At 40.2% G+C, this 288,358-nt stretch overlaps 19 protein-coding genes and 1 long non-coding RNA gene across 37 annotated transcripts in view; 9 read left to right on the top strand and 11 right to left on the bottom strand.

The window, feature by feature from the left end:
• frs2a (fibroblast growth factor receptor substrate 2a) overlaps nt 1-7,233 on the top strand; it is a 10,401-nt gene extending 3,168 nt beyond the window's left edge. Inside the window, exons 2-7 of the mRNA XM_057324767.1 lie at nt 3,100-3,207; nt 3,307-3,395; nt 3,610-3,796; nt 3,870-4,007; nt 4,093-4,256; nt 4,396-7,233. Coding sequence (XP_057180750.1) covers nt 3,333-3,395; nt 3,610-3,796; nt 3,870-4,007; nt 4,093-4,256; nt 4,396-5,337 — 1,494 coding nt within the window. The 5' untranslated portion in view covers nt 3,100-3,207; nt 3,307-3,332 and the 3' untranslated portion in view covers nt 5,338-7,233. The remainder of the gene's footprint in view (nt 1-3,099; nt 3,208-3,306; nt 3,396-3,609; nt 3,797-3,869; nt 4,008-4,092; nt 4,257-4,395) is intronic.
• Nucleotides 7,234-27,300: 20,067 nt separating this feature from the next.
• kcnc2 (potassium voltage-gated channel, Shaw-related subfamily, member 2) lies at nt 27,301-53,543 on the bottom strand. Of its 5 annotated transcripts, none has more exons than XM_057324685.1 (5): nt 52,720-53,543; nt 35,244-36,174; nt 33,708-33,878; nt 30,827-30,948; nt 29,887-29,997 (listed from the first exon to the last, which is right to left on the bottom strand). In XM_057324685.1, exons 1-4 carry the CDS (start codon nt 53,272-53,274, stop codon nt 30,839-30,841), a joined length of 1,767 nt encoding a protein of 588 aa, XP_057180668.1. In that variant the 5' UTR covers nt 53,275-53,543; the 3' UTR covers nt 29,887-29,997; nt 30,827-30,838. The 5 variants fall into 5 exon arrangements, with proteins under 5 accessions (XP_057180666.1, XP_057180667.1, XP_057180669.1 ...); XM_057324687.1 differs by having other exon boundaries at nt 30,827-30,919; XM_057324683.1 differs by lacking the exon at nt 30,827-30,948 and having other exon boundaries at nt 27,301-29,997.
• A 2,839-nt stretch (nt 53,544-56,382) lies between these two features.
• ccdc107 (coiled-coil domain containing 107) lies at nt 56,383-60,533 on the bottom strand. The gene is made up of 6 exons (XM_057324221.1): nt 60,282-60,533; nt 59,862-60,088; nt 59,581-59,653; nt 59,353-59,443; nt 59,122-59,231; nt 56,383-58,771 (listed from the first exon to the last, which is right to left on the bottom strand). The coding sequence occupies exons 1-6, from the start codon at nt 60,517-60,519 to the stop codon at nt 58,434-58,436; spliced, it is 1,077 nt and encodes a 358-aa protein (XP_057180204.1). The 5' UTR covers nt 60,520-60,533; the 3' UTR covers nt 56,383-58,433.
• Nucleotides 60,534-70,591: 10,058 nt separating this feature from the next.
• cmah (cytidine monophospho-N-acetylneuraminic acid hydroxylase) lies at nt 70,592-93,194 on the top strand. Of its 3 annotated transcripts, XM_057324175.1 has the most exons (15): nt 70,592-70,616; nt 72,656-72,891; nt 73,377-73,468; nt 75,150-75,262; nt 87,186-87,376; nt 87,551-87,631; nt 87,705-87,771; nt 87,866-87,947; nt 88,710-88,847; nt 89,018-89,153; nt 89,283-89,426; nt 90,963-91,137; nt 91,248-91,364; nt 91,499-91,614; nt 91,986-93,194. In XM_057324175.1, the coding sequence occupies exons 2-15, from the start codon at nt 72,686-72,688 to the stop codon at nt 92,104-92,106; spliced, it is 1,779 nt and encodes a 592-aa protein (XP_057180158.1). In that variant the 5' UTR covers nt 70,592-70,616; nt 72,656-72,685; the 3' UTR covers nt 92,107-93,194. The 3 variants fall into 3 exon arrangements, with proteins under 3 accessions (XP_057180158.1, XP_057180159.1, XP_057180157.1); XM_057324176.1 differs by lacking the exon at nt 70,592-70,616 and having other exon boundaries at nt 70,623-72,891; nt 73,422-73,468; XM_057324174.1 differs by lacking the exon at nt 70,592-70,616 and having other exon boundaries at nt 70,623-72,891; nt 91,986-93,193.
• Nucleotides 93,195-94,259: 1,065 nt separating this feature from the next.
• On the bottom strand, nt 94,260-99,745 carry LOC130547849 (uncharacterized). Its single transcript, XR_008961946.1, has 3 exons — nt 99,640-99,745; nt 99,127-99,293; nt 94,260-94,350 (listed from the first exon to the last, which is right to left on the bottom strand). It is a non-coding gene; the product is annotated as an uncharacterized LOC130547849 (long non-coding RNA).
• Nucleotides 97,830-100,351, top strand: glipr1a (GLI pathogenesis-related 1a). The gene is made up of 6 exons (XM_057324179.1): nt 97,830-99,063; nt 99,185-99,433; nt 99,619-99,737; nt 99,842-99,927; nt 100,002-100,028; nt 100,187-100,351. Exons 1-6 carry the CDS (start codon nt 98,884-98,886, stop codon nt 100,339-100,341), a joined length of 816 nt encoding a protein of 271 aa, XP_057180162.1. The 5' UTR covers nt 97,830-98,883; the 3' UTR covers nt 100,342-100,351.
• A 1,175-nt stretch (nt 100,352-101,526) lies between these two features.
• Nucleotides 101,527-104,493, bottom strand: krr1 (KRR1 small subunit processome component homolog). 2 transcript variants are annotated; one of them, XM_057324177.1, is made up of 10 exons: nt 104,381-104,493; nt 103,758-103,933; nt 103,528-103,662; nt 103,034-103,159; nt 102,854-102,937; nt 102,696-102,752; nt 102,303-102,476; nt 102,133-102,210; nt 101,937-102,033; nt 101,527-101,686 (listed from the first exon to the last, which is right to left on the bottom strand). In XM_057324177.1, the coding sequence occupies exons 1-10, from the start codon at nt 104,448-104,450 to the stop codon at nt 101,541-101,543; spliced, it is 1,143 nt and encodes a 380-aa protein (XP_057180160.1). In that variant the 5' UTR covers nt 104,451-104,493; the 3' UTR covers nt 101,527-101,540. The 2 variants fall into 2 exon arrangements, with proteins under 2 accessions (XP_057180160.1, XP_057180161.1); XM_057324178.1 differs by having other exon boundaries at nt 103,758-103,930.
• Nucleotides 104,494-105,376: 883 nt separating this feature from the next.
• Nucleotides 105,377-109,625, top strand: LOC130547485 (cholinesterase). Its single transcript, XM_057323448.1, is given in 8 exon segments — nt 105,377-105,623; nt 105,626-105,694; nt 105,697-105,734; nt 105,799-106,000; nt 106,073-106,206; nt 106,902-107,115; nt 107,387-107,559; nt 109,170-109,625. Coding segments are annotated over 8 exon segments (1,533 nt in total).
• Nucleotides 109,626-133,610: 23,985 nt separating this feature from the next.
• Nucleotides 133,611-137,369, bottom strand: phlda1 (pleckstrin homology-like domain, family A, member 1). The gene has a single exon (XM_057324288.1). It carries the CDS (start codon nt 137,117-137,119, stop codon nt 136,643-136,645), a length of 477 nt encoding a protein of 158 aa, XP_057180271.1. The 5' UTR covers nt 137,120-137,369; the 3' UTR covers nt 133,611-136,642.
• A 2,323-nt stretch (nt 137,370-139,692) lies between these two features.
• On the bottom strand, nt 139,693-148,757 carry nap1l1 (nucleosome assembly protein 1-like 1). 4 transcript variants are annotated; one of them, XM_057324498.1, is made up of 16 exons: nt 148,638-148,757; nt 146,757-146,794; nt 145,167-145,252; nt 144,249-144,351; nt 143,988-144,129; nt 143,322-143,414; nt 142,972-143,100; nt 142,572-142,643; nt 142,347-142,486; nt 142,065-142,210; nt 141,881-141,900; nt 141,457-141,579; nt 141,333-141,365; nt 141,203-141,253; nt 140,556-140,587; nt 139,693-139,847 (listed from the first exon to the last, which is right to left on the bottom strand). In XM_057324498.1, the coding sequence occupies exons 2-15, from the start codon at nt 146,771-146,773 to the stop codon at nt 140,582-140,584; spliced, it is 1,161 nt and encodes a 386-aa protein (XP_057180481.1). In that variant the 5' UTR covers nt 146,774-146,794; nt 148,638-148,757; the 3' UTR covers nt 139,693-139,847; nt 140,556-140,581. The 4 variants fall into 4 exon arrangements, with proteins under 4 accessions (XP_057180481.1, XP_057180478.1, XP_057180480.1 ...); XM_057324495.1 differs by lacking the exon at nt 140,556-140,587 and having other exon boundaries at nt 148,638-148,755; XM_057324497.1 differs by lacking the exon at nt 140,556-140,587 and having other exon boundaries at nt 143,334-143,414; nt 148,638-148,755.
• A 6,306-nt stretch (nt 148,758-155,063) lies between these two features.
• osbpl8 (oxysterol binding protein-like 8) lies at nt 155,064-187,538 on the bottom strand. 5 transcript variants are annotated; one of them, XM_057323942.1, is made up of 24 exons: nt 187,139-187,538; nt 178,176-178,266; nt 172,812-172,848; nt 171,340-171,480; nt 162,790-162,860; nt 162,064-162,144; nt 161,870-161,971; nt 161,521-161,724; nt 161,325-161,409; nt 161,075-161,234; nt 160,725-160,944; nt 160,281-160,465; nt 160,005-160,086; nt 159,830-159,928; nt 159,652-159,748; nt 159,462-159,560; nt 158,750-158,847; nt 158,454-158,543; nt 158,236-158,372; nt 157,961-158,146; nt 157,699-157,786; nt 157,135-157,237; nt 156,946-157,051; nt 155,064-156,864 (listed from the first exon to the last, which is right to left on the bottom strand). In XM_057323942.1, the coding sequence occupies exons 2-24, from the start codon at nt 178,218-178,220 to the stop codon at nt 156,732-156,734; spliced, it is 2,649 nt and encodes an 882-aa protein (XP_057179925.1). In that variant the 5' UTR covers nt 178,221-178,266; nt 187,139-187,538; the 3' UTR covers nt 155,064-156,731. The 5 variants fall into 5 exon arrangements, with proteins under 5 accessions (XP_057179925.1, XP_057179924.1, XP_057179927.1 ...); XM_057323941.1 differs by having other exon boundaries at nt 157,630-157,786; nt 187,139-187,524; XM_057323944.1 differs by lacking the exon at nt 172,812-172,848 and having other exon boundaries at nt 157,630-157,786; nt 187,139-187,518.
• Nucleotides 187,539-188,779: 1,241 nt separating this feature from the next.
• Nucleotides 188,780-201,646, top strand: zdhhc17 (zinc finger DHHC-type palmitoyltransferase 17). The gene is made up of 17 exons (XM_057324415.1): nt 188,780-188,892; nt 192,695-192,798; nt 193,535-193,657; nt 193,966-194,043; nt 195,395-195,539; nt 195,726-195,790; nt 195,888-196,050; nt 196,131-196,256; nt 196,350-196,492; nt 196,575-196,677; nt 197,784-197,906; nt 197,991-198,053; nt 198,183-198,276; nt 198,545-198,628; nt 198,785-198,942; nt 199,075-199,169; nt 199,258-201,646. The coding sequence occupies exons 1-17, from the start codon at nt 188,830-188,832 to the stop codon at nt 199,394-199,396; spliced, it is 1,869 nt and encodes a 622-aa protein (XP_057180398.1). The 5' UTR covers nt 188,780-188,829; the 3' UTR covers nt 199,397-201,646.
• Nucleotides 201,647-202,258: 612 nt separating this feature from the next.
• csrp2 (cysteine and glycine-rich protein 2) lies at nt 202,259-206,368 on the bottom strand. The gene is made up of 6 exons (XM_057324416.1): nt 206,254-206,368; nt 205,223-205,344; nt 203,920-204,088; nt 203,492-203,621; nt 203,173-203,266; nt 202,259-202,773 (listed from the first exon to the last, which is right to left on the bottom strand). The coding sequence occupies exons 2-6, from the start codon at nt 205,332-205,334 to the stop codon at nt 202,697-202,699; spliced, it is 582 nt and encodes a 193-aa protein (XP_057180399.1). The 5' UTR covers nt 205,335-205,344; nt 206,254-206,368; the 3' UTR covers nt 202,259-202,696.
• Nucleotides 206,369-208,162: 1,794 nt separating this feature from the next.
• e2f7 (E2F transcription factor 7) lies at nt 208,163-217,122 on the bottom strand. Of its 4 annotated transcripts, none has more exons than XM_057324030.1 (13): nt 214,579-217,122; nt 213,669-213,761; nt 213,304-213,585; nt 213,075-213,225; nt 212,763-212,984; nt 211,169-211,327; nt 210,894-211,025; nt 210,638-210,796; nt 210,492-210,558; nt 210,139-210,400; nt 209,929-210,061; nt 209,527-209,846; nt 208,163-209,442 (listed from the first exon to the last, which is right to left on the bottom strand). In XM_057324030.1, exons 2-13 carry the CDS (start codon nt 213,759-213,761, stop codon nt 209,296-209,298), a joined length of 2,127 nt encoding a protein of 708 aa, XP_057180013.1. In that variant the 5' UTR covers nt 214,579-217,122; the 3' UTR covers nt 208,163-209,295. The 4 variants fall into 4 exon arrangements, with proteins under 4 accessions (XP_057180013.1, XP_057180014.1, XP_057180016.1 ...); XM_057324031.1 differs by having other exon boundaries at nt 214,634-217,122; XM_057324033.1 differs by lacking the exon at nt 213,669-213,761.
• A 107-nt stretch (nt 217,123-217,229) lies between these two features.
• Nucleotides 217,230-267,664, bottom strand: cog5 (component of oligomeric golgi complex 5). Its single transcript, XM_057324029.1, has 22 exons — nt 267,559-267,664; nt 267,191-267,330; nt 266,449-266,506; nt 265,979-266,033; nt 265,651-265,720; nt 263,248-263,368; nt 246,553-246,683; nt 235,313-235,472; nt 235,112-235,224; nt 234,917-234,994; nt 231,383-231,464; nt 228,999-229,185; nt 227,721-227,882; nt 226,917-227,016; nt 222,479-222,589; nt 221,871-221,933; nt 220,648-220,751; nt 219,403-219,640; nt 219,117-219,193; nt 218,310-218,436; nt 217,920-217,999; nt 217,230-217,596 (listed from the first exon to the last, which is right to left on the bottom strand). The coding sequence occupies exons 1-22, from the start codon at nt 267,602-267,604 to the stop codon at nt 217,485-217,487; spliced, it is 2,415 nt and encodes an 804-aa protein (XP_057180012.1). The 5' UTR covers nt 267,605-267,664; the 3' UTR covers nt 217,230-217,484.
• On the top strand, nt 254,147-258,507 carry gpr22a (G protein-coupled receptor 22a). The gene is made up of 3 exons (XM_057324035.1): nt 254,147-254,435; nt 255,141-255,977; nt 256,320-258,507. The coding sequence occupies exon 3, from the start codon at nt 256,324-256,326 to the stop codon at nt 257,614-257,616; it is 1,293 nt and encodes a 430-aa protein (XP_057180018.1). The 5' UTR covers nt 254,147-254,435; nt 255,141-255,977; nt 256,320-256,323; the 3' UTR covers nt 257,617-258,507.
• Nucleotides 267,665-268,166: 502 nt separating the features above from the next.
• dus4l (dihydrouridine synthase 4-like (S. cerevisiae)) lies at nt 268,167-273,660 on the top strand. Its single transcript, XM_057324431.1, has 6 exons — nt 268,167-268,246; nt 268,335-268,456; nt 268,791-268,908; nt 271,377-271,499; nt 271,809-272,035; nt 272,117-273,660. The coding sequence occupies exons 1-6, from the start codon at nt 268,167-268,169 to the stop codon at nt 272,365-272,367; spliced, it is 921 nt and encodes a 306-aa protein (XP_057180414.1). The 3' UTR covers nt 272,368-273,660.
• Nucleotides 273,661-276,380: 2,720 nt separating this feature from the next.
• On the top strand, nt 276,381-281,502 carry asb15b (ankyrin repeat and SOCS box containing 15b). The gene is given in 9 exon segments (XM_057324821.1): nt 276,381-278,356; nt 278,455-278,510; nt 278,606-278,737; nt 278,825-278,983; nt 279,367-279,612; nt 280,189-280,360; nt 280,442-281,003; nt 281,077-281,230; nt 281,333-281,502. Coding segments are annotated over 9 exon segments (1,728 nt in total). The 5' UTR covers nt 276,381-278,279.
• Nucleotides 281,503-282,246: 744 nt separating this feature from the next.
• lmod2b (leiomodin 2 (cardiac) b) lies at nt 282,247-286,537 on the top strand. The gene is given in 3 exon segments (XM_057324822.1): nt 282,247-283,602; nt 284,236-285,582; nt 286,205-286,537. Coding segments are annotated over 3 exon segments (1,641 nt in total). The 5' UTR covers nt 282,247-283,323; the 3' UTR covers nt 286,220-286,537.
• Nucleotides 286,538-287,997: 1,460 nt separating this feature from the next.
• The window catches only part of waslb (WASP like actin nucleation promoting factor b), a 10,828-nt gene continuing 10,467 nt past the window's right edge, over nt 287,998-288,358 (bottom strand). Inside the window, exon 11 of the mRNA XM_057324399.1 lies at nt 287,998-288,358. This exon is cut by the window's right edge and continues 606 nt beyond it. The gene's annotated coding sequence lies outside the window, so the exon portion shown is untranslated.

Raw genomic sequence — 288,358 nt, 5'->3', positions numbered from 1 at the left:
CTTTTTTTCAGCTATTGCGAGTTTAAATAAAAGCTCTTGTTCGACCTCCCCCGCACTGACACGGAGTCTCTGTTTCTCTCTCTTTCTGCTGGGAGTTAAAGTAAACTCTAGCAGGCTTGTTTGAAGTGTGTGAGTCGCTCAGCGTACACCAGCTGGCCATACTGGGAGTGCTGGGTTACCGGGGGGACACGGAAGAACCAGAGAAGAACTCTCTCTCTCTCTCTCTACACATATGGCTGATCATATTTACCGCCTTATTGTGGCTCTGCAATTAGCATGTTAATGAATACTGATTACAGACTCTATTTTTTTCTATTCCTCCCACTGCACATAATGCAAATAGTTTTCTAGTGGACTGTGACCTCAGACCACCCAAAAATGAGTCATCCTGTCGCTTACTTGTATTTACATCTGTGTCATATCTACAGGGCTGGGCGCTATACAGCATGACTGTAGAAATATGTCAACTGGTAAAGGTTTGGCTATACCATGGTCTGCAATGTGAAAGTGAGGAATCAAGAGACGAAATACCTTTGAGTTGACAAATATTTCATTCATTGGATTTGTTTTGTAAAACTTTTTTTGGAGGATTAATAAAATAACCATATAACGATGTAATTATTCAAATTGTAGTATTGGATTTTGCTCACACCACCTACCCTATCTCTTCTGCAATGCAGAGATTTGTTCAGTTACATGTGCAGGTGTGGGCAGAGTATTCTGCGCTATATGCAAACACAATAGTTGTATTAGAAAACACCAATACCTCCTGTTTTATCCACGGGACGAGATGAAACTCGTCTAGTTCTGAATCTGATGAAGATTTATCACTGTCACTGGAACACAAGCTGTGGAAGTTTCCCCTCCATCCAGAAATCAATACTAGATCAGATTTGTCTTTTTCCTTGTGTGTTTATGAGCACGGATAAGAGCTTAGAATTCTTTTTCTTCCCCAGCCAGAATCATCTAATGCCTGTCTGGGCTGTTTGGCTGTCAGAGCCATTAAAATCGAAATAAATCTTAGTCCTAATGAGTAGGTGTGTCTGGTGTTTATTCACTGCCAGTTGGAGACAAGCTGTCTGTCATATCTATAGCCCTCCCTGGGAATAGACTGTTTAAAGCCAGCAAGCATTTCTGCATTCTATTTGTCCAAACCCCAAAGCCTGAGAAACCCAATTTTAAATGGTGTTTACATTCCAGCGCAAAGGAAAGAAGTGTATCTTTATTTCTGAGTTGGGACACGGTAGCGTTCCATAAGGAAGGAGCGTGTTATTGAAGGGTAGCTGCAGTGGGACGTGTTTTTCCCAAGGTTGGAATGCCATGTTCAAAGATGTAGCTCATGCTAATCCCCCACTCATGACTTTCCAGCATCATTTTAACAGCGCACATCCCTACGCCATCACACAAACTTAAATCTGTTACGGCCAGCCTGCATGAACAGAAGTTCATTGAGTTTTTGTCTCGCTATCGACACATCTCTTGGTTTGATTCTGCAGCATCAGCCCTGCTAATCATTATTTTGCTAGAAAATCTAGTTTTGAAGACCTGTAGGCATTTCACACCATTACAAGAAGATTAAAATGATGCTCCTGAATGTGACCGATATAAATGTTGGCTTGTGGTGCTGCATTGTGGGAATGTGGCTCTACATCGACCCGGTATGGCTCATGAATTGATATGTACAGGTAATGAGGAAATTGGCGAGGTGCTGAACTAAATCACACGCGATGGCTTCAAATGGCTGTAAATACGGCCTGTAAAGTGCTAGTTAAGTGCCGTCTCCTGACTCATTCTTTCCAGCTGAGCGTTTATACTATTAGAATTCTTCACCAATGCAGAATTAAACTGCAGTGCTCCAGTGACCCCGCGTCGTTCCCAGAATGCAAATCCAGTGAGTCACGTTTGGCTTCTGTATGACAAGCCTCTGCAGAATCAACAGAGCGGGACTGGCTGAGCAGAAGATTAAGAGAGAGAGAGAGAGAGAGAGAGAGATAGAAAGGTATTTTTGTGGTGAAAAAAATCCTACCTCTGCATCCACACCCTGCGCCCTGTGGAATGCGAACATTGCGCGGGGGAGAGACACTGTGGCTTCAGTCATCACATGGCCAGTAACACACACATATAGCCCACTGTGGGTGTGTGTGAGAGTGATGATGTCAGAGGGGTGCAGTCTTACCCGGAGCGATCCCATGTGGTTTCAGTGAAATCATTTTAGAATATGTCCATCTTTTCTGTCTTAGTATGTAGTAAGCAGTATGCATGCCTCATGCGTGTTTTTCTTGGTCTGTAGTACATGTTGACCTGCAAATCACATGTTCAAAGGATCATTTGGTGGAAGCTTTTAGTGCGATGAAGGCATCAGTAAAGATTCATTTTTATAAGTAAGCAGCTCCGTCTGACTCATGCTCTGTGGTTTAGTCCTGACCTCCCTCATTACGTGTGGTGATAATTGCCCAAACATGCAGCAGAAATGAGTGAATCTTGACACGCAGCAGCATCGAGACGGCCACTGATCCATCCAGAGGAGTGTGGATCTGCCGAATTCAGCAACATTCATCATTCCTGTACAAATCTGTCTGCTAGCATTTTCATGAACACACACGATTTTCATGATACACCTTAAATAATGTACGACATTGGCATTGAAAACGATCTTTAAGGTGATCTCTTTTGAAAAGATGAAGCGTAAACTAGATCAGAGCTTTACTGGAGCTCATAAATTATTCATCACGAGAACTCATCCAGCAAATTCTTATCTAACCTCTTCTGTTTTTAGCCAGCAACTGACTTGTTTTCTATGCTAAGCAAAGGGTCGTTCACATGGGATGTTCATTTTCTTTGAACTAGACACTCCATCTTAAAGACGTATTGCTTACAGAGTAAAACGCTGGACACAAAAACCTGCATATACCTGAACACCTGAGCTAATGGTCACAGAAAAATCTATTGTGTATATAACGTGTAGTTTGCAAGGCAGTAGTATGCATGCTCTGGTTTTAAGGATGTGATACAGACAGTTATGTAGTGTAAATAATGCATAGACATACAGTACGTGTGGGCATAATTGTAACGTTCCCTTTCTCCCTCTCTCCTCCACAGGCAGCTGATCTCTCTCTGTAACACAAACTCATGCTGGTTGTTAAGGATGTTGAGGTGTGATGGTACTGTGTTGACGAGTAAAGCAGAATCGTTGATGGCTGGCTGTAGGTAAGTATCACATCGCCCTCTGCTGGCCACTTTGACCAAAGAAAGACCTAAAATCAACCTGTCATCTTCCCTCTCTCATCACATGTGTCTGTCACGCAGGGGTCCAATGGTGTGTTGACGGCGCCATGGGGAGCTGTTGTAGCTGTCCCGAGAAAGAGATCGACCTCAACCATCTCAACAAGTTCAAGGTGAACATCATCATCAGTGAACAGTTGTTTAATCTCATGACCAGAACTTGTCAGATGTTCCATACACACAGACCCCCAAGCTTTTTTAGCTGCTGTTAATGTCTGAGTGATCAGATGATTGCTGGAGTATGTACTGTATGTACACAGTAAAGTGACACTGAGCGTTGCAGTAATCACATAAGGATGATACAGTCGTGTTGTTCTGCGTGTGCAGGTGATAAACGTGGACGATGATGGCAATGAGCTGGGCTCAGGAGTGATGGAGTTAACCGAGGAAGAGCTCATTCTGCACACCCGCAAACGAGATGCTGTCAAGTGGCCCTACCTGTGTCTGCGTCGCTATGGTTACGACTCCAACCTCTTCTCTTTTGAGAGCGGCCGGCGCTGTCAGACCGGTCAAGGTGAGACTTTAACGCTCATTATTCTGCTCAAATCACTTCTGCTTTTACTAGAACCCTCCCGCTCTTTCTTTAGGGATCTTTGCGTTTAAGTGCGTGCGGGCGGAGGAGATCTTCAACATGTTGCAGGACATCATGCACAACAACAGCATCAGTGTTGTGGAGGAACCCGTGCTGGAGCCAGAACCTCCAGTCACACCACACACTCCCACCAGTAAGACCAAACACGCTCGCACACGCTCCTCCAGCCCTTACACACAGACCGAACCCAACTGACCTCTGAACTGCTCTCTCTTCAGCTCCTGGTTACTCTGTCCCAACGGTAGCTAATGGAATCGGGCGGTACCCGTCATTCGGAGACGCCTCTTCAAGACCTTCAAGCCGTCACCCATCAGTAGGCAGTGCTAGGTTACCATCTGTAGGGGAGGAGTCAACACATCCACTGCTGCTCAATGATGAGACGGTAGGCGTATGAGCTTTACTGCAAGGCATTCTGGGAAATAATGTGTCTGGCATTTTTATTGCAGCATTGTCATCAGTTCTTTAGATAATTAAAATATATTTCACGTGCTTCTTATTAACATTGTGCGTACTGTCCACAGGTGCACACTTATGTCAACACGACGGGTCTCCAAGAGGAGCGGCGCAGTTGTAGCGGTGGACACGCCCCTCTGGAACTCCAACCGTCTCATTCAGAGAACCCGCTGCCAGCCTCCCCCAATGAGATTGAGCCATGGGTAGTTTTGGAGCCAGAGGGTGCCAAGTTCGTTTTAGGCCCCACCCCCATCCAGCGGCAGAGACAGCGGGATTCAGGAGCGAGCAGCTCTGGCGTAGAACCCAACCGAACTCCGGGGAAGACTGTGAACGGCTGCACGGGACCCGCCACAGACTGCGACACAGGTTACGATAGCGATGAGCGAAAGGAGGTGTCACACGAGCGGCATAACGGCACAGCCCCTTCCGTATCCTCCGTTGCGAGACGCGTGAGACCCCCGGTGCCTCTCCCCGATACCCATAACGCCAACAACTCCGCCCAGAGGCGGACAGCGCTGCTCAACTACGAAAACCTGCCGGCGCTGCCACCCGTGTGGGAGACTCGCAAACCTTACAGCGGGGCGGAGGACGAGGGGGAACTCAAGTCGCCCTCTCTCAACGGATTTCATCCGTCGTTTTCCCTTGATCCCCAGCCTAACTACGTCAACACAGATAACGTTACGATGCCACTCAGCGCACACAAGCTGCAGAACTCTGGTACGCAGCCCACGGTTTTTAACTTTGACTTCCGAAGGCTCGGGTTGAGTGACCCGCTTCGGCAGCTCAACTACATTGAGGTGGAGCTGGACAAAGTGTCAGACTCCAGCGGCCCTCACACCCCGAAAACACCCACCACGCCCTTACCGGCCACCCCCACACGCCGGACAGAACTCTACGCTGTTATAGACATCGAGCGCACGGCCGCCATGTCCAACCTTCAGAAAGCACAGCCACGAGATGACGGAACGTCCAGAAAAACACGACACAACAGTACTGATCTGCCCATGTGACCACAATGAATCTGGATGGAATTTTTTTATCCTCATGAGAAACATGTTCTGGTCACATTTCACTTCCAAAACAAAGAAATAAGAATTGTGTTTTGCATAAATCAAGTCCTTGTTTATACTGTATAAGGCAATAATTCTTAGTTTTTAAAAAATCAGGATCATACAAATACAACCAGAATGTATAAAGCCCTTAAAATATGTATCATTCAAGCAAAATATCATTCTTTCTTTCATTTGATTTTAGGGTGAACTATGACCCAGACATGTTTTTGTTCAGTTCACTCGCATACATGGTGCATCGTCTGTGGTGGAGGAACACAGGTCTGAAACGTGTCATGTAAATTGTTTTAATGGTCACTGAGGTAACAGCAGGTACTCAACAGAATAACATGACGGGTATTGATGAGGAAACACTACAATGCTTTTCCAGACCTCATTCACAAATGCTGTGATGTTTTTCTCTCGTTTCCAAAATCAAAGTGTTGGAAATACTTTTGTAATTCACTCATTTTGCACTTGGGAGCAATAAACCATGCTCACTACGGTATTTTAGAATCACACGGTACACTGCGGTCACTTTAAAGACTCTTAAATTTACTCTTAAAGCAGCATGCAGGTACGTGTGTGTGTGTGTGTGTGTGTGTGTGTGTGTGAGTGTGAGGGCCCTGCCACCATAGACATCTCTCTGAGCAGCTCTGTGTGAGAAATCATCTTTTCGTCCTTCTCGCGGTTCTTAGTTGCTAAGAAACCCCAGTACGAATGGGCTTTAATAGAGATGCACTATGTACTGTATGTGTGTATCGGCCAACATCAGTAAAATCCTATCAGTGTCAAGCAGAAAAAACAGGGCTTAATTTTTCTAATTCCAAGCACAAAAAAGAATATAAATATTCGTCTTTCAATGCCGGGTAATAAATGGTTTGTTTTGTATTGTACATACACGTTTTTCCATGTTTGGTTTGATTTGATTTGAAGAGCAGAATAAATTCTAGAGTTTCATAGTAAAGACATTTGTTTTCAAAACATCACACAAATTGGGATTTATACATGTGATATTATGATGACAGGCTGTCAATGTCGTCCAAACGTTTCGTTATGTGTGCATTGCTGTATTTAAAACATTGGAGTATTGAATTGAGGATTTGGGTGACATTACTCACTATTATTTTATCTGGGCTTTATGGGTAGTTCACAAAGAAAACAGTGTTGCGTGGTGTGTGGTGTTATTAAAGATAAACTAAATGGGCAGGCAAGTCATCTGCGGAAACACTAAATTTTGAGTTGGTCAGGTGCATTAAGGTACTCGATAGAAACGAGAGTATGTAGCTGTTTTCAGAAGGGCTCAGAGAATGTACCTTACTTCACATCACTGTGTCTTAGCACTAAACATGATTGTGTTTTTTTGAATGTGGATTTCCAAACAGTGGACACATCTGTTTACTGCGTGTGGAACAGACAGCAGACTGTTCTAGACGTTGGTTTGTATTGTTAAGTTTATATTGTAAAGTTTATTGTACATGCTTATCGCATTATATCGTTTATTTTCTACCTTTTTGGAAAAGTGTGCAAATATAGTAACATTCACATGTACTAGTTGTAGAAACAATCAAGCGGTAATGAAATTTGCCAAATCCTTTCTCCAGTGCCTGAGGAAATGATACATTTGTGTTTGAAAGCGTACATTCCTATGAAAGTATTCCACGATATATGAACGCTGTACTGAAACTAGTTTTGATATTTGCATTTGATATATTGACATCAGTTTAGTAAAATGTTTGTATTTTTTAAAAAGACAAAATATTGTGTATTTTGTGATATGTACCGTTACACCCTCTGCCATCAGTGCCAACTCAATTTTTGTAGCATGGCAAAAAAATCATTAAAAACAAAAAGAAACGTGTTTGTTGCATTGGTTTCAGTATCCTGTGTATTAGAACAGACTTTTTATATCTACATTTTTTTCAATTTGCTATAGAAAGATTGAAACATATTTCCAAATAAAATGGACCAAGTAGACGTCATGATTGTAATGTAAGGCTGAACAGAATACAGTGACCTTGAATCTGTAATCACCCTGTGGACACTTTCAACCCTCACCAGTAGAGGGCAGTCTAACACGACAAATCAAACCAGATGAGAAAACATTTTTAACATCTACTTACACTCTTCACTGTAAATAATATAATGGTATAATAAAAATAAATTTATGGTCAGTTGCCGTTCACAAAAAAGAGAGTAGGTTATAACAAGATGCTACAAAATCATTTTATCTAATAATTCTATGGTAGTATCACGATACTTTTTGTTCGTGTAATTATAATAATGATGTTTTATTTACTATTAATATTACGTGTCATTTATAAAAAGCTTCTTTAAGAAAGTGTCTATGAAATGCATCTACCATGATCTCACTGTAGTAACCACTAATTTTACCATGACATTTGGGGTTAAATTAAGAAGTAAAAATGGGAATCAATCCTCCAAAAATACATAGTTCCTACACTTACTATAATAAAACTATGGCTTATTTTCCTAAGGGTTATGTTTTTGTATACAAGAAATTCAGCATCTTTTGACGAAGTTGGGCATTAATTTAAGCTTAAACAATTGTCTATGAATATGAGTTTAGCAACACTCAGCAAAAGTGCACTACAATACACTTAAATGTACTTAACGTGCTCTATTTTCATGCTATAATTTTGTACTTAATATGCAAAAACTAACTTAACTAAACGTAAGGGGGCGGTTTCCCGGACAAGGCTTAAGACTAGTCCTAGACTAAAATAAATGTTAGAGCTGTCTAAACTGAAAACAGTTAGCAGAGACATATATTGAAATACATCAGTGCCATTGTTTTGTCTCAAAATGCACAAAAGTAAATGTTTTTTGTAAGGCATGTTTGTAAAAACGACTTAAATGTCCTAATTTAACTAAGGCCTAGTCCTGGTTTAAGATAATCCCTGTCCGGGAAACCACATAAAGAAGATCTAAGTGTACTCAACTGTGCTATTTTGAGACTATATAAACTAAATCTTTAGTATACTTGTAGTAAATAATGTGTACTTTTTTACATGAGATGGCTCTTTCTTGAGGGCCACAGACACTGAATGAACTTCCAAATGTACAGTATTGGACAATTTGTTCTTCACTACATCTGTGCGTTATTCTTCAGCCTTCGAGTCTGGAGTTTAGAGTTGAATATTTAGCGTGGCCTCCTGATGTGTGTGTGTTTTGTATCAGGCAGCAGTCAGATCAGAGCAGAGGCTCATGGGAAGCCGTATGTGGTGTTTATGATCTCTGTTGCTGGCGCTGTGCGATCAATCCTCACATCTGATGATTGTGGACTCTTCCTTTCATTACTCGGTGTCTTTCACTTTGATTCTGTGAAAATGATCCGGGCTGATTTAAAGCCGGCCGCCTGTTAGCTCAAACACCATTGTGTGTATGTGTATATGAAAGATCATCCAGAGATACTGCCAAGCACTTTTAATTCAACATTCGACTCTCAATCAAATCCTGAAGATGGAGTTTGAATCTCTGCATGTGTATTTCTCACACCGCAGTTATAACGAGGGTCTGTTGACTGGCGTGGCATCTTCTGCCTCCTAAGAAACCAAATTCATGCCCTTCGCTCTCAGGACCTCAGTGTCTGTCACCTGGCAACCTTGCTGTTGCTTGGATACAAGGCCTCTCCTTATTTTCTCAGCATCAAGTGAACATCAGTTAATTAGACCCAACGTTACAGGTCAAACATCTCAGAATATTCTCACAGTATTTGCTGTTGAATATAACTTTTTAAACACTCCATCCAGATCTACAGACCTGGAGATAACAGCCTGCTGTCATGTTTGTAAGGTTTGTTTCTCTAGTTTTGTGAGTTTAGGAACTTTATAAAATGATCAACCAATCACAGGCCGCCCTGTCTCCGTATGCGTCTACAGAGGCATAACCTTCATCATAACCGCCAAATACACATGCAGAGATTCAAACTCCGTCTTCAGGATTTGATTGAGCGTTGAGTATTAAATTAAAAGTGCTCGGCAGTATCTCTGGATGATCGTTTATACAGATCCACACAATGATGTCCAGTGACGGTGTTTGGGCTAACAGCCGGCCGGCCCAGATCAATCTCACAGAATCAGCTTATATCACAAGACCATTCCAAAGTTTTTTCAGTTTTTCTGAATGTACCATTCAAAGGTATTTAATTAGGATGAAATTCCAAATAAAAATATTTTTTTGTTTGCATTTAAAAAACTGGTCAAACAATTTCCTATTCATTTTTAAGCAACCCAATCCTAAAGTTTTACATGCATTTAAGTTACAAAAAAATCATATTTGATGAAATAATCTTGCTTTCATGCATCTTGGCATGTTGTCAGGTGACTTTGTCACTCCTGAGGTTTGTGCTTTTGTTTCTGTTCAATAATACATGCAGAAATGCTAAAAAAGAAGGTTCAATTTGGAGTGGTCCCTTTATTTTTGTCCAGATTTGTATTTGATATGGACTCCAGTTGATGAAAGAGATGCTGGGCAGCTGATAACAGCCTCCGGTCGAGCTTACGATACTTTTATTGCTCATACTTGGTTAGGGATGAACAATACCCCCAAACCCTTAGTAAACTTAGGCACATAACTCGTGGTGAAATAACTCTAAAACTTGAAATTCATGGGTTTCCAAGCGTGTCGCGGCCTCGACTGCCAGCACAAGGACATTCCTGATAAAACACTCTTCCTCACTGTCAGCTGTTATCAGGGGGCATGTTTGATATACTGATCATACACTTGCATGGCAAGCGCGTGGTGTAAAGTCTCGCTCCCATGATGATAGATGGTCACACAGCTCCATTATGAGCCCAATGCAGCCGGCAAGCTCGGAACATTTGCATACAAATAGTGTTTCTCAAACAGAGATGAATGAGACCTTGTGGGCAGACGCCCGGCGAGCGCACGGAACGCCACAGAATACAGACACCGTTATGAAGGTTAAGAAGAGAAGGTTAAATCTACACCCGGCGTGCGTACGCGCGGACACGAATCTCACATGTGACATCAAAGAACTCCATCGGCTCTGTTCTCAAACCTAGAGAGATGCCTACATACAGTAGATAGCATCATTATACTGCCTTCGAAGACAACATCACAGATGAGATCTCTTTAAAATCCAAATTATTTTACCTAGACATCATTGACATTAAACAGAAAGCCAATGGAGGATTTGCTTAAGGCTCATCTCAGATGTTTCTCCTGAGAAAATAAGTCAGAAATCTCACAATGTCTCAGTCATTAGAGTTTGAGAAGAGATGTCTTCAATGCGTCAAACTGAGCTCAGATTTGTCAAGTCTGTCAATATTATTGAAGATCTCAATCTGAACTCAATCATTTCTCATCAAATTGACTCAAATCCAGATTATTTGACCTCTACAATCTACATTCATTTTACGCCATACTCTTCATGAATCTAACGGAGAACTCCATCAAATCTCCTGAGCTGTAAAAAAGCATCATCTGAGCACCAGAGGTTTGTTTTGGATGAAACATCAGTGAAAGTTAGTCAAGAGTCAGTAGAGACTGAAGAGACTTTTAATCACATTAGCGGAGAGAAAGTAAACTCTAAAAACATCATCAGTGCTGTGTCTGTCACTGGAAGCTTCTGTGTTATTTTCCTCCCGCCGGGTTTTATTCGTCTCTCTTCCGCCTCCCGTTCTTTTAATAGCCTGCTATTTTTAGCCCTGGCGGGTGAGCGAGGGGGTTTTCCTCCGATGGCTTATCAAGCGCGAGCAGACGCATGATGGATTTCCGCCTGAGAGAAACTCATTTCTGGGGTCTCATGATGAGAAACTCATCAGAGGTCCGACTCTGCCCGTGGGCTCCCGCTCTGTGTAATGTGCTTTTATCCCAAATTAAAATCTCGGAAGTGCCTTTTGTTCTTTTAGCTGCTGAGGGCCGTTTTATTTCAGGCTGCTTTAGCTTACAGACCGTCATTTTCCTTCAACACACACAACACTCCGCCGGAGAAAAGACGCATAATTCAAGCTGAAACACTCATGAGCTTGTTTGAAGTATTGAGCACATACTGTATGATTTCGCACATGATGAGTGTGTGTATAAGCGCTCACAAATGGATACATTGAAGAAGATACTGTATATGGTTCCTATGGCAACAGATGAAGGACCTGTGATTTGGTACCTTGAAATAGTTCTGAATGAGGTTCTGGAGGAAGCGGAACCCAAAAGCTGTTCACTGGATTTCACAGGTTGATGTTGTCATTGAACACACATTTTCATTAAGACCTTCTCATTATTGCTCAGATGTTGCTCTTTCATTGCTCAGGAGATTCGATGGACTTCTGAAAGTGTTTCATTCCAGTATCAAGTATGAGATGTTTCACCTGCAAATGTTTAGGAGAAATAAAACAGATACAAATGGTTGTAGATTGTAGAGGTCAAATGATCTGGATTTGATGAGAAATGTTTGAGTTCATATTGAGATGTTCAATAAAATGGAATTTTGATTGCAGACTTTTTGATTTTGATTTGCTCAGTTTGACACATTGTTGACATCTCTTCTGAAACTCTAATGACAGACAGACACCAGATTTCTGACTCTTTTTCTCATGAGAAACATCTGAGACACACATGAGATTTAAGCAAAAGTTTTTCATTTGCTCTCTATTTAATGCATAGGGTTTAATCCGGTATTATCAGCACAGTTCATGAATGACGGTTCATCTGGATTCATTTGTAAACGTGAATCGATATTAAATTAAACTCTGTGTAAAGACCCTGAATAACACAAAAGCCATGTGAGCCTCGGAGTGAACCAACTTTTGACTTCTGTAGCACTTCTATAATACTTTCATCCTCCTAAAGAGTTTAAAGTTCCTTTTGATCTCAGGAACAAAAAGAGAGAGAAAGCAGGAGATTATCTCTGGTTTACAAGGTCCGAGCAGATTTCTCACATCCGCAGACACCAACTCACTATATTACGGCCCTCTTTTCATTTCTTGACGTGTTCACGGTTGGAGTGATTCGTTCATTTTTCGGATAAATTGCTGGTAATCTGTGCGGCTGGTGTGTTAAACATTAATTGGTTCATTAGTGAAACGCTTGTGAGCTGAAATGCCACATTAATTCTCTCTGATCTAGTCGAGCGAAACACGATAAACGTAAAACATGGAATCTCTGTAATGCAAATTTCATAACATTTCTTGCTATATAAACGAACATGCATTCCTGATCTAACAGTGTCATATAATGTTCATGTTTTAATAATAATCTAGGCTGTTTCATGGGGATTTCCGGGTGCGTTGAGTTCAGTGATACGCTTCATGGTGCTGTGCGATGTTTGCAAATATGTTTCCTATCTAAACACACACTGGGAGAATAGTAATTCAACAACACAGATTATATCCAATAACCTCTTCAATATATCATACCAAATACTGTAGATGAAGAAACTACACCTTGTTGATGTATTGGCTCAGAATGAAAATAAGTGTATTTGAGATCTCAGCATCCTCCTGCAGTCATGAGCTCACAGTAACACACCTCGCCTGACACTGAGGTATCAAACATTAAAAATGTCTTAAAACGTCTTCAATAATGCACAGCGCTGCGTCTCAGAGCAAGAAGTGGAAAATCCAAAGTGACAAATTATGGAAAGTAACACACATGGAGCCGTTTTTAGCTTTGGATGACTGCGTCACTATGGCAACCAACTGGCATAATCGGCCGTGAAATGATGCACTCCTAAAGTTTCACATGTGATACGAGACACATGTACACACACACACACACACACACACACACACACACACACGCACACACACACACACACGCACACACACATTCTACACAATCACTGACTACACAGAACAAAATAAGATATAACATAATTTTGGGTTTTCTTTAGTCACAACATTGAGAAAGTGAGTAAGTGACCCTAAACTTCTGGACTGTTGTCTAATAGAAAATAAAAAACAAGTCAGGAGCACTGAATCTATTGAAGGTCAGATCGTCTGCCTGACCTGCCTGTCGAGACACACGTGATTTATTTCATATCTTTACAGCACAGAATGTTGACTAACAGCATGTACAGTATGACAACAAATCCTCCATCAGTCAAAAGAAACAGAATGAATGTCCTGCTGTTTCACATGTTTCATCGATTCAAACACCAAACTCATGGTTAATCCATGAAGATATGCTGAACGGCATGAATACATTTTCAGGTATAAATGTTGTTTATTTTCCTGTCTCACGCTGACCTTTACCCTGTGAAATAAATATTTACACCAGCACACCTGACACCTGTGCTTTCACTTGCATTCCACACACTGAAAATAATACAGCATGTGCACCAGTTAATGCACAACTCCTACAGAGAACACAATGAGCTGTGATACCGCCGCTGGCATGAAGAGACTCCATATAAAACTTCAATATGTTCAATGCGACGTGTAAATCTCGTTCTGACAAACTCGCATGATATTGTTGCTACGAGCTTCAGGCTTTCACATGTAAATCAGCTTTATCATCTAAACACAATGAGTCTGATTGATTGAGAAAAAAAGAATAACTCAGCTACAGAAATACCTATTAAACGTATAATTGCCTACATCTAACATCTAACAAATTAATAAAAAACGTAACATTAAAGTTAAATTCTAATGTGTGAATCTAGACACGAGAGTTGATGATGAAGAACAACTGTGTCTTTTTTCTAACATTATAGTCTCATAAACTCTGTGAAGCATTCAATGTCAGTGTTTGACCTCTATCCCGCAGAAGAGCGACGATGTCCTTTAACAGCTGATCCAGGACCAGACATCAGTGATGTGAGCTTTGTCAGGCACGGCCGAATCGCTTCATTTACTTTATAGATCTGAGAATTCAGAGACTCCTGAGACCGAGGAATAATGACGATACAGCGAGCAATGAGTGAGAAGAAATGACAAAACTATTATCATCTGTTTTGCTTACAGCTCATGTCAGAAGAGCAACTATGATTCATTTGAATCTTTTCTGGTTTTGTCCTAATAAAAGATATGAATATATCAAAGGAATAGTTCATCCAAAAATAAACATGCTGTTATTATTTATTCACTTTTAAAACTTACCTGTCTTTCTTTCTTCAGAGGAACACAACAGAAGATATTTTGAGAAATGTCTCAGTTGTTTTGTGTTCATATAATAGATATCAATGGGGTTCAATATTGCAGGATTATCAGCGTTCTTGAAAATATCTTCTTTTGTGTTCTGTAAAAGAAAGAAACTCATATAGGTTTGACATGACATGACTGTGAATAAATGATGACATTTTTTTGGAGTGAACTGTCCCTTTAAGACAGGGGTGCCTAAACTCTGCAGGACAGTGGCCCTCCAGGGCCGAGTTAAGGCACCCCTGTCTTAAAGGGACAGTTCACGTCATGTCAAGTTAAACCTATATATAAAGAGATGAGAACAAAGAGCGGTCAACCTGCATTGCTAAATCTGACCAGTGTTCCAACCAGTGGCATTATGGGATTGCTGTGAGATGTCCAGCTGAGGTGTATTTATGAGACTCAAGAGAGTCTGCAGGTGGAGGTCGTCCTCACCGTCTCAAACTGAATATATATGTACATGAAGACAACACACAGGTGAATACAGATGAGGTGCAGGTCAGACGTGAAGGAGACAAACGGCAGGAGATGATGCTCATATGATCCAGTCCTGACAGTTTTATCATCTACATATTATGATTGGTCTTTTGATCTTTTTAAAGGTAAAATATATTTAGCATGAGCAACCAGATACAGTCGCGAAAATAATTAAGAGACCATTTCAGAGACCATTTTTCTGATTTTAAAATGTACTATTTACAGGTACTGTATGTGTTTGGGAAAATGATCATTTTTGTTTCATTCTGTAACAGAGCATCTAGAAATGCTCATTTGAAAGGAAAACTTGGAATGGTCTCTTCATTTTTTCCGTGGCGGTATATTTGCGTTTACCCCGAAAAAAATCACAGATGAGAACTTTTTAATATCTCAATTATTTCTCCTAAACCGCAATGAGATTTTCAAGGAAAATGTCTCCTGCGTCTCAGGTTATTTTATTCTGAGAAAAAGAGTCAGAAATCTCAAATAGTAACCAGGCAATTTTACTACTGTATGTACAACACATAATAATGTGAACATGGAAGCATATTTCAATTTGAAATGCAATACGCAAAATGGCAATGCAGTATGTAATATGACAATGCAATTGTGTATTTAAATATACATTTTAAATAACATATGTGCAACATTAAGTGCAAAATGAAAATTCAATTATATCAATTACATTTGTCAGTTCCTACACTAGTTTTAATATGTTATTTAAATGGATAATTTTAACGCTCTTTAAGTTGCAAAATTAAAATGAAAATGCATTCCCCGGATTGATTATATATGTTTAAGATAGTCAAGCAAAACTGTAGCAAAATGAAAATTCAAATGTTATTTTCCCTACCAATATGATTCCATATGTGAAACCTTGAGAGAAGATAATAATTTTTTATGTTTCATTCCATTGGCTGCGTTGAAAAGACTAAAGCCAAAACTCACAGATTCACAGAAACATTTTTAAGGCCCATTGATATGAAATGATTGCAAATTCATGCGGTCTGAATATTTTCTCCAGAAGAGAACAAAAAAATAAGAAAGTAATTTTTCCTAGTATTGTCAATAGGGTCCAAGAACTGTTTGGTTACAAGCATTCTTCCAAATATATCTCTCTGTCTTCATCAGAACAAAGACATTTATACAGATTTGGAACAACTGGAAGGTGAGTAAATGACAACAGAATTTTCATTTTTGGGTGAACTATCCCTTTAACAATGTATTATTCTATATACTTTAAAATATTCATATATATTACATTATTAAATATACTGACTGTTAATATATAGGAATTTATCCTTTCTTTGCATAATGGAAAGTCTGATTGAAATCACAACTTTTAAGCTCAAAGAAAACATGAGACAAATCTGAAACATACATTAAACATAAGTGAGATCTCTGTCTGATCTACAAAAGTTTGACACGGAGCTCTGAAAGTGTGTGGAAGTATTTGCCATAATAATAATTTAAAGATTTACAATCCCTGAAACCTGCAAACAAAGACCACATTTTGCAGGTGACTAAATGAAATGACCAAATATTAAAAAAAAAACATGTCAGACTGACGGTCAGTCATCTCTGACTGAACAGAAATACTTTCTCAAGCTGTCTGTAAGACTGATGGTTTGGAAAACAGGTCAACCAGACCACACACAGACCCTACGATGTAAACTGGTTATCAAACATATGAACTGATGCTTATTTGAAAAAAAAAATACAGAAAGGATTGTGTGTGTGTCTGTGCATAAAAGAGTGTGTTTATTTCTCACTGCTTCCACCATCTGCTTAGAAATTTTCTCTCTAAACATCATCATATCTCACTTCAATCTCAGAAACATCTATCTCCAGTACAGCCAGAAATGGTCCTCAATGTGATTTCTGTCACACATTCTGTGATTCCTTGAAATCATATGAATTCAAACACTCTAAACCTCTTTTGAAGAGTTGAAATATTTCAAGTCTTTTAACCTTGTGACGGTCATGCAGAAATGAAGGTTAACGTGTGCTGAGATAACTCATTTCTAAGATCCGTGATATGCAGGGTTAAATGTGTTTGTGTGTGTGTGTTTATAGAGAAAGTCTTATCTCACATGCTTGGGGAGGGTTTGTTACAGCTCTACGTGCTCTGAAACCAAACAAACAAATGTTCAGCTTGAACGCTACATGAAACCAAATGAGGTTTCTCTCTTTACTCCCGGCTGAGACGTGGAGAGGTATGTTATCTGACAGGTGCCCGGGCTATCCCCATCACACTAATGAAGACTGACACACACACACACACACACACACACACACACACACACACACACACACACACACGCACGCACGCACGCACACACACACATGTTTTATGGGGACATTCCATAGACGCAATGGTTTTCATACTGTACAAACTGTATATCATATTCCCTACCCCTAACCCACCCCCTAAACCTAACAATCACAAAAACACTTCAAAAAAGTGAATTCTGTATGATTTATAAGCTTGTTTCCTCATGGGGACAAAAAAATGTCCCCACAAGAACAAGGATTTTGTTTGACATTTTGTCCCCATACCGTAGGGTTTACCCTTCCCACCCACACACACACACACACATGCACATGCACACGTACCTAAACCAAACCTTCACACAAACCTTTCTGCATTTTTACATTTTCAAATGAACACCATTTAGTGTGTTTAATAGTCAATTTCCATCACAGGTGCCTCAGACTTGTATCATCCTTGCGGGCATTAGTCAAATCTTCTTTGCTGAGTCCTTACAGAAGCGGTTAACACAGTACAGCAGTATGGAGAGACACATTAAACGTGGAACGGTGCGTCGACGGGTCTGTGTTTGCACAGAAAAACAGAGGTTTGAGAGCATTCGACTCATCCGCCCCCGATTTTCTGGTCTATAAAAAGAAGGTGCTAATGAAAGAGAGAGATAAGGCCGGGCAGATGGCCTCCTCCTCAGGCACGGCTCCTCCGTATGGCAAAGATGGAAATGATGCCCGGCATCAATGGAGGAGCTGGGAGAAGATCAGGTGAACTTTCACAAGGAAGACGAGCGGTGAATTACGACTTCATTTAGCGCAAGCAAGACGTACACATACTGAGAAAGTCGATACTATTGAAGATCTCAATATGAACTCTTTAATTTCTCCAAATTTACCCAAATCCAGATTATTTTACCTCCACAATCTACGTTCATTTGACACCTCCATACTCTTCATAACAGTCTCGTTTTTGCTTTAATTTCTCCTTAACAATTTTAGGAGGAACATCTAAGACTAAGGGCTAAAATACACTACAAGACTTTTGCTGAGATTTTGCCAAGATTTTCAGTCTGGACTTGTTGCAGAAAGTCTGTGCCAGTCTGCAGATTTGATCAGTTAGTGTGATTCTATCCGAAACTTTCAAAAAGTCTGCAAGTGATGTCTAGTTAAAAAAAATCTGTTCAGATTTTAAAAGTCTTGTAGTGTATTCCAGCCATAAATTGAAAGTTAAATGAAACACAACTGAGTTACCTCTGAGCAGTCACATTCTCCTCTGGGTCTGGACTGAAAATCAGTTGTAATGGATCTTTTTTTGAAGCTTTAACACGTGTCTGATCGCACAGTACGATGTCTTGAGATCTTGTGAGATTGATCGGTGAGGTCATGAGTGATGCACCCTCATCAAAAACCCTTCAGTCTTGATAAATGCGTGCACGTGTGTCTGAACACGAACAGACACGCAATTCTTCAGCAAGAGCGTTTCGATGATTGACGCACCCGTGTGTCTCACCTCAACGATCGGGACGAGTCGCACGCCAAGACGACCCATCCATCATTTGACAATGACATCACATCCTGTCACATTTCATATCACACATTCACCTGTCATAGCGCTGGAGAGTGTCTGTGGGTTTGTGTGAAAACTCACTCATAATCTCAAACAACAGTTTATGGGTCGACAGGTTAAAAGGCAACACAATGGACTGAATCATTGCGAGCTATTTCATTTGATCAAACAGATTCATTCCCTGCGGCTGGAACAGAGACACATCTGTCAAATATCAGATGTTTCCATCACAAACTGTGATGACCTCTAGAACATCACAGCAAGACAATACAATTAAGAAAACAGATGTCACGCACAGATGCACACTCAAAACAACACCACCACAAATATAATTTCATCCACAATATACAGCAGTGGCCAAAAGTCACATGCTGAGAATGTCAATATTATTAAAGATCTCAGTATGAACTCAAACATTTCTCATCAAATTTACTCACATCCAGATGATTTCTCCTCTACAATCTACATTCATTTACACCTCCATACTCTTCTTCACGTGTTTCAACTATTACACTCACATTTGATTCTCTTTTATTTCTACTACTATCTGAGACTTAAATGAAACTAGCCTGGTAATACCAAACTCTGCTACTTCAACAAGCGTTTACCTTCTCGTGTACCCGTAAGCCAATCACATAACGTTTGGTCATGACGTATGTTATGCGCCGGCTCAGCCGCCTCAAACTTCCGCTGTAAACACAGGTATGCGGCGAAAACAAAACCATCGAGCGAAATACCGGAGTGAAGATGGCTGTGAACGACTTTTGCAGATTATGTGAAGTAAATCTACGCATGCACGGTACAATTAGTGCATCTAAACTAATATTTGACAGTAGAGACAAACAAGAAAATATTTGCAGCCAACCGTCAAAGTTTAGTTCTGTTAAACGCAGCAGCTCTTCGTTCATTTCGAGTCTGTCGGAAATGCTGCAACTTAATTGCAAGATTACAGCATGACATGGCAATATTCAAGGACTGGAAAAGAAAGGAGACACTGACCCGTCAACAGGGTGCCAGTTCGAGCTCGACAGATAAAAGAGACCGAGATACACCCTCTAAAACTCCAAGGACCCTAAAAAAGCCGAGGAAGGCCATGGAGGAAAATGAAACACAACTAGAACTCAAATTTCATCATATTTCTAAAAGAGCAACATCTGAGCGATAACATCTTTCTATGGGACGAGTCGGTATGTTTGCAGTCTGTGTGTGATGGATGTAAAGTCAGCAGTGGTGTGTAAACACCTTCCAGACGTCTGCTCGAGAGTTCTGCTGGAAAAGACCAACACAAATGTTAAGGGTATAATCTTGCTGAAAGTGAATGCTGTTGTTTTTTCTCTCTCTCTCACCTCTCACATCTACAGAGAAGAAGTTAAAGTATTCAAGAAGACTCATGAAAGTTTCAGTGTTAGTCTGCTCCTCTCTCACTCTGTTCTTCAACAGACATTGGTACATCTAGATGCTCTAAAACCTGGTGAGCAAATGTGCACTGTGCCCGTAATGCTAAGAAATATCTGATTTGTGAAATCCACATTCAAACACTTTGCTTCCACTGGATGAACTCTTAATAATCCACATTAAACATAAAGTGACCTCAGACATGAGAGAGACACACAGAAGACTCAGAGACAAAGAGTCTGGCAGATATAATGTTGACCAGGGTGTGCTTACCATCACAGGGTATCAAACACTTTTAGCTCAGCCTCAAATGCTCGCACAAGACACCAAACGTACCAAATTGATCCTCTCTGTAAGAAAACCTTTATTTGATCTTCTGAGATCTCAAGAATACACCTCAGATCTGACCTCCTGTATCAGTTTGCAGTGCACCAATTTAGTTAAAGGTCATTTTGTTACAATCCCCAAATTACTCCTGACATTTCCAAAACCCACAAAATAAGAACTGAGAATTGATCTTTTCAAGACGTCTTTTATTTGGTGAACTATGTTTGTTAACTGCTTGCTTTAATATAACTGACAGTTTGTATCAAATGAACTTATAAAATTAAGTAAGAAAATGTGAAATGTACAGAATGATCTTTTTTAAATCACACAATATAGGTGCTACTAATACCCAAATCCAGCCACATTTATATGGTAAATGAGATTTGCACACCTACGTTTTTTGCATTTTTGAAGAAGCGCTAAGAAGTGATCCGGGCGTATCTGAGGTTTTCATGAATGGTTGTGATCATTGATCACGGGTTCTCCAGCATGACCTCTCTGTCCTGCAGCATGACGCCGGCTGGAGGAGAATAATAAAGCGATAAGGCTGATAAAACTAATGAATGCGGCCTATCAGAAAGCCAGTTAAAGCCATTACCCAGAAGGCTGAGCAGGACACAGGACAAACATCTTAATAAGAACTCAAACATCCCGCCAATCTGATTACAATGTGACCCAAACGTACTGAAGATGAAGGACGTTGTTCAAAACTTCTTATCGAATGACCTTGAAACATCATGTGTTGAGGTGAAAGGAAACATAATTGATGAACACTTCTATACGTCTCCAGTTCATTTAATCTCTTTCTACTGTCACTGCTGTTCATTTATAATCAATAGTCTCCACTGAGTGTTTGGAATGTGATGGATGAGGGATTATTCACTGTGCTGCTGTTTGACAGAAATTACTGCTGTTATCTTCATAAGACAAAGGTTTATGCTATTATGTTTGACCTTCTTTGACTCTTGACATAACCTCCAAGGATCAATTCATTTTTGACCTCTACAGAACACTTACAATACAATTAAAACATCATCGTTTTTATCACTGGGTCCAAAGATGATATGGATGTTGGTTCAGGCAGGCCGTAACCTCTTTCAAACTAAAGGACCTGAAGGAGAACTGTACATTACCAGCACAAAAGACCATCAACTGTCAATCAGTAAGAGAAAATGAATGTATCGATAAAAATGTTTTTGTCAGTAAAAGACCAAAAAATGTAAAGCACTGAAAGTCATTTTATGATGCACAGAGAAGCACTAGATATCCAACGGCAGGGTTATTATCTTTAATAAAACTAAAACTGTTCAAACATTTCTGTTAATTGAACTCAAAATATAAGCCTAAATACTTGAAAAACTTAGCCTTAGCAATAAACTAAAATATTAAATACGTTTAAATTAAGGCAATAAATTATCTGGAAATAAATAAAAACTAAACTAAAACTATTAAAAATGTAATTAAACCATAATTATAACCATAAAATTATAATGTTTATAATAATAATAATAATACAAATATTATAATAACAATAATAAAAAAAGCACAAAACAACTTTAAAAATTAAACAAAAACTAACATGAAAACGAAAAATCTAAGAATGAAGGGTAATTAAAAATACTATTAAAACTTTAATAAAACTAAAATAAAAAACATAATTTTTACTTTTTATACTTCATTTTACATTTTATTTTAAATGTATTTTTATGTAATTTCTTCCATTACATTGTATTAATAATGACATCTTTAAAAAGGGGCTTTAATTAAACAAAAATGTTGTCCAATAAATGTAAAATGTGACTCCTATAAAAATAGTACTTATAAAGTATTTTTGGGAAAAAGTGATAAAACATGCAAACACTTGTTTTTGACAGGTTTCCTGAAACTTATGGTGTTTGACTCACTGTTGAACCTTCTGCATGAAATCAACACACGTGACATCTGAGATATTGTGTGTGATACGGTCTGAAGTATACACAAACTATAAAAATGATGATCAGGTTGATGCTACATTAACTCTATACGGAAAACAGATTCAGTCAGTGGGTCACTAAATGTAGCCGTCATCCATATGCTAATGATCATTCACAGCCTGTGTTAGCTCAAATCTTTTTAACGTGACGTCTCTCAGGGTGTAAAGCTCACGGCGGATGAATCCTGTGAGGTAAAGCCACACACATCTGAGCTCGCGGCTTTATGAGCAGATCTGAGTCTGACTCACACCCAGTATAAAGCAGCTTAGTATAAAACTCCACATCAAGCGGCTGTTTCACAAACACATCTCGTGTCCGTATGATCTTGCATTAAAGTGTTTTCATTTGAAACACACAAACGTACAATAAGTCAGATTGGAAATAATATTATTATTAGTGCTGGCAAGTTTAATGTTAATGGTAATAGTTTTTTATAAGCGTCTGTGTCTGGTACTGACAGACGGTTAACTGACAGACCGACAGACAGCTCACAGATTGCTAATGTGGCCACTTTCAGATCAACAGACGGCTTGGACAGCTCTCTCTAGACAAAGCCATTATTCCCGGTTCATTTCATGGTTCACTGTTGTCACAGATGTGAATTAAGACGTGTCGAGTTTGCCGACTAAAAAGCCTCAAAAGATTTCACAACATTTTTAAATGCAAGCACATGACAGATGGATTAGATTACAGTAATTACAGGTTCTATGAATGGCCTCACATTATAAAAGTCTGTAGTACCATGAATCAGCGCTCAAATAGAGAAACATTACGATATTAAACAAAATATTGACATCAAAAGATGTTACTCTGAACCCTTAAAGGGACAGTCACCCAAAAATGAGAGTTGTCATCATTTATTCACCCTCATGTCATGTCAAACCTGTATGACTTTCTTTCTTTTGCAGAACACAAAAGAAGATATTTTGAAGCACGTCGATAACCAAACAACACTGAACTTCATTGACATTTTTCATAATATCTTCTTTTGTGTTCCACTCAAGAAAGAGTCACATACAGGTTTACAACCACATGAGGGGGTATAAATAATGACACAATTTTGGGGTGAACTATCACTTTAGGAATAGTATTAAGATGCAGGTATGTTATTTCAAATGGAAATGTACAGTATACAGTGCATGACTTGTTTAAGACATTATCAGGACAAAACCAATTGCTGGATTAATGACAATGTGAGTGTGTGTTCCATAAGGCTGACCTTGAAGAGACGCGCACACTCCCGTCATCATTACACTGCAGCTTCTAATGAAGCAGCCCGTCTCATAGCAACAGATTCAGGTTGCCAGGAGAAGATCCGACGATTCTCACATCCAAATGTGGTCATGGGTGAGAGTTTATGATGGACACTGTCTGCTCATGTTTTATGGTTTAGATTCAGAATTGACTCGGTTCCCTTTAAAAGGGACAGCTCACTGAAAAATGTAAAACCATTTAAACTCATAAGTGTGTGAGTAACTAAAGCCTAAAAGACTTTCTGAAGAAAATGTGTAATGACGCTATATCCCAAACAACACTGAGAAACTTAACTACAGTATACGATAAGACAGTTCTAGTCTGTGAGAACAAAACATTTGTTGCGGTGTTAGTTGATAATCACATCGATGTGTCATTCATTGAGAAACAATTCACAGAGCAGCTGAAGCATCATTTGAGTCATGTGTATCTGATTTCCATTGAGTAAGCACACCTCAAACCTCACTAGTACAACCTCCTACACACGCGCACGCACAGTCGCACACACAGTCTGAAGGGCTATATTTGTTTGGGTAATTGGGCTTTATTCTGTTGAGTGTGTTGTTTAAATGTCATAAGTTCTGCACAGACACCCTCACCTGCTGACTCATTCAAGCATCTATCAGATCAGCTGTCTGCTGTCTGTCTCACTGTCTGCCCGTCTCACCGCACAACCCTTTGCCTATTTCAGTGCTTTATTGTCTGCATGACTCACTGCACGTCTTTCCCACTACTTAACTGCCTTACTGTCTGCCTGTCTCACTGCATTTCCATCTGCCTGTCTAGCTGTATGACCAGCTGCCTGTCTCACTGCACACCTGCCTCACTGTCTGCCTGTCTTGCTGCACATCTGTCTCACTACATTACTGCCTCACGTCTGCCTGTTTCAATGCACATCGATCTGCCTGTCTGCACGACTGTCTGCCTGCCTCACCGTCTGTGTCACTGCACAACTGCCTCACCGTCTGTCTCACTGCACAACTGCCTCACCGTCTGTGTCACTGCACAACTGCCTCACCGTCTGTCTCACTGCACAACTGCCTCACCGTCTGTGTCACTGCACAACTGCCTCACCGTCTGTGTCACTGCACAACTGCCTCACCGTCTGTGTCACTGCACAACTGCCTCACCGTCTGTGTCACTGCACAACTGCCTCACCGTCTGTGTCACTGCACAACTGCCTCACCGTCTGTGTCACTGCACAACTGCCTCACCGTCTGTGTCACTGCACAACTGCCTCACCGTCTGTGTCACTGCACAACTGCCTCACCGTCTGTGTCACTGCACAACTGCCTCACCGTCTGTGTCACTGCACAACTGCCTCACCGTCTGTGTCACTGCACAACTGCCTCACCGTCTGTGTCACTGCACAACTGCCTCACCGTCTGTGTCACTGCACAACTGCCTCACCGTCTGTGTCACTGCACAACTGCCTCACCGTCTGTGTCACTGCACAACTGCCTCACCGTCTGTGTCACTGCACAACTGCCTCACCGTCTGTGTCACTGCACAACTGCCTCACCGTCTGTGTCACTGCACAACTGCCTCACCGTCTGTGTCACTGCACAACTGCCTCACCGTCTGTGTCACTGCACAACTGCCTCACCGTCTGTGTCACTGCACAACTGCCTCACCGTCTGTGTCACTGCACAACTGCCTCACCGTCTGTGTCACTGCACAACTGCCTCACCGTCTGTGTCACTGCACAACTGCCTCACCGTCTGTGTCACTGCACAACTGCCTCACCGTCTGTGTCACTGCACAACTGCCTCACCGTCTGTGTCACTGCACAACTGCCTCACCGTCTGTGTCACTGCACAACTGCCTCACCGTCTGTGTCACTGCACAACTGCCTCACCGTCTGTGTCACTGCACAACTGCCTCACCGTCTGTGTCACTGCACAACTGCCTCACCGTCTGTGTCACTGCACAACTGCCTCACCGTCTGTGTCACTGCACAACTGCCTCACCGTCTGTGTCACTGCACAACTGCCTCACCGTCTGTGTCACTGCACAACTGCCTCACCGTCTGTGTCACTGCACAACTGCCTCACCGTCTGTGTCACTGCACAACTGCCTCACCGTCTGTGTCACTGCACAACTGCCTCACCGTCTGTGTCACTGCACAACTGCCTCACCGTCTGTGTCACTGCACAACTGCCTCACCGTCTGTGTCACTGCACAACTGCCTCACCGTCTGTGTCACTGCACAACTGCCTCACCGTCTGTGTCACTGCACAACTGCCTCACCGTCTGTGTCACTGCACAACTGCCTCACCGTCTGTGTCACTGCACAACTGCCTCACCGTCTGTGTCACTGCACAACTGCCTCACCGTCTGTGTCACTGCACAACTGCCTCACCGTCTGTGTCACTGCACAACTGCCTCACCGTCTGTGTCACTGCACAACTGCCTCACCGTCTGTGTCACTGCACAACTGCCTCACCGTCTGTGTCACTGCACAACTGCCTCACCGTCTGTGTCACTGCACAACTGCCTCACCGTCTGTGTCACTGCACAACTGCCTCACCGTCTGTGTCACTGCACAACTGCCTCACCGTCTGTGTCACTGCACAACTGCCTCACCGTCTGTGTCACTGCACAACTGCCTCACCGTCTGTGTCACTGCACAACTGCCTCACCGTCTGTGTCACTGCACAACTGCCTCACCGTCTGTGTCACTGCACAACTGCCTCACCGTCTGTGTCACTGCACAACTGCCTCACCGTCTGTGTCACTGCACAACTGCCTCACCGTCTGTGTCACTGCACAACTGCCTCACCGTCTGTGTCACTGCACAACTGCCTCACCGTCTGTGTCACTGCACAACTGCCTCACCGTCTGTGTCACTGCACAACTGCCTCACCGTCTGTGTCACTGCACAACTGCCTCACCGTCTGTGTCACTGCACACCTGACTCACCGTCTGTCTCACTGCACAACTGCCTCACCGTCTGTCTCACTGCACAACTGATTCACCGTCTGTCTAACTGCACAACTGCAACTAATTCTCCTGTAAATTAACTACGTTCCCTACTTGTGAACATGCTGTGCTGCTTTCAGTGTGTGTGTGTGCACAGCAGATCACAGCGTTTCATACAGAGAAACTGCAATGATGCAATATTGATGCTCTTCAGTTTGGCTGTGTTGATAGCGGGTTTGTGCATGGAAGCAGTTGTTATGGATACGGAAACTCCCTGGTCGTTATGGATACAAGCTCACAGGAGGTCTGCGGCCTAAAAAACACAAACTCACCCCCTGCTGTTCGGTTTCCCCACCATGGCAACGGTGTCCGTAGTGACGGGACAGAAGAAGACCTACATAGAGACCTACATCTAGAGCATCGCTGGACCGGTGAGAGGAAACATGCCTGTTGCATGTAACATGATGAGACAATATAAAAACAACTGAGAAATGTAAAATGTGTTTTGTGCTGCAGGAGAAAAACTATTGCAAATGAGATGATATCAAATGTTTGTCATTTCAATATAAACTCATTTATCAACATTTTCCCAGACAACGTAATCTCTTTAATATTTCAGTTGTTTTTTAGACAAACGTTTCGCTCAAGTCTGCTTCTCAGATTAATCTCATATGTCTCCTGTAGAGCTCTAGCTGTGCTTAAACACAAAAGTTTGAGTGACTTCAACAAAAACTGAAACATTTTATCAACATCTATCCATACTATCCATGTTTATAGTTCTAATCACAATGTCACAAACAAATGTGTCTGTTGTTTTTTTTCCTCTCACAACACACATATAACATACTGTAAGCGATGTATATTTATTTTGGCACCCATCTTAAAATCCACACAGGGTAATAATTTAACGTCATTAAGTTCTCATGAGCTATGAAGGAGCAGTAATCTGTTCCCTTTAGGTATTAAAATAAATGTTTTTTAAACAGAAAGAAAAGAAAGCTTTTTGTTTGTGTTTTTTAAACAATGTTAATATGTTTATCTGTCTCACATTGCATTGAACTGTACATATTTTTCAGACGTTGTCTTTACATTTGACCACGTGTCTCTGCATGCACTACAAAGAGGCCGACAAACGACTCCACGATACAATACAACACATCAAGATCACAGACGTACAAATACACTGCTGGACTCTTCGAAACACACAAATCAAGATCTAAAAATATATACCTTTACATGTTGTCATTGATTTTTGAAACGGTGCCCTGACTTCATTAAGCAGCAGATAATAGCAATACTATAATACTAAACAACACAACTCTTTAAGTTCTGTGGGTGCTGGGAACGCACGCACACACACACACACACGGTCTCATAAACTTGTCAAGAACATATTCAAGTCACATTTCATCTCAAATTCAACATTTTTGCAATAAATGCATTTTCCCCTCAAACTGTTACTTATTACATTAACAAAAATATATTAAATACAATTTAAAGTAATTAAAATATTAATAAAAAATATAAAAACTATAAATTATTGTACAAATCATTTTTATGGTGGCATTTATGCCATATTAAATAGAAATCCTGTTCGATATTCTGCTTTAAGCAAAATAATGTTTCTTTCTTTGATTTTCGGACATGTTCTTAAAAGGTGTCATGAGATTCTCGCTCTCTTACACACACACACACACACACACGCTCACGCACTTTGAAGTGACAGCTGTAATCTCTACATGGCTGAAGGAGAAGAAAGGTTGTCATTAGAGCAGCAGCGTGTGTGTTTGGAGAAGATCTGCTGCTCCGTCTGTCACAGACTCAATTCAAATCACAGTGTGAATCGGTGCGGCTTTGTTTCAAATCATTATTGCACGTCACATCTGATTGTTGCACTGGGCCATTTTACCAAAAAACAGGGATGGGAATAAATCAACACACTTTTAAAGACCCCATGAAATCAAACGGACATGTTTCAGTTTTCTACATTCTCAAGGGCTCATACATTTAAAAATGAAGCATGCATTTTGTTTCCCTATTCCAGGTTAATATGCAGAGACAACGATTAATAAGCTATTTATATGTTAATTCCGCAAATTTGTTCGAGCATCCTGGCCATCCATCACGGCTGTTTGTCCAAACCATGGTGGACCAGGGAAATTTGTATCTCATCGAATATTTTACATATATCTGCCAAATTTGTCCTAAAGAAATGACAAACTTTATTGTTTAAAATGTGCAGTCCAGAAACACAATCCAACACTGTCTGCAGTACAACAACTTCACAGAACATAAAACTTTAAATCAAACAAAATTTCCTCTAAAATAAAAAAAATATCTCAACACAACCGCCCAGCCAACAACAGCAGTAGCAAATCATGAATACAGTCAAACTAAAGGCCATCGGATATTTCAAATAAGAAAAAATGCACGAGCCCTTGGAGAACCTGTGCCTGTCCAAATATTTCATGGGGTCTTAAAAGTATACAATCCCTTACAAAAATGAACCATGATTTTACTACAAATAAAACCAACAAACCACAGATCCCATAGTAAAACCATGGTACAGACAGTAACCATAGTTTAACCATGCTATTTGTAGTAAAACTTTGTAGTAAAGCAAATTGCAATCAATCTGCAACAGTCACTACACTTTTGCTATAATAAAATCATGGTTATTTTTCATAAGGGATAAACACCTCTCCTTCAAATCCACACAAACACACGCATACACATCAAGAGAGACAACAATGAATCCACCAGAGATACAAAAGGAAATAAAAGCATAAACGACAGAGGGTCACATTTATTAAACTTCGCATGTTTACTCTCTCTCTACTCTGTAGTATAGCCGGTACACGAATACTTCATTTTTGAACACGTGTGCCTCTACACATCTTAATACACTTATTGCACTGACAGAGAATTTGGAAGGGGTTCGAGGAAGGGGCACGATTTGCTACCCGACACGAAGGTGAAGCCATAGGTGAGATACCATGTGATTTTATACAGATGCCACATTTAACAGAGAGCGACTCTGAATATGTTTTAAGCCGGATACGCCTCACTGTCCACGTTTCAGTCTTTTTCCACATGGAATGAACGGGAAACTCCAAAGGCTGTGAGCCGTCCATTCAGACGATATATCCGTAAGCGAGCTCTCTGTTCATGTGTCCATGTTCACAACCGTCCAATCACAGGGTTATTCTATTCCAGACAGTCCAATCCAATTCATCAAATCCATCTGAGTCTCTGCTGGCCCCGCCTTCCCTGTCTCTGGCCGATATAAACTGTACATCAGCCAGAGGTGATACAGTAGCTGCAAACGCAATCACACCAGTAGAAATTTTAAAGATTTTAAAGAAACAATATCTAAAATCATAAAAACAAATATACACATCATTTATTATACATATAAATATTATTTATTATATAGGCCTATATCATTTTGTATTTATTATGGAGTAAAATATGATCCGGACATTTCTTGGTAAGATTCCCCCCAACATCATATTCCTCTAAATATTACCCAATAATTAATTATAAATATTTATAGATTAAACATTAAATAAATATAGATATATTTAATCACTTACAGCATGTGCACAATGAGAAATTATCATTCAGATAAACAAACAGTGCTCATTTCAGGTAACATGCTGTACAGGGTGTGGACGCAAAGTGCTAAATGAAGTTTATGCGTGACAGCATCTCCCCACACCAGTTGCTTAGCAACCTCCCCGTTTCCAGATTCCCTCACATGATGCTGAGGACAATCGACCGAGTTCAATCTGTATGAGAATCCATCAGATGAACATCACACAGTTTAATAACACTGTACACAGGATGTAGATGAATGACTCGGGTGAGGTGAGCTGTTTGTCGGTAGTTTTGAATGAGTGATGGATTTTGTCAGGCATGTGTTCAAACTACTAGTGACTACGTAACCATGAACAAAACGTATGATCATTGATGCCTTCATATCAAGTCAACGTGAAACACATTACAGAAGTAAAATTTCACATTGACTCGTGCTAAAGAACCAACCATCTCTGACTGCAACACCGAATCAGACCAATTCTGTCCGAATGGTGTTGATAAGAGTCATTCTCTCACCCCAGTAACATCACACAGCACGAGGAGGTTACCTGTGAGTTTCTTCAGGGCCGTCCCCTCCCCTTAAGACACAACGTTCCCCTCTGCTCGGTTGAATCTCGTGAACACAACCTCTGAGCAGTTATCTGTGTGTATACAACCAGCGTCGTGAAGCCTTCATTACGGGGACAGAGACGGTGAAAACAGACGGACGTCATGCATCGAGGCCGAACAGTGCACATTACCGGAAGTTTTATCCGTTTCACACAAGCATCCTCACAGCTGGAGACAGACGGCCCATGCACACATGAACAGTTCAGCAGCGAGCGAGAGATCAGGGGCTTGTCACATCACATGTCCATCGAGAACAAAGAAGCCCACCGAGAACATAAACATTTATACAACACACAAACAGTTACATTGAAACACAGACATGAGGTCAAACTTTCCTCGTTTTGTTCCTCTCGTCTTGTTTATAGAAGCACGTCAGATGTACCTAAAAGCTGCAATTGCTACCTGTACTTACTCCCTTAGAATACATGTGTTCTAGCTAGTGTCTTTTGAGTTCCTGGGACCCAGCAATTCATTCTTATGATTTTTAAATAAAATACTCCCAATGAATTATACTGTAAGTTGCCCAAAAGAAAAGATAAATGTATGAGAACGTCGCATATCCCCCCTTCCCAAAAAAATAAAGAAATCATTTGAAACAATATTGAACATCATTGGGAACTTTGGTTTATTTAATATAAACTCCCATTTTCACTAAAATACACAACAAACTGATGTACTGAAATGTTTTTACTTGCACTTTGAAACAAGTTTTACGTACTCAGGCCACCAAAACGCAGTTGTTAAAAACACAACAAAGACAAAAGAAAAAAATATATTTCAAAAACTTTGCTGGGTCCCGGAAGGTTACAATAAAGTCACAAATGCACAATGTGAGTTACATTTATATTTCTTATTACAGTGTCTAATTCTACATACAGCACAATTATATGAGTAATCTCTATAGTATATACATCAGAGAAAGATTAAAGTGTAGCTCCACCCACAGTATTTACATTACGTTCTATGAGTGAGTGGGCGTGGCCTCAACAGATAGACGGGATAGGGGAATGGCGTATAATGTGACAGGGCGAGGCCAGCAGAGAGATACGGAGAGCGTTAGCCGGCGAGTCTGCTATGTTGTTTAAGCTTCGGGATTTCTCAAAGCCCTCAGACGTGAGAGAACGCAACATTAAGAGCACAAAGACACACAAGAGAAATACAGCAGGGTCTGGTGGGACACGGTCACGGGGCGTAAGCTGAGACGGGCGTGAGACACAACGTTACGTAATACAATCACATCCACAAACAGTGTCCAGCGATCAGAATGCAAGATTCACAGTTCTCACATGAAAAATACTGAAGTTTACTAGTAAGGTGAAGCGAATACTGTACCATATTTAAATATTTACTAAGGTATGTTTAAACACAATTTACTATAGTAAATAAAATAGCATACTACAGTATTTTTAATGTGGGTCATTACAGAAGTTATGACTCTTTGTTTGTGTGTCCATGCTTCATTTAATACTTGAAAATAAACACCTGTCTGGGATGTTTTTCATTTTGATCACTGAACAGGTTTTTGTGTAATCGTGTGCTCAAGTAAGTGCGAGAAATCAACTTTCAAACAAAATGTAACTCTCAGATCATTAAACTGTACATACAAAGGCATTATAAAGGTCTAAATTAAGAAACAACTATCCCAGAAGACTAAACCACAACAGCTCTGATCATGATGATGAGATTAAAATAACTGTATCACATGACTTAACAAAGACCAGACTGGATGGAAATGACAACAATAACTGTGCGAAAGTTTCAGGGCATTTACATTTGTGCATTTGTAAGATGCGTTTATCTAAATATATTTTTAACAGTATGTACTCCATGAGGATTAAAATGTGTTTTTTCCATTAAAGTTTAAGTTAAAAGAATATCAAGTTATTTCATAACACAATGATCATCTTTGGTCAAATTTGTCTCAACCATGTGCTTCTTTGTGATATATGTTGCTTAAAAACAGTTCAGGAGGATTTGTCTGTCTACACATAATGAATTAATAATCAACCAACAATATAAATAAACAGATGTAACGGCATTATTATGGAACTTGGCTATATTCATTAACTCTGTATAATTAAAAAAAATCAAGCAAACCCCTCTGTTGCAAGGGGTTGTGGGTAATATTAACCAAAATCATGCAGAGATCCAAACTTCCAAAAATCCTCGAAATACCATCCGGAAACCTTTAGCATGCTGTTTTCATCGTACTGAAATCTAAGCATGCATGTTATTTGCATAGGAAAACGTGCAAAATGCATCAGCAATTCATAAATCTGTGTGACATTACACATCAAAGTGTATTATTTAGCGTGACCTTACTGTCATAGGATGTTCATATATTAACATGTGGAAGGGTGCTGGCTATGCATGTTTTTATTTTGTGATAACGTTCAAATGACCTTTAACGCCGGTCGTGATGGAGAAACGCCTGGCTGTGACACAACCTGACCTTGTGGACTTTGGGCAGTTTCGGGTCATTCTGGATAAAAACTTTTAGACATAGGTCACAGACTTGTTTAAAGGATAACTTAACAACAATTAATGCTCATATTTCCAAATATTAATGATCGTATATTCAATCTCATTATTGTTCTTCTGAACAGTTAAAATTGTCACCATTTCCATCCAAAAGTGAAAGTTTATGTCAATGAACGAATCACACATTTAGCTAAACATTTTTGTTACTTCTTGAATTATTATGTATAAATGTACATCATGGAATGAGGTTCGCCTAGACTCTTGGGTTATCAGTGCATGTAGAATGATGACAGGAAGTGACGCACAACGGAGGGCTGTGATTGGCCGAGCAGAATATACCTGCTTTACGAATAGCTGCGTCTGCCGTGCAGGTGTAATCGCTGGCTGCTAACAGAAAGCACGTCGCTTCCGTACGGCGGTCCTGCTCGCGCACGCTGGAGTGCCGCATGGGTCTCCGTTCCTCTGGGGATGTGGTGATGTCACTTCCTGCGCTGCAGTCTGCAGACAACACTGGTGGGAAATGAAGAGAATGAGGGGCGAGTGAGTGCTGGAGAACAACATCTGGTTATTTAGGACACAGCCCAGCGAGAGACGAGGTGAGAGGTCAATCAACGGACTGAAATAGGACTGAAATTAGGTCGATACAACGAGTCATCGAAACTCGGTGTGCACCCGTGAAAGAGAGAGAGAGCTTTTTTTAGTTTTGACACTTCAGTATTAAATGTCCAGGCATTTCAAACCTTTTAACAACCAGCATTCCCATCATGAGTAATATCTGTATTTTACATTCAAATCTTTTCTTACAAACTAAATCTAAAAGTAAGATTTTTTTACAGTAAACATATGGCCATTCTCACTGTCATCTGTACAAAAGATTGTTTCAGTCTTTCTTAGAGCTTGTTATGCTCCTGAACACATCATCGCACCCCTTATCTCCGTGGCAACAGGCGAGCGGTGATGCCATGCTAGATCTGCACCACCCCTATGCTCAGCTCTACAAGAAATATCTCAAAATGCCGTCAGCCTTTACCGGGCAGGAAAAAAAACTGAATGAAATACACACAACTAATCTGTTCCTGCGTTTTTCTTAAACACTACTGAGGTGCATTGAAATGTGCAGTTTTGTTTGATGCATTGACGTCATTGCCATTAAAACAGAAAGTTAGGGCGAGACGTATTGAGTGACTCCTTAACCTTTTTAAAATAGCCAGTAGCCAATGGCGTCATGAAAATTGTTGATCCGTTATGGTAGAAACGAGACTGTAAGTTTTGTAAATAGGGACTAAATGTGGATCTTATTACTGTTTTTGAAAACACTGCTTTTTTATATTATTTAGGCTAACATTCGTAAAAAGACAAAAAAGATTTGTTCATCCTTAAATTCACACTTGTTTTATAAAACTAAATGACAAATGATTTCTTGTTTTATATATCTTAAAATTATTTAAAAAAAAGGCTAAGTCATAAACATTTTTAATACATTTACTTGATAAACAAAATGACCTAAGATAGAGAAGAACGATAAAAAAAATCATTTTTATGAAATTCATTAAGGTAGCCGAGTTTATACTTAAAAGACAAGAAAATATCAGCCAATGGGGTAAGACATTTAAACTTAAATTAAGTACTTAAAAGAGTAGTTCACCATCGAAATGAAAATTCATTTACTCTCTTGTCATTTCAAACCTGTATGACTTCCTTCCTTCCGCAGAACACGAAAGAAGATATTTTGAAGAATGTTCCCCCATTCACTTGCATTGGTTACAATCGAAGTGAACGGGGGGCTGTGCTCTTCTGTTAACAACATTTATCAAAATATCTTCTTTCGTGTTGCAGACACTTTAAACTCAAATATGAAAACATTATGACTCTAACCTGAGCGATGGCGTTCCAGTCCTCCGCTTTGTCCCAGACACAGATCTCCCTGCGTGCTGTTACAGGCTGTACTGAGATCAGTTTTGCAGTAAGAGGGTGAACCAGTCTGCACAGCCTGCGGGATGTGTTTCTTTCTCTTTTTGGGAAGCTTCTGTTTCGCCATTGCTAAGGAGTAATACATGCCAAAGTTATTCACAATGACGGGCACCGGCATGGCTATCGTCAGCACGCCCGCCAGGGCGCACAGCGCACCCACCACCATACCCGACCATGTCTGGGGGTACATGTCTCCGTACCCCAGTGTGGTCATGGTGACCACGGCCCACCAAAAACCAATGGGAATGTTCTTGAACATGGTGTGGTGGCTTGCCGTCGGGTCGTTCGGGCTGGCCCCGATCCGCTCGGCGTAGTAGATCATGGTGGCGAAAATGAGGACGCCCAACGCCAGGAAGATGATGAGCAGGAGGAACTCGTTGGTGCTGGCGCGCAGCGTGTGTCCCAAGACTCGGAGGCCCATGAAATGCCGCGTCAGCTTGAAGATTCGCAAAATACGCACGAATCGCACGACGCGCAGGAACCCCAAAACGTCTTTGGCCGCTTTGGAGGACAGTCCGCTCAAGCCCACCTCCAGATAGAACGGCAGAATGGCCACAAAGTCTATGATGTTCAAGACGCTCTTGACAAACTCCAGCTTGTCTGGACTGAACGTCACACGCACCAGGAACTCAAAAGTGAACCAGAGGACGCAGACACCCTCGACGTAGGTGAGGGCCGGGTCCGTCTCGATCTCGTACTGCTGGCCTGGGTCCGTCAAGCTGTCGTTGCGAAGGCTGTCTGTTTTGTTGATGATGGTGTTGAAGGCCTCGTGTGTCTCCAGGCAGAAGGTGGTGATGGAAACCAGGATGAAGAACAAAGAGGCGAACGCTATGAACTGCAGAGAGAGAGAGAGAGAAAGCATTTACACACGGTGACTATATTTAAGAGGGCCGCTCTCCTTTAGCCTGAATGGCGCTGGCATCCATTAACATCTATTTGTAGCCTGCGAGCTCTCAGTCTTTAAACTGTTGTTCAATAGCCATTTGTCCTTGTTTTTATTTGGCGAGGACTAAAACTGCAGTGTTTCATGGACAGAGTAAATGGAATGTGTCAGATAAATCCACACAAGCTTTGCTAAACAGTTTCAGGGAAATTACTTTAAAACTGTAGCTTATCAAAGTCAATACTCATAATGTAAGGTTCAGCTGTAGTCAAGCTATTCTTTAGAAAATAGAAGTTACTAATAAAACAAACTGCCCTAAATCTATTGGGGGCAACTACAACCTTTTTTCACATGATATTACTTACTGTATTATATTTAGAGAGGAATGTGGCAAATATAACGTGAATCTCAGTAAGCATGACAGCCCTATACAGCATTTGAAATGTTTCATATAAATACCAAAAATACACAAATGCACAAGAGAATATCACATATACTACATATACAAATAGAAAACACCACCGTTTCATTTACTACTATATATATTAACTCAGCTAAATATGCAAGAAGTACATTTTACCAATTATATTAAAATAATCTATTGTATATCACTACAATAAAATATTATTATTTAACACTTTTTGAAAATTTTGTTTTCATTTAAACGAACCATTCGAACAAACTCTTCATTCGGACGAATCACCCAAATGAACCGATTCACAGAAATGAATCAGATGTGAGAGGAAGAACATTTTTCTTATTATTCCCTCAGTTCACTCAACTGAACACACACGTGTGCCACAAAATGTGACAAAAGTAAGCCATGTATCATGTTAAAACAACATTAAAATGGACTGTGTAAACAATACTGTCATAAAACTGACAAATTTAAAGTTGTAAATAACATTCAGTTTCCTGCAGACTAAAATGTCAATATATCGCTATGAGCTGCAGGGAGTTTAAACATAAAGGGAGTTTAAGTTTTATTTTCTATTGTACTCGGTTCGTTTTTTGCTAAATGTTATTTTTTTCTACTGCTTTGTAGTTTTTATAATTCTACAGCACTTCGGCACAACCCTTGTTTTTGAATGTGCTTTAATATCTTGAAGTTTAATAATCTTCTACTGTTCTTCTGAAGAAACGTCATATACATCTCAGACGGCCTGAGGCTGATTAAACTGACAACAAACTTTCATTTTTAAGTCAACTAACCCTTTCATTCAACAGCATTGCTACTACAGTATTGCCACATATGGTTTTCAAGATGATGTGAGGGACATCACACAAAACAGCGCAGTCTTGGCCGGTCATCGCTCTGTGATATTTAATGTCAATAAAAGACGGCAAATGAGTGAGTCAGACATCAATCGCAGCAGCGTTCAGCCCACACAACAGCGCTGGACCCCCTTCTGTCAACATATCACCACAAACACAACACACTCGCTATTATAACACAACTTCACATTCAACTCAATTATGTGTTCAGACATCAACACGGGACACAGCCTGTCCCCTCCAGATAGCGTCTCAAAGGGGCTCGTCTCTCACTTTTCTCTCTTTGTTTTGGTGTCCTAATGAGGCTTTAAGTCATCTGGAGGGCTATAATCTCCACAAAACCAACAGAAATCATCAGGACCACAGCATTATGGCATCAGACAACATCCACATGCAGGATAACAGGGTCTTGGTTTAGTCTAGCGAGTGTGTGATACACGTGTAAGTGCTTTCTAATGATCCTGTCATCTGCGGCGGGCTTCACAAGTTCCTTCACAAGTCGCCGGTAATGTGAGGTTTAATACGGGTGAACACGGCTGCCAGTGATCTCCACGGGGTGTGTTTACTACGGTAAATTATAACAATTACCCAACCTTCTTTTCTTCTGAAAAGAAGAGCATATTTGTTTTGGGTAAAACTCTAAAGAAAAAAGACACACAGTTCTTGCGATTCTAGGATGTTATGTCAAAGTTTACAACGATTCAGTTTTGATGTTCCCTTAAAAAGCAGCAGTCGATGTAGACAACAGACAGCGTGGAAGCTCTGTGAATCTACAAACAATACTCTACAAATGAAGTTTTAAGCTAGTTCAGTAGAAAAAACAACAGTTTAATCAATAAATTCTCGCCGGGAGCAATAACACTGTTTAGTGTACAAAAGACAGCGATCTGTCAGTTCTGTTGGACAGATTACAGCGAATGGAAAATCTCATTGTTATTCTGTCTTGAGTGATAGAAAAATCTGTTTAAAGTTGTTGAGCTCCTCCTTAAGAGAATGAGACGTGTGTGTGTTTGAAGAAAAGGCTGGAATCAGTATTGATTGCAGTAAGAAGTCTGAGGGGATAAGGAGGTTTTATACCCTGTATTTAAGTCTGTATTTAAATGGATCAAAAGTGTGTGTGCAGTGAAACAGACTGACGGTCATAAAAGAAAGTGTGGAACTGTGATATATTTATGAATAGGTGTGAGTGTTTGTGTTTGGCTATACATGGTCACCTGCGGACGGTTCTCATAGGACCCCCAGATCTTAACATATGGCGGACACTGCACTGTCTCCACGGCAACAGTGTCAGGCAAAGCTCCACGAAAACAAGACCCTGGTGTGTCAGATTCCAAACACACACACACACTCATAAATACACACAACACACATGCGCGCACACCACAGACACAAATACCATACAAACAATCTCAGATATACAGATATAATCACAGTCCAAAACAAAAAACACTCACCAAGTGCCAAATAAATAAAACAAAGCTATTGGCCACCAGACGGATGTTACCTGTACAATCAAACTCTAAAGGTGAACTAACATCCACACATTCACCCCCAGATTCAATCTCAATTCTCATGTTTGATAACACCAGAGGTGTTATGATGACTATTTGAATTCCATTACGGTTTTGTTCGCCAGTCGATGGCGAGATGATAACGCTTTGTCTCAAAGCTATGATTCACCATTACTCCAATATCATCACTGACAGGCACATTTGTGTTAACCCGACTAATGCAGAGCGAGCAGATATAAGAGATCCGTTTATACGTCAGCCTTATAGCGAGAAAGCAATGAATGTCACATGAAGGGTATGAGAAAACTGGAGACGCTAATGGCTTTCAGAAGAAATCTGCTCTGAGGTTAAGTTTCAGACGCGTGTGTCTGCGAGCGAAAGTGTGTCTGTTGTTCATAAATCACGTCTACTGGTCCTCAGGAAGTCATTTCACAGGAACGGAGGAACATTCCACACTCACCACGGATGATCTTATGTAGGTCACTCACACAAAGAAAGTGTCTGTGGCCCGGAGCCAAAGCAAGTCACCTGTTGACTTGACAAATCTCAGCTCAAGACTCTGCTGAAACTCTAATGACGGAGACATTTGTGAATCTTTTCCTCAGGAGAAATATCTGAGACGCTTATGACACTTAAGCAAACGTTTCCATTTGCTCTCCATTTAATCTCATTGATGGCTGAGAGAAATAACGGAGAAATTAAAGACCGCACCTTTGATTTTTCTTTAAAAATGATTTTCATTTGCGGTAACTGTTCTTTAAGCTCACTGGAGTTTTGGCCTGTGTGTGTGAATGCCGATGGAGGTTTTCTGTTTAGCGCATTATAAATATTCTCCTCCTCTCTCCAGAAGAGATGCTGTTTAATTCATTTCATGCTCTTTCGCTCGTCTTAGATCTGAGAGATCAGCAAGCGGTCATCTGAACTCCATCACATCATATCAACATTTTAGATCTGTCTTTAAAATGAGAGCATCTTAAATTGCAGTCATCTCTCTCTCTCTCTGTTTCTAGCACACTGAGACCATCATCACCATCATGCTGAGATCCTGATTGTGTGATTGAGCCGACGGGCAGAAGTGACAGGGGAAAAAGAAACAAGCAGAAACTTTTAGCATGCAAATAAATGCATAGCTGCTACACCGCTTGAACTATTTGTGCATGATGTATACTCTTTACAGTACAAGCTGGCTATTTTTAAAAACTTTCAATGCAACACATTAGTTTTATTATTTATAATTTATAAAACTACTTAAATGAACTTGAAGTAGGGATACAAATCTTGTTATATTGAAGGAGTACACTTCCAAATTTGCCCCCACCGACTTTCCATGGCCATTTTTATTCCTACTATGGAAAGTCAATGGTGGCAAATTTTGAAGTTTAATTCAAATTAAAGTTTAATTAAAAAGTTTAATTAAAGTTTACTTCTTTAATGCAACTGCATTCTATTTTGAAAATATTTTTAGTGTATATAAGTATAAATTACACACTAAACAGCAAACACATCCAAACATTATTTACAGTATTAGCTACCGTACATATTTGGTGAATACCGAAAAAAAAAAAGATTTTTTAAATGCACCTAATCTCCAGGAAAACAGATACTGATGGTACTGTCGATGGTCGTACTGGCCATTTGTTTTATCACTAACTTCACAAACCTCGTATCAGGTGATGTCATCTACTTTGCACAACACTAATGTATGAAAACATGGTATCTCTGATACGCGCGCGCGCTCCTGCTGGGGTCCCTGCAGGTAATGGCAGATGCCTTCATCGTGTATGTGATGTCACGGCGGGATTCCTGTTCTAATGACACAGACACGCGTGCCATGAAAAATCATACAGAAGAGAGCTGTGAAAATATTGCACAACATAAACACTCACAGCAAAAGTCAGAGGTGCTGTTAAACGACTTAAAAAAAGGTAAAAAAAAATCTAAACTGCCCTTACACAATTCCACAAACAGTTTCGACAAACCTCTTGCATGTTATTGTAGGATATGGATAGTTCACCCAAAAACCCTCTTTCTTCAGTAAAACACAACAGAAGATATTTTGAGAAATGTGTTTGTACAATGGACGTCAATAAAGTTCAGTGTTGTTTGATTATCAACGTTCTTCAAAAAACTTCTTTTGTCTTCTGCAGAAGAAAGAAAGTCATACAGGTTTGATATGACATGAGGGTGAATAAGTGATGACAGAATAATTAGCAAAGTGAACAGACAAAAAATGTGTTCACTACAATACAGCATCTATCGAGTCATTTGCAACAAGACCGGGACTGTGTATTTAGACAGTAAATATAACATAAACTTCACATTTTAAAGACAGACACTCTTTTTCTCTGTACGCTATAAAACAGTGCACATCAAATCTGTCTTCACAAAGACTCTCATTGTGCTCATGTTGGGGTGCCATGGTGACCGCACCCTCTCAAGCTCCGTCTCTGTTTATGTCTTGCTGCCGTAAGGAGGACGAGAGAAGTGGGGGGGGAAACAAGCTTGTGTTTGGCAGCAAATTCAGGGATTTCCCTCCACACGCCAGCAGACATCACACACACGCATGCGCACACAGACAGACACAGACGCACATCTGAACAATAAAAGGTCATCCTCGCACGTGTGCGCGTGCACGTGTCCATGGGATGAAAGCCAGAAAAGATGGAAATGACACCAGACAGATTAACACAGTCCCTCTGTAATATTCTCTCGTGACAGATTAAACTCAGACAGATGATGTAAAATTAGAATATGAAACATTTCTTAGCCTCCACTTCTCATCTCAATAATTCAGACGAAGTTGAAAATGTGAAAAGAGAAAAGATATCAAGCTTTAGACTCACTGTCATCACACTCACGTTCAAACCAAACCGGCTCAGAAAGTCTCAGAGTTCTCAAGTCTCATTTGCATTTATTTTAATATTTACTATAGGCATTTGGCAGATGTTTTTTATCCAGGGTGAAGTGTAGTGAATTCTTTTGCTTTATTAAAGTTGCCAAAAAAAGAAATGAGGCACAAAAAATGTCATTCAGGTCTAAAAAAAAAAAGACAATTAAATTAAATGACACTAGGATGCAATTTCTATTTTTACTATCCAACATTCACGAGTCTGGATTTATTATTAGACTTAAAGAGCTTTGAAGTAAAAATCTCTGCAGTGTTTCATCTCTTGACTCTTTTGAAACTGGGAGGTGATGTCCGGGCTGGAAAACAACACACAGCTGAGTGTTTAAACATAATTGACTGGGCATATGCCAGATGAATGAATTCACATTTCTGCCTGATGAAATAATGAAAAGAAGAGGCGTCATATCTTTGACACGAGATCCTTCACTTCCAGAAACCTCGCTAGCACAAATCTGTCATTTCTTTCCCAAATGGGAACATCAGAAGCGTACGAAACGCACATATACAAATACACACCCTTAAGAAAACTCTTCCTGAAATAGCAGCCGTCGCCTCTGCTCGACTATTAATACTTCACGAAACAAAAGGTGCGATCGCACTTTCAAAGATTTTGACATTGCTGCGAGGACCACGTGACTCAGACTATAAGGCACTTCATCGAATTCATTTTTGAGTCCTTTTCAGATGCCATTTGTCGTCACTTTTTATCTGGGTGCATCATCGTCTTTCTCTTTGTTTGCCTTTGGTCCCCACAAGGAGCCAAGGCTAGGGATTCAGCTGTTGCTATGGTGACCGCATTACATAAGTTGTCATAGAGATAGCCTGGTAGACGAGGACAGGTGTGGCAGCGCGGTGCCGTCGTACCCAAAGGCAACTAGAACGACAATCACACATATGAAGTGTGTATTTAGGTTAAAGTTTTGGCTTCTCATTGTTGCTTAGTATTTTTTCTTTTACAGGCAAATGTTTGCCCTAAATTTGGAATAAAACAGAAACAAATTAGAGTGTAATTTCTGAAACACATGAAGAGTATGGAGGTGTAAAATGAATGTAGATTGTAGAGGTCAAATAATCTGGATTTGGGTGAATGTGATGAAAAATGTTTGAGTTGATATTTAGATGTTCAATAATATTGACTTTTGATTGCAGACTTGACAAATCTGAGCTCAGTTTGACACATTGTTGACATCTCTTCTCAAACTCTATGACATTTGTGAGATTTCTGACTCTTTTTCTCAGGAGAAATATCTGAGTAAATGAAGAACAGCATTCCTTTAAAACTAAAAGTCCATCTCTAAAAGAAGAACAGTACAAAGAATGAGACAGAAATGTCACCTCTGTGTGACTCCAGCCTGTTTATTAAAAGTCTGTTTGTTTTCCATCGGAACGCTACATCATTTGAGAGGTAGAGGCATGCAGTGTCTCACGCGCCGGTTCCTGTGGTTACAGCGAGTGTGTGTGTGTGTGCCGCTGGCTAGCTGATGAATCATGAATAGTGCTGTTTTACAGTGAGATTGGGGGTAATTTAGCTAAATGAATATAGATGGTGGGATCTCTCCACACTCCATTATTAAGAAAGACGGATGGTCGGATGAGCGAGACTGCCAGAGCGAAAATCTACCGTCATTTCTTTCCATCCGCTCCAGACAGAATTCATAATGAATGGGAGTTTGTGTCGTGAGAACGGTGGAGTGTGAAGAGAAAATGTGCTCTAGAAACATTAATAGAAAGACACAATCATATTACATATATTTATGACCCTTTTCCTGCATTTACAAAACAATCAGCACAACAACTTCTCATCTCATCCTCAGTACAGGAAGGACTAACTGACTGAACTTGCATAAACGTTTTATTTATAAGAACCGAATTAACATTACCGTCACATCAGACACTTTTCTTTTGTGTCATTAAAGCGAGACCTGCGCAGACCTGCGCAGACACGCTTGAGCTCTAGAATCAGGGAGGTCTAACAGAATGAGGAGTGAGAGAGAGGCAGATCCCGAGGGGCTCACTCACTGAAGTTTTGAATCACTGATGCCCTTGCCCTGGTCTTCTGAATTTCAGGCCGTAATCAAACCGCACACGTCTCTCACATTCCCTCAAATCCCTCGAGTTCAGCCGAGACTCTCAGAATAACACAGAAGAAACGAATCCACCCCGAGAACTCAGACAAACCCTTTCATTGTTCCAAACCCACTCAAGGTCAGAGGCTGGAACTGACAGAACAGCATGAAACGCAACATCATCTGTGTGTTCTGACTCACAACTCCACCGATACACATCACATCACAACACATGAATTACAGCAACACTTCGGACAAACGCCACAGCGTCATTACATCGCCATGTGAATCGTGCTATCCAGTAAGACAGATCACTCATGACATCTCTTTAATATCTCAATGCTTTCTTCTAGACATTAATGAGATTAAATGGACCGCAAATGGAAATGTCAGATATACCCAATACAATCTCAATCTGGGAGATTCTCGAGGAACAGACCACAATTTAAACAGTGAAAGCCACAGTAAAACATTTCCTGTGTGTTTCACGAAAGCCCGTAACAAAGGACATTTTCATGTTTAGGTACATTATTTCTTTTAAACATATCTTAAAGGTAACATTGTACAACATAGAATTCAACATGTATTCATTCTTAAACCATCAATAACATAACAGCTGTCAAAAACCATTACATTACACTTGTTTCAAAGCAGCTTTAGATAAACAAGAAATCACAAAAAAGAAGAAACGTATTGAATGTATAGAGAGAAGAATACAATACATTACATTATAGCTGGGCAATATATTAAATATTTATATCATATTTTGGTGCCGATATGGAATTAAACACCACAAGGATTGAAAACAACAAAATGCACTTTTTCTTTTTAAACATTTTGGGTTTGTAAAAACAGCATTGTTAGGTTTGTGCACACTTCTTGAGTCATGAATTTCGAGTCATAATTTAAAAGCATTTCTGATTTACTACCAAAAATGGATTAAACAAATGTCTGTCACGACTCACGACACACATGTATATAATTGTAGATATCAATGTAGCAACAACTCATGTTTAAATAAAATGAAAATGAAAAAAGATATTAGTCTCAAGTCATTTCAGAGCAAATTCATAACTAGGAGGAATAAACAAATCTATATAGTAAATATGATAATGTTAAAATATATCAATTAGGGATGCACGATAAATTATCGGTCATATCGGTATCGGCCGATAAATGGTCATTTTTAATGTTATTGTATCAGCCGATAATAAAGTTTAGACCGATATATTATAGCCGATAAATCATTTCCTCAAGTTGAACCACTTCAGCTGCAAGCTGCTCACAGTTAAAATCCAGTACAGCATGTCTTTCTGTCGTGATCATTCACTTACTGTTATTAGCAAAACATTGTTGATGTACTGTAGTATGTAGATATTTATGAACGCGTATATTATAGGAACAAAAGCATACTGTTTGAATCAGACTGCTGTCTGAATGCTTTCCGTCTTGAGACCTGTTAGACTTGTGGCTATTGAGAACACCTTTCTGGGTTGCTCTGGAAGAACATTTTTGAATTTGTTTATTAAATAAACATTATACCAGAAAAGTTTAAAAGTTAAAAGAATCTTTAACCAGTGTAAAGTAGGCTTGGTACATGATTTTCAGGGGACAAAAAGAACTTTCAGTCTCAGAAAATGTTAATATTTGTATGTATATTGACCAATGTATCGGTTATCGGCTTCCAACGTTCAATAACAATCGGTTATCGGCCAAAATGTACATATCGGTGCATACCTAATATCAATATATATCAACCAGCCACAATGTATACTGTTTTAATGTAATCTATGTTTAACCCTAAACAACAGGATCACACAACAGCACAGTTCTGACTGGTCACATTTTATTCATTTCTCCAGTAAAACTACTCCAAACAGCAGATGTGTACAGCATGCTGAGAAAGTACTTGTGTGATCCGACCGCGGCTGTCATTCCAGTCAAACTGACCCACCAACCTAACGCAACCCATCCCCGCTCGCCCCGACACATGACAGCCAGCTGTCAACATTACTGGATTCACAGGTCAGGTGATGTAAATCCATCAAACATCTTCTGTCAGGTGTGTCTTATTGAAATGAATGGACTGCTTATCAAATGGATCAGTCGACTTACAGTTGATATGTGTGTGTGTTTGTATGGCGGAGTGCGTTTGTGTACATGAGGATGAAGAATGTGTGCCAGCAGGCGCGCTGCCAGGAAACAAGAGAGAGAGAGATCAATGCGATCTCATTCTGTCATTTTAATGTGAGGTTATATGACAACAAAGAAAAGAATTCAAACATAATACATTTTGAATACGTATTTGAAAGAGTAAGCAAACAGAGCCATCAGGACACATTAGAAGTGGATGACATCATTAAAAAACGTTTCAATTGTTTTCTATGTTGGGTTGAATGGTTCTCGCTCTGCACATATGAAAAATAAAACACAGAGACTATGCAAACAAATCACCGCAATGGAGTTGATTCATTGAAATTGGCACTTTTAATCAAATCAAAAAAATGAAACTGAACTCCAATACCGCTTTTGCTACTAAAGTTTTTATAAAACCAAACCAAATCTCTCATCTTATATTCTTAGGTTTTGATTTATTTATAGCACCCTTCCGGCATATGTGATATGTCGCCTGCCCATGATTAGAAGCTATATAGTCTGAGCGCTATACAGTAGCTATAAATCATATTTATAGTTCTTTTTTAGTGTTATTAGTAGGGTTGGGAATCGTTTCAATTTTATCGATTCCGATTCTGCTTATCGATTTCGATTTTTATCGATTCCCAGTTTCGATTCCACAGTTGAAGTAAAACATTTATCAACCTGTATGGTCATTTAGCCTGCTTATTGACTTGTATGCAATATATATATATATATATATATATATTTATGAGCACCGTTTTGTGTATATTTACACATAGAAACACACCTTTTCTGATTTATTACAATTTGTATTGTCATAGTTGAACTACATCATGGTTAAACTGCAGTTACTGTAATGCAACTATGGTTAATTTGTGATTCCTCTGTTTTAATGCAAATTCTATAGCTAAACTATGCTTACTATAGTAAAAAATATTGATAATTTTCATAAGGGCTTTTATTGAGATATCAGCAGATCATGCAACGCATGTACTTTTCTGAAAATATGCACACAGGAATTGATAAGAGGAATTCAAATTTTAATCTCAAGTATCCAATTCCTATTCCTTTCGATTCCGATCCGATTCCTAGCCTTTCGATTCCGATTCCAAATTGGAATTGATTTTCGATTCCCAACCCTAGTTATTAGTCAGAAGGTTTACAGGGGGATGATGAATGAGAAGTGTGAATGTTTCCAGAATAACTTTCACATGCTTTTTATTTGGCCATTATACAGAATTTCCTGAATAATGTAATGAAGACACACATTTAATTTATATTGATTACTGCCACCAATTTCAACTTCTTTTGCTAAAGTGGTATTGGTGCCGGTAGGTGCAAATCATTTCGGTGAATCAATTCAAACAATCTATTTCAATGTCTGAATGTTTTAGTAAAAACCATTTCAGCCCTATAGAGACCAAGATAAAATGGGAACAAAAATCACAGTCTAGAATTTCTCAACAGGAGAAAGCAGATAAACGTCTTCTACGGTGAAGCGTTGAAATTTAAGACAATATTTTTGTTGAATTGCATGGAATGGTCTATAATATTGTCTACCCTAACTCACTATAAAACAACCAGATGCTGACATAAAAAAATGAACTAAAGTTAAATTATTTATGATGAACGTCTGTGTGAATCAGTATTTAGGGTTAAGTCGATATAGAATTCTATAATTAAGGCATATTTTAAAATTGCCACAACAGCCTTAAAGAGATATTTCACCCAAAAGTTCAAAACCTGCATGATTTTATTATTTTCTTTCTTTGTTTTGTTGAACTCAAAAGAAAAAAACTTCTCATGAATGAAATGAATGGAGTCACCGTGCAGATGGCCATACAGAGAAAGCATGTGTGAGAGCCGGACAGTTTGTCTAGTACATCAGAGTCAGAGACGCGCTTCCTAACAGCCAGACGTCTCATTGCATTTGAGTGTCATTCAGATGAGGAGATCTTTTCCACTCCGCACGAGTGACTCCTAATAGAGCTGCGCAGTTAAACCAGGACTAGCAGCTCAACTCAACTCAACAGGATAATTACCAGCGGCGGCGTACCGAAGTAAACTGAAGAGGTCTTCACTTAATAGAGTATATTTACACCCCACCGAAGTGTGAAGGGCTTTAAATGTCACCATTCAACACAGCCACTTTATGACTCACTCCACACGTAGAGTAAATCACACCACATCATGACTGTTTTTATGTCATAAATATTTCTGTGTAATTACAGGGTGGCAGGCAAATTGTTTAAACTGTCACTATGCCACTTTGCATGTACGGACACACAGAGTGACATTCAACTTTTGACACAATAGTTATAATTATAAAGGGTGAATGTTTTGGGAAGAAAAGTGAAACTAAAGTCTGCTCACAGTCATTCGACAGCTTTCTGGGAGAAACGCGAGCTGTTTACAGCGAAGTCGAGTTGATTCAGCTACAGCACCTGACGGAAAGGACAGGCGGGTCATGCAGATGACACAAAGTGTGCCAGTTTTAACTTTCAGAGCTCTTAGTGTGGAAGTCAGACACGTTATGTTCAGAACTCGACTTAGAAGAAAGGACACACTTCATCCTCAATGGTGAACCCCAAAATAAGAATATAAATAGCTAAGTGAAGACGATATGGTCATTAAGACTGCGCAGTGACCAAAAAATATCATAAAACGGAGAAGTAGCAGTCACACACACTAAGTGATCTTCTTCACGTTGTCTACCAAGAAATGTCACAAATATGTCCTAAAGAGTATTGGTCAGAAGAGTTGAGATCAGAAGAGATGTCAAAAATGTCACAAACTGAGCTTAAATTTGTCAAGTCTGCAATCAAAAGTCAATATTATTGAAGATCTCAATATGAATTATGAAACATTTCTCATCAAATTTACCCAAATCCAGATTATTTGAAAATTCATTTTACACTTCCGTCCTCGTGATGATGATTTATGACTTCCTTCTGTGAAATAAAGAATGTAATGTTGTTCTTTTGTTTAATGGGAAGGCCAGACAAAGACACGTGAATGTGCAGTGAATATATTATAAATACTATGGCAAAAACATCATCAACATTTTTCTTTTTTAGAGAAATTCCATGTCTATATATTGCACAGTTCATATTTTATGATGATGATGTTTTTGTGTTTGAAGTCACTGTATGCTTCTGTTCAATGAAAAAAACCTGCAAAGATTCTTGAACACATCTTTTAATGCTCCTTGGAAGAAAGTCAAACATCATGAGGGTCATTAAATGTTCATTTTTTTGGTGAATTATTTCATTGTTTTATATTTCTAAAAGGGAGTGGTCTGATGAAGCTCTCTAACGCCTCCATCTTTGCATCCTTTCCCAGTCTTTTATATTTTTAGTCCAGTGCTTGTCTCATCTTTCTGCTTGTCTCACAACTTTGTTTTCTGGCTATTAATATTAAGCCTGTTCGTTCACATTAAGTCAGTGTATAAAACAAATTTATTCTGAAGAGTAAAAATAGAGCATTCTCTTATCACACCGAGCCTGATGGGAGGTGATGGAGAGGTCAGTCTTGTACCTTTTCAGCGATAACAGGTACAAGGAAGACTTTCAGAAGCTGTACCTCTCTAAAACTCAGGTGAACAAATAACCTGTATGAAGGTAAAATGGGACGTTGTCTCTATCAAGTGCTCCATCCTTAGCCCACACACACACACACAGCTGTGTTTAGCTCAAGGGCAGTGTGTGCCCAACTCAAATTCACCGGGGACGTGAAACTTACACTCTTAATGTCTCCGTGTACTTCGCTCTCTCTCCCCTTTAATCATGTCTTTCTCTATTTTTATATGCTGTTTTGGCTCTGTCATGGTCTTAGTGTCTGCTTTTGTATTCTTTTATCAGGGTTATTGTCAATCTCTCTTTGTCTGGTATAGCTTTGGGATGGTTATTGCTGTGATTGTCATTTGCTTTCCCAGAGGAACATTTTATTGCAATTTTCTCAATTGTGTCATTGTGTGAACTTAGTCTCAGATGTTTCTCTTTAAATTATTTGGGAGAAATAAAACAGAATCAAATGAGAGTGTAATTGTTGAAACATATGAATGTAAATGATGACAACTTTTACTATTTTTTGTTACCTTACAGACATTTTGCAAAACCTGTCCACCAATTTCAGTTATTCAGTAATAATATCCTTTCATTGAGTAAAGAACTAAATCACAGATGATTACTTTTAATACACGATTCATCATCCTTTCAAAACAAAAAGCTCTTAAACACATTACATTTTCTTTTGCAAAATTGAGTATTGTCAAATCTTTAAGAAAAAGAGGTATTTGAAAGGTTCCTTGTCAAAAGATCAGCAGAACGATTTTATTAACATCTTAGAACAAATTTGTTCTGTAGTTCTGTGCCCAACATTAACCTGTCAGAGATCATGTCCGCTAGTGAAGATCCTCATACAAACACCTCCGCTAAATCACTAAACACAAGATTTGATTTTCAGTTTAAGAAGTGATTAGTAAAAAATTGTGTAACTGGCCCCGATGGTCCGAGCGGCTTCATTAAGCCTGTGTGGCCGTTTGAAGCCCTGGACCGCTTCAGTGGAGGAGTTGAAAGCGTGTTCACATCCAGAAAAACACAAGCATGCAATTATCACAGCACAAAAGACAGTCTTGCGAAACGAGCACACAAATGCTACTGTTTGTGCATATTTCATTGCACGAATTCACAGAAGCTTCACAGACCCTCCCTCGTCCACCAGTATGTAAAACAACAACTCTGGCGGTCGTGCGTTTAACATGGCACCCTGCGTTCTGTTTAACTCCCCGAGCAGATGGAAGAAATTCAAAGATGCAAACACGTCTGTCTCGCGTTTTACACCTACAGCGGTTCACGGTGTCCTGTCAGCAGTGTGAAAGACAGATCTGTAATCACTGTCTCACATTAAAATGACACCCAGTGCCTATAAACAGGACATGGAAGAAGATGCAAATGTTGGAGTCGCGACTGAAAACGCGGGTCAACATGTGGCATGCTCATTCTCAAAAGATCATGTGACCATCCATGCTCAAGTACATTACACGGGTCCTTACAGTACATCCCACATAAACACCCACCAACTTAACACACTCCAAACCAACAAAGACAACCAGCGCTCACGAGCCTTCTAAAGAAAATGACAGACAGCAAAGTTTAAGCTGAAAGACATCAGCTGCCAGCGTCAACATTTGGCTCATCTGTGCCCACATAAACACACATATTCTGCATATACTGTGTTGTGTTTCCCAGAGCATGAATCATGCATACACAAACTCAATGTCACACACACACGTATTCAAACATCACTGGAGAAAATTAACAAACCCTTACAGCACATAAGGGATTTGGAAATTTGTGTTTGAGCGAGTTCCTGAAATCTATCGTTGCTCTGAATGAACACGGGCGGCCGATGTGCGATAAGGTCACCATGGAAACAGCATCTTTAGACGTGTGCCAGTGTTAACCTCTTAAGTGGCAATGGCACGCTTGGCATCAAAACACACAGGCACGCACACGTCAACAGACACAGCTCTTGAAATCACCTCTGCTACGTCAACAGATGGAATAAAAGACGTTTAAGGCATCATGTGAACACACAGGGAACAGTTAGAATATGCCTGATGAATTCTGGAAAATGTATTCAGGATAATGACATGTATCTGTAATATCTGAATCTGAATCTTGAATCTAATGAAAATGCAACATCTACATCCAAACCCAATGTCCAATCGAATGTTTCTAGACAATGAGTACAGATAGGAGAGTGCAAAGAATCTTTATCTTTGTGTGTCCTTTCGTACCAAGGTCACACCCACAGCTCCTTGTTAAAAATAGAGATAGCAGACAAAGAAATTAGAAGTCTAGAGCAACAGTTATTGATCTGATCAACAGCCCTGACAAGCATCTCCTTGTTTGCTCTCTGCAGGTAAAATCAACTAAATCCTCATTCAGGACTGGAACATTTAACCCATTTCATTGTCTGCCCACTGACAACAACCCAAACGACCCCAAGAGCTTCTTTTAATAGAAATAGAACTCAGATTTGTTTTGGAAACATAACTATAAAAATGTAAATATATTTTAAAAACCGAATTTTTACATATACCAGGTATATTTTCATTAATTAAATAAGAGAAAAAAGATTATTTTGTATTGTGTTTATGTTTAAAGTAATAAATATTTTAAAGGGGGCTTGCAACATCTGTGAAATTAAAGTATGATTTAAGATGGATTAACGTTTTTTCAGCCACTGTGGTTTTTGAGTGGTTTGGCACAGCAGTTTTTGAAACAAGATTGCACTTTATTGTAATTATTCATATATACGACTAGCCTTCAGTTTTGTGCTTTTTAATTCAATTCTAAACTTTAGACTTTGTTCTACCCGTGGTAACATGTTTAGTTAAAGATGTAAAACTGGCATAGGCATTACGCACACGTTAACTTGTGCGCGCGACATCTTTAACAAACAAAATAGACTCATCTTTACTAATGCACGGTTTCGATATTCCTGTCAAGTTATTTCAACACCGAAAGCCCACGGCAAATGCCTAAAGGAGCCGTGCGTAACCGTTTGGCGACTCCGCGCTGCGCGCTCTTACCCGCGCGGCTCTGGATGAGTATGGGTCCTCAAACAGGGCCCAGATCACCGGCTGCCACTTTCTCCACCGGCTGCCTGTCCCGTTGGCGGACAGCACGTCCTCGATGCCTAGCCTTTTTCCGATCTCGTCTTCATCGTCGTTGTCCACGTTCATTTCGAACACGTCCAGCGCCTCTTCGGCATCCCGGTGCTGTCGGTAGGTCATCCAACAGCACGGCTCCACGTCCGTCTCATCGATGCCCCAGAAGGACAGCTCCTCCTCGAACAACGGACCGCACACGTCCGCCGGGCAGTGCAACTTACCGGTCCGGTAATAGTTGAGCACGTAGGCGAAGACGCCCGGGTGCCGGTCGAAGAAGTACTCGTTGTTGCGCGCGTTGTACTCGATGAAGCCCGGGACTTGTTGCAGCCGGTCCAGAACGGATTCCAGGTCCGACTCGGAGGCGAGCAGTGCCAGGCGCGTGCCGGGCAGGGTCTTCAGCGTGGTCCGGTAGGTTTCGTGCCTCGTGCCCCCGACGTTGAGGATTATCCTCTCGTGCTCGTCGAACTTGCCCATCTCTCAGAGTGAGACATGACGCGAGGGGAGTAATGTTACTCTGCGGTGCTCTGGCGATGCTGGAGTACTCCAAGAGTTCAGAGTGAGACTCATTTAAAACTGACGGATCGAACCAAAAACCCGCGGGTGAGGTTTGCCTCAGCGCGTCGCCAATCAGCAGTGAGCGCGCGGACAGGTGAAGAGAAGCGGCGCGAGAGCAACAGCTCGTTCCTCTATCGACCCATCATCATCATCACCTGCAGCTCCAGCAAACAGAGCAACACGCGCGTTCTCTCTCTCTCTCTGTCATATACACTCTCACTTTCTCTCTCACACACAATCCCTCTCTCTCTCCCCTTCTTTCTCTCTCAAAGAGATTCAAAGAAGCTTTATTGGCATGATAAAACAAATTTTACATTGCCAAAGCACAGGAAAATTACATATAAACATTCTGCACAAATACAGAATGTATTCTCTCCCCCCCACACACACGCGCGCGCTGGGACACGCCCCTAAATATATCGAAATAAATATGACGCCCTATCAACGGGTTAAACTTCTCAAATCTGGACCCTCAGAAACAGGTTCTAGACGTTATTCAACAATTATTTTCCCGACAGATTTATTTATTTTAATGAGTAAAATGAATTAGTCATTTTATACATTTATTATTCATAAGGTATAATTCAAATTTAATTTCTATTCAAATGAATACAATTCACTTTCCCATCTAACGGAATTTGTAACATTTGTCAGAGAAAAGAGGATGTTGTCAAAATTTGTTGTCAAATTTTTAATTGATTATTATATGTAATGGAACAATGTACCTGTAAATAATACTGTGTTCAGGGAAATAATGCCATTTCCATGTCCCAGAGGACTCCACTTAACTTCTCATAAATTATGTTTTCTGAGCAGATTAGTGTATCACAAAACAATGTCTTAAAAGAATAATGAGAGCTTGTCAAGAGGTCAAACTATAGTAAAACCTCTTTTTTGAGGCAGTACCAACCATAGTCTCCTCTACTTTGTGTATTTTTGTCATAATTGTTACATGTAATTTAATCACAATCTGTTGTTAAAAAGATCTGCACAGTTAAAGTTAAACTGAGATTCTTTTATATAGGGCAGAAATCCCACCGCCACCAGTCTGAAGTTAATGGAGTGATTCATCACGGCTGACTCACATGCACTTGTAGAGGTCTTCCCCATCAAAACACAACCCGACTGTCTCCCAAATGGGTGGTGCAGCCTAGTGGTTACAGAAATGAGATGTAACTTAAGGGTTGTTTCACTAGAAGGAAACAACATGATTGTACCACTAAGCTAGACAGTGAACTAGGTAGGTCCATTTAGCCTATGCCATGCTATTCAGTCCATCCAGAATATATATTCTTTATAACTTTATTTTAGGGACGCCTTAACTTGCGATTTGGTACTGGGTTTGGAATTGGTACTGGGATCACCACTTTCCAGTCCAACACATTCAACACATGTCCAACAAGTCCTGAAGCAAGACCACTCTGAAATAGTTTAATTCTGAGTGGCCATCACATAACCAGAAGTGCTGGTTTAATGAAGAACTGTCTTGTGTCTCATTACACCCCAATGCACTCACAATAATTAAAAGACTATTCCCAGAAACAGACAAGCCAAGGTACAAGGGCACATTTGGTTAGCGCATCACATTAGTTGTGTAAATGCACTTGATAAAGGATGAGATGACTGCAACTTTTATTGATGGAGAGAGATTATTCTGGTACATTCAGCCCCATTGGACTCACTTTAAATAAAAGCTTTATTCTAGTTTAAGCTGTCAGCAAGACTAATTAAAACATAGCACGCGACATGACATGAATTATGGCTATGCATTGCAATGCACTCAGGGACTGAGATTTGCTGGAGGTTTAAACTGTGACGCCCCCTGTTGTTCATATAGGAAAACACACACTACTAATATCCACATTTCAACGTATTCTGTCCAAGAACAATTATGTTAAATGTATTAATTTGTGGACTTTTTAAGCCAATATCCTCATGTGTCAGCAGAAATGAAGTCTAGGCAACCTTATCAGGTTTTGGTAGGTCTGTGTCAGTAGCTTTATTATCTGTTCTTACCTGACAGGTGTTTGCCAAGGCTTCCACATCAATGTTCAAAGTTGAATATGTCCTTTCTCGTCTGTATTAAATTCCTTAGAACATTAACAAAATCAAATTTACATTAAAAAAATACGATTCACGAAGGCAAAACTCAATATGCACACTTCTGAATATCCATGATTTTTTTATGAGTTCTTTGAATTAATAAATTGGGCTTCTCTTCATGGCACATATTGCAAATGTGACGCGCAATGTTATGCTTCTTCTTTAGACAAATCTTTAAGCAAGACGTGTTCTGATTGGCTAGACCGAAAACTCACACCTGATTGGTTAAAAAGAAGACAATTGGCTGCCCACTGCAAGAGACAGGGGTAGCGAAAATTCTAAGCGATTCGCACACTACCAATTTACAAACATTAAAAATAAGAATATTATGAGTGTGTGTGATTGTAAATATGATTTTTCAAATTTATTAAGCACTAAAGGCGACTGAAGTCTCTTTAACGATGTGTTTTTCAGAGAACAACCGTTTGCTGGGTGTTTTTCAACACCTATCTCTGTAAATTTGAAAATCCCACAAGTTTCTGCGACACCAACAATCATTTCACACTCCTGTAGATCACAGTTCTTCTTTTTTTATACAGTTCAGTGGGAGAAAATACAGGAAGTGACGTAGGAGAGAGTAGGGGGTGGGGACGGGAAAGGCCTCGAGCCGGAACTCGATCTCGGGTCGCCCGAAGCGCAACCGCGCCACGTGTCAAAGCACTGACCAAAGGCCATCGGATCAGAAAAGATCACATTTGTGTGACATTAAATGTCTTTGTTCATAAAGAGACAGACAAGTGTACTTTAATAAAGTTGCCACATATTAAAGTCAGTATTTTTAGGCAATAATTCTAATTTAAAGATGGATGGAGAGATCAGGAAAGCAATAAAACGTTTTATAATATGATTAAGCTAAAGTACAGAATATATTACCAATTTATGACCCCCACAATATCCCAATTAATAAACACGGGCAACTCTGAGTTTATTATATTTATTTAAGGCTTAAAATAATTCTTTTTTTATCTATATAGGCTATGTAGCACATCACACACTCATAAGTACAGGAAAAAGTCCAATCACATGCCAGTCATATTCAATCTCCAGATTCAAAATAAAAGTTAAAATCATAACAGGATGCTAAAGACATGCCACAAAACATGTAAATTGTGTTAAAACGAGAATAATGAGAATCGCACAATAATTGTTCAGTGAAATTATGAAAAGGATATGTACACATAGTTCAAGCCTATTTTGGAAGAAATCTATTTTTATGAACAAAGGAGGCTTCTGTAGCTCAATTGTGCACTGACAGTTTCTTTGGATGAAAGAATCTGCAAATTATATTTATTAAATATAATTATTAAATTCTAAAAATTATTTCAGAAATAAAACTGAAACCCCACAGTAATCTGTCACTAAAACACCCATATAAACAATCAAGACTTTAAAAAAGCTTGCACTGACAGCAAAAACATGCTCATACATTTTTGTTATATTTGATCACATTTCTTATGCATCGTATATGACATTCAAAAAAAGGCAATAACAAACACTAATCTATTCACGCTTGATAAGTATTCATCACACAATCTGGAAAAAATTTGCATATGACCGTCACAGCAGAAACATGCAGATGTTTCAAACACTGAGTGGAGAACCCACATGCAAATAAACTAAAAAAAAAAACTGCACGACTGCTCTTAGATGCAAAAACTCACAAGCTTGGTCGGCTCCACCAAACCCCCCAGAATGACCACAATTTATGCGGACATTTACATACAACCAGATGGAAAACATTCAGTCAATTCTTAACATGAAACGGCTTTGATAACTTCTAACTAAACTAAAACAAGAAACAATGTAGGGTGTGATTTCATCTTTAGCAACGAATTGGATTGTCATCGGTGGGTGTTTCAAGTTTAAACAATTTTTATTGTTTACTTTGGAAAAAAACATCCACTACAAACTAATGTATTAAAGTGTCAATTTTTTATTTTATGCAGACTTTAAAGGCACAGTTCTTGAAAATCAGCGGCCACTAGTGTTGTATTATAGTTTTGCAACGAATCTCTGAGTCATTTGCCCACCCCTCCCTTTCGAATTACGACGGTAGCCGCAACAGTAAAAAAAGATGTCGTCTACTGAGACAGCGGATAGCAGTGATACAAGCAACGATGTTTCTTTGCAAAGGTAAGGCAATATATTAACGTAATTAATCATTTAACATGTATTCTATTGCGAAAGTTACTGTTACAATTCTATAATTAGATATATTTCTTGCGTGCTATCTAGTACACGCTGAGAGTAGTGAAGTAACTAAAGTTAGCTAATCGTAAATAGCAACGCTGTTCAAAGCGTTTGATCTGACAGCGACATAGGCAGTTAGGTGTAAGTTAGTAGACGTTTGTCTCCCCCTTTGTAAAGTCAGGAACAACCGGAGTACGTACCGCAGGGACGGAAAAACATTATTATTCGGAGGTTATATGGCCATTTGTATAAAATGCTAACGTTACCGTTAACGTCTAAGACAGAACAATCAGTTGCTTCAGCTAGACGACGACTACTCCTCCTCCTCTCCGTACTATGACTCAGTGATGACGCAAGCTGCGTCTAAAAAAACACACGAAGACCAACATATACGAAACGTGCTCTGTTGAGCTGTTTGTCCGTTAGAGCTTACTGTACAAAACATGGCTGTGCAACATAACAAATTCCATGTAGATAGGCCCGCTCCCTATGTAGATACAACTGGTTTATTCTAAGGTAATAAAAACATAACTTTTCATTACGTAAGGTTTTTATACACATCTAAAGACACAGTTTTGTATGTTATATTGCATTTCTGTTAATAGATCATACAAAACATCCCGCACTGTACCTTTAAAATACAAACATGGCTGCAAAATATGTAGATGGAAAACCTTTAAACCCATAAACACATGAAGAGAGCCTCTTCAGACCTCTTCATAATACCAGTAAATAAATAAATAAAATATATAAATAGATTGATATCCGACTGACCAACTGGTCAGTTACTCCGGCTTATAGCGTCTTCGTAATCCGCCCGTCAGATCGTCTGGGACTTTCTGAACGATTGTGACATCATCTACAGTAATTTCGCCCGAGTCCTCGAGGGAGGGCATACTGGAGACACTCTCATGGCCCGCATCTGCCACCTCCTCCTCCATTTCATGTTCACCCTGCTCTTCCTCTTCTTCTTCTTCTTCAATGCTCTTCTGCACCTCTGGGTCAGGTGGGAGTGATCTCGGATCATGTGACTCTGTTTCAGCATGCGTTTCTGATTCTTCTGCTGTTTCTGCATCAGCCAGAGGGTCTATGAGATCATCCAGATTACGTTGACATGCCAGTTCTGAAATACATAACCATATGATTCAACACATCTGCAGCCAGGTCATAAACCCGTAACCTACAGACCTACTCACGCCAGAGGCAAACATTATGTGAACACACTTGTATGCTAAATTTGTGTGAAATAAACGCGGTGTGCTCTTCGTGACATTGGGCGATTCACTGCCACTTTGTTTATCCTCCTCATTTGCTTACGGCACTTTCTTTTGAAGAATCTGGAACCTGAATTACAGATCATACTCTCTGCATACAAATCACGGCCTTTTATTACTCTCAACACTGTTGCCCTGTCTAAGGTGGCTTTCGAATTGCGTTGATAACGTGAGGGTGTACTGAAACAGATGTGTTTACCTTCTATTCTGATGTTTGGAAACTCCATTCCTCTCTTCTTCATTAGCTGCCGAATGCACTGCAGCTGCGACATGATCTCGCTTTTCTGCTCCATGGCAACAGACTTCACACTGCAGAAAAACAAGAAACAAAGCATAGCAAGGTGGAAAACAAACCTGCCTTGCTGAAACTCTGTAGAAGTGGAAATTCACCTAGTGAATCATTCTATTTGTCTATACGTTTAAGGCTCACCAGTTTGTAAGCGGGTCCAGCTGGGTCAATATGGAGTTCAGCATCTTCTCTGTTTGAGCCAACCTCTGCTCCAGTTCATTCAGCTGATTCTCTATGGGAGAACAATGACGACAATGTTAGTGAATCAGTAATAGGGCTAATTTATTGAGGAGTGATTTGACTCTGTGACAGTTACTGTGACTTAAAAAAAGACAAGATTCTGATATACAGTCACACGCGCACACCTACCTGTCTCCTCAGACTTCTTCACACCTTGAGCTGTTTTAGCCTTTTGAGCTTCAGAGTCATTTGCAGACTTGATCTGTAATCACAAAAACACACATAGAGATTTGCACAAATGGTCATACCTTGCATTAAAACATAGAAAGGAAATATTAAGGACAAAGTGCATTATGTCCATACAGATTATATTCAGAACAGCAAATATTATAAAAGCTGTCAAATTATTTAATGAAATTATTTATTTAAATGAATGAAAAATCGCCACAATGCAATGGTAAAACAAATACCTTTAGAAATTTGTAAGCTGCAAAGAGTCCCACACTGATTGCGTAGATGGGCATGAGGGTGAAGATGTAACCCTTGTTGCTGTTGGATTTGTCACTCTTCATCTCCTGCTCCATCAGTTTCTTCATCTGATGAACGTTCTCCACACTCTGGGATTTCGCAGACGGCCCGTTCGTGTGGAACTGCGGCGGGTTCTTCACGGCACCAGGACCAAGACCCGGACCGGGCCCTGCAGAGCAGAAATCAAATATACTGACTCTCTTTATTCATGCTACATCTAACACAAGACGCAACGTTAAGATAGCAACGAAACCTAGTCAACACAACATCAAATTTTAAGTAAACAGTAAACTAGTAAACAGAAGTGGACACTTTAAACTAGCAAATAAACCTGGTAAACAAATTAGGGTTTGTGTCCGCACCTCTCCGGCTCATCCGCGGGTCGAATGACGGACTCTCTCTCCCACCGCCGCCGGAAAACATGCGCGGAAACAGCACGAACACCAGCAGCACGGCGGTAAAAGCCATGACGACCTGCTGCGAGGATGATATCTGTACCATTACGTCTTCATTACAAACACCACCTGAGCTCTGAAGCACTGTTGATAAAGTGTCTTCTTCTGTTAACATCGAGAGAAAGAGATCGCCACGTGCTACCATCTACAGGACGGGCGCGTAATGACGCGCTCCATTAGGCTCTCAACTTCGTAAATTTGGAGGAGGTCCTGGCTGCAGGATGCAGTACGGGGCGGTGCTACATATGGGGGCGGAGCTCCACGCTTCCTACGCGTTTCATTGGTTAGTGGAGTAATATTAAGGGCGGGTCTATGTGTCGTCTCGCCCTAACCTCGCCTTATTGGTTAAACACAAGTAATGACGTCGATTCCTCTGTATGTGTCACTTCTGCTATATCTAGCATCACGGTGAGTGTGAGTACACGGTCTGTATTTGGGCAGTTTTTTTCATAAGGTTTAATCCCCACGTTTAATGAACTTGATTGCCATTGATAAACAATTGAATAGTTCAGTTGCAAAACCCTCTAAATGCCACATCATTAACTTGTGATGTTGAAGTGAACGTTTTTTATACATAGCAGTTTGCTTCAAAAACTGCTAAATACCACATTCTGCCCTGTCGGAAATATATGTTATTAATGGATAAAATGCTTGTTTGACAATGCCAGACAGCTGTTTTACTTGCCAGTAATTGTATGTGTACACACATATTTACACACACGTAAATGTAATGCAAGTTGTTTATCGTTGTAATTTTATGTTGGTTATATATGCTTATATGGTCGTATTTTTTTTAATCCTGCTATATTCGTATACATAACATCGTACATTTTAATCATTTGTTGTAATTGAAATAAAGTGAATGATGTAATTCAGTAATTGTGTTGCTTGTTTTTTTATAGACAAGGAACATTGAAGCTATGTTAGATAAATAATAAGCATGATTGTATAAAGGCAACACACTAATTGGCTATTAAAATTATGGATTTTTGGACTGTTTTCTTAGAAATTTTCTTTCTTCACTTAGAAATAAAAATTAAAATATTTATATGAAACAGTAATAATGTTCAGTAGACTTTTGTCGTTTTTCTTTTATCTTTATATTTCTCTAAAATTTTCTCTTAGAACATTCTGGAGGGCCCCGGATCACAGTTTTAAAATCCCTGGATTAAATAACAATAATAGAAAAAAGTAGGATAATAAATAATAAATTAATTTTAATTATGATAGGACGGTAAATAAATACATAGACAATGACATACTTTGTTAAATGAAAAATGAGAAACAAACTGTAAACAAAGACTTTGTAAAACACCACAAACTGCTACGGTAACCATATTCTAACCATAATATGAATCAGAATCAGAATCAGAATCAGAAGAGCTTTATTGCCAAGTGTGCTTGCACACACAAGGAATTTTCTTTGGTGTTGGAAGCTTCTAGTACAGACATTCAACACAATGACAATACAATATAATACGATTTACAGTCTAAAAGATTCTAAATTGTGCATATATAAAATAAAGACTATTTTACAGAAAATGGGGGATAATAACATATAAGAGACATTGTACAGGGTAGTATATAGTAGAATAAACATATTAACAGATTGTATGTACACTTGTGCAAATGGATAATTTAGTAAGTAGAGGTAGTGTTATATACATGTATACATAAGATGTAGATATAATAAGGCACTATAGTGCACACTATAGGAGTAGTGGAAGTGGAATATTGCTCTTAAGGAGCAGTTATCTGTTTAGGAGGGAGATTGCCTGGGGGAAGAAGCTGCTTCTGTGTCTGGAAGTCCTGGTGTTTGGTGCTCTAAAGCGCCGGCCAGAGGGCAGCAGATCAAAGAGTTTGTGTGCTGGGTGTGTGGAGTCAATGATGATTTTTCTTGCCCTGTTTTTCACTCTGGAATCGTACAGGTCCTGAAGTGTGGGCAGAGGAGCACCAATAATTTTCTCAGCACTACGAACTGTCCGTTGTAGTCTTCGTAGGTCTGATTTGGTGGCCGAGCCATACCAAACAGTAATTGAAGTGCACAGAACAGATTCGATGACCACTGAGTAGAACTGGGTCAGTAGCTCCTGTGGTAGGTTGAACTTCCTCAATTGACGGAGGAAGTATAACCTCTGCTGGGCCTTCTTTACAATGGAGTCTATGTGGGACTCCCACTTCAGGTCCTGAGAGATGGTGGAGCCCAGGAACCTGAATGACTCCACAGTATCCACAGTGCTGTCCAGGATGGTGAGGGGAGGAAGTGATGGAGGGTTCCTTCTGAAATCCACTATCATCTCCACTGTCTTGAATGCATTCAGCTCTAGGTTGTTTTGACTACACCAGGCAGCCAGCTGAGCAACCTCCTTTCTGTAGGCAGATTCATCACCGTCTTGAATAAGGCCAATGACTGTGGTGTCATCTGCAAACTTCAGGAGTTTGACAGAAGGGTCTGTAGAGGTGCATTCGTTTGTGTAGAGTGAATATAGCAGTGGAGAAAGAACACATCCTTGAGGAGCTCCGGTGCTGATGGTACATGTGCTGGATTTAAATTTTCCCAACCTCACTAGCTGCTGCCTGTTCGACAGGAAGTTAATAATCCACTGACAGGTAGAGGTTGGCACAGAGAGCTGGGTAAGCTTGGGCAGGAGGAGGTCTGGGATTATGGTGTTGAAGGCCGAGCTGAAGTCTACAAACAGGATCCTGACGTAAGTCCCTGGTCTGTCTAGGTGTTGTAGGATGTAATGCAGTCCCATGTTTACTGCATCGTCCACAGACCTGTTTGCTCAGTAAGCAAACTGGAGGGGATCAAGAAGTGGTCTGGTGATGTCCTTCAGGTGGGCCAGTACAAGTCTCTCAAGACATTGTCTGAGCCTGGTGCTTTTCTGATCTTTTGTTTGCGGAAAAGCTGGCAAACATCCTCTTCGCAGATCTTAAGTGCAGGTTGAGTGTCAAGAGGAGGTGTTAATGGTATAGCAGAGATAGGGTCAGGGCGGGTGTGAAGGGTGAGACTCTGCATTTCAAAACGACAATAGAAGTCGTTCAGGTCGTCAGCCAGTCGTTGATTACCCATAGACTGAGGGGATGATGGCTTGTAGTTGGTAATGTCTTTCAGGCCTTTCCACACCGATGCAGGGTCGTTGGCTGAAAACTGGTTCTTCAGCTTTTCAGAGTAGCTTCTCTTAGCTGCTCTTATCTCCTTTGTCAGTGTGTTTTTGGCCTGATTATACAAGACTTTGTCCCCACTTCTGTAAGCATCTTCTTTGGCCTGACGAAGCTGTCTCCGTTTCATTGTAAACCATGGTTTGTCATTGTTGTATGTTAAGCGAGTCCTGGTGGGAATACACATGTCCTCACAGAAGCTGATGTAGGATGTCACTGTGTCAGTTAACTCATCCAGATCAGTGGCTGCAGCTTCAAAGACACTCCAATCCGTGCAGTCGAAACAGGCTTGTAAGGCCTGCTCTGTTTCGCTGCTCCATCTCTTTGCTGTTCTTGCTTAATCTTCTTAATATGTGTAGTAAAACCATCGTTATAAAAACAATTATCAATACACCCTAAACAGTCACTACACTTATTAAAAGTTATGTTAGTTTTCTCAAAGGACAAGCCAAAATCAACCTACAATAGTAGAAAGACTCTTGCTTACAAACTTACAAATGAATGAAACGCTTCGCCTGAAGTAACTTTCATTGTATTACGTTTTTAATCATACTATTTATATTAATAAATAAATACAGAGTTTATATTACAATCGGTTTGAACAGCACCGCAAAACCTCGAAATGATTAGGCTTGTTCGACTTGATGCGGCGCCAAACGATCCGACAGGAGGATGACATCAAAGTACCGCGAGAGCGATTCGAAAAACCATAAAAAGTTTGCTTTCGAATCGCTCTCGCGGTACTTTGATCGCATCCGCCTGTCGGATCTTGCGGCGCAGCAAAAATAAATAGGTCAGTATACTGGCTGCAGCCGATGGGGCGATTTACAAACCTCAAATTTACAAGTACACCTGGCTGCAGGCTGCAGTACAGGGCGGTGCTACATATGGGGGAGGAGCTCCATGTGGAGCTCCGCACTCAACACATCCCATTGGTTAGCAGGGTTATTGTTAAATACGGCCTTCATGTGTCGCTCTGCCCAAAACTCTTCCCATTGGTCACAAAGAAATTACGTTGAAACCAGGAACTGAGGTTAAAAACATTGTTGTTCGACTTAAGGGCGTTTTCACACATAAGGGTTTGTTTCGGAACCTGGTGCGTTTTCTCTCTTGGTTCGATTCGTTTAGGCATATGTGAAGACGGCAATCGCGCTAGGATCCTCCCCAAAACAATCGCTCCGAGACCGCCTGAACAAGGTGGTCTCGACCCGATTGCAAACGAACTCTGGAGCGGTTCGGTAGACGTGTGAAAGCCATCCGACCCAACGGACCAACGAACCAGACTGTATCACAATGTATGATGGGTAATTATGTAAAGTTGCGTGACGCAAAAGGGGTTGTTTTGCTAATGGCTCCCTGTAACAATGTTCAAAGTAAGGAAGGAAGGAGGCGGAAACCGGCGAACGTTAAACCAAACTTTTAATAAAATAAACAAACAACAAAACGAAAGTAAAGTGCTGACAGCTCCCTCACAGTCGACTGCCGGTGTTCTGCCAATTTATGCTACCCATAAATTTGTGCTACCCTCCTGTTGTGATTGGGTTGGGGGAGGGGTTATTTAGGTGTAAGGGTTGGGTTGGGGGAGGGGTTAGTCCTGTTTTGTATGGAGGTAGCAAAATTTGATAGGGATGCATAAATTGGCAGAACACCGGCCACACAAACACAATAAAACATAACATAAAATCAAGGCCTGGTTCTCTCTCGTCCTTCTCCTCCTTTTATGCTTCCCGAGCTCTGCCGTGAGATACGCGTGACAACGCGCAGCTGACGCTCATTATCACTCGCGTTACTGGCCGGAAAATAAACAGATGCACTCTGACCAATCGAATGAGAGTTTACTCGCACGTGACTTTTATTAACAAAGTTTGGTCCGTTAGGAAATATTGCCTTGTGAATGCGAACCGAACTAAAATAAATTTAAATATTGTAGCGATTTAACCCCCCGGTTTCGGAACAAAGCAATCGGTATGTTGCTCAGATGTTGGAGCACACAAGTATAACGCGAACACGGTGGAAGCCACTCACATGGTACAAAAAAGGTAACGGAAGCTAAGCGTATGCAACAGTTTGTATGTCACATATGAAAATGTGAAGAGTTTACTAAAACAAATTATAAAGAAAGATTATTAAAACGTTTTATTGGCTGCCCTTTGGTGTTTCACAGCGTGGAAAAGCTTGACTCGAGTCGAATGCCTGGGGATGTCACATTCGACCCCTGCAGACACGTCGACGCGTCCGCCATCTTGCTACGGTCCACTTATCATTGCTGTCGTAAAAATCAACAAGTTTTCAAAGATGCCACAACATTGCACACCCTGTGGGAAGAACCTTTTCACAGGCGAGAATGTGTTGTTTTTATATGTAGCATATGTATTACAGGTTTTTAAGCTATGGAATGGAATACTATTTTCAACATACTACGATTTAGGACATACAAATTCTACTTTCGAATACTATTAGGACGGATAGTATGCGGATTGGAACGCAGGGCATCTCATTTCGGAAGGTTGCGTCCTCCAGAGGTCGCATTTGTTGGCCGCATACTAAGGCTGTCTCGTTTCATAAAAACGGGTAGGGCACTCCGAATGCACTCTTAAAAAATGTGACCACCTTTCACAGGAATTCGGAGGACACATCCTTCGTTGCCAGATTACCCACAATTCTTTGCACCGTGTTTTATTTGAATAAACAGCAACAGCTGCACATTCAATCAAACATGTGGTATTTAAATGTAGTTTACTATTTTGTTAAGTTTTTGTAAACCTCAGTAGACATATAGTAAATAGGATTAAAAGTGTTTAGTGATTTTTAAACATTTAAAACAGTAAGGCAAGAATTGGTAAAATTGTTCAAAGGTTTCTGGCATTGTTTAGGGTACAAAGTAACCAAGTTTTCACTTCTTAAAATCATGTAGAAGTAATTTATATTAATTTGACGGGTGTGAGAGCGCAATGTGTTGTCATAGCAACGTGACACTTCCTGTTTACTTTTCTGCCAATACAGTATTTCCTATGAAGGACGTCTCATTTAAATCTAAGTTGAGGATTCTCCGTAACCTTCCGACACGAGGATGCAGCCTTCCGAATTAGACACATGCGATGCCGGATTTTTGTATGCAAACCCAGGAAGCGAGTCAGATCCGGGGTTAAATGAAAAAAGGACATTAGCGTTATACAAATGGATAAGTTAGGGCCATATCATTTTTTAGTTTTTACCAAATTCTTTTTTTTTCTGTATTTTCAATACTTTACTATACAGTAGTAAATTCATTTGTCCATAAAAATACTGTATACTATAGTATTTACTACAGTAAACTGCAGTAACATTCTTGTGTACTATAGTATATTTGAACCTTACTAAAGTAAATATTAAAGTATACTATAGTGTTTACTACAGTTTATAAATTTACTACAAGTTAATTATTTTACCATCTGCTTCAAATTAGTGTTGTCAAAAGTACCGGTACTTCGGGTCCAAGTCGGTACCTAAAAATAAAAAAGTTGTCGGTACCTAATTTTCACAAGACCCGGTAGTACCGACGTACCGGGTCAACCGGGTACTGATGCTCTGTCTGACAGGTTGTCAGTCGGAACAGAGTTTTGTGGTGAAACGAGGAAGCATCCGGATTTAAGTTAACAAGTTCAAGCGGTAAGTTTCAAATTATGTTCGCGTTTGCATTATGAATGTTGTAGCATATGTTAAATTAAAGGTTACGTTAAAATAAACATCCCTGTTTGCGTGTTAATTTGTTAGCGCCAATGCTAATCCAGTCAAGTGTCCTTATTAACCATTTAATGCTTTTATAACTGTAATGGGGTAAAATTAATGGGAGGACAGGGTGGGGTTTACAGTACCTAGTATTTTATTTAGGCCTATCTGCAATCTATGTGCTAGAAAACTATCATACTAACTGCATGACTAGCAATGTGTATGTCTTGGATAGATAACTCTATTAGGTTTAAAAAACCACATTTAAACTAAAGAAAAATATATCTGTTGCATTTATTATTTTAATATACAGTTACCTTAATGTAAGTAATCCTGTGTAAATGCAGTATAAAAACTGAGGTTTGTTGTAATATTGCATATGCATGTTTGTTCAGTCAGTTGACTTACTGAAGTTTATTCTATTTGTCTTATAAAGCATCAGACTGAGGAGGATGTTCATCAGCATGAAAGACCCCAGTGAGCACACAACAGTTTCAGCAACAATTAACTTATACTTCATGTATACAAAATGGCATTGCTTTCTATACATTTATATTAACAATGGGCTTTATTAATAAAATTATGTTTCAATTAGCATGTACTTGTGTTTTGCTTTGGTACCGAAATTGGTACCGAGAACCGTGGAATTTTACTGGTATTGGTACCGACTACTGAAATTTTGGTACCGTGACAACACTAGTTCAAATTAAGCAGACTTTTATTTTGGCGGGTCGTCGCGAAGACACTTGAGCTTCAGTGTGTTTGAAAGTAGCTTCACTCAAACAGTGAAATGCTCGTAAAATAAACTTTGTGGATGAAGTTCATGTGTTCATGTCCTTGTATAGTAAGATACAGACAAATCCACGAGTGTCACGCTTGTAACATGTTAATCAAGCAGAACAAGCAGAGACATATTTAAATTGTAGAATTTCGTTTTAGTGATTCCTTCCATGTTTTCCCACATCGCGCAAATCATAGGGCTCTAGATCAATGGACTCGATGCGGCTGGAAAACAAGTTTTAATTGCAACAACTATATAAAAACAAAAATAAATAGTGGTGCGCCATTAGTTAACCTCACACACGACCAAGCGACAAGCGCACTTCACACAAACAAGCTGTCTGATGCACCTGCCAAACTGTATCGCATGCATGCTACACTATTAAATTTATACGTAGCACAGACCGATTTTTTCGTAGCATGTGCGACATATATGCAGAGCTGGGTAGATTACTTATGAATTGTAATCAGTTATTGATTACAGATTACATGACAAAATTTGTATTGAGTAACGTAATCTCTTAAATTACACATTTTTGGTAACGTAATCGGACTATTTTTGGATTACATTTAGATTACTTTTGATTTAAATCTTATTTGATGTCACATATATTGAAGCAGGATCATTTTTTACTATTTTTACAGATACAACGAGGAAAAATATTCCATTCTTTATCACCAACAAGAGCCTCAACATCTTTTTAAAGTACAGTACGGACATTCGTGGGGCAGTCGTGGCTTAATGGTTGTAGAACCATGTAGAACCAAGTCGGACTCGTGACCAGAAGGTTGCTGGTTCATTTCTCAGGGCCGGCGGGTAACGACTGAGGTGCCCTTACTTAACGTTATACACGAAGCAAACGATCAGTGAGTGACGTGACGTTAGTCCAAAACAAGTCAAGAGTAATCAATCAAACGCTTCAATCTACGCTGAACCAATAGTAGGCAAGACCAACCCATCTAATTATCATACAAGACACAGAAAAGTAAGAATAAATTCAAGAATAAATAAATAAAAGTGGAAATAAATACATGCGATAATAAATAAATATAAAAATAAATAAACTTATAAATAAATAAATGTAAAAATAAAAGGAAATGATAAATAAAATAATCTAAAAATAATAATAATTAAAAATAATTAAAAAATGGACACAAAAAATAATAAATCAATTTAAAAAATGGAAAAAAGTTAAAGCTAAGATCAATAATAGGTAAAACGAATTATTTTGCTTTATCAAACCATTCATTCCTTTATTTATTTTCATATTATTACATTTATTCGTTTATATATTTATTTATTTATACATTTATTTATTTATAATTTTTGCAGGTTTAGTCCTCCATACAGAAGCAACATGTGTTGCAACCATCCCCAGTCTCCCCTACATCTGTTCAGTTTCATTAACACAAATATGAACTCCAATCATGCGCTTGCATTTAAACAGAATTTAGACCAAGTGAATTGATATGAAACACGGTACTTGGCCAAAGCATGCAGGGACACCCCTGCCAGAGGCGAACAATAAATACCCAAAATGCACTGCAGGACTAGTAAAAAGTATCCAATGTATTACATGTGTTATTCACTTTGATGCCATTCTGCCAAGCAGAATTTTAAACTTCAGAATGCTTTATGACTCGCAAAAACATTAAATAATGAGGGACTTTTGAATCATTCTGAGACGGGGGCTTGAGGGCTGGTTTAACCGAACATGTGACCAGAAAGCCAGATTCTAACACAAATACTCAATAATACTGCTTAAATCCACTGGAGTTTTTCACTTTTTATTGGGTGATTGATTGATTTTGTATGATATTTTGTAATGCATTATGTTTGTTGTATTGTTCTCATATTTCTGTGTTGCTCTTGTACAAAGTAGTTCTGAAAAGCTGCTAAATGGAGTTTCAGTGACTAGATGATGTATTACATTCTGAAGTGATAAGCATTTACTGGTTACAGATATAACGGTCATAAAGAGGTTTAAATAGGGTGTGGTGTTTGAGAGAGGAGCTTCAGTTTGTTCTTAGTGGTTTAGATGTGGTTGCATTACTGCAATCAGTCTAAAAACGTCTAAAAACTACCCACCCCAAACATGATTCAGATCAAATAATGCAGATGATCTCAAAACATTTCTACGTATTTCATAATCAATTGTTTGTGTGCTTTTTATTTAATACTTTGATCATTTTAATTGTACTGCAGAGTTTGCTTCAAAAGTCACTATTCATATTTTTCTGTGGCAGAACTCCAAAATAATATTAATACAAGCTTACTTTATTAAAACAATTCTTGAACAAGCAGTTAGGTTTCCTCTTCATGAGGAAGTGTTTTTGACACATTTTTTTTATTTTTGACACCTTTCAGAATATATACATATATTTACAACAGAAATAGAATATCCAAAAAACATGAGTGTGAAGACTATAGTGTCAGAATACAAAGTAAAGATTGGATTTATTATGTCAGATGGTCGGTATATTGTTCAATACACTTGCACAGTATGTGGGAGCCAACCCCTTTCTATTATCACATAAATGATAGGGACGCTCTGCCCTGTTCTAAGATAACTCTCATCGTGGACAGAGCAGGTAATTCTCTTCTCAATATTATATATTTACTTTGTTGAGAAAGCAATATGAATTTTGAATATGAACTTATAGTTTTAATAAGTTAAAGACAAAGTGATGTCAAGATTATTAAATGTTCAATTTATTTGTATTTATATGGGGCTTTTTCACAATGTTGTGTTAATTCAAAGCAGCTTTACATTAATAGGACAGAATACATGACATTACTGCTAATTTTATTTTTATAAAAAGTTTAATAGAAGGATATTGATAGATCATAGGATCTGAATTTTTTAAAAGCAACCTGTTAGTGTGTGCATATTTTCTAAAGATTATGAAATTCTGACTTGAGTGTACAGACATACAATTTGTGTTATTACATATACATTTCTTATTTTCTTATCCTTTTATTCTTAATTATTCTTTATTTTGCTCTATATTTGAAGAGTTTATTTCCAAAATGAGATTTTTCAAAAATCTTTTTTTTGGAATGCACAATTTTTATTGTGCATTCCAATTGATATTAATTTAAACTGCAGTTGGTTTGTTTTGATTTAAGCCATAATAACTTAAAAAATACAGCTAACTACTACAATAAAACACAATAAAAACACGATAACATCATAAAAAAAGCTTAAAAGTCATTTTGGAAACAAACTCTTCATTTACTTTATAGTTATAGATTATATTCACTTCTTTGTTATATTCTACATTCTGTTGGATGCTGCATTTGTATTGTCTTCACAAGTAAATATGAGTTTGCAGTGGTCTTATTCTCAAGGTTCATAATAACATCACGAGACAATGTTGTGAAGCAGTAATTTCCCACTGTCTATGTTGGTATAATAACACCTGCTCAATGTGTTTCTAGTCAGATGATGTCGGACAAAGTTAGATGGAGATAGAGTGAACTCTAGACAGAGTTCTAGGCAGAGCTAGAATGGGCAACTATTTTTTCTCTCTACAATAAACTTTGTTAATTTATTACATCACTTCGTCTCCTGCCTGCTGTTCTTCCACTCTGACATCCTGCAGGATAGTTTGATCTATCAGTTGATAGATCAAATGAACAAGTATGAACAAGATGGAACAACACTACGGCATCATTTTGGATCAATACCAAGATAGTAGAATCTATCAGATCAATCTTATGGCGTAGTCAGCAGGATAGTTAGATATATCCGTTTGGGCGTATGAACAAGATGTAACAACAGTATCATTTTGTAAACAAAAACTGCCCACTGGGGGCAAAACAGGAACTAAAGCAAAAACAAACCAAACTCACAATGAGGGACAGGGCAAGGCAAGGCAGGAACAAGATAATCTAGACGGGGACTAAACACAACAGGGCTACAAATAGGGAACACTAACGAGGGAAGTTAATAAGAGGCAGGTGAGGAGAATCAAACACTAACGGGAAGATTACACAGGGCAGGTGAGGGGAATGAAACACTAATGGGACAATGACGGGGAAACAAGGGGGCGGGGCCAAAGCATGAGACAAGAAGACACGTTGCGCCATGTCATAACAAACAGCCACGTGTCTCCACACAAGACATAACACAAGACATGGTACTGTCACGAGTCACGACCCTGTCCACCAAACTAGAAAACTCTGGACAAGAAGGACAGGATCATGACAGGTTTGGCAACATTATTGCATAAATGCATAATAGGCTATATGCTTACCAATCAATTAATAAATTAAACTGTGTCTACCAAAGCGTTTTTAGCCAGCTGAAATTATACCTGGTGCTCTTCTGAAAATGGCCAGCTGGTGGCGCTTGAGAGCGCTTGGAAGCACTGCGCGTTTTTCCAGAGACGCGTTGGTTGCTGTGATTTGGAATATGCGTATGATGGTTGGTCAATGTAGTTAGATATATCCGTTTGGGCGTATGAACAAGATGTAACAACACTATCATTTTGGATCAATAACAAGATAGTAGAATCTGTCAGATCTATCAATATACATAGAAAATCATTTTGTTAATATTGATTTTATTTTGCAATTACAGTAAATTCACCCTGTTGTTGAATTCTTTTCTGAATAATTTGATAAGTAAAATCAGTTCTGAGGCTGCTGGAGCACAATGACACCTCAGGTATCACGGACAGTCTTGCGGCTGGAGGCATCAGCAGTCCGTGAACTAAAGGATGGCATCAATTTCAAGAAAAATCCAGAGGATGGCAAATGTTACATCATTTACAAAGACAAAGATAAAGCACGGGCATGCAAAAACCAATGCAAGCACCAGGGAGGACTTTTCATTAAAGATATCGAGGACTTAGACGGCAGGTGGGTACATTTTTTATTCTTTTTTTATGAATGTGAACATTATCTTAAGATTTTTTTTATTCAAATATTTTCAACTGTTGATTCTTTAATTTAATTAAATTTCATAAATGTTGTTTACACAATCTGTTTAGTGTGTCCTGTACTCAGTGGTGGACTGGGAAGCAAATTCGGCCCTGGATTAATCTGCCCACATTGGCCCTCCACCAATTTTGTCGACGGGGTGGGGGGTGTGTGCTTTGCGTATGCGTTACATGCATACGTGTCCGACTCACCTATGCATTCGCATTTATAATATGGCCGCCCCTGGTCACGGCCGTTGGTGGAACGGCCATTCTGAACTTTGACAGAATGTCCTACCTCTCAGTCCGCTCCTGCTGTATGTGTGCGTGTATTATTTACCAGACAGATATAGCGCAGGGAGATGTCACATGTCAGATATCCTTTACCTCAATTACAAGTGTCTGTTTTATGTGCATGTGTAACAGAACAGTGCATTGTACTAAACACTACTGGAAACTTGATGTGTCCAGCATGGAGTATGTCAACCCTCCTGACAGCTTTCTTCAAGATGAACTCGGTAAGAATTTAGAAGACGAGGGGTGTTTCATTGGGCCTCATTCATGAAACATTCGTAAATATGTGTAAATTTAGAGTAATTTGTGCGTAAAATGGACCTTCCCGAAAACTTTCCTCCGGATTCACAAATACTTCGTAAACGTCAGATTTGATAGAGAAATGTGTGTATGTTAATGAATTCCAATCACTCGTAAACAGGGTGCACATGCACGCTCATTCATAATTAGCATAATCTCAGCCTCTGCACTACAGCTGAGCTACTCATTAGGCTTACATATCTAAGAATGCTGGAATCCTCTGGACTTCATTCTCTGGTTTGTGTCAGGATACGTGGTGAACAGACAGCAGTGAAAGGGGTTAACACGAAATATTTATTAAAATGTAAAACAAAAACCCACGATGGGGTGAACAAACACGATTACAAAAAGACTTCTCAAAAGGGCAAACAAAAACTGCCCACTGGGGGCAAAACAGGAACTAAAGCAAAAACAAACCAAACTCACAATGAGGGACGAGGCAGGGCAGGGCAAGGCAAGGCAGGAACAAGATAATCTAGACAGGGACTAAACACAAACAGGGTACGAAGAACGAACCAACAATTGACAAAGAGAAACTGGGGCTACAAATAGGGAACACTAACGAGGGAAGTTAATAAGAGGCAGGTGAGGAGAATCAAACACTAACGGGAAGATTACACAGGGCAGGTGAGGGGAATGAAACACTAATGGGACAATGACGGGGAAACAAGGGGGCGAGGCCAAAGCCCGAGACAAGAAGACACGTGGCGCAATGTCATAACAAACAGCCAGGTGTCTCCACACAAGACATAACACACACAAGACATGGTACTGTCACGACTCACGACCCTGTCCACCAAACTAGAAAACTCTGGACAAGAAGGACAGGATCATGACAGGTTTGGCAACATTATTGCATAAATGCAATAATAGGCTATATGCTTACCAATAAATTAATAAATTAAACTGTGTCTACCAAAGCGTTTTTAGCCAGCTGAAATTATACCTGGTGCTCTTCTGAAAATGGCCAGCTGGTGGCGCTTGAGAGCGCTTGGAAGCACTGCGCGTTTTTCCAGAGACGCGTTGGTTGCTGTGATTTGGAATATGCGTATGATGGTTGGTCAATGTAGTGGTTGGACAGCTGTGCAAAAAAGGACAGTGACGAGCTCCGTGTTTGACTCAAAGTTAAAGAGTAAAACATTTAAAACTCGTGAAATATAGTATATTGCATCAAAATGCAGTCATCAGTTTGTCTAAAATAATACAGAACGTTTGAATATTTTACGCACCATTTACACGTGGTAGGGAGCATGTGTAAATATCTTTCTTACCAACTAACATTTTGAAAATACGAACATTTTCATGAATCCGAAAATTTACGTCAAAACGACTTTACGAATGATTTAAATCTAAATATATGCTGTAGCTACATCCAAACTTACAGTTAAATTGTGATTGTAATTTTGAATATGAACTTGTGTAATATATAGATGAAATGTTTTGTGAAATATGGAAGCAAGTTTACATTTTGGAATTATATTCAGTGCATTTGATTCACTACATTTGTATTTATTTAGGTTCAAGGTTTACGTTAGACTGCAAACATTTGTATGCTTATGGAAAACATCCTGCATAACACCCATTTCATTGTGTTTGTATGTAAAGAGGTAGTAATTTCAGATACTGATGGCAGTATGGAATTGGTTGAGTTGAATCCACCAGACCCTTGGACTTTGGACCCCCGAGAGGCACAAGAGCTACAAGCTGGAGAACTCACGGTAAAATAAGATCTGTAATCTCTTCCTATATTTGCACTGCTCGTGTCTCAAAAATGTTGTTCTTTAACAATGTTCATAGAAAACTCATAAATATCTCTTTGACATAACGGAAAAACAGAACAACAAAAAGACAAAGTAAAATATATAACAGTAAAAACATTATGTACTTAACAGTAAAAATTGAAAAAAAATAGTAAAAAAAAAGAATAGTATAGAATTGATAGATCCAACTATGGATATAACTTGCAGATCTTATAGATCTAAAATTAGAGTCCCGTCAGAAACTGAAAAATCTGAAAATATCGACGTTGTGAATTAATACTTCAAATCAACCACCAGGTAGATACAGAGATGAAGGAAAGAACAGTAGGCAGGAGACGAAGTGATGTTGAATAAAATGAAAGATGTTTATTAAATAATCTCAGCTGTGCTTCAATGCTCAGTCTAGCTCTGTCCAATTTCATCAGACTAGAAAAAGGCCCACGAAGAGGCGATAGCCCTAGTCGAATGGGCTCTGATACTGAAAGGGCAGTCCTGTCCCTGACTCTCATACGCCAAGGCAATAGCGTCCACCACCCCGTGAGAGAGCCTCTGTTTAGATGCAGATCCGCCCACAGCAGGAGCCTCGCAGCCTGCTTGAAAAGGGGTATGGAGTGGACCCCGCCCTGGCGATTTATGTACGAAACCACGGACATGTTGTCGGTGCAAATCAGGACATTTCTCTGCTCCAGCTGCGACCGAAAAGTCTGAAGAGCTAAGGACACCACCTTCATCTCCAAATGATTTATGTGCCTTCTGCTCAGTGACTGTGACCAAAGACCCGACGCCGGCATGCCTTCGACCACCGCGCCCCATCCCAAGGATGATGCATCCGTCGTAACCACTGTGAGCCTCATCACTAGCCCCAGGGGAAATCCCCGACTGATCATGCTCGTGTCAAGCCATGGTCTCATGGGTGAGGCAGCTGTGCATGACCATGACACGTGCCCGACCCGAGGACCATGCCCTCCACGGGACTCAACTGTAGCGGTCGCATGTGTAGAAGACCCAGGTGGCAGACCGCCGACGCCATGAGACCCAAAAGACTCTGAAACTCCCTCGGGGGAACAGACCGACCCGGCCTGAACATGCTCAGAGCTGAGGAGATGGACTCCGTGCGCTCTCAAGAGAGGGGGGCGCGCATCTCCACTGAGTCGAAACATACCCCCAGATACATTATAGACTGACTCGGAGTGAGCTTGCTCTTCTGCATGTTCACGCGCAGCCCCAGGGATGTCAAATGACAAAGCAGCGTCTGCGTATGACCGATGACCACCCCCCGTGAATGGGCTAAAATCAGCCAATCGTCCAGATAATTCAGAATGTGCATACCGCTCGCTCTGAGAGGGGAAAACGCAGCGTCCACGCACACTTCGAGAATGTGCGCAGAGCTAATGCCAGCCCGAACGAGAGTACCACAAATTGGTACACTGATCCCTCGAAAGCGAATCCCCGGAATCGCCGGGGGGCGCTGGGCTATCTGAACATGAAAATACACATCCTTCAGATCCACGGATGCAAACCAGTCCCCGGGACGCACTTCTGCCAGGATCTGTTTTAGAGTAGTTATTCTGAACGCTCGCTTGTGAAGCGCTCGGTTGACAGGTCTCAAGTCCAGGATCGGACTTCCATCTCTCTTGGGCACTTCAAAATGCCAGCTGTAGAACCCGCTTTCTTGCTCGCTCAGAGGGACTCGCTCTATCGCTCCTTTCGCGAGCAGGCTGCGAATCTCCTGCCTCAGCACAGGAGCGTTTTGCGGTAACGTAAGAGCAGAGGCGGATTAACCATATGGGCAATTGGGCAAGTGCCCAGGGGCACCAAGACTTTAGGGGCACCAAATAAACCCACAATACAAAATATATATTTTTTATAAATGTACATAAGCACTTGTTTTTTAAGACTTAAGTCACGCATCTGCGCTAAATAGGCGTGGCACCATGTGCGGGAATACCCCCACTTCAGATAAAAATGGTTCTGTCCTCCGCACTTTTTCGACACACCTCCGCCAACATTCCCACCCATGTTATCTGGTTAGTTACATAGATTTGAGTGAATTAACATTCAGCCAATCACAAGTGAGTGTTATGAGGCGAGTCGTCTTTCGTGTAGCCTACACTTTAATCTTCAAACAGATGGAAGCGGGAACGATGCAGAGCGCATTGTTGTAGCGGCGACTAAAAATGCGGGGATTAGCACTGATTAATAAAGGTATATATACATGGCATGCGTCAGAAATAAGATGTTATAGTGCCGATAATGTATGCTAATAGTACGTGGAGGTAAGGCCACTATTTAAGGTCCAAACCTTGGTTTTAAAGTGAAAGTGAAGAACGGTGTCATCACTATAGCAATCAATTCATATGTGTCCTTTTTAGTGGAGTACACTTTTATCTGAGTACTTATGTGATCGTTTAGTAAGAAGAATATACACATACTGTGCTTAAAAAGAGCGTTTGAATAGCTGTTTAGCAGTTAAAATAGTAACAATAACGTTTCATGGTATTTTTATGAATAACCTTGCTATACATTGTAATCTGGTGAATGCCACTTTGGTGAATTAAAGTCCCAATGTCCTGAAAATCTGTACATTATTCCATTGTCCCCCTAATGTGAATACATACAAACTATGTGTGTGTGTGTGTGTGTGAGAGAGAGAGAGAGAGTGTGTGTGTGTGTGTGTGTGTGTCCCTGTACCCCCACTTTATGGCACGCACAACATTTACACCTGTTAAAAAAATGTTAGTGATTTTTTTCACTACATCAAAACCTGAAATGTAACATTACAACAGAAAGCAGGTGCCCCTTAACTACAGTAGGCCTAATTGTTAAAAATACTTAATGGAAAAGAGTTGTTTTTGTGTTCTATTCTACAAAAGTGTCATGTTAATGTGTAATTCTTGTAAAATAGTATATTGTAAATTGCTGAGTTTCATTCTTATAAAATCTTTTAATATATAAATCTTTTAATGAGTGGATTCATGCGTGTGGGTTGATGGGGGGCACCTCTGGGGCTGTTGCCCAGGGGCACCATGAGGTCTTAATACGCCTCTGCGTAAGAGATGGTACCACACCGCTGAAGCGGTGAGGTCTGCTTCTGAACTGCAGGGAGTACCCGTGTTCTATTAAACTCAGCAGCCAATGAGAGATGCCGGGAATGGCTCCCCACGTGTCCAGAAACAGACATAACGGCCGAATCTCTTTGGGTGTGACAGTCAGCAGCCAGCCCCAGGGATGCTTCCTAGGGAAGCACTCTGCCCCAGCAAGGCTAAATGCACTGGTGGGGGAATGGCTTGTGTGTAAGAATCCAGCCTCCTCTCGCCCACGGGAGTGGCCGTGGACGAGGGGGGACTGGTTATAGCAGACCTTAACTGCGGATTCGCACTGCACCGTGGCAGGGCAAGGAATGCAGTATGGGCTGGATGAGGGGGAGACAGCTCTTCTTGTGAGCAGGTTCTTATTGCATTTACACAAACAACACTTTGAACATTGCAATATTCGCCCGCAACCGTGGGGGAAAAATGATGCAGACAGCGGTGCTTGGGGACCGGCTCGCTCACAAACTCCCTCCTCTTCGCAGATCCATCAGGATGACGGCTTGGCAGTCGAGGACGATCCGCCAGTGCCCCGCAGACCTCTCTTCGGCCCGTACCTCTTCTTAGCAGGGCCCGACCAATGTTTAGGCCGGACATCCGGTTCGGGACCCCGAGCAGTCGGTGCGGGAGCAGTGTGCTGCTTGGCTGGTCTGTGCGTGGAGCGAGACACGGATGGCGAAGACGGCTGATATGAGCGTCGAGGTAACACGTGACTCATAGCTTTGGCGCGCTTTTGCGCCTCAGCGAAGCGCTCTACTACCGACTCCACGACGTCACTAAAGAGGCCGGGGGGAGTGATAGGTGCGTTTAGAAGGGACTTATGATCAGCGTCCTTGAGATCCGCCAATGTAAGCCACAGATGACGGTGGAGGACGACCATAAAACCCATTGATCTGCCGATAGCTTGCGCAGTGCGCTTCGTAGCCATCAGCGCGAAGTCAGTAATCCACCCTCAGATCCCTCGTGGCGTCCGCCTCCAGGCTGCCACTATCTCGCAACTGCAGGATCTTGGGTCTGTAAACCTGCAGCACCGCCATTGCGTGCAGAGCGGAAGCTGCTTCCCCATGCAGAGCCGTAAGCCTTACCGGCAAGGTGGGTGGTGAACCTAAAAGGCTTCGACGGCAAGCCTAGGTCCGAGCCTAAAGAGGTGGAGGAAGGGCACAGATGAGCGGCGAGGGTCTCCTCGACGAGGGGCATACGCACGTAACCGTGGGCCTCAGCCCCGTCCACTTGGGTGAACATGGCCTGCGTTGCAGCGTGAACCCGTGCCGACTGAGGGGCAGACCACGATTTCACCACGTGCTCGTGGACATCGGGGAAAAAAGGGGCACTCCTCTTTGACGCGGCCTTGCAGCCGCCCGCTTGCAGAGGCCAGGAGTCGAATTTACTTTTAGCCGGCTCCTCAGGAGAGCTCCAGTTGAGGTCAAGCTCCTTAACGGCCTTCTTGAGGACCCTCACGAACGCCTCGCGGAGGTCCGGGGTGCTCTTTGGGTCAGGGCGATCCCGCTCCGACCCCGCCCAGTCCTTGTCCGAGATGGACATGGAGTCATCGTCCTCCTCGACGCCGAAAGAAACGGCATCCGCGATGGAAGGTGGGGGGCAAAGGCCGCTACCTCGTGAAATGGGTGGGCCCACCAGCGGCTCGCTGGCGGCAGTGAGCCTCGACCCGATGAGTCCTCAAGACACGCGCCGGCAGTTCTGCACAGTGCGTGCAATCGGACTCGCAGAATGCAGCCTCAGCATGAGCTAGGCCCATGCAGGCAATGCAGTGCTCATGAGTATCCGGCAGGTCAATGGGGCCTGCACAAAGACAACAGAAAGCAGCCATCGGATGCGGTGAAGAAGTATCCAGTTGCATCTTCAACAATGGCAGCCTGAAAGAGAAAATTCTGAGGTATTGTCGCAATGCACCGCATTTATACTGCCAAGTGTTCATCAGTATTTGCATACTGTTGCATGTCTAGCAGTGGGCAGTCGTGGCCTAATGGTTAAGAGAGTCAGACTCGTGACCAGAAGGTTGCCGGTTCGATGCCCAGGGCCGGCGGGTAACGACTGAGGTACGTTACCCCTACTTGCTGTCATAGCTGCCGGGTGCACACTGCTCCGGGTGTACGTGTGTTCATGACTTGCTGTGTGTGTGTGTGTGTTCACTACTCTCTAGATGGGTTAAATGCAGAGGTCACATTTCGGGTATGGGTCACCATATCTGACTAATAGGTCACTTTCACTTCACAATTGGCCAGTTTTTTGACTGCCGTTATCCAATAAGACTTCAGGAAAGTGGAAAAGGGAAGAGTTCCCAATGCGGGGAATGTTGAGAGACCGCTCTCAAAAGGGACAGTATCTCAAACCCTGTTGCACACTGTTTCCAGGAAACCGTAGCAAAACATTGTGCACCGGTTTGAGCTTGAATGTGCCACAGGACTGTCCCTCCCTGCGTTCCAATCAGCATACTATCCGTCCTAATAATATTCGGAAGTAGAATTAGAATGTCCCAAATTGTAGTATGTTGAAAATAGTATTCCAAAGATTCCCGGATGGTCTACTACTTCCGGTAGAAATTCGAAGTGCACGCACTGGGACATATTAACAAGAAGCGGAAGTGGCCGTTGTTGCCTAGACAACATTGTGGCCAATAACTGTCACACACATCAAAATACAGCTATTCTTTCCATTAAGGTATTTATTCATTTATTATTTCGTATGTAATGTTTACTGTATATTTACATTTGTTAATTTAGTGACGCAGCAGTTCCCTATCGATACTTCACTCGTACTGCGTAGCAGGACGCTATGGGGAAAACTCCTTTTTCTCCGATGACTGAAGCTTTACAATAACGCAGTGAATACTGCACGGCCATTGGTGCTTGCAAAGTAAAACTTTGAGCCAATGGCAGCGAAGCTGCACGGACCTATGGCGATGGTGCCCGCCAAAATGGGCGGGGCTTATGGCTATATAAGCAGACACATCACCGTAGGGTCCTCAGATTTCTTCTCCTTCAGCGACGACTTCTACCTCGCTACTCGGACTGATAGCTTCGCCGTCGGAAAAAGCACTGCAGCGGACTGGACCTCTCTGCTCAGCGATTCGCTGATCTCAGCAGCGCCGGTTCCTGTTCCCTGCCGCCATCCGGCAAGCTCTAAAAAAGCAAATTTCCATTGAGCAAATTTCCATTGAGCAAATTTCCTGCGCCGTTGTTGCAAATGCCGCGCTGTCACTGTCATTCATGTGGGATATCCCTGCACGCCGCTGATGGTCACGGCGAGTGCGTCTCATGCTTGGGAGTTTCCCATGCTCAAGACGCACTCAGAGAGACGGAATGCCCTCATTGCGAGAACATGAGTCTCTCCTCTCTGCGCTCGCGGATAGCTTTCTTCTCAGAGAGCGAATCTGCTTCTCGATCCCTCCCGCTTCACTCTACGGAGACGAAGCAGCGGGGTAGAGGAACTAAGCGTCCCCTTGGCGTGCCTCGCCTTCTCCACAGAGAGAAAATTTGCCGGTTCGTTTTTCCCAGGCCGACCAGCGTCCGTCGGCGTCTGCCGGCGGCATGGTCTCGTTTGGCGGAAGCGAATTCGAGGAAGACGACAGCATGTCGTTAGCGGCTTCAGACGGGGAGGAGCTGTCGGGCTCGGTTTTCGAACCCGCCCCCCTGCCGTCTATAGAGCACAGCGAACCCGCGCTGGGTCTGGATTCCGAGCTTTTTCGGGTCCTTACTAAGGCTGTGGAGGAGCTGGGCTTAGAGTGGTCCTCTCCAGAGGAACCCGCTCGCAGCCGCCTGGACGAATGGTTCCTGCCGGGGCGGCGCCAAGCCCCTCGTCAACGAACTTCACCGTTCATGATGAACTCACCAGGTCATGGCACGCTCCCTACTCAGCCCATCTACGACCCTCTTCTTCCTCCGCTCTCACCTCGGTTGACGGCACGGAAGAAAAAGGATATGAGAAGCTACCTCCCCTGGATGAGTCGGTGGCCGCACATCTGTGTCCGCCCTCGGCCATCGGTTGGACGGCAAAAGCGGCCATCCCTCCAAGCCCTGCAAAACCACCTCGGCCCTTGCTGGACACGCATTCTCGTCTGCCGGCCAAGCGGCTTCAGCATTGCATTCCATGGCAGTGCTTCAAGTGTACCAGGCCAAACTCCTCCAGGGCATGGACGGGTCCGGTACAGATATCGCGCCCTTCAAAGAGCTGCGGAGCGCGACGGATCTCGCCCTACGCGCCACCAAGGCCACGGCCCAGGCGATTGGCAGATCAATGGACAGTCTCGTGGTGCTCGAGCGCCATCTGTGGCTGACGCTCACAGAGATCAAGGAAGCAGACAAGGTCCCCTTCCTCGATGCTCCAATATCCGCTGCCGGCCTCTTCGGACCAGCAGTGGAGGGTTTTGCGGAACGCTTCACCGCAGCGCAGAAATCTTCGCAGGCCATGAAGCACTTCCTGCCCAAGAGACCCGGGTCCAGACCTGCGTCGGCTCGCCCCAGGCCAGCACCAACTCAGCAGCCTGTGAAGGCCACGCCCCCCGCTGCCCAGAAGGTAACAGGAGCTGAGACGCGTCAACGATCTCGCTCCGGGAGACATTTCCCCCACCCTCAGCGTCAGGGACCCTGGCCAAAGATCACGCTGGACCCTGCGCCTCAGGCACCATCCTGAGACCGAGGAAAGGAAGAGGACGGGGACCGTGTCTTGCTGCGGCTGGACCTCCTTCAAAGAAGGCTCTTTTGTTCGCCCAAACACCCCGTTCTGTTCCAGGTGCCGGCGAAAATGTGTTTTTGTTCCAAAATGTGAATACCGGGTCTGTTCTAACGCCTGCTCAACCCACCGCTGTTATAGCGGGCACTTATATAAAACACAAACATTGTCAGAAAAAGAGCAACCTTCCTCTTCCACTTTCCTCAGGAGTCAAGCCCCCGAAAGGCGGCATACCTCCCCAATGCATTCAACCCCTTGCCATACGGGCCGAGGCCTGGCGGGCCATCCCCGAGATATCGGATTGGGTAATGGGAATAATATCTCAAGGATATTCACTCCAGTTCACTCGCAGACCCCCGCGTTTCCACGGGATGATCACCACCCGAGTCCAGAGCGCGAATTCACACGTTCTGCGCATGGAGTTGGTGAACTTACTGGACAAAGGAGCCATAGAACCGGTTCCTCCAGATCAAACCGAGTCGGGCTTCTACAGCCGCTACTTCCTCGTACCCAAAAAGGATGGCGGTCTCCGCCCCATCCTCGATCACAGACATCTGAACCGCGCCCTTATGAAACGGCGTTTCAGAATGATTACACTGAAACAGATCCTCTCGCAGATATACCCAGGGGACTGGTTCTTCTCCCTGGATCTGAAAGACGCATACTTCCACATCCAGATAGCCCCCCATCACAGACGATTCTTGAGATTCGCCTATGAAGGGGTTGCATATCAATACATGGTCCTTCCATTTGGACTGTCTCTAGCTCCCCGCACTTTCACGAAGTGCATGGACGTGGCTCTATTCCCTCTCAGGCAGACGGGAATCCGCATTCTGAACTACCTCGACGACTGGCTTGTTCTAGCACAGTCAGAGGAAGAGCTAAGGTCCCACAGGTCCCTCCTCCTCAGTCACCTGGAATGCCTGGGGCTCAGAATCAACCTTGCCAAAAGCGCTCTGTCCCCCAGCCAACGGATTTCGTTCCTGGGGGCGGTTTTCGATTCGAACCGTCTGACGGCCGGAATCGCGCCAGACCGTGCCCTAGCCATTCAGCAGCTCGCGGCCTCTTTTACGCCCGGAGCGTCATGCCCCCTCAAGGCGTTTCAGAAGATGCTGGGTCTCATGGCCTCCGCATCTCAAGTACTGCAGTTGGGCGTTCTTCGATGCGTCCTCTGCAGTACTGGCTGAAACCGAGAGTTCCGCCTCACGCTTGGCGTCTCGGACGCCTACGCATCTGGGTGGATCAGGTCTGTGTAACAGCTCTAGCCCCATGGAGGGATCCTCTTTGGTTGGAGCAGGGTGTGCCCCTGGGCACCACATGCAGACGAAAGGTTGTCACAATAGACGCCTCCAAAATGGGTTGGGGGCTCTGTGCGACGGCACACCGGCCTTCGGCCACTGGCCGATTCAGGAAAAGGGCCTACACATCAACTGCCTAGAAATGCAGGCAGTATGGCTGGCTCTTTGCCACTTCCTGCCGGTCTTACGGGACCGCCACGTCTTAGTCCGATCAGACAGCATGACAGTGGTGTCCTACATAAATCACCAGGGAGGCCTCTCCTCAAGACGCCTTTTCTCCCTGGTACTTTGCCTCTTGGAATGGGCTCAGTGCAATCTGCGCTCACTAAGGGCAACTCATGTGCCAGGCAGACTGAACCAGGGAGCAGATATGCTATCTCGGAGCAACGTCCCTTCAGAGGAATGGACGCTCTACCCCAAGTCGGTTCAGAAAATTTGGGAAGTCTTCGGCAAGGCAGAAATCAACCTTTTTGCCTCAAAAGACAACACTCATTGCCCAACCTATTTTTCGAAGGACAGGGATGCCTTGGCCCACAACTGGCCCAACCGGCTCCTCTATGCCTCCCCCCCGATCGCTCTCATACCAGAGACGATCAGGAGGATCAGAGAACAGGCGCACAAGGTGCTGTTCGTAGCCCCACTCTGGAAGAACCAGCCCTGGGTTGCGCAACTGTCTCAGCTGCTTGTAGCAGCCCCGTGGCCTATTCCCCTGAGACGGGACCTCCTCTCTCAGGAAGGCAACACGATTTGGCACCCCCAGCCAGAGCTGTGGGCTCTGCACCTTTGGCCTCTCGACGGGAGCCTACGGTCCTCCCCGAGAGTGTCATGAACACAATATCACAGGCTAGAGCTCCGTCTACTAGACGACTCTATAACCTCAAGTGGTCTGTCTTCTCCACCTGGTGTACAACCCGCGGCGCAGACCCAGAATCCTGTGACATATCACTAATTCTGTCCTTCCTGCAAGAGCTGTTGGATAAGGGCCGCTCCCCTTCCACGCTCAAGGTCTATGTGGCAGCAATTGCAGCTTCTCATGCCCCCATAGCGGGCCAAGGAGTAGGAAAGAATGACTTGGTCATTCGTTTCTTGAAGGGTTCCAGGCGGCTACGCCCTCCTCGCCCCCTCACCGTTCCCATATGGGATCTGCCCACGGTGTTGAGAGCTCTAAAGGGCCCTTCCTTAGAGCCTCTACAGTCTGCAGACCTCCATCCCTTAAAGCTTAAAACCACTCTGCTGCTAGCATTAGCATCGGTAAAACGTGTGGGCGATCTACAGGCGCTCTCTGTGAGCCCCTCCTGTCTTGAGTTTGGGCCTGACAACTCTAAGGTAGTCCTCAAACCTAGACATGGTTACGTACCTAAGGTGCTCTCTGCTCCATTTAGAGCACAGGTAGTGACACTTTCCGCGCTCCCCTCCTCTGAGCAGGACCCGGAGCTGAATCTGCTCTGTCCAGTCAGTTCCGTCCACCCGGCCTTACAGGCCCGGGTCCTTTCTTCTTAAGACTACTGCTGGGCTGGGGTTGCCCTCAACCACACCAGCACCTAGCACACTACTGGGACGATTAACCGGATTAGGCCACCTATTAGCTTGGCTTTTCTGCCTTCCACGGGATTCCCTGCCTCATACCTATCCTCGAGCCACGGCTTCGGGATTATATGATGGTTTCGTTCCACTTGTAGCACGGCGGGATTATACTGGTTCCCCATAGCGTCCTGCTACGCAGTACGAGTGAAGTATCGATAGGGAACGTACTCGGTTACTAACGTAACCTCGGTTCCCTGAGATACAGGAATGAGTACTGCGTTCCTGGCCGTGCTTACAAGCTGCATATGGTCGTCGCTTCAGTCGAAGTAACCTGAGGACCCTACGGTGATGTGTCTGCTTATATAGCCATAAGCCCTGCCCATTTTGGCAGGCACCATCGCCATAGGTCCGTGCAGCTTCGCTGCCATTGGCTCAAAGTTTTACTTTGCAAGCACCAATGGCCGTGCAGTATTCACTGCATTATTGTAAAGCTTCAGTCATCGGAGAAAAAGGAGTTTTCCCCATAGCGTCCTGCTACGCAGTACTCGTTCCCATATCTCAGGGAACCGAGGTTACGTTAGTAACCGAGTATGTTATGCATTTTTCAAGCCATTGAAATGTTATGGCAGTAATGTTTCCAAAATATAAAATTCAGGAAATTATCATAAAGATAATTGTGTTACCTACGTCCTCGCACAATTTAAAAAACGAATTAATTCTTTTCGTTTTTTATTGCATTTTCTGCTGAGAATCTCATTACCGTAACACATCGAGCTATGCACAAGATATGCTCAACTGAACCAAATTTAAATATTCTGAAAAAATAACTGGATATTAACTAAATATTTACATTATTTATATTTTCTAAATGAGTGCACTTACCGGAAGCGGGTGATGCCATATGGGGTTGTCGCCTGTTTAATGATTGAACCCTATAGGCTGGCCTGTATCATAAAAACAAATGTACACCTGATAAGAAAGATAATACAACTGTAGTGCGTCTCTGTGACAGGTCTGTGTGCTTCAAAGCAAACACTGCCGCCATATAACGCATGCGACCGAGCTATCACTGACAAGACACAAGAATATAAGACTCCATATAACAGACTTGAATGTAATTGACTCATATAACGGCTTTTTAAGAGAAATCACATGACAGTTTACTGCAACACTTAACAATGTTTACTGAGAGATACTACGCTGAAATAAATGTGCTGCGTATCTTTTGTTGTGTGTGTGTGTGCGTGTGTGTGTGTGTGTGTGTGCGTGCGTACGTGTTAGTTGACGTACATGACACACGCGTGCATGGATCTTAAAGCGGGAAGCAAGAGGATGATGTTTGACCCGTGGCTGACCGGCCCAGCGTTTGCCAGAGGATGGTGGCTCTTACACGAACCCCCATCTGACGCCATGGAGAGACTCTGCCGGGCAGATCTCATTTACATTAGTCACATGCACTCCGACCATCTGAGGTTTGTTTCTTACCCACCAAAATATCAGAAAAATGCTCTCTTCTGCACTTCACACTGTCATGTATTTCGTATGTTCAGGCTAGCACGCGTTTTAAGCCCCTAGTGAGCAGGCAATGATGACTGTGACAGGTGATTTATTTCTTGGTCATAGTCAACTTACTCTTTTCTTTTCAGCTACCCGACTTTGAAATTACTCGCAGAGAAGAAGCCAGATATTCCCATTTATGTTGGAGACACCTCGCGGCCGGTGTTCTGGTGAGACAAACCTCAAGAGAAATCAAACTCACAGGGTCGGATCAACAGGTAGTTTTTCATTCTTCTGTTGTAGGTACCTGGAGAGAAGCGGGGTGAACTTAACAAACATCAACGTTGTGCCTTTCGGCGTATGGCAGAATGTGTGTTATTTACGTGCCTTTCTCGTCTTACTAACGTACACATTGATGTTGAAAAAAGTTTTACCATCTTTTTCCATATTCTGTCATTTCCAAGGTCGATGAGCACCTGAGATTTATGATTCTAATGGATGGCGTTCATCCTGAGATGGACACATGTCTAATCGTGGAATATAAAGGTTTTTTACATAACAGAAACTTTCACCGAAAACCAACTATTAATAAAATCTCTTCCTGCTCTCTTTACACTTTATTTTTACTTTCATGTACTGTCATTATACAGTCCCATGCAACCCATAAATCAAGTCCGATGATGAAACACTTTGAACATTTTTTATAGCTCAGTTTAAATTTGTCCATGCTTGTTGAATGGTGGCGGGAGGAGCCTTTATATCCTGAACTCAAATGATGTGGAAAAATTAAAACAATTTATTATTATAGCTTAATTATTGTTTCAAACTAATTAGGCTACCACAGATATTTAGTTTAAATTACACACTATTAGCCCGCGGACACTATTAATGTCATCATTAACTCATCAAACTAATGTTAAGCATTTTAATTAATGTTTCATTAAATCAGTAAATAATCATTTTGAACTTGCAATAAAAAGAGTGCTTTTAGGAATACTTGTCAACATTGCCATGTTTATTTTAAACAAAGCCAAATAGTCTATCATAACTTTTTGAAATATTTGTTGCACATTAGTTTTTTTATTTTTTAAAGTAATTTAAGATTTTAAATTACATCACGCATTTCTACCCCCCACGCATTTCTACCCCATGACATCACGCATTTCTACCCCTAAGTGATAGACAGTATAGTTTGCATCAATGTATTAGTAGTAGTTCTGACATGATCTTGTCCCCTCTTCAATGTCTCTGCTCGATAAAGAACATAAAAAAGTTGCTAATTGATATAATTTTGAACTCTCTCATAAGGTCACATGATCCTGAATACGGTCGACTGCACCCGGCCGAACAACGGGCGTCTTCCACACGGTGTCGACGTGATGACGAGCGACTTCGCCGGCGGTGCTTCTGGCTTTCCAATGACTTTCCATGGTGGGAAATACACTGGTGAGTTATGAAACCTGTGATTTTTGTGGTTTTGACCAAAGTGACAAAAGAGAGCATTCAGAGATAGTGATTGAAAGCAAACTGATGGACAATGTATTATAAAATCTAATATTGACTCCCAGTCTGGAATCACGATCTCACTGTTTATTTACGGTGTATTTACTCGATAGAAAGCTGGAAGGCTGATTTCATTAAAAATGAGAGAAAGAAACTGCTGAACTATAAGACTCAGCTGGTGAAGAGTTTACAGCCCAAGATCTACTGTCCTTTTGCTGGCTACTTCACAGAAGCCCATCCCTCAGACCGGTAATTTCTTGACAAATTCATTCAACTGTACCATGGTATGTGAAAAAATACTATATTGCCATGGGAGTGTAACCCCTTGTTATGGATTTTTCTGTATATGAGTATTAAATATTTAAACATGACTAACAGGTACATAAAGGAGACAAATATTAAGAACAGTGCAGAGGATCTGAACGCTTCCATACGCAAGAGCTGTCCAAATATCTTAACCTGGACCCCTTTACCCTGTTCTGTGCTGGATGTGGCTCTGGCTTTAGCAGATCAATCCAACAGGTCTGTTTTCATATCTTAGTATGTAGGATGTTTGCGCTAGTATGTATGATGTGAGTATGAGTATACCCTTACAAAGTTTATTCAAGTGTGCTATGAGTATACTTCTTTTAAATTATATAATTAGAAAGTTTATATTTAGTTTACTTTTTCAGAAATATAATTTAAATTAAACTTTAAAATAAAAGGGAAGGGATGAGTGGACAAAATGCCCATTCCTTACACAGTGTTATATATTTTGTTCAGCTTAGTACTTACAATATCTCAAATGTTTCAAACTACTTGTAAATGGTGAGAAAATCACCATTCTAAACAGTGACACGGGGCTGTGCAGTCGCCTGTCAATGGCGTCATATCCGCGTTACCCTTTGTTACCGCCTTTACTGACATAGAAACCGCATGACAACAGTGTCGTGGACAAATGCGTAAGTAGTGTCTAGCGTCTAGCAAGCCACTAGCTTGTTTTGAGCAGTCACTTATTAATGGACCACAATTATACGCTAAATTTATAAAACTTTATTACTTTACCTCATCCACTAACATGATTTCTCATTCCCGTCTGATTGAGGCCATCAGCGGTGGAGTTGAAGACAACAGATCCCATCATTCCACGCTCCTTCACAGCGTCATCAAGCTACGCCATTGTTGTTGTTTTGTTCGTGCGCCCTCTAGTGGTGTTTTTTTTACAAACTGTAGCTTTAAAGCAGCACTAGAACTTTTGCTCACATGTTCCCCCATATGGTTGATAAGCGCAATTGTCTGTTACCAGTGTCGTAAATAATGTTTCTGTATAAGCTTCCTCGTGGGCAGCGCAATAAACTTGAATTTGTTTACTAAACTGATGCAACCAGCGAATGCAGAACGGCGTTAGAAAACAATAACGCACTCTTCCGCAGGCAGGGGATGGGCGGGGCTGTGTGTACCGACCCGAACACAGAACTTACAGAGTGTGCTTGTAGCCTCTAGGAGGCTGCTCAGGAAGCTGTGGCAGTAGAATTCACCCAACTAAGAGTTTTTCTACCACTGAAATCATTTTTGAGACATTATTTTAAGGTCGAAAAACTACAAAGTGTTGTTTTAAAGAAAACTTACAAGTATACTCTCCTTAAACTAGTTATCCAGTACACTTAAAAGTATACATTTATAAACAAAAAAATGTGCGACATAAGTTTATTTACAAAAAAAGTGGTTTGTGTACTTAAAGTTTACCAGTGTTACGCCTAAGTAAAATATTTAAACCACACTATACTATTATGAAGTAAAAATATATAAAGTAAAAAATTGAGCCAGCTTAGTCCCAAGTACAATTGAGATAGTACACTTACAAGTATACTAGTACATTTTTAATAATGTAGTAAATATAATCAAATTAACTTGAAGTATACTTGTATTTTTTAAGGGCATGTAGCATGTTTGCATAAGTCTGTATGATGCATGTTTTATGTGAATGCCATTATGTCCATCTCTTGTTCTGCTATTAATTCGGTTCATTATTTATTTAGGAAGCATTATTTTCTCTTTGTGCTTGAAAAACCGCAGGGATGCAATCACTCAACCCCCAAATGCTACAAAGATCTATAAGGACAGTTGGGACTTTGACTTGTATGTGGAGGAGCTGAATGCTGCCATTTCCAATGATATCTTTAAACACAAAAGCTGGATCCAGTTTTATTATAACTGGGCAGGATTTAAAGGCTACAATCTGGTCATAAAGGTAAAGAATGTTTTCACAAGCAAACCGGTGGTGGATCTCAACACTGCTCTTAACATAAGCAAACACATAAACCAGCGTGGACTGTACACTCACTGTATGTTATGTGTCAGGTCATTGAAACGGATGATGATTTCAAGCCGCTGGATGGAGGGTGTGATTATTTAGTGGACTTCATGGATCTGTCCTTTCCAGACAAGAGACCGGAGAGAGATCACCCGTATGAAGAGGTAACTGAGAAAAGAACTGAAATAGGTTTACACATTTATTAATGAAAATGTGATGCCCATACATTTACATCCCATCGTAACCATGCCAGACTGTTGCTAAGGCAAACATCACTAAAAATAAATGTTTTTTTTAGATCAAAAACAGAGTGGGGGTGATGAGACACGTGGTTGTGACGGGGCGACTCTGGGACGACCTGTACATCGGCTTCAATAACAGAATGAGTCGGGACCCTGATGTATACCATCACAAGTGAGATCAATACACAACTCTATACAACTTCAACGCGACGTATAAAAACAAAAACATCAGATGATAATATCATGGCAAAAGTATTCCTACTTTTAACTGTGGTAATACCTCTGTTACTGTTCTGTTACATACTTCTCAACAAAAAATACGGACATTTTGAGTATTTAAATTCAATTAAATTCAGATTCACTTCAGCACCGCTTTTCACGATTTTGCATTGTTGAAAAGAAAGCTGTACTGAAAATGTATTTTGGGAAAAATAGTATAGAAATAATGAAAATGATTGCAAATGTCCTTGTGTTTCTCAGAGACAGCTTTTGTCTTAGGGATTGTAATTGAAATGATTGTGTGATGTTTGTTTTTATTGACAGGTTTTGGAATCATTTCCAGACAAATTTACCTCTATCAGCTCCAGACTGGGATAATTTCCTTCAGACTGGCTGTAAACACACAGATCTGAAACAGGAGAATGGTTTCTGTGTGCTGTCTTAAACCTGACATGTGCCTTATATGACCTCATGACTTTCAAACAGGTCTCCCGAGCACTCCTTCACCGGTCTGAAACTTATACTTTTATTATAGGGTCACTGGGGTTGATCATCATGATTTATCAATCATACACTTAAGAATTCTGTTTTATAACTGTGGTGTGCACACAACACTTGAAATGAGATGATTAACCGGTTTTGTTCATTGTTTGTCTAACTGAATTCAAGCTGTTCTTTTATTTACACAGATATGTATTACACTCTCACATGCCTTATGTTAACCAAGTAAGTGCAATAGTTTCCACCTATAGCGAAAGACTTCCTTGATATAAGTGCCTTTGTAAAAGCATCTGCTAAATGTTGTGTTTGATGTGATCTAAATCATTTTAAACAGAGGGTTTGACCCAGACTTCCAGATTAGACAGACGACTATTTAACCCCTGAGCCATAGAGCTTGTGGTATTTTGCTGTGATTTTTCCAAAGGTTCTTTGTTGTCTGTGATCTACAAAGTTTAAAACAGTGAGACTTGAACCAAGACTTTCAGGTACTTTCAGGTTAATGAGCTGACAGTTCTAAGTTCTTTCTCTATTGAAATGTAAAAGTTTAAAACAGCGGGATTTGAACCAGATGTTCAAGTACGAAAGCCAAATGCTCAACCACTGAGCAATTGAGTTTGTAGTTAAAGAATTTTCTGCATTTTCCTTGTTTTCTGCACTTTAAAAAGACGTGAAAGAATGAGACTTGAACTATCATTTTCGAGAACGATAGCCATGGAGTTCAACTGCTGAACCACTGAGCTTGTAGTGGATTTTTATGTGGGTTCTTTGTGTTCGTGTGAATTAAAAAGTTCCTGTGAAAGTGAGATTTGAATTTAAGAGCTTCATGTACCATAGTCAAGAGTTCTACCATTCAGCTATTGACATTGTTGTGGGACATGTTGATGTTTTACTGGGTACTTTGTTTTCTGCTCTTTAAAAAAAGCCTTGAAAGACTGGGACTTGAACCTAGATTTTCAAATACTGAAGTAAAGAGTTCAATCGTTGTGCTTTTGAACTTGTAATGAATCGATGCATTTTTGTTCAAGTTCTTTGTTTGATGTAAAAAATAAAAAAAGTCTGAAGCAAGATTTCCAGGTATGTGTTTTATCATCTTAATTTATTCAATTTTCATGCATTTTTTTCAAACAAAAAACGTTATAATGACAAAGGTGGGAAAGCTTGTGTCTTAAATGACTGATTCTGAGCTGTAAGCAGATGTATTATGAGAATACATTCAATTCAATTCAATTTTATTTATATAGCGCTTTTCACAATGTGCATTGTTCCAAAGCAGCTTTACAGGAGCAAATAAGAAAAACACAGAAAGGTAAAACACAGCACAGTTCATGGTGTTTATAGACCAAGCAAGATCATTCTAATAAATAATATCTAATAAATAAATGAATAAATAAATGCAGTCTCCCGGTGAGCAAGCCAACACTGCACTGCTGTGGCAAGGAACCCAAACTCCAATGATGAATAAATGGAGAAAAAGAACCTCGGGAGAAACCAGGCTCAGCCGGGAGGGCCAGATCTCCTCTGACGTGTCATAGCTGCACTCAGTGACCCCGACCAAAGTCACCAAGCAACGTCCACGAAGAACAGGGAGAGCCCACGAGCCACGACCCAGGAAGCCCCACCCGCCGAAACCGTGCAGGTCCAACCCGGTCCCATTCCACGATCAACAACAGACAACAGAGGAACAACCAGGGAGAAATAGTAATGGCATAATTAACTTTATTCCTCTGTTGTCCGACATCGATCACAAAACAAGACCAACAAGACCAGACCCACACAGTCCCAACAAATGAAACGCCCCGAACCACAACCAACAAGCCCCCCCACTCCCTACAAACACCCACCCAGCAACCTCCAATCAAAGTCACTGAGTGCAGCTATAACTTCAAACTGCTGTCATGTGATGTAAGTTTAGCATTAAATACCAAGTATTGTAAATTTAGCATTAATGTGACAAGTAGTCCGTCTTTGCTCTCGGTTGGGGATGGAATTGTCTGAGCTGGGCCGGTCAGATGGTCGCTTTTTTTTCTTGGGTGGTGATGGAATTGCCTTGGATGGAGCTGGGATGGTCAGTCAGTCCGCAGGCTCTCGCAGGAGGATGGCACGGGATTTTCCGATGTAGCTGGCGTAATCTCTAGTTGGGGGTGGGCATATGACGTTCATTCAGAATTAACAGCTCCTCCTCTTGGCACTGTATTTTATCAAACAATGAAATAAAAAAATGGTCATGGTATCCATTTTGATCTAGACAGCTTGAGAACGGTAGTGTTCTTATAGATCAACACGTTAAACATGCGCTTCATAGTTCTAGAGGTGCTGGCTTCAAATCTCAGAATCCACAAGTGTTGTTATATCAGTAATTGTCCATGAATTCAAACGTGTGAAATAAGTATTCATTACCTTTAAACTATAATCCATTTCCTACACAACTTTCAGCAGAATGTTTTTGTTAAACTTTGGCAGTGTGTACAGCAGTTGCTGACGTTTCTTTTGTGACCCAGATATAAAGTCAATAGATGAATGTATCTCAAGATCAACATCTTCTCAGTGGCGCAGTGAAATGAGTGCAAGACTCAAACTGAAAGGTTCTGGGTTCAAGCACATCATTCTGTGTTTTAAATATTTTTGGACATTGCACAATAAACTGTGAATATGCTGTCGTTTAATCATCACATATCAGGTTCAATCCCTCAGCAGTATGAGCTTTGAAATTAAATCAGGAGGTCCAGGGTTCAAGCCTGAGTTTGACATCTCTTTTATGACTTGATATCCAGTCATTAGTTGAATCTTGGCTAAAAATGAATCATATGTGCTTTCCAACTCCAGTGGCTGAGCGGAGTAAGAGCTGAATTCCAAACAAGGGGTCTTGGGTTCAAAGACAGCACTTTGGGTTTTGAGTATTTTTGACATGGCATAATAACCTGTAAATGTGCTGTATTTTGAGAAACACCTGTCTAATTCAATAGCTCAGGGGTATTAGCACTGAAATTATACCAAGAGGTCTAAGGTTCAAATCTGAGGTTGACATCTCTTTTGTGATCAGATATGCAGTCATTAGTTGAATCTTTCCCAAAAGAGAATTGTGTCACTTGTGCCCTTCGGCTCAGTGGCATGAGTGCTGGGTTCAAACACAATGTTTTAAGTTAAGGTATTTTTGACATGGCATAATAACTTGTGAATTTGACCTTTTTTGTCCACCAGGTTCAACAGCCCAGGGGTATGAGCACTGAAACTGAACCAGAAGGCCCAGGGTTCCAACCTTGGGGACACCTCTTTTGTGACCAGATATCCAGCACCTGCAGGACTCAATGGCTCAGGGTTATGATTTCTAAAATGGACCTCATGGGGAGAGGGTTCAAATCCTGTTTGGCACAGCCTTAGCGCTCTCTTTCTTGTGTTCTGACCCCCTAGAAACAAATAATGCGTGCAAAAGCTGGTCCTGGTGGTTCAGGATTCAAGCTAATAAGCATACGTGGCACCGTGGCTCAACTGTATAAGAACTGTCAATAAAGCAGGAGGCCGCAGGTTCAATCCCAAGCCTGGAGACTTTAAGTATTCAAGGACATTTCTTATGCAGGCCTGATGAAAGAAAAAGATAAATATGCCCGGAGAAACGCAATATTTGAGCATGGAGCAGTGGCTCAGGGTTGTGAGCACTAACCTGAAAACCGGTGGTTCAGGCTTGCGGACTGAAAACAAGCGAACATGGGTTCAAACCCATGAGTTAAACATCTGTTATGCATGCCTGATAAATGAAAATGGCTAAACACGCCCAGAGAGAGAATTTTCACAAGAGTGTATGGCACAGTGGTTCAGAGGGTGTGAGCATTAACATGAAAACAGGTACTCCAGGGTTCAAGTCCAGGCTCTGGATCTTTAAATGTTCAAAGATGTTTCTTACGCAGACCTGATCAAAGAAAAATATAAACACACCAGGAGAACTGTTTATAGCAAGCAGGGTCCAGTGGCTGAGGGGTATGAGCTCTGAAACTGAAACAAGTGTCAACAGGTTCAATCCCAGAATCTTACACTTTAAGTGTTCCAATGACTTCTCTTATGTGCAACTGATTAAAAAAAGATAAATACGCCCGGAGAACTGTCACACGTGCTGAGCACTAAAACCAACAGTTTAGGCTTCAAGCCTGGCCCTTCGCACTGTAAGATGTGACTTATGTGCACCTGATAAAAATAAAAATATATAAATGCGCCCGGAGAACTATCATAAGTGTGTACAGCCCAGTGGCTCAGATGTATGAGCACTGATACTGGAGTCCGTAGCCTAATGTTCAAACCCAGGCTCTGAGACTTTTAAGTGTCTAGTCTTGGTTTAAAGAATAATAGATAAATGCGCACAGAGAACTGTCGTAAGTGTGCCTGCCACAGTGGCTCTGGTGGATGCGCACTTACATGAGAACATGTAGCTAAGGGTTCAAGGCTGTCCTCTGACACTTTAAGTGTTCAATGACAGCTCTTATGTGCAACTGATAAAAAAAAGATAAATACGCCCGGAGAACTGTCACATAATGTGCAGGACACAATGGCTCAGGTGGATGAGCACTGAAACTGGATCAGGAGGACTCGGGTTCAAAGCCAGGTGGTGGCATGTCCTGCACACAAAGACCAAAGGGCATGACAAGAATCACCACAGGCAACGGAAAAGCAGGATCCAGGATCCAAATCCTGGTGGACAGAAGGAGGTACAACACATGAAGGCTGGATAGCATGAGAAGATTCCCAAGCTGTGAAAGGGGGGGAGACGTTGGAGTGTGTCTCCCCCCGAGGTTCAGGAGTGTAAAAGCAGAGGGTTAAGCAACAATTGACAATTTTTTTCCTCTTCACAACTACTATAGCTTAAACATACGCAAAAACCCTTTTACTTGTATGGCACTGTTCCTCCCACCTGACTCTTGGATGCTCCTGCTTGGCACTGTTCCTCCCACCTGACTCTTGGATGCTCCAGCTTGGCACTGTTCCTCCCACCTGACTCTTGGATGCTCCTGCTTGGCACTGTTCCACCCACCTGACTCTTGGATGCTCCTGCTTGGTACTGTTCCTCCCACCTGACTCTTGGATGCTCCTGCTCCACCACCATTCAGATGCAAGTCAACACCTGGACTCAAACCCCAGACCTTTCAATCTAAGGGTAGTGTTCCTCACCACTGAGCCATTGGACTCTGCATGCTCAGGACAGTTCTCCTGGTAATTTTATCTTTTTTATATATAACTGGTCCACATAAGATACTATCATCCAAAGCTGGATTTGAACCCTGAGCTACCAAGCCCAGGGCAAGTGCACATTACCACCAGGCCATTGGACACTGCATGCTCAGGACAGTTCTCCTGGTAATTTTATCTTTTTTTATATAACTGGTCCACATAAGATACTATCATCCAAAGCTGGATTTGAACACTGAGCTAACACACCCAGGGCAAGTGCACATTACCACCAGACCATTGGACACTGCATGCTCAGGACAGTTCTCCCGGTAATTTTATCTTTTTTTTATATAACTCTTCCACATAAGATACTATCATCCAAAGCTGGATTTGAACCTTGAGCTACCAAGCCCAGGGCAAGTGCACATTACCACCAGACCACTGGATGCTACAGACACTTCTGGTAACTTACAACCTTCTAGTAAATTTTTGCAACTTCACAGCCACACTGCGAAAAACACTTATATACGTTATGTATGAGACAATTATATTAGTTATTCTGCATCAACTACAGCTCATCTTTTGGGATCAACCTATAGCTATTACCATTCATACCACCAAACATTATCCAACTTCCAGGGTAAATTTTTATGAAATAAATGGCCCAAATTTTGCTGCCTTCATGAGTCTTACATCATATAGGGACTAGACTACGTTGACTAGATTCTATTCATATGAGAACATATTACTACCTGCTGGAGTAGGCTACCGCCAAAATGCATATTTAATTAATTCATCATTTGTTTGTGGGAACATTCCTTATTTTTGATAATCTTTGATTTTGCTTGGCTTTGCTTGTATAGTAATTCAATAGCCATAATGAAACACTGCTTTTTGTTCCAAGTTCTTTGTTTGATGTAATCTAAAACCTTTAAAAGAGTGAGGTTTTAAACCAGACTTCAGGTATGAAAGTCAAGAGCTCCACCACTGAGCAATTGGATCGGTATTATTTTTGTTTTTCTATTTTTTGGGGGGTTTCTTTGTAAGTGGTTTTCAAAAAACTTGGAGCAAGACTTTTATGTGCAAAAGTCAAGAATTCAAACTCTGAACCAACAAACGTGATGCTTGTTATATTTTTTCCCTTCAGTCACATCACTAGCAGGAAATGTTTCTGTTTTTTGAGTGGAGATTTATTTGTTTGTACTTGTAGTAATGATTTAGGGGCATACTTTTAATTTTGTCACACAATGCAATATCATTGGCTAACCTCATGTTTTAGCAGTAGAGAAATCACTTACCAAAGGGAATCTGGTAAATTTCTCAGAGTTCATACTACCAATACAAATGATTTAGCATTAAGTTCCATCACAAGTTTCAGTGAATTAGTTGTGAGTGAAACTTGAAAATCATGTTGTCATACTGAATAAGTCTATGGTTTTGGAAGCTAAAAATGTGTGAGAATGCAGAAGTAGCAGATTCTGCAATTCTGTGGGATGTTATAGCTGTAAACCGCCCGTTGTAAATGTTTCCTGTCTGTTGATCTCTGGTTGGCCGCGTTGCAGCAGATATGAGCGACTCTCTGCACATTCTGCTCTGTGTTACAGTTCTTCTTCTGTTTTTTTCTCATTCACGGACTGCTGAACCTTTTTTCGACATCACAGACCCAGCATTTATCAACGAATGCATCAAAGAACACAACAGATACAGAGCCAATGTGATGCCCGCTGCCAGCAACATGAGATACATGGTAAATATGACCACGGCACTTACTAACCACAGAAGACATTTCAAGTTCTTGAGATCATATTACCTCACGGGAACTGTATGAACTGTGGCTGTAGTATTGATTCAGGCTCTTGTTTTTGCAGACGTGGGATGAGGCTCTGGCGATAAGTGCTCGGGCGTGGGCGAGTAACTGCATCTTCAAACATAACCCTCATCTTCAGCAGCCGGGCCGCATGCACCCCACATTTACTCCTGTGGGGGAGAACATCTGGGCTGGATTTCCATACTCGAAATTCACAGTCAATTCTGCTATGAAGTTATGGGGGGATGAAGTCAAGGATTATTCTTACAATAGTAACCAGTGCACAAATGTATGCGGACACTTCACACAGGTAAACAGCGTTTTGTACTTAAACATCGTAGTGGACTTACATGCTAAATACTTTCCCAGCTGACCAATGATAGACAGATTTTTCAGATGGAGTTAACCCAAAAATATAACAATATATAAACACACTAAAAACAGAAGTGCCGGAGTTTTGGTTGGCAGTAAAGTGTGTTTGTGTGGTCTGAGCAGGTTGTCTGGGCGGACACTTACAAGGTCGGCTGTGCTGCACAAGCATGTCCAAACGGTGTGGTTGACACAAGCTTTTCCTCTAATCCTGGAATCATATTTGTGTGCAACTACGCTACCGCGTAAGTATATGAAAGTAAAGTGTGAAGACCCCTGAAATGCTCGTAGCATGAAGCTGAAAACTGAGCTGAAATGTTGCTCAATATGTGCTGATGTGTTTTCACAGAGGAAATTACCCCGGTGTGCATCCGTACAGAAACCGGAAGTCATGCAGCGACTGCAACGGAGAGAAATGTGAAACCAACCTGTGTCGTAAGTGTGAAACACAAAGTTAAACACACTTGCCAACCCGCATCTCTTTCAGAGGTTTCTCATTTCATTCACAGGTAACTCAACGCGGGACGCCCTGAAGAGTAAGACATCTTTCACATTCTGCATTTTGAATGTACAGTGGCCCAAAAAACTATCAGGACACCTAGGTTTAAGTGTCGAAATATTTTTTGGCCACAGTAATAATTTTTTCAATAGGACTCTACTACAAAAGTGTACCTGAACGTAACTGTGTGTGTAGGTTATAACTGGAGGCCGGACTGGGACCCTGCGCTGTTCTCCTGCGGTTCATTCTGCAAAGCTCTTCTGGTTATCAGACCTGCGTCCATTCTGCTTATATTCCTCTCGGTTTTCTGCCTGCAGCGTTATTACACAAAGCTGTTTGTATATGAGTGAAATGACTATAGTACAATTATAAGAATCTCATCTTTGGTCAAAGGAATAGTTAGCCAAATAATGAAAATTCTTTCATTTACTCGCCCTCATGTCATTCCAAACCTGTATGACTTTCCCAAAAGATCAAACAACATAAATCCCCTTTGACTTCCATTATATGAACACAAAATCACTGAGACATTTCACAAAATATCATCTTTTATGTTCCACTTAAGAAAGAGTCACGTACAGGTTTACAACCACATGCGACTGAATAAATGACGATAATTTTTATTTCTGGGTGTTCTATCGCTTTAAAGAAAAGCCCGTTTGAGGCCATTTCATTAAAGCGGTACTTCACCCCTGAATCCATATTGACAGCGCTATTAACGTTTTCATCTCTCGAATGCACGTGAACCAGAGGCTTGTTTTTCTGGCAAATGACAGTGACGAAAGCTCCCACCAGAGTAGACGCTATCCTATTGGAAGAAAACGAAAAATGCAGCGTCCGTCACCGGAAAAACAAGCCTCTGGTTCACACGCATTGGAGAGATAACGGAAGCTAGACATCAACGTTATTAGCGCTGTCAATATGGATATTTCTCTTCATCAAACACATCGTTTCGCTTCAGAAGACCTTTGTTAAGACCGTATAGAGCAGTTCTGTGATCGATGGATGCACTTTTTTTGGAGCTTCAAAAGGTCACCAACCTTTCACTCCCATTCTACCGCTTGGAAGTAAAAGGATACGTGGTATTATAACTCCGACTGCATTATTCTTCAAGAAAACCACATTCAGTTAGGATGCCTTGAGGGTGAGTAAAACATGGGGAAATTTTGATTCAGGGGTGAAGTACCGCTTTAAGTCGCTTATGTTCATGTGGGAGAAATAAGCACAGTTTTAACACATTTTGTGCATAAAATGTTTGTTGCATAATTCATTTATTTGCTTTTCTTTAGGTTCCTTTAAAATAATAAAGTGACAATCCAATTGTATGTACAAATGCCTTAACTCTTAACATCCTCTTCGACAGTTTCTTCAAGTCATTGAGTGATTCGTGCAGTGTTTCAAAGAGAATCTTGACAGCAGACCGATATGAAACACATTTCTTTATATAAACACACTGAGCACAAACATAATGTTGCAATAACTCAATGACATTGAGTAAAAATGTTTAAACAGAAGCGGTCTGAATGAAAGTCCAAATGAAGTACGAGAATTAGCTCTTGACTTTCTTTTTCTTCGTCTTTGTGTCTTTGACAGAAGAGCTGTCAGGGTTCGCTGGAGGAGCTCCAAGTTTTTTCGTTTTTGCCTTCTTGACCTTTTCTTTGATGGCCTGAATGTCAATTTTATCCTCTGTAGATGCTGTCAGAAGAGAATCACAAATGTATATTAATGTAATGGATTTGAAATTAATCAAATTAATTACATAGTCAATACAAAATATAAGTTCCTCCACAGGCACTGACAATTTTAGAAACATTTAAATATGGAGTGACATGTGCAAGTATTAAGGAACTGATGTGAAGGAATATAACATTGATGACACAATTTTCTGTTTATTCTGCTACAGGATCTACGCCTGCTGTCTGTTTCTTTAATGTGTTTGCTTTACCTGCTTTGGTCTTTTTGACAGCTGGTTTCTCTTTTGGGGGAATGAAAGCTTTCTGTCTCTCCTCTTGTCTTTTGGATAAAGCTTCAGCCTGTTTCACCTTCAGACAAGAAATGAGCAGACACACATTATGAGTGAATCAGTTCTGGGTGAATCAATTGAATGAATCCGCTGAATCATCAGAAAGTGACTCTCATACCTTTATTTCTTTCATCTTTCTACGTCTCTTTTCATTCTCATGTAGGAAAAACTCTCCACTTGCCAGCTCCTTGTCGATCTGTTTGCAGAAATAAACATACAAACATAAATATATCTAATTCCCAGCACATGATAGGAGATGTTTTCTGCAGTGGGCACAGGTTCAAGTACCTTGCTATCAGGTTGAGGGGGTGGGAACGGTGTGTATTCCTTCTTCTTAGTCATCTTCTTCTTGGGCTGCTTGCGTTTGGAGACACTCTTATGGCGGAAGTTTGGCAGGAATCTCTCCCAGCTCTGAGTGCGCAGCTCCGGGTCGTTCGCGAGCTCTCTCTTGATCATTAGAGTCTGAGTGATTCAAATCACGCGAGTTACAATTCTGAATTTTAACCTTGTGCTGTTCAATAGACGAAGGTTAGAAATTAAAATCTTTTGGTTGGCAGACTAGATCTTTAAAAGAATGTTCTGGTTTAAGTGAAATTTAAACATGTTTTATGCCATTTCTGCACTAAAAGAATGAGACGCAATGCAAAGAAAATCTTTATGTAGTTCAGAGCTTCTATCTACCTTTATGTTGTAAATGGGGTGAATGTTCTTCATGGTGTCCAGCACAACGTTTCGCACCTGTAGAAGAAAACATGAATGTTTACTAAATATCACACATCTAAAATATGACTTTTAAAAGGTTCTTCAAAAATGTAAATGCATAATAATAAAGTTCTCACCTCCTTCAAGCCACTATGGGGGCCCAGAGCAGAGACTGTGTTACCCTGAACCATCACGTAACAGTTGGTCAGAAGCTCCAACGCCTGAAACAAACACAACTGATGAGAATTTATCATGCCAGAGAAAATAAAATAAAACATCACATAAGAAATGACTGTATTAAGAGAGATTTTACTCGCTTTTAGTGTGGAGCCTTTGGGGCCAATAAGCCTCTGTCTTCTCTTCACAAAACGCTCTCGGTTTCGCACCAGAGTGCCAATTTTTATTATATCACATGCTACATCATCTTCTAGTATCCTTATAGCCTGAAATGAAAAGAAGAGACTTTATTTATACTTATAAAACAACTATATATAGGACTCGAAGAGTATTTTGTGCATGACTGTGAAATTTGTGTCAGTTACAAAATCTGTTTAAAAAATCAGACCACAACTATATAACAATCAATCTGCAGACACAGCCCTCTCAGAAGACGAGTAATAATAATAATAATTCATTACATTTATATAGCGCTTTTCTGCCTGGGCACTCAAAGCGCTTTTACATGGAAAGGGGGAATCTCCTCAACCACCACCAATGTAAACTCACAAAATAAATACTTTGTTGGTCAACACAGCAGTCAAAATTAACGAAGAAACCTTACATTCACATTACACATAAAAAGGCTAGTTACCTGTTCAAACGGTACACTTCTAGCCAATAACTTAATGAGATCTCTTGCTCTGAGGATAGAATATGGGTCAAAGGTTTTCTTAGTGGTGTGGACAGTCATACTGCCTTCAATCAGGTCCAGTGTGGCACTGATGAACTGCAGAACAGCAGCAGAGAGGACAGGAAATCAGACACATTCAGTGAGGACAAAACATTAACAGAAAGCCCTGCTTGTGTTTTTAAAACACTCACAACATCTCCAAGTGCTTTTTGCACCAGGGGCCAGCATTCTTTCAGATACGCTTCTCTGTATTTGGGGAAAAGGGTGGCGAAGCTGCTCTCCTCCAGCAGACCTTTAGGGTTGTCCCCTCGGGTGAACTGAGGCTCTTTCCAGCCATCCGGTACTGTCAGCAGTTCAGTCTCATCTGCTGCATGACAAACAAAACCTTTATAAGAAGTCAATTACCAGATGCTTGTGCAATCAGAAAAGAGAATTATAGAGTCTAAATCTTGATTAAATACTTTAAGGCACAGCTCACGTGCAGGACACAAACCAGCAACCTTCAGATTCCAGCTCAGAGCTTGAACCATTATACGAATATACTTAAATATGTTTATTTTTACAAGCCCCATTACCGAAAGATCATGCCATGTTTAAATATTCTACAAATGAATAAACTGTCTAACTTCACAATAACAAAACATTACAGTTATATAAAGAATCCATTCACTTGAAACAAACTTTATTTGTTGTTTCAATTCTACACACGAGCTGCATTGCATATAAACATCTCCACTATTTTCGTCTACATAGATAACTATAACAAATGCAAACCCAGCATCCATAACACAGAGTAATTACACTTTATACTAACCTTGATTTTTATTCTTTTTGTCTTTTTTGCTGGCTGGTGTTTCACTCACGCGTTTTGTGGGGGCCGCCATTGTTGCTGTCAGGCAGCGACATCACACGCAGTGTCATACATCACTGGCCGTCGGCGAGTGTCGCCGCCTTCTGGTGTGGCGGTGATACTGATTTGTTTATATTTTCGCTGCACGTAGATCAACTTTGAAAAAAAACTTTAAAATAAAAAAATCTTTATTTTATTATATATATAAAATTTAAAACACGACAATTATTAATATAAAAATATTTATTTTACATTTTAAAAGCTCTTTGAGATGCAACCTTTATCATAAAAATTCCTACTTTCACAAAATTGCGTTAAATAATTTTGTACTAAAGATATGTAGCGCTATTAATCAGAATTGATTTATAACACAAATAAATTATATAAGAATTAGTAAAAAAAATGCAATTTCTCTAAATGATCATCTTATTATTTTATAAACACCTATGTAAACATGTTTCCAATCCCAAGTTCCTCTAAAAAGCCTACATTTTCACAAAAAAAGCCCTGAACAGTTTGTGGGATTTGAGACCCTGATCAGGATTGGAATATTTAGAAGCAGAAGAACAACAACGCAGAATTAAATCTGACCAAATACAACAAGAATTCAAGAACATAAATACAGATAAAGCAGAAATCATTTAACAAGACAATTCTGATCATGTAAAACAAGTAGAATTATATGAGTAAAATGTACAAATCCCTTTAAGCAAATGATTTATTAAGAGACAAATGAAAAAATTGTTAGAATGCAATGTTATTTCTCAGAGTCCCAGTTGTCATTTCTCACAAGACACTCTGTCCCAGTTGTGTGTATTATAATGACAATCACAAGTGCAGACAGAAGAATTCTGGGATACTCAAGTTCTTCCTCATTTTTCCAGTGTCAGATCACCATCAGAAGAGTCAGAAGAGAGCAGAAGATCCATCATCTCACATAAACACACACTGAAGGCAAATATGCCGTCATATGGTGGGTGTTCACTAGGACTGTGTGCAGTTGTGTTTGTGTTCATCAGAACTGGATCCAGTACAGAACAGATGAATCTGGCAGCTTTGATTCGTAGCGTCTCTTCAGGAACATCATTGAGAGATCAGCACACGTTAGACCTGCAAACTCAAGACGAAAATGACAGAGCCGGTCCTGTTGGGCCCAAACTGATCACCAAAGATGGAACCATTGAGGGTGTGATGGTGGATAAGTGTTATATTTTTATGGGATACAATTTGCGGATCCACCCGTGAGTGCGTACCGCTGGAAACCCCCCCGCCGGGTCACGCCTGCATCGGACCCCTTTCTGAAGAATGTCAGAAGAAGGTGAGTGTTCCTGTAGATATGATTTCACACATTCACATGAAATACTATTCATTTCTTTTGGCAGGTAAGCGAGGATTGTTTGTACCTGAACGTCTTTGTTCCACTAAGTGTAAAATTCACGACTCCACTGCTCAAACTTCTGCCGGTCATGGTTTGGATCCACGGTGGTGACTTCATCGCAGGCTCCGCCTCCAAAGCGCTTTATGATTCTCGACACATCAGTAACTTCACACACACTGTGGTTGTGAGCGTGGCCTATCGCCTGGGTGAGACACACCATCCAAAACACATTTGTCATGACCAAACTCCAAAAAAAGCCCGATTTTGCTTGTCTTCAGGGGCTTTTGGGTTTCTGGTGTCAGGGAAGAACCCAAAGACATCAGCGGTGGGAAATTATGGGATTCTGGATCAGCAGGCGGCTTTGATCTGGGTTCAGAAGAACATTGCAGCTGTTGGAGGTGACCCAAACAGAGTAAGAACGTATCAACCTATAAGAAAGAATAATCACAGATCAAATATTTTTAATATCGCACTTATACCCCCTAGGCCTAGACATTTAAAGAAGATGGAAACTAGAATACTAACAGATCAAATATGTTTCATATATCACTTATACCCCCTAGACATTTAAAGAAGATGGAAACGTTTGCTTAAGTCTCATCTGCATCTCAGATATTTCTCCTGAGAAAAAGTGTGTCGAGTTTTAGAAGTCTTCGAGGTTCAGAAGAGATGTCAACAACGTGTCAAACTGCGCTCAGATTTGTCAAGCCTGCGATCAAAAGTCAATATTATTGAAGATCTCAATATGAACTCAAACATTTCTCATCAAATTTATTCAAATCCAGATTATTTGACCTCAACATTCGTTTTACATTACATATATGCATTTGGCAGATGCTTTTATCCAAAGTGACTTACATTGCATTATGCTATACATTTGTTTCTGAGTTCTGACATTTTACACCTCCATACTCCTCATGGGTTTCAACAATTACACTCTCATTTGATTCTCTTTTCATTTCTCCTATAGAAACATCTGAGACTCAGTTGAGATGTAAATAAAACACAACTAAGAATTAAAATCAACTCTCCTCGGCTATGAAAGAGCAACCACTGAGCAATTCGATTTGAATAAAAAGTGTAAACTAAATGTGTTTGTGTGTTCAGGTGACAATTTTTGGAGAGAGTGCAGGAGCTCAGTCGGTCAGTCTCCATCTGATGATTGATGATCTTCAAACAGGCTCGAAGCTGGTGAACCCGTTTCGCTTTCTGGAGGTGTTTGAAATCTGGGGGCCGTATATGGATGGAGAGCTGATCCAGGAGCAGTCGGTGATGGCCTTTCAGAAGGGACACTGGCAGAAGGAGAAAAAAGTTCTGCTAGGTACGACTAACAGTCTCATTCACAGTTTCAACTAAGTTTCAAATAGTGCCTTGCAAAATAAATGATTACGACAAGATTTATTTGTAATTGTGAGATATATGGGCTTTTTTCCACAAGCACCGTATGAACATATATAGGCTATTTACTGTATTACATTGCAAATCTAAAACTTAATAATGTTTAAAATTTTGCTTAATACACACAAAATATCACACAATGTCTGTAAATGAATGCAGGTCTAATATTATTATGATGTGTGTGTGTTGTGTAGGGACGACCTCAGAGGAAGGTATCATCTTTGTGTATGGTGTCTTTACTAAGCCCGTGTCACCGCTTGAGTGCACTATCTACACAACAGCCATATTTAAACAGCACGCCATCAAAATCCTGCACAAATATTTGCCTCTCTATGAAGACACAGACCGCAGGGACATGCTTGCACAGGTGAGAGACCGATGGACCGACGTTTACACTGTGTGTGTGTGTGTGTGTGTGTGTGTGTGTGCTCTTGTTTTGGATGTTGATTATTAAACACAAAATGATGCTCATTTAAAAATACAAAAAGGTTTGTGTGAGGGTTTGGGTTATGGAAATGTTTAGGGGTAGGGGATATATAAAAAATACATTAGATCAGTAGGCTATTAAAACAACCAAAGTCTATGGCAGGTCCCCATTAAGATAGCAAAAAACTGTGTGTGACACCTGTCATCTGTGTTTCTCTTTAGCAGCTGATCTGGGCCACATGCCATCAACATGCTAACAACATGCCAACATGAAAATCCAACCTGAGGTTTAAAAAATCACAATAATAAACATTACAGTTCAATTCATGTCAGTAAGAAATAATCATATATAATTATTCTTTCATAAAGATATAAATTAAATTACACTCTGAGATTACAGAATGAGACATTTTTGCATTATAATATTGAGGAGGAAATGTGCTTGACTTTCATAAAAAAATCAATGCAAAAATCCTAATGGTCATAAAATAGTTATTGAAAAAAAGTTATTTCATGATTTTGATTTAGCAGTAAAAAGGCCTGGAGTCGTAACTTAAGCTTTTGTGAGATTCACTGTAATGTAATTTTATCTCTATATATTGTATAGAAGTTGTTTAGAAGCCAGAGAGATGGGGTTATGAACAGGATTTTTGCAGTGTAACACAAACATGTCCACAAGAGGGCGCTGTAACTCCAGAGTATGTTATGATGTCTGGTTCTGTGGTTTCATAAATCATCAGATGTTATTGATATTCTGGTCTCAGTCAGCATCACTACAGCAAAACCCACCTGAGATATCAAAGGTCACCACCGCCTGTCAATCAAATCACCTGAGACTTCTGGGTAAAAATCTGCAGCGTTCAGACAACAGACAGAAAGTCACTTAATATCCCTCCAGTATGTGTGTGTGTTTTAGTTTATTTGCTGAAAATGAGCGTTTGAGACCGCAGGCGGTGTGTGTGTGTGTGTGGGGGGGGTGGGGGGGTGGGGGGGTTGTGTGTTCTCTCTATCCGATGAGTGTTACCAGACAGAGAAACTTAACCTACACTGACATGATAAAAAGCTCAGAACAAACCTCAAATCATTTCAGTAAATCCCACAAAACAAACAGCCTTCACTCACTTCACGTCTCTGTCAGTTTATTTTAACATTTCATCATCCGATACACTGCCACGTTCAATATTGTATGTTTATATAAGACTCATGAAGTCTTACCCTGACTGCAGAAATGTACTTAGTAAAGCAACATCACATCTATGAAATCATTAATAAGTAAGAAAAATCACAGATGAGATCTCTCCTTTTTTTCACATAGACATCAATGAGATTGAACGGAGAGCAAATGGAAACATTTGTCTCAGCGTCTCAGATGTTTCTCCTAAGAAAAAGAGTCAGAAATCTAACAAATGTTTCTGTCATTAGAGTTTAAGAAGAGATGTCAACAATGTGTCAAACTGAGCTCAGATTTGTCAAGTCTGCAATCAAAAATTCTATTGCTATTGTTGAAGATCTCAATATGAACTCAGCAGAATATCTCTCATTAACTCTCAGATTGTTACAGATTACATCTTTCTGTGCCCGTCCCGTAAATCGGCCCGTGCTGGAGTACTGTCTGGAAGTTCAGTGTGGATGTACGTGTTTGATCACGTATCCAGCGACCCTCGCGTGTGGTCCGGTTTGACGTTCTGTTATCAACACGTGTGTCACGGTGCCGAGCTGCCCTTTTTGTTTGACTCAGCTCCTGTGGCGAATTTCACTTTCACTCAAGCTGAACGTCTGCTGTCCAACCGCATGCTGTGTCACTGGGGCTCTTTTGCCCATGCGGGTGACCCCGGGTCACATACTGACATGAGCCCGTTCTGTCAGCAGCAACGCTCCCCGTCATGGCCGCGCTATGAGCCCAACAGCGGCTGGCTTGTTATGAAGCTCACGGTACATTCACATGCACAAGCAGGATCACCAAACGACATCTGTGACTTCTGGGATGAACTTGGGATCTACCCATGAGATCTCAATTGTTTGGCCTAGACAGGAATGAGATTAAATAGAGAGTTTGTCTGTAAACCCCCATGTGTCATCTTTACACTTATTTTTTCTCATTTTCAATTCATTTTATTTCTGGAGAAACACTTTTCAGCTTTGAACTACCTCTACAAAGTATAATGTTTCCTCTGGATTTATTTGGGTCAAACTAGTTTTCTCTTTTATCAAAACATTGTCCCCTTAAAAAATATTTGTTTTTTTTCGTTAATTCATTATTTACAAACAATAGCATTTAACAGGTTCAAGTAGCCTAAACATCCGAAAGCATAAATAAAAACATCATGTTTGCTACAGACATCAGTATTTTCTCTCTAATATCACACTAACATTAATGCATTTCACAGATTTTTAAACATTTTTGTCCAAAGCAACTTGCAGGGCATTCAATCTATACATTACCACACTATATTACTGCATTCTCTTCTGTATAGTGTTCACTGTATGCTGTACTGCATACTATTTTTTTTAAATACAATTGCGTGTTTTATTTCAGTGTTTTATTTCTGATATTAAAAGGTCTGAACTGAAATAACAAAGCGAGATGATACAATTTTTAAACAGTTAATATTATTTCTGGTTTATTCATTATACTGGACGCAGTGTTGGGTAAGTTACTCTGAAAAAGTAATTAATTACTAGTTACTAATTACACATTCGATAATGTAATTAGATTACTGTACAAGTTACTCTCTTCAAAAAGTATTTAATTACTTATTACTAATTACTTTCTATATCCTATATCAACCTTGATGAGTTAAGTGATTCAAGGATAGACATGAAACGGCTCTTTTAATTCATTCAAATAAATAATATAAAACTACATAAAATATTATTATTAATTACAAATGTGAGAATTATACATTAAAGCACGGATTTTGAAGTTAGACTTTGAATTTTGATGTAAATTCCTCTTCTGCACACACACATATTACACAAAGTATTTACTTTAATTACATCAGAAGTAACTGTAATTAAATTACAGAAAAAACAAGAGTAATCCCTTACTTTACTTTTTCAAGGGAAAAGTAATTAAATTACAGTAACTAATTACTTAGTAACTAGTTACACCCAACACTGACTGGACGTGAGACGTCTTTTTGAATGCATTGCATTGTGGGACACAATATTCCACACATGTTTTCTGCAGATTTTTGAAAATGTCATTGCACAATTGGTTATTCGTAGATGTACAAAAAAATCACATATAGTCCATAATATAAAATGCTGCATGCTAGAAAAACGCAGCATCAAGTATTAAGTCATATTTCATTCATGTCAGGCACAATAACACGCTTCAATTCCTACACACACACTTTTTAGGCCCTCATAGTATCACTGCGACATCACACAGAGCTGCGGAAGATCAGTCGCACCTGTCCAGCATTTAAATGAAGACATCTGCACACCACCACAGTGATCTTTGTAGGCCACACGACGCGTCAATCCTGAAAGATAGACACGCCCCCTCACCTCACGTGGGAAGAGCATGATGAAATCGATTTCTATACGTGTCATCAAGCCTATATTATACTGCAGAGGTGGCCAAACAAATGTGTGTGTGTCGCATGAGCGCACGCGAGATCATTTCGTGTGTAATTGGCCAATTAAAAACAGATGACAGCAGCACACTTACATGTTTCCAACTGAAGAACTGCAGCAGAAAAGATGCTGATCAGTGTGTGTATGGTGTCCGGCGAGCTCACCCCAAAATCATCATTATAGTGTACTCGCCCTCCAAAACACATGACCTTGACACATCACAACAGAAGAAGCTCAAACAGAAATGCAGAAAGACGACTGGTTGGTTTCTCAGATGATGTCTGTCTTATCACATTTCCCTGGAGCAAACGTCAAATCAGACAGCAAATATAACATCAGGATCCTCTGGGCACTTACTGCATGTGATCTCGGATGCTTTGATTTGTCTCTGATTTCATTATTCCCTACAGTCAAAATGTCCTCTTGACTTTCAATAAAATACAAATCAGAAAAACAGAAAACAGAAAGAGAACAGAAGCAAAGAGACTTCACCACCAGACGACGGTTCACAAATCTAAATCTGCAGGAAAAGAATCACACTGTTAGATGCACGTGCAAGTCTTACATGATATATCACAATGTACCCTGCAAAAGAAATAAGATCTCTTTTAATATCTTAAAGACGTTTTATACACCGCAATGACTGAGATTTTACAGAACTCTCATGATTTTCCTCTTCCAGTAATCTCATGCATCTCCTCAAAAAACATCTCAAAAATGTCTCAAACTATGCTTAAACTTTCCAAGACACCAAAGTTTGATATCAGACATCAAGATTTCAATCATTTCAGAACATTCTCAGAACTTAAGTTATCAAAAACAATGCAGTAGTGCTGAAAGAGCATTTTGTCAACGTTCGAAAAACGCTATTCATCATTAGTGGAATCTTTAAAACATTTGTATAACTTAATGAAAATATATGTGTTCTTTAAACATATTTTTGTGTAAAATGTCCCAAACCGATTGAAAATAGTAAAGAAGCTACAGTACATGTGCTGGCAGACAAAAGTCACGTTTGGAAGAAAGAACTGTTGGTATAATAACATGAAACTGTGTAGATATCTGCTGAAGAGCAATGAAGTGCGCAGCCGACATAAGCAATGAGTCACGAAGTAAAGTCTAGAGAATTTGCATTTCAGTTCAAGCAAAACCATTAACCGTCAGTGTTATGATGACTGTTGTGTCAACACAAACATCCTGTTCCTGTGAATAGAAACTATCCGGACTGTTTATTGTTCAAACAGACGAAAACTCCAGTGAAGTGTTTACTGGCAAACAAACTGAGCGGAGCCGTAACAACCAACACGTCTCATTAGATTTCTATCATCACCAGCGGTGAAAAACAAGGACACTTACATAACATACAGTACAGGGATGGTATCAGATGGTCAGAATTCAGGACCCGAAGCGAAACCGCAAAACAACAAGGACAGAAAGACCCCAGATATGAAATCAAAGAGAACAAACTAAGTGTTTGACAAACAAGGGATAACACTTGCTTTAACATGGTTTTCACAAGTTTCAACAGAAAAAAAGATCTTTTGAGAAATGTTTTAGGGGCTTTGTTTTCATATAATAGAAGTCAACAGGGTTCAGTGTTGTTTGATTATCAACATTCTTCAAAATATCTTCTTTTGTGTTCTGCTGAAGAAAGAAAGTCTTACAGGTTTGGAATGACATAAGGATGAATAAATGATGAAAGATGTTTAATTTCTTGGTGAACTGTCAGTGAATCAGCATCAGGACACAGACAATGCTGCTAGAATACAAATCAACGGCAAACAACTGATCCAGGACCAGTTTCTGCTTGTGAGGTCTCAGGGAGGACAGACTTCTTCAGGTCCTACGGGGAAAATGTTTTTTATGGTTGGATATAAAGCATCTTTATGCACTTGTCTGCCTTTATGGCAATAATTATATTGAGAATCCCTGCAGGAATATGATCTCTCGGTCTTCTCTTCTCCTCATCACTAAAGTTGAGTTCTGGTGACCGTTATTAGCGTGGCAGTGCACACACATCTTTAATATGCGGCAGAGGCTTGTGTTTTATTATAAACGCTCTGATAATGGTCGAGGGAGGGAGAATATAAACTCACGGGAATAAACGCAGCATTGCAGAGGCATTTAGAAATGAAACACATGACAGCAGAAGTTCATGTACTCAACTCTCAGCTCGGCTATTAGATCAACACTTAACCATCGGTTCACATCCAATTAAATCATTAAAACACGCGCTGTTGTCATAAAGGTCGTTAATGACTCTGAACTACATCACCTCCCACTGGACCATTAACACACACACGCACACACACACACACGCACACACACACGCACACACACACACGCACGCACGCACGCACGCACGCACGCACGCACGCACACACACACACACACACACATATATACTGTACATAGATATATGTGTATATATACGTATATATGTGTCACAAACACACACACACGCACAAATGCACATGTCTAGTGTGTGTGTCGCTGAGAGAAAGTGTTGAGTCACATTCAGCTTTATTGAGGTAATAAATCAACACAGAGCAGAAAGCAGAGAAACTCGAAAGTCCAGGTCTGCACATCATCTCATTTCTGCTTATTTTGTGGTCAGAGTAATTTCACTTACTGTGTCACACCACCAATCACAGACAGCGAAAAATAAAACACTAATATACTGTTTGTCATTGTGCTGTGCTCTTCTCTGAGGTCATGTGTGTTTAAAGTTCTGTCATTTCACACTGCAGCATCACTACACAACAAACCAGAGGAGGCGGAGCTTCAGGCAGGACCACACATGTCCTTCATCACAACCTACACATCTAAAAACCCTTTGTTTGAAATGTCCAGTTTCCTTTAAGAAAAGCTTTTAAATAACTGTCCCTATCTGAATAATATATTAAACCAGATCGTGAATTATAGCGAAACTTCAGAAGGCAATCCGGTGACACGATGCTTCTAGATGATTCTTGACTCTATAAGGTGAGCGTTCAAGTGAACAATCTTGAATTGTGAATACTGAAGTATAAGTTTCCTCCATCTCTCTTGAAAAGATCTGGTTTTACAGATCCTCCTGTATCAGTTTCACTTCATCTATACCGAGTCTGTGCTGAGATAAAGAGACTCAAGTAACAGCACAACACAATTAGCAAGTTAATTTTGTCCCTATATAGAGCACAATCCATTTGTTCTGTTAAGCTGACTTTATAGGGTTTACATTACACACGCTCACTGACTGTTGACACTCTATACCTGTGGGAAACAGTCCACGCACACACAGTCAGTCACACACATTCACATGGAGACACACGGAGTCATTTAAATGTGTTGAAACACAGTGAAATCTCAATAACACAAGAAAGAAAAAAACACAAAATTATCAGCACAAAGTGTGATTGATGCTTGCCTGCACAAAAATGATGCTTGGATGCTATGGGCGGTTGCCAGGGCGTTGCTATATGGTTTCTAAGGAAGCTCATCCCCAAACATCTGTGATGCTCATGTCCCTCCATCAATGTAAATCTTTTTTATTACTTTAAGTCGTAAGCAGTTTACAAATTTTACATTTCATTTTATATTTTATATTATTTTATTTTATTTTATTAATATTGAATTAGCTTTTTTCTTTTATATTTAAGATAAAAAAATAGTACATTTTTTGTTTAATTTGAGCAATTTTGTGAATTTGTGCTTTTGTGCTTTTATTTTTATTGTACTTAAATATCTCTGTATAGGTTTAATTTATTTCTATTTCAGGTTTAAGTTTAGCTTAGTGTTTTCAATTTTCATTCAATAATTGTAGTGCCTCAACATTTTTTCACTTTATTCCTAAGGTATATGAAAAAAAGTTTTTTCTTTATGTTTTTAGCTTTATGTTTCACACATTTTCTTTAGATTATAAAAAATTAAGAAAGAGATGGTTTGGCTGAATGGTTCTTCTATGGAATCGCTGTGAAGAACCTTTTAAGCACTTTTATTTTTAAGAGTGGCACAGCGGGCAGAGCAGTGACAGGACATGAGCGATGCAGATCCCTGCATCCTTGGTTTCCAAGGCAACAAGCAACCACACGGATGTGAGCGGATAAAGAGATAATGATCTAGAAGACATGACACAGAAGAAAACAGTTTCCTCTGTGAGAAGCGATACATGATTTAATACTTTTTAGAAATGTAAAGGCTATGACAGTCTCTCTGGACCTGCGTTCCACTTCGTCTGTTCTTACATGCAGTCACTCGCACAGATCTGTTCTCCTTGTTTTTAGTTGAGATCAGCAGATGCAGTGTTATGTACAGGAGCAATATCATATGAATTTACTGTGTCAATACTGGCATGAACTATTTAGTTTCCTACACCATTATTATAGGCCTTTACGTTCATAAACATTAAACCTCACAAGTCAAAAACAGCAAAGGCCACAGTCTAAATAACCAACAGCTTCATAAATCACCTTCCTCTGCTGTCACACACAGATGTGTTCATTCAGAATTCCCTGTGAGTGTTTCAGAAGAACGTGTTTGTTTGATACAGCAGTCATCTGTGTCAATGAACTGAGATTGAGACACATACACCATCAATGAGGGTGAGAGAGGACAGGTGGCAATCAGGGTACGAATGCAAATAGCGCACAAATTCAATGATGCTTTGCCTCACAGACAGAAACATAAACATGACTTTTATTTTTCAAGATGCATTTACAACGTTTCCGTTAAAATTGCATTACTCCTTTCATGTTAAAATCTTTCTCCTAAACCCTGTGTCTCATTTACATCTTGAGCGACCTTTGATGTCCTCATACACACTACTGGTCTCCCAGAATGCCTTGCAAGTTTAATTTATGGTATTCATACTTCAAATACAGCAGTGGGCGAAATGTATTTACCCAGATTCTCTGCAGTGTGAGAGAGAGAGGGAGAGAGGGAGGGAGAGAGAGAGAGAGAGATAATAAATTCATGTCTTGTGCTTCCAATGAGTTCATTACTTAAAAGACACAATCTGATAACACATCCAGTATTGATGATGTGAATATTTAAACATCTGCATCACTAAGAATGAATGAATACTGTTTTAGTTAGTTTTGCAAAAAGGTGCAAATGAGAAGAAAATGTTTTGCACGAGTGAAGTGGAAATGCGTGTGTAAACTAGATTTTGATATTGTCTGAACGTACCAAGAGGCGATACCGTTTATGGTTGCTAGGATGTTACCGTGCAGTTGTTAAGGTGTTCTGAGTAGTTGGTGGTTTGTTATAAACAATCATTTTAGTGATTTATTTTGATCCTTGATTACAGTACTAAATTAAATGTATTAACATTTCCATATTGACTTTCAATAGCCATCCCACATGAAAAAAATGTGTACTAAAGTACACTATAATGAAATTCCCAGATACTGTAATGTTTTTAATCTTACTATAGTAAATATTAAAGTATACTACAGTATATTCTGGTTCATCAATTTGCCACAGTACACAACAATTTACTTCAGTTTACTATAGTAAATACTATTCAATGGGATTAAAAACTATCAGAACAACACAAGGGTCAAGCACATGATGTCAGCCGCTGCTGGTACACATTTATACACTAGTGATTTTAAGACTCCTCACACTGACACTGAGCTCCATCTCAAGCATTTATTAAAACAAAGGTATTCTGCGAAACCCTAGAGTGTGCAGATTTCCATGGCAACCGCATGGATTGCGCCGGCGCCTGCTGAATCCCATATCCCTGCATGCGTCTGGATGCTCAGTGAGCCGAAACAAAGAGCAAGGCGGCGTCCGGCACCAGCGCTCCCTATCTCTCCATAACACACCTGATCTTTATGGATTACTGCTAATGAACGACAAGAAAGCCCATAATTCCTCACAGCGTTATTGAAATTAAATGGCTCTTATAAACGTGCGCTGGTGAGAGAGAGAGAGAGAGAGAGAGAGAGAGAGAGAGACAACACTAACATTCATGCAAAGGGGTCTGTCTGAGACGCTTGGGATTATAGTGTAACATTCATGCACAGGACAGATAGCACAGACAAAAATAATCAAATATTTTCACTCTGACAAGAAAGTTATCTTAACTTGTTGGCACTAAAGACCATCATAAGAGCGCAAAAAACACACAGACTTATTAAAAAGAGGGATCTGACATACAGACCAAAATATCACAGACACAAGAAACCACCAAGAACAGAAACCACCTAAAAAGCAAACGTTTTGCGGTTGGAGTTTATTCAGCAAAGTAAAAATATAACTTACATAAAGTAGATTTTGACATTGGCAGAATGTACCTAGAAGCTTAAAACCACCGGAGACATCTTAGCAACCACCTAGCAACCAGAAAGAAACACAGCTCACATTTTTTCAGACTATTTTGAAATCTTGTTTATTGTTGCTTACTGGTAACTTTTCACATTTCTGAGCTCAAAACCTCCACACTTAAATTATTAAAGTATCCATTACAGTAATTCCTGTCTGAGCGAAATCAGTTTAGGCCACATATCAATTTGCCTGACCAAATCTATTTTCTATTTATAAATAAAATAACATAACGGAGCGATCGAGACAGCTCTGATTGGATTAGTATCTAAAAGACAGCCTATCAGACTGGAGACACCGATGTTTTGATCAGTTTAAATGATTAAATGGAGGCACACAGTGACTGGACATATACCGTCCAGAGTATTTTTTTAGCATTTTCAAAGACTTAAGTAAACCAATCAACTTCCATATTGCCAACAATTTAATCATGAATAATATTTGATCATACTTTAATGACCTAAAGTTGATCAATTAAAAGTTATTCATTAAAAGTATCAAACAAATATTCTACAATATACAAAAGTGTAGGGAGACAGACTCATCTACATCACTCAATGCATCGTGGAAATAAGCGGCCACTTTTGAGTGAAATTCCCATCATTCCCATTGCCATGGTAACAGGATCACAGCTACAGCAAAGACACACAATTTCATGTGTCAAATAAACAATAAAGGTTGTGAAGAGATGTGTCTTTAGTTTGTATGAGATATAATTCTAAGGATTCTGCAGCATTATTTATGGTGTGAAATGCTTCAGAAATAACTTCTTCCTTCTGCATACTCCAAAACATTTTTTCAAACACATAACTTTTAGCTTTTATCATCAGTAGTTTCTTTCCTCCACGGGGCAAGATAAAAGACAGCGTGCCTCTCATGAATTAATAACATCAGACGCAGATGTTTTATCATTCACGACCCCGAAGGAAAAAAGCCCAGAGCCCCAGTTAAAGAAGCGGCCGAGACTCGGCTGATCAAATTATGTTTAAAAGCGGATATCTTGCATAACAAAAACAGCTTCTGTTGATTTCTGGAGGAGAATTCTCTTTATAGTGTTGAATACATGTATTTTATCGTTATGTTAAGTATTATAAGCTCATTATTAACATTCTGAGGGCAAACAGTTTCTAAATCTTAGGCTGCCTTCAACTGCCTGTATTCATCAAGACATTAAAGCATTTTTACATGATTGTTTTCCCAACAAGTTTGAGTTATAATTATTTTTACAAGCTATTGATGCTTAAGGAGGCAAGGGCGTGCACTTTGTTGAGATAGATTTGTGTAAATTCAGTTATCGTGTTGTCTCGTTGAATAAATATTGAATATCATTCATAGCTTCTTCAGGGCAGAACTAAAAAAGGTTTTTAATTAAAAATAGTATATTCAAATCAAATTTTCCTCAAATAATATCTCTAGTTGTCACGACTCTGCCTCATCTTATCATGGTTTTCTTGGTGCTGCATGAGGCAGAGTCGTGACAAAGCCTTTAGTTTAGTGTGAGAAAGCCATGGGGTGTTTATCTTTTGACACTCAATGTGTTTTCTCGTGTCCTGTCATTGGCCCCGCCCCTCTCGTGTCCTGTATTGCTTCCCTGCTGTGTTTCATTACCCTCACCTGCCCTGTGTTATTATCCCTCGTTTGTGTCCCCTATTTAATGCCCTCTTGTCTATTGTCCTGTGCGTGTTCGTCTTGTTGGTGTCCCTGTGCCTCAGGTTTGATGTTGTGTCATTCTGCTCCTTGTCAAGTCAAGTATACCTTAGTGAGTGTTTAGTTTAGTTAATGTCAAGTGTTTCCTAGCTTAGTTCAGTTTTAGTGAGTCTGCGTTCTGTTGTACTGTTGTTCTGTTTTGTTATTAACCCCATTGCGGGTCTTTGTTTTATGTTTTAATAATCCTTTTTGTTACCCCTTACCGCTGCCTGCATCTGGGTTCTCTCCTCCCGATTCGTGACACTTGTTGATTCTGCAAGGGATGTGTAGATTTATGAGCACAACTGTATAACTTTAACTATACAAGTATAATGTTAAGTATATTATTAAAATAGAAACTTGAGCCTTTATATTCATTTTATCATTATATATATTTTTATGTACAGTATTTTTTTTACATTGAATAAGAAGAAGCAATAGTTATTTTATTCATAAAGTTGCAAGTTGTTACAGTAAGTTTTAACACAATAAAGGGACATCACAACAAGCAATGAAGTATTTGAGAAAGATTCAAACAAATGAGGAAGACTTAAGGTTCATGGCTAAATGAGATGAACAACATATAGTTCATTCCTTAAACATAACAGACTTCTTTATGGAGCTGAAATGATCTTATAAAGCTTAAGCTGAATGTGTCTTATATTATGATAATATATTATTAATATATTTCACAACACAGTGGTCCCGGTGGGCTGCTATTAAATACAACCAAAAGTTGTGAAAGTGCAAAGTGACTTGAGGTCCGTAGTTCATTTAAAGGAAATAATTCAACCAAAACTAAACATTCTGCCATTCTTTACGTATTCTTTACAAGACACATGTCTCACAACTGACTGTAAATAAGATTTTTAAAGTATGTGTAAATCATTTTGTGATGTACGGTTGCTTTAAGGGAAGTCGGTCAGTGTCATGTGACTATATTGAGGTTTGTCTATGGGATCAGGTAGCGTTATATCACGTTCAGGTTTTAAAAGCTGTTGGCTCATCGTTTCTTTTATGCATATTGGCAGCATGTCCAGGTCCTTTTGCTTATTTTAGCTGCTTAACTCATGGCCGTGGACCCAGTTAGAAGAAACCAGGACAACTTTACAGTCACCCAACTTAGACATGTGCTACGACACACCTAGAGACAGTAATACTATCTGACACACACATACACTCGTGTAGCATCTGATAAAGATACTATAGGGAAACGTTTCTTTTGTCACATCAGCCAAACAAGTGTAGCCAAGAATAAACCAGCCAAGATCTCAGCGTGTGCGTGTGTGTGTGTGCTGTCTAGAGTATTAACAAGCTCTCTGTGGAGCAACTCCCAGTTTTGCGTCACATACACTGTTGTCATGGCGATTGCTCTTTACCCACAATATTTAGAGGTTTAATGTGAAAGGGTCACATTAAGACCCACTTTAATTTCGGAATTCACAGGGTCCCTTACTGTCACTCAGGCGGTTACTATGACAACAGATCATCTTCGCTATGGCAGTGAAGTAGGATAATGCTGGAAAATGCCACGCTTACTGCGGAGTGTCCACACCCAATAATTTAGCACATGGAAAGATTCAGAAGAGAAGTTTTAAAGGACTTGTTCTCTAATTTATTTACACGCACACACACACGCACACACACACACGCACGCACACGCACGCACGCACGCACGCACGCACACACACACACACACACACACACGAAACAGAACAATACAGAGTGATCTGATATCACAGTCATGTCACATTATCCTCAAATCTGCTCCATTCTGTCTTTGCTTTCTGGATTGAAGCCCATCACAACTTCAATAGCAGTGTTTTCTCTGTTTGTCATGACTTCATTTGGATTTATAGCAGTATTCTCACACTATGTTAACCTTATCTCTGAAACAAGGTTTACTAAAACTAAAGACACTGAAACATTGCTGTTAATTGAAATGAAATAAAAAATGTGCCCAAATATAACATACAACTTTAAACGAAAATTAAATATGTTTTATTAACAATAAACTTAAATATGTTGAGAGCTAAAACAAAGAGTAAAGTAAATGAATTAAACTATCAATAAATTATAAAAAAAGACAAGTGTACATTACAATATTGCTAAAAATGTAACTAAAATTAACATGGAAACAAATTTTTTTAAAAGAAAAGCCAATTTGAAATAAATCTACAATAAACTTTCTGCTCTGAAATGACTGTTCATTTGGTATGATGACGTCACAGAGCCCTTTTCTAGCTCCTCCCCCTCAGAGCCGACTGTTTAACAGTCCTTGCCGTGACAGATGTATAAAGTCCTGCTGTTTCACAAACAAACACAAAGACACACACCTCACACCTCACTCACACTCCGACAAACTGTCATGGAAATTCAGTAAATTAATGTAACCATTCATTTCAGCGTTGGAGCAACTTTATTGCTGTAGCAGTACAGCTACTCATAAAAATATGAAAAGTACAAATATGAATTGAAATGTAATTTCCCCATAAAGCCCCCTGGGAGAAACATTTAGGAAATGAATATTAAGTTAATGTGACGGCTCATCTCTCTGGAAGACACTTTTATTGAAACTATTAAACTTTGTTTAACGACGGCATCTTTTATTCATGGGAATGTGTGAAGAGAGAGAGAGAGAGAGAGAGAGAGAGCCCAATTACTCGCCATCAAATTTGCAGGTCTAAATGTTTATATTATCTAAAAAGATGATGCTGGGGATTGCCAAGACGTTGCTATGCGGTTGCTAAGATGTTTTAGGCGGTCCCCAACAAACTATGATGTAATCATGTTTTTAATTCCTGAACTACAATTTGTTTCACATGAGGATGAGTTCATATGTGCTATTAATAATGACATAAGACATAAGAATTACAATTCTTGCCAATGTTCTCTTTGAAAAAACATTTTCACGTACAACAGCAGATGGCAAACAACGGGGGTCCGATCACAGCACAAATCACTTTGTAAGGAAATCCAGATGATTTGTATGACGGCTCTGAAGGAGCACAGTACAGAGGCCTTTCCTCTGCGATTGGTGTAACGCTTCTTGTCATGCATACGGACATGTGTTCTGCTTTAATGAAGCTGGAGAAATCTGCCCCGAGGCCAACACGCCTGCTACACGCTCCACACAAAAGAGTCTTTGTGCAAACGCTCACACACACACACGTGAGCAAACAACGCAAACACGCAAACACATTGTATGCTCACATCCAAACCAGCAACCAAAATAGTGCCGTGATATATTTACGCTCGTATGAATGTCTCATTGATCTGTTCATTCAAAACAAGCAAAAATAACTTTAAACGTCCATTTCAATTCCAATGAAAAAATGACACAAAGCGACAATTGAGCTGAAGAATCTTTCCATCAGCAGTAGTTTTGTTGTGTCTCTGGGTGCTGGAGTTCACACAGTGTCTGGTCATTAGCAGAGATGTTATTTCACGGCCCGCTGCAGGTGGCATGTGTTCAAAAGATTGAGAATGCCAACCCATCGCTACACACTCCACGTCACGTTTGAAAATTAAACAGTGACTTGGAAACTGGATTTCTAGTAAAGAAAATGTGTGTGGTGATATCCGTGGAGTAAAACTGACAGATCGTTAACTGTTTACGCGTGAAAAATACTACAGTATACTTGAGAATTTTCAGTTGTGAACTGTAGTAAAATTCTTGAATACTATACCATAGTGAATATTAAAGTATACTACATTATTTCATACAAATGATCCACCTACTATAGTTAGTATAACAGGGTATCGAAGTATACATTAACAAAGGAAAGAGTTTACTGTCATATATTATAGAATACTATAGTTTACTATAGTAAATACTAACATATACTACAATATTTACATTTAACAAGTTTACAACAGTTGATCAATTCACTACAGTTAATACTAAAGAATACTATAGAACACATTAACAAAGAGTGGCAGTTGCTATAATAACCAGTATACTATTACATTTGCTATTACATGTAGTTTACAAATATTAAAGTAAACTACAGTTTTTACAACAGTTCATAAATTCCCTATAGTTAGCACCACAGAATACCGTAGTACACAAAATGTATCGTGATATGTTATGTAGCAGTATACTCTATTATAACGTATACTCCAATCTGTTATAGTGAATACTAACATACAGTATACTAAAGTATTGACTACCGTTTATCAATCAACTAGTTAATAATACTAAAAATACTTTAGTATACACGAAGAAAGATAACCAATTACTATAATAACCTACAGTATACTAGTATGTTTACAATAGTTATTATTACAGTAAAGTTTTACTACAGTTTATAAATTCACTACAGTTAGTACTTCCGAATAGCATACATTAACAAAGTGCAGTATTTACTTTAATATATTACAGGATACTACAATTTACTACAGTAAATATTAAACTACACTACAGCATTTCAAAAGTTTATCCATTAACTATAGTTAATACTAAAACTACTGTAGTATGCATGAACAAAGATAATCAATTACTATAACAAATGACAGTTTACTAGTATATTTACTACATTTAGTTTTAAAGTACACTACAGTTTTTGCTACAGTTTCTAAATTCACTATAGTAAGTATACATAGTGCTGTAGTATACATTAACAGAGTGCAGTATTTATTTACTTTAAGATTTTAAAGAATACTACAATTTATGTTGATATGATTCATTGGTCTCATCTGGTGTATTTTGTGTCTCTGTATGTTTAACAGATCTCTGTGTGGTGGTGTATTATATTATGGATGATGGCCGCGGGGCTCGACTCGTGATGTCCCGCTGATAATGGGCGTCATTTAGCTGTGTGTGCTCAACGCTCGTCTCATGTGACACGGGCCCCGTTTCAGATTAGACAGCCTGTGTCTCGAGGCCACGGATGACAACCATCTGACACCATTTCATCCCAAAAACACTGTGAGCTGAAGCCAGGTGCCGTCGGTTACTGAGCTACTGTACATTTCATCTGTGGATTCACAGACATGTGTCATTACGATTATGGAGTTGAAATAGACTACAGCGATCAACTCTTCTACCCCGAGGCCTGGAGAACAAGAACCTGCTGTGTTCACATGCTTCCGAAAGCGTTGACGACGGGTATTAGAGAACATCGAGCGCTCTTTTGACGTCAGAGAAGACGAAGTTAAAGGACACACCATCACAGGCTGTTCATTGTGCCACGACAGAGAATGAAGTGTGATCATCGTATGTCCAAAAAATAGATGTCAACACTTACTGTACATATAAATGTTTAGGGTCAAAAAGCCCACTACAAGAAAAGTTTACTTGTTTATGTTTCTATAAAAAATATTTAGTTGCATGATATCGAAGTACAATGCAATATGCCATAACTTGCTAAATGATGCAATATATAAAAAAGTTGCATCATTTTTTGTAAAAATATTGATATATAATAATTGATTTATTCAAATCAATTTATACTATATTAAAATATGCTTAAAAATCGACCAAAAACGTTGGCTATACAGAACTGTAAAATCATTCCCTTATTGCAAATTGTTGCGATATTTCAATAATTTCGATATACTGTTCAGACCTAGATGACATTTAAAAGTTTGATTCTGGGGACTGTTGCATGAATCTGGATCAACTTTTTTCTTTTTTTATCTCTAGATACAAGAGAAAAACCTCTGGGCCCGGCAGACACTCAATGATATTCAATATCACAACATCACTGTGTCATCATTTCAGAACTCTCCATCTCGCTTTTGTGTGATAAGTGTCATTCTGGCCTCTAAGGAACAAAAGAGAAAAGGGACGGTGTCCTGAACACATCCACTGCCTCTACTAAACACTACGACGCACAGAGAGCCAAATGTTTTCAGGGCAGAACCTAGAAGAGAAAACACACACACGCACACACAAAGATATTTACTCACAACACTCCTCTGGTCTTGACCTTGACGATCTGTTGAATTGCTCCGGCAGTTTCTAATAAAAGCTGAAGCCGGCAGGTTTCACGACAGCATCTGTGAACAGAGAACGCACCGTCAGGACAGCACACGAACATTTAATTGTTGCATCTGGAGACTAATTAAACCGAGAACTTGCAAATCTCAATGATTTATCTTCATTAAACACTTCATCTGGATGAAGATTATACGTAGATTCATTAAATGAATGAGCATTAAATGAGAACAGAAGTGAGATTATTCATCTCAACGAAAGACGCCCATCGATCACTGTGTAAATGAATGTTATCCATATATCCATTACATTATCTGGATATGAATTGCTCATGAATATTAAGTCATGTTCACACATTACCTGATTGGCTGAAGGGCATAGGTTGGACTAGTGAGAATGGATGATTTGTTTGATGTGGCATCCTTATTTCACTGAGACGACCGATGCCCGATGCTCCTGATACTGCTGGAGAACATTAACAACATTAATATGATCCACAGAGACACCGTGATCGGTTATTTCTGCCCAACACTGTTGACAAAATTCATATTCGCATGTTAATGAGCTTTTTCTGGCTCTGTTCTGAAAGTGAGAATCTGGCAGGATTTTCTCAAGTCTCTCACAGGAAGAGAAAACCACCGCTGGGCCTCCTCCATATCACCTGTGAAGACACACGAGTGATAATTACATGTCTGTCCATCCGCCCGTCTGTCTCGCACACTGACTGAAAGCAGCTGTACATGATTCTCATTAGCAGCATTCAATGAAGCATTTCTAAGAGAAACATCAGAGAGATGCGTAAATGAAACACAACTGAGAGCAATGAAAGAGAACCTCTGAGCGAAAACATTTTTCTTTGGGCCAGGAGTGTTTGTCCAGTGTGTTATTTTTCTGCTGGTGTATAAATACACACTTTACATTTAAAACTGAAATCTAAAATATTTCTATTGGTGTTTTACAGTATATTAAATATAGCACACCTATAATTCACAACCATCACCTGAATTGTTGACAAAAGCACTCCCACACACACACACACACACACACGTCTGGTTTACTATCTCCGCACACACACACACACACACACACGCACGCACACACACACACACACACACACACACACACACACACACACACACACGCCTGGTTTACTATCTCCGCACACACACACACACACACACACACACACGTCTGGTTTACGACAAACACACAACACGCACACGCACGCACACACACACGACACGCACGCACACGCACGCAACGCACAAGCACGCACTGCACTGCCGCTACACGAACACACACGACGCACACACCACACCAACACACACACACAGCCGCACGCACACGCACACACAACACACAACACGCAACACTGCACGCACACACACCAGCACCACACACACAACACACACACGCGCACACACGCACCACACACACAACACGACAACACGCACACACACACACACACGCAATACGCCGCTAACACACGACAACGCAGAGATGATAAGAGGCACACACACACACACGCACACACACGCACGCACACGCACACACACACACACACATACGGCTTGCATGGCTTAGCCAGCTGCTACTGTCTGATAAACACCATTATGTGTTTACTTTACATCCCACGCTGAAGAGCTCGTTCACACTCTCCAAAACAAACCCTCCAGTCAAAGCGTGCTTCTATGAAACACCCTCAGGGAAAAATAACTGTAAGAGAGAAACATTTGACAAGTGAGATCTCTTCAGCGTCTCAGTTATTCTTTCTAGACAGCAATGAGACTTAATAGAGAGCAAATGGAGATATTAACTTTCCTCTACTTGCAAGATGTTTCTTTTGAGTCAAAGAGAACTCGTGTAATGTCAGAAGAGATGTCTCAAACTGTGCCCAGATTTGCAAAAGATTTCAATGTGCAAAACACATGTGAGACAAAGTTAAGACCTAAATAGGAAGTATAAAAATGAAAGGTCTTGAGTTTATTCCTAAATCCCTAAAACATATCAGAAGCAGCATGAGTTAAACTCTGTCTTTAGTCACTGTGACTGTTCTGCTCAACATTTATTGCTCAATTCATCATTGTGACTATCTGAGGTTTCCATAAATCCTTTAAGTATTCATAAAATGTATTTCAACGAAAAATAAATCAAACGCTACCAGCACTATTACATGAGAAATCAATCCATATCAGTACCACATCCAAAGTTATCATTTAACTGTCTTGCCCCATAAAACAGGAAACTTATTCTGGATTATTTAAAATAATTACGACGTATTTTGTTTATGCAGAGATGAGAGGCGTCGTCTACAGTTAATATGAAGTGTGTTGTTTGAATATAAAAGCAATATTTGCAAAGGCGCCTGATGTCTGGTGTTTATGAGTTTACAGTACAGCTGAGCAGCTGCAATGAGGTTAAACACACAAACACAGACCGCATACAGGACAGATACTTCACTATATTCATGTTAAAGAGGAAACGCACGTTTCTATAATGTCATTATTCACATTGAATCACAAGACGGCCCATAGGTCACCACGCTCGCGGTGTGATGGGTGAGGTTCCCCATTAACTGACCTCTTACAAAGACACATGTCTGGCTTATTTTTTACCCCCAAAATCAAATGAAAGAAAATATGTTATATTTTTGTATGAAAAAATTTTAAAGTGGGGAAAGCATTTTTATAATTTCAAACAATGTCAATAAATATATTTGGGGATTATATTGTGATTGTCATTTTATTTTTTCAATATTAAATGTTATGAGTGTCATTGTTATGTAAAGATTATAGTTTTGATGGGAAATGTTTAGTTTGACTTTTGACTTCTATCATTGTTAAAATCACTTCTGAAGTTCTACAAGGGACATGTGGAGTTTTTTCTTAAGAGAAACAATTGAGTTATTAAACAGACGTCATTTGTGTTTTTGTCTGATATTTATGAGGAATAGTGTGAGAAAGAGATGAGACCCAGCGGAGAGTTTGTGAGAGAGATTAGAGGTGCTGGTAGAGAATTGACAGCGGAGCTTTACGGATTCCATACATCACAATCCTCACAATCCCACGGATCCCACACGCACGATCCGAGTCCTCTCTCACTGTTTGACAGCGATCCATCAAACCCGGGCCGGCCTCTCGCTCCGTTGCCATAGAAACGGCAGTCTGTGTAAAAGTACAAAGCAAAAGAGAAAATGAAAACAGCAGAGACACACAGACACAACAATAGTTGATGGACTCATCGTGACTGTAAATAACACAAAATTACACATCATCTACAGTTTTACGAAACTAGCGACACATTTACAGTTTGTGAAGAAAATGTGAGTGATGCTTGCCTCAACATCACGATGCTGAGTGGTTGCTAAGGCGTTGCTAAATGGTTCCGCGAGAGGATGCTATCAGCCAAAGTCAGTAAATGTCCCCAGTTGTAAATATTATATGTTTTCTCATTTGTACAGTAAGTTGCTTTGAATAAAAGAGTTTGCTAAATGAGTTCATGTCAAGTAAACGTGAAGAAATCAACAGTAGAATTGTGACGAGCTCAAATGATGGCAAATGGATTTAACAGAAATGGCAACAGCATTTGTGGGATATTTGTTTGTCTGTTGGAATTTCAAATTGTTCATCTCAGGTAGGATTGAAAGCCTATGCCGACAGCAAGATTTATCTCGCTGGGTTTGAAAGTAAAGAGAAGAGAGTAAAGAGTGAAGTAGGTGAGAGGTGGATGAGCAGAAGTGTGAAGTGTTGTGGTTTATTGCCGGTGCTGATGTGGGCGGATCTCTGTGATTGACTGCTGAGGTCTGGCGCCTGAGAAGAGCCACAAATCTCCTCACGCCTCAGCACGTCTCGCAGCAGGTGCTCAAACATGTGTGTGTGTGTGGCAATTGATCAGAAGAGCGCAGGAGACCATCGCTCTGTTCAGAGTCACGTGTTAGTCTGTCGGCTCTGGTGGCCGGACGTTTCGCTTCAGCTCTGTGTGAATGACTGAATTGTCCTGAAGAGCATGAGAGGAGACTGTGTGTGTGTGTGCGTGTGTGCGTGTGTGTGTGTGTGTGTGTTGCAGCTGGAACGGTGAAGGTTCTTTTTTGGCTCATGTTACAATCTCTTCCCCTTATGCACCGAATGCCAGCTAATCTCCCAGCATGCACCGGGACGCCACCCTTACCGCCCCTCTAATCCACTTCCTGCACTTTGATCTTTGATTGGCACCATGTGCTGGTGCGTGTGAAAGAGGTTTTTTCCTCTTAATTTATAACCCAAAGGTGGGGAATGTCCATTTTTGACCCAACACATTTTTTATAGTGTATTTACACTTACAGATTTATTCTAAAGATGCACGGATTCTAAATTTATCCACCGATGCTGATAGCTGAATATTCAGAGCGATATCTGCCGATGCCGATAGTTCGGTGGTTATATTACCTCGCGTTAACTCAATTCTGAAGATTAAATTAATATTTCTTAACCTTATTCACGTTATAACTCACATAATGACTGTTAATATTGAACATCAAACCGGTGATGTCTGTACATAAAGCATTTTCTATACGTAAAAGCACATATTCATTGCATTTTCCTGTCCTCTTTCGACTGACAGCATATATCGGCCCTGATCTTCAGCTGTTCTTATAGTGTGAAAAATCGCTTTAATCGACCGATTATTGGCCGATATATCGGTGCATCTCTAATTTTATACTATTATTATTTCTTTTTACATATATTTATGCAATTATTTATTTAGATACATTTTTATTTTACATGGAGACGCAGATACGACACAAACGTTCTCAAAGGTGTCTCTGAGAAAAAGGTTGTAACCCAGTACTGTAAGAGAAAACATTATACATTATACACAATTCATGTTTCATGTTGCTAAACTTACAAAGTAACATTCTAATCATAACACACATTTTTATGTGTACACATATGTGGTCGATGCAACTCTTGGGCAGAATTTGGCCAGATAGTGTATCTTAAAGAGTTCACAAGGGTTGGAAACAGAGCTGCTATCTTCAGAAGTTCAGTTAGTCACTTCCTCACAGTCAGACAGCGCACACCTTCAAAACAAACACAGTCATTTCATATCTTCATATCTCATGATTGATTATTTAAACGCATTTCTCATAGCGCTAAAGTAAACAGCGATGAATGATTCTGCTTTTAACAGACGAGACAAGCACACGATTTCCCTTCACATATCTCTTTATGTGAGCATAACAAATGTGAGCATTTTGCTTCACACCTGCTCACTTTACAGTCAAAAACGACAAGACAGAAATACAAGACATTAAATCAACACCAAATAAGACCAAAGATGAATTATATACAGTATTACATTATTTATCCTCATAAGGTCAAAGAGGAACAGTACAGAGGAACATCTCTTTGGAAAGGGTGTGACCTTCCCTTTGAGTTTCCACACCCGTCATTCAAAACAGCTTTACAGCCCTGTATAAACAACCCCACATCCCAACTGACTCATACACACAGACCTTCAACACCTCCAAGAATCCATCATTCCTCCTTAAATCAGTTCACACATCTCACATTCTTCATTTGTGTCTAACCAAACCACAACAAATCAACCACATCTCTCTGACTGACCCGACGTCAGCGGGAGAGAAATACAGTAAGACATTGTTTTCCACACCGGCACAACCTTGCTATCCTTTCCTTTCATTCTCCAACTCCCTTGTGTCCGAATTCATTCAATTCCTTTAAAACCAGGGTGAGGTTTGGAGAACAAAGACTCGTTCATCGCTCATACGTATATTCCTGAAGTTAAAAGATGTTGTAACAGGCTAGTTGTGATCCTGGATGCTGTGTTGGTGGATATTTTGTTTGAATTGTTTTATTTGAGAAACCTCTCATGTCTTAATGAGTCAGAAGTTTTTCTTTGTACAAGATATACAAGTCGCAGTCAAACGCAAATCTGATCAACCCTGTAGACTAAAAACCTAATCATTTAAGAAGAATAAAATATAAAACGTGCAATGTACTAAACTGTTTTCAATACTTTCAACCAAGAAAATAAACTAATCTGTGTAAATGGGAGGACATGAGAAAGAAATGCTTGCAGTAAAGCTAGCTTGGAGATACTCAACACAAAACTCTGCAAACAGCTCTCAACGATTTTTCGGTCTGTTATTCAAATCAGTCTGTTGGTACCGGGGGAGCGCCCTCGACTGATTTAAATGTCAAAAGATCATTTGTATGGGTATGTTTGGGAGTTGTTTAATTACCCAGAAACCTTACAGGCTGAGAAATTGGACGTGAGTAATATTATGAAATGTCGAGCGGTCTGATGCGTTCATCTCAGCCGGATGTGAAATGGCTGTTGTTCGTCTGTCTCACCCGTTGTGGTTCTTTCAGGTTTAAAACATGGACAGATAAGAAAATGGGTCGCGATTGTTTTCCATGTTTGCTTTGGGAAGAGACGGAGTTGAATTTCCTCACCAGTTTGTGTCCGGGACTCGTCTTATCAACGACCTTGAGCTGTTTGCTGTGAAATACAACAGACTCTTCCACGAGGAGTCATAAACAGGATTACAGGTAACACCTGGCCCGTGTGGGTGTGTGAAAACACTGAAGTTAAACACAAGCACACACACACATTCGCTGTATACAGAAAACACTTATTACAGTTCTACTGACACCCACAGAAACACTCGAGCGTTTAGGAGACTTAACCCACAAAACAAATCCACGAACCTCCGAGCAAGCATGTTAAAAATACAGCACACGCATTTAAAATATGTTGTCTCGTCATCTCGTCAAAACATCTTTAATAAGGTTACATTTCTATAGTAATGAAATATATGAGAGCTGTGATGTTAAAAAGAGAACAATCTGAGACTTGTTCCGTCCAGAAAAAAGACACCGTTTTGCATGTGTCAGAAGAAATTTAACGATGTCATGAGTTGCACTCAGACACGCCAAGATCGTCAGACAAACGATATCAACATCAAAGGCAGTTCACCCAAAATCGTATATGTCAAACCTGTGCGAGTTTCTTTCTTCTGCAAACACAAAAGAAGATATTTTGAAGAACGTCGATAACCAAACAACACTGAACCCTCATCGACTTCCACTGTATGAACACAAAACCACTGAGACATTTCTCAAAATATCTTCTGTTGTGTTCTACTGACGAAAGACTTTTGGGTGAACTATCCCAGGCAATGAAAGAGTAACCTCTGAGCAATAACGGTATAAACCCACACAGTATTTCTGTGGTTCAATCTATATTTACTCAGCAGATAAGAATGCGCTGTGTGCTTACTCACTGTACATGAGCGCTATGATGCGTCTTATTCTGCCTGCCAGCGCTTGATATGGACAAGGTGACATTCCATATCTAATCTGACTTCCGGTCCTGTGGGCTGAGGGGCAAGAGCAGCTGCGCTAATGAAGACTGCTGTGACTGACTCCACGCTGAGCTGGAACAGGTGCAGACCGGGACGAGAGAGAGAGAGAGAGAGAGAGAGGATCATTCAACCATAACACCAGCGTTGATCTCATGGCAAAGTCAAGTTTCAGGACATTTAGAAAAATACTTTACCCTCTCGGCGTTCCACATCATTTGTTATTTTGTTTGTGAAGTTAACAAATAACAGATACAGCACATGAGCCATTTGTCTCATCTGACCGACAGCTGACTTCTCAGAAGGACAGGGGGGCCTGTACTTGATGTGTGTGTGTCAGCTCTTCAATCAGAAATAAAGTTAATAAAGACAAATACACTTTCAACCTCACTGGAAAATATTTAACCAGTTACTCAGCAGGGGACTTTATTTATTGGTTAATATGACAATCATTGTCATTAAAGCAGCAGATTGAGGCCGAGATAAAGCTCCAAGCCCAACAGCAGTATAGCTGACAAAAATACGTTATAAGAACGTTTTGCTAACACTGCTATTACGTTATTAAAACGTTATTTTTAACATCCTATCAACAATGTAACGCTTTTATAATGTTGAGCAATTGTCATATAATGTTGATCCAATGCTCTTTAAAAGTTACTGCATTTTTAGAGAACGTTCCCTCATGATATACACAGGCAGAAGAAAAGAATGCAGCTCACAGTTGTAATTTTCTAATTGCTGGTTAATGTGTGTGATCATCGCCTCTCCAGCAGTGCTGTGGTATTAAACTAAACCTAGTTACGTAGGTGTATGAAAAAAGACACGCTGAAAATGAGCCAGAGATGGAGGGCAGAGGGCCAGGTAACCCTCAGCGTCTGTTTCACATGAGCACCCATGCTTTTGTGCTCTGATACAAAAAAAACTGAACACATCAAAGATACAAGGACGATACGAGGTTGAGTTTACTGTTCATGTGCATTTGATGTTGATTTTCTGTATGTGTGACAAAGAAAGAGAGGATGTGTCCAATGCAGTGGCTATTTAAGATGGAAGCATAGATTTATTTATATACGGCCGCGGAAAAAATGAAGAGACCATTCCAAATTTTCATTTAATCAGCATTTCTAGATGCATTGCGGTCACTTTAGTCCAGTGTCTGTAGATTTTGAACAAAATCAAACCGCAGGAGTGACATAAAGTCATCCAACAGCAATGTGAAAGACAGCATGACAAGACACATGAAAACTGTGATAAAAAGTATCACAAGATTATCACATAAAATACATGTAGAAATATGACTGTTGTATTGCTAAAAAGTGAATCTGAACTTGTTTTCTTTGCAGTATTTGAGGTCTGAAAATATACAGAGCATCCTTTCAGTTATAGTCTCTCCAGTTTTCATTTTCTGCAAATAAATGCAAACAGAAACAATATTTTAATTTGAAATTTGGGAGAAATATTGTTAATAGTTCACAGAATGAAACAAAAATACAAATTTAACCTAAACACATCCATATAAATAGTACATTCAGAAAAACGGAAAAGATTTTTTAAATGGTCTCTTTAACGTGGCTGTATACGGTATGATAGAAGTCGGCCGTACGATATATTGGAATGGTCAAACCCAGTCCGTGAACTCTTAAGAGCAAGTTGATCCATTTCTGTTGCATAATGAGTAGTGAACAGTGAGCGATAAAAGCCAGATTGTAATTGGGTGCGATCAACAGTCATGATGGTGCAGGAAAAGTGTCAGTGGTGTGACAGAAGAGATGAGGTCAGTAAACACATGAGATCAGCAGCTATAAGAGTAACAGTCCTGGCACACGGCGTGAGGGGATAAGGTGTGTGTGATGGCAGAAAATAGATCCGCGGGGTGTGTCTGTGCAAGTGCACGATGGGCAGAGAGTGAGTCAGCCTGCTGTTTTTACATACCGTTACCCATAATGCAATATCGGTTCTTAAAAAAGAATCTGATGCGTGGCTGTTGCGTAGCTCTGTACACTGAAACACACACAGATACATCTGTCAACATGACTTCATATGTTTCTACCACACGACCACACACACAGATCACATCACAAATGAACACGCGCAAGCCCTTAAAGAGACGGTGCACCCCAAAATAAAAAAGATCTTTACTTTCTCTTTAACTCTCTTAACTTTCTTTTTCTGTGGAACACAAAATAATTTGTGAAGAATCCGTCTAAAAAATAATAACAGCTCAGATGTAATGAAGCTGTCCGTAAATGTCACAAGTAACACAAACCCGTTCACGGTGGTCTGATTTAGCGCCTGGGTTCTAATCGAGTTAGCTGTCGTTCATAGCCGTAGATGTGTCTCAATGACAGCTCTGACAGCGAAAGATCATTCCAGGAAACGACTTCTACTTATAGCTCGGGAAGATGGGCAAACGGATCACAGACCAAACGGAAGAGTGAGAGATAAGAGCCAAAACCACCAGAACCACGCAAGCTTTACTTGACATGTTACTGCGTATCAAAATGCAAAACATGGCCAGATCACCTGCTGTCGTGGAGAAAAAAGTTAGAACACAAATTTGCTAAACATTTCAAATGTGTTCACCTGAAAAACATCACGGAAGCAAAACGTGCTGAGACTGTGGTGTTATAGTGAGCATCGGTTTGTTCTTTCTGTACTACAAAAACAGTCAATCAAACCAAGACAGAGGCAATGTTCAGTTTCAATGGAATGTATATTTCAAATGTATTAAAGTGTCATTCACATCAGCTTCACACACGATTTCATTCCTTCATTTTCACACAAATAATAAACAAACAACAGCTCGTTCAGGATTCTATAAGGACCGCATTATAGATCACCGTGACATTTCTGACGAATAAACAACATTTGTGTCGTGTAATATTGATCAAAATACATTGATCATCATCCGTACAGTGCAGATGTCGTAATCAATGTGTTGAGCAGTAAGTCAACGAAACATCCAAAAATTTGACAAAAGATTAAATACATTCTTTGAATGTAAAAGAAATACAATTAAACAAAGAATGAATTACTCCCAATCAAAGAAAAACCTTTAAAACCAATGTTGGTCAAAAGCAAATCTTAGACAAGTAATAAAAACAAAAGATTTTCATAGAACTACAAAACGTTAAGTCAGAGTACACTGAAATGTAAGCGACCTGTTAAACCATATGTACAAATAAATATAAAACCGAAATAAAGAGGAAAATGATACATGAACGCACAGTTGAATCCGTTGGCAATTTTGGACGAATGGATAGGCCAGTTCAGAAGGTAAATGGAGCTGTGGAGGTGAATCACGTAAGAGTCCTCAAAGATCCGATCATCCAGCTAACGACTCCATTTATCCTGCAGACACAATCCCTGACACACAGCATTCAGGGGTCCTGCTCCGGTGGTCTCTTTAAATCTCCACACACATTCGTTCTGGAGCGTAACTGATCTGCCTTCAGGTCTTAAAGATATTGATTATGTGTCTGGAGTCGCACAGAATTGACAAATGCAAGTGCACTGAAATGGAAAATGAATGTGGCCTCTCTCTTACAGCCGGACAAATGATGATGCAGAAAAGACGCACGGCATTTTCACATTTAAAACTCTAGAGTGAACGTTTCCTTGGAGAGGGATTATTCATAAAAAGTGAAGATGTGTACAGATAGATGCTGTAAAGGTTTTTAACACACCCACCCAATATGCCTTAAAGCATTTTGTGACAATGTGTGGGGCAAGTTGTCACAGCGGAAACCTGTTGTTTATTGACACTTAGGAAAGTGAATAAAAATGTGAAAAATGCTCTTAAGCAAAACTAAAATTCCAAAAAGCAGTCGAACGTAATATTTGTTTAGCTTAATACGCGCATGCGTAAAATCTAAATGTATGCAATACACAACCTGTGACAACTTGCCCCGGTGTCCCACGTGTAATCTTTAAGGGGATATTCCCTGGCTTTTCGGCAATGATGTCTTTTAACGCAAGAGCATGCATCCGTGCGCGCTCCGGGCGCGGGAATGCGCACAAGGTGACACTCGTATCCACAAACCCCTCGGGTATCACAGCTCTGCGCATCTTGTTTCACGCAAGGGAAATCCCTTAATTCGAACCCCCTCCGGCCAGGCTCACCCGCTCCCCGCCGCCCTACTGCGCGTTTCGAACCATCTTTTGCGCAGAGACCACCAGCAGCTGCTGCTTCTGGCGGCTGGATTTGACGGCAAGAATCGCCTGCCGGTTCTTATACTGGACCATCTGTAAAGTGATCTCGGCGTTCCAGCCCTCGTCCTGCGGACACCTGAAATCGATCTCCCTGCCCTCCGACATGACCACCGTGAAGTACACGTACTTGCCCTTCCTCTCCACGCAATCCACGGTCTTCATGTTGGCGAAGTGGAGTTCCTTCGCCTTGCAGCCCGTGTCGTGGTGGTGGTGCTGATGCTGGTGGTCGTGGTGCTGTTTGGGTGGGTGAAGGACCAGTCCGTCCTCGGTGAGCACGCAATGCTTCTTCTTCCACAGCTGCAGCAGCCCGTCGCTGCGCTTCTCCAGCACGCCCTCCTTCAGCACCTTCACGCCGGACTCCGGCATGGCCACGGAACCCGCGCACGGGCGGAGATCGCGCATTAAACCGCTGTGTGAGGAACTGGGACGCGTGGCTGATGATGCGTTTGTCCCGGGCGGTCGTTGCGAGCACTCTGACGAGCGGGATTGATCGCGCAGGGGGGTTTCTCACACGCGCGCACCGCCCACTGCATGACTGAAGCGCGCGCGCTGAACTCGCCAACATCAGCACGCGCGCTGGACATCGCCGGCCGCGTCACAAAACATAAAACGCTCCCTACATAGACAGCGTGTTATTATAGTAATAGTATTCATGGCAGAAAATGTAATACGACTTGAACGCTGGAAATGAAGTTATATTATGAAATTATTAAAAAAACGAATATATCAACAAATTAAATATGTAAATAAACCAGTGACGTCACATAGACGTAACATCGTGAATGTAAAACACTTGAAGTTATTTAATGTTCATATAATTCAAACAGGGCGATTTAGAGTAAAGTGGGACACTTCTGTCAAATAACTATTTTATCCTGTACGACATCAAACACTATTAAAAAAACTTTAACAATGCATTTCAATAGATGTTCGCCTTTTCTCATATCAGATGGTTGCAGGCAACAAAAGGCACAAACATTCGTGTCAATAAAGCTTTCCTTAATAACATTTATTGTACTTTTTCATTCGAACCTAAAAATTATTATATAGCCCACTTTGTATATATACTTAGGGCGAATTCAGGCCAGATGGAACACGTTCGGACATTTCATCTGAAGCTAAATTCAGCCTACATAAATATTTTACCAAAAAATGTCTAATGAAAGGGTACAAACCACTCAATGTCTTTTAGAGAAACAATCTTACAGAAATGTCTTCTCCCAAAAATCATCTGTGGTGTTATTTAAAAGATTAAGGAATGACTCGAAACAGGTTTATAAAAATTTAAGCCTACCTAGTCAGCATTTCAGAAACCATGTTATCTCCATACACATGACTACAGATGGAAAGCACATGTGCATAGACTACATCACATGACCTCTAATTTATCTAATGCCTTAATTGAACATCGACATTAAAATTTAAAATCTCTTTTTGCTTTTTATATTTAATGATTTTAAAGTTAAATATACTTTAAGTCCAACACTACCACCCAGCGGCCATCAGTGGTATTCATTCAAATTCAACTATTGACCACACGGAAATTGCCCAGTAAGCCACCCACATTAGACCAATTTAATACACGGACATTAAATTTGTGTTGATCACAGCTGAACTGAGGAAGTTTTGTTTAAATGGTACAGATCTTGTTTTTATGCCAGATTTAATGTAATGCTCAAATCCTTATTCAAAACCGGCAACACCCGTTTTAAAACATTCACCCATCACCACCCAAACAATAAAGACAATCAGACCAAAGGCACACATTTGACCAATTTATTTCATGAATATACATCCAAGTACAGTTATTGAGTACATTAGTATTTGTAGCATGGCATTTTGCTTTGACAACAGCTGCTGAGAGGGACCACACAGATCCCTGCTGATTCAACCGCTTGACAAATAACTGATCAACTACCAGACGGTCTGCGCTACACACGCGCACAGATCTGGGCTGCAAGACAGAGGAATACTGCGGGCTTTGGGGTTACCAGGTGAGAATATTGCTTTCTGCTTCAGACCTGCTGGGCTACAGGGAAAGAGGAGATCTCCAAGAGACTCCTCTGAATGTACACTACACAAACGCATTCAGACACACCCCTTCACAGTGATAAGCCTGCCAAACAGAGGGTGGCATGACACCACAAACTACTCAACAACCATCACCCAGGGCTCAAAAACTAACCAGAATCACACACATCTGGCTCCACCAATCGGTTTCTAATTCCAGGGCCTAATCCTCCAATGGGGTCGCTTCAGGAGGTTGGTTTGTTCAAAAGTGCATTCGAAGAGTTGCGTTGATGCGCAACGTACGTTATAAGCGCTAGATTATAAACCAGTCAATTATAGGGAGAGGGCTATTATGGGCAATCTGATGCTACGACACATGACAAAAGTACAAAGTGCTCAGAAGAAAAAAAACAGAGGTCATGCATCAGAGCGTTACTACTAAACCGCTGTCATGTGGAATGTACAGACGCCACTGTCAGTTTCAATCAGAAATGGTCACCGTTTCTCCCAGATGAACCCACCAGAGCATTTAGACTGGAGTTGAGGATTTTCTGAAGGAAACGGTGGAATGTTTTAAACGAGACTTTAGCCTGAACGGACCGAATCGGGTCCTACCACTGGGGGAAAGTCGCAGGTTTTAACCGAAAGAAAAAGCACCATTGTGCCACCCTGCCATGACGTCGGTCTCTAACACGCAGAGATGCGTAAAGGAATCGCACGCATTACATAAACGTCACCTCCGGACAGTCTTTCCACAGCTGTTGTCTAAGAGCAATACAATAGACTTCACAAGAACCCAACTAGTTTAGCAGTGAAGAAACAAGTGTCATGCTTTGAGGGATATTCTGCATTCTAACTATTATACAGAAAAAAAACGGACAAAAGAAACCGGTCTAGTAAAATACTATGTAGTGTGAGCCGAGGCTCACTGTTTGAGTTTTTTTGTAACAAAAATCTTGAAACCCTTTTATTTTTCAATCATTTCTACCAAGAAAAATACAAAACATTGTAAGGCGGTAAGTAACTATGTTTGTTTGAAGCCGTTACAGTGTAGGGGATCCTGATAGAAGTGGGCACGCCATCACTGCTGTTTGCACTCCTCTGGGGGGTTGGCATCCTTCTGTAACGCACCAAAGAGGAGAGCCAGTTATAAGTGCTGTATACATGTCAAAACTGCATTTACATGAAACTTCCGTACGGATATATTTCAGGCAGAAATCATAAAGGGCATTGCTTAAGTTATCCGTCAGGATTTGATTGGATCGTACAAAGTGGCGAGATGATGAGAAATGCCAATATCCAACTTTCTGCTGATAGTCATATGCATTTTCATGTTACCTATAAAAGGACTACACATTCTTTTGCCAGTCAAAAGTTACATTAAGGCATTTAATTGATGCATTTATTCGTTTAACGGCCTCACAAGATACCCACCACAACACACAGATATCAATCTTACGATCAGACATCTCAGAATATCAAGAAGTATTGCATTAGAGTTCAGATCTCTCCAGCAGATCCAATCAAATCAAACGGTCACAAATCGAGGGATGGCACACTTATGACTGACACTGGGTTCAACCAATGACATGACAGAACATGTGCAGCTTCCTCCCTCAAGCAACCAAGGACTGAACGAAAACACTCTGGGTTTAATGTAAGATCACACCAGATGCTTCAACATACAGACACAATACAGATGGTAATGCCAACTTAATACAGTTAGAGAAAAGCAAACAGCAGCAGAGTGTGTTAATGGTTAGGGTGGGGATGAGGTGAGATTCAGGCGTGAAAACAGGAGACAGATTCATTCATGAGCTTTACCTACCAGGACAGGGTTACTACAGACATCATTTACACCTAGCGAGGAGAAATTTAAAGAGAACTCACAAGGTGTCAGTGTGCTTGAAAATTCACATTAATGATGCTGTCGCTTGTGAAAACAAAACTGCACCTAACCTGTCCTAAACTAGTCTTCCTCTAATTGATTAGTTTTCTGCATGCTTTGAGAAAAGATGAAATGCACGAGCACAATGTTGGCATGCTGAAGATGTTTGTGAAAACGCCTCTAACATGCAGAGAAGGTAAATGACATCAGGCGGTGACGCTTTCACCTGGAAGAGCTTAATGGTGGTGTTTTCACAAGGTGTGCTGTAATGTACCTTGAAGTGACCGGTTCTGAAATAAAGATTTGTTGCCTAAAAATAAACAGCGCCCCTGAATATGACAGACAGCTGCTTACAGAGATGCTAAACACCACCACAGTCATTTATCTTCTCATCTCAAAATAAGCTTCTGGTCCGATTCTGAAATGGACGGCAGCAGATGAAGTATTTAAATTGAAGGAGTGTGTGTGGGCAGGTGGAGAGCGTTTAAGAGAGAGAGGCAGAAACGCATGAGTGGAGGTGACAGCATGTGTTCTGTACGTTGTCAGCATCAGACTGACTGAGGAACAGTGACAGAGATCTGTCCTACCTTGGGTTCATAGTCTGGATCGTTTTCTTCATCTGCCTCCTCTTCGCCCTCCTGTCAATCACAAACACAGAAGTCAAACCATGCAGAGGCATCGACATGATGAATATAAGAAAACGAGAGACTGACTCACCTCATCATCTGCTTCCTCTCCTTCCTCATCATACTGTAAAACCAAAGCAGAAACAAACATCACAACTGTGCAAGATTTGAATCACAGACTACTCGCTTCAGATGAAGTGCTGTCTTTCACTCACATCATCGTCATCATCTTCAATAGCCTCCCCAGTGAAATACAGCACCGCCCTGGGCACGATACGCTCACGGATGAAGTGTCCGATCTCAAAGTCTGCAGCTAACACGGCTTCGGAGTCCTCGTCCTGAACACAAACCAACCATCAGATACTCCTCTCTAACACACAGCTATCAGAGCACTGGAAAGGTGTATGGATGAAAAACAACGTATAACATTTTTTGACCTGCTTGGTTAATTGGCAAAAGCTAGCAAAGTCAATAACCTTCAAAACAAACTGATTTTCAAGTTTCAGGCAAACCATCTATCATTAACAGGCATTACTAGCACCCGTGAATCTCAACATAAGAAAAAAATACAAAAAAATGCAATAAATAAAAAACTAAAAGAAAAGAAAAATGGCCAAATAAATAAAACTATTTACTCACCAGTTCACCATTTTCTGGAACTGAAAGAACAGAACAGAAGAAAAAAACAGATCATCTCTATGGTCACACCTCATAATCAACTTGACATTATTCTAAAACTCAGTTTTATTTCAACTCAAACTAGATAATATGTTAACATGTTTGGACACCAGTCAACGCTCTGGATGCTCTGTAGGTTTTCTACCTTCGGGTGGAGAGAAGAAATTGAAGAAGGAATCATTGGGGACTGTCTTTGTGACTGTCCTGACTGTGCCACGACCCTTATGTTTCTGTTTCTTTTTGATGGTTTTCAATGTGACGTTCTTTCCCTTACTCCAGTCAATCGGGCACCTGAACACAAATAGCCTTCAGTCACACATTCAGTCCCTTTACAAAACCTAATGAGCTGCACGTGTAATGGATGAGGCCATCCCAGCATGCTTGTAAAATCAATCTGCACAACATTTATACAAAGGTTGAACTGTACCCTGTGCAGCCCATGATCTCTGGCCCGTCGAAAGAGAACGGATCAGACTCGTCTGGCTCAGACCTCATTTTGTAGGTCTTTGTCAGGACTGTGTTTGTGAAGAATTCGTTGGGTTCAAAATGGAACTCTAATGTGAAGCTCTGGGAGGAGAAGCAGACATGCAGCGGTGAGAAAACGGTGAACTGCTAACAAATCACAAGACAGATAACTGACCGTCAGACTCACCATTGGCTGGCCTGCGTCAGAGAATTTGACTTTGATATCTTGTAAGTGCTTGAGGATTGGTTCATCGTGTTCCTGGCAAGAAAGAGAAATTGCTTTAGGAAATTAAGCATTACTGATTCCAAATCATTTGACATGGAATTAATTCACTTTATCTTCAAAGTCATGTCCCACGATCTGACTAATCTGGCTAGCTCCAACAAATCAACAGATGAATTGGGTGATTTTCTATGGGATATGTTTTCTCCTCTCTTAACCAAAATAATGCATTCATGATCATTTAGAATTATTGTTCCATATGAGACCAGTTGCCAGTCAAGACCCACATCATGAGACTTCATCACCACTAGGTGGCAGCACAGGCCTGTCTCAAGCACTGCGTGTTCATCTGTCCTCTGCCCACCTGCAACATTTCACTGAGTAGATCCACATTCTTGAAAACTGTGAGCCAGAATTCTGGGATTCCTTTAGGGTCTTCTTTCTCCTCATCTTTCTTCTCCTCTTCCACTTTGGCTTTTTCCTTCATCTCCTCCTGACCAGAAAGAGAGAACAAGAAACCGAGTCCAGTTATGACTGAACAAAACATTCAAGGAATGAGGTAATGAGAACTACACTGGTCAAACACTGAGACTAGTCATTTCGTACTCAGCCAAGTGGTATTTTAGCTTCTACACAGGTCTGCACATCAGTCTGAGTTGTTTTGTTTGTATACAGTGAGTTTTTAAAGAGCATGCAGGCATGGATCACCTGTACCTGCTTACTTACTGTCAGCTCTTCCTCCTCATCTTGTTTCCACTCACACTCTTCATCTGTGGGTTCATAGGATGCTCTCACGATTTCACTCCGCTTAAGAGATACAAACAGGATTTAGAGAAACCATGTCCTAAATTACAACATTCTTTTAGGACATTTAAAGAAAAAATGTCTACAAAACCTACAGCTCCAATTTGACTGTGCAAAAGTGACCAGTTCAAAGCCAGAACAAGCTAAAATACAGACGTTATAGACCAGCATGGCTTTTTCTGGTCAGGATCTATTATAAGCAAATAGTCTTGGTCAATAAACTAGTGAATTTAATGGAGAAAATTCTGTGCACATAAATGAGGTCTCTGACATTTAACAGCCTAGCAGACGCCACAGCAGGAGTGGTTTCCACTGGGAGACAGAGAGAAAGAGGTCCGAGCGATAAACAGCCACACCTCAAGCTTTTTTTTCTGTTAAATGCTCATTTGGCTGCTGTTCTTGTTTTGTCCTCTAGACTGACCACAGACTTTCAGCTGGAAACTTCTGCATCAGCATTTAACAGCCATATTTACTTCATAAGTGTTACATGTCTGCAAAGGATGTGCAGTTACAACAAAATCTCATTTCAAACTCTGGAAAACAGAAATAAAATGTGTTCAGCTAGCAAATCGTCACCTTGTCAAAGAGAGGCTGGTACAGAGCAGCATATTTGCGTTCCAGTTCATGAACTTCTTCGTAGAACTTGGCTTCAATGTGGGCACATTTGACCTGCAGGTTCTTGAGCGCATTGACACGTCTCTTCACCACCTTTGGTAAACTGATCACAGACCAAAAACACAAGGCATTATAAAAAGCACAACAGGGGATAAACCTGGTGAATCGGGACAACCGGTGAAGAGTAAATATAAATCTACAACAGGGTCTCTGTATTTTTACCTCTCCATATACCCTGAGGGAGACCCCACAAGCCCATCCAACCTCTCCTGCAGCGCCGCAAGAATCTGGGGGTTCTGCATCATCTGCATGGTCAGCTGACGTGCTAAAAATAAAAAGAATAATCGTTGCATATTACCAAGCTTACAAGAGATTCGAATTGCAATCCACACCCATTATCCAGTATTCGACCAATCAGAATGGGGACTTCACCTTTAACTATATTTCCTAATATACAAATTACTTCAGTCAAAAAAAATCTGATGGCTTACAGGATCAGTTAAGCTTTGTAAATTCATAAAGAGATTCTCTCAAAACCAGGGCACCTTCCTCATTAAGGGTCAAAGAAGAAGAAAAAAAGCACTCTGGTCAACCAAAAATAAAACCGGTGAGGGTCAGGTGAGGATTTTACTAAAGCAAGAGAATGTGGCAAATTTAGTCAAGCCAGTAATGCTCGTATTCAATATTCAACACACTTTCACACAAACATCTTTTGCCTGACAGCTTCTTTGCTCCAGTCCAGCTGCCAAACACAACTAAGGTCACTGAGGTCTGATATAGAGTTACCCAACATAAAGTGCCAGAACAAACATGCACACACATCTCTTTCTAATGACTGATCCAGTATCAGTATGTGCGTCAGCGATAACAAGCCATGAGATCTTCAGCATTTAACTTTCCTTTACATCAGGCTACAGAATAAAAACTGACCAGAGACTACATTTAACAACAAACACACACAGTAAAGTCAGAATCATGAGCAAATTTAGACAACTTGTTTTATGAATTACATTTTAAACTATTTTGTAAATGTCAACTTTAGCACCCAAAATACTTTTTTGTCTTGATCCAGTAAGTTACATTCATTGGTTGAACGAGAAATACAAGTGGGAGGAGCATCTAATAGATTAAAGACAATACCTTTGCTGTTGTCCTCAGCGGTTTCCTCCTCCTCTACCTCTTCAACATCCTCCATATCAGCCGGGTCCATTTCAGTCTGCTCTTTACTACAAAGACAAACACACAGACCAAAGTCAGTCCCACAACCACTGACACAAAAGCAGGGTAAAGGCAGTCACCACATATGTGTGAACGGCTCCCTATTAAGCTTTACTAGGTAAAATGTAGAAAAAGACTGCCATGATACGACCAGCATATTTTGAAATGTTAAAGCTGCCTTCTACAGAATCGCAAGTTGGGCCAGGCCTAGACACATTAACTCCTGGCACTGAGGGGAATTAAAGGCCATCAAAGCGCTCAGGATCCAAACTAATATTAACTAAATATTCCTCTGGTGGCATTGAAACCGGAAGTGTCTTTGGTAAGCAACAGGTGTATGGATGACCTAACCCCATGAGTAAGGGGGTTGCTGAGTGAGGGAATCATGGCATGCAGAGTTGCAAACACATGTTTGACATGGCACACATGTTTAGGATGCCACGCAGATCGTGACAGCACAACGAGGGAGTGTTACTGGCTTGTGGCTACAGATCAGACCTCACTAGGGTTGGGTATCGTTTGGGTTTTTTCCGATACCGGTGCCACATCGATACTTTTAAAAAAGAGCCACAAAACACCAGTGGATGACATTAAAGAACAAAATGTTCAATTAAAAATATTTATTAAGTAATTAAAGTGAATGTGAAATGAGCATGTACATTAACATTGCTAGAAACATGTTATAGTGTTTACGGTTTACCTTGTTTACCCTCCAGCTACAACTAAATGCTCGCCATCGTTGTATTAAATATGGGCAGAAAATGCGTTGAATATATCAACAGATTAAGACCATTTACAGAGACCTCTTGGTGCATTATTCATGAAACAGTCTGTTTTTAAAATAAGTATAATTATATGCCTATACATGCAGTCAGAGTAAAAAGCTTGACAGACTGCATGTCTAGAGATCAGACTGACAGATGCTATAAGGTTTTGGCACTTTCACTGCTGTGTCACGATTGTCTTGTCAATTACGTTACTGTGTTGAGAACGAGCTCCAAGGCACGCAGCACGCGCTTCATTGATTTTAAACGCATGCAACTGTTTTATTGTGATCGCTTGCATTGCAGACGCGTCATATGCGTTTCGAATTAACGTTTCACTTTAAAACTTGCCTTATGCGGTTGAACTTAAAGACTGCGCCTGGTGATCCGTGGGGCGCACACGATCCGTGCGGATCACAGATTATTTGCGATCGGTTTAACCATTGCATAAAATGTGTTGGATTTGTATTATCTGAGGTTTCAGACTTTCCTTCACGTTGATTCGGTCCAGTAACATACCAGATACACAGGTACCCAACCCTAGACCTCACAGAGCAAAGAGGGACCAGAAATGCACAAGGACTAAACATCAGTTCTTAACGGATAGAAAGGCTGATCTAAAAACCAATCGAGAGGTTGTTGTGTGCAGTTTATTGCACACAAGAACTTCAGCCTCTATAAACTGTCAAACTGGGAAATAAAAGATGAACAATTAAAATGATACGTTAACAGAAACAGCAGCACTTACTTGTCCAGATCTGCCATGTTGTTTCACGGTTTTACTTCCTGGAAAGAAAGGACAGAAGAGATGTTAATGGTTTCCATTATGAACAACAGCCTCAAGCCAAACATGGTCACTGATGTCAGTTCACGGAGGCGATTGAGAATACGAGTTTAACTGTCTAAGATCAAAGCATGCACAATTCAATCCTTGTCTGAGATTTCTTTTGATTCTGCTCCCATACTAGAAATCCAACTCCCAGGGCTTATGGGACAGACCAGTTTGGCTACAAACATCAAAGGTGTGAATCCACGATCTTCATCTCACTGGATCCATCTTTCAGAGCACTCCTCACAACTCCGACACAAATCAGCTCCAATGCCTCCGAGCCACAGTCGGATCAGAACACAGTCCCAGATACCCACATGAAGACTAACAGAGCCTGAGCATCCTCTCCATTCAGGAACTCTTCGCTCTAGACAGAATGTTCTCATCCACACTCTGCTCTTCTCCTGTAGATCAATAACCTGATGCCACCCCGCAGCATCCATTCTTGGCAGATCTTAGGGTTCATCTCCACCACTTTCCATCTCAGTCTCTTCTCTTTCTCTCTGTGTCAAGCCCAAACACTGGTCAATAAAGACACTATGTTACATATATCGACCAATATGTAAAATCCTCCCCGGCAAAAACTATGAGACACCCAAAATAAAACACCCAGATAACATGCACAAACACAAAGCTGCTCATTCCAGAATTGTTAAATGGGTTCATCTCTTACAGATTGGCATAACTGTCAATATTAAGCCACGTGAAGGAATTCCCAAACCCTGTATTTAAAACATCTGTTTAACTCGTGTTAAGACTTAAACTGGGTTAATGTTCTTGGCAGGACCAGCGTGGGATGAGATGCACAGGACAGTGCACTTCGATTGCCACCAGGCCCGCCCCACACTACCACGTGTTTCTTCTACAGATGCACAAGCTAATGCTGTTAGTCTCCTTATAGCAAACCCTCGCAACACGAGATCACTAATGATGTGATCGGACCATCCCAGTGCATCAGATGTAAAGGATTTAGAAAAAAGAAATCATGGCCTTAACCATTGGATGCATGTAACGTTAACGTTATTATGATCCGAGTAACGTTACATACCGTACGTAGCAGTGCTAACGTTACATGGCTAACCTAAACCGGCTAATGACAACACATTTCAGCTTTGCAAAACTCAGATCGAGCACGAGTATTCAGACACATTTACTATTAGACTAGACAGAAGCATTTGCATTTGCTTTTAGAAAACACACAAACACTATCAGAACCCATTTGAATAGAACACATAAGACTCTCGCGATTAAGTCTGATTAAACTGCATTTAAACTACCAGATCATGGCATATACGTGTATAAACGTATCGGATCATTTTATCCTCATGTCAGAGCATGCGTCATATCAAACATCCGCCAACACAACTAGTTAAAGAAACTGTTTTAATTTCCATTTTAATCCGACAACGTGATCAGACACCGAAAAAAACTTACCCGCCAGATCAAACTATCATCCCCATCCTCCCAACATGAAAAAATGTGCTAACAGAAACACAGCCGTAACCGACACCACTCAAATCAGAGCGATAAAAGCGACTTTTATTTAGTTTATCAGACGGCTAAATCCGAGTATATCTGACGTTATAAACAAGAACAGCCATTTTCATCTCCATCATGGTGGAAAGAGCTTCAATGGCTGCTCACTGACTGACTGACTTAACCGTTAGCTCGCGAGCTAAATCTCCGATCCTGACGACGAAAACCGTCTATTTATCACTCAATCCACACCCATGTTTTTGAAGTAGCTGAAAGCGGTTTATAAACCGAGGCAGACAGTCCATTATCGGTGTGCCGTCTTACCGAGATCCTGATGCGTGTCGGTGTTTGAGGCGGCGGTGCTACTGCGCAGTGAACAGCGCGAGACTCCCGCTCTCTGATGGCGCTAAAAGGGAAAAAGATTCCGCCGCGTGCGCTCATATACATCTGGCGTCAGCACGTAAACCAGTACGCGCTTGTACAGGTTCTACTACGTTGAAGGTTGATCATGAATATTAATTTGTACGAGACTGTACAGCCGTATGATTGGCGTTGGTAAATTGGCGCGTGACAGCTGCTAGCCTCTTGACGAATCCTGCTAAAGCGCGAGGTCGTCTTTTGAATATTCATAAGCGCAAGCGTGTTGACGCTACAGGAAGGTAACCAAGCAACGTCAGCAGGTGCTAATTAATATGCGCAATGCCTTTTCCGTAGTAGGATTAGTACAAACTGCGAGCGCAAGGCAGGGGCTGGCGGAAATAGTTGAGTGTGAATAGGGCTGGGGTGGATGTTCCCGCCAAAGCATTAGCTATAAAAATGTATTATTGTTATTATTGCAAAATGTTTATTTTGATTAAATCTGTCTGTCTGTCTTCTGTAATGATAAATTAGGGTATTCACTCCCAAACGTGTGTATGATGTCACACACTTTAATGGGCTTTGCACACTTGTTAACCCTGGGTCATTTTTAACCATAAGTAAACAATTTGAGTAGTTTGGCACTCAATTGGGTTAAAAGCAGTGCCAACTCTATTTAACCTCTCTTTCTACCCCCTGTGATATTTTTGGATGGGTTTAAAAGCCATGCGTGTAATAATGAAGTTATTTAGTTGAAATATTTAGTTAAAAGTGATAAGGGCCATGTTAAACTATAAGACCTTTGATCTGATCACTCTGACCACATTGACCTCTGTCTCTCCTATTGTTGTTGTCTCTTTGTGAAGGGCTGTGAACTGGACAAAAGTGAAGCTTTACATTTTCTCATTTTGACAGACACTTTTATTTATCAACATACATGTTCTGAACCTATTACCTTTACGCTGCTAATGCAGATTAAACAGATAAACGGTAACAGGAAGCTGAGAGTGAAGAAATATTTGACAGCTTCTGAGAAAGATACTGCGGTAAAAATCTTCACATTAAAAGAAAGGAAAATGATGTTAGGGATCAGCTATTTGTGTATTAGAGTCTTTCGTTTATTTTAGTAGCCTACATTAGTTTGCTTTTTTAATCAGTTTATGATATGCAAATGAGGCTATAATCTTCAAGAGACTGTCACGGTGTTGTTTTATTATTGCTGCTTAAAAAAATGAAAATGATTTAATCCTGAATAGTAATACACAATCACAATAACGCAACTGCATTACTGTAATGAGTTTAAATGTTTAGAGGCAGTCACAGAAATATCTCCAATATACAACACCAGTTCTGATGCCTCTAAATAAATACAAATATTAACCACGTTTTTATATACAATGCTAATACTGTGATGCTCTTTGAAAGTTTCTTAGTTTAATCATTTATTAGTTTACTCGGATATAATCACTTATATGATTTTTTCTATAGGAACACATATATGATGGGGACATAACAGTAGACATGACTCTGCTGATATTTAATATTATACACATGACCTTTAAATAATCATTTATAATTCACTGCACTCGCTGGTGATTAAAGGGGTCGTTCCTTGATCAGAGAGTGACTCTTTACTGATGCCAAGAACAACATCTAACACTTCACTCAAAACTTCATCTTATTGAGAGAGAGTTTGTGTGTGTGTGTGTGCGTGCGTGCGTGCGTGCGTGTGTGTGTGTGTGCGCGTGCATGTGTATTCATTATTGTAACTATCATCTAGCGCTCAGCAGAAAGACTATCTGGCATATAGATGCTCGCTGTGTTTAAAAATGAATGTCAACTCTTCACTAACACACACACACACAGATACACTGTAGCTTAGTGACCAGATGACATCATCAACATCATGAGACCATCAGATGTTTACTTGAACACAGACATCATAGACAGGTGATTGACCCTGAACGTGACCCATAACAACAATACTGACATTTATGTGCACGATGGAGGTGAATTCTGGTTTGTATATGACAGCAGGAACATGTGGCACTATTATAGACTGTTTGATTTTTTCAATATTATTCAATTTCAAGACTTGAAGAACCTTTACAGCTCATGTCTGTCACTTCAACCAAAGCTGCTTGACAGGGCTGTCCAGCCCACTGAGAAAACACAACAGGAAAATCTTGTTCCACTTCACGGTGAACGATTTTGAGCTCTTGTAACGCGGGCGGGCGGGCGGGTGGGAGGTGTGGAAATAACCCACCATACAGGTTACATGTCAAGAGCATGTCCAGATCCCCAAAACAACAAAAAATACATATTTTTATGAATCTGATATTTAACCAGAACTAACTTTCTGAGATTAAAAACTCTATTTTAGAGTATACTAACAGATACCCATTATTTTACGTACAGAAAACAAAGCTTGTTTTTCGGACCATTATATTTCAATATAAAAATCTGAGACAATACACAACATTTATGTGCGTAAATATGAACAGCCCACCAACCAAAACAGATCCACGGTGTCAGCCGGATTCCCCGCCGGACGGGATGATGGGATAATCTCACAACATCTGGAGGACTGGTAGAGTGACATTGCGCTATCTCCATGGCAACATGCCCATCCTAATGAAATGGAGGACTGAGAGAAAGAGAAGAAGGAGGTGTCATCACGATTACAGGAGTTCAATATCTGGCTGGCAGAATTTTTAGAGATAACAACCTTCAAGCAAAAAATACTTAAAAGTATGCATTAAAGTGTGCTTAAAAGACTAACCTAGATCAACAGACTCTTTTATGATGCTAGGTGATGTGGGTGGTTGCTATGGAGTTGCTTGTCGCTAACTAGTGATCTTTAGGTTGTTGCTAAGGAGGTCTGGGTGGTTGCTTGTGCGTTGCTAGGCGACTTGCTGCCCTCCTGTGTAGTTTTTGTTGAAGGATGGAGTTTGAAACAGGTTACTGTAAGTGGGTTTGGGGTGGGTGTTGTCTGTTCTGTATCAGATGGAGTTTCCCCTGCAGATGCTGCGAGATGAAACCCCCGCTCACCGCTCCAGACCTCATGACTTATTCATCAAGTGCTCCATCTTACACTCTCACTCGCTCGTTCTGCCCGCAGGTCGTGTTCACGCTGGCGACTGACCTACCACATCTCAAACCTAACGTCTGAACTCAATACGTCTCAGAGTAGCACGTAGTTCACAGCCGAGGGGTCATTTTGATGCAAAAATGTAAACATTTCCTCTTTTTATTGTGCTTGTGTGTTTGATGAGTCGCCTCAAAGATGCTGGAGCGTCTTATTGAAGATGTGCTGGGAATATCTCTCCCAGCATCAGGATGAAAGAACCGTGTTTTTATTTGCTCATGCATTTTTCATGTACCATGAGTCTGTTAGTCCATTGAACACATCACTGTGTGTTAATGAGAGATTCATCAATAGATAAATCAAAACAGCATGTTAATGTCAAACTGTAGTAACTGGATATAGTGAAAGCCTTCAGCATCTCACTTGGTTTTGCTTTTTATTTGCGTATCAACCCAACACAGAACCAAAAAGTCTGTTACAGGGAGACTTTATAAACGAAAAGCTTATATCTGATGAAATTTAATTTATTTAACGTAAAGGTGTTCACTAGTTTATAGATGACCCAAAAGATACCAGACAATAATTTTATTTATTTTTGATTTTATTTTTGGTTCTGTTCTTGTTTTTTTTTGTTTATGTGGGCATAAGTTGTTATATTGTGTTTTATTTGAGGCATATGGAGTTTAGCTCTGTCTTGTCATCTCTGTGCCAACCACAATCTGTCTCTCGTGGCTTTGGTACATATCTCTCTCTCTCTCTCTCTCTCTCTCTCTCTCTCTCTCTCACCCACTCTCAAAGCCTTCTTCGATAACTAAAAGGCGGGGGATACAGATCTGAAGTGGCACAGAAGAACGGGTGGCTTTTTCTCACGACAGCATCCATGAAGGTACAGCGAGTGTCTGTCCTGCAGTGAAATGAGCAGAGCAGCTTGTTCAGTTCATTCACAGACTGTTCCAAACAGCTGTATTATGAAATCCATCCAGACACACATGAGTGAGACATTTTGCCTCACATTGAGAGACAGAACATTAAGTCTTCATATGTCAGTAAAGGGTTGGTTCACACCCAAAAAAGGAAGGTCATCATTTATGGTTATAAATCTGTAGGTGACTCTCTGTCCCGTGGAACACAAAAGAAGATATTTTGAGAAAGGTCTCCGTGGTTTTGTGTTCATACAGTGGAAGTCAATGGGGTTCAGTGTTGTTTGATTATCAACATTCTTCAAAATATCTTCTTTTGTGTTCTTCAGGTTTGACATGACATGAGAAGTGATGACACAGGTTCTTCGTAAGAGCAACATTGGTGATGGTCGCCTTTGCATCACTAAAGGATTTTAGCATCATTTTTAGACAGCGGCTCTGAATGAACATTAATAATCAAATTTTTTACCACATCCAAACTCGAACCCGTGAACTGAATCCTATCAACTCCAGCTGGCAGCTGATTATGATCTGATTTACCACAAACGCTATATACTATACCCATCAGAAATCCTCAGTAAAACAGATCAATCTGAATGTATTCTTAGAAAAATCTATTGATCAGAATAAAGTGAGTGACGCTGAAGCATGCGGCACGTGTGCATTGTCATGAGTGTGTAAATGTGTGTGTATAGTGAATCCGTTTTAATCCCTGAATTGAAAGAGAAGTCGACAGCAGCGATTCTTTTATGTGCTGTGATTCTTCTGGGGATAAAATCCTCTGCTGAACCAGCGCTCTACACTGCATGCTTTACCATCACCCCTCTACTGTTTGTTGAGGGAACGCTTGCCTTTTAAACGCTTGTATTCATGGCAGATATATAGACAACAGATGCATGAGGTGCGGAGGTTAAATCTGTCTGTCATGTGCAAGACAAACGTCAGCATGTCTCTGTATGAAAGCCACAAAAGTTGCGTTTGCTGCATTTGTGAACATGGTGATTACGTAATAACTTTAAAGGTGTGCGTCTAACTTTTTAGACACAATGTGAAGCGGATGTGTACCCGAGTGACTTCTGCAGAACACAGAAAAGATATTTGGCTGGTAACCAAACAACACTGGCTCCCATTGACTTTCATTGTCTGAACACAAAACCACCAAGACATTTCTCAAAACATCTTCAGGTTTTTTTCTCCATTTATTTATCATTGGAGTTTGGTTTCCTCGCCACAGGGCCGTGTTGATTTGCTCAACGGGAGACTGCTTTTATTCGATATTATTTTGCTTGTTGTTTCGATATTATTTTGCTTGATATTATTTTGATATTATTTTGCTTGTTCTATGAACACCATGCACTGTGCTGCGTTTTACCTTTCTCCTGTAAAGCTGCTTTGGAACAATACACATTGTGAAAAGCACTACACAAATAAAATTGAATTCAATTCCACAGAAGTATGAGTCATTTTCAGGTGAAAATGAAAACTGTCCCTTCAAAACTGTTTTTAATTCTGATGTCAGGGACAAAAATAGTTGCATTATATAAAATGAGTCATATCCTCATATGAGACTGATCACAACGCCCACCACCGAACGAGTCCATGTGATGTAAAGGATGTGACAAAAGTAGCATGTGCGCTGCAGTGCATGTTGCCGGGGTGTGATGTGATTACATAATAATCAGGCTGGCCGTCCTCATCCTCGTCCTCACATCTCTGCTCTGTTTTCACACAGCACGCATCCTCCCCGCTTCCAATCTCCATATGTCCTCCAGATTTAGACAAAAGCCCAAACATCTCAAGGTACCAGCGGAGACGGTCTCTTAGCAACGGTGGCACCGAAGACAATGACTGCTCCAAATACGGACATGAAGGAAATCCATTTCTCGACTGGCAGAAGATGGCAGGACGCGGGTTTGGGATCACAGCTGGCTTAGATCTACTGAACGGCGTTTCGGTGGCACATTTCTCTTCTCGCTGTAAATAATTGAGTGCAGATTAACTTTCACACATTCAGCTCTGTGGAGCGCAACTCTTGCACTCGGTTGTTTGAGATGTTTATGTTAGCTTGACAAACACTGGGGTGTTTGTTCAAAATCCTCCCAGAATTTGATGAGGCCAATGCTTTGTACAGTATGTGTTTGCATTCTTCATTTTTACTATTGTTATTGGATTTGTTTGTCCATAATAATGCTACAAAATAGAAAACCCAATTTAATTGAAATCTTTTGCCCTCTTCTGGCTATTAAAATAAATACAACTCGAGAGTAAAATGAACCATGCTGAAGGTGTTGGAACGGTCTAGCAAACTCCATCGAGATCAAATCACAAAGACAAAACACATTCATACTTCCCAGAAAATAAGATGAGCCACGGAAGAAATCATGATTGTAGTCTTTTCCATTTATTTGGATATGTCACAGGTGACAATGAACGTACATGAAGTTATTTCTATAATAGGAATAAAGCATGGTCTGTACACAGACACAGGTGCGTGAAATGTTCTCGAGTGACAGTTGAATCCAGAGTTAATCACCTGGAGTAAAAACTGTTCATAAAGAGCCTGGTGCACAACAGAAAAACGGTTAACAAAACAAACGATGAGCTCAACTATGGTGTGCCTGGTGTAAAAGAACATGGATTTGTAATAGTGATGCCGCATGGTTTGATCCCTGGATTGGTGCCTTGTGAATATAAAGAGGGCTAAGAAGACAATCTATGGCAGGTTTTAGCTCTAGGACAAAAACTAAAAGTCACAGTGGGCGACATTATGATACGCTGGGACGTGAGGCTTCTTCTCTAAGACTAAATATGGCACATTCATTCAAAGAGAGAGAAAACAAAACATCACGGTAGGAAATAAACAGTCGGACTTAAACTCGGGCCCGTCTCCCATTTAAGACCTGCTTGTAAAGGCACATTGTTTTCTTCAGTAGTTATTACAGACATGAGCACATTCAAGCATCCGATTGCAAGTGATCAGGTGACCAAACAAACACACGTCGACACATGGGCTGTGGGTGACTGTGTCTGGCTAATACACACTGTTTCTCTAGAAATAAAAAAAAGAAATAGATTATTGACTATATACACGTGTCTACTCTAGTCTCTGACTATTTGGCTTAAAAGTACATCGAGTCAGATGTAACGGTGGCAGACGACTCAAGCAACTACAAGAATACGTGACAGAATTTTCCTGCTACAGGTGAACTACGCCTAAATCTACTTTTCCTCATAATAATATTAAATGCGACGCTCTGTATACTGTACACGCTTCAGTGTCGTTCAGAAACAGTTCATATAAATTAAACATTTACCGCTTGAAATGCACAATTCACATCCTCCAATAACAATGAATATTTCTAGCGTGTGAACTTGTTTCCGAAACAGTTTTAAATAATACAAAACTGACCTCGACTTACAATTTCCTTCATTCATTTAATAAAACTGTAAAATATTATTAACATAGGCAATGTTGAACTCTTTTTTACTTTGATATGTGGGGCAATCTTTTAAAAGCAGGATAGGGAATTAAAAAAACAAACGAAGAAATTATATTTTGCATAGAGAAAATTAATTAAAAGTTTTCATTAAAACAATTGGGACGTAAAAAATGGGACTTTATGCAAAATATAATGTCTTATTTACTTCCTTGAATTTCAAGCTGAAACATAAGCCTGACATGTTCTCGACAGGAGAGGTTCACCCATGTAGTTTAAAGATTTACAAACGTCCTCCTTTACAGCAGGGGGCGCTCATGAAAAATGTGTGTAAAACTTTTTAAGTGTAGAGTTGAAGGAATTGTCCAAAGAATAAAAGTAAACAGTTTCTAAAACATCCCACAATGCACTTCTCCTCAAGAGAAGGCAGCTGGGTTTAAATGGCTGTTCTTTGCAGCCAGCACAACACAAATCCATATAAAAACAAATCAAGTAAAAGGCGAACGTGTTGCGAGACGACATTAAGGGATATCGGGATGGAGCGACATTTTTGTTTGCTTCCGGGTCAGTCGTCTTCGTAGACGTGGGCTCGTGAAGGTCACAGCAGTACGTGGCGTTACTTAAAAAGGAAGTTGAGGAGAACTTGGAGGAAGATGAGGAAGAGGATGAGGGCGACGTCTCTGTGCGTGAGGAACGAGCTGTCTGTCGTCGACTGACTCGCCACTCGACTCCTCAGGGCGTTGACGCTCCTGGACGATTGAGCGGAGATGAATGTTAATCATGTGATTCTGAAATGAGTGTATTCACATGTGGTAAGATGCGTGTCGCACCTGTTAATGTTTTCCTGCGTTTGTCTGATGGACTCGATGGCACTTTGGAGTTCACTCAGATCTGTTCCCTTCTTCCTGAGGCGGCTGCTGTGTTTGTTTTTGTGCCCTGAAAGAAACACGATTCGATCATAAATTCGCAAATGTTGTCACAAATCAAGTCTGATGTCTTAGAAAAACTGTGTGACGTACTCTCGCTGCCTGATGAGTCCCGACGGTCCGGTTCTGGAGACGAGCAGCCGCTTTCTGGACTCTTAGGTTTGTCAGTCTTGTGTTTTCGTTTTGGTCCCGTTACCTAAACACACACAAGAGCAACTCAATCACATCCACCTTATTAATAAAAACTAAACAGCTCAGTACTATTTGAAAGATTGCAAAAATGCAATTTGATGAAAAACACACAGAGAGGCATGCAAGCGTGCCAGTTGCAGGTGTGAAAGGGGAACAAAACTGTTTTAATTTAAATAAACAACAAATGAAACAAACAACAACAGACTGAAGATTAAGCAGAGCGGCCATGTGACCGGTTCAGGCAGCCACATGACTGATTGGTTGGTGTACTGAATGATGACTGGTCGATTGGAGAATGGACAGAGCGCAGGTGGCGATGATGAGACGGGAGCAGAGAGAGGGGTTGTGGGTAGGAGGGTGAGTTTGATGAGAAGGTGTCAGGGCAGAAGGACGTACCTGGCTCAGGTAATTGTCTCTCCGGGTGCCCTGCTGGGTACTGAGACTAACTACACTGGCTGAACGTACCATAGGCGTCCTGTGGCGCACTTTGGTCTGAATACAGCCGTCTTTCTCGAACTGAACCAGATCGTTGAGCGGATCCCACGGTCGAGTGCTGGGAGACAAACAAACAAACCGGCCTCACAGTAAAGTGTGCTACAGCGTAATGCACTTCAAGACCAGCAGATGGCAGCCGGACACAACGTATGTTAAAAGTGCAATCGTAACTTTTGCATCTCTATAGCCACAGAAATATCAGACACGTCTCGGGTGGCAGGTTTTGACTTACTCGGCATATCGGTAATGCCATTCTCCTGTGGCGGGGTCTTGCTCAAACAGCCCGGGCGTCCACTCCTCACACTTGGCCTTGCGCTCGCGTGCGGCCTTCCTCTGAGCCTCCTCCAGGATAAACTTCTCGTTGGTCGCCTCCGTCTGGTCCTTATTATTAATGGCCCGCGTCACGTGTTGCCACAACCTTAAGATTGGGAGACAGAAAATGTGGTAATGTAGGTTTTTACATCTGTGTTCAAGTTGTTTTATAAAGCACATGATCATGCGTGTTACCTCTCGGACTCGAACTCGCCCTGTTCCTCAGGAGGGACGTTGCAGCGGGTCAATCTGCTCTGTCTCAGCTCAGGCGTGGGGTTCCAGAAAGTCTCCATCTCACCCGTCTTCTTATCGTTAATGAAGATCTCACTGTCCTGTACAACACACACGCGATCATAATCATTTAAGAACAGTAAAATGTGTTATGTGTAACGAAACACACTGGGCATTCTTACCCAGTGCCCCTCCAGTGTAGCCAGAACCTCCTTCCCCAGTTTGATCTTCCCACAGATCTGATTCACAATATCACTACTGCCGAGAAACGGCTGAGAACACACAGAGATATTACAGTCATGTCACTGAAACACAAAACAAACCATCTTTCCTGAAGGTTTGTGTTGTCGGTGTGGCATTTGGTTGATGTGTTATGGATGTGATGTGTGTAGCTTTTCTGTCTGTGGACCTGCTGATATTTTAAATTAAATTTTAAAATTTCAGTGCACTTATAAGAGCACAAAACACACACACAGACCTTGAGTTTGAACTCTAGCTGAGCGCTGTAGCCCGTTTTCTCACAGGCGATAGTGATCTGACCGGCCAGTTCCAGAGTCATAGTACCATACAGAATACCTGCACAGAGAGAGAGAGAGAGAGAGAGAGAGGGAGAGGGAGAGAGAGAGAGAGAGAGAGAGAGAGAGAGAATAGTGTTTGTGAATGTTAGTGAATACCTGTGCGTGTGTGCGCGCGTACGTTAAACTTCACAACAGAAAAAGACACAGAGATCACATGATGAGACAGAGAGCTGAGGTCACATGACTTGCGCTAAACTCCATCTGATTTTCCAAAGGTCTCAACTCTGGTAACACTTGATATGACAATAAGACATTAACAAACATTTAACATGCAAACAAACTTCGTAAGGTTTATAGTGACTACTTCTATTATAAACCTTGCAAATGTTATATCTATTTGTTGTATATTTTCAAGATATTGTGTATACGATCTATAAAGTGTAACCAAAACTAGATACTACCTATATTCTAGAGCAGATGTATCTAGAGGCTAAATATTACTGCACAATTACAAACGTACCTAGATGAGTCCCTACAGGAGACAATGAGGAGAGTGTGTTAGTCAAGCAGGGGAGGGGCTTTTATGTGTGTATACTGTGCGTGTTTGTGTGAGGATAGTGTCTAACATGTTGTCACGTGTTCATGTGTGTGTGTGTGTGTGTGTGTACAGACCTTTACAGTGAGCGTAGGGCATGTTCATCACATAGTCCTCTCCTCTGTTCAGAAATGTCAGTCTGGCTTCACCATCCAAGATGGCTGATAACGAATTCCCTGAAAAACGCACACACAATTCCCCATCAGTCCGCACGTGTGTGTACTCAAGTTTAACTGTGTATTTATCAGAATGCATCTTATGTCTCACCATAAAACTTGGACTTTGCCAGAATGCTGCCGCTGAGACAGAAGCCGTCTTTCCTGTTACTCACATAGAAGGCCGACACTGGGGGATGATGGGATACCTGAGGAAAGCATTCCGATTAAAGACACTCTCTCTCGTTCCGTGACGCTCGCGAATCCAACAAAACGCATGACTGTTTTACCTGTTCGGCGATGTAGAAGGTTTTACTGTTTGTCCTGGTGTGAATCCACAAACAACGAAATGTTTCTCCAATAATGGGGTTGTACGGTTTCTTCAAACCCTGTCGGCGAGATATAAAAACGTAAGACTGACGTGTCTTAAATCTTTCACAGGACAGCGAGCAAAAACAACTGTACCTTCGGCTTCTTGTAGAACCCAGAAATGTACCATTTGACCACTTTCTTCATACGGTTATAAGCGTTTTCTTCAACAGCCGCTCTGAACAGATAAAATACAATAAAACAACATGACACAGACAGCCTACGACACTTTGTTTAGTTCGGATTTAGAGCCAAAGAATAGCTCAAATCCTCACTACTACCGTCGCGAACATAACATCTATGCCTATGAAATAGCTCACAAACAAGCCACTCCAGAAACCCAGAGAACTTTTGTGTACGTGTGGGTCTTACTCAGACAGAAAGTCAGCGTGGAAGTAGTAATCGGAGAGTTTGTCCAGGAAAGATCGCGGTTCGAGGATGAAGGTGGGCAGGACGACTTTGGACAGGTCCATGCCGGGCCGGACCTGCTTCAGCAGAGTCCAGATAAGAGATTTATTCTCTTCTGATACCGTTTCAGTCTGCGACGCCTCGCCGGCCTGAAACACACGCAGATTGAATGAACAGATTGTGAGACATCCGCCAGTCTTCATGCAAGCTCATCTCTCCGGCTGTCTGCTGTATAAATAGACGTCTGAAAAGTGTGTGTGCGTCAATAACGCTTCACTACAGCCAAATGTGTTTGTAGAGAGATCTCAAATAATTCATTAAAACGATAAGTTATTCATATCAAAGACTAACAAGTGAAACACATGAAACATTTCTCACACACTTGTGTCGAGTTTGTCACACACACACCTCTCCGAGCTCTTCATCGGTCTGCTCTATGTACAGCGTTTCTCTCAGCATCTCGTCCAGGTCGACATACGAGTCTTCCTGTCGCTCTGACGTGTCGCTGTCCGACTCCTCGCTCTTGTCCATCACCTCATTCTCCCACTCCTCCTGTTCCTGCTCGTTCTCCCGATCCGACTTATCCGAGTACAGGTCTGGATCTTTAAACTGATCGCTGTCATTAAACCTGAGACGTCAGATAAATCACAGAAGACGTTCTTTAACATGAAACCCATCATCATCTCTCTATAACGCTGTAGGTCTTCATATACGTCAGTCGTGTTTTCTCATGTGTGTGTGTGTGTGTGTGTTCGTACTGAAAGCCCTGTATGTTGTGCGCTCGCAGCAGACTGTAGAAGTTGATGTGCGAGTGTTCTGCGGTCTGTCCCGTCTCCTCTTTGCCCTCTCTGATCATGGTTCTCTTCAACAAACTGGAACATTTCAGAGCCAATTCAAGAGCGTCCATCCAACAGCGCCCTGCACACAGCGTTCACATAAACGTTGATGTTTCAGTTGTTAGTACTACAGACGCACACTGAGCGCCTGACGTATGTGTGTGTGTCTCACCGTCAGACTCTGAGGCCGCTCTGAAGATCAGATGGCTGCTGGGTAACGGCTGAGTGATGGAGCCCACAGCTTCACCTTTAGGACCCTGAATCACAAAACCAGATCTTACCCATCTATCCAAACAGAGCGGATATTAAAGCTACTTTGACTTTAAAATGTAAATATACAAATGCTGTTTGTGTGTGCTTCCTGGTACCTTCACGGCCCATATCGACTGTTCCAGCGGGTGAAAGAGTTTGAAGCAGAAGCCGTCTTTTTTGGAGGGTCTCTCGATGAGCTCACAGGCGTTGAGCAGCACCGTGCCGACCCACTGACCGTTCTTATTGGTCTTGTAGATGAGCAGAACCCCCGGTTTCAACACGCACCACAGCTTGGTCCAGCTCTTCAACGTGCCACGGATCTGAAAGTGATAAACCGGGTTTACACAAGAACATGTGATCCGACTGCTTGGACTCTCAGAAGTGTCAGAAGTGGAAAACGTTTTATTCTTGGTTTACTATTAAAGTGCACTTGTGTTCTGAGGTCAGAGTGACGGTGAAACGCACCTTCAGCCAGTCGGCCATGACGATGACGGACGGATCTGTGATGGTACTGAGAAGTTCTTTAGTGGCTCGCTTCTTCTCTTCTCTGTAGTTCTTCTTCTGCACCTGAATGAACCAACACATTCGTGACATCTGAATATTCTTGCATGCACAGAAATAAAACGTGAACTTCTATAGTATGATTATTGTTCTGTTACCTTAAGCGACTCCTTCTTGGTGAGTTTGTTTCCAGAGGCTGAAACATCTTTATCCGAGCCGTTATAGAGCTTGGTTTCCGACTGCAAAAACACACAGCATGATATACATCTCATACATGATCAAATCAACAGTTAGCCACGCTTTGTGCTTCTGATTGAGTACCACTGATCCCAGAACAGCTTCGTTATATTGTCAGGTGCGATACGTGTCGGCTACAGATTCATTTGGATTGAGACTTCGTGTCTTCACATATTTGAAAAGAAACATGTAAATGATCTAAAACAGAATCAAGAGCTCTGCTAGTCGCATTAAAATATCTGTGCTGGAGAGGAACGAGGCTCTTCAAGGCTTCTGGGATGTGTTTATGATTGTCGTCGCTCGAGCTGATGGTCCGGCTAAATGTAGCATCACGTCTACGACATCTGAAGCCCATGAGAGTGACTCACGCAAACCAGACACACAGATGTGATCCACACAGTGCCGGGTGATCTGATATTTCTGAGGGTGAAATGTCTTCATCGTATTAGGGACTATTATTTTTGATGCTGATCAACACACGTCCCCTTCTCTCCTTAAACATGATCTTGTAAAATAAATGAAGCGTGGGCTGAAGACTGCTGGACGATCAACCAACCCGAATCGATCCATTTCAGTGCCCAGAAGATGATGGGAAGTGAAAATAAAAGAGAGACAGTCATGACGTGTGTGTTGTGTGTGTGATTCACCTTGCTCTTGGATATGGAGTGTAAGGAGTCCTCTTTAAGAGGCAAGATCTCCTCTTTGCTACGATCGAAACCTGCCAGAACAAGAAAATAACATCAGTGATTTCGACTAGAAAACTGACCCGTTTGAGATATGAGAGGCACACGCGACACGCACATACAAAAATCAAATATTCACAAAGATAGTGAATAGCAATGAGGTAATTCACTCGTGCATCATGGCTCAAATGATATTATTCTTTTTAATGGTAAACCTTCATAAAGATATCAAATCTGATCCCAGGCGACATATTTTAGTTACAAAACAATCGGCTACTATTTTAAGCCACGCGTCTCCTATGAAACATCAACAACATCTGTGTTTGACAGACGCATCATCACCTCAGCGTTCAGCGAGCGTGAAGATGCTCAGCGGAGCTTCACAACACCTGGAGGAAAACTTCACAATAAGACAATCTGACAGCTTGGTCACAGGCTTTTGATTCTGACTTCTGAACTACACAAACGGTGCCTTAAAATCACAGCACTTCATCATCAGACAGGACAGAAACCCACGTTCATTAGCTAAAAACAAGGACAATTCTTGTCACGACGAGTTAAGTTTCTTACCCACGTACGGCACAAGTGTCACATTAAATAACGCCTTCGCTTGATGGATTCATTGTCTCAGATTTATGGGGGCTGAGCTGGTAATTATATACGGCTTACGTGACGACAAGAGGCATCTTTCGCCCAAAAACATACATTCACTCATGTCATTTCAAACCTGTATGAGTTTCATTTTTCTGCAGAAGACAAAAGAATGTTAATACACTGAACCCCATTGACTTCCATTGTGAACTATTCTTTTAAACGCTATAGCATTACGCTGCAAGGACATGAAAACCAACGGTGTCAATAAATGCTTTCTTTAAACACAATGCATTTGTGTGTTTGTTTAAAAACATCACATTTTCATTTTTAAGTCAACAATCGCTTATTCACATCAGCAGCTGCAGAGTTTGGCATTAAACGAGAGCAACATCTCCAGACGAACTGAAGGATCTTCAGCCGATACATGAGCCTCTTAAAGGCAAGAAACTAGCAAAGCCAGTTCCAGCATCTATCAGAAATATAAGAATGAGACCAACAGAAATCAGTCAGACTGATCTGAGGTCAGTGTTGAATGGTATTCATGAACTCATCTCAAAGCACAATGGACTGGATGTAAATGAGCCATCCATCTGACCGTGTTCTCATCTCTGAGAGTCCTTCACAATGAGAATCACACACACATACAAACATGTTCACCTCCTCAAACACTACCACAACTCATCTGTTAACTATTCTGCCAACGCATAAATCTGCATTAAAGCCTCTTCACATGCAGACACGTGTGCTGTTGATTTATGATGTATGCACACTTGAAAACTCAACAGCAACCACTGAATAACATTTATCTGCGCTAAACAATATTTTCACAAAGATCATTTTATAAAATCATGGAGATTTAAAGTAAGTGGCTGAAGATATTATAGAAGGTCTTTGTAACATTTTGAACCAAACACAGTCTGAATTCCTGTCGACTATTTGTCATGTGCTCAATGTGGAAAATGAAGCTTTGAAATACTATAGAAGCAATCTCACACATTATTACACTTGATAAATAACTCGGACTGCACAAACACACACATACTGTGAACACAATGTCATCTGTGACTTTGACACACACACTTTCTGTGTTATTACTTTGCTTTAGGGCTGTCCTTTCCCTTAAAATAAACACTAAGCATACGTGACCTTTAAACTCTTCTGTGATGTTAGTTTAAACCTCTGTTTTATTTTTGATAAGCGATAAAGCAGAAATCACAGTTTCTCAAATGCCAAATGCAGAAATTATAGCAGCGGTTATAATGAAAGTCAAATGGGACAAATGTGCAACAAGTCGTCTGAAATGCATTTGCACGACGAGTTCATTTGTCACCATCAATGTGTGCTTTTGTTGGTTTTTACCCAAAGTCTGACAATCATAAAACACTAGAAATCAGTCGACATCACTGACGGTCAACTCCGCATGTTACACCAGAAGTTTGAGTTTACAGTAGTTGTTATCGAGAGAGAAAGGGAGAGATGAGAGATCTCGGATGTTCAGACACCGATGAATAATTTAAAACCAAGTGCAATTGACTGTAAAACTACAGAGAGACAGTTGATGGAGTGCTGCAGCTACAGGCCTTGACGCATCACTTTACCTGCTGATCACACATTCTACACACACGCCTGATAGACAGACAGCCAGACGAACAGAGTCCAGATCACAGATCGACAGAGGAACGAAAACAAGACAGTTTCTAAAGTCTGCCAAACTATCTGGCTTCTGGTTTTTCACAAAACATAACACAGAAAACAAGTCTGATCAGAGGCGTGTGGTTTACTTCCTATAATGACTGTAAAGTAACATGTATATTATATCAAATAAATAAAGACACAAACTACACAAAATATTATACAAACACAAAAACGTATAATTATGAGAGTAACAAGTCAAGTATTTCAGAGAAGCAGCTAATAATAATAACTTCTATAATCAGTTTATTACGTCGTGCGTGTTTGTGTGGTCTCTGGAGTGAGTGTAAGACGCAGGACGTGTCTGATATCTCCAAACCCTTCCAGTGTCCTTGACTACAGCCAAACAGCAGCGAGTGTAATTCCACCCTGACGGAGGTCCTGTGTCTCTGAAGGGCAGAGTGCATCGTCCAGAGACACTGGGACAAACTATCTAACCCACGATCTGTACCTACCTATACGTCTGTAGATTCAAAACCTCAAGACCAAACCATATGGACATTCATTGCTAAAGCAGAATAAACCAAAAGCCTCAATACACAGTGCATAGATTTAATCATGACTAAAGATTGTGGATTACTTTGCAGATGGCATATAAAGTCAGCGGTGGGATGTTAAGACGAGGAAGCGCACCTGTGTTTCAGCGCAGATGGTCTATTAATAATTACACACCTGTGCTAATCTGACACCTCACACAGAAAAGTGTAGGTGACCCTCAGAGCAAAACGAGCGTGTGTGTACCGTTCAAAATCTCCAATCACAGTCTCTTAAACACAAACCCAATATGTGCCATACGTACCATGTGATTTCAACTTCATGCAGGAATAATAACAAACTAAAATACATACAGAACACAGGTCACTAAAACTGTCACTTTCAGTGAAACTCATTATTGTGAGTGTTACTGAATAAACCTTGGTAAACATGACCCACAGATAAGACGCTCACAGGCCAATCGCTTCCCTCCACCCTGAAAAGCTAAACACAGATAATGATAATGAAAATGTGAGTATTAAAACAAAAGCATTAACCCTGAGGCACGATAAACTAGCATCTGCCATGGTTGGGTACGTCCAGATATCGGCCCATCTGCGTAAACAAGACCATTTAATGCCTCCTCTCTGAACCCAAATCATGAGGAATCAATGGAGCAGAGGGCACACAATACACAGAGATGAGTCAGAAACACTACAGCTATTCAACAGCTGACACAAAACCATCCGAGTGTGCTGAAGAAAAGCTCAATGTAGAGTCCTTGAACAGATGAGAAAACATTACTTACTCCTTCAGACTCAAATCAGTGTAATGATTCACTCAATGAAAGAATCGTTCTAAAAGAATCATTAAAAAGATACTTCACCCTTAAATGAAGATTTTACACAAACGATATTTTGAAGAACGTTGATAAACAAAAAACTTTGACTTCTATTGAATGAACACAAAGCCACTGAGACATTTCTCAAAATATCTTCATTTGTGTTGAGTCATACACGGGTTTTGAACGACATGGGTCAACAATACCTTTAGTAAATAATGTAATGGACGAGAAAACTGTTGCATTGTCTTACAATGAAGTAGCATAAGCTGTCAAGTTATATGTTGATCAGGAGCTGAACTTAATGCACATGTGCTGCACCAAACATTCCCCAACACATGTATACATATATATGATGTAAACAAATCTAACGTGTCAGCGCTGATTCACACGTAAAGCATCATACACACACCGAAGCGATGGACACCAGCAATGCACCCACCTGGCAAGCAGACGGAAAGCTCGTTGTACCCCCCGAACGAAGCGTTGCGAATGAGTTTGCGTCCGTCGTGATGGGGCGGCCGGACCGAGATGGTTCCCCCACAGGTGGAGAACCGGCGGCGCCCCAGAATTCCCTCTTGCTTCATCATGAGGGCGGACCTCACCCTGAAGAGGTTCTCAGCAAACAGACGGCCTCAGACCTGCTCTACAGGCATTACTCTACTGCCGCTGATACTCCGGCTGACCGAACGCGCTCTGAAAACACACTCTCGCTCTCTCCGTCTGTTACTCACTGCAGCTCGCCCGCCCGCCCTCCCTCTCTCTCCCTCTCGCTCCCTCTCGCTCTAGCTCGCCTGTGTGTGAAGAAGTGAGAGAGTGAGTGAGGAAGACTCTTGTATGCTACTGACTGTCTCACTTAAATATACCTACATCATGTTCTTGAATTTTCTAACATTTAATCCTATAATATTTGCTATCTATATTTGATTGATTTCAGACTCTCCCTCTCTCTCTCTCAAAAATATATTAATGCAGCTCTGTCACAGCTCTCAAAATTTCTAACATTAATCACACACACACACACACACACACACGCACACACACGCACACACACGCACACACACGCACACACACACGCACACGCACGCGCACGCACACGCACACGCACACGCACACACACACACACACACCTCTTTCTCAAACACAGTCTCTGTTGACGGTCCTGGTGAGAACAGAATCAGCGGCCAATCAGCACCTCCGAATACAAAACCTTGTGATCACCCGTGCGCCCTCAAATCTGATTCTCGTTTTTTACTCGTAAAGATATCAAGAGCTTGTCATAAATACTCTAGTATGACATAAATGAAACAAATTTACACACAAACCCAACCCTACACACAACTGTCATAGAGATGTTTACCTTAGCAAGCGCCACTAACAAGCAACACGCTTCCGAGAACTTACTTAGTCACATCAGAATCCAGAGGGGCTCAGGGGGACAGGTTTTATAAAAGATCATTTAGGACTGAAATGTCAACAAGCACCTCGCAGAAGGCGGCGAGCACTACAGGGACTTCAAGTGAAGCTCTGATGCATTCTGGGTAAAGCTTGCGTAAGTCCTTTCAATTAAAATCCAATTAACAAGACAACTAGAATTTACTGTAGTAACAGCGTCCTTTAAATAAGACAAACAGTGTTTTGAAGTCCAGACCAAACAGATTTCAAACCAGCCATGCAATGCATGTGCATGGGCACTGGGACCTATCATATGAACTCATCTGTAATCTTACTAGCCAATCTAACTAGGGCGTGCTCCCGCATCCGTCCATGAGTCTGCCGCTGTCACTGTGATGTTGCTAGGCAACATCCTCACCAAAAAGAACCAGGAGATGCCAAACAGCTGCGGCTGAAGGATGACTGTGCATGATGGATCAATTAAACCAATTAAGATGCTCTGGTGAATGTTTTCAAACCCTACTGCTTCTTATTCAGCCCTGAAGAGAAGTGGACCCTAAATCATCATTAAAAGAATTCTTCTGGTCCTTGATTCTGATTGGCTGAGCCGAGTTCTAAGCCGTTATAAAATACCCCCATTTATAACGGCTGACTGCCTTACATAGCCTAAATATCACTTTATTTACTTTATTTTATGAAACCTTGCTACGCATATGGAATAACTGTTTTATAAAAGCAATAAGCACCGTGAAGCAGTGGGTTACTCCGCTTCGCGTCGTGCCACAATGCCCTAGGCTGTTATAAAATGCACTGTAACCCACTGCTTCTTGGGGCTTATTGCTTTAATAACTATTAGGAGTAAAGACAAACTACTATGAATAATCTTACAGCTGTATCTCTCTTTTATAAATTTGATCAAACTAAATACCCTTCGAAAATATGAGATTGGCAGAAACTGCGTGTGTTATCATACCTTTAATGATATAAGGTCCATGATAACAAAGCAACTTTCCGGCAAATTTTAGCTATAGGATATCACCGCTGGTCATCTGTAAAGCCACTGAATATGACTGAACATGGTCGGTGATGCTCCTGGGGGACACACAACCTGTAAAGCTTTGAGTGTCTCTCATCTTCTGCACTGGAGGTCAATAAATTGTTATATTTGCCCATAGATCAAGTTGGGACTTGGGGGGAGAGAAGATCTGAATTATTAAAGACACAACTCAGCAGTGTGATCGATCAAGCGTCACTTGAAAGCATCTGAAAGTAGCCTGGAGAAACTGTTTCTGCCCTGCAACTGTATATCTCAGTGAGTGTAAGAGTACGTTTGTAGTAACTCAAGCAGGTACGGGCATTCCCGAAACTTAATCTACGTAAAGAAAACCCAAATTAGGCTTAAAATAGTTTCCAACTGAACTAAATGAGTAAATCAGATGGTTAAATCTTACTAGCGTAGAGTCAGTAGCCAAGAGATGATTCATCTGAATAAATCGAAACAAAACAGTACTGCAGACAATAAAAAAAGGTAAGAAAAGCTAAGACAGAAATTTAACCAAAAGGGAAAACTAAAATAGTTCTTCTATGCAAAGATCCCATTGCAGCATCTTTATTTTTAAGAGCGTATCTTTAGGACCGGCATTCATTTGATCTGAAATCCAAGAGAACCTTATGCAACCGGGATTACCAACCTGAAAAATAAGCTTTCTGAGACAAACCTCAAAGCACCTTTAACTTCACTAAACAACCAGTACCCAGAAGAAATCCCTCATCTCTCATCTTTGGTTTTAAACCTCCATCACTCCCATAGATCCTCTGTAAATCAGACTAAATCTTTACAGTCAGCATCATAACCAGCAGCTCATGGACACAAAATTTACACTCGCTGTTCTCACCAGGTCCTGTCACAGGTAAAAGAACATGTCTCATATATAAAACAAATGCACACGCTACAAAAAGCACAAAACTAGCTACAATACTTGCCTATATGCAGTAAGATCAATACAACAGCTGCTTATGAATCAAGCAACACCAGAAAGAACACTTGTGCATTTACACACACACACAGGTCCAACGCATTCCAACAAATAAATCTGGCCCACAAAACGACCATAACACTCCCAGGCGATGGTTACAATATGAAATCCTCGCTCATACCCAGCCACCCATATGCACAGCGTCCTGCTCTGGATTGGTCAAAATGAGAGATGATGTACGTAAAGCCGATTGACTGATTGGTTGAGATGCACGCTGCACTTTTTAACCCTATTTACTAAAGGGGCGTAATCCATTTAATCCATGTCAGGCGCACCTGCTCTCTCTCAGTCCAGCAGAAGACCACAAACAGGATTTATGAGCTCATATCCATCTTACTGTGTACTGATGCTATTCCCGGTGTTTAACTTTCTTGTGTCTGCCGGCAGAACTGAATAATTGTGTAAAACATGGCTCACATCTGCAGGACGAACTCAAAATCACACTATTTCTATTACAGACCTCCAAAAAAAACCCCACAAACACAACAAAACCAAACCAAACACCTCTGACTCATACGAGAGTCGTATGAGTAAATGGGCTATATGACAGTAAACAAGCCCCTACAAGCGTGATGAGGGGCAACCGCTGTTGCTATGGAGATGTGTAAGGCGCAGTGGTCCACAGGCATTCACTTGTTTAACTGCTGCTGGTTTGTGTATTTGTTGTGAGATCTGAGTGTGTCTGACCCTTACACACAAAACCACGGAAGCACAGAAACCGATTAATCAGAATAAAACGTGTTTTTATAATCCTCTTCATTAGTATAAAAGCTAAATCCTTGAACATCATTAATAAATACACTAGAGGGGATATGATCCTCTGTGTGGTTATAAGGTATTATAAATATCACACAATGATTAGTGTGAACTTTGACCTCGCACAACACCGGGATTCATGTAAGAAACACAACAACTGTCAGTTTTCAAACATAAGTTTGCATTTCTAGACACAACATCAAGAGCAAAACGATCAAATGTAAAAAGTTTTTACAGAACTGCAAATTAGGAAGCAATAATACAAACTCTGAGCAGCATCACATACTATTTATTTCAAACTTTGGAGCCCTCTTGTGGTTAACATCAAAAATAAAACCTTTTCTTTTATTAAAGAATGAAAGCGATGACATGATCCAACTGCCCATCTTTATCTTCTTAATAAATGTCTCAGGTCATAGTATAGTGAACTTTATGAATGCATACCATTCCCAAAAAGAAAAGAAAAACATATGAGCATGAACTGGGAACGGTTCAGAGCTCAAGGTTGTGATAAATATCAAGCAATCCAAACCAACATCTTTTTGCAGGTCCATATTCTGGTTTAATTTTGTAATGAAGAAACATCACAGAAGTTGTTCTCCAGCAGAAGAGCTGTCTGTACTGGCCGGGGATCCGATATCTACGTCCACCTAGATCTGACCTTTACAGTCAGTCTAACCACAGAATCACAGTTTTATGGAAGACATTTCTTTTCTGTTCTCTTACCGTGACTGTAGCTGACGCCCGGGCTGAGGGAGGGGCTTGTGAGCAGGTCTTTACTGGGCGTGTGCAGCCCCGCCTCCTTCCCACGCTGACTCATTCTTCCCGGGGTCAAAAGAGCTGCATCGTCTCCAGGCATTAGAGCAGCTAGGACAACATAAGAGAGAAAGGATGACATTACTGAATCAATGAATCACCTTCACCAATCTCACAAACACAACACAATAAGATAATACAGTGCAGTGCTCCCTCTAGTGGCAAACACAAGAAAAAACAACACATGACTACAGTATATACCTGTAGTACAGAAACAGTGATTTGAGTACTACTATTTTTTTATTTTCTTCACCTTGGAGTGTCAAAACCAGAGTTCAGATTAAAGTACACAAGACAAGTATTAAGACAATACAAAAACAATACAAGAAAACAATCCATTTAAAACAAAAATAATGAATTGATGCTTCCAGTTTCCGTGACATTTAAATAATTACATATTTTTTAGGATTACTCCCACAATTTCTGATGAATTATATATCAGATATAATAAATATAATAATAAATAGTAAACAAACGTATGTCCATGAGATTTTTATTAATTTACAAGATTTTCCAGGCCTTAACGTCGTGGTATTTCTAGGTTTCGCACCGTGTAAACTGCATAAATTAACATGCCGTATGTGTGACTGTACATGTCTTTAGCTGAATATTAAATGCACAAATAAATATGCACACACAACAACAAATTGTGCACAGAATGATGCCATGGAAGATGAATGTAGTGTAAACATGTTGTAGGGAGCCTTTAGTAATTGTGTGTTTGTGAGCCATTCATCTTATATATAACATGATAAAGTGCAGCAAAGAGAAGCTAAAGGGACAGTGCTGAATCACTTCATGTTGAACATTATTAATTCTGGACGCATGCTTGAATATTGCAATCTGAATATTTGACTCACACAACCACTGCAGTGACAGCAGTGAACTGAAACAGAAACGTGTGCCGCCGTTACATTCATTACATTCACACATCTACTGTTCCCTGGTGTTCTGCACACTCTTTCACAGGACTTTTCATTCAATTACACTCACTTTTCATTCAATTACATTTGTTAAGCATACAATATACAATATAAGATGATTTCAATTTGAACATAGCCATATTCATGCTTTTAGTGCCTATGCAGAGCATGACACACACACGTCTAGTTTTATTCTGTACAAACAGTATATTTTATCCCCTACGCCTAACCCAACCCCTAAACCTAAAGATCATAGAATAATATTGTTCTGTACGATTTATAAGCTATTTTTGCCCATGGGGACTGCAATTTTGGTCCCTACGGTGACACGAGTCCCCATGTGTTGGTGTGCATTCAGGTTTAGGTCCCCACCACGATATAAAAACAAGGCCACACACACACACACACACACACACACACACGCACGCACACACACACAGGTTAATGTCAGCCTCTTACCTGGCGCAGCAGGGTGTTCTCTGTTCTCTGCATGATGCTGTACGCGCACGCACTCACACACACATCACAGGCACACACACACGTCACAGACAGACAGAGGGTCCGTCAGGCAGTGTTGGTTTTAGTGTTGGTGGGACACGTTGGCAGCAGACAGACAGACCGCATGAAAAGACAAAAAAAGACAAACAGGGGAAAAAAGAAATGCAGCATTAGTTAAAAATGACACGCACATGATGACAGAAGCCACAGGCGAGCAAATTAAAAGAGAAACTGAGCACACACAAACATAACACAACCCAGACAATGTGGATTAGCAAAGATTACAGTGAACAGGGATGGCGCTCGATCAAAGCCATGCCAATACAAAGCTCTGCGGTGATTGCTTGTGAGAGACTGCATCTGTAAATCTGATTGGTCTACGTGTGTGTCAATCACACATACACTTCATTTAATCACAAGAATAGAGACCCATTTAATCTCACACATCATGTTTGACTAATACAGCTTTAAGAGCCACAGTCAATGTCTGTAATACAATTAATGCTACAAAAATGTGTGTCCGGTCTCAAGGAGGTTTAAAAATAGCCACTTAATGTCAGATTCCCAAATATGAGAGGGGTTTAGAGAAGGCATCATATAGGGTTATTGGGGTTTAAACAAACCCCTTAAATCAGGCAGATAGTTGTGATTTCTTTCATACATTTTTAAAAGAGTTTAAAGATCTTAATCAGGTAAAAACAATCCTTTCAACTTATTTTTAAGGAAGATCCTGCACCAGATATACAGTAGGTCAGACTTTTCTAATCCAAACATTGTCACACTGCATTTAAAGTACGATAAACTAGTTTACTACATAATCTGTGTTAAAATCTAACAGCAGACACAGCAGATTAAAAAGCAAAAGGATTTGTTATGTTTAACCACTCGCGATGGCATCAAATCTGTTTTCAGCATTACTGGGATTAAAAAAAACAAATGTTTAAAAAAAACTCTCGACGCTCACTTACTCAGCACACGGCATTGTGGGAAACAATATTTGGACAAAACGTCAATATAATGTGTTTTTGTGTTTAGTTGTGTGGCAGTAAGCTATTGCACACACAGTGAGATGATGTTCATCACAGATCATGTGAATGATGACAGAATTCACTTTTTGGTACACTTTACCTTAAAGAGGAGAAAGTAAAGAGAGTTCTGTGAGAGAAAGGATGGATAGATAAGAGGTTTCAGAGAGGCAGAGCTGACGTATAAAGTATCAATCCATCAGTGGGATGCTTTCAGCTCTGCAGGGGATGAAATGAATTCGGCCGGTGATGGGGTAAGATCACCGCGAGGTGTTTTGCTACAGAGATGTATCCTTTTACCTCCACTGTGGTCTCGCTGATCTCAGGTCAGTCTTAGCTCATTTCAAACGGTCTCTGATGACTATTTTTCTGCATCAAACCTCCTTGAAATGGTGTTATTTGAGAGAAAATTCCAGAGGAATTGACTGAACTGTTTCTTATCTACACTTCTACTGAACGGGTGTGAACACGTCAAACAAAAGCATCTCAGATCAGCAGAAATCTGATGGCTTCTGCTGGTGTTGAGGAGCTAGCAAACACTTGCTCATGACAGATGGTGAACATCACAAGGAGCTGATGAGAGCGAGAGGTCAAGACGTGACAGCTGTAAGAGTGTTGTGTGAAAGAAAAAGCGAAAAAAGAGTTCAAGGAAGGTGCAGAAGTGATGTTTTATTGGCAAAGAAACAGCAGTACGAACAAACACGTACTGTAAGACGATGGAAAATAAACAAATGTAGTTTTGCATTCACTTATTATATGCTGGTGTGGACGCACCATACAGCTCCGGTGTTTCAAGGAGCAAACATATCTAACCAAAAAAAAAAAGATTTAAGTGTAACTAAAAATATGAATATCTAAAACAAACATTTTTTATATATACGTCTATACATTTAAAGTATAAAGTATTCTTTTTGAGTACCATCTTATTTTCATTTCATCACACAAGTTTATATTTCAGTCCAGCAGGCCATCTCACAATCGACACTGACCCTTCTGTGTAATGAAAAAGCCAGTGTCACCTGATCTGATCATTTTCTGTTGTTGTATTAACAGATGGGCCGTGAAACTGAGTTAACCGTGATATAAGACGGGACTTTCCACAGTGATGATGTCCTGATATCGACTCCACACACACTGTAAATGGACAGAGGGCTGCTTTCTGAAGCGAGTGATCATCCGCTAACTTACACAGATTAGCCAACAGCTGTCTCGTGTCGAGCGCAGTCACAACCCACTGACACACACACAGTATGAAGAGTCTCTTACAACTGTTATATAACTCTCATGTGTTAAGTTGCAAAATGACCTCAGCATACAGCTGATCGAACTAACTGGTTTACTAGATTTGTGCTTTTTCCGTAAAAATATGCTAAAGTTGCCAGCATGATGCTAGGGTGATGTGGCTGGTTGCCATGGCATTGGTTACTAAGGTCTTCCGAACGCAAACTCCAAGGCCCAAGTCAAAGTAGCCTACTCCGGGACTCTATGATACGTTTCGACCACTTGTTCAGCGTCTTCTTTTTATAAAAACCTTTTTACGTAAAAAAGTTTAAACTTAGGGTTAGAGGTTTGTTCAAATCCCCATTCATATTATAAGCATTAATTATAATGGTAAAAGTGATTCCCACCCTACTAAAGACAACTCTGATACATAAACAACAAAGACAGTCATACAAGATCACCACTCGTTCAAAAGCACAAAAGACTCAACACTTCGTCCACACCCATCATTTGTCTGTCTGTACTGATTATGAGGATCAGAGAGAGACGGAGGGAGAAACAGAGAGAAAAGAGAGATATCCTACCGTTTGTGTGTTGCTGGTCAGTGTGGCAGAACTGTCTGCTGTGACACTGAACACACACAAGCGCACACTCGCACACAAACACACACACACACACACACACACACACACACACACACACACACACACACACACACACACACACACACAGGACAGCATGGATATTTCTTTTCAAACACACACTCACAATACTGGATCTCTCTCTCTCTCTCTCTCTCTCTCTCTCTCTCTCTCTCTCTCTGTGTTGATAACCCTCTTGTTTGCTTCTCTAGTTCTCGGTGGTCAGCCAGTGAACTTGACAGAGACACGCTGCACAACCCAAAACCCACCTCAGTTTGAAATGAAATGTTTTCATATCAGCCAAAGGTTGCTTTAGACTTACAGTGCAAATTAATGTGGAATAAAGCATGTTAAGGTCATGAACTCTCAGTAGACATCTGGAAATTCACCACTAACACTTTGGCTCAAATGCATTTTCCATGATCTGTGCATTAATAATTCATCACTCATTTCTTTCTGTAAACAAAAAGATGAGAAATAAAATATGCGAGAAGCCTATAAAAATTGACAATAATAATTTAAACATGTATAATCTCTAAATCTAAAAATCAATTCACAGCAAAGCCCAAAAAATATAATTAATTTTAAGCTATTTAAACACTATAATGACTCACACAAGTGGACAGTATATGTGAAATTTAGTGTTCTTTGAAGACCGTAAACTCGAGTTTAAGTACCAACTAAACCAACTGCTTCACATTCACATTCACATGAGACTTTTCAGCAGGTCACAGCAAATGAAGCTCTGTTGCTCTGCCGGCTACACAACTTCTAAATCAAACACACACATTTCCCATCAGGTTCTTTTTTAGCTCTCTGTACCACAGTCAGAATAAAACATCCTGTTCATGGCCACATGGTTGACATCTGCTGTCAGATATGAGTCTGTGTAGTCTACAAACCTCCACAAGACAGGAAACAGTGGCAGAGGTTTCCTGTCAAAAGAACGGCATGACATTTTCCTCCAACAGATATAAAATGATCACCAGCGTCATGCTGCTCTTCCTTATTAGTGTACATTCATAAACACAGAAAAGTTAAAGGGGTCATTTTAGGACTTAAGAACTATTTAAATTGACTTTATAATGTCTTCATAATTATTAAGTTCAAATGAACGATGTTTATACACAAATAGAGTCTCATGTCATGTCTTTTGTGTATGCAGACTTGTGATTATAGGCATGATGTCTGGTCCACTTTGCATCTTAATTTTAGAGTTGGGCAAAGGGTTATACCCCGATAACAGATGGATATGATGATATAACTTATTTAAATAGATTTTGGTACAGAGATTTACAATAAAGCCTTTATACACAAAGCTGTTTTATCGGAAAAACAAAACCCATCACGGTTCCCACACAAAATAAAGGAACAACAAAGTCTCTTTACAGAAAAGCAGGTGCATGTGCAATTACATTTAAGGAAGAAGTCAAACACATTCACAAATACAGAAATGAAATGCGTTCCACTTCTCTACTGCACTGATCTTTGAAGATCTTTGTTATTTGGCTCAACCAAATAACAGAGGTGCGTCTTGAGACTAAATAGACGTCTAAATAGAAGTCTTAATAGACGACTAAATAGACATCTGAAGGCTGTGTGTGGTCAAGGTTTATGGTTTCATGTAGCAAAAGTCATAAAGTACGGTAGCAGTATTGCAAAAGCAAGCATTACTCCTCTGTCTCCATCTCTCCGTTCAGATGACTCACACAGGAAGGGTGTGAGTTTAATTCTTCTCTGGGAGCAGTAATTCCATCTGTGCTTTCTTATTTTAAAACCAATCTAGCTACCGTGGGTGACCAATTAGTTTCATTGTGTGCTAAAAAAGAACGCAGCAGTAGAAATGGGAATAAGGTTGAAAAAATATCTCTGAATAAATGCGAATCATGGGCATCAATGGCCTTTAGGGACAACATGTCTTAAATGTTTACAATTTTGATTTCGCCATGACGGTTCAGCCATACATCTTTGGTGTACTACGGTGTGTTTTGTGGGAGCCGTTGAGACAGTTATAAGTGGCCGATCACACTATCATTAGCTAATAACCCGATGCAGATGCTTGTATGAATAAATGGTGTGCAATGCTACAATTACAAGCCATTTACAGATAACCCAAAGCCAGTGAGAGCCTAGCATATAGCGACGTCTTTCAACAATCCTGAAGATCTATCGATTTGATCTGCTTAGCCATTAAATCTTTCAAAGAGATGATTATCGTTTTCTACATGGAGCACTTGGAGATGTGATGCCACAATATTTTATTGAAATAAAACAACCACAAATGCCCCTGCAGAGCTCTATTTCTGTGAACGCCTTCAAGAACTAGACAAAAAAAAAGATAACTTAAAAAACGGAGAATGCTGTGATGTTTCTGCAGGTCTGTATGTGCTCTAATAGCTCATTATATCATCATAATGCATGTGTTTGGGTGTACTCACCAGAGCTCGCTCAGGATCCCCCAGAGACTCGGCACAAGGCTCCATGTTTGTACAGAGACCGCCGGTCAACGCTGTCCAGAGCTCTGCATGTCTGCGGACACACAAACACATTTACAATCAGAGTTAAAACACTAATAACAACTCTCAACTGGGTCTCATGTATTCTTTTTCTCGGGAAGGAAAATATTTATTCATTACTGGAATTATCAGCAAATAGGGGACAATAAAAGAAAAACATCACACCCTCTAAATAGTTTTTATATTTATTGACTTCTGAGTATCAGATAAATATAACTCTCTGGCCCACACTGCAGTTGATTCTGGCCTTGAACGGCCCACTCAGACAGGAAGTTTAAAAACATATTTATCTAAAACAGTGAAACCACAATAACAGGCCGCCATCCAAACATAATCAGATATTTCACGGACATTCTTTGAAACAAACAACTCTGCTAGTGGACATCTAGTGTACTTGCTACCAAGAGCCTCAAGCAAGTTAACCGATCAGATTGAAGCTGGTGATGTCATCTAGCTCTTGACATTATTGTGCAATATTCTTCAGGTGGTTGGTGGTTTTCAGGCATACCGAGACGCTAAATATGCATTGCGCTAAATAAAATGAATATGAGTTATCTCAGTCAAGCAGAATTCCTCTATTCTCTCACATCTGAATACAGAATGTGTTTATTCAGGATGACATCTGTACCGCTTTGATGCACACGGCTCTCATCTGAAGCTCAATGATCGACACCTCTCATCACAAGTGCTTCAGATAATTTGCTTTGTCCTCAATTTTTATTTTCACTGTCCTGATGTCCGTCAAGCAGCCCACAACTGATGGGTATAAACGACACCGTCCACATATGCCACACAGACTCTCACTGATCTAAAATTAGCCAAGTAGGTCATGCAGTGGAAAAAAACAGAAAAAGCCGAGATGGTCCAGAAGACTTCGCGGGTTGTGAAATTGTACCAGTGTAATGTGGCGCGACTTACTGTCCAGATCTCTTCTTGCCCGCTTTGTCTTTTAATTATTTGTATTTATTTATTGCAGGAACCACTTTTCCTAATGTGGAAAAGTGTGCTTTTACTTATCTTATCAAGTGTTTTCAGATGTTCTCAGCGCAGACCGGACTGTGAAACTGTTATAGTGTCACAGCTGGCTGACTAGACTCAACACAATATGTGTGTGACTTCCAGAGAAACCTTGTCAGATTAACACACACCAACAGGACACATTAAGATAAAATCCTTTTAAACGTTTCTACGGGCAAATATTACCAATGAATGTCTCCTGGGTGTAAATATGAATCGTCTGCAATGTTATCAACATTCTTCTTATTTTTTGTACTGCAGAAGAAAGAAACTCAAGAGGGCGAGTAAATGATAAAAACATTTGAATTTTCTTTAATTCTTCAATGCTAAAACTTGGACAAACTTCTGGATATGACCAGAAAAAGTGAAACGTATGAATAAACAAAGATGACCGCGCTTCTCCCAAAACACAAACCCAACTAGCAACAAACAACACAACCAACCACAAACGCATTCAGGTACTGTAGCTTCTTTGTTTCATTCAATCTACATGACCCAGTTTCTCCAGCGCTGGAGGCTGCGTTCTTCAACACTCCCTCTACAGACCGTTATGTTTGGCCTGAATGTAGCAGCTGCAGTCATACATCTGGAGAAATACCTCAAAGTATAACTGCTTTTATTATGAATATGAATTCAGGATGTGTGTTTTCAGCTGTGGGTTCTTGTTGACTTAAACATCTATGAGTTTTGTTGAACATTGAGGCAGAATGTTTGCGTGTCGCCAGATATAATGCGGTGTGCTGAAGCAAAATAAAAATATCATCTCACACTTCTACACCAGACTCCCAAGCCAGACACGAAACAAACCAGCTCATATCACACCTACTGTTCTGTAAGGAGTCATACAATCTATCAGGTCTGATATCACATATGTATTTGCTCTGATATAAGGACATATAATTGTCAGAAGGTTGACGGCACATCGATCACCACGCAAGACAGAGCCGATGATACGCAGCGACTGTAACATATCAACACAACACAGTCACTCTCTCGGTCTCTTTATCATTCTCTTTCTCTTATTTCAGCACCAGGGATTAGACAGATTAGCGGGTCAGCTCAGTGTTACTAGAAAGACGCTCTGCCCACATCCCAGCAGCTTTCCATGACGTAACCCCATCAGTCAGACACCCTGATCATTTTTTTATGAATTGTTCTTCATAAATGAGCACCTGCTGAAGCATTCATAGACAGCAGAAGCACACACCAACAAATAAACTGAGAGATCAACAAGTGTCTAGTCAATCTAATCTGGTAAAGAACGTGGACCGCTAGACAACGGTTATATGACTTTAAGTGGCTTAACCTCCTAGCCTTTTCCTGAGAGACAGCTGATGTTATACTCAACTCACTTTTATTGTCACATCACCACGTGTGGTGAGTGAAAGGCTTGGGTGCGTACTCCATACAAAGTAGAATGCAGTTGGACAGGCAACTGTATGACTTTACAGACTTAAGTGACAGTATGTAGTGCAGGCGAACAGTGCAAAGTATAAAAAGACAGACTGTACAAAAAGACCATATATATACACAGTACACAGTATATACACAACAGACACAAGATATACACATTAGACATTGAACATACACATTAAATATGCAGGTGTACACATGAACGTGTATGTATAATGGATCAAGCATATAGTGCACATAGTACAGAAGATATAGGTATGCAAGTTTGGTATGGATGGTTATTGCATTAGGTGCAATGCATGATGCATTCTAGTGCATTCTATGCATTGTAAAAAGAAGTGTCAGCTTGTGTAAGCTAATACGACAAAGACTGAATCAAAACTGTTTTTACTTACACAATTTAATTTCTACATTCTCTGCTGGTCTTGTTAAGGTGCTTTTATGGTGCTATTGACCTCAAGGCCCAAAGCAAAAAGCAGACCACCCCATTCAGTTTCTATGATATCCTGGTGTCCATATACAACTCCTGCAGGTGAAAATCTCACATCATAAAAAAATAAAATAAACCTTACAATTCAAGGTGTGACTCGATACGCAAACGGTGCAGAAATGAAACCGTAAAGAGAGGAAGAGGAACCTACGATAAGAACAGAACCGGAGTCCGAACTGTCAGAGGAACTTGTCAGAAATCAGGTTATTCACATCGCTAAGTTATTTTCCACATTCGCCCGAGGGCAGAAAACATCACCAGACCACAATCCTGAAATGTGCAACCAATAAAGTTTTCAAGTAGAGATAATGCAAATCATCCGCACTGACGCAGAGCCGAGTGTTGCTTGTGACATTTCCATGTGATGTTTTTATAAGCTACAACAGAGGTCGACTTCATTTAATAACGGAGCAGGAAATTGAATTATGTAATAACAGGCGAACAAAAAGCTGACCGTGTCGTACGTCCGAACCTCAGGGTACCAGATCTTATTCTCATGATGCTGTCCATCTGCAACCAAACAACCTTTTTATTCTTTAAAAATCAATTTGTAAAGATGCACATCAGCGTAGACAGACAGAGATGTGCTTGACGTAGCTTAACACAATTAAATAGAAGTTAAAACTCTGCTTGAGGCAAAGCAATAATCCAACAATTACACCGAATAAAGACGGATGGCAACCATTAGTGCAATGTTTATGTACGTGTCATCCACGGTTTCTTTAAAAGCCACACGAAAACACATTTATTCGGTGCTTCAGGGGAGCTACAGAATCAAGCTCAGAATACAGAAGACAAGACATCAAAGACCGTTCACACCCAAAATGATGCGTTCTGTTGAACCATCCTTCTCTCAATGCTCTGAACTTAGCCTTATTATTTTAAACACAACATTGACTTATCTATCCAGGAATGCAAATGTAAAGATTTGGTTATATATAAACGATGTTCGTCACATCATTTACTTAACAACCATCATCGAGTACCATGCTTACAACCGCCCCCTCTTCTCTATCTATGTCTCTCTTCACAGCTGGCTGTGTTACCATTCACCTCTGTGAGTGATCTATTTTTAGTTCGGCCCCCCAGAACACGTCCAGGAACCCATAACAACAGCTCTCAGCTGGGAATCTGTGTCATGTGGGCAAGCAGGATTCCTTCAGTCACAGTGAAATTTCATTAACTTGACAAATCAGGAGACCCTCGACCACAACGGAGGAAAGCAGAGAATCCTCAAAGACAACTGAATACATTGTGAATGTCAAATTAAATGGTTTTGCCCTTCATCTCATGTAGATCAGATGAGCGATGCCAACATTTTTCCATAATTTGCCTCCAACACATGAGAGTACATGCAGGGCGCCATGTTGATTCAGATGAAAACAGGCAAGAATTATAAACTATAGAAGGACTATTATTATTATTATTATTATAAAGACATTATACATTCCAGAGACATAAAATATCTGAATTCATGTGGCTTGTTGAAGAGAGGTTTTCATCTAGCAAAAAATTAAATAGCTAAATTAAAAGAGGGATTCATTTTTAGGCACCAGAGTATCACACTTTAAAGGGGTCATATGGCACGAGTAAGTGTTTTTCTGTGTCTTTGGTGTGTTATAAGTTGCCCATGCATGTATTAGACACGTAAAATTGCACAAATGAAAGTGTCAGAACAAAATATGCATTCTATATAAAAGCGAACGCTCACCCAGACCTGCCTGAAACGCCTCGTGTAACCACACCCCCACAAATCTACGTTAGTTCATGGTATGAGTGGACTAAGACCGCCCAAATGTATACGCAAGTAAAGTGGGCGTACCTGTCAGTACAATTGCTTTGGAACCTGATGTTTCAAATATGGTAAGAGGCATTACATTTCCGTCACACGCTAGCAGTATTCAACCAATCACTACGCACTGGTTAACTGGCCAATCATAGCGCACCTAGCTTTTGTGCTGCGATGAGCTTTGTAAAAAACCTGCTTGTTTCAGAGAGGCGGGGCAAAGAGGAGATACAAACATGCACGGTATGTGGAAAATACAGTGTTTTTGAACCTTAAATCGTGTATACACATTGCATTACATCTAAAACAAACGATAATATTAGTTTTCGCCAGGTCATATGCCCCCTTTAAAAAATGTTGCTTTAAAGGGATAGTTCATCCAAAAATGAAAATTCTGTCATCATGTAATTTCATACCTGAATAAATTACTTTGTCCCGATGAACACAAAGAAAGATATTTGGAAGAATGCTAGTAATTTTCAGTTCCGGGACATCATTGACTACCATAGTACCTCTGTAACATCTCACATATCCCACTGGCTCATTATTCTCATTATGTACATGGTCAAAACTTTTCCTCATCTCAGACTTTGCTTTAGTTGCTGGTGCAACCAAAATGTAATCGCCAGAGGCAAGCCTCCGTTTCACCTCCTCAGCATCCATTTTTGCATCTTTCTCGCGCTAATCGGAACACATCACATGACTGCTCATTTACCTCGCAAGCCCGAGCCCATGTAAAATGATAGAAATTAAGCCCGAACCCGACCGAACCCGTCGGGTCACGTCGGGTTCGGGCAAAGATCTTCAGCTCTAGTGCAGAGCACACGGACAGTCACACACACCCACTGAACACACACATTGTTCACTCATTAGCCAACATGACAATGAGTTTCTGTGCTCCGTCCATAAAGGCACATATCACCAGCGACGAGTGCACACATCAACCTCCTGACACCACGGCACAACCCCTGATTCCTCCAGAAAGAGCTGCCAATGTTCAAGACAAGACAAGACATGCTGTGTGGATTATTTATAAACCATGACTTCAGCAAGACAAACTTAGATTTCTCCAAACAGAGGCCCAAATATGACTGCAATTACACAAGCATAAAACGGACAAAACCTTTCGAAAATATTAGGCTGAAATTGAACACTGAGGTTGTCAAAAATGTCCAATGTGACAAGGTGTTAAATCTACAGGATATTAACCACAAATATATCTCGGATGTGAAATTTACTGCTGCGAGTTTCAATAAAAACACAACCTGATAAACTGGCAACATTGTTTACACTTGAATTTACGAAGGAGATTTAATGAGCCTGAATGAGCTTTAGTGTTCAATGGAAGAAGAAAACATTTCATCAAGTAAAGGCAACCAGAGCATGCTAACACAACTCATTCATTTGCAGAATCCACCTAGCAGGCAAGAAGAGTACGTTTACACGATAAAAAAACGGGTTAGAAATACTACATGCTCACTTGGGATCTTCACGCCCACTAGAACACTAGACCCAACAACAGGAAATACATCATGAAAGTAGTCAAGTGGTCAAGTGCAAAGACCGCAAGTGGGGGTATTTGGCCACAGCCTAAGTCTCCGGCTCTCCGCTGGTTGTAATGGTGCAGTAAATCTACTTTTTGCTGGAGAAATGATAATAAGTATGTCACGCGGCACAAACATGCAGCATGGAGGCTGACATTATTTTTGGGGGAATACTCATGCATGCCTACAGACGTCATCGTATATATATATATATATATATATATATATATATATATAGCAATTATATACGGAATAACACAATACAAGAAAAAAAACACTAGGTGTTCTCTGTAAATTTTAAATCATCTATTAGGCTACATAAACAAATCTGAGAGATAAGAAATACTGACATAAATCCTTGTGAAATAAGTATGTGAGCCAAGCTGAGACACAGCTTTGACATTCACATTCTTGTGAAGGACAGAAGTAAAACAGACCATAATGAAGGCGTGGATTGATTTAAACTCAAGCATCGCCAGGAGGTCTGTTCTTTCATATAAATGAGTGGCTGGGGGTGAGACTCCGCTGGGGTGCTAAGGGTTTGCACCTGAGCACGATTGGTTGGCTAACACCCCATTTCAGCAGTGATACAATACAGTTTACAGTAACGAAAGCAGAGTCCAACTCTATGGCTTAATTTACAAAAAAATGTATCATTCTTTTGTTTGGCTTGTGGTCTATTTTATATTCATCCTATAATTGTATTTTGGCAGCCATAAAATGGAATGGCTTTCTGGTTTATGATAAGCCTGCAGGAAGAGTCGTACGGTTCTTAACAAGTAAATGACACGAATGAAACGTTTTGTTTTTATGCATGTACAGATATAAGAGGCGGCCAAAAATGGCCAACTCCGTTCAGATTCTGTCCTGTCTTTGTGCTTTAACTGCTAAAACTATGCAAAATATGCTGACAAATACACAATCAGCTTCAGTAACAGAACAACATGGGAATGGAAACTCTATTTGACAGGCAAATGACGATCACAGTCTCGCACAATGCTTTGTTTGAGTAGCACACATGCACTCTTGTCTTCGAGGGAAAGAATCTATGGGGAGATTGCTGGTGAAAAAGACGCAGAAACATTTTACAGACATCACACACACCACATCTAGAACATCTAGATCTTGAAAGTTACAGTTCAATGTCAACGTATGACATCAGAGATGCCCAATACATTAACATTTTCAAGTTTATATTTACATGTTCAGATAGAAATTGTAGTGTTTTTGCTAAATATACCGTGGATTATTTATTACGGGTGCTACATTTCACATCCCTGCGTTATCACTGTGACAGGAAACTATGTGGAAGTTATTGCTCAGGTTTCAGAGAGAGAGAGAGAGAGAGGGAGAGAGAGAGAGTGGTCACATGAATCTTTATGCAAAGGTCAAACATACACACTAACATAAAATACAAGAAGGTTATCTGTGTCACCACAAGAATACAGTGGGGTTGTGTATCAGTTTCTGTCTAATCTTACAGAGTCTAAAACAACAACAGCAGGTAAATGAGGTTCTCTACTAGACAATAAATAATCACTTCAAAATAAATAACGTATAAATTATAATAATCAGCATGCTTTGTAAACAACATAAACAAATAAAAACTCAGAAACCGCTAAATCATGCCTTTAGTTCAGTGTTTCCCAACCCTGGTCCTCGGGGCACACCTTCCAGAATGTTTTATCTCTCCCTATATGAAACACCTGATTGATGAGTTGAATCAGGCGTTTTATATAGGGAGAGATCTAAAACATTCTGGAAGGTGTGCCCCGAGGACCAGGGTTGGGAAACACTACTTTAGGTCTCACTGAAGGTGTTTTAATTTTAATCTATTAGTTTCCAGAAAGCAAAAGTAACGTACTAGTTATAGTGACCTCAAAACAAATTGCATGGTAAGGTCTTAGACTTTTACAAACTACTGTTAATGTACTATGATTCAGTGATACATAAGATAATATTATAGTCCGCTGTAATATAAATGTTTAGCATATTTGTATATGCACAAGGCTGTAAAGCATAGTTATATAGAAACTATGTCTTGTGTGACATTTAAAATAGCAGATATTTATAATGGATATCTGCAATTAAGATAAATGTTACTGTCATCATCATATCAATACTCACATAAAGTAAATACTACATGGAGTGAATCACTGAATTAAATGTTTATATTTTTAGGCAATCCAGATCTGAATTGTTTATAAAATCGGATCTAAATAAATCCATGCATGCACATCTCCAAACATGTCTCAAAACATTGACCTGCGATGTAACGTAAAACATCATATATGGGTGTGTGTTGCATTTTGTACTCCAATCCAAGGTAGAATACTATTCTGCTATCATTATGATACCGTCAGATATGTCTAAAAACATACATCACCGTGGTTTTCAATCATTGTACACCAATAATACACACATTTATAGTGCTAAAAATGCGACCTAAATTGTCAGTTCGGTTTTGTTGAGCTGATTATATTAACCTTGTGTTGCTCAAAATCAATATACCCCAATAGTACCCAAACATATTGTCTACATAGGCAACTCGCTACGTTTTGGGACACAGTCAGCAGAGTGCGGATCTACGCGTTATTGTTATGGAACCATGGCATTATAAAAGATGGAGACAAACCTTAATGGTCCACTTTTAAGTCCTCCTGAGAAAGAAGCAGGGTTTAATTTTGGAGAACGACGTAAAACGTAAATATTGTAGATTGCGTCGTCTGAGGAGAATCCACCTGTCAGTCCATCGTAAACGGGTTAAAACTTAGTAGATGTATTCTAGCGCAGAATGACACGTACACGTCTACATATTCATTAAATGTGAACTCTAACTGTGATTTTAAGCAGATATGAAAGCCTTGAATTGCGATACTACCGCCCGCCTTCGATCGCACGTCCGTCTTCCTTCCACTGCTCGACTGTTTCTATCTGCAATCGGAAGTGATGTCTGCCGCGCTCGAGCGGTTCTCTCTGCGATCGTTCCTGACAGGCTAACAAAATGAAAGCCGGTTGTTGCTAGAAGGGATACGGCTACGGTCGGAAGTGGTGTAAAATCTCACCATATAGTTACAATAAATTACATTAGCTAACGCCTACACCTACCCTAACCCTAACCCTAACCTTACAATAATAAAAAATATATTATTCAACTGTTTTCAGCGTGACAAAAATTATGCGGTATTGAAGTGCGCATGCCCAGTGGAGGTAGCTGCATCCCTTCTAGTCAAAACCGAAAGCCAGCTGGTCTGAGGTCAGCTGGTGTAGACGGAATACGCGATGGTGACTTTTGGGTGTTATAAAATGTAAAATTAATATTTAAAGTGGAGTTGTTAACGAATTAAGTAATTACCACAAACATGCAACACGGCTAAACATAATTTATAGTAAGCCAGCTGTTCTTCTACCATAAGTATTTACAATTCAATGCCACAAAATATCGTACAGAAATATAAGCAACCTTACTGGTTGTACCTATAGATTTATTAAAGCTTATGCACATGTTCCCCTAACTGAACTTTTATTTTAATAAAAATAATAAAGAACACGAATAGCGTAAAAAGTAAACTAAGGGCTCCACCTTGTGGTATTAATCGAAGCGAATATACATTCAAAATGCATGCGATCACATAATCAATCGCAAGACATTTCATAGTTTATTATGAAAGTATTTTTCACAAATGTATCTAATTGTAAATTCTGACCACTGAATTCAAACATAAAGATCAAACCCGTATTTACTAATATATAGTAAACGATTGATAAAGTAGGTCGATGACGTAATGCCTAGTAGTATTCGGACCATTCATTCATACGAACAGACAGATCTACGCTGCTCAAAACAGTAATCCATTATTTACAGAAAGTACCATGCTGAACAGAAATGAGCATTGACTGTTGACGACTGTTTGATTTCAAAACAACAACAAAAACAGATTTAGAAACACAATGAAATTGCAATATGCATATGAATAACAAGGTAATAACATTTAACAATAGTATCTAAATTAACAAAATTCGAAAGGAACTGATGAACGATTAAATGGCAAAATGAATGTTAAAAGGAATATACAAATAATAGGTTTTTTTTATCACAAGAAAATGCTCGAGTTGTTGATTTTGCATTGTGAATATCCGTGCCGGAGAACAAGCATCTAGATAACTTCCAAGTATTATTTTGTGTGTTCATCGTGATATTCAGAAATAAAATAAAATAAAATAAAACATAATCTCACGCGCACCGCTATCTCTCTCGTGCACGCGCGTCCTGTTCATCCCCGCTGGATATATTTCCCGTGATGCTCCGCGCGGACGAGCAGCAAGATGGCGGACGCTCTGGATGAATTTGAGAAAGAAGCTGGATGCGTCCCGATTCTTCATCCTGAGGTAGAGAAAAATGCCACCTTTACTTTTGTGCATCACAGCAACGATCCTAATCGACGCCGAAAGATGCTTGTAAATTATTTCATATCTCGCAGAAGCGTTTCTTTCGCTGATCAATTCTCACAGTGATGAAGAGGGGCTGAATCCCCCCCACTGCTGCGTAATAGCATCGATGCTAACGCTAGCTTTTCATATTCATTGATTTTATCTCTGTTTTTCTTATGATCGCATGTATATGTTCATTTTTTTTAAGTCTGAGACGTGTTTTTGTGACATACGGTGCATTGACAAACGTGAATTGCTGGTAATTATGGGATTTTTATAGTGTGTTGTGCTGCGTTTGTAAGTGAATGACAGTCACCCATTCAATAACAATTGACACCATTTACAATCAGAATTGAAGGTTCATTGTGGCTTGTTATTTATTCACGTGGGGAGTAAAAGTCTGTATGATTCTATAAAATTGTTTTCATTGTTTAGTTGATGTCAAATTAAAAGAACAACCTCCTCAGTTTTGGAGCTGTCATTGTTAGTTATCTGCAAGAATTATTTTCAGATTTTATAAAGGTTGCATAAATTATAATCTGGATATGATAAGCATTATTGTCGTTTTTGCATTGTCCAACTGTTCATTTACAGATCAGGTGACTTCTGTTATATTAAGGCAGTTTTATACATTTGTGACTATTATAGTTTATTAATTTTGTTTTGTGTTTGTACATTAGGAAATTGGTGTAGTTGCAATTTATGAGCAATAGGTAAAGTTAGAGGAAAAAATCTGATTTGTGAATATGTGTGTCTTCACACTGCTGTATGTCTTACTAGGAACACTTGGCTTAATACTTGAATGACATGAACTGACATTTCATAACAGTAATTTTAAGACATGATTGAAAGTTTGCTGCATCAGTTCTTTTTGTTAAAGTGTTGATGTTGCTGCTCATGTGTGTAGTGAGACACAGTATGTTCATATGCTCATGCTTTAAATTATTCATGCTCGGAGGGACTGACCGTAGCAGCGGTCCCACACATGATGTCTCATTGAATGAGATCTGTCACCTTTGGCTTACAGTCAGACTGACACACAGAGACGGGTGTCTCCAGCAGGCCTGTTTTATGGTGCACAGTCAAATCTTTACACTGGTGAGACTTTTTACTGGCTGTCATTTTCCCCAAATATTTTTGTATTGAATTCTGTGACCTAGCATTGTAGTATTTATTATATGTTAATAATCATTAGTGCTAATAATCTATAAAGCTGTGGATAGAGTCAAGACTCAAACATGAAAAAGAAATCACTTGTAATAGGCTGTGCAGACTCTTACTGGGTGATGCTAATGTTAAAATGGACATAGGTTAATAATAGTTATGTTATTGTTATCATCTTAGCCCAAGTCTAGTTGCTCCAGCAGGAGAGCTTGCAGAGTTTCAGTTATCTGATGTGATGTTATATCACTCAAGACAAAGTTATAATATGTATAGGACTAATCTGGGCTTGCTGTCCAATGCAGTTTTGTTCAAATGAACAGGTCGCTGGAAAGGGTGGAATAATGTAAAATTGTGATTAGGGACAGTGTTTTGCACGGAACCACTTGGTAGAAAGATAAATATTTCAGTCGACTTCATAGTTTGGATTGTAATGTACATCAGATGCTTATAAGAGAATTTCTGCCGCTGTTCCAGGGCAATTCAATGAATGCAGGATTATTTATTCTTCTAAACACAACAGATGAAAAATGTTTTTTGAAATCCCACAACAACAGAAGGTAACCACTCGGTTAATCAATGCTGTTGTTAACTAGAAGGGAGTCGACAATATCTAGTTCCCGCAATGAGCTCTTGTCTTGGTTCACAGGAGCAGATTTGGGGTAAAGAATAAAGGTCCAGCCATCTGCTCTGTGAGATCAGTCCTGTCGGATCATCTCTGTACAGCTAACTGTTGCACAAAACAAATTAATTTAGATTGCAGAGGTGAAATAATCTGGATTCGAGGAAATTTGATGCGAAATGTTTGAGCTCATACTGAGATCTTCAATAATATTGACGTTTGATTGCAGACTTGACAAATAATAGTATCTGAGACGCAGATGAGACTTAAACACAAGTTTCCAACTGCTTCTCTCCTTTCAATCTCATTGATGTCTAATACAGTGGTTCCCAAACTTTTCGTTGTAAGGCCCCCTTTGTTTAGAGTGCATCGCTTTGTGGCCCCTCAAATAAAGACGTTTAATCTTAAACTAAAAACATATTCAGTTATACAATGCTGGAACATCAATTATTTTGGTTGGTGATCTTTGTTTCTTATGTTTGATAGCATGAGATCTATGAAAAATGTATATATTTCATAAAATCTGTGGCCCCCCTGGATCCATCTCGGGGCCCCCAGTTTGAGAACCAATGGTCTAGTAGATATTAATGAGATCTCATCTGTGATTTTAAGTTCAGGTCTTTCACGAGTAAATGTTGTGCAGTTGTTGGTCAGTATACAGACAAACTATTAAACTGTTGATAAGATATTAAAGCAAGTCAGTGCTGTCGGTGTCTGGGACAGATGCTGTTCTTCTTTCACTGAGGAATATTAGGCCTGGAATAAATTAGACTGAGCTCTGCTCTGCGATCAGAGACACCAAGAAAAGCAATAAACGAAACGAACACGTCTCTATAAAGGCCAGCGATGCTAAATTTTCTGGTGGCGTGTCTTGCATAACGTTGTTTGTTATGCATGCGACATTACACATCCGAGTGTGATTTTAGATTCATGAGCATGAAGCTTGTGGGTTGTGCTCTGGATTTCTGGTGTGATGTGTTTCTGTATTAATGTGTTGTGTGGGTTAAGTGGACATCTGCTGCTATAGAGCTGAAGAACCTCCTGCAGTTCTCTTCGGCCTGCTGGATTTGGGTTTTATTCTCAAAGTTGTATAATTAAAGTCATGGCATGAAAGCGTTTCATTTTGATTTATTCTAGGAGCATGTTCTTACCATCATCAGCAAAACATGAAAGTGTGATTGTGCATGTTTCCCTGCCAGTTAGTGTACACTATAGAGGGTAGATAGATTCTGTTCCATACTAAACTGCCTGTGGGTGGAGATGATTTCAAATACTATTTATAAAAAAAATTCTAGATTATAAATGCATTCTCGGGTGTGTGGAGGAGGGAGCTCTGAGTGTGTCAGGACTCCTTTGTGTTTTATGAGTGTTTATTGTTTGTCCTTTGATATCACCATTTCACTTTATTTATACATACATTTTTTTTAATGATTAGTGTGTAGTCTATTATAGTAATAACATGTTCAAGATGTGGTTGTAGTTTTATAAAGGTATTCTTATGAAATTAACTAATATAAAGTCAAAATTGTGTGTCCCAGGAACGTTTGCTATGAAAGTGTTTGGAGGTTCAGGCTTTTTTTGTATTACGCCGGACATGATGGACATCCCCTGAGCATTGACCCTTTAATATAATAGACACCGACCCTCCCCTCTGATCAATAGAACCAGAAGCTGTTGGACATCTGCTGTCACCATACACATCCTCCCCCGACCCATCAAGACCAGCATCAGCACCACATCAACAGAGCTCTGTGTCAAATGTTCAATAAATGATTCGGAAGGGCGGCTTTTTTATATCCCGTTTTCCTTGACGCGGTCTCTTTAAACTGTCTTACAGTTTGCCTTAAGTCATATAAACAGTATGTGTTTTGTCACCATTGAGACTGACTGCCTGTGACACGCTGATCCTCTGTTTTCAACTCTGTATTCACCCATCAATCTCTGTGTAGATATAAACGCTTTCTCTCTCTCACACAGGAAATTAAACCCCAGAGTCACTATAACCATGGCTACAGCGAGAGCGTTAGCCGCAAGAGTCATGTGGACGACTACAGCACTTGGGACATTGTCAAAGCCACCCAGTGAGTACACACTCAAACACGATCGCCTCTGAACCACACACACATGCACAGGTTCATCATTACCATCATCAAAAAGGGCATCATTTCAACTTATCGCTCACCCACAAACATAACACAGATCTACATTATAAAAAAGCTGTTTGGAAATATGGATAAAAGCTAAATCAACCAAACCACACGTCTGTCATCTGAACATTAAAGTGATAGTTCACCCAAAAATGACAATTCTGTCCTCGTTTACTCATCCTCATGTCATTTCAAACCTGTCCGACTTTCTTTCTTCCGCAGAACACAAAAGAAGATATTTTGAAGAAAGTTGGTAACGGAACAGCACTGGATCCAATTCACTTGTATGGACACAAAACCAATGCAAGTGAATGGGGTCCAGTTAACAACATTCTTCAAAATATCTTCTTTTGTGTTCTGCTGAAGGAAGAAAGTCATAAAGGTTTGAAATGACAAGAGGGTGAATAAATGATGACAGAATTGTTATTTTGGGGTGAACTAGCACTTTTAAATGTAGCACTTTTAAAAAAGCGTTTTGTGCATCTCGTGACCCACATGCTGAACACACAACACATGTGAAACTCAATGTTTTCTTCAGTCTGTTTCTTTTTCCTTATGCAAATATATCTGACCCACACGTTCAGCGTTGTCCTTTTGAATATTTTCCTGTGTAGTTTGTAAACTGCATTTGTGTGTGTGTGTGTGTGTGTGTGTGTGTGTGTGTGTTCAGGTATGGCATTTTCGAGCGGTGTCGTGAGCTGGTGGAGGCCGGATATGACGTGCGTCAGCCGGATAAAGAAAACGTGACACTTCTACATTGGGCGGCGATCAACAACCGCGTAGACCTGGTCAAGTATGTCTGTCTCCAGCTTTGCTTTATCTTCTTTAGTTATTTCACAGAGTGATAACTGCAATGCAATGCAAAAAAGATGCACAATGAGATGGCACAGACCAGAATTGTGTGTGCACAAGCATGCACATCCACTTAATAAGCACCTGCTTCTTGTCATGATATGTGTGCGTCAGCAGATGGAGACACACACACACACTGCAGTCATGCTTTTGACTTTCTCTTGTGTAGAGTGTGCTGAGCTCAGATCAGATGTTAACACGCATCATTGTGTGTCTGAATGCTGTGTTTTTTTGTATGTGTGTTTGCAGATATTACATATCTAAAGGGGGCGTAGTGGATCAGCTGGGAGGAGATCTCAACTCCACGCCGCTGCACTGGGCTACAAGGTGACTGTGTGTCTGTGTATAGAACACTGCCTACAATGAAAAAATAAGTATTATATGTAGGGGTGTAACGGTACGCGTATTCGTACCGAACCCTCACGAGCTGTCGAGGGGAGAATTCCAAAATGAAGTTATCATTCCTCTGCCCTACTCCCTTCGAAGGGCAGAGCCCTTGTAGTTTAGACTTTGAAGTGAACAGGGCATTTACGTGCCATTATGTAGATGTTTGGAATGCACTTGGGAAAGTAAGCGACGTAGGGCTGCAGCTATCGATTCTTTTCCTAATCGAGTATTCTACTTATTTTTCCATCGATTAATCGGGTGTCCGTATAATAAGTACATTTTCTTTATTAAAAAGCAATACTAAATATACAAGAGAAAATAAGACAGGTCTCTTAAAATGAGTAAAACAACTAATTTGTTTCCTTTTTAGAACAATTAAAGTTTTTATTGCTGAAATTGCATACATAAATATCTGTGAAAACTAAACCCATTTAGTACATTCCATTGCCATATTAAATTCAAAATGCAATATAATACAAATATATAAATAAGAAACATGAATAAAAATAGACAGAATAATTTCAAAGGTAAACAACTAACTTCAGCTTATGCATGATGCATTTAGTTTATATAAATTATATATAGCCTATGACTTTTATTTTGGCAGGTTGTCGGAAGACGCTTATTTTTTAGTATGTCTGTTTCTTCACTCAAACAATAACATGTTCGTGAAATAAACTCTCAGAGCAACTCTGGAGGTGAAGTTCATGTCCTCATTCAGCGCAGACAAATTTATGAGCATCACGCGTGTAGCACGTTGGCATAACTTAAGCATAAAACCTAACTGTTTGCAAATAAACATACATTTTATATTTTAAAAAGTTTTTAAAATATGCTATATAATATATAAACACTAATATATATATAAAACTTTTCAAAATATAAAATGTATTGTTTTTGCAAACAGGTTTTATGATTAAGTTAGGCCATTAAAACAGCGACATCTGCTGACGGACACAATGCTGCGTTGTCACGGGAACATGCCAGCTGAAGATAATGAGGGAATTGCGTCGCTTACTTTGCCAAGTGCATACCAGACGTCTACATAATGCATGCAAATGCCCTGTTCACTCCAAAGTCTAAACTCCGAGGGCTCTGCCCTTCGAAGGGAGTAGGGCATAGGAATGATGACTATATTTGGAATGTTGCCTGTGACTGTTCGGTACGAATACACGTACCGTTACACCCCTAATTATATGAATCAACGTTCGTAAATGGCATCCATGTTTTCGCACTAGAAATGAAATGAATATGCATTTTAAATGGAGTTTTGTGTGAACATGTCTTTTAGACAGGGGCATCTGTCCATGGTGGTGCAATTAATGAAATACGGGGCAGATCCATCTCTGATCGACGGGGAGGGCTGTAGCTGTGTGCACCTGGCCGCTCAGTTTGGACACACTTCGATTGTGGCCTACCTCATTGCTAAGGGACAGGTACACTCATTCAACTGAACTTTTTATTATGAAATATAGTTTCAGCATGATATGTTTATTGCCATTTATAGAGATTGGTTTATAAAAGCTATTCTTGATGTTTCAGTTTTGGCCTGCGGGGGGCGGTACAGACACATGACCTCTGATGTCAGTTTAATGTGACAGTTTGAATGTTTTCTCTTTCAGGATGTGGATATGATGGATCAGAATGGAATGACCCCTTTGATGTGGGCGGCGTATCGGACACACAGGTGTGTGTGTGTGTGCATGTGTTATCCGTGGATATGTACTCTCTCGCTGTAATGAAAGGTCAAGCTGATGTTTGTAATCTCTTGTGTTACTCTGCAGCGTTGACCCGACGCGTCTGCTGCTGACGTTTAACGTGTCTGTGAATCTGGGTGATAAGTATCATAAGAACACAGCTCTGCACTGGGCCGTTCTGGCAGGAAACACCACCGTCATCAGTCTGCTGCTGGAGGCCAATGCTAACGTCGATTCACAAAACATTAAGGTACAGTCACAGATGACGGGGGAGGTATTACATTCACAGTATATCACAGCCTATTGAAATGTTTGTTTGGGTCATGACAGGGCGAGACGCCGCTGGATTTGGCCAAACAGAGGAAAAACGTGTGGATGACAAATCACCTGCAGGAGGCCAGGCAGGCCAAAGGTTACGACAGCCCGTCGTACCTGAAACGACTCAAAATGGACAAGGTAGAATGAATGAAACGCACTCATTCTGAAGAGACCCGCTCAGAAATACATCACATAACAAGAGCTGAATGTGTTGTGTTTGTATGCTGGCAGGAGTTCAGGCAGAAGGTGATGTTGGGAACTCCATTCCTCGTGATTTGGTTTGTGGGATTCATCGCTGATCTGGACATCGACTCGTGGCTCATTAAGGGTGGGATGTATGTAGCTGTGTGGCTTGTTGTGCAGTTCCTCTCCAAGTAAGTTACACACCCAAGGACTTTTACCTGTCGTTTACTCTTCGTGTGGACAGCCATCACTCAAATGTCTCTCTATCTGTAGGTCTTTTTTTGATCACTCCATGCATAGTGCTCTTCCTCTGGGCATCTATCTGGCCACTAAGTTCTGGATGTACATCACCTGGTTTTATTGGTTTTGGAACGATATCCTTTCAAGATCTTATATCACTTGCTCTGTTTCGCATTCTAAACCTATTCTAAGTCTCTTTTTGATTATCGCAGTCTGAAAAGATTGGTCTTTTTTGCAACGTTAAATGCTCTGAATATTTGAGGCTATGACTCATGGGACGTCAGTGTAAATAAACGGCGGGTATGACGGTTGAAAGGGCGCGCTGGAGATTCACTCTTGATCTGTTCAGACCTTTTCAAACAACATTTGCTCTTCATAGCTTGTAACGTTATATTGTCAATGTCTACTGTCTAATTGAAGGCAGACGCATCTTTATCAGGTTTTATCTGGCATGACATGGACGTGGAACAAAAATGTACCATTAAATATAGTAAGAAACAAACACGAGATATCTTGCACTCTGCAGGATAATTCTCCCATCTGATTCTGTCCAGTTGATTAACTGAAGCGGTTCAGACGTGACCCATGGCTGGTGTGAACATCTCTGTCTGCTGAAATCACACGGGTGGATCTGTTTCCCCTCATCGTCTAACAACAGAACATCTCCTGTGAGGATTCAGCTCCTGTTTTAGCAGTGCTATAATTGTTGCAGTTGTGGATGAGCTCTGATGTCAGCCAAACCACTGACCCACTTAAAGAGACACACATTCCTTGTGTTTGTGGCCATCGCTTGTGGGCGTAGCTTGTCCTTTAATCCTCGCTGCACATTCCGTATCAACCTTGAATTTCCTGCATTTGTCCTGCCGTGATATTTTTTTAGATTTGATTCAGCGGCTTTGTCTTTGCAAACATCCGTACATGGAAGCTTGACTCGGCAGGAACACAGGGGCTGGAACGTAAACTATCTTCTTTGTCCTGCAGAATTCAGTCTGTTGACTTTGAGTTTGCATGTCGTGGATAGGTCTCATATCTCAAATGTAATGGTTTTAAGTGTCAGTGCCATGTTGTCATATTTAATGATCCGGTGAACTTGTGTCTGTTAGTTTTTTTTAGAGAAACAATGATCACAGTTTGGGTTTCATTCCCAGATGACGGTGGGCTGATTCATGACTACTATGGTCATGGAAATATTTTTTCAGAGTCTTGAAAGCATGTAAACAGGTTTCTTAACACTTCACACATCTCCCATTCGTCACCGTCCACCTGCCCTTCCTGCTCAACAGTCTCGCTCTCTTCTACAACTTCGGCAAGTCCTGGAAGTCTGACCCTGGCATTATCAAAGCATCTGAGGAGCAGAAGAAGAAGGTGAACATGTGTCCTTCAGCACTGACCGTAGGAATGGATTCTCACACGCCTCGTCTTAATCTTTGCTCTGTTTCTTCTCTCTAGACTATAGTTGAGTTGGCAGAAACCGGCTGTCTGGATCTCAGTATATTCTGCAGCACCTGTTTGGTAATGATGACTGTATTTTCATGCGAAACACATGACTGATAACAGAACCGTCTAATTTACATTGTGATTTGCATGTAGGTGCTGTCACATAAACCCAAACTTGTAATTGTTCCATTTAATTGCCTGCAGATACGAAAGCCAATCAGATCGAAACACTGCGCGGTGTGCAATCGATGTATCGCCAAGTTTGATCATCACTGCCCATGGGTGGGCAACTGTGTAGGTGAGTAACCCGAAGACACCGAGAGCGTCTCAGATGTTTCTCCCGAGATAAAGAGTCACAAATGTGTCTGACATTAGAGTTTGAGAAGAGATGGCAACAATGTGTCAAACTGAGCTCAGATTTGTCAAGTCTGCGATCAAAAATCAATATTATTGAAGACATTTACTCAAATCCAGATTATTTCCCCCTCTGCCTTTCTGTCAGACTAATTGTTAAGTAAAATCAGAGGTGACAGGCTCATTTCTCTTTCTTCTCGTTGTCTGGACAGGAAGTGGAAACCATCGTTACTTCATAGGCTACTTATTCTTCCTGTTGTGTATGATCTGTTGGATGATATACGGCTGTATTTGCTGTGAGTTACACACACACTTCTATATTTAGTCTTAGCCTAATGTGAAGTTAGCATTATTCTTTTTCTAATGTCTTGTTCTAGTTACACATCTTTATGAAAAGCATATGTTTACTCCAGTTTGTTATTGTTGAGTTTGGTGTGTTCTGTGTTTGTCAGATTGGAGGATTCACTGTGCTACGAGCTACACTAAAGACGGCTTTTGGATGTACATCACTCAGATCGCCACCTGCTCGCCGTGGATGTTCTGGATGTTTCTCAACAGCGTGTTTCACTTCATGTGGGTCGCTGTGCTCATCATGTGCCAGCTTTATCAGGTGACAGACACACGTTACGATTATTCCTCCATTTGCATCTTTTTGTCACGAGCGTGACAATGTTATCCATGATGGCTGATGTCACCTTTGTGTCGACTTCATTTGATGTTAATCTGCTGTGTTTCTCTTTAGATCGCTGTTCTGGGCATCACTACAAATGAGAGAATGAACGCCAGGCGATACAAGCACTTTAAAGTTACAGCCACATCCATCGAGAGCCCATTCAAGTGAGTTATCAAAAAAAACATTTTTTGTGTATGTTCAATGTTCGTTTGGTTTTTAGTCTAATGTTGCTCTTGTGTTTTCTGAGTGCAGTCACGGCTGTATGAGGAACCTCATCAATTTCTTTGACCTGAGGTGCTGCGGTCTGCTTCGGCCTGTGGCGGTGGACTGGACCTCTCAGTACACAATAGATTACGACCAGACGTCCGGCTCGGGATACCAGCTGGTGTAGCGTGAAGGAGCGAGCGAGCGAGCGAGCGAGAGAGAGAGAGAGAGAGAGAGAGAGAGAAAGAAAGAAAGAAAAGGGGAGAGGTTTTCCTCACAGAGAGACTCCAAACCTCATCCCGATACGTCAGGATACGCATGCTGTTATCGGTTACCATCACCACCTGCCCACCGCGACCAGCCCCCCTCCCCCTGCCGTAGACGGCACTGAGACGCAGGGTTGAGAGGAACAGGAAGAGGAGTTTAATGACATCAGAGGCACACAGCGTATGCAGTAAAACAAACGGAAGTAACTCCTCCGCTGGACAGAAGAAACGGTTTTGGGTTCGCACATCGAATGCTTTTCGGTTGTTACTTTTATGTTTGTTTCCTGTGAATCCTTTTCTGTTGCATTTCTCATTTTAAGGTCCTGGGACAACCTGGAACTCTACAGGACATGAAATTTAACAGCGCAAGGCGGTGTTTTTAAAGGGTCAGTTCACCCAAAAATAAACAAAAACTAAATTACTTCAAAATTTCTCTTGTGCTCCATTGCTGTTTATTTTTGGGTGAATTGTCTCGAGTTCATCTGATCATGATTCTTTATGATGTTTTGCTACACAGACATCATACAGACCCATGTTTACATGACTAGACAGGTGCCCTTTTAAATAATGTGATGTAAACATATTTATTTTAACCTATTTATAGAGTATTTTTCAAAGAGTAATTATGGTACCATGTGGTCATTTTACATATGTTTTTAAACATATATGTACATTTGCAGCATGTTCAATAGTTTAGATAGCTGAATGTCATGAAACCGGTCAAAAACATGTCCGACTAATATTTTACCCCCAAATCAAAAGAAAGATGCAAGACATTATATTTTGCAAAGAGAAAATCGAGCTTTTATGAACAGCCGTTCAAAGCCTAATTGTAATGAATTAATTCATCTGGTTTTTATTTCAGTATTGGGAATATTGAATTATGCTGATTTAAATGACAGTAATAAGAATCTAAAGGGAATCACATTTTCGAAACAAGCTTAATTTTCCTTTTTTTATTTGGGGGTGAAATATTAATCATGTCACGCTTTTGACCGATTATGTGAGATTCAGGATTGAAAAGAAATAACACACTCATATGTGAAACTCTATATTTATTAAATATGTGTAGTTTTAGTAAGTGTCTACATTGTAGTTGGATCTGATAGTTCGTTTCTTTTATTTTTTGGTGGCAACTTTGCCTCAAACAATGCACTGATCTTTTTTCCTCGTCGATAAAGAATCGAGCTCAATTTCCCGCCAACCCTCCAAGGGATGGTCAGAATCGAGAGGAAGCTCCTCCTCCTTTTCCTCTCCTGCATTTCCTCTTCCTGCGTGTGGCGTTGTCATAGCAGCAGCCGACGGGATAAACTCATGTAAAGAATGTGCATCTGTACATAAACCGATAAGATTGATTTCCGTGAGTGACTTTTCGTTTGTTTTTATTATGTCTGTGTTAGTTGAAGCTGCTCCACGTTTTCTTTTTTATCTTACCAAAATGCGGCGAAAAAATGGACTATGATTATGAGTTTATGTGGCTTTTAGTGACGTCTGCCACTGCTGTGTATAGACCTCTTTTACCCTGCAAGTCTCCACTGCATGTGTAAAGGCCGGACCTGTGGCCGTTACCATAGTGACCACTCCTCCCATCCCAGAGACATCTGTAAATAGTGAATGTTCGGTATTTGCAAGTGTATTTTTTTCTTATTTTTTTATCCAATGTGTGTAGCGTTATTGCGTATCCCTTGGTCTGCGGATGCTCTGCAGATGTATTATATCTGAATGTTTCCACTCTCATCCATTTATCTGAAGAGTTTTTTTTGTATGTTTCATTGCTGGGTTTCTTGTACCCTTGGATGTACAAATTGTAAAGCAAGCGGCAGTACAGTAGACGCAAGAAACTGTCACGACGTAACGTGATGACATCAAGAGGACGCCACGCATCATCACTAATGGACCTATGGAGGAGCCCCATACTGTAATACCTTAATTAGGCATAGTAACCTTCATCCTGGGGAAGAGAATATATGCGTGACACTGTTTTTACACCATATATACAGTATCCGCTTTGTTGTTTCCTATGCCGGCTGTTTCCCCACCGTGTGAAAAGCACATGCTCATCTCCAGTGCCTCAGCTGAGATCAGGACATCACCTTAACTCTGCTTCACATGTAAACTTATTGGGCATGGTTCAATTTTAATGGCTTTATTAATAAAACGTTTAAAGGTGAGAGTCCTGTGCATTAGTTTTCAGTATAACTATGAAGAGTTCTGCAAATTAATATGATTTACAGCTAATGACTGAAGCCAGCATGAGATCATAATGGACTTTATACTCGAATTACAATCCATGATCCAACGGTGTGCATTATTCCAAAGAAAAATATCTTTCATCAAAATACAAAACTCCTCTCTTCCAGTCACTTTTTACAATCCAGTCCATTCCCATCGGATTTAATGAAGTCTTTACTGTAGTAAAATGGGTTGTGAACAGCTAATCAGTTTCATTTTTGGACCAGGACACTCGATGATGAGTGCATTAATACATTTTCTTAATAACACTTTACAGTAAGGTTGTATTTACTAACATAAGTAAATTTGATTAAATTACTAAATGCTTTTTTAAAGTGTATTAGTAAATGCCAAAATTAACATCAATTAAGCAAAAGAAGATATTTTGAAGAAAGTTGGTAACGGAACAGCACTGGACCCCATTCACTTCTATTGTATGCACACAAAACCAGTGCAAGTTAATGGGGTCCAGTTAACAACATTTTTCAAAATATCTTTTGTGTTCTGTGGACGAAAGACAAACGGTTTGAAATGACAAGAGCGTGAGCAAATACTGAGAGAATTTTTATTTTTGGGGAACTAACACTTAAACTCATGTTAACAAATACAATATTATTGTAGATGCTTATCAAATTGGCTACTTAACCCTTAGAAAGTTTTTTGAAATGCGTAGTAACCTTTAGACCAGTGGTTCTCAAACTGGGGGCCCCAAGATGGTTCCAGGGGGGCCACAGATTTTGTGGCATTTTAGAAATATAGATATTTATCATACATTTTGTGCAATCAAACATCAGAAAAACAACACCACCATCCAAAAGAATTGATGTTTTAGCATTGTTTAACTGAATATTTTCTTGGTTTAATTAAAATTTTAAGTTTAAGATTGTAAGTATTTGGGGGGCCGCAAAGCAATGCACTCTACACAAAGGGGGCCTTACAACAAAAAAGTTTGAGAACCACTGCTTTAGAACATGTAAAAGTGATAAATATTATTGAGCGTGGACCAGAGCCCCTGCTCCCTGACCGTATCCAAATCCTTTGGGTCCAAAGTTCTTTGCATAACACGCTAAAAAAAGAAGAAAGAGCCGCAGTTAGGCAGAAATGCGCTTAATGAGTGAACTAGACTAGAGTTCGTACGAGTGTTTCTAAGAAGTGCTGGGTTTAGACCTCAGAAAGTTTGTTCAGACAGACCATTTGAGATTTTCAGGTTCTTTAGCTTTGCTGTCAATGTCGGTTCTCACAGACACTTTATAAAGAGGTTGGGATTAAATGTATTATCTCAATCAGATCTGTATGTAAAGCACTTCTTGCCTGCTGTTGTAAAACTGTGCCACAGTTAAATATTTTAGTTCGATGACTATGCATTGTGCAATAGTAAATAAATGTCTCCTATTTATATATACTGTATACATATTCCTATCAAAAGGCTTTAGGATTTGTGGTGTGTGATCAGAGAAAGACTCACCCTTGCAGTAGATTTCACCGTCCTTCTCTGTCTGTGTGGTCGACTCTAAACTCTTTCCACATTTGGCACAGCGAAAGCAGTTCTTGTGCCACGGCTGTGAGAGACGGCAGAGGAAAAAATCAAGCGGAGATGAATCTTCATTTAGACTTAATAGATCGAGACTTCTGAAAACAAGTTTAAATGTCTATTTATTCTCAAAATATTTGCAATGATTTCCTATTAGGAGTCAGTATGAAATAGCACATGGAGGCTGAGGGTTAGAAAACGTACTTGACATTAAATGGGTTCAAATATTGTGATTCTTGCAAACTTGTCTCACCTTTCCAGCGCCCTTCACCTTCTCGGCAGCATACACAGCCTCTCCACAGCGTGCGCACTTCTCCGAGCCTCCGAACTTCTGTGCAAACTTGGAGGGGTTTGGGTTGGAGGTGGGCCTGTGTGTTTGTGTCCTGGATAAAAACAGGGAGCAGTGAAGCAGCTCATGTCTCAGGGCTTTGAATGAAAGTCTTTGTTGAGTGAGTGTGGAGAGAGCGACCGGGGTCTGCTCGGCTGTGCAGAAGATCTGCTTACATAATACACGCTTTCATAACAATAATCACCTGATGCGGGGCTTGAACGCTGACTTGATAAAACCACGATAAATCTTACATAATTGACATGTAGTCAGACACTATCAAGGCCCTCTGTTTACTTGAATACTTGAGTTTATGGCGAACTTAAATATCAGATGTGAAGACAAACACTCACTCTTCTGGTATGATGCCCAGCCTCTCGCCACGGTCCATATTGAGCGTTCCCGCCCCCTGGCCGTACCCGTATCCTTTCGGGCCGTACTTTTTGCCATAGCAGGACTTGCAGTAGATCTCCTGGTCGTGGATGGCCAGTGTGGTGCTGTCTAAACCTTTCCTGCAGACCACTGAGAAAACCAAAAACAAGACTCAAGATCATGCAAGTCTATGCAAAACTCACCAACACGATGCCCCTAGGGTTGTGATTGTGATGTCATGTCACAATGATCTGAGAATCATTCACGTCTTCAGCACAAACACAGACACTGTTTGTTTACACGTCTGAGTTGAATTAGTATGAAGAATGTTGTAAAAAACACTAAACTCCACCGTGATTACAGGATACGATGGAAGAAAGTTTATCATGTGACTCCATGCGAGCTGATAAAGGCCTAGGTCAGAATGGGACATTGTCCTGAAGAAAACCAAATGATTTCACACACAGAAGTGAGAGAAATGCATAAACAGCTGAAATAAACCGTCGCTCTCATGACATGTTATTACTTCGCACACAGGTTTATGTCCAAGTCTGATCAAACACACCTGAAGCACATTATTACAGTCTTCAAGATTAAGTGAAAATTACAGGCAGTCACAGGATCTCATTGTCAGTGTGTAGAAATAGACTCCAAACATCAAGATTCAATTAAAAACGTTGGTGGAAATGGAAAAAATGTTGTTGAGAGAGAGCGAGCGAGCGAGCGAGAGAGAAAGGTGTTACTCAGCATCAACTTATTTTATAGGGCTACAAAAAAACGTATTTATGTGAAACAGATTCTCGTTGGTACTAGTGATGTAAAGCACTTGCATAATGCTTCTCATTCAAGACCTTTCAAAAACATCTCAAAGCAAAGTAAACAAATATTTACATTTCCCTATGCCCTGATTTTAAACAGCATATTCATACATTAAAATACATTTCGTGATTATACTTTTATTAATGAACCTGTTTAACCCCAAAGCTAAAGAAATGAATAAGAAATACTATTTTGCATGTAGAAGATGAATTTGCATTACATTTACATTTATACATTTGACAGATGCTTTTATCCAAAGCAACTTAAAAGTGCATTTAAAGTACACATTTTTTACCATTACCACAGTTTTACCTTGGTTTTCGTTATTACACTAATGGAAACCAATGTGCCAAAAAAACATCACTACACTTATTCCAAACCAAACCAAACCAAACCAAACCATGGTTGATTTCGATAAAGGTAACACAATTCTCTACCATTTGAGTTCCATGACCACAGACTTACTACAGAGAAAGCAGCACTTGTGGAAACTTCTTCCATCACACTGGACCTCTTCAGCGTGATACACCGTCCCATGACACGCTCCACATTTGTTCCCTCCACCCCAGTTAGGCATGATGAGCAAACTGTGAAGAAAACAGTCCGATGAATAACACATTCAGCTGTGAGACACAGGAAAATACACGACAGCCGCAGGAAAACCTGTGTCCAGTCGATTGGTACTTCTCATTATAAACCTGATTAAAACAGGTTAAGACTGTTTGTTAAGATGTTAAAGAGTTCAGTAACTCAGTTACAAGCTACTGCGTCTGTCTGGACTAATAAATGATAAACTACAGACAATAAAAAGCCAAACCAAACACAACACAACCACCAGAACCTGACACAATGGCCATGTTATTCTTCTGAATCAGCACATTGTTGGAATGATATTTATAGATAGCAATAGAGTAAAACAGTATACGCATGAGCTCAGTCTTTCTAGACAAATGCTGAGATGATAAATGTTTAAAGAATGAAAATAAACTGTATTAGTCCAGGAAAATATGATCAGTTCTCTGTATGAATATAAATGTGCAAAAAGTGCAATTTTAAATGTGTATATGATATGATAAATATGACAAAAATACATTGGGTTCAAGAGTTCATTTACACACATTTGAAAGCCCACAAACTCACTTTTTGTAAGTCTAGATGAAAAATACTTAAGTGTTTACTATTGAAAACGGTAGTAAAATTGAATATAGTGAATATTAAAGTACACTACAGTATTTATTTACCACAGTTTACAAGTGTACTTTACATGATACTGCAATTTACTACATTAAATACTATACTACAGTACTTTACTAGTAGGGTAAAATATTTTATGTGAACATAAACATACGCCAAACTCGTTAAACGTGTAATATAATTACAATAAGGGATTGCATAACATTACAAACTTGTCACATAGTGTTTAAAACAGTTTGACGCACACAAAACGAGTTCGCCAATAACTTTTATGCTGTATATTTAGATTGAAATGGTCTTACCTGTGTTCAGGTCACAGGTGTGTTTGTACTTTATATTCCCAGTAAGTTTGTGGAACTGTCCCGCGGTGTGAACGCGTGGCGACGTCTGCAATCGGTTGGTTGGCATGTCATTATTGAGATCGTTGGTGAAGAGGCGTGGCTTCGTAACCCACTTCGTAGAACCACTACGCAACGCTGTTTATTTTCTGTTCTGACATTTTCTTGCTGAAATTTAAAACACTGTAAATCTCATAAATATTTAAATAAATAGCAAATAACTTTAGGAGTAAAAAAGATGTTTTTATAGTATTCTGAATTATTTTTTACTCAAAGTTCTTTTTATTTTTACTCTATGTCATTTTCTCTTATTCTCTCTGTATTTAAAAGCAGTGCTGTTTTCTTCATTGCTATATAAAAAAAGAAACAATGCCATTTAAGCAAACAAACTTTAATTTACGTTATTTGTGTATTTATTTTTTGCTTTTAGTTTTGTATATTCTTCTTTTTACTGTCATTATAATTTTTTATGCCTCCCCACCATTTGTTTTTAAAGAATGGAAAGTACCACAGCACAGATGATATTAAAGCTCTTGAATGAATCTCTGACCTACAGTTCCTCTAAAATATATGTAGACACTTATTTTACACGTAAAATGTCTGGACCTCACTTCACATGAACTCAAAACACGTGTCCAAACACTATAAACGCATACTGGCTCTTAACTTCAGAAAGCCACTGTTTGGTATGTTTTAATGTGGAATAAGCACAAGCTGTCAGTTGTTCCACAGTTTGGATTTCAGCTGGAACGCAAATGACACCAAACGTCCTTCAGCAGGAATGTCTCATGAACCGAAGATTAAGAGACGGAATGGAAAACAGATGGAGGTCTGATGTTCTTTTCTTCATATGGTCAAATGAGTTCTGGGTCAGGAACTAAAGAAATTAAACGTATGATCTGCTTATTGAGGTTTCCATACATACGAATATTTCTGTGCTCTTGAACCCATGAAGGACTCCAGTATTATTTAATCAAGGTGACATTTTCCATTTCTTCACCTTTCTTTAGTAAGTTATACTTATCCACAATGCTTGGTTCATTTGTCATCTGCCACATCTAATATTGCAAAGATCACGAGTTTCAAAATTCCTTCTGGTTTGCTAGCATGTTAGATTTAGTTTACAAGATTTTATTGTGATAATAAAACGTTTTGCCAAGGGATTTTGTTTAAATAGCATTAATGAACATTTAAAGTCCCAGTGAAATAAAAAATTACAATGCCTATTTTTTCACGAAATATTGCTGCAAAGCCCAAAATACGGAAGTAAAAACTATCGCTTCCTTAAAACCTAGGGGACTTTCAGTATTTTGGTGTGTTGGTCTAAATTGTTGGTCATTATAGAGATGCAATACAGACCACACACAGTTTAGACTCTAGAGGAGGTTTTTGTAAAAATTGTCCTTTAATAACTACATTTATTAAAAGTATTTGTATCTCCTGCATGTTTGCATTATGGGGTACCTGGGGCACGTTCAAGCTCAAACCGGTGCGCAACAATTTGCTACGGTTTCCGCCTTGAACGACATGTTTCCTGGAAACGGTTTGCAACAGGTTGTTCTCTTGTTTTGGTGTGTGTCAAGAATGTCAGCCCAATCAGCAGCAACATGTATAACCCACACGGTATTAAAGAGACAGCTCACACAATGGGTCCAAGTAAAGACGTTTACAAATGTGCCCGCTGCAGCTCAGTACAAGCAACAATTGAAGATATGCTTCTGCAGTATTAAACACGTATTTATACCGATTTCATCAGGCTCCGAAGTCTTCAAAAAAGAACACAAAGAATGGCCTTCTCAGCTGCCATAGTTGCATGCATAGTTTTGTATTGCATGAATGACTTGAATCAGTTACTGATGAAAATAATTTTAAATCCATTTAATTTATAATTCAAATCAAGATGCAACACCTGTATTACAACAGACCGATGTGTATTTGTACACAAAAGAATCATTCAAAGCATCAAACAAACGCACACACAAAAGCACCATATAGATTTAACAGTGCCTTCCTTGAAGGTGAAACAGCCGTAAACATCCAGCAAAGACATTTCAACACTGACATATACAGAAATTAACATGTATAGAAAAATATTCAATGCTGAGTTCAGGTACAGTAAGTCTGTACAGAGTACACACCAGGGTGTAAAATTCATCCAAATGTAACTGGAATTAAAAAAAAATAATTTATTACTAATCTAAAAAATTAATACATAAACATACTTTGTTTCAAGTAATACAGTACTGTGATAATAACTCCAGTGATCAGAGATCAAATTCACTGGCGGTTTCAAGTATTTCAAGTTTTAATTTCCTTTTTGATCCACAGACGTAACACATGAAAACTAAATACCTCAAAAATCACAACCATTATTTTATTACTAAATCCCCAAATAAATGTTCCTATTATGCTCATTAGTAAAAGAGTGCTTTTCCTCATAATTGATGTATCAGGTCAAAGCAGAAAATACTTCGGTCAAGTATCACACAAAATTATTTGTAAGGCATGTCGGCTTCAGACCGTTTGGCCCCTCTTTCTCTTTTTTAGAGTGTAACTTACTAATGCAAATAAATGTACAATCGAGCAGACTCGTGTACATAAACGTACAGCTTTCTGTACAGATTAAAGGTGACTTTTAGAGACCGATCCAGTCCCAATTCACATTTAAAATAATGTAGTGCTCGAGCAGATAACCAAGACTGGCTTGTTTATGGATTATCGCCCCTGGAATTAATAATATTAATATTAAATGCACTTCCAATATACTCTCAGATGGGGTGAAATAAAAAGAATGTGGGGGAAAACCAGCCACAAGAGGGCGTGTAACAGCTGGAACTCTTTAGACAAACCCTGAGCTCGAGTTTTAATACCTGTACTCATCTGACGTTCAGAAAATGTGAAATGTTCACTGATAATAGTTATTCGAGCTAGTCTTTAGCGTGTTATGCGGTTTTTCCTTTTGGAATTGCAGCACCATAAACTGAACACTCACACGAAGCTCTTAATTTAATTGGAAGGGTGTTCGATGTCCAGCTTCCTCTGGGCGGAGCCTCTCTTGCGTGCCGCTGGTGGTGACGCAAGTAATCCAAAAGCTCCAGGCGTCTCGAAGAAAGACTTTGACCACAGTGCTGCTTCCTTTGGCGTTGAAGGAGTCTGAAAGTTTAAGAGACACATCTACGTTTTAAAGATACAGTAACCAAAACAATTTCAAGGCAAAAAATACTAAATCGCACTGACCTGCATCTGTACTGGTCGAGGGCTCTCTTTTCTCAGCCCCTGAGGTGACAGCGTGGAGCCTGGTCCTCTGTACCCATGATGCTCGGCATTGTTGAACTTATCGGCCATACCAAACGCTCCGCCTGCCATCACAAAGCGAGCGGGTGATAGGACTGTGGGCACGCTAAAACTCAAACCGCCGCCGGCAGCCCCTTCAGCACAGGACGCAGGCACCGTGCCCGCTATGAGCGGTGAGGGCACAAGGAAGTATGGCACGGCTACGGCCGGCATGCCTCCATGTGTGTGCCCTGCCGGCATGAGGAAGTTTAGACCGTTTAGTCCTACAGACGAATGAAACAAAAGGTTAGAATGACTACAACCCACGAGACAGACATCAGATGCAAGAGAAAACGTTTCACGTACCTGCTGTGTTTGGAACATAGAGATACTGAGAGGAATGATGGGGGTCTGTATTACTGCGCTTTTCCACACCGTCCTCCTTCACAGGTCCGTTCCCGGGTGAAACTTCTCTGGTGTCGAGACATTCGCTCTCAGCCTAAGAAGGAAAAGGCTAATCTAGTCAAGGAGGTCCAAACATGATCGTGTTCACAAACATAAGTTTATAATACACACCGTCTCGCTTTCTGTAGACGCAGTGCGCTTGCTCCTTTTAGACGCCTGATTTTCATCCTCCTCTCGCTCTCTCTTCTTCTGATCTGTGACAGGTGACCTCTGACCCTGAGTGATGCCCTCAGGGACGTGGCTGCTATACAACATGAGCACAGGGGTCTGAGGCAGGTACGCCACCGCCTGCGGAGTAAACTGAGCTGTGTATGGAGTCTCCGGCTGAAGGGACACAGCGACAGATGTGGAGCCAGCAGAGGGCGCTCTGGGACTGAAACAGAATTACAGTACATTATATACATGTTTAGATGAACATAACATGTCGTATTTTAAGGACAGATTCAAATGCAAAGTGGTGTCACCTGTCTTCAAACTGCAGTCGACATGCAACACTGCTAACACTTTTCCTCGAGAAATCCACCGGCTCGTCTGACAACAAGAACACTTTTATTAACCTCTGCGTATTAAACATAAGTCGTGCTACAGCCGTGTTCAGATCAGCTCTTACCTTTGCCGTCTCTGTGAGGTGTGCTGGGGGCGGAGTTTATCAGTCTTCGATTGACATGAGGGGTAGGAACGACCTGGATGAATGATGAATGTCGCACCATCTTCTCTCGCCGTTCTGCTGTTCCCGTGTGAGCTCCTGACACTTCCAAACTCTCTGAATCTAAATGAATTGAATCATTTAATTCTTCACAATACGACAACCAAACTCAAGACACGTGTGGTTTATAAATTCAGCTTTTAAACAGAAAGTGTCATACCACTGCGGAAGTCAGAGGGTCCGATCCATTTGAAGATGGGCTTGCGGCTGTTCTCTTCTCGCACGTGAAGTTTCTTTATCAGATTGAGGCTGGTGAGGACGTTTGCGATATCATACAAGCGTCGTACCTTAGCTAAACACAAACAAAAGCAGAGACTGTGATCTGTGTTTCAATTTACGAAGGAAGGAATTGTCTACAAAACTTTGATTCATTTTTGGGAGGCCAGATGAAGGCACTTTATTGTTTTCCAAATGGAAAGATAATCGGGGTCTTACTTTTATATTTGCTGTGGCTGGAATCATCTTGACCCTCCTCGATCAGTATCTTAGCAGCCGTGTCCAGCGTGACGGTCCGTGTTTTTGACACCAGGAACAACATGACAAACTTCTGGCTCATGATGCGCAGCGATTTATCTTTCCTCCGACTAGAGGCCACTGTTGCAGGAGAGAGAGACAAACCATCTGTGCTGATGCTTTACATAATAGTTATTGACAATAACATGGCTCTCTGCTGAACTTATCCATCTTTGTCTTTAAGAGTGACAAATACACTTCTGTATGGACTGAAGACACGTGCTGTGATTTTGAGGTTTCATAAGAAATGTGGTACTGAGAAAAAAACAAAAGAGGACAAAAAGTATGCACATCCAAAGGATCAAAAATGATCAAAGTATGAAGAAAAACGAGAAGAAAACGACTTTTATGGACTGAAACATTGCTATTTTATGATTTACAAATAAAGGAAATAGGAAACAGGGTGTGAATTTCTCGTTTAGCTTCAGATTGAGAAAACCAATACAAAACCAATGGATGCAGTAAACAAGGGCGAGTGGTAATAAGAAAAGCATCATGATTCGCCCTTCACGCAGGGAAATAAGCTTTCATTATGACAGAAAGACGTTGCTTAGCAACAGCGGCCACATGGGAAAAGAAGCGGGCAAACACGTAAAGCACATCAGAGGACCGAGATGAGGACAGCGGGACGCTAAACATCCGTCAGATCATCTTCATCCGGTCAACAAAGAAACTCGCAAATCTTTATGTACACAACCCAACACGGCTTCTTACAGAAAAAAGAAACACATGAAAAAAATGAGTTGAAATGATTTTGTGTGGAGTGATGAGACATTCAGCTGTGCTGAATTTCTGTACTTGTACATCGCTACATGTTGTATGACATTGTGCATCCTGTGATGTTTTTTATATATCATTGTTTGATCGCTATTTATTCATAGCCACCATTGAATCATAGTGCATCCCTAACACTAAATAAATGAATATTCCTACAGGCACATAACACAATAAACTACAGGGAAACGAATAAGGGTTTTACTACAGTGAAATGCTCGTTTTAGCAAGTTCAATTTTCTAAGGTCATCGAGTTTTGTAAGGAAGTGCCTCCAAAGGAAGAATGAATGAGATGATTGAATCAGGATTTACACGTGTCTGAACCTGCATGAGGTCTTGATTCTCTGAATAATGAGCTTGACACCATCAACACAAAGGCTCATGGGTTGTGATGGGATTACCTGTGATCAACACAAAGGCCAGCGCACAGACCTGGTTACAAGCGTTGTGCCTCAGACACTGTTAACTATTGACCTACTAATGAAACACGCGCCTTTACTGGCCGAGAGGCTAATGATGATAATGATTCAACCGTCAATGCGGGTTTAACATTTACACATGTGCAAGAGAGCAAATCACATTAATAAGCACCCATATGTGACTTCCTTCAATCTGAACACCAACTATTATTTCTTTTAGACATCAATAAGATTAAATGGAGAGCAAATAGAAACTTTTGCCTTAGTCTCCTACTTCCCCCTAGGATCACATGTTGGCCTTGTGTGGTGTATGCGTGTCGTACCGTGTGTGTTTTGCGTGTGCTGTGCGGCGTGCGGGCTGCTTCCGTCTCTCTGGTCCATCAGCAGATGGTATCCCTGCTCTCGGCCCGTCCGCTCGAGCTCCTCGAGGGTCTTTGAGAGCAGCGATCGACCATGCCAGACATACAGATTCTTGGCCATTCTGCTCACCAGCATCAGAGACTCCAGCACGTTCACAATGTCATAGATGCGTCTCCTCTCCACGCCTGAGGGACGAACGGTTTACACAACCACGTCACACATTTTGTGTGAAGCATACGGTGAGTTCAGGTAGTTGTGTATTTTAAGGTTCTTACCCAAACGCGTGGCCACCTCATCCAGAGAAATGTTGATACTCTCAGAGGCTTCTGGGTAATCAGGGTACAATGCCAGAAACTTCTGACACAGGAGCCCAAGACTCTTCTGTTTGCGACTTGGCCTTCTCTCAGAATCATCTAATACTTCAAACTGAAGAATAAGAACGATTATAGAAACTTAAACAAAAGACATCAAACGAAATCACATGTGATTTAATAAATGCAGTACCTGACACGAGTCATCAAGATCCTCGTCCTCCTCAGTCACCTTCTCCTCATTCTCAATGGGTCTGAAGAGCGTCTTCTTCAGCTCTCTGTCCCGGATGTCTGGGCTGGCCGCGCTGATCAGCATCTTTAGGTTAGCTGTGGGGGTCCAGGGGTCCGGATGGCTCTTCTCCGGGTGTTTGATAGGGGTGATGTGTGTGATATCCGGACTGCAAACTCTCCGGTGTGCCATCAAAGAGTCGGACTTCAGCGGGGTCATTATTCTCCTCTCCACGCAAATATTCTCCTGAACATCACAGAGTCGATTAAACATCTCAAGCGGCTGTAGATGCGTTCATGTGTAATGCATTTACATTTAAATCATCTTACTTTCTGCTCATTCATGGTGTCGGTATCATCTGAGCCTGCCTTAATCTTCCTCACACTAATCAGATCCTTAAGAGATAAACACTTCATCTCCATCTAAACACAAACAAAAAATTAAACATATTCACTTTATGTAGACTTCTGGACTAGCTTACTTACAAAATAGCTTTAATGGCTAATGTTATACAAGTATATTACTAACATTATATCATATTGAATAATGCATTATTTAAAAAGCATTACTGTATAAAACTAAATATAAAAATGTAGAAACCAACCACTGATCTGTAGGTTATGTTTGGTTGATTAAGTCATTTTTATGAAATGTGTTATTTACTATTGGTATAAAATTACACGCTAATGCATTAGACAAACTGTTATAACATTGCATTGTAAACTATGTAAAGTTAAAAACTGATACTATGATAATAACGTAAAGTTTAAATTAGTGATATGATGATGATAATAATAATAATAATGTAAAGTTTGAAATAGCGATATGATAATGTACAATTTTAAACAGCGATGACGAGGAGGTGGTGGGAAAGTTTTGGCGCAAAGATCTTGACCAGTTGCCTGGAAACCAAACCAGTCAGATAGATTTTCACATGAACAAACTAAATCACATCACTATATAAGCGTTTAATAGTTCTTATTAATATATTAAATCATTTCGTATAAGTGTATATAGAATATTATTTTATATTCAATGTTGAAACTTAGCAGCAAACTTTGTAGCTATACTATTGCTAACTCTACTAATCCCTGTTAAGTTTTTATTTTCTGGTGATCTGTATATTGGTTAAAAAAGTAGTCAAATTAAAACATATAAAAATAATAACGATTTGAATAGATGAACTAAATAACATGACTATTTGGATCAGACAGGCAGATAATGAGGTGTTATCCTTACCTGAAACTCCTGTCCGCTGAATAAAAACACGGAAAACTGTGATCAAATCCTTTACGGGACAATTCTTCTGTTTTCCTCTTTAAATCGGCATGTTTTTGCTTTTAAAACAAGCGGATTTGTGCTGTGAATCTTCTTTTCTCGGTTGGTTTGTAGCTGCTGCCTGTGAAACTCGTACGAATTACCCGCTAAAGCTTGTTTTCTGGCGCTCTACAGAAGTTCACGCTCGCTCAGCCAATCACGACGGCGCAATGAAAATAGTTCGGCGGCGATTGGTCGAACGTAGAGGAAATTCCTCAGAGCGCCGCGCGTAGCCAATCACAGCAGCTTTGTGGCCACGCCTGTGGCGGGGCTGTGGGCGCGCTGCTCGTGATCTGTGGCGCGTCTAAAGTCTTAAAGGCGCCGCTGTAACTCTGTGGGGAATAAATGAAAAATCACACATCATTAATTCAGCGGGGTATTAATGCATATGCCACTAATGCCCCCAGGCCAGGTTTCATTGACAAGATGGGACATGAATAAAGGCGGGCCGTACAGGTGGGGTTTTGGCGCGACCGGGGGTTTTCTCGCGGGAAGTGTTGTAATATGAGGTGGGTTTCAGGATCTACCCCCCAGGATGCCCCACACCCACAAACCTAGCCTACACCAGGGTATATCTAAACATAGATTACAATCATTTATTACTGATCACCATTATACAAATAAACACCAAACAAAACACTGCATGCTATGAAATATTTCAGTATTATTTTTATTAACCAGATTATATAAGAAAAAATATTAACCTTTTTTATAGTATTAATGGCCATTTTTATGGTAACGTTGTATTTTACAAAAAAACGATGGTTCATTTGTGGTTACTGTGGTAGAACTGTAATTTTTAAGTTATATGTAGTAAAACCATTTTCCTTATTTCTATTCTTACTTTACTTACTGTCTGTACTGTTTGAGCTAAAATGTATAACCTGTACATTTAAAATGGTAAAAATCACTATGTTAAAATTGAATTGAACTTAATATAATTTGACAAGAGACACGTGTTTTAAATAAAATATTAGTTTACAGAATTACAGTATATAGAGCATCTTGTTAGTTTGTCATGTTTAAGTGTTTCATTCTTTGACTGCTTTCAGGACGGTTCATTATTTGTAAGGAAGGTTTATCTTAACTTTGTATTATTTAACTACATATTCCATACAGAAATTGTTTATTTTAAATAAAGGCCTTGACCATGGCTGCTCATTTGTTTACACAACATTTATGTCCTAATATATTAAGGGCAGGGTATCTCTAGTGTATAATTTTAACTCTTCAAAATATCTGCACGTTAAACAGGTGGACTGCTGAATTGTTTGGGTACATGTAATAGATTAGGATTAATTTATGGTTATTCTAATGTCCAGATAAATTATGTATAGGAGGCTGGATATGCCCTGCTGAACTAAGACAGCGTGAAATATTTCAGAGTAACTGCTTCTGCATGCACAAACAAATCCATTCGAAGGCATAATTGTTCAGAGAACAGTTAGTATAATACATGAATCACATTTACATAATTATGAGATTATAAAACAAGAGAGCAGCAGTATTGTAACTGTCAGAATCCAGTGGAAAAGAAAGCCAATGTGAAAGAAGTGCTCGCCGGAGACAGAGATGAATGAGTGCGTCATGTCTCTGAAGACCATGTGAAGGTCTCTGGTGGGGCAGGAGGAGACACAGAGAGACTCTAATTCAAAGACAAGCACCTCTGCTAGCACCTGAGCTGAATATCAAGAGAACATCAGACATCACTCCACACCCAATCTCTACTGAAGCATTTGAGAAACGACTGTTAACCAGCTCATGCTATACAGAGCAAGTGGGAAAGATAGAAATTGTCTATGTACTTTTTTTGGTCATGTTTTGATGTTATTATGCATTGGAGTGGCATTCAGACATTCAAGTGCTTCTTAAAGGTCAAAATCATTTTTTGTGCATACCTCTAAATTCTGAAGCCAATTATTCTATCATCTGTAAATTCAAAGATCTAAGAGATGCGCTCAGATATACTTTATAGTGTTTTAAAACATGTGTCTTGCAATAATGATACATAAGTGACAGGTAGTGCAGAAAGACAACAGGACACATACGTGATGAGAAATGATCGACAACAAACCTCTGGGAAGTATTGTGCTAATGCTGCTAAAACACATCAGATGAACCAGCAGACACTACTCTTCAAGATCTGAGAAACCTCCAGATTACTGTCAACGTTTCATAAAATCTTCATGTTACCTGAATGTACATGTTTGACACATCAGTATTCACAGCTAGAGATATAACCTTCAATGTGTTGAATACAGCTGAATTTGTGTGGTTGGTTGTTGTCTATTATTTCTCTTTTTTAAATGTGTGCTTTTTTGGTCGTTATAGCTTCATTTGACAGGATAGTGGAAAAAAAAGACATAGGACGGGTCCATTGCACCATCCAGGCTACTTCATATAATAAAATAATAATTTATATTAATTCTGTATTTTGGGTGCAATGTTGTGTGAGACAGTTTGCCGGTTGTTATGACAACACAAATCCCTCCAGGGTGATATAAGATCTCTTCACTCCGGGGTCCTGATCATCTGTCAGGGCACATTTTGAGTTAAAGACGTAACAGCTGAGATGAAGGATTACGACAAACTTTAATTAGAATTTACACATTGTGTGTTTAACAAATGATTCGTTTCAGCTAAAATAAAATCGCAGAACAACTGTAGAGGCATAATAAAGTATGAAATCCTTCTGAAAGTCATACGAGTGCCAGTAACCAAACAGCCCCATAACCACATTCATTTATAACTTTAAGACAATAATTTGAATAATGATAATAATAATTCATGTTTTGTTGAAGGTGAGTGTGCATTAGGATTGTTCAGCACTATGACGTGCTGGTGGCTTTCTGCAGGAGCTGAAGCATGATGGGATAAACCGGAGCAAACTCCTTCCCCTGTCGGGCTCGAACCGACTGCACGTACGCCTCCAGCGCTCCTCTGTAACCAATGACACATACACACGTTTTCATTTGAACAGCATCAAAGTAGCCGTTCTGTCTGTAATGCGCCTCTAGAGAGCGCTGATGTCGTACTGAGAAATAGAATTCACATGTGTGTACTGAATAGATCATGTCTGTTTAAGGAGTCCAGGGTTCCCCGAAATCTAATGACCAATACATCTGCTTGACCTCAAGTCTAATGCATTTACCTAAACAAATTTTTAATAATCGCTTTATAGACATTGCACTTAACAAAAGTGTATTTGAAAACGTTCTTCCATCACATAAACAGTTAAAGTGGATTTTAATGACAGATCTGACCTGATGAGCGTCAGTCGGTCCTTCTCTGACGGATGATCATCCCACCACTGAGAGTAACGTGAGATCGACCACTCCGCTCTCTGTGTTTAGAGAAACGGTAATATTATTATATAACAAAATATTGAATCATGTGAGTATCAATAAGTAAAGATTTTAATGCTTCAAGAAATTATAAATGCTAAGTTTTATGTCAAAGATGGTAGATAGTTTGTTTTTCTACAACATCATGCAGATCATAGGAGAGTCGGGGTGGGGCAGCTGAAGTGAAATGCCTCGCTCATGGGTATAATAAACACAATGTGACCTTCAAACCCTCTTACTTTCACATGGCCAAACCCTCAATCCCTGAATCTCTATAACAGAGGAGTGTCCATCTCTGTGTGTGTGTACCTGGTGTGGGGATTTGAGTTCAGCGGGAGCGCGGCTGAACAGAAAATGCAATATGGTGCTGTAAGGAATCAAATCTCCCAGCGTCTGACTGCTAGCGATGTGTTCGTTCGTCTGGAACAGAAGGGGTCTGAAACAGCCAGAGACAAATACATTCATATCCTATTCACTGGAGATCAGTACACAACAGAAAGGAGACGCTATAGAATATGAATATAGAATATGAAAACCAATGTGAAAATTGAATGACCTCCAATCACAAAAGACTGCAAATAAAACCAAAACAATGTACTAAATAAACTGAATAGTAATGGTGGAGATATTCTTTATAATATCATTTTATGCTTGCGTGTTTCAAAATCTTCAACAAAAGTGTCTCTTTAAATTAAAAGCCCGCTCTTAAAGCAATACTACACTCCATCATATATCTATTATACATAACCTTACTGTAATGGAGAAAAAGCTTGAAGGGTTTTAAAAGCATGTCGTTCGTTATTCATTAGTTGGCACAAATCAAGTCAATTGAGAAACTCAACTCAAAAAGCTCAACAGAAGCTTAAAGAGTATTACAGTTTATCTGACAGTGTGTTCTCCCCATCTCATCAGACAATCATCCCCATTAATAACCTTCCTCTCTCTCTCTCTCTCTCTCTCTCTCGCGCTCTCTGTTAATGAACAGTCATTTTCAGCGCGACCTCTGTTCACCAAGCGAGAACTCAGCGGGAGGAGGATGAGAACACAAGACGACACAAATCGAGAGTTTGTGTGAGAGATCATGAGGTCTGCGCAGTCACACGGGGACAAACTCACCTGAAAGATCTCAGCAGACGGTACGCCTTCCCCAGATCCGACACGCGTCTGCAGAGAGGAGCCATGGCCAACTCCATCTGAACACACACAGCACGCAGTTAAAACTCATGGACATCGAATCAGTCGGACAGTAGGAGACAGACAGACACATTCCTCACTCCCTTTCATTATACCCAAAAAGAGCTGTCAGGGTTCTTATCCGCAGAAGAAAGTCAGGTTTGGAGTGACAGAATTTTGTCTTGAAGTGAAACTTGAATGAAGGCTGGAGAAAGACCCTCTTCCTCACCTGAGCAAAGTCAGCCGCCAGTCTCATCTTGCCTCCCTCCCCGAGCGGCCGCAGGAGGCTGGCGTGGCGGATGAAGAGGGTGATGGCACGCTGGGCGATGTTCTCCGTGCTGTCGTACAGGAAGTCCAAACACTGCAGCGGGCGGAAATAATCGCTCATCACACGTGCGATGAAGCCCTGCAGCTCACGCATGTACAGAGAACACGGCACGTCTGGACGGCCACCTGCAGGGAGAGGACTACACACAACACAAACATTACTAATATTATTAATAACTAGATGTACTGTAAGTAAAGCAAGCAGTGAAGATTTATACAGGATCAAAAATGTTTAATCACATCTTTTCTTTCACACGCACAGAATTTTCATTTTTTTGAGGTTTTGAACAGGTTTCTCTAAGTATTTTTGGCATCTTTCTCAGAGTAGCTGACGGCGGTCGATAGGGAGAAAGCAAGGACATTTCTAGATAAAGTCGACTCTATAGCATGTTTATTTCTCTGCAGTCTTCTGTCATAAAACAGACCCACCAAACCCGCACACAAGCCTCGGTCCTGAGGGGACGAGAGATGTGGACAAAGAAAGCTGTGCTGAATCACAGAGGTCTAAATGTTATCAAACGCTGGCACATCAATCTCTGCTGTATTCACCGGACCGCCCGTGTGATAGAGAATGAGAGCGAACGCTGAATACAGAACAGAGACTTAGGTAAAGGTCTCCTTTCTCACAGTCAACAAACAAAATACAAACACAACGCAAAAGACAAAGAGGAGGAAAATAAACAACAGTTCTGTACGATTAGATCACTACCATTATTAACTTCTGTATGTCTAGATATAGTTATTTCCTTCCTAACTGACATTACAATATCTTAACTTAAAATAACTATTTGTAATTGAAATAGCTGTCATGATGCAGGGTGTTGCTGTGCATGTGTTAAAGGGACAGTTCACCCAAAAATGATTTTTTTATCATTTATTCACCCTCATGTCATTCCAAACCTGTATGAAGACAAAAGAAGATATTCTGAAGAAGGTTGATAACCAAACAACACTGACTGGACCCCATCGACTTCGATATGAAAAAACCAAACCACAGAGACATTTCTCAAAATATCGTCTTTTGTGTTCCACAGAAGAAAAGACATCAACACCTCTTACTGAATTGAAGATATAACATGGATGTCATGCTATAATGATAACATGTTTATGAATTCATACAGCATGTGCTTATGTGTTGTTTGCTTACCCAGAGAAATCCTCCTGGTGCATAGTGATGAGTATCGCTTCAACAGAATCACTGACAGAACTGAGGAGCGGCTGAACGGCAGCAGTCATCAGAGCCTGAACCGACTGAAAAAAAACACAAACACTACATCAGAAAAGAAATGTACTGTAGATTGTAGAGGTCAAATCATCTGGATTTGGGTTCATATTGAGATCTACAATCATTTTGACTTTCAAGTCTTTGAGAGACATTGTTGAGATCTCTTCTGAAACATTGTTTGACAGAGACTCTTTTTCTCAAGAGAAATACCTTAGACGCAGATAAAACCCAAGCAAAAGTTTCCATTCGCTCTCGAATGAATCTCAAACGTTTTTCTATCCGTGTTTAAGAAAGTTCTTAATGCTCGAAAGTTTCACAGTTGCCTCATGCTAACATCTGCTCTTTCTCCTCTCGTGTGATTGGCTGACATTTGCTGATGGGACATCAGTCTGACCATCGTGTGTCCCCGCCCTCCGTGTCCGAACCTCATATCTGGCTCTTCATCTTTGGGTGACATCGACGTAAACCGCTTCCCTGCATGCGCGAGATAAAGAGCAAATCTCGCCGCTCATCGCTCGCTAGCTCCTAAAATCGCTCCGAAGCAAAGTTACCGCTCACATTCTCTACAGACACGACTTCATTACGGCTCTGAAGGTTGGGTGATGATTGTGTCCTGTTTTGTTCATTAAAATGTATACCGATGACGTCGAAACCCAATGTTGTACTTGGATTTGACGCAGAGCTTTTGGGATTTAAAAGCAACCTCGACCGAGCTGAAGGAACAGCGGGTGGTTAAAGTGATGGGCTGTGTTTTCACCTTGGGTTTCTGTGTTTGCACTTAACAATCGAGGGTTAAAGCACGTGTGTGTGTGTGTGTGTGTGTGCAGCCGGTGGCTTTTGTTAAAAGCTAAAGAGAAAAACAGAATGACCGGTTTACTCATCTGATAGCCAATTTAACCGAGGCGAGAGAGAGAGAGAGCTGAATTCAGAGCAGCTCGATGTTTACCCAATTACTTTCCCAAACCACCTGCAAAATTCAGCCCCTCTGCTCATTGCGCTCTTGTTAAACTCTGAACATCACAGTTGCACAAACCGTATCACACGACACTGTAGTACGCTTGATGTAGACAAGAATAAAAAGAGCCGCGTGCTGATATCCAAACCAAAATTGTGTTTTTGTGCATTTCTACTTGTGTGCGTTTTACCTCCAAAGATGCGGTGAGAGCTTGTTCAGCGGCTGGAGGACAGGAACCCAACCCAGATATGACCTGACAACACAAACAGCCTAAAATCAACATACACACACCTCCAACATTCACAACATCTGTCCTTCACACTCCTGGCTCTTCAAAAACAATCCTGCTGAAACAAGCGTTTCATCACCTTCAGTTTAAATATTTCCACATAGTGCAATCTCACTTTATTACTTTATTAATCACAGTGGTGAGAGAAAGCTGTCATGTTTTTTTAATGGGGGGAGATTGAAAAACTCCATCAAGCGGTGCTAAAAGGCATCTGTGAAATACAGCCGCTCGTATTGCACAGTGTAGACGGATGATGAGTCTGCGGCTTTCCCAGGATTCTCTCCAGAGCAAAGACACAACAGTGTGCGGTTTATAGATTGACAAAGACTGTGGATTTCACATATGACACTACAAGACTCAAACCAATACTGTATTGTTTTCTTGCTCTGGAGCTGGAGTCATCCGTAAAGTTTTCATTTTGGTGTGAACGGGCCTTCAAAACAATAGCAAGGAGAGTGAATAATCAAAGTGCATATTGGCTTGTTCTTTTGAACGCCATCGTGTCATACTTTGGCAACAGCCTGCTGTAAGCGGAACAGCGAGTTCACCACGGCAACGTTCCTCCTCTGACCCTCCGTCAGGGGCCCGATCACTTGACTGGCATCACCCTGCGTGCACAGCTGGAGAGAGAGAGACACAAATGAGAAAAAAGCGAGATTAAACGACGCTTAAAATCAAAACAAAAAAGGCCGAAGTAAATAATCAGCTGAAGCGAGGCTGCCGCTAATTTTCCCAGAGTTCCCCGCGTCCTTCTGAGGTCAGAAGCGCTTTGCTCGGTGGTGGCACAGCGGTCAGCGTGCCGGGACGTGGCCGTCGTCATGGAGCTCAGACGGCAGAGGCAGCTGGCATTGTGGGTGGGTGGGCGAGCGGTGGGGAGAGGATAAAACGAGGAGGATTTGCCCGGCTCGCTGTCACACCGCGGGAACTAACAAGCGGAGGGCAGTAGCGGTCACGCGCGGACAAACACACACTCCTAACAAACCTAAAACACCGCGAAAACTCAAGTCCAAAAAACAACATCTTTAAAGAGGAGGAGATACTGTATAAAACGACACGCCACCTGAGAGAAAAAGCCACCTATGATAGTGGCAACAGGGGGTGCTATGGCAACGGTCTAAAAATGGCATTACAGTTCATTAACGTTTTCCCGTGGCAGGTGTGGAGATGCCGAGCGAAACACAATCTGCTTGTAGGTGGGTTGATCTTCACACCTGACGGCTAAATAAAGAGCAGACTCCAGTGCGTATGAACATGCCAAAAGACCAAAAACATTCATACGACACTCGAATCCTCACAGCGCCACGCTACACGTGTTAAAATCAGATGTTTAAATTAACAATCCATAACTTTCACCTCTCTGTCTGAAACATAAAACTGCAGGTAACTTTCACCTACTTATCCTTGAGTGTAACCGTCACCGTCCCGTATACGGGACTGCGTTTGCTTCAAGATTGTGCATGTAATTTCTAATCAAATCATGACAAACTATATATCACTGGAAAGGTCTAAGACTTAAGAATACAGATTTCATCAGTGTTTTTTAAAATAATTTATGTAGGGAGAGTAATTGTTTCATAAATGACAAAATTGTGTATCAATAATAAATACCCCCTGCGGTACACCTACATTTACTTCAATACCTGGCATGTCCCCCGCTGGTGGGTCAAAGTTATTTTTGTTGAAAATTATGATCTAATCATGACAAACTATATATTGTTGGAAAGGTCTAAGACTCTCGAATACACATTTGTTCAGTGTTTAGAAGAATAATTTATGCAGGAAGAGTAATGATACATAAATAATAATTTATTCATAAATTAGCCGATAAACTGTCACCGTCCCTTATACGGGACGCCTGCGTTTGCTTCAACATTGTGCATGTAATTTCTAATCAAATCATGACAAACTATACATCACTGGAAAGGTCTAAGACTCTAGAATACATATTTCTTTGGTGTTTTTAAAATAATTTATGTAGGAAGAGTAATTGTTTCTTTTTTATAAAGAGTGTGCATAGATTTTTTTATGACCTTTTACATGCCACAGACCCGCCGGTTGGTCTAAGCTATTTTTGTTGAAAATTCTGATCTTATCATGACAAACTATTTATTGCTGGAAAGGTCTTAAGACTCTAGAATACACATCTGATCAGTGTTTAGAAGAATAATTTATGTAGGAAGAGAAATTGATACATAAATGATAATTTATTCATAAATTAGTGTGTATCAAAAGTGTAGTTTCATACAAATTTATTGTTTTTATATTGTTTCTGTGCTTTTTTATTTTTTTATTGTGTCTGTTAATTGGAAAAGTAAAAAAAAGCATCTCAATGTCAAATTTCAGATAAGTGTTAAAGCAGCCGTGCAACAGTGTTTCATGCATTTCATGAGTTATTTAAGATGTTAAACGTGTTGTCATCTCATGCTTGACATGATCAACTTGTCAAAAAACGAACTAGTGAATACAGCAGAGATTGATGTGCCAGCGTTTGATAACATTTAGACCTCTGTGATTCAGCACAGCTTTCTTTGTCCACATCTCTCGTCCCCTCAGGACCGAGGCTTGTGTGCGGGTTTGGTGGGTCTGTTTTATGACAGCCCTCCTGAGGGAAGACGGCAGAGAAATAAACATGCTATAGAGTCGACTTTATCTAGAAATGTCCTTGCTTTCTCCCTATCGACTGCCGTCAGCTACTCTGAGAAAGATGCCAAAAATACTTTTGTGATTGAACTAACCTGTTCAAAACCTCAAAATCAAAAAAATGAAAATTCTGTGCGTGTGAAAGAAAAGATGTGATTAAACATGTTTGATCTTGTATAAATCTTCACTGCTAGCTTTACTCACATCTAGTTATTAATAATATAGTTCTAATAACTAATAACTAATATTTCGGTTTCGGAAAGTTTTTTTTTTGAACATGAAAATCCGTTTCGTAACAACTTTTCTTAGTCCCTTATTGGACAATTCTCCCGGAAAAGCACTCGGCACGCCCACGCGTCAACCAAGGACAGCGGGAGAAGGATCATGCGCACAAGTCACTTTCACTTGCGTGCAGGAGAGAGTGAGAGAATTACGTTCGCGAAGTTCAGCTGTATTTGTTTGTTCACTGCATTTGGGTGATGAATGTTATATAAACGGTGGAAACAACGCTGAATTTGAAGATTATTTGAATCTGATAGATGGAACTGCGGCCGGACATGAACCGCATGCGGTCAGTGAAACTGATGTCCCTCCCACACGCGTCCTATGTTTTCGGAAATAATCATACAGCTGTATCTGTCTTTTATAAATGTGGTCAAACTAAAGACTCTACAGATATTTGAAGGGTGCGATACTATTCTGTAAGTACTCAAGAGTAACATGAGATATGCAGAAACTTCTGAGATACGGCCGCTTTAAAACCAATGGAAACATAACAGGACTTTGGTAATATAGCGGCTAAAAAAGTCACAGACACCTCAACATTTGGTGTATCAGGACCAAACTTGATACAACACTTGGTGACCCTTGGGACTTTGACTTATGACATTTTGGAGCCAATCTGTATTTTTTTAAATGTATTTTTTAATCAAAGAAAAACAAACCATTTTTTTACAAAATACCTTTACATTTGTTTTTTCTGTGTGTGATTATTTTTCTTAGCAATAATCTACTAATAGTCTTCTTTCAAACGAGAGTAACCGTAAGTCTGTAATCCAAGGAATTCATGAGTTACAAGCCATTTTAGTTCCAACAGTGCGTTTTCATGTGTAGGCTGAAAAAGGGCTCCGGAAATCGTGTGAAATTCAACCAATCAGAAGACGACTTTGAACGTGCTGAAGTGTTTTCAGAAAAGTGCGCCTAATGCATGGATTAGTCTCAGCCTCAGACGTCACGCCCACGGACCGTTGGCTAAACGTCTGAGGCTGAGACCAGGGTCGTCCTATAACATTTAATCATTCGCTTTTATAGTTTAAAGAAAACCAAGCAGGATCTCAGGAGGCCATTGCACAAAGCGAAGATCTCATTGGATTTCGATGATGTACGTCATAAGAGATAATATATTGTGCGGAGAACTTCTGAGATGTAAGCTTTTTCACAGAATGAGGTTATCACGTGATGAGGTCATCACAGAATGAGGTGTTAACACAGTAAAGCAGATATAAAAGCTCAATAGAGTTCGCCTTAATTTATACTGTCTGTTAAGGCGAGTTTAAATCAAAACAAACACTGCCTTTTGCAAGATGATCGTGAGGACCTCATGAAGTCTGTGATAGCTTAACAGATGCATTACGCAACGTGTTACCGTGATATCATCATGCCCTGAAGCAAGGCCAGAGATGTCAACGTATGACCCTGAATTGAGTTTACAGGATTCTGGTCGGCACACACTCATCTGTATGGCACTCATAACTCATCTGCTCACTGACATAAGACAGGTAGAGTCAGACACTGGACTAATCCAATCACAACCTCACCGGTCAGCCATCATCCATCAAACCCCAGCTCAGAGTCAAGTCGGACAGCGCTGGCTGAAACTAAACATACAAACAAATCAAAGATGAAAATTCAGCTCATCTCAATGTGAAACGTTCGCTATTGATGAAGCAACGTTTTGATGTCATTTGCTCCAAAGTGTTAGCCATCCACTCCTCCGCTGAGCACCTACCCACCGAGCCTGCATTCTGATACGACCTGCTCTTTATCCTCCTCTTCTCTTGACTGGTAGGGCTGCTATTTTAGTCCAAATCAACCAGAAACTCTAACTAGGTAGATGTGGTTCCTCCTTCCTCTTGTTCAGGTCATGGTTCTCAGCAGGTGCACAGATCCTCTGACGCTCCCGCCTGTCTTCTGCTCTCATAATGAGCTCGGTCGCTGGCCGTGTGTCACCTCCGCGCCAGGACTGGGGTGCATGAGAGCAGACAGCCTCCCCCTTACACCGCCTCATTATCGCTGTGCGTGTCTTACCAATTGCTCCGACTTGACGCAGAAAAGCTGCACGGTCTTGGCTGCGTTCTTGGCCACCGCCACCGTCAGGCCCGGGTCTACTGATGAGACATTCAGCTCACTAATGGGCGACATAAACACAGACAAATCAAATACTGGCAGATCATTAAATCAGCGAGGGGCTTTAGATGGTCTTTAAATACAATAATTATCATTGAGTTTGCAACTTTCGAAAATGGGTACACATTGAGATCCCAATATCTCTGGGATTGTACCATGTAGGGCCTTATAAATGGAGATACAACAAGACAAGTTCATTAGTATTCAGAATGTAAAAGGATATTAAGATATCTTTAAAACGTATTAAGTTACAGGCAAGCAAACTTTGGAAAAATAACACAAAAAGTGCTATCTTCTCGTTTTTGAACCATCACCATTGGCGTGTAATGCAACAAGGATTGCTCGAGTCAACATATTCTACTAATAGGTCTAAAAATCTGTGTGCTAAAATAAAATAATGACACTCTTGTCTTTGTTCAGTCATTTTTTACACCCTGTAATTTGGTTTTAAATTTTAGGTGAACATTGTCATTTTGACCCCCTCTACAAAACAGTAGATTACTCAGTAAACATGCAATAACATAATTTCACATTTTACCTTTCTTTATTATTTAATTCACTTTTTCTCCTGGAAAGATAAAAGTCAAAACAAAATTGTAATTGTCAACTCAAAATCTGGTTGAGTTGACACTTAATGATCCCTAAGACTGGGTAAGAAGCTCACTAGGTTTTGTAACAGCTATTATGAATCTGAGAGAAGTGTACCTGGCTATGGTCTTTATGATGCTGTCCAGCTCATCATTGGAGGGTGGGTTTCGGCCCCCCTGAGGGAACACGAGGTTGATGGGGTCAAAGAGGCGAGAGAGGGACTTGGACAGGTAAGCGGCTTCATACGGCTGTAGGGAACTCTTCAGATCCTTCTCTGGACTGGATGAAAACAAGACCAAAAGTTATACTCTGTTTCTTCTATTAGAACCCTGACAGAACAATAACACCTGTTATATTGTTAGTGTAAAAGAATAAAGCGAGGGTGGTTTTAAACATGACGTCATACCCATGTCACTTGTTCATGTCATTTTATAAGTACAGTTTTGTCAGACGTGTCTGTGTCTAATAATTCACTGACCTAAATGGGTAGTTTTAATCAGAAGCACACCCGTAGAGATCATTACTAATGGAGACTAAATTGCGAGAGCACAGCGGTACACTGTAGCCTACATAGAGCGCTCATCTCTGCAGGACATCCAGCGCAAGCGTTTGACTTTAATTACAACAATCTTTCATTTCTTTGACCACTTTCGAAGTCTACACTGAGAAATATGACGTTCACGTTGTGATTTCTGCTTGTTTATATCTGTCCCCATTCACATGAACCCTAGTGGCATGTTTTTTATATTGTGTAGGTCTCAGGGCGATATCTGTCTTTCTGCGCTTTGTTTCTCATTCCTGAAGGCTGTGCTTAAGTGTGAGAAGGTCATTTGTTTTATTGGAGCCTCTGGTCATGTTCTCCTCTCAAGGGTCTGGACGTCTGCCTGGCTTTTGGTCTTTATGGTGTGGTGTGGACTGACAGCTTCAGCCACCGGCACCGGCCACAATGATTACAGTATTAATGGGTTAATGTCACAAAGACCTTCTCAAAAATGTCAAATAGAGATCTAAACCTGTGCAAGAAGAAAAATACAGTTTACTCTCTACATCACGGCCACACGTGACACATTATCTGTACTTTTTATGTAGGCTGGCAGATGAGTCATGTCAAGTCTTGACAAGCTTTTTTGGGTTCAATGATGCAATTCATGTTTAGATGGATAATGGCATTTTAATGTATGATTGGAACAGATTTTTGACCATTTTAGAGGAATTATGTACTTCTGCATGACTGTAGATCTGAGACTTTATTTTCAATAAAGAATTTTATTCTTAAGCTAAAATTGCCATTAATACAGTCATAATGCAAAACAACATAATGGTCTCTTAAATAGGATTTATATTATCTCTTCTTTGCTTTGATTGAAGATATATTGATATCTTGGTGATACTCACTCGTAGTCTGGTTTCTTGCAAGTAAAAAGATCTTCAGTGTCATGTTCCATGTCCAGACCCGCAGAGCTGCTCTCTAGCGCCCCCTGTACACTGCTGCTGTACTGCTGCAGACGCTTCCACAGCTCATTGTAAAGCCTCAGGAGTTTGGGATACTCACCCTCCAGAGCCTGTTTGAGGAAGGTTGATGCTGAGAAAACAAAAAAGAAGAAACAGTGCTTCAGAGATACACAAAACATAAACAAATAAATGAATTAAACACCCTCAAAGCTTCATTCGAGGACGTATTTGAACATATGTAGCATGTTAAATAATGACTGCCTGACACAAAATATATGTCTGTCTGTCTATTTATGTGTATTTCTGTCTGTCTGTCTCCCTCTTGTGTATCTATGTATATGTCTGCCTATTTATATATATGTCTCACTCTTTGTCTGTCTGAATATCTATCTGTCAGTCTGTGTCTATTCTTTATCAGTCTCATTCTCTGTCTGTATACCTATCTTTCTGTATGTCTGTCTATTTTTTTGCTGTCTCCCTCCCTACCTCTATCTATCAGTCTGTCTGTCTCTCTCTCTCTATATCCGTCTCATTCTCTATCTCCCTCTCTGTCTGCCTGTGTCCATTTCTTTGTCTACCTATCTGTCTCCTTCTCTGTCTGTATATCTATCTTTCTGTATGTCTGTCTGTCTATTTTTACCTGTCTTCCTCTCTGTCTGTATATCTATCTGTCTAGTTCTTTATCAATCGTTCTCCCTCTCTTTTTGTCTGTCTGTCTGTCTGTCTATCTATCTATCTGTCTCTCTGTCTGTATATCTATCTATCTGTCTATTTTTACCTGTCTCACTCTCTGTCTGTCTGTCTGAATATCTGCCTGTTTACTTGTTCTATTTTCGAGTAAACCACAAGGCATCACCTGTCGCAGTGTGAGATGTGTTTTATAATAATTTTATTGCCAGGCTTATTTCAATAAAAGCACACTATGCTGTATGTAAGCAGTGATCCGTGCTTTTGTAGTCATGACAATAGAAACCCAACAACCAATCCCGTCTTTGTGCCTCTCTTAAAACACACAAATCCCTTCATCTCCCATCACTCTGACAAAATCATCATTAAACACAGGGAACACGAGTGACAAAACGTGTGAGAATAAATGAAAATGAATCTTCATTAATATGATAATAACTGAACTTTACAGGTGATTAAATGCTCATTACAAAATATTATGCAGATTGTTTCATACGCAGATTGATTTGATGAATGTATAATCGAGTAGTTCGGTTAAAGTCACTTTCAGCCTTTGTTTTGCCATCAGCTAAAGCGAAGATGGACAGAAATCATCGCGGATTTATTCATTTCATAAAACTGCCATGCAGCAATTTCAAAAACAGCCATGTTCAAACACAACAGAAAATCTTTCCTCTGACAAGGAGGCGAGATGCATACAAGATGAACGAAAAAGGAGAGGAAAAAGTGAGAATCACCAATATAACACAAAAACAGAGCTGTATATTTAAAACCTTTGAAGGTCAAAGGTCTGAAAACAAATACATTCATGAAAACTCAAGCCTTCTGACTGTTTTATTCCTGTAATTTTATTCCTATGTGTCCCGTGGGTCCAGGAACTCAAACAGACCCCCACAGAGGCTCATTGAAAACAAAACAGTTCAGGAAGGAATTATGGAAAGAGGCCGGGAAGCCCTCAGAAGTCACACATAGTGTAGGACAAAGAGGGAGAGATAAATCATTCAAAACGCATCTTTCTTTGAAGCCAGTGATGTCTCAAGACGTTGTCCATAAGAATCGAACGAAATCTAAGATGTTCCCTGGCGAACTTTGAGAGCCTTAAAGGTTGGCATCTAAAGTGCATCAGAGCATTTTGGCGAAGGTCCTTCAATAGATGTGCATAAATAAAAGCCCTGGGGTCAGATGTGGATTGAGAGTTTTTAAATCAGGACTGATAAAGACTCAGAAGAAGAGTAATGCACAAGCATTCGGCTAATGAAAGTGATGCAGAATGTCCTATTTGCTTTCTATCGATCAGGACGAGTGAAGCACACGGCATTATTAGCTCGTGATAACACAGCCAGAGATCAATAGATAGTCTTGCCTTCAGGCCTGAGATCTAAAAAACAGCATCTCTGATGTAAAGATGGGTGCCGGTCACCATCATGATTCGGGATGTTGAAATGATGCAGGAAAGGGTTAAAGATCGCTCTCAAAAGCAGAGCCAGAACAGCGTTACGTGGGTAATAGAGTTTGAATGGGATGTAAGAGCAGAGGAGAGAAGAGAGGCGCAGGAGGGGAGGTTGTGTAACTCGCAGAATGAGCTTTTGAGACGCGTGACGGGGAATCGTCTCGAAGAAAAACCCCAGACTGAGACTCACCGGCTGTGGCTTTCTGCAGCTCCTCGGAGAGCGTCTGAGTGACTGAACTCCAGAAGGTGTGCAAGATGTCCGGCTGGCCATCCTGAGGAGACCAAACATTACACACATCAATGACAGACGTTGTGCAAACGTTGAAAATGCATTAACAAAACAGACAAATGAAGCTTCTTTTAAAACGAAAAAAAAACCTAGGCCTGTCAAACGATTAATCGCGATTAATCGTATCCAGAATAAAAGTTTGTGTTTACATAATATATGTCTGCGTACTGTGCATATTAATTTTGTATTTATAAAAACAAACACATGCATATATTTGAAAAATATATCAAATAAAAATGAATAATAAATACGTATGTAATTTAAATGATTTGTAAATATAAAGAAATACATGTAAATATTTCCTAAATATTTATACATGTATGTGTTTATAAATACACAATTAATATGCACAGTACACATATGCTTAAAACAAACTTTTATTCTGGATGCAATTAATCGTGATTAATCACTTGACAGCCCTAAAAACATATAATAGTCTTGAGTACAACACAATTTTATAATAAAACAAATGCTATCTCTCAGATAACAATGATGTCAAGGCAAACAAAGCCAACAAAATCCACAAATGAGGTTGAATAAACTGAAGAGCCCAAAAGTGACATACAAATTTGGAAAATTGACGCCTTTGCCTTTTATTCAAATATATTTTTAAAGACATTAAAATTGTGTATGCATGTTGTGTAGTAAGATTTTAAGGAGGTTTGGCAAAACAACAACAACATGTGAGCAAAACTTAGTCAAAGTAAGTTATTGATAAAAATGCACAATTTATGAATTAATTACGCTTTTAGTTTTTCTATGAATTTTTGAATAGTAAAATAAACTCCTTTTCTTTAATATGCTGTAGTTTCCCCTTAACGTCAAATATCTTTTACATTTTGTACCATAATTCATATTTTGATGGTTTAATCGAACCTGAAGGGCCATTCAAAGCAAATATGGTACATGCATGCCCTGCGGACATCACTTTTGGTACTACTGTATATAATAACAGATTTTTTGATTTTCAGCCAAAGATAAACTAATACGTCACACACACAGACACAGAACTTAAAAGCCTCCTCTGATGCCACTGAGTGAGGCGACAATAAGTGTCATTCTGTAAACTAAGTGTAATCCTGATTCAGTCTCTCTCTACCCTGTACTGTCAGACAGATGAATAAGCACTTGTGTTGTGTTGTGTGTCACAAATCACCTGCTCTGAGTGTCCCTGCACACTCACCGTACATCAGCCTAAAGGTGTTTACAGCCATAAAATCACTCTCTCTCTCTCATGAGTCACACCATTCCCAACACTGCATACTACAACCAAGATAAAGAAGTGTGCATCTAGAGGGAGAAATATTAATAATATACAGTCCAAAAGTCTGAGACCAAACGGAGTCCAAAATCGTTTTGGTTTATCTTTTAATGTCCTTACAGTTCCTCCAATTTTGGGTGGAAAATTGTGGAATTATGATATGTACGTATCATGATTTTTCATACATACACACATTAATTTCATGTACGGTATACTCCTGAAGATCAGGGAATTGCGTTTTCTCCTATGAATTTCTATTTCACACCTTTGACACCTGAAGTACACCAGAGGGCCGTGTGTGTAGACTCGCTCGTGCCAAAAAGCCACAAGGTTTGTTTGCTATCCGAAAGCAGCTGGGAATGGAGTGGGAAGGTCTGTTTTACTCGTGTAACTGATAAATGTGGCGGTTTCGCTTTCCGACGGGTGTGTTTGGAAGTGTCTTTTTGCCACAAGTAAAGGTGTGAGGTTGTGGGAGTTTGATAACAGCTTTGGAAGAGGAGGCAGTGAACACACAAAAAAAACCACGCCTCTCACCCACCTTCTCCAATCTCCGGGGAAGCCGACAGCAGATTTGTTAAGCTTTAACACTGTCTCCTGCACAATGTTCCTGTTCATGTTGTCCTACACCCGGAACACTCAGAGGCACTATGGGTATTTTGGGTTGTTTATAGGCCTGATTGACATCCAGACGACCTGTCAATCATTCAGGGTGGACGGAATATAAAACTGCTCCTCACTTCACTGAGAGCATCCACACAATTCTAATGTATTTCATCAGCACAGATTTTATTCTCCTTGTCATCCTCAAGACGTTTATTCTTACGTAATCCATCACGACTCTTGCGCTAGTCTAGCGACCCATCTTGCAATACCACCCTCGTCCTCAAATCTAACTTTTCCCTTTTCCTTTCTGCACGGAAAAGGAGTTGCCATGGAAACGCCCGCCACCCGTTCAGACCTCAATCTTCCGACCGAAAATCTTGATTTTCCAAGAGGTGATTAGAGGTCGCGCAGCTCATCTCCTCAGAAACTGTTTACAGAGTAAAAATGAGATGAATGCCAGCAGAGAGAGAAAATGATGCTTTCTGCACGCGGCACACTATGTACTGCATACTGCCGAGTCTCATTTAAAAATAGCATGTGAAACAGTTTCAAATAGTAGTACGTTGTCGGATGAGCCTATTCTTTTGCATGGTGAAATCTGCAAGCGGCGTTCGGTTACCCTCCTGAAAATAAATACAGCAATCTGATCGATATTAATAATTTAATAATGATGATTTATGTATAGTTAGGCAATATGAGAGGTCATGTTAGATTGTGTGTATACTGTCAATGCATGGACTGTTTTTTTTAAATGCATTATAAAATGATAAATATGGAGGTATGAATTTATATGCAGTATATTGTTATATATTGTGACAGAATCCCATCTATTATATACACTCTTTTAAATGTGCATTCCTTCTGTAAACACCGGTCTGGTTTCTTTTACAGTCTGGCCCTTCATTTAGCAAAAAATAGCACTTAAACTACCGGCTGCAATTCGCCTTTCAAGGAACAAAGAGCGACAGATACCGGAGATTCCGAAAGAGAAACGCATCCCACGTGTCTTTGCAAATAATGTCCCTGTCACCAGCTCAACACACACTCCTGCATGATCATAAACTCAGCCGGAGCAGATAAAGTGTTTCATCACTGTCTGGCTATAATGCTCGACACTGGATATACGCTCCGTGTGTGCGTGCGTGAGCGTGATAACCCTGTCACAGAGGGGCAGCCACCTGCAGACACCAATTAGAATGTCATTTACTGCTAATGTGCCGGCAGCGAGTGAACCAGCAGGGGCCGTGCATGCCGGGACAAGGACAGAAATCACAAAACATATCAAGGACAAACTCTTTACATGTGGGAAGACCACCTGTGACAAACGTACAAGGTGCTGCAAATATGTAACAGATGCAGAGTACCCGAAGAGATTCATTGTAGCGAAACTGAACAGGTTAAAACTGGAGGAATATATCTTTAATTTACATTCGCCAATGTTTGTTTACTTTGAATTGCGAAGAGCATGACCTAAATTAAAAATCAGACCTGCACAGCACGGCTTCACACCAATTTTACAATAAGACCTCAAATAAACCAGGCATAATTTTCTTCGAATCGCTCGGTCTCACCTTGATGATGTCATCAATAAAACACACGTGGGTCACCGGGTCCCTCTTTTTAGTGAGAACCTTTTGCAGGTGTTGCACCTGTATGAAAACAAACATGTAGCATTGAGCCAATACATTCAACTTTTATAAGCTATATATTATTAGCTGAATTAAATAAAACAAAGCAAAAGAAATTGTAAATGTCAAATGACTTGCCTGTCCACAAGCGGCACATATCTGGTCCATGAGCTTCTCTAAATTTGTCCACAGAGCAGCACGAAACGCTGCTGTGTTTCCCGGAGTGGGCATGACGGCTCGACCAGGGGCACCTAGATGCACAAATAAAACACTCTTTAACATACATGCACAAATGTAACATCTATTCTAAAGCACAAGCACATCGAGTACAGCACAGACCTCTGGTGTTGGTGGGTTGAGTGAGAATTTTAATGTCCAGGGCATTAATAACGTTCTCTTGCACAGATGCCCTGTATCCATCCACCACACTTCTGATGGTCTCTCTCAGACTGCCGAGGTTATAAAACACCTGTAGGGCCGTTCCCACCTGAGATGGATTCTGGTGGATGAAGCAATAAAAAATTACCACCACAAGCCCGACTGGCATTTTTACAATAGACTACATTTCACACCGATAAAAAGTATGAAATCGTTCGAAGATATTTTCTATTGATATTATAGATATTTTTCTATTTCTATTGAAATGGGCGGGGCATATCGAAAGATTCATTATGGATTGGAATAGCCATCCATTAGGCTTTAATTACTGTACATCATAATCATGATTTTACTTGCTTGTTGGTAGTATTAGAAACTAAAGTGAGATATTCTAGGAAGGACTTAATCAAACAAAATTTACATGTTATTTTGTACAAATGTATTGTTTTTCAAATAAATTGTGAAGCAACTTTTAGACAACTTTTGTTTATAAATAGTCTGTGAGTGAAATAAAATAAAAAGTTTTAAAATATGCTAAATGAAAGTTCAAATAAGAAGTCAAATGAAAAAAATACAAAAGGGAAAATAAAAAAGGAAAAAAGAAAATCTGTGGGCCTCTAAATAAAATATTTTGTTCTTGACGTACAAATGTGCTATGTTAAAAAAGAAAGAAAGAAATAACTATTTTTTCATCTAGCAAGAGTTTTGATGAGGTCACAGACAAACGGGCATATAAATCTGTTAAAGGGGTCATATGACACTGCTAAAACTAATATTATCGTTTGTTTTAGATGTAATTTAATGTGTATACACGATTTAAGGTTTAAAATCGCTGTATTTTCCACATACCGTGCATGTTTGTATCTTCTCTTAGCCCCGCCTCTCTGAAACGCGCAGATTTTTTACAAATCTCATGGCTCTGAAAAGCGAGGTGTGCTATGATTCGCCAGTTAACCAGTGCGTAGTGATTGGTCGAATACTGCAAGCGTGTGATGGAAATGTAACGCCTCTTACCATATTTGGAACATCAGGTTCCAAAGCAATTGTACTGACAGGTACGCCCACCTTACTTGCATTTACATTTGGGCGGTCTTAGTCCACTCATACCACGAACTGACGTGGATTTGTGGGGGTTGGGGGTGTGGTTACACGAGGCGTTTCAGGCAGGTCTGGGTGAGCATTCGCTTTTAGACAGAATGTATCTTTTGTTCCGACACTTCTATTTTTGCAATTTTACGTGTTTAATACATGCATGGGCAACTTATAACACACCAAAGTATTTGCGCCATATGACCCCTTTAATAATGCCTGACCTGTTCGACTGTGAATGAAATTTCTTATTCTGTGAGATTTACACCTGAGACCGCTCTCTTTCGCCTGAGGTGCGCTCATAACAGCCAGAGCCACCCATTGACGTCAACGGCACAGCGTACGTTACAGAAGTAGGTCAGATTCACATTCTTAAATTCGACTGTCTCTGCTCAGCTATGACTACGGGAAATCTGCCTTTAAAAAAAGAAAAAAGCCATCCAGTGCTGCATGTAAAGCAGATTCCACCAGACAGCCCTGCCTTTAATTTAATCTCCCTGGATGAAAGCGCAAAGCATTACAACCGTTTCCCAAACTTCACGCTAATCTCGCCGGATCAAAGATGATCAAACCCAGTCGACCTTCCCAAACGCTGCAGGTGAATGGATGGGCAAGCAAAGAGAATATGTGAGACACAAAGTGATAATCCAGCGAAATCTTTCTTTTATCTCGTGTGCTTGACTAATGGTGCACAGATTGAGTGTAATAGGAAGGAATGGGCGGCTAAGAGTCATTGGTTGTGGGTGAAGTAGTCACTGGCAATCAGCTGTAATCACACAAATGATGGACACACACTTCTTCATTCTCTCTCTCTCTCTCTCTCTCTCTCTCAAACACACTTCAAGTGTAGTGACCTACTCAGCGCTGTCTTCCAGTTTCCTCGCGCTTCCACAACTAACGTCACGAAAGAGACTGAAAGTGTGCATTAAAATGAGCATTTAGAGAGGAATGCTATTTTTTAAACATCACAGTAACACTTTGTATGCAGTGCTGTGACATGGAAAGACTCCTGGGAGTCTATGAGCAATCCCTCATGACCTCATTAAAGATGTGGGGTCGATCTGATTTCTCAAACACGGGTGACTGGTACAGTTTTGTAGCTATTTAAGACTAGTAAAGTCTTAAAACGAATTAATAAAGAAAGAAACTTCCTCAATCCGGCAATTTGCATTTGTTTCTGTTTCATATAACACAATAAAAGTACGCTTCCCTAAAATGTTTTTCACGATCTTGAAAAACTCGCAATCTGAAGTAAAGCAATATCTATTGAAATGTTCTAAAAAAATCTGGTTAATGGTTTTTACTTAATCAGCTGAAGAATATTTTTAAAATAATTCTGTCTAATTCATCTTTAATTTTGTTCATTTAGCCTTTTCTCTTCTTATGCCAATGAGCCACACAAAATACGAGCGAAGGTGGTCAACTTTTAGGTAAACGTTAAATGGGTGCAGAAATATTTACAATATTATAGGTGTATGCTATTAACACAATATCAATAATCACGGTTATTAATATCACGGTTATTGCCAGTATCGGTATATGGTGACAAATTAATTAAGAAGGTCTTTTATTATATAACAAATATTTTGTTTAATAAAATGTTCAATGTTCAAACTCATACAATACTGTTAAAAAGCATCTCGGGGGGCGAAATAAGATGCTAAAACTTAACTTTTTTATTTATTTATTTTAAGTCCCAACATAACTCCCATAGTTAAATTTGAGATATTTAGTCATTTTGATAAGGATAATATTATTCTAAAATGTGTGAAAAATATACAGTATAAACAATACATAAACAAATGTATACATCTATAGACATTCATTCATGCATTTGTTGCTAAATATTTAAAGAGAAATAGAATATATCACCTTATATAGGACTATCGCCAAGTCGTAGTACATTAAAGGTGCAGTGAACTAGGACCACAATTTTAACCCGAGCTTTTGTTGTATAAGAGGGAACCGTATTCAAGCGAACATCCTGTAAGTGTCAGACCTGAAAACACCCTTGTTACTGAAATAACAACTGTTATTGACACGAGGCTCAGCGAACGGCAGGTCCTGGAATGCACCTATAGATAGGTTGAACACCGCCTCCACAGAAGAATAACAACGCCTACTTCTCGAGGCCTGCCCACTGGTTCACGCATGAAAGTACTGAACACAAGCTGCACGGAACCGGATAGAGCGAGTGTAAGCATCATGCCGTTAAAGATCGCAAAATATTGTGCAGTGCCTGGTTGTGGAAGAAGAACACAGTCGCTGCATAACCTTCCTTCGGATTCCGACAGTAGGAATGCGTGGTTGAAGTTCATTTTTAAAGACGTTCCAGCTCACGTGGGGAAAACATTGAGCGTTTGTTCGCTTCATTGCCACGCGGATTCCTTGAACAAGTCTTTGCGGAGAGACTAAAATTAAAAAGCAGTGCTGTGCCGTCAATATTGGATCCGATAGGAATGGCGCAGAAATCTTATAGTATGTGAGTAAAACATATTTGTACTATGCGCCACTATTGCTTTGTTAGAGATCGCTTGATATGCCCTGATAGTATCACCTGGGGACCTCTAGTCATTTGTAATAATTGTAATCGGCATCTCTGTGATTGGTGGGCTCATATATCATTTTTCAAGGTTTTATCCACCGTTTGCAAATAATGGAGGCTGTTTTGAAGTGTTTTGATATTATTTATGTGCTGGGTAATTTTGGCCGCGAGTCTACTGTTTGTTTATTTATCATGAAAACTATAACATTTGAGACCCGCGATCGCGGTGATCTTCTGTCCGGTTCGCAGTTCATAAATGCTGACATGTACGGTCATATATCACTAAACACCATACAACTATAGGCTATACAAACTATACGCAAAGCCTTGCCATCACATCCGGGAAATAAGTCCGTAAATTTGAGTAAAATCACGTTACGTAACGTTACGTGTCTAACCAAATTCACAGAAGGCTCCAACTAAGTCAACTACGCAAGCTGCTATCCAATCATAGCAGTGGGCGTTTACTTCCAAGTCTTCTATGCGGCCCGCCCTTAAAAACCGAGCGTTTCTCCAGCCGGCCTCAAAACCAGGGTAGAAAATAGCCTATTACTTATTGATTTTGATGTTTTCGAATGTAAAAACCACACGAACGTCATAAGTAGACATCAGACAATAGTATAAAACAATACAAAGGGCAAGTTCACAGCACCTTTAAAACATTGGCACACTAAGCATTTATCCTTAACTAGATATGTTTCCCACCAATGGAAGTGCTGGCTTGTCCCTTATGCAACCCTGGAGTGTAGCTGTCAAGGAACAGATGTGAATCACCGGCACAAAAAAACAAAGGAGTGAGACAGAGCTAATTGCTTGCGGCAGGTTCACTAGCGCCTCATGCGCTAGCCCTCATTTATGCTTTAACGGGGACATGCACAGTCACCGTGGAGATGAATTCGATCAGCTCAGAGCAAGCCGATGACCCAAGATGGCCAGCCGCCAACCAACGTGAATGAGGTGTTTTCACAGTACTCGCGTCCAGCCGAGCGCTACGCCTTTGTTCCCAGAATTAGCACTTAGCTGGAACAGGTGGCCAACGATCGCTTTCCTTCCTGGCAAAGGTGGGGGAGAATAAACATATTTGGACAGAAGCTTTTAGGCTTAAACTATGGACCAATTTTTGTTCATCACGAGGAAGGTGAAACGCATCTAAAAATACGACCGGCTACACGTTTATTAGATTGACTTGCCAGTTGCAGGCTATTGTTGCAAAGCGAAGGAAATATTACACGCGGCGTCTTTGCATATTCTGCCGGCGAGATGTGAAATTTATTCTGCCAGATGGATCGTATGAACTTGTGGAAAGTTTAATGATCTTTCTCGACATGCTTCTTGGGAGAATTGCGTTTCACGGTGTAATAAATATGATTATATCAAATAACCCCTCAAGTTTAGAACAGTCAAGGTCACGAAAGATGCTCGCTGCGAGGAACACGCTTCACAGCGACCCAAAACATCCTTTCAGATTTGCTAAAGGCACGTGGCATGCCTGCCGAACACTTATGGCAAATCCTACACATCATATGTACACGGTTTGAAGTTTGAGAGGAGCCAATGTTATTTTTGTCATCTTAAGAGTAAGAGGCGTGTTTCTCCAGGGGAACGTAGGAGACAAAAGCAGTGGAAGAGCATCTTAATGCCGTCTGCATTTGCTTCTTGATGGCAGTAATAACATTCACATCCTTTATAAAGAGAAGCGACGGTTTTCAACCATGGGTTCAAATACGCCATCATTTTTTCAAGTCTATCACAATTCTACCCATCTCATTGTTGGGCCTGTGATGTGTCGGGGTTTGATTGAATCCTCTCCTGCTTCAGCTTTTACCTGAATCATCAAAAAGGAAAGAACCTCAACATGAAAACATCGAGTTTGCCCATCATGCAGAGAGCGACAGATAAACAACGGCGTCATTTCCAGCCAATTGCTTTTCCTCATAAAAACACCTGGTCACACGCCTGTGCCATTAAATTCTGCCTGTGTTTATTTGGTCACCATATGGGAAACTCGGGATATCTGCCAAACCAAACAATAGATTGATGAAGAAACCAGGGGTCTCTGTCCACACAAAACATTTATCAATACTTTTAAAGATGAAGCAAATTTAAAATACAGGCTCAATAGTGGACATTGCAATGCCATTTTTGCTGACCAAAAGAAAGAAAATCAGATATTTCTTATGAGAAAAAGAGTCAGAAATCTCACAAATGTCTCTGTTAAGAGCTCTTCTGAAACTCTTATTGACAATGTCAAGCAAGCCAAAATCAGTATTATTGAAGATCTCAATAAGAACTCAAACTCAAACCCAAATCCAGATTATTTGACCTCTACAATCTACATTTATTTTACACCTCCATACTCTTCATGTGTTTCAACAATTACACTCTAATTTAAGCAATCAAGACTGAATTGATACTTAAATGAAACACAGTAGTAAACGCCATCAAGTCTCCTGAGCTACTGAAGAGAAACAGCTGAGCAATAACATTTTCCAGCATCTTTACTGCACAACAGGAATGACACGGGCCACATGGACACCATGAGTTTATAAGTTTCACGTTGGTCCAGTCATGGTTTCTCGACAAAAACAAGCTCAGTGAGAACACGGAGTGTATCAAACAGTGAAGTGTCGAGGCCGTGCGTGAGCACTGCTAAAGAACTGAGAGGGTGAAAGTGAGACTAAAGTGAGACTGTGAGCGTGAGGAAAAAGTGAAAAGATGAAGGATCACTTAGACCTTCATTTTGCCGCCGTGTTTCCATAGCAACCCAAAAACAAACACGAGGAAGGCCGATTAAAGCCTTTTAAGACACGCTTGGTAAATGTCAACGCAATGGCAGACAAAGATGAACTCAATCTGGGAGAGAAGTGATGATTACGGAGGGGATGAAAGGTGAGAGGTGAGGCGTGCCCGGCATGTCTAATGAGACAAGCTCTCCGGGGCAGAAGAAAAGTGATTTGCTTTGGCATTAATAGAAAATAAACTGAAATAAATGAAGTGAAATTAGAGGAGTTAAAGACTGGAGATCTTAAATATCAGGGTGTGTGCCAAATCACAGAATATCTTTTGCTGATCATTTTGGAATAAATACAGTAAGTGTTTATTGTGCCAAAGACAGAAAGAAAGAAAGAATGAACGAACGAATAAACGAACAAAACAAGAGTGGTAAAAATTAACACACACACACACACACACACACACACAACTTCCATAACACCGTGCTTTTAACCTCTATTTGACTTTATGGTTATCTTTAAAGAATAGACATCAGTGAGTAGGGATGTTAAAAAGCATATGGTCGTCACAGTAACAGTAATGTGTGGAGTAGGTGCCTGCGAGTAACGCGTCACTGAAGGTGAGAGTTGATGAGAGTGATAATCAGCACACATGAGAGGCCGTCGCTAACACCTCTAAGGTCCATAACAATGTACAATCATACAGACTTTCAGTTTAAATCAAAACCTATTAAATATATTTAATAAAGTCATATTGGGAAGGCTTGGATCAGAACAATCCGACCAACTATACACGAGCAATCCGGCACATATTCTGTTATCACGGAGGAATAATGTGAGAGAGACGTAACGTCTGAAGAGAGCGAGAAGGTAAAGAAAAGGAGGAACTGGAATATGAAAAAGACAGGCAGAAAAAAAGCCCTGAACTCTTGAGAGACTTTCCCTTTCATGTAAAGGTTACTCAAACGCGTTCACAAAAACGGATGAACCGTGAACATCAGGGGACGACGGGGTAACCTTAAAGTGACCGGCACTGCTGGAAACACGTAAAACAATAAGTGAAGATCTAAATATGATGGGTGTCAGCACTTTACTTTCTCTTGTTTACTGCAAAATCAAAAATATAAAGCTTGTACACCTGACATACTTGAGCTCAGATCAGACAAAAGAACAAAACGTTGACAATCAAACAACATTGAACCCCATTGACTTCCATTGTATGAACACAAAACCATTTCTCAAAATATAGTAAAACACATGCTAATTTCTACAGGTGGGATTTGAAACGTTGACTATTAATAGCGCACAAAAGTACAAATGTAAAAACAGTGTGAAAAAAGTCCAAAACAATATTCAAACTTTAATCCTGAATGAGCACAAGTCAGTTCACACAAACACACACACACACGCGTGAGCTGATAGATCGCCGTGTTCTCGGGATCAAGAACCATCTGCCAGATAACAATGCAGAGCTTCCTGCTGTTTCCAGTGCAATATTACACAGATCAGATCATTGCGAAACACACACACACACACGTGCACAAGCACACTTAACCCTGTTAGCTTCAGGAGACTGAGACGATACAGGGCTCCGAATGACTTACACCATTTCCTCTCATCTCATAAGGCCTGTGTACACAAACTGCTCACATGAGCACAATTTACACAACACTCGTGATTTACAAACGGTTAAATCTCTTCTGAGTCCTAGACACAGAAACACCGCTGTGATAAACTATTTAAACTGTGTTCATAAGCAGAGGTTACGTTTAGATTTGGGATTCCAGTAAATCCTTTATTTAAACAAAAATATGCCAGAAAGCCTATTTTAAGACCTTCCTTAGTGATTCATGGGGTTTATGAGAGCGGTTACAGTCATGCTTAGTTTAACACGGAAGAAAAGTGCAAAAACAGTGTTTTACATCTACATATTAGCTACAGGCAACGTGCGTCTTGTGCTTTAAGATCACACGATTTCAAGAACTTTGTGGTCAACAGAATTTTTTTATGACTTAACCTGTCAAGTTTTAAAATGACAAAAAACACCCTAAACCTGTGTCCTATATTCCAAGTCTTTAGAAATCATACAAAACAGACATAAAAATGATCATTCTCTCATCCAGAAGATTTTCATTACTGTAAGCTGAACTAAAAACAACATCAGTCAGATTCTAAAAGTCACTTTTCAACCTGGATCAACACATACATTTAATATGACTTGAATGATGTGCTCACAAATGGCATAATTCAATTCTATTAAAGGGACAGTTCACCCAAAAATGAAAATTGTGTCATCATCGAGTCACCCTTCATCGTTTCTTTCTTCTGCAGAACACAAAGGAAGATATTTTGAAATACGTTGATAATCAAACAACACTGAACCCCATTGACTTCCATTATATGAACACAAAACCACTGAGACATTTCTCAAAATATCTTCTTTTGTGTTCCACTGCAGAAAAAGTCATATACAGAATCTTAATGACACGGGGTGAATAAATGACGTCAGAATTTTTATTTTTGGTTGAACTCTTAGCTCGCAGGATAGCTACAGAAGCAGTTTCACTAAATTTGATATTTTAGTATTTAATGCATTGACATTCACACATTCTTAAGGACATGTTGGAAGTGAGAAGCCTGCATTACTCTCCACTGCCCAAAACGCATGTGAAACAGGACACTGGTCCCACAAGGACTCGGCTTTTCTAGGTCAGAAAGGCACCAGTCCTTCATTATTATGTGTGTCAGAATTAGCGCACTTTTATGTCTAATCTACACAATCCAAAACAGACACATTTGTGTGTTCGATATCTTCTTGTCTGTCCAAAACATCTCAATGACCTTGACCCAACCATCTGTTGACCTCATCCCCTCCTTCATGACACACGAAAGCTAGAAGGAGCTGATATAAATGCATAAGGTAGCAGAGATTACAACAACCGTTAAATAAAACAAGACAAATTAAAAATTTAGCAGATATTCTCTCACCTGAAACAGATGTGATGATACGAGCTACAATTTTGTTTTGCTTCCCTGTCTGTGTGCCAATGTGTAATTCTGACCTTCAAACAAACTTTTCATTTCAAGAGCACTTCAGACAATACAAAACATCACACATAATAATCTAGATTTTAGAATTGTTCATATTGAGATCTTCAATAATAAGGACTTTTTAATGCAGACTTGATAAATCTGAGCTCAGTTGAGACATTATTGAGATCTCTTCTGAAACTAACGACATTTGTGAGGGTTTTTTTACACATTTTTGTGCAGGAGAAATATCTGAGACACAGATGAGACTTTCTTCAAGTACAAGTTGCACATATCTGCAATGCACATGGTCTATTTTAGTCGCATTACTGTAAACGTGATTTTTGCTTGCTTATACAAACAAAGGATGTCAAAATGATCATTTTTGGTATTGAACGACACATCACAGATGCTGCCGATAAAGCTTAACTCCAAATCCAAAGTATTCCTTCAGGATATTACAGGATAAAGATATTCAACCATTTGGGGTGGCAGAGAAAACTGGTTACAATTCTCAATCCTCATTGAAATGAATCCGTTTCTCCTCAGAATAAAAGAACGAAATGAAGAGAGACATCCATCCACATAAGCTCAGGAACAGTGGCTTATGTAACCCACACGATTCTAAATATACTGCTGCAGGACCGACCGTGGAGGAGTGGAGTGAACTGCGTGATAAGACTGAGTACAACAAACACATGGGCAGAGGTCAGAGGGGCTTCTGCATAGCTCGCTTTTATAATGACATGCTAATAAGCCAAGAAAGTGTTGCAGGGGGGAATTATGTTAGACACGCAGAGAGAAATGAGATTGCAATCGTCGCGTTCGACTGAAGAACACAACACAGAACACTGTGCTAAACTCGCCGTGATGATGCTGAGGGGATGTGGGTGGTTGCTAGGCTGTTTGGAGTTTGAAGGATTTCTTTTGATGCTATGTGGTTGTTCTGGGCGGTCTTACTGGTCAAAGCAGTCCAATCTTTAGAGATCTGCAACAGCATCTCCTCAACGAGCATCTACAGCCAACAACCTTGAGACGTGATGTGACAGACAGGAGAGGCCGACCATCGCCCAATCAACAAATCCTGCTTCTAAACAAACACGAGCACCAGACGGCGTGAAGTTTATTTGAACGACCTAGCAATGAAAGCCACGAAAAGCAAACGGAACCTTGACCAAACAGTGACAGCTCTCTCCTGACCACACCAGAGCAGCGATGACCTCCAGCTAGGAACGCTCGTGCTTTCAGAGACACCCGAGTGCCCATGAGAAAACCCGCTATGAAGCCATCAATTATTAACCTCGTCTGTACTTCAACTGAGCGGACGTCTTCCGCTGGAGACCCGACATCGATTCGCTCTAAAAAGTGTGCTGAAAAATTAAACTGTCAATCAAACAAATTTGCAGTGAGCAAAACATAAAGCGCAATGACACCTTATATGATCTGAGATATCGTTTTAGGTTTGCCATTGCGAACGGTCATTTATGTCAATATGGAATATGTTTTCAGGCCGGCTTCATGGGACAGATGAATATGTGAGATGTGAGATGTGAGTGGACAGTTCAGTGTATCTAGAGAGAGGGGAGAAAAGGCCAGAGCATCCCATCTGCTGTGCGTGAAAGTGTGCGTGTTACAGAAAATCATGCTGAGAACGAAATGAAGAACAGTCACAGGGAAAGAGAGATGGCGAGAGAGACAGAGAAAGGAGGAATACCCATGTTGGCATTGCTTTCGTCCAGTGAACACTGTAGGTCAGCTATACTTCAGTCTGCTAAATAAAAAAAAAACTATCTGTAAGTTGTTACCTGAATTTCCATGCCCTGTTCCAGTAAGCGTTTGGCTTGGTTCTCCACCTCCAAACGGGCTCGACTGATGAACAGCAAGTCATTCTCTATCACATCAATGCCTGACAGATCCACACCCTGAGATAGGTAATCTGCAAGAGATGAAACAAAATACACTTTTTACAAACTTTGTTTTTAAGTCAAAGATTCAAACTGCATTGAAACGTAATACTTTATATTATAAAAAATAATATCTAACAACACAACCCAGAGGACACAAATCAAACGCGGTCTGAACGCTAACCTGGGGTGCGTTTCCCAAAAGAAACTATGGTCGCAAGTTCCGTCGTTCCAGCATAGTTCAACGATTCAAGTGTTTCCCGAAACAATCGTTCCAACGATCAATCGCAAACAGCATCGCAAAGTTGCGTGGATGGAACTAAAGGTCTAGAGCTGTGGTTAGAAGCATAGTTCCTTATCATTATGACATGCATCAAGCCTTTGAGCAAACTAAGCAAGCAACTATTCTATATCCATCATTCGAAATATATACAAATTTAATTTGACATCTTTTATACAAGCGCTGTTTCTTGAAAAGTGCACATGATGCTACATGCTCTAGGACCCTGGGGAATACCTGGGCGGAGTGACGTAGGAGGAAACTTATGAATGAATGAAATATCATGAAAAAAACAAGTCAAACGTCGCGATTAAATGCAATGTTTGTTAGTTCCACATTAATTTGATCTGAACGTGTTGATAGTAGACGTCATTACTCCACCACCTGTATGGCGTCATCAACTAGACTACTGAACCAACTTGGTTCAAACGATTGATCTTAGACAGAGTTACTACGGTTTTGGGAAACAGCTGTAACTACATCGCTAATTTCCCCAATAATGCATCGTACTATGGTGGTTAACCAGCGATGTCGTGGTTCGGGAAACGCACCCCTGGTCCACTTACCCTTTTAATGTGTGACTTTGCTGCTTTAAGAAGATCTTAATTTTTTACTTAAACTTAAATACATTCAGTTTTAATTAAATGACATGCCTAAAGAAGGTTCAATTAAACCTTGATGTATTCAATTCTTTAACATTCGTCAATAAAAGTGTTGTTGCACCTACAACTCATTGGTTTTTTTATTTCTCTTTTTTAATTGTCTAATACATCAAGGTAATTTCATAATCGTGAACCCTGTATTGTATATTCTATCAAATCGTAAGTGTTACACCCCAGCCGTCCAGGCAACCAACTAGCCGCTTAAGAAAAGTTTCGCACATCCCAGTACCTTAAAGAGTGAAGAAGTAAATGATAGGGAGAGAAAGTCTGTAAACACAGAGTGCCATATTGAACAGGCCTCAGAACAGACCGCACATGAGTCAGATACAGTGGCACTGGGCAGAACAATGTCACTGCATAGATCCACTCATTAGCGCCTTCTGTAACAGCTGACTCCATTAGCTGACTGCTAACAAAGATATCAAAAACACGCCTCATTAGAAGGGGGTCAGATATCTCGCTGAGAAAATGACTCCATACTGTAGCATCATCCAGATGCTCAGACGCAACCTTGAGTTTGCGGTCTGAAGAACAGGTGGCCTTTACGCAGAAGAGGTGGGTTGGAGGGATCTCATCTGGCTCCTGTTGGTACAGGTAGGACCAGAGCCAGAATAAAACCCAGCATCCCTGCCAGATTTCACTTCATTTTCACCCTCACAAGATTTTCTTCTTTGTCCTGCCAACACAAGTATGATTATACTGTCTTAATAGATGACAACAACGCTGTATCATTCACAACAGACTGTTGTGTGCTAGATCTAAGAGGGCAAACAAATATCAAGATGATTGTCTTTAAAGAAATGAAAAAAAAACACACTTTTTAAATGATATACAGTATGCCATATGAGGTTTCAGAAGGACAGCAGTGATATTTCACTGCACGTTAAAAATGGTACTACATCGCACATTTAAATGACAACGATGTACAAAAAACAAAAAGTGCTGTGTTACACGTGTTACTGTAAAGAAACACGCCAGTGCGCCTACGCAAGAACCCGTGTATACCTATCGACTGAACACACAATACACACTACATCACAATTTTTACAAATTCACATATTCTAGTCTACACTGATGACAAGTTTTCAAAAACATAAACTGTAAAAAAATGTGCTGCCTTAAATTTTTAAGTACAATCAAAGTCATTTAACTTCATTTCTGTATTAACTTGCTGTATCTTAAGTTGAAATTTCTTAACTTATTTCAAATTTAAAGTGACGTAAAAACATAAAAAAGGTAATAGTAAGTTAAAATGACTTATTGCGATTACTTAAAAATGGTAGCAAAAAAGTTTGCATTTTCAGGCCCTCAAGACACTCTAGTCATGTAAATGAAGTAACAAAAAAACTTTACTTTTTCTTTATAAACTGTGTCAAGAAAACACCCCCTAAAGCAACACAATTCATGAATCACAATTACATTTCTTGTCTGGCCTTGTTCCAATATTTACCTGCTAAATTCACAAATGCTGGCATTTAATTTAGCTTACAACTCATGTTCACAGCTCATCTGGACTCATGATACTGTATTTTGTGCAGTTTATGCAATATGTTACTGTATGTTTATCATTTTATAATACATAATTTTTTGCATTACCTTAAAAGGTAGGCACTAGGTAGTATACAACAAAGAATGCAGTAAGCGCCACGCTAGTGTTTTATTTTAGACACAGCTACGGATCTTCTTTCCAAACCCAGGGGTCACCGAGGTCAAAGTGGATGGACACAGATGCTCTTTCGATAACCGTATTTGAAAAAGAATAAAAAAAAACTTGCTTTCCTCCACAGGTCTTTCTTATTTGTAGAGGCACTAGAGGACAGTTTGCCGAGCATCAATCCCAGTTATTACCTGCACTTATCTGGAATGAGCACAGCATTCACTCCAGAGGGAGAAGGTGCGGCGTGCAATACAGACTAAAACCATTCTAACTGTGACCTTGGAAATGCAATTTTTTCCCATTACGTTTTGAAAAAAAAGAGAAGACCGATAAGAAACATTAGTGTAAATTCAATATGGGGTTTGTCTGAAGAGAAGCGGAGAGAATTGAAACCGTGATTCCCGCAAAGCGAGGCACTCAATTCGTTTGAGATTAAAACAAAACCAAGAAAAGGTAATTGCTGTTTGTTAACAATTTAAATTCAAGAACTCGACAGCAACATCCTTCCTCAAAACCAATCGATGGTTAAAGCTAAAACAAGTGGAAAATCTCACTAAGAGCATCAAACGTTGACTGATGGTTTCTATTTGGAAGAAGATTGTACCACTCGGGACGTGAACGGCGGAGGAGGAAAACCGATAAAATGGCCAATAATATCAGACCAGCTCACGGATCTACCAGCTCAGCACATGACAAGACAATGGTCATAAGAACAGCCTCTAGATATTTCTGGAATCACGCCAATGTCACATGCCTTCAAACGGCACATCCTTCAGCTTCAAAGCAAGCTTAGATCATTTCTCTATCGAATGGCTTCTTGTTCTCTCACCAGACATCTCCTTTGACCTGCGCGAGTATGTGACGGGTGAGAGATACACTAACAATTCAGCTTGTCAGACAAGATGGTGAATTCAACTCTAGTGGCTTTTTATAAAAATAATTTCTTATTGCTTACACACTGAAATCACATCCAGAGGTCAGACATTAATTTTACACGTCTTTGACTGAAGGATTTTCCTCTTTCACAGGCTTTTCAAGCTGCAGAAATCAGCTGTGAGGAATAAAATATGGACGCTATTCTAAAAGCTAAAATTACACTACCACAAAGGTGAAACATTTAGCTTACTTTATAACATATCTTCAAACTTTTATTTCATTCATTGATATTTTTGTATCGGCATGTATTTTACTACTCCCCTAATGTCACATTATTGCAAGAGCATATTTATAGAATATATCTATTATTTATTGGGTTTTCTCTGAAGATGTTACTTAAAGTCCCAGTGAAATAAAAAATGACAATTCTCATTTTTTCATGAAATATTATAGCAATATAGCAAATAGCTTATCAATGTGGGTCATTTTCTTTTTAAAATTCACGTACCCTCATAATCTTCAGTTAAAATCTGAAAATACACTTCCGCCCTGAAATGACTATTCATCTCAAATGACGTGAATTAGACGGCTTGGCCGGAGCATCTGTTAACTCCTCCCCTTCAACTGTCAGCCTGCTGCCAGCTTAATTACAAAATCAATGCAACACAGCTGATTTACACATCCAATCAATTCGCAGTGAAAAACTCAAGCCACGCCCATTAATTTTCTCCTTTGAAATTCCTTTTCACTCGGAAATGTGTCAGAATACGGAAGGAAAAAACGATTGCAACTTTCGGTTCACAGGGACTGTAAGAAATATGCTAAAATTGTAGAAACTGTAGTCACGAGACTCTTTGAGACTGTTGAAAAAAAATGTGATAACTTGCTAAATAATTTAATATATAATACGCAATACGGACAGTATCGCTTTTATTATGTAAAATCAAAAATGTATTACATTACAATATATTAAAACTGAAAATTACATACTAACATGTTTCATATTCTTTCTTGGTTTGCTCATTTTAACCAATAATGTAAAGCGATGATGAACAACACTTGTTTCATTTGCATGAGACGGGTCTCCGGTAGCAGCAGATAAAAGTGATTCTGTCCTTGAATGCAAACAGATTGTGAGGAGGAGGAAGACTTGAGTTTTCTGAAGGTCAACCCCTCTCATAACGGAAGGCTTTTTCCCATGCCTCCCCTCCCCCCGTCCAACAAAACACATAACAGCACAGCCCTCTGGACCACAACGGGAAGTGGATAAATCTTAGACGGCTTTGCTGGAATCGTTTGAAATCCCAGCGGGACGGTTCGGGGCGAAGTTGGACCAACAAAGTTCAACGTCGGGGTGTCCTTGCTAATCTACCGCTGCGAAAACTCAATATGTGGGATCCCAGCTCGCATCAACAGAGTGACTGCGCGTCACGGTTTGACGTGTTAGCCCGACGGAGGCTGAAGGGATGTGACACTGTTTATACAACTAAACCCTCTGGAATCTGCTCAATACGGGCCGCTCTTATTTCCCACAAAAGACGATCGTAGAAAAACCCAGGATAGCGCTGCGCATTATCAATCTGAAAGGTGATATAAACAGAAAGCGCTCAGAGGACACAATTTCTAGTTTAACCGATGGTTATTAGAGAGCATCAAAAGCAAAACTCTGCATCTGTTTGCATCATATTCAAAGCGTGTAAATGTCAAATGCAAATATGTTTGATGAGATAAACCGCTTCAAAGTCAGTACCGACATGATCTTCTGAAGTGAGCTGGTAATCAGGTCCCACTTCTTCAAGTCGTAAACAGATGTGCAGTTATAACGCAAAGACAACACGGAACAGCTGGAGGTCTTATGGGACCGTCAAGTGCCAGAGGCGACTCTAACCATTGGCTCTGTCATCTGCACTTGGTCTGTCTCTCGTCCACATGCAAGAGAGCCCTGTGGGACACTGGGAACGTGACCAAGAACAGCTTCCACGGTGTCCGTGGTCTCTGAACCGAGCCAAAAAAACATAACACTACATGCCGGCCAGAATTTCCTGTTTGGCTTTGCTTTCACATACACTTTTTCATAGTCTTCAAGCCTCTGGTGAAACACACAAAGTTAACGACATGTACCAATAAGAGAGGAACAGTTTCTCTACACGTACAGGCAGAAATTGGAGAACTTCCTAGGGATAGCAAATCTCTCTCTCTCTGATAAAGCCGCATGGCCTGTCCTACCTGCCACATGGCTCTCGATGAGATGCAACAGTGCCAGAGAGAGGACAGAGATGAAAACAAAGCCAGAAAAAGAGATGACCCACAGTCCCCTATGATCGGACATCTTCATACTGGCTCTGAAGTCTATTACAAAAAATACTATAGAAAAAATACAGCATGCACACCCATGAGGGTCCATTCATCAAAATACTGCAGAGAAAAGAAAGTCAGATTTGAACGGACATGAGGGTGAACTCTGTCTTTTACCATGGCACAATCACTATTCCGAAGCATCTTTCATAGAGTACTGCCCAAGTACGATAATTGTCAAAGACAAAAATGGAAAGGCAACAAAATAATGCAAAGACAATAAAATCCACTCGCATGAGCAGAGGCAAACCACAAGGCCAGATCCTGAAAGCATGACGCCTTAAACTCAGTTCAAAGCTCAGAGGATACTCGGAAAACCACAGACGCAGATTTTCCACAACGACTCCCTTACGGTTCTCACTTGCTGTCTCACCTTACAGTCCTAAGACCTGTGGTTGCTAAGCGCGCGTTAATTCGCAAAGGGATGCTGGAGTTCTGCTTCCACTCAATGAGCAACAATCACAGCGACATTATCAAGCTAACGGCACACAAACACGCTCGATACCACAGTTGATACAGCGGGAGAGCCGTAATGTATGTCTCAATCAAGAGAAACAGAGAGTTAGAACCGAGTAAAAATAAAATAAATATCCACTTAAGACAATGCACTTAAGCATCTACAAAGTTTTCGAAAAATAAAAACAATCGCTCTCTTTCTCTGTATATAGTATGTATGTGTGTGTTTATGTAAATATGTGTATATGCACACACACACACACACGCACACACGCACACACACACACACACGCACGCACGCACGCACACACATCTCTGTTCAACAACAAACATTCAATTTCTGCATCGCTTTCACAGTTTTGCATTGTTGCACAGCAAGCAGCTTTAAGAAAATGCATTTTTGCAGTAGAGATATAAGATAAAAAACAGCACTTAAATAAAAGAGAAAAATGAAAATGTATTATTCACATGGTAAGAAGACACATGGTACTATTGCAAATGATCTTAAATCACAGATATGTGAATTTGTTGAAAAATGTGATAGTTAAATGTGAATTATTCCATAATTAGCCGTGTCTTTCTCTAAAGCATCAGTGTACAAAACACCCACACATGTACAGCAGAAACGACTGAACCTACATCATGCTTCATACAAGATCTGTCATGTTTGCATTATGAAGATTATGATGGAGTCTTTGTTTTGCCATGCAAACTCAACCACCGGATCTTTATTGAATATTCCAATATTCCTATTTTAAGAGGTGTAATTAGCGTGAATTCATACTATGTGATTCGTACAGAAATGAACAATTACTATAAAAAGCTAAATTGAAGCACCGCTCCTAAAGCTAACCCTCAAATGTACACATAAAATCGTACAACTTCATACAAAAGAACCACCTTGCAAAATAGTTACGAATTGTGAGATTGTGTTGTCTAAACTGTTGCTCTATCAACATAAAAAAAGAAATATATATACTGTATAAAATATACATATAACAAGGATTCCAAGAACAAAACATCAAATCTGCATCAAGAGCAAAATGCACCTGTGGAGGAAATGCCTTTTGAAGCAACAGCGCAAGAAAGGGTTACAACTATTACAGGAGACCAATCAGCAACCAGGAGAGTGTTATAAACCACAGCGGAGAAAGAGGGAGGAAGGGGGAGGGTGAGCGAGATGGTGTTAGAAGAGAGGTGGGAGGGAGAGAGAGAGAGCGAGCGAGAGGAGGAGGAGAGAGATGAGTAGGTAGGGCATTTTGAAAGCGGCGAGCGTATGGATGGTGAGAGAGAGAGAGAGAAGAAGACAGAGGAAAAGAAGAGACGGTCTCTAAGCAAGATGCACGGCACTACACCTGACAACATCTGAATTCATTGCAGCAGGCAAAAGAGAGAGGAAAGATTCATCCATCCATCCACACGGGATGTCTTCTGTGATCTGTCCTGGCATGGCTTTACTGGGAAATATATGGGCTTCCAGGTCACTGACTTATACGAGGTAAAAGCTTCAGGTTTCTTGCAGCATCTGTTGAGTAGAATGCATGCTAGTTCATGCATGCCACGATAAAAAAACTGGCAAACTTGGGAAACATAATGCAGTGTTTCACAGCAACGTTCAGAGCAGGTCGCTATATTAATACTGTGAATGCAAGAATTTACCAGTTTGTTTGTTTTGTCAATGTTTTTAAGACGTTGCATAGAGGGGAAAAAAAATGCTATATTTGCATGCAAATCATTTAATAACTTCAGGGCAATCTGAACGCATCTATATTATCCTCTTAAAGGAATGATATTCTCTGAGCCCCATTACAGCTTCTATCTGAATGCTGTTATCTTGCTCTGAAAATAGAGAGAAAGAGTAAGCGAGCTCCATTTCTCCTATATGTGGAATACAGCCAATGTAGTTCACAAGTGTGGTGTGGGAGTACTGCAAACCTGCTCTGCAAATGAACACTCACGAACGCTGTAGGAATCCATTAAAGCGAAGGAACATTAGTTTAATGAGTTGTTAGCAGACTTAAGGCTATTCGACAAACAAACTGCACCGGCGACACTGAGCAACCAGAAACCATTAGTGACCATTGAAATTGTGAGAATAAAAGGTTGCAAAACGGTCGCTATACTTGAAATATTTAGAGGTTATACATGCCTCAAGTGACAAGCTAAACCATTCTAACTCTGAATTTCTTGTATTCACCACTAGCCGGGGCGAGACACTACTGAGAATGGAGCTGCTGTTCTGAAGGTACAAACATACAACGCAGTGCACAGAAAACCCACAGCTACCGGCCTGACAACCACCTTCCCTTTGGAAAACTATGACCTTGTGATTACTGTGTACTTTGGTCTGCCTGTTGTAGCAGCATTAGGTGGGAGTCTGTTTTACTCAGGTGGAATACAAGGGACCCAGTTGAACTCAACTGCACTTGTTGACGTTGAGGAGAGAATGTCAGTCTTGACCCGTCACACCACTGGAAATGCACTTTTTGTCTTGGAATACACACTGAAAGCCAAAGATGGGACGTGCCGCTGTCCCTGATCGATTTTGCGAGATCTGTTTGGCCAACACAAAAGACAAAAGGCTGAATACAACACAGCTTTCATGTCAGGACCACGTGGATGTTACAATGCACAAACCCTTCCCACGCTCTGAAAAGGAAAAGCAGAGAGCGTTTTCATCTCCCACAACCTCCCACAGAAATCTAGGGATGCGAGGCGATGAGTTATGAGACGTTTGGACGTTGCTGAATCGACTCTACAGAGAGGTGTTTAAGGAAACCGAAGGGTATCCTCGCTTAACGGGACTGTACCATGCCAAGGCTGAGGTCTGATGCATGTGTTCACTCTTAGCTCGAATCACAGCAAATTAAAGAAACCTACAAAGTCCACGACAGAGGAGATACATAACGGAATGTGTACATAGGGGTAAAGGACACCATTGAGATAAAGAGGTGCTGCAGTATGGTTGGCGCTTATGAAATCCTGCCAACACAACAGCGCTTGGGACGCAGTTGTTAAAGTAGCTCCTACTGAGGGAGGGGTGAGTTTCATTAGCCTACGCTGAGCTTTGATGTGCATGTCAAGTGTAAACAAATCTTTTTAGGTTTCTTCTTAATCTAATAACCAACAGTTAACCAACCGTTGAGTTTAACTTAATTTATGTAGGGTTGTTTCAAGCCATGGTTGTGTCAAACATGGACAAAGCCAACTGTTGGTTTATACTAGCCTAGAAACTGTCCATATTTAACCTAACCATGGGTTAAAACAAAATAGCATTCTATAGAGTTTAAATTCAAAATGCTTTGCAGAAAAAAAACAGTATTTAACCAACAACTAACTTTACCTTGAAACCATAGCCATAATGTTGTTTATCGTTGTGTAGGAGAATGCATACCCCTCCTGTGCTGGGATTCAAGGCCATCATGAGCAACGTCACTGTCCTCGATAACTTAGAACCCTTTGACTTCGACATGGACCTGGAGACTCCTTACCCTGTCAGTTTCCAGGTGTCTTTAACCGGTTTCCTCATGTTGGAGATCGTGCTGGGTCTCAGCAGCAACCTGACTGTTCTGGCTCTCTACTGCATGAAGTCCAACTTGGTGAGTTCCGTCAGCAACATCGTAACCATGAATCTGCACGTGTTGGATGTGTTGGTGTGCGTGGGCTGCATACCGCTAACGATTGTTGTGGTGTTGTTGCCACTGGAAGGCAACAATGCACTAATCTGCTGCTTCCATGAGGCCTGCGTGTCTTTTGCTAGCGTTGCCACCGCTGCCAACGTCCTGGCCATCACACTGGATCGATACGACATCTCAGTACGGCCTGCAAATCGAGTACTCACGATGGGACGAGCGGTGGCCATGCTTGGGTCCATTTGGGCTCTATCGTTCCTAAGCTTTCTGGTGCCCTTCATAGAGGAGGGTTTCTTTAGCCAGACGGGTAATGAAAGGAACCAGACTGAGGGTGAAGAACCTTCAAACCAATACTACACTGAACTGGGCCTGTACTATCACCTGCTGGCACAGATTCCCATCTTCTTCTTTACCGCTGTGGTCATGCTGATTACCTACTACAAGATTCTGCAGGCACTCAACATCCGCATCGGTACCCGTTTCCATGCGGCACCCAAGAAAAAGCCAAGAAAGAAAAAGACCATCTCCATGACTTCCACTCAGCCAGAGTCCACAGATGCCTCGCAGAGCAGCGCGGGCCGCAATCCACCGCTGGCCATGCGCACATCTGTGTCAGTGATCATCGCTCTCCGCAGGGCTGTTAAACGGCACAGGGAAAGGCGCGAGCGACAGAAGAGGGTCTTCCGAATGTCTCTTCTCATCATCTCCACTTTCCTGCTCTGTTGGACACCTATCACTGTGCTCAACACGGTCATCCTGAGCACTGGGCCCAGCAACTTCACCGTACGCCTCAGACTGGGCTTCCTGGTCATGGCTTACGGAACCACCATCTTTCACCCGCTACTGTATGCCTTCACTCGACAGAAATTTCAGAAGGTTCTTAAGAGCAAAATGAAGAAGCGTGTTGTATCGGTAGTAGAGGCAGACCCTATGCCCAATAACGTGGTCATCCACAACTCATGGATTGACCCGAAAAGAAACAAAAAGGTGACCTTTGAGGAGACAGAAGTCAGGCAAAAATGCCTTTCGTCAGAGGAAATAGAATGAGAGACTCTGGTGGAAAATATCCTCATCAGGTACAAAACCATGAAAAAGGGAAACCACTAATCCAAAGCAGTAATGAATTTAAGTGTATTAATTGTACAGTATGTCAAGATAAATAATTTATTACTATTTATTGTGACGGTGATTTGGTGTCGTAGATGGTAAGGTGTAAATACTGCACGTGTTTAGTTGAAGTAGTCCTGGACATTGTACATATCTGAGTAATGTACAGTATAAACCTCGAGTGTACAGAACTAGATGCTTCTGGTTTTGTTCATTTCTATTAAATACCCTTTTAAATGGCTCTTCTACGGTCAACACGACCCAGACTTAATTAACTTAACAGTAACACAATTTTCAGGAGTGTTTTTTCTCTATGTCTGGCCACTTGGCGTTTCAACCACCAAGCCTCTCACCAGAGGAAAATAACACAAATGAAATGTTTAGAATTCAAATGATGTGACCCATTAAGAGGATATCTACTATCTGCTCTTGACCCTGAAACAGAAGGCTAGCTATATTACTCTTCAGGTCAACAAGTCACAGGACAGAGTTGTTGAAACGTAATCTGGTTCCCTTCAACATCACACTCCCAATATAATCATGTCTGTAAAGGGGTGAGGGAGGTGGTTCACATCATGTCCAATGAAATTGCTGGGGGCTGAAGTGGTTATGGACGGTCAATGAGAGGGTGTTGAATCCTTGACCTTATGAGACTCATTGAGCTAATGGGGTTTGATTATAGATCTTTCTGTACCATGTGGCAAGCTAGAAAAAAAAATCACCTCTTGCACTCCAACAGCGGAACGCTGAGATCATGCCAAGACTGTCAAGCTACTGCACACAGAAAATAAAGAATACAACATTATGAAAAACTGATTTCATGGGTTGGTTCATGCTTGAATTGAAGAACAGGTGATAGCTTTCTAATCAAAAATGTTTCATTATTTAATCTTTTTATCGTTCACTGCTTATACTGGTATGAAATAACATGGCAAAACTGATCAAATGTCTCCATAATGCAAGCAAAATCTCAAGATAAACATCCAAGGTTAGAAATATACAGGCAGATATATCTCAAGGGTATCCACAAGGTCATACGTTAAAATGCATCAAACCACAAATGTTTTTCCAGCCCCAAATTAGTTTCACACGCTAAATCTTTTGCATCTCATATGAAGTGACTTTTCTGGATGAAACTTAATGGGTTCATCTACAGATAATATTGTTGAGCACATTATGCTGAATAAGAGCAAGTGTGACTTTCTAAAGTGCACAAGTGTCTTTTTCACAACGGTGAGCTACCAAACACCAGCAAATTTGTCCAAAATACCACAAGCACACAACACCCAGCGGCTATCCTGCGGCTCTGTGTTTTATTATTTAGTGTGAAATTTACAAAGAACCTCACAAACAACTCGAACAACTTTACAGTGCTGTAAGGCGATGGTCTCCTCATATGGAACGCATCACACACAGGCCTACGCAGCTGTTGCCCTGTGATGACTCGACCGGGGGGTTCGGGGTTTTTGTTGTTGTTGTAAACAAGTCGTGCAGATTTCTCCGAAAAAAGCAGCAAGTGCGAGTGAAACGGATTCTGCTTACAGGTGCTGAAAACATAAAAATAAAAAAAGAAAAAATAAGAATAAAAATATATTGCTAGTACTGCTAGCACTACAGGTATAGCCACAGAAATACTGATGAATCTGCTTGACTTTTTTCACAATACAAATCATAATCCTATTATTGAAGATTATCCAACCTTAAGCAGAACCCAAGAGTCTAATGTTCCCTCGGCCAGCCTACTTATAGCCGCCTGTTATTACCACCGAATCAAACCCCAAAAAGGATTTTATCACCTCCACGTATTAAATCGTTGGTTAATAACCCCTCCACTGTCTCATGACCTCATCCATCTCTTATCTCCACTCTCGACATCCACACGTCACTCATACGGTCCCAGAGGAACGAGCCACCCAGCGCCGGGTTCTGTGATTGACAATCCGTCATGGTTTGATAGACAGGTGCAGTTCAGGAGATGTGGAAAACAAACAGAATCAAGTTCCCGAGGGTAAACCAATGCATGTTGGGGAGTTGGCCATTCTGTGATATTTTTGGCTTTTATCATCAAGTTCAATTTAAAACGAATGATCTTAATATAGAAAAGTAATTGAATTGCGTGAACAGGGTTGAATCTCAGTCCAACACTACCATTTTCTTTCCCCCTCTATTTCTTCTCCCGGTGCAGAGAGCTGCACTTTAATCCTTTGCTCTTGACATCTATCTGACTTTGAATTCCTCTCCTCGTTCATGTTCCTCCACTCCAATCATCACATTATGGATGACAGCAGTTACACGCGTGTCCTCTACCTAACAAAACACCTTCACCTCCCTCCAATGCCCGAGTCAATCCCCCATATAAGCCATTTACAGCTCTCCTTCATCCATCCGTCCATCAACCCATCTGTAACTCACATTCATCCCTGACATCAGCCAGACAGCACTGTTTTTCAAACATGTTTTTGTGTACCGACGTACAAAGTGTTCAGAGAAAACAACAAATGCCCTGCAAAGTTATTATTAACAAAAGTTGAGTAAAGTGTCACTTGTTGGTTATTTATTCATGGCAAGGGGGTTTAAAATGAAGGCTTTTTCTATTTTTCCTTAAATTCTCGAGTGCCTTGGCTTGATATATTTTAATATCAATATTTAATAAATACGTTTTTTAATAGTGTTTTTAAAAATCTTACAACATTTACAGTAACACTTATCTTTTTTTACTTTAAATTATAAAATCAATAATTATTTACACTGGATGGTTAATGAAAAAGGGTTTATATTTTAATATAATACATTTGAATATTCTTTAAATTTTAACACTTTCTTTAAAATTCTTGTGCTACTATGATGTTAAGACTCAGTACTCCAGGGGGGTGGGGGGGCGATAGAGGTACCATTAAATGCCTAAATTAAACCAGATGTGATTTTACGCTGCCTTTAACACTGCATTCAAAACACCTCGGATTTAGGATGTTTCCCACCTCCACATGAAATAATTTCTGGAACGACGCTGTTTTAATCCTAATAAATACTTGTAATGTTTTAATGCTCCTAAATTATTCGTAACATTAGTGTTTTGATGTTTCTAAATACTTTTAATGTTACTAAATCCAAACCCGAAATCCCAAATCCGAGGTGTCTTAAACGCAGCACAAAACCGTGTCTACACCAGACGCGAACGCAAAGCAAACGGCGTGTTTGTAATGGGTTTCTCGTTTACTTTTGCATCCAGTGTGGACAAAGTGTTAAATTATAATGGGTTCTAATGCGTTCTATTGTCTTTTGTTGCGCCGCATCCCGCGTTAATGCACTTGGGAAACTTGTACCTCCGACATTCATTATTAGGCCGGGTAATGCATTCAAATTGGAAAATAAAACGGAGAAATGGTAAACTAATTTAACAAAAACAGTTTTTATGTGGAATTTATAAATAATTTTATTCTATTTATACAACTATAAAGAGCCAAGATTACCATTTTATTCAATCATGTATACATTGGCATTAAATAAAATTGAGTTTTTATAAGCTGTTCCATACTCTTCCTCATTTAGATACAAATATATAAAAGCTAAATTTTTACCATCGCACGGTTTAAATCTGCCTGCTCCACACAAAAACTGACTCTTTATACAGCTATGCCACATGGTAAACAGGAAAGTGGCAATTAAATCTTCAAGCATCCATTATCATTTACTGATTGCCTTGTTTACAATCCAATAACATGATGCTATCAGCGCTTCTAGAAACACTCGGGTTCCTTCAAATCACTGTCCCAACTGCACTTCATCCAAACTGATGTCATCTTTCTGTAACTGCATCAGAGACAGCATGCACTAAACAGAGAGACTATATTTTTTAAGCATGCACTGGATGTGGCATCTTATATATATATACTGTATATATATACTGTATATCGACTGTAAAATATTCTGCCTTTTCAAAGACAGCAATAGACCATCTGAGCCGTTTACAGTTGCCTTCTGGGAAATGTGTAAGACGGCAGGTAATGATATCACATCAGACTCCGGCTGTTCATGTTATGCATTGACAGGTGGAGGGAAGGCATAAGAGCCGAGCGTCCTGTGAAAGAAGGACGGGTGCTGTTAGGCCCTAATTGTCTCGCCTCGGCTGTTGATGCTAATGCAGAGATGTCTGCAATCCATTAGCAACGAGAACCAAATCCAAATATGACTCTCACTTTGACGTGATAAATAATTCAATAGGTAAAAAACATTTTACTGAATCACAACATGTCACAAAGAACCCGATACAAAACCTGGCTGCCTCGCTGTCTACTGCATACAAAGGCTGCCGGATTTTAAGGGCGGCATCCAAACCTAGATGCAATCTCGTACGTGACAAATGAATAGAAATATGCAGGCCGTCAATGCAAAAATCAGCCTGCCATCTCAAATGCACAATAGAAAATTACCGTCCGCCAGCATCCATTTATTTTCACTCGAGAACAATATGCAAATATAAAACGGGGAACGGCCCCTCGCTGACATTCGCTGGAATCGATCCTACAGGGGCGGGAGATAATAATACAAACATGCGCTGGGAAACAGTGTCCTGAATTTGCATGGCGCTGTTTATCTGTCCGCATGACAGCCAGACAAATGTAAAACACTGAGGTCAACAGAGCATGGGTCAATATGAATCTAATATTACAGCCATTAAAACCAGAACTGAAAACAAGTTTTGCATTTCAGTTAATGTCCACAACCCCATGAATTCCAGACAGGAATATAGTATTTTTCTAAAATTACAGGGCAACTTACAGTACAACACCCTTAAAGTCAATATCAAACAGAGTTTGCTACATATTTTACTTTTGTTCGATAACTTATTCAATAAGAAGGAGACTTTCCTATTGGAGGTTGAATCGGTTTCTGTGAAGGTTGTACTAATGTTTTGATGTTAAAGGGCCCAAAAATGAAAATTCTGTCATCATTTACTCATCCTCATGTTGTTTAAAACCTGTATGACGAAAGACCAATTTATCATTTTTGGGTGAACTAGACCGTTAGGTACATGGTGTCAATTAAGATTTGATTTGAGATTTAACATAATGTTCTCAGGTCACTAAGGTCCCTTGTAAATGTTATTGAGGTCAGACATGAATCAAAAGAACACCACCTAAAATATCTCCAGACCAGAATCTGTTTCCAACCATCCTCACACCTGCTTCAAACTCAGCAGCAAAAACATGTTGGCCACATGAACGAATGAGGTTGACCTAAAAAAACTCAAGACTCTATTACCACCTCTTACAAGACTGCAAAGTATGCACACTTCACGGTTCACGTAGAAGAAAAACATTAAACTTCAAAGAAATTGCCTATAGTCCCACAAAGAAAACGAATAAATAAAATATAATAAAAACTGCAACATTAGCTATTGTAAAAAACAGGTTAACGGCAGCTCGCATTCTGATCAGGGAAGTGATGTAACCTCATAAACACAGAGGAGGTAAAGTGCAGGCACTCGTGCGGAGTGCTTCATTGTTATTGAATGTTTTGAAGGACGGGTGAGTGGAGTGAAGTGGTGGATGCTCGTGATCGGTCGCTCACCCAACTCATTGAGGCTCTGGGCAGCTTTGGTGATCTCTCTACTGCCCCCCTGCAGTTGCCCTTGTAATCGCTTGCTCAGGTACAGAATGCGAATGATCCTCCTCAGCAGGTCACAAGCCACCTACCAGAGAGATTAAGATGAAAAGATGAAGCAGCTCTTCCTGACATTAGTTTTATGACATTTATGTGCATTTAACGTCCTGTATTCTTATTACTGCAATACGGTTTTTTCTTATACTGTTTTATGCAATCAACCCTAAAGAAGTAAATAATGTACATGTAATAAAATCCATAAATGAAAGACAATACAGATTAATTCGATCATAGCGTAATAATGGTTTTCAAAAGCAATACAACACTTCTATATATGCCTTAAAGTGATTGTTCACCCCAAAATGAAAATGCATTACTCAGAAGATATTTTGAGAAATGTCTCAGTGGTTTTGTGCCCACACAACAAAAGTCAATGTGGTTCAGTGTTTTTTGGTTACTGACGTTCTTCAAAATATCTTCTTTTGTGTTTTACAGAAAAAGAGACAAAGATGTGAATTTTATTTTTGCGGTCATAAAGATTATGCCACCTACTGTTTCTGTGTAAACCGTATGAAATGTTACCTTTTTAATATGGATTGAATATTACATAACGATAATATAATCAAGTAGAAATATATCCATGACCTCACTGAGATATTTTAAGACGCTTAGCAATATTCTATTAGTTAAGCATTAAGACTTTTTGTCATACACACATAAACGAATGAAAGAGCGTTTAGCTCACAACCCCAGTCAACAGTTACTATGTAATAAAAGAAATGAGAAACCCACTTAAGCCAGTATATTTGTCCTGCTAAACCACACGTATAAGTATAATGTTTCAATGAAAGCCTGTGGGCAGACAGCAGCCGGATGAAGGACTCTAGGTCAGTCTTTTTTGGGTTTCAGTGAATAGGTGCAGCTGATCTGTCCCAAAGGTACGCGAATCTGTGACTGTGTGTCTGATGGCTTTTTCCTGAGGTGACAGAATGTCAGATACTGTGACAGAAAGATTTCAAAAGGAACACAGAAAGACAATCGGACGTGTTCTTGTCATGAGCACTGCTCTTGTTCTTAAAGGGAATACAAATAAATTAAAATGTGTTGCTGAGGGCAAGGACGCATATGAGACAGACCCAGAGACAGAGAAAACACGAGATGATTTAAATGTGCGACATCAAACATAATCAAAAGGAAATATAAACTTTATAATAAATAGCAGAGCCTGGGGCTGACGTTAGATCTCCGCAACTATACGATTTTGAGTCCAATTACATTAACGTTTCTTTCTCTTAGGGTTTGGCTAATCTAAGTTGGTTTCAAGCACAGTTCACATTCATTTTGCATTTAGACATTCTTATGAATTCTATCCTCCACCTCAAAAATTTCACACATTAAAGCCAAAGACAAACTATACAAAAAATGCATGACCTTTGTCTCCCAGTACAAATGTATTATCTGATATGTAAAACTCCCTGACAGAGCATCCATAGTTTGTCAAGGTGCTTTGATAAGCAAATGTGAATAGGCAAATGTGTTTCTACACCAAAGTATATCCACACACAAAAAGAAATGGTGTTATAAAAGGTTTTCAGAGCAAAGGACGTTTTCAAAGCCACCGTGACCTTTCCTTGATTGTATTTCATTCATATTTAAAAACAATTCGACAAAACCACTAATAACACGGACCAGATAACCTGTAAATCTACAGGAGGTGTCTTGCCGGACACTAGCGTTCACCTGACTGATGAAGAGCAAGAGAGACAGACTTGTCTTTTCCAGGCCAGATTGACTTTTATTGATTTTTTTTCTGCAGGATTGAAGCTTTACTCACGATGGCATCGTGAACCCGAGTCAGGATGTGCACATGATAAAAGCCACATTTTGCTCGGTTGGGTAGCCCTAATGCAGCACTCAGATAATAACAGAGAGACGCACAATGCAGGTATTATTATCCCACAGGTGTAGTTCACAGAGATACAGGAAGACCGGAGTGCAAATATCCCATTTTGTTTTGCATTTAGGATTTTAAGATGCAAGGTTATACTCATTTCACCTTTAAACTGTTTTGGAAAATAATTAATTTAGGTTTGTTTTGCCGAGTGTTACTGTAAATCCATATTGGAAAAAAAAACTTTTTGTGTGCATTTCTGTTTTCCATCCTGGCTGCAATAGGAAATCTATCTCTATCTATCTCAGATGTCGAGCCAATAAACATGGAAATCAGGTCCCTGAACAAAAGCACACTGTTTGTAAAACAAGACAATCAAAAAGTAATGGTTCAGCAGAAAGCCAATCTCTTCTCTCTGCAGGAATATCCAGGGATAGGTGACAGGACAGATATTTGCATAACAGCAATAACAAAGATACCTGTAAGCGGGCCAGCTGGGCTGTCCGTGCCACAATTTTATTGTAAGGGTCAAGGATTTTGGTCCTTATCCTGAGAAAAAAAAAACACACATAGAAACATGCATCAGAGATGTCTCCACTTTGTAAAGTAAAAGTATGTGACTTTTTGGTATGGGACATTTTTCAGACCTGTTCAAAGCTGTACACTAAACTTTAAAAATCACATGGACTTATGGTTGAATGAGATTCTATTCGCAGGATCAGGTAACATCTGGCAACCTTTGTGTCATCATCGTCCACATCTCATTAATTAATGAAGCATTTAAATGTTATTAATGGAGTCATTTACCTGTCCACTGCACTCTGCAGGGCTGCAATTCTGTTCTGCATCATTTGTAAGACACCTGTGTGTGAACAGAAAATACAGGAATTCACTTCCCGTCTCACAAGAGAAAAGCCAAATGCACTGTGGTGGAATAATGCATGTGACAAGTCATCCCTCTGCTGGGGAGCTGTAAAATTGCACACACATTTAACATCAACTGTGTTTAAACTGCAGTACTGTTGTGTGTAATCCTAACACGTCAATGTCTGATATAACATGGCATAATGGTGTAAGTATGACGCAATACGTGTGTGTGATACAAATAAGAAACTGGAAATGTGATTTTAAAACGTAACAAATTTGATTATGGATATACTTTTACAAAAGGGTGCTTTTATGTCATCCAAGCGTCATTTCAATTACACAATCCATTGAAATGAACTTAATGACAATGATGACAAAAGATTATGTAAAGTATGTAGTGAATAAATTACCTTCAAGAGACTCAATCCCTGTTGCCTGAGCCAGTAGATCTTCATGTCTGGCCACTACCTGCGTTCACAAAAAGCACATTTATTTAGTAGGTTTTGCTTAGTTGAGACACAATATATGTACCTATAGGCAATAAGCCTCCAATTTACTCTTTCTTCTATGTAGCGTCAATAAAAATGTAACACAACGGAATAGAATAGGGTAGAACAGGATACAGTACAGTAGAATAGAAAAGAAGAACAGAGTAGAGCAAAGCAGAATACAAAAGAATGGAACAGTAGAGAGTAGAGGAGAAAACAATAGAATAGAATAGAATAGAATAGATCAGACTAGAATGGAGTAAAGTAGAATACAAAAGAATGTAACAGTAGAAGAGAAAACAATAGAATAGAACAGAATAGAATAGAATAGAATGGAGTAAAGTAGAATACAAAAGAATGGAATAGAATAGAATAGATCAGACTAGAATGGAGTAAAGCAGAATACAAAAGAATGGAGCACTAGTAAAGAGTACAACAGAATAGAATAGAATAAACCAGAGTATAGTAGAATAGAAACTTGTTCTACCAGCTCTATATTTAAGAAGTTACATGTAGACCACGTACAAACTTTAATGGACAAAGATCCACATGCAACTTTTCAAACCTGTATGACACACACTTAAAAGAGGGTTGTACACCACTCTGAATCCTACCACACGTGGGTATTGAAACACCGATGTTTACTTTGACAGGTGTGACTGACCTGACTGTGCAGCTCTTTATCCAGCTGACTGATGCCCTCTGCCAGCTTCGCCAGCTGTTCTGCGATGACTGCATGATGAATCGCTTGAGCTGTGTGTGTTTTCACATCGAATTCCTCTTTCAGGAAATCAGCATAGCACTCTGAAAGATCATTCATCCAGTGAAATAACATCTGAATCACTACAGAGTCACAGCTCCACGTAACGTTACAATGTAAACAGTAGATGGTCACTGAGGCTGCAGTGTTACGATATTATTGGAGGCAAAGGATTCAAAATAGTTTTTTTTACCTTCCTAACTAGCCTAAAAACACGATCTTAGTTTTATAAAAAGATTAAAAGCAGAATATGCGTATTAAAAATTACTTACCATCTTTCAGGATTGAATCGGCTGTTAATTCCTGACTTGCCTCCATAGCTGCCACTTCATCAGTGACGTCCTATTCCTGCGTCACGGTACGCCGCCAATGGCAAAGGGTCAGCTTATGAATATTAATTAGATGGACTGACGTACTTAAAAAGCAAGCTGGTAAAGCTGGTTTTTATTAGAATATTGTTTTACTTTTTAAATAATATATTTTAATGTGACTCTGTGCGTATATTTTAGCAAAAAATCTCGAAAATAATTAAAAAATATATTTATAGCGTTTTCTATTGACCAGAGATCAAATGTTAAACACGCCCACTGGCAACCGGAAAACGAAAGAGCACGCATGTGAATAATGAGACACCGGTGCAGTATCAGAACATGAGTTTTATTGTAATAATTTGACGAGTTTAATGTTGCAAGTAACGTTACGTTTAATGTTTGCATGAGCTTTGTTCTCTTTGTTCTTTAGCTGACTGAAAACGGAAAAGCTTTAATACGGAACTCAATATCGCGTGTTTGTACGGTTAGGCTTCGAAAAGATTCCCGCAGCATGTCATTTATAAAAGAGCCGGAATTGTACAAATGTAGTATTATAATATAAAATAACAATGCATAGTGGAAATGTCATGGACTTGTTTAACAGCGGAACTACAGTCAAAGTCTGTGCACCTATGGTCCGATACTCAAAGTAAGTTAAGTCCAACAGCATTTAAATGATAAACCCGAGGCTGAATTGTTATGGTCCTTCTATCTAAAACCATGTCATTTCTTTTCAGGTTGGCTTTTAGAGCTTTGGTGAGGAAATATGATTGTGATATGTGTTTCACCCCCATGATCATAGCAGAAGACTTCATGCGCTCTGCTAAAGCCAGAGACAGTGAATTCACCACCAACAAGAGTAAGTATGCTTTTATTCCGTGTATGTAAACTTTGAAATCATCTGTATATCATGTCATCCTAAATGTTGATGTAATTAACTTGCAGTTATCATTAAAAAATAGCACCGATGTGTACCTGTCAATCACAGACAGAAGTTACTGGATGCCACAACTCACCCAATTACCCATTTTACCTCATTCTTCTCTGCACGATTAGTAGATTATAATATGCGTTATATGCGTGGTGGTTTGTGGTTCATTTCCTTGTGCTAAGTGCAGAGTGTATGTTACTTTTTATAAAAGTTTCTGCCTAATGCCTTTTCACTTATACATTCATTTTTGTGTTTCGTTCAGGTGATCGACCCTTAATCGTGCAGTTTGCTGCCAAGAATGCACAAACTCTGGCAGACGCGGCATGTGTGGTGTCAGCTTTCTCAGACGGAGTGGATCTGAACTGTGGCTGTCCACAAAGGTAACATAATCTAATATTCAGAAAATGTTTATCACAAGTGTTTCACAGACAAGGTTTAAGGCTAGTCCCAGACTATAATGAATGTTTGAGCTGTCTTAACTAAAAAAATAACTTGCCCTGACATATATTAAATATGTGAGTGCCAATATTTTGTTTCAAGATGCACACCGGTAATGTTTTTTCTAATGCATTTTATAAATGCGACTTAAATATCCTAGTTTATCTAGGCATAGACCTTGGTCCAATTGTATAAACTTACTTAAGACTGTGTCTTAACTAGTCTCATTGACTAGCAATTAGCTAGGACTAATCAGTCTTACTTTTCATATTTCAATTAGCCCAATCTACCTTTTTATTTAACTGATTTAAAGAAGTTAAGACCAGTCTTGAAGAAAAAAAGAAGAAGACTAGTCTAAGCAGTTTATGCCACCGACCCCTGGCTTGAGCTCAGTCTTGTCTGTGAAACCGGGCCATTGTTTTAAAGGAACACTTATTATGGGGCGGTTTCCCAAACAGGGCTTAAGCCTAGTCCCAGACTAATTTAAATATTTGAGGTCTCTTGATCGAAAACAGCTTGCACTGACATATTTTTTTCGTCTTAAGATGCAGACCAGTAATGTTTTTTTGTTGTAAAGTATGTTTTCTAAATTGACTTAAATATCCTAATTTAACTAAGGCCTAGACTTAAACTAGTCCGTTAAACAGTGTTTTATTTACATTTACATTTAGTCATTTAGCAGACGCTTTTATCCAAAGCGACTTACAGATGAGGTAAACAATGGAAGCAAATGGAACAACATAATAAAACAATAAAAAGCATAAGTGCAATAAAACTGGTCTCACAAAGCCTACCACAGTATACACAGCTAAGTTTGTTTTTTATGTGGTTAGATAAAATAGGTCCTCATAAAACACTGTGTCACTTTATTCCAAATAATCTTACATTTAAATTAATGGGTAACACATTATGAACTAACAATAAGCAATTTATGCCTGGTTTCACAGACAAGGTTTAAGGCTAATCCCTGACTAAAATGCAAGGTTGAGCTGTCGTAACTGAAAATAACTTGCAATGACATATCTTAAAGGGGAACTCTGACCAAAAATGAAAATTCTGCCATTAATTACTCACCCTCAATTAGTTTAACATCTTTAGGAACTCCATATTCCCTAAAATCGCAAATTAAGGTTGTTTTGGAAGCTTTCTGACACCTCCTTATATTGCAAGTCAACCAATCTTCAAAGCGCTGAAAGTGCGTAAAGACATCGTAAAATTGTCCACGCGACTCCAGTGGTTCAGTATAAATTAATATAATGCGACGAGGATACTTTTTGTGCGCAAACAAACAAAACTAACAACTATATTCAAAAACTTCCTGATTTGAGTGTTAGTTTCCAGCGCGCGTTCCCAAGAGCCACACGACAGTGCATCCGGTGTCAGCATCGCTCGACGCATGCGCGTTCTGACCACACAAGCTCTAGGTCAGAACGCACATGCGTCGAGCGATGCTGACACCGCATGCACTGTGTCATGTGGCTCGTGTGTTTGGTTGTGTTGCAATCTATGGAGGAGTCAGAAAGCTTCCAAATCTTCCAAAACTAACTTAATTTGCGTTCTATGGAAAAACGGATGTTAAACTACTTGAGGGTTAGTAATTAATGGCAGAATTTTCATTTTTGGCAGGAGTTCCCCTTTAAAATATTTCAGTGCCATTGATTTGTCTCAAGATGCACACCTGTGATGTTTTTTAAAGAAGCTATTTAAATAAACTAATTTAAGAACTAGTCCTGGCTTAAACTAAACCCTGTCTGAAAAATATAAGACCAGTTTCACAGACAAGACTTAGCTTAAACCCGGACTATGTCTTATTTAATATTTAACTTGCTTTTATAAAAATACCTTAGATAAAAACATTACTTATGTGCATTTCGAGACCAAACAATGGCACTGGTTTTAAGATATGTAAGGGGGGTTATTTTTAGTTAAGACAACTCAAACATTCATTTTAGTCTGGGACTAGCCTTAAGCATCGTCTATGAAGACGGGCAATTGTTTATTAAGATTTATTCCTCTTTGTACTGTTTGCTAATGCCAATACTACATGCTTGTTTACTGTGCAATAACTAATGTTATCAGTTATAGCTTTTGATTTTAAAAATGTCTTTTAAAATGCTGACATTAACCTAAACTATCATTAATAAATGTTTGTTCATGTTAGTTCATGTATGCATTACCTAATGATGATATGGTAAAGTGTTAAAAATAAGTGTATAAAATAACCACCAAAAGTAGCTGTAAACAAAGTTTAAGACAACACGATGAGTAAACACACTTCTGAAATATATTTTAAATGTAAGAGCCGTGTAGTCTCATATTTAAACTCTTATTTAAGGCACTGATGGGATCAATTTCTGATTTCTGTAGATTTGATCACATTTTGACACCAGTGGTGTTGTGTTTGCTGCAGGTGGGCTGTGTCTGAAGGTTACGGAGCGTGTCTGATCAACAAACCTGAGCTGGTCAGAGATATGGTGAGACACGTTCGAAACCAAATAGGCAATCCCAATTACACAGTGTCCATTAAAATAAGGTGAGCGTGTGCTTGACTCTTAATAAGCTGAAGACACCTAAAGCGGCCATATCATAGATTTCTGTTAATTAATGCTGCTTCTGAGATTTGCATATTTTATCAGCTAACTTTTTTGTTAAATTGATCATGTCATTATCTTTCTACTTAAATTAATAAATTAAGAGTTTTTTATTTTGTTTTATTCTGTAAGAATTTCTCATTCAGTTTAATGTTACACAACAGGTAAAAGTAAATTGTGATGTCTCATAAAATCAGGTGTTAATTCTATATATTTCTAAGTAACGAGTATTGTTTTTGTGTGATCCTCAGAATCCATAAGGATATCAGGAAGACGGTGGACCTCTGTCAGAAAGTGGAGGCAGCAGGTGTAGCGTGGATTACGGTTCACGGTCGTACAGCTGATGAGAGGCACCAGCCCGTTCACCACGATGCCATTAAGATCATCAAGAGCAGCCTGTCCATCCCCGTCATCGCCAACGGAGACATCAAGAACATGCAGGACGTGGAGTCCACCCGTGACCTCACGGGCGTGGATGGTGCGTGTGCGGTGCTTGACATCTGATCAGGTCTGATGTAGGCATTTCTCATCTGATGTGCTGTTGTTTGAACTCTTGCAGGTGTGATGGCTGCCCGTGGGTTGCTGGCCAATCCTGCCATGTTCGCAGGGTTTGAGGAGACCCCGCTTCAGTGTGTGTGGGACTGGGTAGACATTGCTTTAGAACACGGGACACCTTTTACTTGTTTCCACCATCACTTGATTTACATGTTAGAGCGCATCACCTCTCAGCCTGAGAGGAGAGTGTTCAATAATCTATCCAGTACTTCTGCGGTCATTGACTACCTCCACAATGCTTATGGCTCCTTATAGTTTGCTTTTAATGAATGTAGATTTTAAATTGAAATAAAGGCAGAAATGCATAATTTTTTAATACTTGCCTAAATAAGTGCCTTTTTATGATTAATATGGCTGCACTATTATGTCTAGACAAATTGGTATGCCATATTTGTAGTGCCTTTAAAATACTTATAGGCCCGGTTTCACAGACAAGGCTTAGCTTAAGCCAGGACTATGCCTTATAGAATTAGCATATTAAGTCGCTTTTATAAAAATGTTTTAAAAAGAAACATTACTGGTGTGAATCACAAAACAATGGCACTGACATATTTTAAGATATGTTAGGGCAAGTTATTTTCAGTTAAGACAGCTCAAACGTTTATTTTAGTCTGGGACTAGTCTTAAGCCTTGTCTGTGAAACCGGGCCATAATTATTTAGTTGATTTCTTTATCATTTTATCCAGCATGACCAGCGTGTCTCTAAAGCCAATGTACTGTAGGTGTATGGCTTTGAAAATGTATGCGTTTAGCAAGTGCTTTTATCCAGTAGTTTGTGTTTACATTTAATAATTTAGCAGATGCTATACTGTTTCAAAGTGACAACATAAACCAGTGGCTTGGCTAAACTTTTCTCTCCAATATTTTAAATTAAGACTGCAATACCAAGTTCTACCGCTAGATGTCAATGTACCATTCGGTTTCTTGCGACCAAACTACAGGACTTAAAGAGTACATTCCTCGAGATCATAAAAAATACATTTCATGAAGTGTTTAAATTTGCCGTGTTTGAATGTAAGCAATCTGCAAAGTTGTAAATCCGAAGGTGAACGAATAACAAAGTTATTAGCTTATAAAAAAGGTAATCGACTCTGAATCACGCGAACAAGCCATGACCTGTCCGAATCTTTAACCACAATGTACCTACGTCACTAGAAAAATCCCCGCCTACTGACTGCGAAAACTTAACTCTCTCCTCCCCAAACACTGTACTAGCTCGTTCGTGACGTGTGCATCATGTCTAAGAGAAGCTGTGTTCTATGTAGTGAAACTAAGTCAGTCTTATTTTCACTACCAAAGGAAGAACTTCTGAGGAAAAAATGGTTACTATTTATTTTTCAAACGACACCAAAGGAGTATAAACCGAACGTTTTACTTTGCGCGCGTCATTTTACCGAAGATTGCTTCATCAATCTTGGCGCCTTTACTGCAGGATACATTAAACGTCTTTCCTTAAAAGATGTTGCAATACCAACTTTATTTGGACCTGTAAGCTCCACCGAATCACAACCTGTAAGTGTGACTCTTTATTTTTGTCTTTACTTAAAATTAAATTTGTGTGACGTTATCTCATGTCTGTGTTTAGCTAACGTTACCGTTATTTTTGGGGTTGTTACTGTTTGTTTACCTAACGTTAGCTATAAACTCGTTGCGCTAATGTAAGTGTTCAACCATATTAACTCGCAAAGTCTTTATTTCAAGAACTGCGTGGTGTACTATAGTTATAATAACATCTGAAGATACGAACACCGTACACTGTATGCCGTGATAACTAACTGTTACAAGAGAAGTGTCTAAAACAGTCCTTTTTCTTACTGGCATCTGTATAAGGATTAAAGAATGATTCGTCAGACTCGGGCTCGAACTGGTAAGGTAAAATCGACGCCATCTCTCTCTATACACTGTTAATATCCAACCACCTGCGAACCGTAATACAGCAGTAATGATAGGCGGTCCATTTGCGACATGCTGAACGCGTTTGACCAATCACAGCAGACTAGACCATTTGACCAATCACAGCAGACTAGACCATCTGACCAATCACAGCAGACTACACTATCTGACCAATCAGATCAGACTACGCTGGCGGAAAGGCGGAGATTACACCGATGAATCGCGGAACGAATTTGAGAGTCGGTCAAGAAGTAAGGTAATAAAAACTGCTTATTATTACGAAATAATAGTATTTTTACATCATGTATGTACATAAACTTGTTGTCGGACACTCCATAAACCAAAATAAGCCCTTACAAATATTGAGGAATGTACTCTTTAACCAATTCAACAAATTGTTTATTTAAAAAAAAAAACTTCATTCTTCTTCCTAAATTCAAGCCCAGCTTTGGGCAATTGCTCAGGAAACCAGGAGAACTTCCTCAAGCATGCAGAGTCCAGTGGCTCAGTGGTAGTGTGTACTTGCCCTGGGCTTGATAGCTCAGGGTTCAAACCCAGCTTTGGATGATAATATCTTATGTGGACCAGGTATTTATAAAAAAGATAAAATGACCAGGAGAACTGTCATGAGCATGCAGTGCCCAATGGTCTGGTGGTAATGTGCACTTGCTCTGGATTTGGTAGTTTAGGGTTCAAACCCAGTTTTGGATGATAATATCTTATGTGGACCAGGTATTTATAAAAAAGATAAAATTACCAGGAGAACTTGTAATGAGCATGCAGTGTCCAATGGCTCAGTGGTGAGGTACACTACCCTTAGATCAAGGGGTCTGGGGTATGAGCCTAGGTGTTGACCTGCATCTGAATGGTGGTGTAGACTGGGTTCAAACCCCAGCTGAGGAGCAGGTACCTGCATCTGAATGGTGGTGTAGAGGTGGTTCAAACCCAAGCTGAGGAGCAGTGACCTGAGTGGTTCCAAGTGGGTGTAGAACAAATGCTGTGATGGCGTTAGGAAGAGTAAGCACAGGTAGTTTTGTTTTTGTGTGAGTAGGGTGGTTGTAGGTAATGCTAGCCAGTTCTAAAGAACTGTTGAGTCAGTAGGAAAAAAATTGTCAATTGTTGCTTAACCCTCTGCTTCTACACTCCTGAATTTCGGGGGGGAGACACACTCCAACATCCCCCCCCTTCACGGGTTGGTTGTATCTTCTGGACATCTGGACTGCTTGGTGTGTTGCAATTCCTCTCCTCTGGTCTCCAGCCTCTCCTAGTATCCAGTTGTGCTTGCTGGTCTTTGTGTTTTGCCCTCCAGCTGGCTTTGAACCTGGGACCTCTTGATCCAGTTTCAGTGCTCATCCACCTGAGCCATTGGGTCCTGCACATGTATGACAGTTCTCTGGGCGTATTTATCTTTTTTTTTTTTAAATCAGTTGCGCATAAGAGATGTCATTGAACACTTAAAGTGTCAGACGCCAGCCTTGAACCCTTGGCTACATGTTCTCATGTAAGTGTGCATCCATCAGAGCCACTGTGCCAGGCACATATGTGACAGTTCTCCGGGCGTGTTTATCTTTTATTCTTTTAATCATGGGCACATAAGCAATATTTTACAACACTTAAAGTGCAAAGGCCCAGGCTGGAACCCTAAACTGTCTCTTTTAGTGCTCAGTACGTGTGACAGTTCTCCGGGCGTATTTATTTTTTTTTAAATCAGTTGCGCATAAGAGATGTCATTGAACACTTAAAGTGTCAGAGGCCAGCCTTGAACCCTTGGCTACATGTTCTCATGTAAGTGTGCATCCACCAGAGCCACTGTGCCAGGCACATATGTGACAGTTCTCCGGGCGTGTTTATCTTTTATTCTTTTAATCATGGGCACATAAGCAATATTTTACAACACTTAAAGTGCAAATGCCCAGGCTGGAACCCTAAACTGTCTCTTTTAGTGCTCAGTACATGTACCTCTGAACCACTGGGTTCTATACTCTTGAGGCACTTTTCCTAGTATATCTATTTTTTATGTGCCTCTGAAGCACAGTAGAAATGTCAGTGTACCATAGTCCACTGGTTCAAGTTTCATGGTTAATACCTCTTAGTGGTGGGTGTCTTGGTGTACCTGAGTATTTTTCAGGGAGGTTCTCTTTTTAATATGATTACAGAACCTTAAAGTTTATGGGATTTGAACCCATATTTTCAAATACTGAATGAGAGAATTCAGCCCCTGAGCCACTGAACTTACATGGACTTATTGACCATTTTGATGGACAAGGGTGTTTGTTTTACCTGATTTAATAAAGCAAAAAGGTTTGCCGATTTTGTTGAATAAACTTAAAGTTTGAGGGATTTGATCCTGGACTTTTACGGAGTGAGCACTAAAGATCAACCAGTAAGCCATTGAGAGACTGCAGTGCCCAACGGTGATCTTTTGGGTACAGGTAGTATTTCTTTGTTTCATTTGTTGAAGAAACATAGAAGTTGAGGTATTTGAACCCAGACTTTGACAAAAGGAGCACAAGAGTTTAACCACTAAACCATTGAGTCTCCACAACTGTTGGAGAATATTTTTTGGTGGAGGTACAGTTTTTTGTTTCATTTGCTGAAGAAACTTAATAATTAGGGGACTTGAAACGGTAGTTTCACGAGTGAGCACAAGAATTCAACCACTAAGCCATTGAGTCTCTTCAGCATATAGCAGAGATTTTTGTATAGGTCGTTTTTTGTTTCATGTGTTGAAGAAACTTAACAAATAGGGGACTCAAATCCGTACACTCCCGAAGTGAGCACGAGAATTTAACCACTAAGCCATTGAGTCTCTGCAACATTCAATGATGATTTTTTTGGAAGAAGTATAGTTTTTTTGTTTCAATTGTTGATTAAGTTTAAGGGGTTTGATAATGGACTTTTACAGAGTGAGCACGAGAACCACTAAACCGTTGAGACTCTGCAACATTTGATGGTGATTTTTTTTGGTTTAGGTAGAATTTCATTTGTTGAAGAAGCTTAGAAGTTGAGGGATTTGAAGCCAGAATTTGACGAAGTGAGCACAAGAGTTTGACCACTAAACCATTGAGTCCCTACAGCATTTGACAATTATTTTTTTGGGTAGAGTTTCTTTGGTACGTTTGTTGAAAAACCTATATTAGGGGACTTGAAACCATTCTTTCCCAATGTCAGCACAAGAGTTTAACCACTAAACCATTGAGCCGCTACAGCGTTTGGTGACAATTTTTTGGGTGGAGGTAGAGTTTCTTTGTTTCATTTGTTGAATTCAACAACTAAGCTACTGAGTCTCTAGATCGTTTGGCGGTGATTTTTTGGTAGAGGTAGAGTTTCTCAGTTTCATTTGTTGAAGAAATTGGTGAACCAGGACATTTACAAAGTGAGCATAAGAGTTCTACCAAATTCTGAGAACAATACCAAAATTACTACATCAAACATTTATCACAGGGGTTGGACTTTTCCACTTAATTCAAATCAGTTTAATCACATTAGACAAAGAACACAGCAGATGTGGTGTTTCAGGCATCAAACTCATATTTAGTACTTGAAAGTATTGGTTTATCCCAACTGGATCACTATACAGTCCTTCTGGTATATTTGAGTTCATTTTGGGGGTCAAAGAGTGCATTAGGTGTTGTAGAAAACACAAAGCTCTAGGCTTGAACTCTGACATGTTTGGCACAGTGTTCAACTGAGTCAGTGTTCAGCAGATGGGCCAGAGTTCTCAATAATTATATATCAGAATCAATAAGAAAGACAAGAAAACTTAAATTCCAGAATTTTTAAAGTAAAATATTAAATATAATCAAAGAATCTTGTGTCTAAACAAAATTAAAATACTGGCAATATTGACCTGCACATCACAGAAATGGTGGACAAACAAAAGTGTTTTATTATTTTTACACAACCATAGAATTTTGTGCTGTAATGCAACTCGTTAATGTTGTCACATATTTAATGCAGGGCACATAAAAGCAAAGCAAATGTTTTGCGTGTTTGTGTAGCAGGACAAGTGTGGTAACTCAAAGCCACTTGTGGAGTCAGTGTGACCTGCATTCTCAAAGTGTCTGGGTACAGCTGGACACAACTAAATATATCCTCGAGGACCTTTAAAAACAAACTCAGTCTGTTTGCAGTCTGCACTGCCTGGATCACGATATTGTGTCTGATCGATTATTTAAACTTTCTCACCGATTGACAAGTAAGCATCTGCTAAACACAAGTCTGAAGATCCCTAGAGAGTTTTGCTTTCATGTTCTCGTAACCTCTGAAACACAATGGAGTACATTGAGCAGATGGATGAAGGTCAGCTGGTTGAGTATGCCATTCAAATGAGTCTTCAAGATTCACGCAGGTACGCACAGACATCTTCTGCGTATGATGTTTAAATAACATTTATCGTCATTGAAAAGCTATGTTTACACCTGAATGTGTTTTAATTCTCTCATACAGCACTTTAGAAACAGCCAGTGATGAAAATCTGAAGATTTTATCAGCAATAGATGAAGGTTAATGTATAGAACCCTTTATCTAAACAGCTCTTCTCTGGTTCTGAAAGTTGTCCAATCATCTGATATTACTCCACTGATCTGTTGTTATGCAGGCGATGTGTATGAACTGAGAAAAATGCACAAAAACAGCGATGCCTTCAAGGAAAGAGACGGCAGAGATTGGCTCCCTTTGCACAGAGCATCTGTCCAGCCAGATGCTGAGGTGCTGGAGACCGTCCTCATGGGTGAGGGGGTCTACAACACCGCTGCGTTCAAATTCAAAACATGACAATTAATGCACTTTAATATGCATGTTTTTTTTTTCTGGACAGCATCCTACGAGCTCACCATGGAGGAGACGACGGGCAACGGAGAGACCCCTCTGACTTTGGCTTGTCAAGAAGGACACGTGGAGAATGTGAAGGTTTTACTCCAACACGGAGCGTCCCCGCACAACACCAACAGCAGGAACGAGACTCCACTTCTGCTGGGTATAACAGCAAAAATATCACAAAATCACATCGGCATGTCTTGAGTTTGGTGATGTAAACCATCGAGTAGACGTCAGAGACACATACTTTTATTAAAACACACAATAAAGGTATAGTTCACACAGATGACAATTCTTTCATCATTTATTCCCTCTCATGTGGTTGTAAACCTCTATGTGACTCTTTCTCCCGTGGAACACAAAAGCAGATATTTTGAGAAATACTGTTTGTGTTCAAACAGTGGAAGTCAATGTTCAATCAACATTCTTCAAAATATCTTCTTTTGTGTTCTGCAGAAGAAAGGAAGTCAGACAGGTTTGGTCTGGTTTTGCATTAAGTCTCACATCAGTGCATGTAGCAACGGTCTCGATGTCTCTTCTCAGCTGTGAGGAGAAGCTCTTACGAGATGGTTCACGCACTGATAATGGGCGGAGCCTTCGTGGAGCAGCTGTGTTTGAAGAAATGGACGGCCACCCATGAGGCAGCCAAGGTGGGTTGTGCCGACATTATGATGATGCTACTGAGAGACGGAGGAAAGATCATGGGTCGCGACGGGCACGGGGTCACACCGCTGGGCATCGCCGCCGAGTACGGTCAACCTGAAGTACTAGACATCCTTATTCAAAATGGTAAGTAATGAGTATGCAACAAATGACCACGGTAAACCCAATAAAAAACGTACAAACAATTATTTTACTACAGATGAGCTAGTTGATGGTAACCTAGCTTTTATCTGATTATATTGTGTTGATTGTTTTGCATTATCAGATCTTTTGACTGTATTATGTTTTTATTTTTATTTTGTAAAGCTCTTTGGATGCCTAAATTATTTTGTTCTATTGTCATTTTTCTGGATTCTGTGTTTTCTGTGTAAAATAGCAATATGTTCCCACATAAAAAAAACAATGTACAACAACAACAACAAAATGTACAACTATGTATAGAGACAACTATGAGACATGCAAACTTTTTAATATGGAGAGAAAAGGTCATAAAATCAATGCAATTAAAACTGCAAACATTCTTTTTCTCATAATGCACATTCCTATTGTCATATTGTACATGAAATGGATTTCAAATGGTGTTTTCTATTTACTTTAACACAGGCTCTAATATAGCCTTAGATAGTAATACAGAAAAAGATTCCCATGAATTACCTTTTCTTTAACAGTAAACTGAATTATTTCTCTTACTCTGTCCTCCAGGGGGCGATGCAACCGCACAAGCCACAAACGGAGACAGTGTTTTATATGATGCTGCGGGCTCTGGGAACCTGGACTGTATTCATCTGCTCTTACAGCACGGTGCTTGCCCCAACGTAGCAAGTCTTTGCTATCAATTGCCTATTCACCGTGCAGCCTACGAAGGGCACTACCTGTGAGAACACATCTCATCAATCACTTCCACTACAGCTCTGCTTTTCCATAACGAAAACTTTGTCTCTTTTTAAATTAATAGGGCCTTAAGGACCCTCATTCCCATCACCACCAAGAGGGCCATCCGTCTTTCTGGAATGAGTCCGGTCCATTCTGCGGCAGACGGCGGCCACGTCGACTGTCTAGAGCTGCTGATCGAGAGGGGCTTTGACGTCAACCCCATCCTAAGCCCCCACATCTCAGAGAACTACGGCGACATGAGGAAGACGCCGCTATATTTCGCCGTCTGCAATGGTGATGTCACCTGCACCGAGATGCTTCTGAACTCAGGTGCCAAGACGGAGCTGGACCCGCTGTGCTGCCTCCTAGTGGCGGTCCGAGCTGGAAAATAAGAGCTGGTGCGGCTGCTTCTGGCACACGGGGCGGATGTCAACTGCATCTTTAATGTCGTAAGCGACACAATGTTTCCCACGGCCTTACAGTACTGCCTCAAGGATGAAATGATGCTGCGGATGCTCCTTAACAACGGTTACCATGCAGAAAGCTGTTTTGAATGTTCCCACGACAACCCTGTGAGGAGATACACGTGGGTGGAGGTTCACAGCCAGTCGTACAAAATCAGGAGCAATTCCAACAAAGTCACAGTAAGTAAAGTCACAACGTGTCACTTGTACACTGTATTTGCAGTTTACTTACTCTCTGTTTTGTGCTTTTTAGTTTTGTGAGTTCATAAACGTGGCGTGGATGGCACACTTGGCAGGGAGGGTCGTCCAAACTCTCCTGGATTACGTGAATCGCGTGCACATCTGCAGCACCCTGCAGCGGAACCTGGAGAAACAGGAGGAGTGGGACGACATCTGTGACATTCTCAGTAAGACACAGTCTCCATTACATAAACAGTGAAAATGTAGTGCAGTTTGTAATAAATAATTCTTTTGAATACCTTTGTTTCTATATGTGCATGTGATACCAGGAAACCCACGTCGGCTGAAGCATCTGGCCAGGTTGGTCATCAGGAGACAGATGATGCTGAGAAGACTGAATGATCCAGAGTTCATGAGCATGGTTCCTTTTCCACCAGCACTGAAGAACTTCCTGCTTTACAAAGAATATGATATTTATGGACAAATGGTAGAAAACTAGAATCTAGACAAGGATGTGCCATTTTTCTCTTTTTTAGTTTTATATCTTTATTTAGTTTCAAACTATTTTTTAGCTTATATGAATGTTTGTTTTTAAACAATATCATGTCAACAAATAAATCAATTTATTACACGTATCAGATTCAAGTCACTAATGCTTGCCTACAGGACTATCACTGGATCTGCACCGGCATACTTTCACACCCCCCTACACTCCTACACCCCATCAAGATCCCTGCGTTCAGCAAACCAGCGGCGTCTTTTATTGCCTTCTTTTAAGGGCAGTAAATCGCTCTCCCGCTCATTCTCCTTCACAACTCCTTCCTGGTGGAACATTCTTCCTAACTCGGTCCGGTCAACCACATCCCTCACAACATTCAAAACACGACTTAAAACCCATCCTTTCTGTGAATACAAAAAAACCTCTTTCTCTCAACAAGTATTGGTCTGGCTTTTGTTGAAACTAGTAACTTTGTATTAGCACCTATTGTATTATTGCTCCTGTATGACGTATCGCTTATTGCTCCCTGAACTCTCTGTAAGCGTCTGCTAAATGAAACTGAGCTCAGATTTGTCAAGTCTGCAATCAAAAGTCAATATTATTGAAGATCTCAATATGAACTCAAACATTTCTCATCAAATTGACCCAAATCCAGATTATTTTACCTCTACAATCTACATTCATTTCAACAATTACAGTCTCATTTATTTCCTAAGCAATTTTAGGAGAAACATCTGAGACAAAGTTGACACATGAGGTATGAAAGAGCAACCTCTGAGCAATGACCCTGTGGGATTAAGCGGAAGCTGGTGTTGCTAGAGACTCGTGTTATTAGACCAACAACATTCTTGTACTGTCACAATGGGCGGCGTCTCCGGAGAGACAGCGGACATTGTGCTCCTGTCATAAACACAGATCAACACACAGCTTATTAAACCATGTCCTCCTTAAACCAAAACTTAACATTACACAAACTCGTCTGAGAGTTTGTGTTTTATAAAATCCATAAATACCACCGTATTAACATCTTTATTCAGATTTAGCACTTTCCAGACACACTGGATTTGAAAGTATGACGTGCATGCTGATAAATGCATTAATGAAGCATTTTATTCCTGATGACATCAAAAGCGAGACGAGACCTGATTTATATAAATCCTCATGCTGGTTTATGTCGAGCTGATAACGGCTCTTGAAATAATCTGTCCCTCATTATCAGCCTTGTGACGTGTTCTATTAGCTCTCTGTGGTATTTTTGGCACACATGGAAAACTAAAAAGCACCAAAGGGCATTGTGGGTAGTCAAATTCTAAACATACCACATGTAATACGTTAAAACTTTGTTTTGTTTTTAATCATATTGATGATGTTTGACTGAAATATTGTATTACACAGATCTACCCATATCTGTTTTTTTACTTTAAGATTATTTATTGAAATTAAAGAAAGCAGTGACAAATCTACAGTAAGTGTTTCCCAAATGAAGTTTGGGTATTGTAAGGGCATCACTGTTCCTCTCTCAGAGTCTATCTGATCTTATTTTGGACATGAACAATGCAGTTAGGATCTGCTGACAGGTCTCGCTGTGGCCATGTTGTGAGCTCACAAGCTTTTTCAGGCTCTGTCCGATTGACTCCCACCTCCCAAAAAAGAAACGGCATCATGGGAAGGGCTTTGTCCCGCTCCTTTCTGATCCAGCTCTTAAGACCCCTCCAGCTGCCCACCACGGCAGATTAGCGCTCACAAACGCCACTCCACAGATCCTCTGATGATCCAGTACTGACAGGAGTCCTAACGCACAGATCAGAACACCTGGAGGACATGAGCATGTTTGGCTACCGGCGAGAATTGAGTAAATATGAAGATTTGGATGAAGATGAGCTGTTGGCCTCGCTGACAGCCGAGGAGCTCCAGGAGCTGGAGAAGGAACTGGCTGATATCGATCCGGACGGTAATGTTCCCATCGGACTGAGACAGAGAGATCAGACCGTCAAGACTCCAACCGGGACGTTCAGCAGAGAGGCTCTGATGAAATACTGGGAAAATGAGACCAGAAAACTGCTGGAGGAGGAAAGAATCGGATCCACAAGCCCGGGACAGGTAAGTGATCTACTTACTGATCGACTATTAGAAGATTTCGATTAGCATGATCATTTCTTATTTGGCAAACATTTGCTAAAATAGGCAAGTGCTCAAGTAAACCTTAATCATTGGAATACACTTGAAAAGTTAGAAGATAAAGAAAGCTTTGGTGTTTGAAAATCTAACAAATATCTCCCAAAAAGCTACGGAATGGTTGTAAATAAAAAAAAGAAAAATTATATTAAAATACTACTTAAATACTGTTAAAATAGTGTATATAGTTATTTGAATAAAACTATATATTTTAACTATGTAGTAAAACATAAATCATTTCTGTTCATTGAAATTAAAATAAAAAATATTAGCCTAGCTATTGTCTGAAAAACAAAAATGAGAAATGTTGCGTTATTGAAAGAAGTTGAGGATTAATTAAACTTAATTAAATTTAACTTATGCAGCAATTTAAAATAAAAAAATGTAAGACGACAAAAGTACATACCATAATTACTACAAATGAAACCTAAATTAACATTAAAACTAAAAATGTAAATAACATTTACATAAAAGCTTACCTAAATATATATATATATATATATATATATAAACCTCAATCACTCCGATGTTTTTCTAACAATGATGTTATGATTTTAGAAAGATGAAGACAGCAAAGATGATGATGATGATGACGAACGCATTACCGATGCTGAAGAGTCTGAAGAGGAAAAAGAAGAAGATGAAGAAAAGGAGAAAGACAACCGGAAATATCGTGAAGCTGAAAAACAAGAGGAAGAAGATGAAGAAAGTGAACTTGAAGAGCCAGTGACAGAAGAAGAGGAGGATGAAGATGAAGAAGAGGATAGTTCTCCATCAGATTGTCCTCCTCAACATCAGCAGCGTTTATCCTCTGACAGTCAATCAAATCTGAGACCGACGGAGCCTGTGAAGCGATCCTCTCCACTCATGTGTGAACCAAGAGTCCAATCTCAGGAGTCCAGTCGCATGTCAGGAAACCCCACGGTGGTGGACGAGGTTCTGGAGAAGATCCTCAACAATGACTCTAAAACCACTGAAGTCAACCTCAACAACATTGAAAACATCTCTCAAGAGACTCTTGTACGCTTTTCCGAGGCCTTGCGTTCCAACACGCACGTGCGGTACTTCAGTCTCGCCAACACGCACGCGGACGACCAGGTGGCTTTTGCCATCGCCAAGATGCTGAGGGAAAACTGCCACATCACAAATCTTAACATCGAGTCCAACTTCATAACAGGAAAAGGCGTCCTGGCGTTGGTGCAAGCCTTAACCCGAAACAGAACTCTCACGGAGCTTCGATTTCACAACCAGAGGCACATCTGCGGAGGACAGGTGGAAATGGAGATCGTCAAGTTACTCAGGGAGAACACCACGCTCATAAAGCTGGGCTACCAGTTCGACCTCCCCGGTCCTCGTATAAGCATGACGACGATTCTGACCCGCAAACAAGACCTTCAGAGACAGAAGAGAATGCAAGAGCAGCGGCAACAGGGCGGTGTGGCGACAAACCCACGAACCTCCGAGCTCCAGAAGAGCGGCACTATGGTTTCCCCCTAAGGCTCGCCTCGGAGTTCACCGTGGTCATCTCCAAAGTTGCCACGTGTTGACATGTCAAAGAAGAACGCTCCCCCTGCTCCACCACCACCGCCTCCACCCCCGCCTCCTCCACCACCAGCGCCTCCATCCAAAGCCTCCGAAAAGAAGGCTCCAACTAGAACGATAGCGGAACTAGTCAAACGTCAAGAGGAGACAAAGAAACAGCAGGGTCCGACTAAACCCAAAGCTAAAAAGAGCAAAAAAGGGCCAGGGAAGAAGACAGAGACTGACAGTGTACTGAAGGAGCTGAAGAACGCTTTGAGACCCATTGGAGACCGAGAAAATTCCAGACCATCAACACCACAACGCAACGCTCATGATGATCTCATGGCCGCCATCAGAGGAAGCTGCATCAGAAACCTCAGGAAGGTGAGTAGCACTCGTAAAGGGACAGTTCACCCAAAAATACAAATTCATCCCCCTACACATAAGAAGCTATTCTGAGAAAGTGTTTTCGAAAATAAAGAAGTTAAAACAAGTGAGAGCAAAACCTTTTGGTTATTAATAGAAACAAAAGCAACTTGCTTGACTCGACTTGAGCAACTTGGGCGGTTATTCACGCAAGAGTTAATACACAATATGGTATTTACTCTCCTGAATTGCGAGTGATGTCACAGCATACCTGTCATTGTAGCCGCACCTGAGGTGACGGGATGTTGAGCAAGGTGCATTCTTCAACTTAGAAACAAAAGTCGAACAAAAGTCGAGTTTTCATAACTGCAATGGAAAATTCAGCATCACCCTCGGCCCGAGTCATCCTGACCCCAGAAATTCTTCACACTTAATGCTGCTATAAATAGAGGCCATTTTGTGTGTCCTGATAAGACAGATGCCGTGAGTAGGAGTAAACATGAGCAAACACAACATTAACATACCTCACCCGTTTTTGTTATATAATCGATCAATTATTGACAGATTTGCATGAGTTTAATGAACTGTGAATATATTGGGTAACACAAGTGAAGGGATCAAACCTTGTCATTCTTCACAGGTGGAGGTTCCATAGTATCCTTGGTAACCGGACTGTAAGACTCTGAAACCCAACAGAAATCCAGGTGAAAGAGGAAAATCTGTGTATATAAATCTCACTTCAATGATATAGACAAATGTTTTTTTATTATTATTTTTTTTTAGTGAGTGCATTGTTAATGCTTTTTTAATAAATGTAAATATATTTGATTTGACTTCAAATAATACTGTTCATTCTGTTGATCTTTAATTCCATTAATGCTTTATGTATTATAAAGAAAAAAGTAATATGGGTAGCAATTTAAATAAATTCACAAAATAATTCATGATCTATTAAACACTCAATAAAATCAAATTGCTTGTGGTTTTCAGTACATATCTGTTCCATCAGAGGTCATCTAGATTATAATATTTTCTTAATTTAAAAAGAAATGTAAATAAAAACCAAAATTATGTACTGCGGCACGTAGCGAAAAATAAACAAAAAATACTTAAAAACTGCTTAAGAAACTGAAGTCATATCATGAGGTATTCAATCATAAAGGAGATACAAATGAATAATACTCTGGTATACTTCGGTTTTACTATAATAAACAAGTACAATTCCTAGAAACTTGGAAATATAGTATACTAAAGTAAATACTACAAAATACAATATTATACACTACCAGTCAAAAATTTTGGGACACTTGAGTGAAATGTTTCTTATTATAAAAAAAAAACTTTTGATCTGAAGGCATATGCTTATGACTGAATTATGACAAAAATTTTATTTTTGTCTACTAAACTAATTAGTTTAGTAGACAAAAATAAAAGTTTGCAAACATGCATCTTTTTTCATGACAAAACTAACATTTTATTAAATAACAATGTTTTCGAAATGGATGACTTTGACTGAATAATGAAGAAAGAACAGCCAATAAGAGCACAGAATAGATGAGAACCCTTTAATATCGTTTAAAAAGCATCTCGGGGTGAGACCTCAAGAAGATGCTTGATAAAATGACAAGAAAAGATGATAAAATATAACATGTTTTGAATATTTTTTTAGTTAGTTTAACATTATTCCCATATTTACCTTTGTTTTATTTCATAATTTTTATGAGTTCATAATTTATAATATCTAAAAATATGAACACAATCAGGTAGTGACTGGTAGTGTACAACAATATACAATTTACTAGTTTATTATAGTAAATACTACAGAATACTGTAATATACAAGAGTATACAAAATACTAGTTTACTATAATAAATACTACAGTAATTTTTCATGTGAGAGAATAAAATTACTTCTACCATATGATTTGTGCTACTTAACAGAATTTACCCAAACAGTTAATGGCTTAGGAAAGGGTCAACAACAGACGACCAAAAGCAGAGCCCAGAAGACTTACTGACACTAGCTTGAAATCAGATTCTCTTAATCCGTGTGTTTGTATGTCTTGGAAAAGTTCCCTGGATCTAAATCCACTTCACAGCTGCTCATCCTGCACACAGAAATGATTTCAGCAGTTATCCACATGTACCTTACAGCAAAAAACTGTCCACAAACTCAAGTTACTATTCCAAATCACTATTTTCACATACATCACAATCTGTAATAAACAATTAAAGCGGATAACGTACCCTCTCGTGGCTCTCAGGTGGAGAAATGGACACCGCGTCTGTAAGGCGTCTTGACCTGAACTGACATCTATTCATGTGTTGTTAATGTGCATCAATAATTTTGCATATGAACAAATCACAAGAAAATGAAACTTAATTTTGCAGAGGCTTAGAATGAAAAGACAAATGAATAAAACAATCCACAATATCAGGATTTTGTAAATATAAACATTTATTTAAGTGTACAATTAAAATGTTTTTGATCAACCTCATTTCAAAGGTTTCGAGTCGCAAAGAAACCTTTGAATGAAATTAAAGGAGATCAAATGTTAAACAGCTGTATGGGAATGTAACATTGGCATTTATGTGATTTAGTACATTATAAGTAAAAGACTGAGAGCGTATGAATCACGTTAAGATGTTTAAAAATGAACATTAATTCTAAACATGAACTGTATCGGTTCTCTCAATGACAGACAAAACATGTGAGAAATTGTTGTTTTGTTGGTAAAAATGCAAACTGGCACAAAGACAGATACACAGAGATTATTTCTGACAACTGTAGTGTT

Source organism: Triplophysa rosa, linkage group LG24 (assembly GCF_024868665.1).
Source record: "Triplophysa rosa linkage group LG24, Trosa_1v2, whole genome shotgun sequence".
Classification (NCBI taxonomy): Eukaryota; Metazoa; Chordata; class Actinopteri; order Cypriniformes; family Nemacheilidae; genus Triplophysa; species Triplophysa rosa.
Note: the sequence above shows the minus strand (reverse complement) of the source record. Positions and strands in the feature narration are given on the sequence as shown.

What these genes read in the sequence shown, in the direction of transcription:
- csrp2 (XM_057324416.1), bottom strand. Translation starts at nt 205,334, where the DNA reads ATGCCTAACTGGGGTGGAGGGAACAAATGTGGAGCGTGTCATGGGACG. An exon ending in AGGTGAAGGGCGCTGGAAAG is followed by an intron (nt 203,267 to 203,491) that starts GTGAGACAAGTT and finishes CGTCTCTCACAG; the next exon opens with CCGTGGCACAAGAACTGCTT. An exon ending in CGGTGAAATCTACTGCAAGG is followed by an intron (nt 202,774 to 203,172) that starts GTGAGTCTTTCT and finishes TTCTTTTTTTAG; the next exon opens with CGTGTTATGCAAAGAACTTT.
- cog5 (XM_057324029.1), bottom strand. Translation starts at nt 267,604, where the DNA reads ATGGAGGCAAGTCAGGAATTAACAGCCGATTCAATCCTGAAAGATG. An exon ending in ATAAAGAGCTGCACAGTCAG is followed by an intron (nt 266,507 to 267,190) that starts GTCAGTCACACC and finishes TTGTGAACGCAG; the next exon opens with GTAGTGGCCAGACATGAAGA. An exon ending in TATGTGCCGCTTGTGGACAG is followed by an intron (nt 234,995 to 235,111) that starts GCAAGTCATTTG and finishes GTTTTCATACAG; the next exon opens with GTGCAACACCTGCAAAAGGT.
- ccdc107 (XM_057324221.1), bottom strand. Translation starts at nt 60,519, where the DNA reads ATGGTAGCACGTGGCGATCTCTTTCTCTCGATGTTAACAGAAGAAGAC. An exon ending in GAAGAAGTCTGAGGAGACAG is followed by an intron (nt 59,444 to 59,580) that starts GTAGGTGTGCGC and finishes GTTCTCCCATAG; the next exon opens with AGAATCAGCTGAATGAACTG. An exon ending in CTGGACCCGCTTACAAACTG is followed by an intron (nt 59,232 to 59,352) that starts GTGAGCCTTAAA and finishes GTTTTTCTGCAG; the next exon opens with TGTGAAGTCTGTTGCCATGG.
- e2f7 (XM_057324030.1), bottom strand. Translation starts at nt 213,761, where the DNA reads ATGGAGATGAAGTGTTTATCTCTTAAGGATCTGATTAGTGTGAGGAAG. An exon ending in CAGCCACAGCAAATATAAAA is followed by an intron (nt 211,026 to 211,168) that starts GTAAGACCCCGA and finishes GTTTGTGTTTAG; the next exon opens with CTAAGGTACGACGCTTGTAT. An exon ending in CTCGACCAGTACAGATGCAG is followed by an intron (nt 209,443 to 209,526) that starts GTCAGTGCGATT and finishes TTAAACTTTCAG; the next exon opens with ACTCCTTCAACGCCAAAGGA.
- cmah (XM_057324175.1), top strand. Translation starts at nt 72,686, where the DNA reads ATGACACCTCAGGTATCACGGACAGTCTTGCGGCTGGAGGCATCAGCA. An exon ending in ATCGAGGACTTAGACGGCAG is followed by an intron (nt 72,892 to 73,376) that starts GTGGGTACATTT and finishes CATGTGTAACAG; the next exon opens with AACAGTGCATTGTACTAAAC. An exon ending in GAGATCACCCGTATGAAGAG is followed by an intron (nt 91,365 to 91,498) that starts GTAACTGAGAAA and finishes TGTTTTTTTTAG; the next exon opens with ATCAAAAACAGAGTGGGGGT.
- krr1 (XM_057324177.1), bottom strand. Translation starts at nt 104,450, where the DNA reads ATGGCGGCCCCCACAAAACGCGTGAGTGAAACACCAGCCAGCAAAAAA. An exon ending in CAAAAAGAATAAAAATCAAG is followed by an intron (nt 103,934 to 104,380) that starts GTTAGTATAAAG and finishes TTTGTCATGCAG; the next exon opens with CAGATGAGACTGAACTGCTG. An exon ending in GAAGTGTACCGTTTGAACAG is followed by an intron (nt 103,160 to 103,527) that starts GTAACTAGCCTT and finishes TTTTCATTTCAG; the next exon opens with GCTATAAGGATACTAGAAGA.
- kcnc2 (XM_057324683.1), bottom strand. Translation starts at nt 53,274, where the DNA reads ATGGGCAAGTTCGACGAGCACGAGAGGATAATCCTCAACGTCGGGGGC. An exon ending in ACTGGAACGCCATCGCTCAG is followed by an intron (nt 33,879 to 35,243) that starts GTTAGAGTCATA and finishes ATTTCCCACCAG; the next exon opens with TGTTGTCTGCAGACTGCAGC. An exon ending in CGCAGCTATTCGTAAAGCAG is followed by an intron (nt 29,998 to 33,707) that starts GTATATTCTGCT and finishes TTGCGTTTGCAG; the next exon opens with CTACTGTATCACCTCTGGCT.
- dus4l (XM_057324431.1), top strand. Translation starts at nt 268,167, where the DNA reads ATGCATAGTGGAAATGTCATGGACTTGTTTAACAGCGGAACTACAGTC. An exon ending in ACAGTGTCCATTAAAATAAG is followed by an intron (nt 271,500 to 271,808) that starts GTGAGCGTGTGC and finishes TGTGATCCTCAG; the next exon opens with AATCCATAAGGATATCAGGA. An exon ending in TGACCTCACGGGCGTGGATG is followed by an intron (nt 272,036 to 272,116) that starts GTGCGTGTGCGG and finishes GAACTCTTGCAG; the next exon opens with GTGTGATGGCTGCCCGTGGG.
- nap1l1 (XM_057324495.1), bottom strand. An exon ending in CCCTCAGGGTATATGGAGAG is followed by an intron (nt 144,130 to 144,248) that starts GTAAAAATACAG and finishes GTCTGTGATCAG; the next exon opens with TTTACCAAAGGTGGTGAAGA. An exon ending in TTGAAGATGATGACGATGAT is followed by an intron (nt 141,366 to 141,456) that starts GTGAGTGAAAGA and finishes TTGGTTTTACAG; the next exon opens with TATGATGAGGAAGGAGAGGA.
- gpr22a (XM_057324035.1), top strand. Translation starts at nt 256,324, where the DNA reads ATGCATACCCCTCCTGTGCTGGGATTCAAGGCCATCATGAGCAACGTC.
- osbpl8 (XM_057323941.1), bottom strand. Translation starts at nt 178,220, where the DNA reads ATGGAGCCTTGTGCCGAGTCTCTGGGGGATCCTGAGCGAGCTCTG. An exon ending in CACGCTGACTTTCTGTCTGA is followed by an intron (nt 160,087 to 160,280) that starts GTAAGACCCACA and finishes TTATCTGTTCAG; the next exon opens with AGCGGCTGTTGAAGAAAACG. An exon ending in ACGCAGGAAAACATTAACAG is followed by an intron (nt 156,865 to 156,945) that starts GTGCGACACGCA and finishes TCAATCGTCCAG; the next exon opens with GAGCGTCAACGCCCTGAGGA.
- phlda1 (XM_057324288.1), bottom strand. Translation starts at nt 137,119, where the DNA reads ATGCGCGATCTCCGCCCGTGCGCGGGTTCCGTGGCCATGCCGGAGTCC.
- zdhhc17 (XM_057324415.1), top strand. Translation starts at nt 188,830, where the DNA reads ATGGCGGACGCTCTGGATGAATTTGAGAAAGAAGCTGGATGCGTCCCG. An exon ending in TCGATTCACAAAACATTAAG is followed by an intron (nt 196,051 to 196,130) that starts GTACAGTCACAG and finishes GGGTCATGACAG; the next exon opens with GGCGAGACGCCGCTGGATTT. An exon ending in ATGGGTGGGCAACTGTGTAG is followed by an intron (nt 198,277 to 198,544) that starts GTGAGTAACCCG and finishes TTGTCTGGACAG; the next exon opens with GAAGTGGAAACCATCGTTAC.
- glipr1a (XM_057324179.1), top strand. Translation starts at nt 98,884, where the DNA reads ATGAGCGACTCTCTGCACATTCTGCTCTGTGTTACAGTTCTTCTTCTG. An exon ending in GTGTGCAACTACGCTACCGC is followed by an intron (nt 99,738 to 99,841) that starts GTAAGTATATGA and finishes GTGTTTTCACAG; the next exon opens with AGGAAATTACCCCGGTGTGC. An exon ending in ATGTGAAACCAACCTGTGTC is followed by an intron (nt 99,928 to 100,001) that starts GTAAGTGTGAAA and finishes TTTCATTCACAG; the next exon opens with GTAACTCAACGCGGGACGCC.